This window comes from Sebastes fasciatus, chromosome 1, assembly GCF_043250625.1.
Source record: "Sebastes fasciatus isolate fSebFas1 chromosome 1, fSebFas1.pri, whole genome shotgun sequence".
NCBI classification, from domain to species: Eukaryota; Metazoa; Chordata; class Actinopteri; order Perciformes; family Sebastidae; genus Sebastes; species Sebastes fasciatus.
The window spans coordinates 33,171,524-33,427,867 of NC_133795.1; the positions used below are offsets into that span (position 1 = coordinate 33,171,524).

The following is a 256,344-nucleotide window of genomic DNA, read 5'->3' on the forward strand; positions in this document are numbered from 1 at the left end:
CCCTGAGACCTTTTTTTCCATTTTATTTCTTTATTTTAATATAATAGATGTTCCTGCCATTGCGGCTGTAATAAAGTTTTCCATATTACATTTACTGATTGCCCTCTCCACTTATAGCCTGTCAGGGACATGCAGGATTATGAAAAGGGAATTTTAGTTTCTGTTATATTTGAGTTTGATAGAAGGTAGTGCTTCACATAAATCAGATTTTAAGTTGCTGCCTTTATTCCGCAGGTCAGCGAGCTGCTACCGGAGGGCCATGGCCATCGCCGGCTCGCTAGTTGCTGCGAGATTTGAATCTATTTTGGGAGCGGTGCACTTGTCAGGGAGGTTGATATGTGAGTCCTGCGGTACCTTAAATTCTTACCTCTGCTGTGTAGCTTCTCTCTCTGTGTAAAACGAAGGAGCAAATTGAGTAGTTCTTACTCGCAGATATTTGCTGTCAGATATTTTTAAGGATATCCCATTCAAAGGGGCAGTTTGTATTGAATTATTGTCAATTATACTTTAAACAACTTAATTATGTAAAATGTTTTCTGTAAATATGAGCCTGGCGGTCTCCCATCTTGGTATTTATTGCTTAAGCACCTTATTGTAGCTTAAACCTGCAGTAGGCAGAATATTTTTGGCATCGTTGGGCAAAACTTCCATAATAACCTTTCAGTATATTGTAATTCAAGTGTTCTGAGAGAAAACTAGACTTCTGCTCCTCCTCATGGCTCTGTTTTCAGGCTTCACAAAATATAGTCCGTGACGGGAGACTTTGGCCAATCACAGGTCATTTCAGAGAGTGTTCCTATTGGCTGTTCATTCAATGAAGGCAGCTGTCAATCACTTGCAAACTCCGATCAAACAGTCAAACTAGGCAGCGCTGATCAAATATGAATCAATATTCTGTTACTGTAATGCCCATTTCTTGCCTAAAATGTTTTCAGAAACATCTTGTAGTGCACTGTTTAGCTGTAAAATGAGAAAGTTTGCTCCGGCTTGTGGGCGGTGCTTGGTATTTCCTCAACTGATCTCAACATGGCTGCCGGGTCACAAACTTTCTCATTTTACAGCTAAACAGTACACTACAAGATGTTTCTGAAAACATTTGATTTGAGAAATAGGCATTACAGTAACAGAATATTGATTCATATTTGATCAGCGCTGCCTAGTTTGACCGTTTGATCGGAGTTTGTGAGTGATTGACAGCTGCTCAAAGACGACAGACTCCAGCTCGGCTCTGATTGGTTGTTTTCATCCAGTCTGTGAAATCTAGCAGATTAGGAGCAGCGGAGGACACAGAGGAACATGATGTTTTTCAGATTACCTGTCTCATGCACTACTGTCAGGATATGGTGACCGTTTTATAAAAATAACTTTTTTCAATCATATTTGCTCCAATTCTACCCACTGCTGCTTTAAGTGTCTTATAGCTTTATCTTTAGTTTGTTATTGTCCCATAAATCACAGTAATGTGCTGTATTGTGCACACGATCATGAATTATTACTATTATATCAGTGTGCCCCTTTTTTGATGCTCTACGGCGGCAGCACATTTAATGTTTTTCATTAAGAGAAAAGGCACAATAAACCCGTAATAACCACATAAAAAACATCAAATATAATCAAATAACAATAAAATCAAAACCTATAAAGCCTAATATCAAAAAGCATATCTCATTTAAGTTTAAGAAATAAACTGGACATAAAAAAGAATACTAAACCCTAATTATCTTCTACAGACTAATGACATGATTATGTGGCGGACCGGAAAATAAACAGTCTTAGGATGAGTATTAAAAGCAAATGTATTAATAATTAAATGCACACTTCTCACCAGCTCTCAGCTACAGTAAACTTCTTCCAACTTTCAAGATGTTTATCCAAATAAAGTCACGTATGAGAAACCTTCTGAATTTATTAATATTCATGAGATGCATCCTAGCAGATTTAAAAATAACCCTTTTCCCCGTACAAAATAATAAAGTTAATAATATAACTGTTTGTTTCTGGAACATCGCCCGGTATGAAAAAGTGTTTTTACATGGATAGAAGACCAAAGCATCTCCGAATCAGTAACGGGGCATCCGTTGCCATGAATACCTTTCAAGGTCTCATCTGGCATATGTGCATCTGCTGAGATTATTTTTGTCCGGACCCCATCCATCACACTCGAGTACATTAATGAGCTATCAAGCCCAGCGGACAGACGGTGTGTAACAGGAATGTGCCTCTGGCATTGGGAACAAAACTGGGATGTCTTGTGGACTGGATCTTCACATCCAGCTGATGGATGGGGTTATGAATTAAATGCAATCTGTATGTTGGATTTGATCCACAGGCCTGATTCTTCTTTATTCAGAGGGATGGGGAGACGTGTTTATTTGCCCCAGTGCCATGATGGTATAGTTTATGGCCAGATGTAGTTTATGACTGTTGAGCTGTGTGTGTGTGTGTGTGTGTGGAGGGGTGGGCACTAGGAAGAGTGCTGCACCATACTCATGCTGTCAGGGTGAAATATCACTGCACTCTCTCTTGATTGCTGTGTACGGTGCTTCAGCTCTATTCATAAAAATGCAATTCCATGCAGCTCTGTGCCTGGCTTGATGGAATAAACTACGATCCACCAGAGAGGCAGATTTAAGACGTAGAAGAGCACCGGGGCTGCTTTAGGGGCTTGGTGCTCAATTGCCACATGCAGAAGGTTCAGGAGGACAAGCATCTATTTGTGAGAATAGACTCAAAGTATAGGGCTGGTGTGCACTAACGAAATCACAGAATAGTTCACTATACATAACTGGATACCAGTAATGTAAATGTATTTTGGGGATGCCTTTTTTTTAGTTTTGCAAGATATTGCTGTTCAGTGAAAGCCGTATGTATCTCCACATTTTCGGATAAACGGGAATATATAACTGGAAACTACAAGTTGAGAAAACTCGTCAGCTTCTCAAAGAGTGACTTAACAACAGGTAGGTTGAGGAGCGGTTGTTTCTTTGTCCTCTCTGGTTGGTTTCACCTCTGACCACACCCAGCGTTGTGTCTACAAGGTAACCCAGAATTTGGGAAACTAACCACACCCGACAGTGATGTCACCAGGGCTTGAAGTGCACCTACATGTTACTTCACTGCAGCAAGGTGAAAAGCAAAGAGTTAAGTTGCTCTTTAAAAGTGCTCAATTCAATATCCAGAGCATTAATATGGCAGCAAACAACTACTGTATTTACTATGTAAAGATATAGAGGAGTAATGTCTACCTGAGCAGAGAATGAAGTCACTCTCACTCTGTGTGTTGTAGAGCTTCTCCTTGTTGTGTTGACATAGCTGGGCCGTATCCTGCAAATCACTACATGAAGAAATTTTAAAAAAGACATTAAAGGGGAACACCACTTAAATTAAGAAAATATTTTTTCCATGGTCTAAGAAAGTTCAATTGATATTTATGAACATGAGCTGCTCTCTCTCAAAGCCAGAAACCAGAGAACTAATTCTCAAACTTGTGATGTCATAGGGTATAAAGTCTGGAGCTGCTCCATAGACAATAACTGGGAGACAGATTTTGTGGACCCACATGAGCTTTATTCTACTGTAGTGTTGTCAGTTGTGAAACAGAAAATGTTCCCATATACTCAGATTACTCCCCTGGGTGCTCTCATTGTCGCCTACAACATCTCTCCCCATTCATTGTGTGTGGAGCAGTTACACACTTTATGCCCTATATGACATCACCAGTTTGAGTTTTAGCACCCTAGTTTTTGGATTTGGGAGAGAGTTGTTCATGTTTAGAGCATAGGAATATGAATGTTGAAAATGGGCGTATTTCTCCTTTAGCACACAGTTTTTTCTGTGATGACTACTCAGAAACAGTTCTACACATATTTCGGCATTATTCTCACACCAAGAAACTCTGGCAAGACCTTTGTAAATTTATCATTGACCATATCTTAAAAGACTTTAGTTTATTATGAGAAAATGCTGTTTTTGGTTTCTTCAACAAAAAAGAGGAAAAAATATTTTTTTTATATTAAATTTGATGATAATCCTAGCAAAATATTTAATTCATAAATATAAATTTAGCAACAATAAACCTTGTGTTGGTGTTTTCATGAAGGATGTTAAACTATATTTAAAACTCATTTCTAATTCAACTAACAAAAAGGCTATTAAGACAATTAATTTCTGTTTGTGTCATAATATCTGTGTCTAGTGTTTTGTACTCCTGGCTATAGGCATGGATGTATTATGAGAACGGCTATAGGGAATGGCAGAGCATTCTGTGGCGCGCCGCCATTTTTGGAGGGTATGGATCTACAGTAGACTCAATCGTTCATCTTTAGAAATGTATAAAGTTGGTGCGAAAGACAAATACCCATATAAAGAGAATCTGACAGAGGCAAAGGGGCCATATATTACAATTTAGAAGTTAGATAATGATATTGATCCTTATGAATTAGGAGGACTTCACAGTTTGCCATCCATTACGGTCACTGATGTGTTTTGGTGTTAGTGAGCACCTGTCAGCAGTTCAAAATATGTAGGTTAAAGCTTTGGAGGCTAATGTCCAGTTTACAAACAGATAGGTATATAACATTAAGATCTACAAGCCCGGACAAAGATAAGCTAGCTAATGGTATGTGTCAAGTCAAACTGAAGTTTTCAGGAAATTAAGATTTATAAATATTAATAAATAGAAATTAAGAAAATAATATAAATAGAAAAATAGAAAATAAATAAATCAGAAAGTAATTTGTAAATGAATAAGTCCATTAGCAAAACTGAGTGCTCAGTGAGTAAACCAGAGGGAGGGAAGTAATTAATCTAATTACACCCGGAGTTTATAAAAGCAACACTCCTCAGTGTCACAGTGAAAAGGGTCCTGAAAAGATAGCAGAGCGCTAACTAGCAGGGCTTTCATTCAAACCAGCGCTGCAATCTGCAGTAAAACTATGTGCAAAAAGGACATCTACAAAGTGTGAGAGGCAGCCGGTTTTTCAACTAACGGCTAATGGCTCATGGCTAATGACTAATCACCAAATGAAATGGATAAGAATTCCAAAGTGAAATGAACCTTCAACTCGACCTACAAAATAAAGGAGAGAAAAAGGAAAAGCTGTTTGTCATTGAGTGGATTCCAGTTAAAATCTTACAGTGGATGTTTCAATTTCTTTCAAGTTTGGATACTGCACATATTTAAACAATAACTTGACAGTATGCTAACGGAATACTAACAAAACGTCAGCTAATAAAGCATATTTAATGTACCGGTATTGTTACCGATATACCGATTGTATGTTACAATCCGGCTTTTGAATTATTATTCACTGTGTAGTGTTTTGTGTTATCTTTTGACACTTGCCAGTAAACAGTCAGCGGATGGCACTCTTAAAGGTCCCATATTGTAAAAAGTAAGATTTTCATGTCTTTTATATTATAAAGCAGGTAAATACTGTGAAAGTATCGAAGTGCTCAATATACAGAGAAATACACACAGCCCGTATTCAGAAATTGTGTGTTTAAAACAAGCCGTTAGGATTTCTGTCCGTTTGTGATGTCACAAATATACAATATTTAGACCATTACACGGTTTTAAACGTAAACATTATAAATGTGTCCCAGTTTATTTTCTTGTTGCAGTGTATGTTAATGTCATCAGCTGACAGGAAGTACACATGGACCCAAGCTGTTGCCTAGCAACGTAATTCTGTTGCAATTCCGTTGCAATGCACTAAAACTGAGCATTTCAGACAGAGGGTAAATACAGGTTTATTCAAGCAGACAGTACGAGGAAAATAAAGTGTTTTTTTTAACATTACAGCATGTAAACATGTTCTAGTAGAAACACAAAATACAAGTATGAACCTGAAAATGAGCATAATATGGGACCTTTAACCCTTTATCCTCCAAAATGGCGGATTTGCTTTCGGTCACGCCACATTCCCATTCCCTTTTGTTACTGTTTAATTGTGTACTGTCCACTGTATGCATTTTTGTATTTTATAGTTAAAATGAAGACATCGCTGGGCCGGTCGCCGTGCTTTTAGTGCATGTGAGCGTGCCCCACTTTGTAGCTCACGACCACCGCTCTGCTGCTCTCATATGACGGTTACCTACAGCTGATAGGCCGGTCGTAGCGGAAGGTAGCGCCCACCCTCCGTTGGCCCCTCAGGTAAACACCGTTGAGAGGTAATAGAAATGCTCCCAATCACGTATTTTTAGCACATTTTAGCTAAACAAAGTATTACAAACCTAATTGGTTTATCTAGACAATCCAGTCTGCAGTCATGCGAGCAGCTACTGTGTTTTGAGCTAAATGCTAACATCAGTATTATAATGACAATGCTAACATGCTGATGGTAAGCAGGTGTGATGTTTACAGTATTAATTTGTCTGTAATCTGATTAAATTGAGACTGTTCTCACACATGCTATTTAGCCTTGTCACATTATTATGATTATTTAAATTATCTTTTAATCTGCATGATGTCTTCAATTTGCTTGTTTTGTCTGACCAAAACTCAAAGACTAAGTCCTCATGTTAGAGAAGCTGGATCCAGCCTTTTTGGATGGGCAATTTCGCCTGAAAAATTATCTACATGATCAACTGATTTATCAGAATTTCTGCCATTTAATTTTCTGTCTCTCAACTAATCGATTAATCGACTACTTGTTTCAGCTCAAGTGTAAACAGCGTTGTTCTAGCTTTACATTGTGAGCTAGTATTTTCCTCTTCTTCCAACAAAAGATCCAGTTGGATATTAGGATAATCTGGATCAGACCGGATCGCCGGATTTTAAACTATACGTTTATTTGTCTTCCAGAGAAAGATAACCCGCCAGAGTGAGAGGGAATGACAGCTGCTCATACATGACAATAAACAGCCTCCAAAAAGCCTCTCTCTGCCTCTACTTCCTGTTCAAAGAGAATGGCATTAAAGCTGATGAAGAGGAGATTTATTCTGCTGGGCATTAGTCTCACACTTGAAAGTGAAGTTGCAAGTCGCAAGTCTTCTGCTTGTTTGTGAAATGCTGGCATTCAGTTTGACCTCAGCGTTCTGCAGATTTTAGTCGTGATTATATGCAACCACATGCTGTTTGTTGCTGCTTCTGACTTTGGGATTGTGATTGAATCACTGCTTAACCTTGCTTTTAAGCAAACACACTAATGTCACAGTTGTTTTTATGCTTTCAATGCATGGGGGTATATGGTTTTCATGTCTTGACATTATCTTTTCACCTGCAGAACCACCTGCTTAAGTCAGCCCCACTACCCGAGCCTGTCCTCCCAAGCTCCCACTGTGGCCCATTGAGTGTCCTGCCATTTCCTTTCAAAACAGGAGGATGTGATGTGAGGATGTGAGTGCTTCGGTCAGGTCCCCGGTGTGCTCGCCTTGCAGAGCAGCGTGTGAGAGATGGCTCCGTGACAATGGGCATCCTGGAAAAGTTTTTTCTTTTTGTTGCTGTGGAGGAAATCGGCTGTTTAACGCAGGTTTACATGCTGCAGAGAGGTTAGGGATGGCTTCAGCAGTGATAATATGTTGGAACGTCAGAGTCTTGCCTGTGGTTGAGATCTCCATACCAACAGCTGCATAATGGGTCCAATATCTGAGCCTCCAAGGCCTGAGAGGGTATTTTAAGATCTTCTAACATGCTCATTTGATCTCGTGACTGTTATATTTTTTATTACAACATCTTCACATACTTTTTAGCTGCAGTGCGTGGAGGGCGATGTCACCTGGTCTTGAGGTGCACCTACATGTTACTTCACTGCAGCAAGGTGAAAAGCAAAGATTTGCAAAGTTGCTCTTTAAAGGTGCTAAATTTGATATCCAGAGCATTAATATGGCAGCAAACAACTATTTACTATGTAAAGATAAAGAGTAATGTCTACCTGAGCAGAGAATGAAGTCACTCTCACTCTGTGTGTGTTGTAGAGCTTCTCCTTGTTTTGTTGACATAGCTGGGCTGTATCCTGCCAATCACTACATGAAGAGATTTTAAGACATTAAAGGGGAACACCACTTAAATTAAGAAAATATTTTTATATCATGGCCTAAGAAAGTTCAATTGATATTTATGAACATTAGATTCTCTCTCTCAAAGCCGGAAACCAGAGAACTAATTCTCAAACTTGTGATGTCATAGGGTATAAAGTCTGGAGCTATCTCATTTTTCACTGCTACACCGTGGCTGCTGCACTACATAGTGAGTCTATATAAGAGTTATTTTTCAGTTGAGTGTGAGCTAATTTTTATTTTATACTCAGCAGTTTTCTACAATTCCTTTTCAAGATGAAGCCTCTGGAAACCACCAGCTGCACCAGCCCTACTTTTCACTTTTTTATTCAACCCCTCCGCTTTCTCATCCTCTTTTTTTTCTCTCCTCAGCACCGGGGGAAGATGAAGCACTCGAGTTTGCTAGAATCTGTTTCACAGCAGCGGCCCGAGCTTTAAGATGGATCGAGGGGGATTTGCATGTAGAGAGAGAGAGAGGGAGAGCGAGAGAGAGATGTTACTGCTGAGGCACAGCAAATGAGGGCTGTAGAGAGAGGGGAGGGAGGAGGAGGAGGAGAAAAGGGGGCATAGTCACACACAGATCAGAAAACAACAGTCCCGTCCTGTGCCCAGAGGACACGCTGCTCTCTACTCGCACACTGAGAGTGACGGGGGGAGGATTGACTTTTACCTGCCGTAGACGCCGCCACGCTCGCACCTCGCCTCCCCTCTTCTTTGCTCTCTTCCCTTCAACCCAGCCTGTCTGGAGCCGCAGAGGACTGTCAAGCCTGTACAGACGAAGCACAAGATCAGAGTGCTGGCAGAGCAACTGTGCCTACAGCTCTGCTACCTGCTCTACCACCCTGTATTACTCTCTCCCTCGCACGCGCACGCCAAAATGCTCTCACAGGCACACGTTCAGAGAACTTTCTCTCGCGTGCACACACTTACATGCTGACAAGCAGTCAGGCAGGCAGGCAGGCACACCCCCTCCCATTATCTGTGCGGCGAGCAATTCTGCTCATACTGGTGTGAACAGCGAGGAGCTGTGTTTCGCTCCTCAGCAGCAGCAGCCGTAGCAGCAGGACGGGTCCAGAGGAGAGCAGTCATCACCAGAGATCACACAGCAGCTTCTACAACTGAAGGCAAGCCCCCCTCCCTATTCTCTCCCCCTCTTCTTCTCTTTTCCTCTCTCCTCTTTTTCCGTCTTGATGTGACGCAGTGTTGCTGACCTTCCCTCATCCCCCTCCTCTCTCTCTCTCTCTCTCTCTCTCTCTCTCCTTGTCATCCTCAGCGTGTGCCAGTGGGACAGCCATGGAGGACACCCTCACCTGCAGCCATGCCACCTTCTCCCAGGTGTTTGGACGCCAGGGACAGCTCATGCAAGCCAGTGAGTAGCCGCAATTACACCCCCACCACCTCCCCACTGCCTCCTGTCCCGCATGTCAGCCTAAACGATCTCCACCCTCAGCATTTTCTTCCCCATCCCTTCCTCTGTCTTATTGCTGTTTTAATTTAGCTGATGCCAAAGAGGCACAACTAATTTCTTTTTAATGTACAAAAAGATGACAGGGTCATAGTTTAATTCCTCCTGGGCTGCTGTGATGTGACTAAGCAGGAGTTTTTTTGGGGGGGGACAAAGAAAAACTGGGTTATTTTGAGAAAGATGTCAGAGTGTGCTTTTGTAAAGGGCAAGAAGAAACAATCATTTATTTAGACTGTGATTGGGGTTGATGTTTTCTGTTTGCTCGGCAAGTTGCTGAGGAGCAGGTTGGATTAACATTAACTTGTGTACTGTTTTATTGTAAGGAGGGAGTGCTGGAGGGAGCTACAAAAGCACATCTCTTTCAGACAATTTTCAGGGTTGAACTTGGGGCTGTGGCTCAGCTTTGTTGGGGGTTGTATTTTAACAAAAGGGTGCACTTTAAGGGCATGTGAAGGGAGATAAATCAGAAATAGGCTGTTTTGTGGATTAGTTATTGTTTTGTTAACAGAGCAGGTTGTCAGCAAAGAACCTTCCTGCATGTTTTCGGTAATTTGATTGAATACTAAAGCAGCAGATGTAGATATTAATCACTGTCAGGTGTAGAACCAATAAGAGATTCATGCTGGAATATATTCATAATGCAGGTGCACAGTATTAGCGTGGTTGAGCCTGATAGGCTGAGACACTATCAGAGATGCTCTCAGAGCTCAGACTGATTGCTGAATTATTGAAAACTGAATCTATCAGGATTTTCAGGGGCACAGGAACATTGAACACAACCTTGGAGCGCTGCGAATGAAGCGCACTTCAAGTGATATCTTATTATGTAATTCACATGGTCAGAATACATATTTCCCTCGGGAGGAAAGAACGAGGGGAGATTGACTTGCTTCCAGAATGAAAGTGTCCGCTGCATCCTCCCCTCATCTGGACTGGTATCTCTCCTCGCGGAGTCGTGCTGCGAGAACTTAGTCGATGCCTTTGATGCCTCCGCTCGGCCATAAATGCAAAGTGATTCTTCCACACAGTGTTATGATGGATAATGAGGGGAGCCCAGGGCAGACATCAAAATAAAACTGCCTTTAGAGTTGCATCCCCATACATTGACTTTGCCACATCGGCTTTAAATTCCTGTGTTTCCCTTCATTACCACCTGGAGAGAGAAGTGTCTGAGTGGAGTTTCAAAGCGAGTGCCATTTACAACAACCCAGCTAAGACAGCACTTTGTGTAGCTAATAATGGAAACACGGCAGTCAATTTCCTGAGCTGGAAAATTCATGCTCCCTTACACGTGTTTCTTAATAAGCGGTGTTGCAGGATTTCATCTGTTGGGATTTATTTTTGCCTGTGTGATGCGTGGAGGTATTGCAGAAGATAAACATTAAAATCCAGCCCAGTGGATTGTTGTTGTCTTTGCTGATGTTCTGCGCCCCCTCTTCGCACAAGAGCCCCCGTTTGATAAATAATGCACTTTGTTTGAATGTATCTGTGGGCTTAATACTGTGTTGATAAGGGCACATTACTGTTAAAGGGTTTGCAAGACGGTCCTGATTAATATTCTGCTTCATACAGGCAGAATGCTGGAAAACATCTTTGCTAACTGAGGGGTTTTGGAGTGCTGCTGATCTGCTGTGTGTCTCTCTGGTTTGATGTTTTTATGGCAAGCAGAGAGGGCGACCCTCTCAGGGTTTATGTGCAAATGATATGTACACAAACACTGGAGAAGTCAAACATATAATGCACGCTGTAAGGACTTAAATGTGTGCATCATTTCTTACATACTGTATACTGGCCTTATGTTAGTCTATGTGCATGCCTTTTTCCACCATACTGTGCGGCTGTATGTGTGACTGGCTGGGTCAGTTTATCTGGAGGGCATCACCGTATAAAAGGGAGGTAAAACAAGGAGAGGGTGTGGCAGTGCTGAAGATTCGTATCACATTGCATCACGGCTGACAGCTGAGCCAGTCTAGCCTTCAGAGAGTGAACGTTTTGGAAATCTGAAAATGTGTCAAAGTACACAGGGTGATAATTAGATTATGAACCGCCTAAAGAGAAGCTACAACTGCAACATACAATATACACTATTACAGTTGCTAGTTTATTATGTATACCTAGCTAGAACTAATGCAGTACAACAGTCCTGCAATAAATCCTCCCTTCATGGAGGTTATAATGTTCAGTTTTTTGGTTAAACATTTTAGAGTGGTGGTGATTCAACGGTCTCATTTTGAAGTATGCAGTTTGTGGTGCTGTTGAACTGTATTGTATAATACTGTACAGACAGGTCTTTCTATTATTTTGTCCTAGCCTAGGCTACAAAAACACCCATCTGTATAATGCAGACAGGCTGATCTCATTCACTGTTCGAAGCTATATCTACAAAAAGTAATGCACATAATCGTGAACCAGGAAGTATAGAGAGCGGTGAGAGGGAGGAGGTCGGGGTGGATGGGTGGGTCAAAAAAATCTGACATTCCCCCAGGAGAACAGCGTTCATGTCCTGTGTGAAACCAGAATTCAACATTGATTTATTTGTCACATAACTTACGTACGGCACTCCCATGGCACTTTTTAAGCCATAACACGATCTTTTCCTAAGCCTAACTAAGTAGTGTTATTGCCTAAACCTAAGGAAGTTGTTTCCTGTGAAGGCTTAAGTTTATTTTGAAAAGACTGTATGCATGTAACGAGCGAAAATCGACACGTGTTGCTGGATATTCGTTGGAAAGTGTACGAAAAAGGAGGAATAACTTTTTCGTAAGATATCATACGAACCATTGTATGAGAATACGTTGATGCAGTACAGTTTAACAGCACCAGCACCTCCATCATCCACGATACTTACTAGTATTCAGTTTTTCACAATAAAGGCTGTGCTTATTAATCCTCTCAGATCTATCTTGCAACCCCCAGGTTGGGTACCACTTGTAGTATATACTGATGAAGTAAAACTCATAAATCAATTCCATTAAGTTTCAATGAAGTGCTGCACAGCCTCCCAGATTCTGCTATTCCTCTTAACACGTTAACACACAACTATGCTAAAAATGCCCTTTTCACTCAGCCCTCTTTGTCTGTTGGTTTTATCATGGAAGGCCACATGAAAGTGTGATGTGATGTGTATACACCATCTGCCTCATGTCAATTCTGTTTGATTGGGCCACAATGAGCGGGTTAGTTGTCAGAATGGATGCACAAGATAGAGGGGCAAAGCTAACGGATATGCAAATCACAGTTCCAGTTAGGCTGCTTGTTACGTTTTGATGTTTTGAGCTGAAAATTGGGTTTTATTTCTAAGTGACTGACATTGTTTTTGGCAGAAAAAAAGCAATCTTTGTGTGAAGACAAAAGATGTTAGTACACAAACGCAGCAGCATCTTGAAATTATAGATGTGTTCCAGATTTTGCAGAGATAAAACGTCCTCCTCTCTCAGTGCTGTATAAGTGCTTCGACTAATACTTGCATGGACAACATGTATTAAGCAAAACCATAGCGAGAGTGTCCTCTTGTCCAAACAGCTTCTTTTTTTTTTTCATTTGTGTATCTTTGCTTCAACTATAATTTTGCCCCGGGCAAATGGCAAGTGAAACCGCTGTTTCTGAGAAGGACATGCATTATTCACCACATCTTGACTTTCTTTGTGTTTCCTCCTCATCGCTGGCTGAATTCCCTCCTCTTTATCTTTGCTTTTAGTTTTACCAACATTTTGTCCTACTTCTTGCCCTTGTTCTCGCGGCAACCAAATGTTCATAATAGTTAACATCTACATGAAAAAAAAGCCTCATGTGCACGATCCCTGCCTTTGCACAAATCCCTGCGCTCACACCCCGGGCTCGGCTTCTTATCCTTTTTTTTGCCCAAATGACCGTGCCCTGACAGTGCAGCGGTTTCAGTCACCTTTCTACTCCACTGAACCAAAGTGAGGTGAGGATCGGCACAGTGTAAGTTTGCACCGCAGTGTAGTCCAGGAGGTCCACAGAGGCCTATAACTCTGGTGTCGAGCCATCCTCACGTCTCTGCTCAGGGGAGGTCAAGGTGCTGGCTTATGGCCAGCGTTCTCGTCCCTATTAGGCTCCCGGGCTGCTGGCCATGGAACCTAATAGTAATATAATTCAGAGAGAGGAAGGCTCTTTAAAGGGCTTCTTTAATTGAGTCATTTTCAGTGCAGGTGTGTACTGAATCTAATCCTATAAGAGCTAACAAGATTTTTGCCAGACATAATAAACTTTCCTTCTCTTGGGAAAAGCCCAATCAGTATATCAAATACGCAAAAATAATATCTGTGACCACTGGGGAATTGGACTAATACGTCCCTCACAATGGTTTGTATATTATATTATTGATCCTCGTCCCTGGGTATCCCCAGCAGCACTGAGAATCACTCCATCAGAGTAGATACGGGCCTAATTTAGATCTCTCTTCTAATCCCCGTATTGGATTTAAGTACCCCAGTAGAGCTGAGAGTGGCGCACCTCGCCTGTCTGTCAGTCAGCAAATCCCGACTCACTGCGACAGCCTCGGCCAGTCGGACACATCCCGTAATTCTACCTAAGATGCTGTAAATATCTGTTTTCAGTTAAAGGTAGATTATGTGCTGGTGAAGTAAATCTACAGCCGTGTACTAAATTTTATTGAGTTATAATTACATGCATTTAGTTGCATCTAGTTCATCATGGCAGCGGCTCACATGTATCTTCATTAGCACACTTTCCCTCAGGGTGATCAATAAACCGATGGGAGTTCACCGACTGCATTAGTTCTGTGTTCTCTCTCCGAATCGACGTGCTTGCTCCTTGACAGGAGATCAACGTCTTCTACTTGACTGACACTAGTCTCCTCGCTGACAGTAGATAATGATGGTGAGATGTTGAGCTTTATGGACTCCTGAGCAGTTACTCAGAGCATGACAAGACAGGTACTCGGCAAGAGTAGTAGTATGATACAGCATGTGCTGCATGATGGAGCTCCTACTGTAAACCATCACTGTGGGTTTTATAGGATGAAAAATCCAACACAGTGCGGAGGGAAGCGACTGCTTCCACATCCTTCCTTTCTGATACATGTTTGATATTCTTGCATTTTATAATTAGTTTTCCAGTTGTGCAAGCCCACGGTTCGGTTTGTATTGTGGTTTTGTTTTGCACATTAGGGAGAAGAAAAACATAACTATTTCTAATGTGGTTGAACTCCAACGTATATACTGTAAATCAATAGATTGATAGATAGTAATGAATGATATTTCTGTATTATAATAATGTAATGAATGATATTTCTATATTATATGAAGCCATAACACAGATTTTATAAATGAAATGAGGCAGATTACTTAATGGTCAAGTAGGCCTATGTTCATATAATTATCTCTTCTTTGTCTCTGGCAACTCTGGTTCGGTTTGTATCGTCATTGAACGTTTTTTTTTTTTAACGGTTCAGTTTTGCAGCCCTAAAACAGAGGGAGGGTGGTCCCTAGCTGGACTCAAACCTGGGACGTTGTGATTTCATGGTACACGTCTTAGACCACTAGGTCATGGGGACGCCCCTTTTTATTATTTTGCACTAATATACTCCTGGCATAAAAACAGATGTGAAACAGGAGTGACAAGAGAGGTCAAGAAGCCATTGTTCTACAGTCATGCTAGCAGCTCTGTGAGGCTGTACTTAGACACAGTTGAGCTTTAGTTAAATGCTAACGTCAGCATGCTAACGTCAGGATGCTAACATGCTTCCAGTGACAATCCTAACATGCTGATGTTTAGCAGGTATAATGTTCACCTATTTTCACCCTCTTAGTTTAATGTGTTAGCATGCTAACATTTGGTAATTAGCATTAAACACAAAGTAGAGCTGAGGCTAATGGGAATGTTTGGCAGGTATTTTGTATTCACCTAATTTTATGACAATCTATCTCGTAGTTGTTGAGATATTTCAGTCCGGACCAAATTGGTGGACCGACCGACAGATTGACATTGGCATCTGACAAAAATTCATTAGACATTATGAATTAAATGCAATGACAATTTATTCGCTTTCTCTAATTATAAAAAAATATAGTATAGAAATGATGAATAGCAAAACAATCTCACTAAGGCCCATGTATTAGCTGTGTTGAAGCTTTGTCGCATGATGTTTTTTGTCAACTACTGCTCCCAAGACGAAGAAGAAGAATTAACTTTCAATCTTACTGTACTTATTTTATGTTTTATATTTCTGAACGGGGCACAACATAACGCCGCACTTTCTTTTGCAAAACTAATTTCGACCTAACGGTTGCCTCATCCCTCCGTGCTCCACAAAAGGCAATTTGTTTGCTGCAGCACACCACCAAACTCTTTTATTGTATCTCCTGGATTTATTGAAGACGAAGTGCTTTGGCTGCTTCTAAGGCATTTCATACGTTGCGGCATTGTTTCAAAGGATTGTAGTAATTCCTCGCACATTGAACTGTTGTGCCTCCTCTTTCTCTTAATCCCCCTCTCCTTCTCTCTTTCTGACGCACACACACACACACTCACAGAAAAGTGAGGTTATTGCAAAATTTTAAGTGGATGCACATAAGCTGAATACTGTGCGCTCAGCGAACACATCCCGCGGATTTAATAGTCACTCATCTCCGCCACTTTAAAGCTGCTAAATTTGTCACTGCTCGATCTGCTGCTGTGTACACTACCGAGCTGCCGGGAGAGTTTTAAAGGTATGAACAACAGCAGCTTTCACAGGGGGGCTAATCCTGCTCATCTTGGCGTCTGTATGCTCACGAGTAGGTATCTGTGGGGTTTGTGTGATTGTGTGAATGTGTGGTGTAAATGAAGTGAGTGTGGTGTAAGTTTGAATGAATATTCAATTTCTGTACCAGTGTTAAAAACACACTTTATTATCTCAATCAGGGGCAGGACAGAAAAACAAAACACTCGAGCTGCACCGATGAAAGTCGTCCTTAATGACTTCATACACCTTGAGAGCAGCTTCCAGTGTGCCGTTCACGTCCCCGCCGTGTTTTCTGCGTCATTGAGCCCTCTACCTGAGTGTCTGCTGACTCTGCAGATCTGCCTCACCGTGCCCAGTACTGCTGGCATCTTTTTCCCTCTAAACCCCTTAGTTACACTGTTCAGCCCTCTGCAGACACATGCTGAGCTGTTTCCCAAAACACCAGTGTTCATCTTCTACAATACGCAAACAGAGCAGACATAGACAGAAAGAGGAGGAGGAGGAGGAGGAGAAGGAGGCTGGGACTAGATAACAGTCAACATGCAAACTGAAAACTTACAAAGAACTTTTGTACATTCATTCTACATTCATAGAAAATAAATTTCTGCAAAAATCTGCAAAACTGTCACCTTACTGCAGCTAAGGTAAGGTACCTGAGCTGAAAAAAAAGCAAAATCTTTCGTTATACAGCTCAGCATAACTGTACATACTATCCTATTCCATCAGACGACATCCCGCTTCTCATCCCTCACTGCACTACAGCGCTGTGATGCAGGAAGCAGAAAGAAAGAATCTGCCGTGCTCTGTATAAATTTGCATCAGTAGTTAGTGCGGGCGCTCCTGTGGTGATGAAATATAGCCTTTTCTCCCGGGTGCTTCTCCTTAACATGCAGGGCACGCCATGCACGGATGGGAGTGACGGTGCACACTGTGTGTACGTCAACGTTACAATAGGAGAACGAGACTTTCGGTAAGATTGACTGCCTGCGTGTGACCAGAAAATATGAACAACTATGGAGGCATTTTTTTTTATTTGCAATGGGGCCATTTGTTTCCATTAAAAAAGAAATATAGAAAAAGGTTCTTCCAGGTTATTTCTATGAATTATAGCTAAGAAAGAGCAGCACACGTTTTGCTAAAAGTGCGTTAAGTTCAGGGATGTTTTGACAGTGGAAGCTAATGAGCGGAGCTACGTTTGAACCTACGCACTATGAATCAGATATGCTCGCGAGTTGAGGAGCCCGACTGTGCGTGCTATCCATTTATACCACAAAGGGAGGCATGTGCACTTAATGACAAGAGTTTCTTAAGATGTGCATGTCAGAGAAGAGTTGAAATTAATTCAAGTCGCTAGATCACAAGGGCATTGAATCAAGCCGAGCTCGTGATTAACGACTCTTCATGAGATAAGGCTCGTTGGGAAACACACCGAAGAGACTCCATCATTCTGTAGGGATGAGTGTGTACGTCTGCAGACGAGTGTCTTTATGTCCATGTGTGTCTGTGAACCAACCAGCCAACCACCACAGTGTTAATCAGGCTCAACGCCTGCTTTGTACTCATGTCCCTTGGTAATACGTCTTAATGCGGGTATAGTCACTAGTTTGTCATGTTGCATTACATTAGCTGCTAGTTTTGTTTGAGGATTTGTTGCTGACACCAGAGCCAACACCTCACTGAGGTCCAATGTCAAACACTTAATGCTCTTATAAACAGTCTCTGGTGAATTCTACATAAGTGTGCAACGCTGTGAGGATTCCTCTTTAAGCTTGTTGAATACCTCTCAGACTGATGCACAGCCATATCTATGTGCACAGCATTCAGAGTCACTGGTGTGAGTGACAGGCCGTTCTCATTATAACCTCGTAATTCACAGCAGCACTGCTCCTCAGTCTTCACCTTTGCTCTTTTAACCACCAGAAGACACTCGCAGGATAAAAATATCCTCCACGTACCAACTTAAACACACACTTTAGTGCAAAAACAGATGCCTCCCTCATTACCGGGAATATGAAGTACAGTAATGCCTCAGGGCTGGCTAATTTGACTTTAGTTTTTAAATAATATGCTAACAAAACCAGTCTACACAGGCCACGCTGAAAAAATAATGCAAAATATTGCCAGTGGAGTAAAGCTTTACATGTTGGAGTAGAAATAAATTAGATAAACATTTCATGGAAATTGAATGGCAATCTTGATAAGTGAGTTTTAAAAGCTACAACTAACCAAGCTCATTAGTCCAAAATCATTAAGTTTAGCATAAGGTCATGCTTACTCCTACGATTCATTTATATTTTTCCTTTCCCACTTCCAACTCTGTTAGCTGACTGAGGGCGTTCACGCTTTTCACTTCAGCATCAAGCTTTAAAATCTGTCATTTCAGTCTACAATTGGCACGACCCACCTCCACCTCCAATTTTCTTTTTTATTAATGCAAACGTCAGTCAACATGAATATGAAACAAGACGATATAACAAGAAACAGAAAACAACATAGAGTACCATGAAATTGTTACTTTAGGTAAAACGACAGCTGTATGTTTGATGACACCACATACGTATCTCTTCAACTTTTCCTATTGTGCACTCTATATTAAATACATTTATTAGAGCTGCAACTAATTATTGTTTTATCCCGCTAATTATTTCCTCAATTAAGGCGACACACGTCAAACAAGTCTTCTTTCAAACTAGTGGATAGAAAACATCCACAATATTTAAGTGTATATTTTACTACAATTTGTCTGTTTACATCTGTAGATTTCTGCAAAATTGACCAAAAGTTAGCATTAGATAATGCCTCATTTGCGTATTTAAGCATAACATTTCAGAAATCTTGTAATACAAAAAATATTTGTATTAATGTCAGTAATCAACTGGGGAAGTTTCATGGTGATATCTTTTAGTTATTTATTTTTACCTTATTCACCTGTAGTGTCTTCAAAATGTATGTAATTTTACAATACATATGTTTAAAGGACGTTTTCTCAAAATTATTTTTTTCTCAGACCCTGAGCCAGAAATCTCCACTTCAGTTGCACTGACTAACACCAAACATTCCAGTTTCATTCCTCTCTATATTCTGAAGGTTTCTACTGAGGGGTTTGTTCATATATCATTCATAGCCTGATTTATAGAACATTTTATTCCTAAAAACAACATGGCGAAAATTGTAAACTGTAAAAACCTTTGACTCTAATATGTAAACAAATGAAGCAAGAATTTTGAACCTGGCTTAATCCACTGTTCAGATTTCTGTTCTGGAAATGTATGCAAATTAGCACATATAATGCCTCATTTGCATATTAAAAAAAAAATCTGAAAACTTGTAATACAAGAAATAATTGTCTTAATGAGTATTCAACTGGGAAGTTTCATTGTGATATCTATTAGTTAAAGGTAGGTTGGTAAAGATTTTATAAACCTTTTGTTATATTAGTTGAAATTCTCATTTCATCTCGACAGCAATCAATAAATCAAAGGCTCTGATAAAAAAAGGTGCTGTCGCAGGACTGTAATAAGCCCGCCAATTATTTCATTCGGACTGAATGAGAGTTTAGGCCTACCTAAATGTCTGCCTGCCTGCGTGCACTTTGACCGTGCACTCATTGCGCGTCAACGGAGTCTTCCACAAACTGCTAGCGGGACAGCTTTGAGTGCTAACAATAGCCATTTTTGTTGTTTACATTCATAATGATAATTTTGGGGGAGTGGCTTTGGAGGGAGGGTTGAAGAGACCGACTGTCAGTGTTGCCGACTTGGCGACTTTCTTGCTAGATTTAGGGACTTTTGGAGCTAGTGCTGCTAGCAAACGAGTTGGCAACACTGGGCTGGGTTTTTCAGTTGGATCATTTTTCTAATATAGTATACTCTTGCTAGTTTCTCAAGATCACCAACCCTGCCTTTAAAGTGTTTACTCTATTCACCTGTAGTATGTCTCCTTAATCGTTCTGAAAACGAATAAAATGCCAGAAAATAGTGAAAAATGGGCGTCATAGTCTTCAAATGTCTTTTTTTTTGCCAGACCAACAGTCCAAAACCCAAAAATATTCAGATACAGAAAGATGAATGGAACCTAACACAACTGACCTTTATAGCACAGCTTGCTCCGCAGATTTATAGTGCAAAGCTAAAGGCCTTTGTCATGAATTTTTCATGTTATTTTGTCTGACCTCTCGTGTGTGAGTTGTACATGTAGACAGAGCTGAGATCAGAGACCTTGAACACAGGCTATATATCGGAGGTAGAGGCTCCGTCCCGGTTCACAACCGCATCCGACCAGCAATTATGTCAAGTGGTTTTAACATCACAACTCTGATGTCATCTCGGTCTGAGCTGTCCTCCACAGTCGTGTACTTGGAGAGACACGCTGGGCATCATTAAACAGCGCTCAGCGTTCCCCTCTGTGGAGCGTTTGATGTGAGAGGGAAAGTGGAAAAAGCTCACGAAATATGGCGGCAACAGTTTTCTTTCCCCACAGTAATGTCTAACTTGCTAATATGTTGAGTTGATGTGCCTTTGAACTCGCAGAGTTGTTTACCTGCACAGAAACCTGTTAATGAATGATAGTGGTAAATACCTGCAGCCTGAACTCAGATTGGCTCACTTACTATTAGAAACCTGCTCTGAAATTGAATTTCGAGCATCAAAGTGGCTGATAATGATAATGGATTCACAACCGTCACCCCATATTAGAGCAAATTTGAAGTTCAGCTATTTAATCCCCATCTGTCTCATTTGAAGTTGTGTGAGTTGCACGCTACCTGCCGTCGTACAAAGATACGCCGCGGCTCTGACCCACTTTCATCCGCCCTGAACGACAGGTACAGACACTCGCTTACAAACAGTCCTAATTGGCTGCGGCCTTGTCACCGGTGCCGCCTGCAGACCCCGGCTCTCGAAAGGCACTCCAGCGTGCAGCCTCTGGATTTTGAAATGTCATGTTTGAGCTCACACAGGTCTGCTCTAACAAGCTGTGTTTACCCCGGCTCTGTGAGAGGATCCGTATTTCCCCTCCTTATCTCAGCTGATGCAGAGAGATTTCTTCTCTGCCGTCTGTCAGTTGCATCTTCAAAGTTTCTCCTGAAGCTCATTTTGCACGCTTTGTGGTTTGCTGCTTAAAACAGCTATTAGCGATGCACCTTTACTTTCCTGGGTCCGGTTTGTGCCGTATATTTCATATTCCTGTGGATAAATGTCGACACTGTGACATATCGTTGAGATATTTTGCAGCACGGCTACAACAGATTTGTTTTCTGCCGGCGGTTCAGACTGAGTTGTTTAAGAGGAAAAGGTTTCTCTCCAACAATAGTCTTGAAGAACACAATGCAAATGCAGGCTTTTGTCTTTCCCCGCTGCTGTCGCTGACGCTGTCACTATTGCTATACTTCTCCACCTACACGTATTACCTAGAGCTCAATGCAACATGTTCAAGCGCCCGTTCTTATCAAAGCGATTTTTGGAAAACATTAAAGTTGCTAACTGATGAAGGAGTAGATGAGGTAGTTCGCAGCAAAGTGGGTGAACCACTGAAATAAATTAGAACGCAGTGACTCCTAGAGTGCACCGAACAACAACAAAGCATTACATAAGAAGACCCGAGGGTGGATTTTATTCCTTTATCTTATTTGCGGCTGTTCAAGGATTTCGCTCCTTTCTGCGCTGCGTTTACCAGCTCCTGCTCTGAAATTTAATTAAGCTCCTATAAAGACTTATCATGGATGCTCACACTAATTAACCTTTAACCCAGAGAGTCAATTTAAATCGTTCAAACCGTCCGTCTCCTGACCCCGTGACCCCTTTTTGTAAAAGCAGACAGTTACTTTCCGTTTTTTGCCATTACACACACCATTACGCCCCGATATAGAGGAGAGCTTCTCCTTATCTGTAAATTAATTACCTGTGTGTGAGCGGAGGAATTTTAGCGAGAGCCACAATCCTCTGCGAGTGGTTTCATTAGGTGTTGAAGAGGAGGCCTCAGGCACATTATCAAAGGGCCATCGGAGGCTTTTATGTTCAGCCGATGGTTCAGCGCCCCCGCCCCTGAGATTTGTTTCTCTAAAGTCTTTGACTCAAAGGAAGAAAGAGAAACCTGGATCACTCTGCGCTGATCTCTTGTACTTCTCACTAGGTGGCACACTGATCAAAGTTATGTGAAATCAGAGGAGGGCACTTAAACCCCGGCCCTCTCTGGACTGTTAAAGACCGTATTTTAATTATACATCACAAACAGGTTTTTGGAGGGATCAGAATTGACCTTCTTCTTGTGATAAATCTTGTTATTCTGACAAGATAATCACATTTTGATGGTTAAAAGTGCCATTTGTGGTGTTGTTCTATAGATGAAAATTTTATACATAAAAGAAACATTGGCTATAATCAATTATTTAACACAGTTTGCATTATAAATGTGTGATGTTTTGGATGCACTTCTTTGAGATTGAAACTGAGTGACCTCACTTAGAGGAGGCAGTGGCAGATGTTTTGAACATGCTATGTATTTGTCACCGCTTCACTTGCAGCTGTTCAGGCCACAGTCAGTTGAGACAGCAAGAAAGGTGCATTTTCATTTCATGCGGTTGCAGCATGAATCAAAGCTACCAGGTGGTGGCAATGTTGCTGTGGGCAAAATGAAATCCCTCCTGCAGTTTCTGCCTCCTCATCGGAGCTTCATGCTCTGATGCAGAGCTGGCTGCCAGAGTGAGATGCAGCTCTCTCCATCCCAGTGTGCCTCAAAGGGCTTTACATCAGCTCACACATGAAAGGGAAACGTGTATATTTGTATGTTAGATATGTGCGCAAAGATACCTTGAAAGATAATGTGGTGGCAGGCTGTTGATAGTGAAACCTTCAGGATTTAATGTCCAGAGCTGATATTTTCAGATATGCAAATCACAAATTGCATCATCACGCTTTGAGATTCATGTGAGGAATAGTGTGTGCTGATCATGGCCAAAAGTATGTGGACATCCGTGTCTGCATGTTTACATACATACCCCCGTCAGCATTAGTACCACTCAGTCTGTGAAAACTGTTGTATTATAATGTCTTCTGTGGCTCTGGAGAAGCTTTCTAAAGCTTGAAAAAATAACCTCAGCGATGTCATTTCAGTTTTGGTTTTAACAAAAAGCCATACTAGGGACTAAAAATCCGTATATCTTTCTGCCTCTGCTGCTTTGATTATGAAACATTTCTTTAATGCCTAGTTCACACTCAAAGTCGTCAGATCAGAGTATTGTTTACACTACACAACTTGCTGTCTTGTAATTGGGAGTCTTTAAGTCGTCGTGGTTTTCACACTACATGACTGACCGGCGACGGGTGGGTCACACACTACAAGATCTCTCACCAGGAGGAATCCCCGATGACGTCTTTGTCACGAAAACACGTGAGAAATACGGTAAATGACGTGATACCCTACGCGAGACACATTGCTGATGTTGTTGTTACCTCCTTTAAGGCCAAAGGGTTGTTGGGTTGGTTTGTTTGTTTGTTTGTCTGTTTGTCTGTTAGCAGGATTACTCCAAAAGTCTGCGATGGATTTGAATAAAATGTTTTTGAGGGGTGGGGTCTGGCACAATGAACAATCCATTAGATTTTGGTGGCAATCCAAGAATTCCGATCAGCCTGAGCATTAAGACCACAGGGTATAACACATGCGCAGTGTAATTGATGACGCATGACCCCGCCTTCTTCCTTCTTTGAGCAGAGGGATACGTGTGTGGATGTGTGACGAGACTCCGAGGTGCGGCGGGAGCTGCTGGCCGTCCGCGGTGAGAAAGAAAAAAGCGGTAGATGACGGGATGAGAGACAACGTAGTGTAACATTATACAGACATAACAAGACTGCTGAATGAGAGAAGCATCCGCCGATACGTTACACGGAAACATGCCGTGTTAATAACACGCCGACCACCTCACTGTACCGCCAACTGTGAGCTGTGATCTGTTCTTAAAGTCATGCACCTTGGCGGAGGTCTGCGCTCTCCGAGGGCCATTCTAGTTGGCACATGTGTTTACAAAATAGCCTGTTTCAACCGGTTTCCACACTCTTTTTTACTATTTATTCCTCAAGGTGCAACAACAACTTTGCTCCGTGTTGCACATGAAACACATCCAGTAAGTCCCTATTGTTACAGGCGACCCCTCCTCCCCCAGGTTTCCCCTCAACCCATGTCTTGGGCTCTCATCGGCTGTATCTCTCCGACAGACTCCCAGATAGGTCCAGATATTTAGCATGCTAGATATCTGGAATGTGTCTGAGAGGCATCGGCGAGGCTCTCGGCTCACGTCTTTGAACAGTTCACACATGATGCTTAAATGCCGATGTGCGAGAGGCTAGCCAGCGCCGATTTGCCTCTGATCTGGGGCTTTTTTGTCCTGGAGCTCCAAAAACTGTTGGAGAGCAGTACATTAGGGCTAAAGTCGTGTAGTGTGAACTAGCTATAATCTGCCTCTGACAAGTCCCACAACCTTATGGAAGTGGAATTCAATGACATTTTAGACAATAATATGCATCCAACTTTGTGGGAACACTTTGGGTTGACCATTTGCTGTTTCATAACAACACTCCTGTGAGGGACATAAAGAAATGGTTTTCTTTCTTGACTGTCCTGCACACTTCGACCCCCATCCAACACCTTTGGGATGAATTAGCCGGACGTTTTCGCCTAACATCGGTGTCTGACCTCATGGCTGCTCTTGTGGCTGAATATGATTATAATCTCTACAGCGAGGTTACAAAATCTTCTTGGAGGTTTTCACAGAAGAGTGGCGGCTGTTTTAGCAGCAGATTAATGAAGTTTTGAAACAAGATTTTTAACAATCACAAACGGGTGTGATTTGACATGCCCAAATACTTTTGGCCATATAGTGCACCTTAACATTTTTAGAGAGATTTGTCATCTGTTTTTGCTAGTGCCAGCAGTCTTAAGAAGCTGCAGATTACACAGTGGTTTAAAAAAACATTTTGTACTCGTTCCCTTGAGTTGTTTTAATTCACATGTAGGACTGTGTCTTGGAGTTAATTAGTATGCTCTTGCATTGTAAGCTCGAAATAAATTACTGTGTGTTTATATGTTAACAGACTTGAGACAGGAAGGTTAATTGAATCCTTGATTTGGGCTACAAAAACGTTTTGGGATGTATGAAAAAGGAGGGTTTTTAGTGCTCTTGTTCTGTTTTGAATTTTGATTTGATTTGATGTTTCCTGGAGACACTGCGGTGCAGAGGATCTGCAGGAGACGTTTCCTGCCCTGTAGGCCTCATTGTGAAGATGTGTTCCTCTCAGCTGCCCTCAAGGTCTTTACTTTCTTACCTTTAACAGCTTTCACTTAAGTAAACTGCATAGAAGATAAGAAAATAAACAACCGGTCTGACCTGAATCAAACACGTTCAGTATATGCAAAACATTTTAATAGGATTGGGGGAACCATGATAAGATATTATGTATTTAATATTTATAGAACAGTGATTATGTTTTATGAATTGTTGACATCTTTTCTTATCTTAAAAAAACTAAATGTTTCCAGTATTTTGACTTTGCAGTTGCAGATAAGACGATGTGCTCCTTAATACTATACTGTATGTTCCCCCATACACCATGTGGATGTGGGAGCCATATGAACAGAAACATGGCTTATATGTCTCTACATGACTGAAACATGGATAGAGGTCACTTCTATACAGATAATGAGTCGTGTATCCTGTCAACTCATGCAGAGAAAGGTTGTACAATCTGAAGTATTCCATTGTGTCAACTAAACAATCAACTGAATTTCCATGTATGTTTTTTTAGCCGTGCTAATGACTGTCTTAACTTTTCCTCTAGCATCACCATGAAGTTTACATTTGTGGTTTAGAGCAGGGGTTCTCAACCTTTTGTAATTTAAGGCCCACTTCAGATTGTTAAAAAGTTTCTGAGGACGACTTTCCCAAATAGATAAGAAAAAAACACAACTTGACAAAAGAGGAGAAAAAATAAATTGGGCTGTAAATATGTGTTATGCCACTGTCAGCTGTAATGACCAAAATAATTATTCTGCTTCCCCTCTCCCATCACTGCCTGCCATTATGAATCCAAATTTAAGGTATTGGGTCATATTTCCCTTTACTGATGCAGGATTGTCAACCACATCATTTTGAGAATAGCTGGTTCAGAGTGAAATATATAACTATTGGACAGATTAACATTCAATTTGGTGCAGACATTCATGTCCTCCTCAGGATGAATTGTTGTCACTTTGTTGATCCATTAACTTTTCATCTAGCGCCATCATCAGGTCAAAATGTAGTTTGTCCGGTATTTTAGTTTGTGACTAAATAAAGAGCTACAGGAATGAGTCCTAAAACACAGGAATGAGTTAGCATTTTAGCACTTCAGGTTCCCTCGTCTGGAAGTCAACGGGTTTTTAGTTAGATGCCTGAAATAAGGTCTGTGTTTTTAACACAAGCTGGAGAGATTTTAACGTTTTGTTCTACGATATAAAATATATGAATAAATACCCTACTCGTGAATTTTGAAGCCTTTATTATGTGTCTTATAAAAGGCGGTTGCTAAGAAGTGGCTAAATGAGACTACTAAACGCCATCATGCCTTTACAGTCTTGTTGTGTATAGCCTAACGTTAGCTTTTTACTTCTGCTGATTGCATTCACACTTCAAAAATCGTAAAAGTAAATTGCATTTATATAGCGCTTTCCTAGTCTTCCGACCACTCAAAATGCTTAACACTACATGTCAGCATTCACACACACGTTCACACACTGATGGCATGATCCTGCCCATCAGGATCTAATCTAAATGCTCATTCTCACACCGATGGAACAGCAATTTGGGATTAAGTATCTTGCTCAAGGACACTTCAACATGTGACTGGAGGAGCCGCCGACCTTTGAACAGCTGACCTTCCGATTGGTGGACGACCTGCTTCACCTCTGATCCACAGCCACCCCTGAAAAGTGATGTGCATTTGTGAGGATTATCTTGCTGAACAAAACATGTCAGCATCAGAAACGTGTGTTAGCCACAGAGCTTATTCTCTGCAATAATTCAAAATCCAATGTAAAAATCCCATTAGCTTTTTGTCGAGGGAACCCGTGGCGATGCTAACTTCTGGGTTGGCCAACATAAAAAAAGTCATCCCTGCACCACCCTATACCTACCTACCACCTATAAGATGGTTAACATAATAAACACTACAACTGCTAGACTTCTGCGTCACAAAGCTGCTAGCATGGCTGTCGACTCTTAGTCCTGCTAGAAGATTAGATTCCAGTTTAACTTTTAACTCTCTAATTATTGTATCAGAGACAACTGTAAAGTGTACTAGAGTGTGACCACTTTACTTAGCAATTGAATCAACCAATTTGATGATACTCTTGGTACTAACACAAATGCTATCAAAAGCCTTTTGTACATAAATCTGTATTCTGCTTGCTTACATGCCGTAAAAGAGAATACAAAATATGCACAATGGGCGTGTGTGATATTCCTCTCTGGAGCTGGTTGAATTGAATTAAGTGTCTGGATGCAGATCTGATCCGATCGGATACAGTTTAGTATCTAAACACGCCAAAACATGCCTGTTGCGTCGTGTGGGAGCTGCGGGGATGCAAATGAAACGGGGACTCGAGGGATCCTCTCGCTCGCTGTGGACAGAGAAGAGACGCCTGGCAGTCTGCCTCAGCTCCTGCCTGCCCGATTGTTTTGGGCAGATTCTGTGATTTCTCAGAGCTTCAGTTCTGGTGGAAACACAATGACACAAAGAAACCCAGAACCCGTGTTTGGTTTTCCACAGAGGTCAATCTCTCTAAATCCACTGTCACAATTATGCACTGCATGTTCACATATTCCCAGCTTTGCCCATGAAGGCAGACAAAGCTCTGCACACACAAAAGCTTCCATCTGCTCAGCATCAGAAATTAGTGGACACTAGCCAGAGGGAAAGGATCAAATGCATTTTGAGGAAGTGTGGAAGCGTGACATTGGAGTAAAATGTGCTGTGTGTGTGTGTGTGTGTGTGCCAGACATAAAGATAAAAACGGATTTGTGGAACATGCTGTAACATGCTTGCAATGCACAGTAGAGTAGTATTCCTTTGGGGGACAGTGTCCAATTTCTCAGGGGAATTGCAGCGTGCAGAGCATCAGTGGGTGAATTGGACCCTGCTGCAGATAGTGATGCAGAACAATGAGGCAAACAGCAAAATTACAGGCTTGTGTAGATGCTGTCAGATACAGAGAGGGATTCAATTCTTTCCATGCAAGGCAAACTCTGCTAAGCTATAATTGATCTGTCGAAATCCCCGCGTATGAACAAACTTACGGTTAGCTTTACAGTGGCATGTTTTCAAAAGCCTCAAAAATGAACATTTGCTGTAGTGTTATACCCCTGGTTTAGGTTCAATACAAGCTTTTGTCCCTCAACAAGATTGTGTTGTGTATTTATCTAGCATCAGTGTAATTGAAATGTAGCCTCACTCTCTATGTGTCTTGGGATTGCCTCAGATGCTCACAGACTCCCCCGTCCTTACATCCGACTCTTTTGGGCTCGAAGTGTGAAGTTCTTGGAGCTTCCTCAAATTGCTTTGGCAGAGGCTGGTCGTCTACTGTGACTCCGTGGCTGCAGCAGCCGGTCCCCAAAGCGAGCAGAAGCAAAAGAGTCATTTTAATATTTTTCTCATCACACTTCCTGGTGGGACAGCTGACTGAGCTCATTTGAATATATTTGACTGTATATCCACCACATCTGCATCAAAACAAATAAACCGTCCCTCGTTCATATTTTGTGCGATTTCTCAAATTAACGACGATCATATACAGAAGCTGGAACGGATATTTTTCCCAGAGGAGAGATTGTGTTTTATGAGTGATTTGTTTTTTTGTCTTTCGTATGCACATTTTATTCTCCTTTCACAAGGACCGTACAGCCTGACAAAACCCCAACATGCCTCATTAGAGTTCATTGTTGATGTTGTTTTGCTCCTGTGGGTGAAGATTGTAATGAGCTGTCCACATCTCACGTCACCAGCAGCGCTGGGCCACCTGCGTGTGGGAGGGTGCTTCACATAAAAACACAATATCCCTCTGATTTAAATGATTGTACATTTTACATCAAAAGTACAGCTGTGAAGAAATATGAACCTGGTGGGGGAGAGCTTGTATACGCACATCTTTAAAGAATGCTCCAGAATAAAGGATTTAATCATGAAATGTTATGGGAAATAAATGGTCCCACTGATGGAGACATTTCATACAATTATACATTAATCTCTGTCTATTCATCTGTGAAATAACCTGAGCATTTAAAAAATAAAATATATCATATATATGCTGAGAAACAAGCTGAGAAAAGTTCACAGGATCTCATTTATGTCTGTAGACCATTAAAACGTTTTTTGAAAGACATTTTTTAGAAAAACATTTAAAGGTACAGTGTGTAGGATTTGGTGACATCTAGTGGTGTGGCTGCAGATTGCAACCAACTGTTTACACCTCCGCTCACTCCTCCCTTTCCGAGACTGCAGTAACGTGAGCCGCCGAGTGCAAAACCGTTTGCCTCGCTCAGAGGTCATCCTTACCATAATATCACTACTTTAGGAGCAACCGTAGTCAGACGGCGGCTGGGGGTACCACGGTTTTACACTCTGCAGCTCACGTTACCGCAGTTTCACAAGCGTATCAGAGAACTACGGTGGCCTTCAGGTAACGTAAAAGCGGGAAAGTCTCTCTCTAGAGCCAGTGTTTGGTTTGTCCGTTCTGGGCTACTGTAGAAACATGGCAGAGCAACATGGAGGACTCCGTGAAGAGGACCCGCTCCCTATGTAGATATGAAGGACTCATTCTAAGCTAACGAAAACACAATCTCATATTCTTAGTTTTAGGTGATTACACACTATTGAAAACATGGTTATGAATATTACATTCCGTTTCTGCTAATAGATCCCCCGAAATGCTACACACTGTTCCTATAATTATTAATATTTTCAGTGACTTACAGGGATACATAGACTATAGGTGAAAAAGTCACAAAAAATGAGTTAGGATAAAATCAATTTAAATGTAAATATACTGTATTAAAGTTTTATTTCTTACATGTGTCTACTGTATTTGTGTGTAGAAATAGAAAAACAATATTTTTTTGTCTGTTCTATAATAATATTTTTAGCAATTTTCACTTAAGATTTGTAAACTTTTGTAGGCGCCGGTGTCATTTTTCTTGTATTTAGGTTGCTGGCAGCTTTATACTTTGTTATATTGATAAAATGATCGAGTTTGTGCTGGAAAAAGGACAAAATGCATGTGGGGTAAGGAGAGGTTTAAAAGGTGCTAAACAAAGACAAAAATGTATGCATAGAACGGCAAATATAAACCAAAATGAACCTGGACTCCAGAGGGTCAAAGGGGCTCTATGCGATATCCAGAGCATTAATATAGCAGCAAACATTTATTGTCTATGTAAAGATATAGAGGAGTAATTTCTACCTGAGCAGAGAATGAAGTCGCTCTCCCTCTGTGTGTGTTGTAATCAGAGCTTCTCCGTGCTTTGTTTACATCGCCGGGTAAGCTGCTTGTACTTTTAGTGCATGTGAGCGTACCCCCACTGGCTCTGCACTGCTCTTATACAGTGGTTACAGCTGATAATGCAGTTGCAGAAGCGTAGCGCCCACCCGCCGGTTCCCCCTCAGATTAACAATGTTGGCTCTGTCTGCACTGTTAGTTGCGAGCCGTCGCCATGTTGAGAGCCATGCAGAGGCAATAGAAAGGCTCCCAATCTCACATTGAGCACCTTTAATGGAAAAAGCTCTTTCTCAATAATCTATGATTTTCTCTCATCAAGATTCCTCCCCTGCCATCTTCTCTGTATTATTAAAATGTTCCAGGTCACAAACGGTCAGCCTCACCCGGCCATTTTGAATATTTACGCTCATAGTTGTATCTGATCAGCGATGTGAAAACACAGTTTGACGTTTCCTCACTTATATATTCTCAGCAGAGGACCATCACCATGCTGCTGCCTCGTCTGCTTTGCCCCGACCATAAGAATATTAAACATGCAGGTGCGGATGTACCTTCATCGCTGAAGCGCTGTCAAACGTCGATCAGCCATGTCAGCGGCCTGGAGTTTCAGCATTTGTTGTAATTTCATGAGTGAGAAGCAATCAATTACAAATGGCTCAACAAATTGAGCGTCACGGGGCGTTTCTGTCCCGTCTCTCTGGTGCTTTATGGCTTTGGCTGGGAGCTGTGGCGTTTTGATTGTGATACGGTATGTTGACATATTCAGGATAGTAAAAGTAACGGTGCTTTTATTGAAAGCCACCTGCCTCCTCCATCATGTATCGCAGTGTGTGACAGAATGCATTCAATAAAAATTGAAAGTGGAGCAGAGAGGAGAAGAAGGTGTGTCTGTTCTCGGAGTTTGACAGCATGTCATTTTCAGCAGCAGAGTACCATTACCTGACGCGTTTGGCTGTCTTTGGGGCAGAGATACACCTTGTAAATGTTGAATGTGAAATTAGAATCCAATCGTCGACCTCTGTCGTAAACATTTTATTTCCTACCCTGCGCTGATTTGATGTACGCCGCGCTGCCTGCAGGGCCACTGTGTGCTCGTAAACATGCCTCTTTGTGCATGCTCCTTCAGTGCAAGAGAAGTGCAGGAAGGTGTGGCCATAAATCTTTGATCATTCCGCTGAAAAGCCGACCTTGACTGTCGTCAGTGAGTCACACGTTGCCTCAGTCGCTCTGTCACTCTCGCCTTAAATTGACCTCTTAGCCTCTTATGCGTGTATGTGTGAGAGAAAGTGATGTGTGTGTCTTGACCTTCAAACATACGATCCTCAGGGTGACTAATGTTGACACAGTTGGTACGATGAATCAACAATTATTCAATTATTCATTTATCATACAAACATGCCAAACATTTAGTTTCTCAAATGGGAAGATTTGCTGCTTGACTCGGTTTTATATCCTCATAAATTGAATATTTGGTTTTTGACTGTTGGTCAGAGAACAGAAAGAATTTGAAGACGTTATCTGTCTAAACAATTAAAACCCCTCAACATACAGTTCAAACCTTTTGTTTACCATTTAGTAGTTTTAAAGTTGAAAAAATCATTTTAGTCCACACTGTCTGACTGGCACTATATCAGATATATTCTGTATCTGCTTGTTCCAAATCTTCAGTGAAGCAATATGATGTTTGCACTGAGTGAAATAATCAAACCCATGTCTGCACCGTTCCATCAAATGGAAATGTTCTAGATGTGTTGTGCGTCATTTTATACACATCTCTCTGAAATTCAACCTGCCATATTTGGTATCTTTGGAAACTTGGCACACTAATAAGTGTCTCACAGTTTGCCATAATCATTGATACATTACCACATGTGATTTTTTTTTAAGCTGCAGTGGGTAGAAATGGAGCAAATATGATTAAAGAAAGTTATTTTTTATAAAGCTGTCACTATATCCTGACAGTAGTGCATGAAACAGGTAACCTGAAAAACAATCATGTGCCTCTGTGTCCTCCGGTGCTCCTGATGCCATCTGCAAGATTTCACAGACCGGAGGAAAACAACCAATCAGAGCCGAGCTGGAGTCTGTCGTCTCTGAGCAGCTGTCAATCACTCGCAAACTCCGATAAAACGGTCAAACTAGGCAGCGCTGATCAAATATGAATCAATATTCTGTTACTATAATGCCTATTTCTCTCCTCAAATGTTTTCAGAAACATAATGGAGTGTACTGTTTAGCTGTTAAATGAGAAGGTTTGTGACCCCGGCAGCCATTTAAAAAAAAAATGTCAGTCTAAAAACAGAGCCATGAGGAGGTGCAGAAGTCTAGTTTCCTCTCAGAACACTTGAATTACAATATGCTGAAAGGTTATTATGGTTTTTTTGCCCAATGATGCCAAAAACTATTCTGCATACTGCCACTTTAATTAATATCTTTGTCTTTGTTTATCATTTATTTAACTCTTATTTTTAGGGGTGTAACAATACATCAACCTGAATCAATATATCGATTAAGTGATCAACAATCCAGTATCATCAATGCAAAGTGAAAATATTGATACATAGTATCATCTTTAAGATACACCTTTATTTTTAAATTCCGACTTTATATTTATTCTTTTTTTACTAGAATATTAGTTTTTCATTTAATTAACTGGAACAGCCCAGTACCATGGCAGACTTTGTGATATCAGCAAATATCATATCGTTGTCCAAAGAATCAATATAATATTGTATCGTGATGAAACTTGTGATTTACACCTCTACTTATTTTGGTGGCTTCATGTGTTGTGTTGAGTAATTACTGTTGCAGGCCGCTGCTCGTTTTTAATTGAAAAAATTATCCAACGAATAATTGATCATGTACATGACTGTAAGCTGCAGCATGAGCTGTGATGCTCATGTTATGTATAGTTACTATGTATGTTTCCACGTCTGCTTAGCTGCTCTGACTAAATGCTCCTCTATCACCCTGCTGGCTTCTTTTGAGACTTAAGTACATTTTTTCAGTATCGATCAGACATTTTCTATATTACTACCCACAGGCTCTGACCATGAGAGACCTCTGAGCAAACTCTGGACTAGCTTTAAGAAACAAAGACACTTCTGAGCTCCACATTGTGTTGACATAGCCTCTGACTGAAGAAACCCAATGGAATAGACATTATTACTGGGACTCTCTCCATAAAAAATGGATTATATAATGGGTTGAGTGTGAGTTTCTGTGTCTTGGTAATGGATTTAGCCTAATGATGTCCAAAAGAGGGATTATTCTGAAGAGGAGAACAATGGAGGCCGCTCAACTGTGGCTGTGGATGAAGGAAGTATCTCAGATCACACAAGTCTGATCCAGATTATCCCACTATAGGAAACAAATGTGGAGCTCCTCGGCCTACATGGCAGTAGAGGAAAGATCGACTGTCGTGAATGCTTGTGTTTCTGTGTTTTCATGTCGTTTTACAACTCTCTCTCTCTTGCCTCTCTTGCAGCGGTCCAGTCCCTCAACAGTCTGAACGACCAGATTGTTCAGTTCATGGTGACCAGACCGTGTAGCCTGGCTCACGAGGACGAGGCCTTCATGCCAGGAGAGAGGGACACCTTGAGGAAGTCCATGACGCTGATGAGACGCCTGCTCGTGGATGCGCAGGTACAGTCTCTGCCCTCTCAAGGTCAAAGGTCACTCAGTGCATGCTTGTCCCTCTGATTACATGAGAAAGTTTGTGACCCGGCAGCCATGTTGAGATAAGTTGAGGAAATACCAAGCACCGCCCACCGGCTGGGTCACAAACTTCCTCATTTTACAGCTAAACAGTACACTACAAGATGTCTCTGAAAACATTTGAGGAGAGAAATAGGCATTACAGTAACAGAATATTGATTCATGTTTGATCAGCGCTGCCTAGTTTGACTGTTTGATCGGAGTTCGCGAGTGATTGACTGATAGCTCTCATAGACGGCAGCTGGACGGCAGACTCATATTTGCTCCATTTCTACCCACTGCAGCTTTAAGACGTTGATATGTGTCATTATTTAAACCAGTCCCAACAGTTCACTGATTGGTCCATTGAGCATATTGCTGCCAACATGACAAAAGAAAAGAGAAATAAATAATAAAAGAATAAAATATATTTCTTAAAAGTTTAGTTTCTCGTTTAATTATAACAAGATATTTGTCTTGTTGTAACAAATTTTTCCCATCATTTCTATACAGCAAAGTATTCTGATTTAACAAGAAATATTTCTTGTTAAATTTAACAAGAAATATTAAATCAGCCAAATAAATGTTTTAGTAGTTCTTTTCCAGACTATCATTGCTGGCAGTGTGTAGAAGGCTTTGAAACACGATTAAAGCTGTCATGTTGGGAAATAATATTTACAGAAAACACACTTGAACACTTGCCGTAATAAATAATGCATGGTAAATCCAAATAATTCAATATATAAACTTTACTTTTGTAGTCTGGTCAAAACTTTCTTGGGGGTTAAGGGGGGGGGGGCATCAGTATTCATAAAACGACTTGCAGCTTTTCACGCTTGACCCATGTTTGTTCATACTTTTGTATGCACATTCATATCTTTTATTTCAAACTTTAAAACTAAGTCAGAAAACACAGAGATGCACAGACGCGTCTCTTCTTCCCACGGCACGTCAGTGTGACTTCTGTTCAAGGTTGAATCCACAGTGTGTTCATCCCTGAACTGAAATGAAACATTTGCCCAAAGCACAGCGCAACCACTGTGAAAGCTTTGGCAACCTTTTTTTCCCTGTTAATCCTCAGGATCCACGGAAGGCGAACGCTTGTTTCTGTCCAATAATCTTGGCTGTAGTTTCTTTAGAGTTACTTCCAGAGGTTTAGAAAGCAAAAAAAAAAATTGTGTATTAGCATGTTCTGCTTTAAAAAAATATATATATTTTATTACTTTGGTAAATATATATATTTATATTTATATTTACCATAGTAATAAAATCTTCTCCTCTCTCTTCTCTGCCTCAGATGAGATGATAATTCATCCGTATAGTGTTGCTTCTATTTGTCCTTTTATTTACATTCCTTCTACGTTTTGATGAATGTCAGGTGCATCTTGACACAGTGATGCATGTGGGTCATCCATTAGCAGCATCGCGGACGTGCATGATGGATACGGACTCCCCCCGCCATTCTCCTGGAGATATTTTCTCCGACGCGCTGTCATTGATTAAAGGAAAGGTAATTCAGCAAAAGGCCATTGCTTTCGCCTCAGCTCAGTTGTATGCAAGCTGGAGTGAAAGATTGTTAGCCCGCAGTCAGTTTTTTCTGTTAGTCATGAACATAGCATCGGGAGGTGATGGATGAGTGGGAACCTCCGCCGCGGATGGAGTGGCGATTATCTCCCCAAGAAGTTGTACTTGGGAAAAAAAAAAGAAAGTTTGCTGGTAGTTCAATGTTAAGTGAAGCGCTCAGACGCGTCAGCATGACAGATTCCTCTGCCTGTTGGCCTTGTTTGTGTCAGACGGTACATCCACAACCTTTACATGTTTGCAAGTTTTTTTCTTGGAAGGAGTGCAGAATGGAGGCCTCTGTCAGCTGGGGGCTTGTTGCTCTGAACTGTCAGAGGGTGAAACAGATCAGCGGGGTTGCTGACATGTGACTGACAGTCAGACTGATACGTTTGTTTACTCTGAGGGTACAGCCAAAATCCAATAGAGAGATTCTGTGTCCCAAACTGTGTCTCTGGGTTCTGATTGTTCCATTTTGGATCCAGTCTTGAGTTGAAGTCTGTTTCCCTCTTCTAATAGTGTTTCCCATATCATATCATACCTCTGGGGTTGGGATGAAGGCTTAGGTTATGTTATGTTATGGTTAGGTGTTGCAGAGATAACTGGTTGGGGTGAGGACAGGTCATATCAGATGTAGCTAATTCACGTTAATTCCTCAACGGCTAAATGTAAACATTTGGCTGTTGAAAAGTCTTAAAGCAAGCGATCCATTACTTATGAGCTCTGAAAAAGGACCGGAAAAGAGCCGTCATCTGTAGCTGCTGTAATCCTGTAAAAACGTCTACCAATCACTGCCTCGAGGTCCGCTTGGAAAGAACCAATCAGATGCCTCCCTGCCTCTCTGCCCCCCTGCTCGTACTCTACCCTTGGCGTGCATCAGCCTGAACTCAAAGCGTGTCGCCGTCGCAAGTTTACTGGAGAATGAAAGTGAAAACTCATCCAAAAGTAGCACTGCCACGATTACTTGTCATGACGTAGCGTTGTTGAGTTGAGGTCCTCTCTCTGCTCTGTGAAGTAGTTACGATTCGGCGTTGCTCGTGCATGTGTGTGGGGGGCGTTGCCTTGGAAGGAGCCCTGAGGGGAAGGGGTAGGTTTAGACGAAGCTCCTGAGGTGATGCTACTTTTAAATTATGCTAGCTTTCCAACATCGTTGACCCGATCTTTAAACAAGGAAAAGTTAACACAGTGGTTTGTCCGTTCTGGGCTCCTGTAGAAACGCAGCAGCCGGCTCCGTGAGGAGGACCCGCTCTCTATGTAGATATAAACAGCTCATTCTAAGGTAACGGAAACACAACGATTCTTATTTTAAGGTGATTATACACTAAAGAAAACATACTTATTAATATTATATTCCATTTCTGCCATTAGATCTCCCTAAATGTTACACACTGTTCCTTTAACCATAGTGTTGTGCTGATGGGGGCATCAGATCAGAAATCACTTCCGGGGCGCCTGGGTTAGCTCAGTTGGTAGAGCGGGCGTCCATGTATTAAGGCTTGGTCCTGACCGCGGCGGCCCGGGTTCGAATCCGGCCTGTGGCCCTTTCCGCATCCACTTTCTCTCTCCCCCCTTTCAAGACTCTATCCACTGTCCTGTCATAAAAATGGAAAATGCCCCCAAAAAAATAACTTAAAAAAAAAAAAAAGAAATCACTTCCGTGTCGCTCTAGAGGGCGTGGACAAACAACGTATTTTGTTGTTTAATTTGGAGGACTTGTTGGTTGTACTTCACTCAGCACTGAAACTGAAACTGAAACTTCCTTCAGCCACTCAACTTCTTTCAGTAATTGTATTTCAACTTCAACTTTAACTTCTTTCAGTATTTCAACATTGTGTGAATTGTACATTTTCAGCAACAAGCACACATAAATGTTCTTCAGAATAAGTGGCCTTTTCTAGTTGGTATAGACACGGTTCAAATAAACAAAACAAAAGCTGATTAGATAGCTTTCAGTTTTAGTTATTTAAAACTTAAGTTTCTTGTAAACATTTGAAAGCTAAACCTAATTTGACCCAGTAAGGTTTGAAAGGACTCGTATTCAATAATCGTATTTGATACTGGATTCAGATTCAATGCTACAACACTACTAGTCTCTGTACTTAATTCACCTCATCTGAACAGCAGGATTGATCTTTCAGGCTCCCCGTCATCACTCAGGCTGCAACAGACCGACTAAATAATTGTGGCCAGATTATGCATCAGATCTCTTTGTTCTCCGAGTCTCAGAGGTCAAAGTCTAGTGCGATCTCATCCCACATGGAGGAGCTCGGCTCATCCAGAGGCTTTTGCATTCATGGAGAGTAGTGTTTCTGCTGTCAGATGGAATATGAAATTAGTCCAGCCTTCCTTCTCTTCTACTCTTCTTTAACGTCTGGTCTCCCGTTTCAAAGTGCCTGCTATTCCCTGTGCAGTTCAGGCTCTGATGTCCAGTATTTAGTGCTGTCAGTGGCTGCTGGTCTGAGAAAACTCTCCTATATTACTGCATGTGTATCTTTTGAAAACATTTTCTGACACCAAACGGTTTAGTTTGTGGAAATCAGGGTGAAAACATCATCTGATGAATTCAGCATTGAAATTTCAAGTCCGCGACCACTAAAAGGCAGAAAATTAATTTAGAGGGGATTTGAATAGTTTCTCTTTGAATGCTGTCCCAGAATTGATTGCCTCATTTGTCATTTGCACAGATGAATTATTTATGTCCCCGTTGCCGTGCTGGGGTGACTAATCAAATGCATTTCAGAGGGTGTGGAAGCTGTGAATTGATGTAGTGGAACGTTGCACTGCATTAGCTACTTTGGCTGAGGAGTCAGCGGGGCTACAATGGCGGCATGATGATGGCGTGACAGAGGACACATTGCTCACCGTAATACTTTAAAAATGCTTTTTGCTCTGATCTGATCCACTCTCCCAGGGTGAGAAGAAGACTTTAAATAGATACTCAGCTGTGCAGGTCAGAAACCGCAAACGGAACAGAAAGTCGGTCTGCGCAAATCTGGTCAAACATCTTTTGAGTTTTAGTAAAACATCTCAACAAATATTGAATAGATTGACATGAAGTTTGGTGCAGATATCCACTCCACCCAGAGTATAAACAACTAATAACTTTGATGATTCCCTGACTTTTTATCTAGTGCCACCAGCAGGTCATCTACTAGATGGATGGCTGCAACATTTGGTACAGAAATTAATGTACTGCAACTCTGGTGATCCCTCACGGATGTATTATAAGAAATGGATACTAGACTAAAAAAAATGGCACCCATTCACTTGAATAAAAATTGTTCACAGAGTGCATAAAGCAAGCCTCCAGGAAAAGCTAAATTGACATGTGCTACAGGGATGACGTATTTTTGTCGGCCAACCAGGAGTTAGCATCACCCAGGGTTCCCTCGACAAAAAGCCAATGGGATTTTTCCATTGGGTTTTGGATTATTGCAGAAAATAAGGTCTGTGTGCAAACACACGTTTATGATACTTACCCACGTGTTGTTCCATTGAATAATCTCTACAAATGAACTCCACTTTTATGATTTTTGAAGTGTGAATGCAATCACCAGAAGTAAAAAGTAAAAAGCAACTAGAGGCTATAAACTACACCACGGTCGCATTAGCGCAAGTATAACCAACGAGGCTGTAAAGGCGGACGAGTCGGCGTTTTTTTTCAAAATTTACGACTGTAATACAGTATTTACTGACATATTTTATATGGTAGAAAAAAACGTTAAAATCTCTTCTTCTCTTCTCCTTTGCATCTAACTAAAAACCCATTCAAAAAAACAATTGACTTCCAGACGAGGTAACCAGAAGTGCTAAAATGCTAACTCATTTCCGGGTTTTAGGACTCATTCCTGTAGTACTCTATAATACTATATATAATATATAAATACTCTTTCCCATAGACTTACATTGGGGAAAGAGTCGTCAGACGTTACAGACCTAAATCAGCGGATAATTTTTTTTGCGGTAAATCAATGTCCAAGGACGAACACTTGAATAGCCCTTACTTAAATCGTTAGGTCCTAAAAGTTGTAAAATGCACTAATAGCTGAATCTGGAGTTATTTTCCTCCCTCTGTTCATGTGAATGAGACCCAGACCGAGGCTCGGATGCGGAGTTAAAGGAAACTATGAAATATCCGGGTACTTTTAGACTTGGAGGTCAAACTTTTTTTTGTTTCATAGGATCTCACATAGGAATGAACGAGGCCTCACCTCCAACGCTGTATCCAGTTCTCTTTATACATCGATGGCATAAACCAAAACATTTTTCCCACTTCCAGAGTTGCTTCATGCATTGTGCGGCCCACTGCACATGCTTATTAGTGTTTCTCTCCCTGGCCCTGCTCGCTCAGCTTTTTCCCACTCTTCTAGGCTCTGGGAAAGTTTTACAAATACAAAACCTTCACGGTTTAAAAACTCATCATTTAAACTAATAATTGACGTCTCGTTATCATTGTTTACTGGAAGCTTCCGTTTCCAGAGTTTAAGTCAAGCGAAAGCCAACCTTGTTTATTTATATTAACATTTATAATTTATACAGCACACTTCATACTCAGCATTGCGACGTGCATTTCAACTGACAGTTTATCTCCTTCTTCTCCTTTGCAGCTTCACAGTCTCATAGAGGCGTACTAATCTTTACACAGAGTCATAGAGGGTTCAAAATAAAGCTCCGCGATGTACGAGGAGAAATGAAACAGAAAAGTTACATTTAAGCCAGAAATCATAGCTGATTGTGGCAGAGCAGCAAGCTGCCAGTTTAGTCATTTCAATTACAAAGTTGGCAGATCTACTTTAATTCATTATTGAACACAGAAGAATTAAAGGAGCAGTATGAGCCTGAGCCCAAAGTAAAATAGATTTGGAGGCTAGATGAGTGATCCAGAGAGATTTGGGTTGTCCTGCTGTTGTAAGTGAGAAAATGGATCAGTTCAGATCTGGTACCTAATCAGCTAATAAACTATTATTTGACTGAGAAAGAACACATAGTCAGAGAGAAAGAGGACAAAGGTGGTCCAGGGATATATCCCTGAAATTGATCCACGATTTCTGTTATTTCTGTTCAGTCATTTTGTGTCTCCGTGCCTGCAGGTTATCATTTATGAGATCCTCTTTATGTGCAGCTCTCTTTGTTCTGTAAGTATCTCTGGGTGTTTGAAGAGAAAGAAACCTCAGCTTTCATCTCATGCCTCATTTTGAGATGTTTGAGATGATTTTAGCCTATTGTATGGAAATCAGTCCACCCATAATCCCTTGCATGTATTTCAATGTTACATCCTTTTGTTTTTACAGAGTGAGCCGGACTTCAAAGAGCTGGGCTTGCTTTTCTTTTTTCCTTTAACAACTGCAGTTTCATCTGCTAGTCGTCTATCACCAGTTTCCACATTTCTGCCCACTCAGAAACACCAGGGGAACAAAAAAGATTAATGAGCACGCATTAAAATGACCGTATTGGAGCTGACTGCAGAGACGGCTTTAAAGCACGCCTGTCACAGCTGATGATTTGGCAAACCTGAGCGCGGGGATAAAATGACTGCAGATTTCCTGATATGGAATGACAGATGAGATTGTTTTCCAAATGCCATGAGGCAGACGCGTTCATTCCTGTGCTGTTTCCCGGATGCCGCCACATTATTATACACCCACGGTAATCTCGAATCAAAACAAACGCAAACTTTGTCAATAAAGTCGGTGTTGAACTTTCACTGCGGATATATTTAAGATGACAATATGGCCTCCTTCAGATGAAGTGATGCATGCCAGATTGTGAGACTTCATCATCCTTCAGCCTCTCCAGAAACCATCTGTTGATGTGGTTCAGGATGTTTGAGTCTGGCGTGTTCGGGGGCACGCATGTTTCCATGGAAACCCCGAGCACTGTCACAAAGCTGATCCGCATCACTACACGCATCTCTCTGCTGATCAAAGGTGTTCACCTCAATTTCAGAGGGAGTTTTGGGTGATATAAAAAAGGCCTCTCTCTCCCTGTCAATCTCCTCTTGAGTGACAGACTGTTTGTGCTCTTTGCAGCCCTTTTGTTGTGGGGTTGTTTGTGTCTGGCTGATGTGGGTAAGTGTCTAGGATTGGCTTGCTCACGCAGGATGTGAGGGTCGGCTCAGAGTTGGCTTCTGGGACTTTCTCTGCCAACCACACAAAGCTTAAAGTTCCTGGAGAGATTTTCACAGCAGATATGTGAACCCACCTTCCACTTTATTCTGTTTTGAGTCATTCAGAGGAAAAGGAAACGGATCTATTAGTCTGTTATTTAGCATTCAGCCTTAGGTGAACTTCCTTGTGCCGCTGCTGCTGCTGGAGTCGCCTCCACAGGCCTGAAACCTGAATAATTAATGAGAAAACATCCGCTGCTGTGTACACAGCAGACACGAGTAGGGACGTTAATGTGACGTGGAGCAACATTGGTGTGCCTTTTTGTTTTCCTTATCTCAAACTTGTCAGCTCAGTTATTCTCCGTCGTCCAGCTCGTCTTGTTTACTCTAAAACCCTCTTGATCAACCGCTCGTCAAAGGCTAAATTTCTGCAGAGACGGGAAGAGTGTGGAATCAAAGATGGGATACTTGTTATCAAAGCCATTGAGTTCCCTGTTGACCTCAGACGAGATTTAAATGCTCCCTGCCTCCACAGCTTGTGGGGTGGTACAGGAAATATAAATGACTCACCCTTCTATCTGATTCTCTGCCAGAAGCAATCGCTCTGAGGAGAAGGGCCAGGCGGTCATCTGGCGCAGAGCTGCTTAACACACACAAAAATCGGCACACACTTCCAGGTTTTTTTATTTGACCGCTTGCACTTTCAGTGCATTTCACTGTTTTGCTCTATTAGTTTTCATGTTTCTTTGAAAACGGGCTCTTACACTGCTGTGAAATGCTTTCATTCATAATATGATGCACCTTTGTGCAGGTAGCGTAGTTTGTAGTTCTGATTCAGTGTTTAAGTGTTTATTCTATGAGGTGATCACATTCTTTATCTTTATAAAAAAATGAAAACAGGAATTTGAAAAACATCTTCATTAATCTAGGAAGAATGTAAAAATATCACTCTTTTGTATTCAAATTAAAGCTAGAGTTGGTAATGTTCTATTTGTTGAAATTCTCATTACATCCCGACAGCAATCAATAAATCAAATGCTCTGACAAAAAAAAAAGAGATCTGTAATCTGTGGCTGTTGCAGGACTGTAATAAACCCGTCCAATCATTTCATTTGGCGTGAATGTAATATTTGGATAGGCTACCTACCTGCCCGTGCCCTCATAGTGCATCACCAGAGTCTTCCACAAGCTGCTAGTTTGACAGCTGTGCGTACTAACCATAGCCATGTTTGTTGTTTACATTCATAATAATATGTTTATGTTCATAATGATGATTTTGGGGGAGTGACTATGGACTGAGGCCTGAAGGGCCTGTCTGTCTGTGTTGCCGACTTGGCGACTTTGCGACTTTTATCGCTAGATTTAGTGACTTTTGGAGCTAGAGCTGCTAGCTACTTTCATTGGAAAAGAGTAACACTGGGCTGGGCTTTGTGGTTGGATCATTTTTAAAATCTAGTCTACTCTTGCTACTTTCTCAAGATTACCGACCCTAGCTTTAAGGTCATGTGATTGATCAGTTTTTATGTCATAATTCTGTATTCAGCCCTCATCTTACCGACTGGGGTCCCCACTGACCAGCTAGGTCTGTTTCCCATTTATTTTTAAGAGAGTCCAAACTGGTCAGTTTATGTGTGTTGTGCAATGTATACATTTTGCTTATAATTTGTTTTGTGTCAGCTTTACATTCAAAAATTTAGTCCAGCGGAGATACAGGAGGACGAAGCAGTCTGAATTACTACAAAACCTCTGAGCTGTAAATACCTGTAGAAATGTGACTTATGAATATTAAATTTCTGTGATAGCTGTTCAAAAGAGGCAAACATCTCAGTTTCAGTGTAGAGGTCGGACAGTGCGCCTATTCCATTTCTTGACCAAGTCTCAAAAGCTTTGTCCATTACTGATGGGGCAAACGTAGGATTTCTTGTCACTGGTGCAGCATGTTAAAGTTCAGTAAGATTAAAGGACCCTCTAAACTGGATCCAAATTTTACCTGAATGGATAACAGAGTCAGTTTTATTACATACCTTTAGTGCTAAAATCTTTTTCTCATTTTGTAGTTTGAGCGTAAACAAATTCAGTCAAGATAAAATATGTAATATAACGTATAAGGAAAAATACATTTGGGGAAAAAGGGCTCTTAAAGCAGTAGTATCAAGCAGTAATGTACAAGGATAACAAATAATAGGAAGAATTTGAGGCTCTTTTTTAAACAGTATTGTTTGTACATGATTCACAATTTGAACCTGACATGTTTGACTTGAGATAAGAGTAAAATAACTATAGTTGCTATTGTTTAACAACACTGAAAGAATTGTTCATTCAAACTTAAACATTATAGGATTTTAAGACAGAATTTGACGTGTTAAGATCTTTTTTGTCTTCACTGTTTAAGAGTTTACTAAATCTTTATTTTCTCTGGGAGTTTTTCTGTATGTTTTAATAATAATTACAAAAATATATAAATAATAATAATGAATTTAATTTATATAGCACACTTTAAAATACAGCGAAATCCCAAGGTGCTTCACACAAAGGGCAAAACAATCCCAATACAACGTTAAGACAATTTATACAAGCAACATGCGATTAAAAGCGTCAAAATAGGACGGTTAAAATTATAGACAAATAACCTCCTAACATAAGTTAAAAGCAACTAAAAATATACTATAAAATCATAGTAATAATAAAACCCTAGGGGAAAGCTTGGTGAGTTTTTAAGATTAGATTTAAAAACAGCAAGTGAGTCTGAGGCCCTAATTGTTTCTGGGAGCTGGTTCCACAGACGTGGCCCCAGCAACCAGAAACAACACAAGTAATTCACCACATAATACCCAGAAACAATACATGAAATCACATCATACTGATCATGAAGCTTGCTCCGTCTGATAGTAATCGTCTGAACCGTACAGTGTTCGTGGTCTCCTGCCACACAATCTTGTAATCTGGTCATGTAATCTGGAGTAATGCAATTAAACAGAGAGGCTATCTGGTTGTAATCCCACCATGTAAATCAGGATCAGGAGGTGCAGGATGTTGTAGACCACCAGACCTGGTGCTCAGGATTAGCCCCTTTACCCATCGTTACTCTTGTCTGCTGGGTCCAGACACAGTGATTCAGCGTTGCCCTGTGAAGAGTACGCCACCAGGTGGTCATTATAAAAACACACTCAGTTCTCCCTCAGTTTAGATCAAACTGCTAAAATCCAAAAATACATGAAGATTTATTTTGGTTTGTTAGAATTATTCAATGTATTTACTCATTGTTTTTCTTGATTGTACACTTTGAGGTTTTCAGAGTAGTCTGTACAGCAGACATTTTCACTTGTCATAGTATGAAAGCACAGGTGTTACTAACAACACAACAACAACAACGACGGCTCCGCTCTATTCAAGTGTCACAGTGAGAGAGACAGTGAGCCAACATGCACGATACCTGGAACCTGAAATCATCCATTTCATTATTTACACCTGTAGCTTCACTTCCAGCTTTTAGCAATTGAACTGATAATTCTAGGCAGTTAAAGGTGCTATTTTCGAAATTCAGAGCATTAAAGCTGAAGTAGGCGAGATTGGAGCAAATATGTTATATGGTATATAAGTTATTTTTATAAAACGTTTGCTATATCGTGACGTAGCACATGAAACAGGTAACCTGAAAAAAATCATGTGCCTCTGTGTCCTCTGGTGCTCCTAACGGCATCTGCAAGATTTCATAGGCCGGAGGAAAACAAGCAGTAAGAGCTGATTTGAGGTCTGCTGTCCATCTGCTGTCTATAAGAGCCGGCTGTCAATCACTCGCGAACTCTGACCAAACGGTCAAACTAGGCAGCGCTGATCAAATATGAATCAATATTATGTTACGTTAATGCCTATTTCTCTCCTCAAATGTTCTCAGAATCGTCTTGTAGTGTACTGTTCAGCTGTAAAATTAGAAAGTTTGTGAGGCGGCAGCCATTGTGAAATCTGTTGAAGGAACGCCAAGTTCTGGTCACATGAACGGAGCAGAGCCAATAGGAACGCTCTCTCAATGAAATGTGACGGGGAAAAGTCTCCTGTCACAGCCTAGATTTCTTTAAGGCCTGAAAACAGAGCCATGAGGAGGTGCAGAAGTCTAGTTTTCTCCCAGAACACTTGAATTACAATATGCTGAAAGGTTATTATGGAAATTGTTGCCAAAAATATACTGCCACTTTAATATAGCAGCAAACAACTATTTGCTGTGTAAAGATAAAGAGGAGTAATGACGTCCTGAGTGGAGAATAAAGTCCATCTCCAACCGTGTGTTGTAATCCGAGCTTCTCTGTGCTTTGTTTACGTAGCTGGGCCGGCTGCGTATGCATGGTAGTGCATGTGAGTCCCTGTGTGTGTGCCCCACTGGCTAGCTAATGCCGCCGCTCTGCACTGCGCTCACACGGCGGTTACCGCTGATAACGCTGTCCCGACCAACAGCGTCATCATGGAAACGTAGCACCCAGCCTCCGTTTCCCCCCCAGCTAAACACTTTCAGCTCTGTCAACAGTGTTGCCGTTGTTTGCACTGTTAGCACCCCTAGCTGCTAGCCGCCAGCTCAACTGTCACCATGTTGAGAGCCTGGTGGAGACGATTCCTCAATCATAGATATGTTCTGAATTTGGAATTTAGCACCTTTAAATCGTTGTATAAAATAATTTCTAAGCAGCATGATATATTTCTTGTTAAATGGGTTTACTGGAAAGTCGTATTAGTTATGGAGAGAAAGCCAGTTTGGATGGAAGAGGCTGAAGGGCAAGATTTTTCAGAAATGTGTTTAATAAATGTACTGTAGAATTGATGTATTGAATTGCTTTATTTACACCGATTACATAGCTAGTCAAGGTAAACCATTTCACTGGGTTTAAATGACATTTTTAATATAAAAATACAAGAAAACAAGTTTTGTGATTTTGTTATGACCTAGAAAATTAATTAACTTGGTGAAAAAAATCCTCTCACTGTGACAAGTTTACCGATCTCATGTATATCATTGATCAGAACACTCACCAGCATGTGTACTAAATGTTAAGGCCGAATTATTTTATATTTGCGTCAAAATGTCACGCTCCAAACTTCTTCAGGTGTCTGCGGTGTCTAAAGACGACTACAGCATGGCTTTTGTGCACCTTTACAAAATATATATTTTTTTAAATAGTCTAGTAATTTTTTGGTAATGAGTGAGGCAGATCGCTAACAACCAAAAACAGCAAATTCTCCCAAAAAATTGATTTGATTTGTGTTAGAAACTATTTTCTCCTTGATGACAGAATTTTAATTTATTTCAAGACAATAAGACTGTGTGATGTAATATCAGACTAAATGACTGATGAGGTGCAGATGTTTTGCATTGTTGAGTTGAAGTGGGTAATACTCTTCTCTCCAGTATTTGACAAATAAGCTGCAGTATTATCTTATCTTATATTCTTGTTGTAGCCTAGCTAGTGTTATTACTCAATCATAGTAAATGTAAGAGGGAGTGTACATAATTAAGTTTCTAGAGGTACACTATGAAATCAGTGCTACACCAGTCAGCAGGCAAAGCCTACACATCATAGTATCTGATTCGCTGTGCTTCGACAGTAACAGCTTAAAGTATAAATGCAGACTTTAATGCTTAAATCTGAGGGGATTCTCCTGTGGCCTCTCACATGTAGTTCATTTGAATTTGTTTATTTTGTGCGCCGGATGCATGATACTGTATATATATCATGCTTCACTTACCGGAATCCACAAGGTCCCCACTCAATTTACCATATTGCTCATATATTAACACTCCTCTGCTTCATCTCATCACTTATGGGACATGCTAAATGCATAAAGAGGCCACAAATATTAAAACGGAAAGCTTTACCGAGGAAACATGGCGAAGTGTAAACGCAGGAAAATAGGATCAGAAATGTCAAACACAAATGCTCATAATGGAAAAACCTCATTTCAGTATGTTTCTATAAGCCTATTATTAAAAATGGAGGCAGCTGGTGTGATTGTGCTGTGTTCGTCTTCTTGTGTAATGAATCATGTTCTTAATGTGCTATTCTGTTCCTCCCCAGCCTTGTTAGTATTCATGATTACGGTTGCTCTCCTCAACTCCTACTCTGAATCCTCTTACGCTCTCCTATGGTTTGTCATGTATGAATGTGTTAGTGTGTGACGCCGGCTGGCTGCAGCGCTTTGCTCTGCCTGGATGCTCCACTTATTGCAGTTAGACTGCTTCAGTGGGAACACGTTTCTATCAGCATGCATAATCATGCATCACTGTTGCCAGATTACTTTATCTTAACATATTTTTTTTTACATTTCCCTGGAGAGCAATTCTGCTCTGTCATGAATCCTTGTGATTTTTTTGGTGAGCAGATGGTCTTTTAATGAACTCCACAGAAGATATTTTAATGCGATACTTGTCCTTTTGCTACCCTGACATAAACTGCCAGGCAGGTGCTTTTGAAAAGAGCTATAATTGTTATTCTTTGGAGAAAAGGTGAAACTCAACATTTCTATTATGCATTGTAAATCACCAAGGAGTCTAGTTTGAGGTCTCACTTAATTCTATCATTTAAAGATGAATGTAAATGAGACAAACGACATGAGGATCTACGCATGTTGAACTCCCAGGATGCTTCTCGATGCACTGTGTGAGTCACCAGAAGTTTAACATTTTCTATTCGTGGATTCAGTCATTTTTCAGTCCGGACATTTACATTTTTATTACAATATCTCTTTTCATGTTTCCAAACCCTTCCCAGGGTCCTGCAAAATGAGGCTCAGCAGGTTTCCAGTTTGTTAGGCAGAGACTAGTTCTACTCGTTTACCATGCGAGATGGCACCTGGTTTGATTTGGAGCAGATCTGTTTCGAACATGCACCTCCAGTGGAATAATTTGAGAACTGCTGCTCTAAATGGCTGAAAATCCTCCAACCCACTGCCTCTTCTAGTTCTCTAGTCTTTTAGTGGTTTCTTTTAGTTTTAGATCAAACTGTGTCAAATATTCAAATCCTGCAATGACAATAGGGAAGTCAGTGATGTGAATAGACACAAGTGAATACCCAGTTTATAGCATGGAGGCTTTATATAAGAGAGTTTAATGTATTTATTATTTTAGCTTGTGTCTTTGGAAGTTGAGGGGTTATAGTAGGGCTGCAAGTAGCGATTATTTTCATTATCTATTAATTTCTGGATTATTTAATCAATTAATCATTACCTTTGGTCTTGAAGGAGGTTATGTTTTCACCGGCGTTAGTTTGTTGGTTTGTTTGTTTGTTTGTTTGTTTGTCTGTTAGCAGGATTACTCCAAAAGCTTGTGATAGATTTGAATGAAATTTTTCGGAGGGGTGGGGTGTGGCACAATACACAATCCATTACATTTTGGTGGCGATCCGGATCATGATCCGGACTGTGCAGGAATATGTTTGAGAATTTCGATCAGCCTGAGCATTAAAAGACCACAGGGTATAACACTTGCACAGTGTGACTGATGACGCGTTGATGACGCATGACCACGCCTTCTTCTTCGAGCAGAGGGATACGTGTGTGGATGTGTGTGTGGGAGCTGCTGGCCGTCCGTGATGAGAAAGAAAAAAGCGGTAGATGGCAGAATGACAGACAACGTAGTGTAACGGTATACAGACATAACAAGGCTGCTGAATGAGAGAGGCATCCGCCAATACGTTACATGGAAACACACCGTGTTAATAATAAGCCGACCACCTCACGTAACCAGAGCTGTGAGCTGTGATCTGTTTTTAAAGTCAGGCACCTTGGCGGAGGTCTGCGCTCTCCGAATGCCATTCTAGTTTTGTCTATGAAATGGCAGAACATAGTGAAAAATGTGACGTCTTTAAATGTTTTGTTTTGTCCAACCAGCAGTCCAAAACCCAGAAATATTCAGTTCACTATCATGTGCGACAAAGAAAAGCATCAAATCCTCACATCTGAGAACCAGCATGCTCGGCATTATTGTTTAAAATCGGACTCAAATGATTATCAGCTATTAAAATAGTTGCAGATTAATTTTTTGACGATTGATTCATTGTGACAGCTCTAGGTCATAGCATAGTTTCAACCCTGTCGCCTATAAATAACCTGCTAAACATCAGCATGTTAACATTGTCATTGTGAGCATGTTAGTATGCTGACGTTAGCGTTTAGCTCAAAGCACCTCAGTACAGCCTCACAGAGCTGCCAGCGTGGCTGCAGTCTTGCTATCAACATAATGAGGAGACACTTTCTGTGCGTTCCAATACCCATACTACCACACTATTTAGTGTGCCAAAAAAGTATGTGGTATGTCAAATGCAGTATGCCAAAAATACCAGCATGCTTCTCTGGCTGTTCTGACCCACAATCCTCTGTGCAACAGTATTATGAGCAAGAGGGTCAAAGGTCAAGGCGCAATGTTATGACAAAGTAGTATGTCCCAATTGTGTGCATACTGCATGCAACAGTACATACTTTGTAATGGTAGTTGCAGTATGTACTAAAAGTAAAAAGAAAAAGTATGCAATTTGGAACGTAGCCTCTGTAACCTCCCTGCAGTTTTTGCGGTTTCTAGAAAATAACACTAAAACATAATCCAGGCAGCAATTACATTACATTTCTTTCAAAACGTTTATTGCAAAACAATGTGGTAGTACAGTATAGTTAGGGAAGTGTAGGAGAAATGTAAGGTAGACATTGTAGTGGAGCAGAAAATGGATCTTTATGGAAATAATGAGGAACAAAAACCTCAACAACAACAACTCAGCAACTCTATGAATATTATGCAGATTTTGTGAATTTTAACAGTATAATATACTTTAATATATGTTCCATCACATTGTTTGGATTATAAGTGACATTAGAATGAGAGTTTATACTTTTTAGCAGGGTACGGGGTGGAGAGCATTTTGTATATTTATCCAAAGTTATGCAATGGAAAACAGAGAATGTACCAGCTATGCGGCTGTGTATTTAAGCGTAAGAGCACTTCACTGTACTCTGCAGCCTCTCTGCCTCATCTGTGGTTTATGTTTAGGCATGGCATTTCTCTTTAGGGAGTAGCAGGCAGGATGGCCATTACATTTTCAAAGGCTTGTGTAATGAAAGGTGGTTTTTGGGTCTTGAAGAATTGCAGTCCAACGCGATTGTTATTCTCGGTAAACAAACTGCCTTTTATTGTGGATCAACAAATGCTCTCTTTTTCTGTCCTCATTCCTTCCTGCTTTACTCCATCTGACTCCATTTTCTTCTCCTCTCCCTGGCAGAATCACACATACAAACAGCAAGACGGCATACATATTTACCCAAATGGGTGCACAGACAAAGCACTCAAAGTCTTATTAGATGCACAAACACCAAGTACAATAAACACACGGAGAGATGTCTGCAAGGAAACTGCTCTGGAGCATACTCATCTATTCAGCATGACTGTAAAATGACACTATGGTAATTAGTTTGCCCACATGCAAATTATTTGGAAACCGAAAGAAACATTTCATTGTTTTGCTTTCCATGGATCTTAGTATTAATGCCCTGTTATAATCCCCTACAAGAGCTCAACTCCCTGAGCCAGACAAGTTTCGGATTCAGACAAACTTAATTTAGCATGCAGATTAATGCAATTCCCATCTCCTGCAGGAGCCCGCTTATTAAACACATTTAAACCACATACATTTACAATTAGAATAAGTTGGAGCCATTAAATAAAAGACATAATACAAAAGTATCTCATCAGCACAGTTTGTCTTATCCAAACATATTTGCATAAGTACTTTGCCCTTTTGCACTAAAGCATATGTAAAGTAGTCGCACCCTCTAAGTGTAGTCGCAGTCTAAAACAGGTTTTCAGGCAGGAAAACGAGCCTCCTTTTCCTTCAATTATATTCATGGATGAGTCAGCCATATTGCTCTAATTAAAATAATCAAAGTCCTGCTGTCAGGTTGGCACTTCTTCTGCACTGTTGTGGCTTGCGTTTAATTGCTTTTGCATTTTAATGTTTGAGCTATCTCTGCTTGTGCATATGTATGCGAGTACAGGTGTGTGTGTGTGTGTGTGTGTGTGTGTGTGGGGTGCATATATGTGCATGAAGGGCCCTCCATTCAGAACAGTATGCTAAGCCTGGAATACTGAGAGAGTTTGCACTGGTCTGGTCTTCAGTGTTCCTCGTACTGACTCCTACTGCACGCTTGAATGTCTTTCAATTTAGTCCTTCTGATAACTCGGCTCTCTCTCTCGCAGAGATAAATGTTGAAATATAATAAATGACTTCGCAACTTCACATGTTTTGGCTCCAGCCTCGTCTCTCTCTCTCTCTCTCTCTCTCTCTCTCTCTCTCTCACTCTCTCACACTGTGCCCTTCCATTTCTCTGCCTTATTTATCTTTCTCTCCGCTTCCCTTGTTGCTCATTTCTCAACATGTTCCAACAAGTTTCATATCTTGTAGTATTAGCTTTAACAAATAAAAGGAAGTAATTCCCAGTTTAAGGACTTGTAGTTCTGAGGAACAATTTTGAATTCTCTCGGCGCAACAGGACTGTTATTGTATCTTTAACAATGAAACGCGAATTTTGCTCAATTATGTCATTACTTTTTTAAACATTTTGATTCTTTTGTGTCATCTTGTGCAAAAAATGTAGCACTTAAAGACATTACTGAGGCAGTAATTGGACGGGCGTACTATTTTCCTGCTTGCAATATGCATTTTTGATAAGAAGGATGTCACTTGGACGAGAAGAAATTGGAAAAAGTGTGCCGTGTTTTGGCGTGCATACAAAGTAGCTGCATGAAGACAGCGATAAAGCGGTGATGGAGTGATTATTGTCTCTAGTGTTACTATTCATTGGAACTGTCCTCCAGAGTGGGAACACATGATAGTAAGATGAGTCTCTCAATCAATAGGCTCTGCAGACGTGCCTTTACACACACCGACAAGGGGATAAGCTCCTTATCAATATACACTGTACCGAAACAGCTCTCCGTCAGATATGGATTAATCTGTCCTCAGTACTGCACAGCTTTTTCCCCCCCTAAACCTGTCTGTCAGTTTTTTGCCTGCAGTGCTACATTAAACCTGGGAGTGGTCTTCTTTGGTGCAGAAAATCCCCGTTTGGTCTCTGCTAAAATGTTTTCACTGCAGACTGCAGTGGAGATGGACTGTGTGGCATCTGTTACCGTAAGCTGCTTTGGTCACTTAAAGCCATAGTTTGACATTTGGTAAATACGCTTTTGATCGATACCGCTCTCGTGTCTTTGCAGTTCATGAACAAACAAGATATATTGTGTTTATTTGTGAGCTTTAGAGTTGCTGTATTTTTATTACTTTTGTACAGAGCCAGGCTAGCTGTTTCCCCCATGTGTCCAGTCTTTGTGCTAAGCTAAGCCAAGTTTTGAAGCCTTAAATTCGGCATTTTGGCCGTCGCCATCTTACTTTTTGTTTGTCGCTATCTTGGTTTTTGCAACCAGAATTGACACGAAAGGGTGGAGCTAAGTACAACTGAACGCTGAATAAGACATTTCTAGGGGACCAAAAATGTTATAATTAACTTTCATGAGCTGAAAACACACTGTGAAAGGGTTAAAGTTGTAAGATGAAAACACGGACAACTCCCAGACCGGGCAATGCCGTGGTAGTGACCTGTCAATCACAAGGTAGCCACGCCTTAAAGCATCCCCAGCTTTATGGTCTATTTGACTCTGAATGGGACCATAATTTACTAAATGAACATCATGCTGTATTGAAGAAGACTTGAAACTAGAGATTGAGACCACAAACTCATGCTACAATGTTTACTTAGGTAATATATCAAGTGAGAAGTAGGTGTCATTTTCTCATAGACTTCTATACAATCAGACTTCTTTTTGCAACCAGAGGAGTCGCCCCCTGCTGGCTAGTAGAAAGAATACAAGTTTAAGTCACTTCCACATTGGCTTCACTTTTCAGGTCCAGAAGTTGCCGCCTGTATTTACCAGGTAGACATCAGAGTGTTATCGGTCTTCTCATTTAATTCCCAGCAAGAAAGAAAATACGCTTATCTCCCAAAATTTTCTTCCATTAGTTGGAGATTAATTCTCCAACCTTGAAAACAAGCGTCTCCCGAACTCTCTGTTATTCACAGAATAAGTCCGACAGTAGTCCTGCCCCTTCATCTCTTTATCCGAGGCTTGCCCAGTTGTCTCGGGAGGTGTACTCTAACCTGCTCTCAGCAGCCTGCCATGATTAGCCAATAAATAACTAAACGTATATCATAAATCAACAGGGAGAGCTCTGTCAGGGTGATTTCCACTGCAGTTGCCCTCTGAAAATCACTCCGCTGCTCTGAGAAAAGACAGAGAGAGAGATGGATGGAGGAGGCTTTGGCAGTGAATGAGGTTCTCTGTGTGTTGTAGAAAATGTTTTACCTTGAGAGATCTCCTCTCGTAGCATCACCCAGAGACAGCTCCTTTTGCTCTATTGAACAGTTGGTCAATAGTTATAACCTGTAGTTTTTTTCTTTCTTTCTCGGATCAGGACTTTGATAAAGCTGCCACTAGCTACTCCAACGATTCCGTGTTACTTGGATTCATTCAAATGACACTTTAATTATGTAGATGATTATAACACTCTCAGCTATCTCTCCCATCTCCCCCTGCGAGCTATAGGCGCATCTCTCCTTCTCTCAACATCGCCGTGTAATTGTGCCTCCTGCAAGAAGAAAGCGGAGAGCGATGACAGGGGTGAGGAACTCAATTAGACAGCAGCAAAGTAGCTGAGTGTTTAACGCAACGTGCAAAACATGCACCTTTTGTATCGACGCCGGCTCCGTTTGTGATCTCACCGCGATCTGAACGTCATCGGAGACGACTGCAACACTCAGCTCTGCATGTCTGCATGTTGAAGACAAAAGTGTGACTGAGGCAGAATTGAGCAGACATAATGGGCTGAGGCTTGGCAATGCATTATGAGGGACCACTGGGAGAAGAGGCAATGACAGAAAGCAGCCAGCAGGGAGCAGAAGTGAGATCGAGGGGAAAATGCGGCAAGAAGCAAAATGGATCTCAGTGGAGAGAAGGCATGTGAAACAGTGGAGGAATGCTATTTTCTGCAGTTTTATTCTCCATCATCAGACGTATATTTCCCATCCCTCGGGTCTTGAAGTCCATCACAGCCGAACCCTCCTCCCTTCCTCCTCTCTCTCTTCAATTCCCTCAGAGTCCTGCAGACAAGCCTTAATCTTGATCCTCATCAAGGCCTCTGGCACCGCGTTTCATCCCGAACCCTGTCGACCGTTATCTCTAAGTGGAGGGGCTGTCAAGCTGTTTATTATTACCAGACTATCAGAGATGGGAGAAGGACATGGCTGCAAGGCGTTGGAGTGGAACTTGGGGAGGACTTTGGATGACAGACATGCTGAGTTTGACAACAGATAATAGGTGCTTCTCTCCAGGTCTTATCTCGGCTTCCATAGGCCAGCGTAAAGGGAAGAAAGTTTAGCCCTCTGCCTGCAGAGTTCAAGCCAGAGAGGAGGAGTGGAGCCGCTGCTTTCTACTATTCAACAACCAGTTGACAGCTGACCTGCTGCTGACGGTTTGAATGAGCATTCAGTGAGTGAAGACCACAGTGCAAACATGTATAGCGAGGTCGGAAGCTGACTGAACTGTAGACGGGTACGTTTGACAGCTCGGATTAAAGGGATGAAGGATGAAAAGTACTCCTTATGATCAAGTGTCTTCTTTCAGATGCTATGACTTAATGAAAGTCAGTTTCTTTGACTGTCAAATTTTAGGGAAGCCTTCAAATGCAACTGAGCAAGAATAAATTAAATATGAAGACCAAAGATATTCGGATTATAAGTGATACTTTGCACCCTGAGCTTTTACCTTCAGGGAGGCGTTATAGACGAGAGATACCAAAAATGTGTACAGCAAATCGTTCCAGCCAAATGCATATAGAAACCTGAATACTGCAGTGTCAATAAAGTTGTTATCGTGAACTCAGTTTCGCATTAACACAACTAGCTTCTTGCCACCTGGCATATATAAGACCATTATTCACTCTCCTTTTAGCTCTGTTTTGGTCTTTTCAAACTCCTGAGGGAAATATCTGGCTTTTTAGCTGCTGAGTGAACCAAAACAGCAAAATAGTGAGTTAACAGACGTTCAGTAGAGCTGAGGGGACACATCACACACAATCATGTAATCCATTCTGAATACTAATTATAGCTGCTATGTGGTGAAACTGTAGACTGTATAAGAATAGTCACCGTGACGTCACCCATTGGTTTGTGGACTGCAGTTTTGAAGCCCTGAGTTTGGCATTTTGGCCGTTGCCATCTTGTTTTTTTGCAACCAGAAGTGGCACGAGAGGGTGGAGCTACAGTAAGTACAACCGAACTCTGAATAAGACATTTTTAGGCCACCAAAATGTTAAAATTAACTTTAATCAACTGAAAACGCACTGTGAAACGGTTAAAGATGTAAGATGAAAACATGGCAACTCCCAGACCGGACAACGCCGTGGTAGTGACCTGTCAATCACAAGTTAGCCCCGCCCTGAAGCATCCCCTGCTTTATGGTCTATTTGACTCTAAATGGGACCATAATTTACTAAATGAACATCATGCTGTATTAAAGAAGACTTGAAACTAGCGATTGAGACCATAAACTCATGTTTACAATGTTTACTGAGGTAATAAATCAAGTGAGAAGTAGGCTCATTTTCTCATAGACTTCTATACAATCAGAGTCGCCCCCTGCTGGCTGTTAGAAAGAATGCAAGTTTAAGGCACTTCAGCATTGGCTTCACTTCTCAGACCCGGAGGTTGTCCACTGGATGAAACCCAAGAACGTCCACATCGTCAAATTTTCTGCATTATGGCCATAATAAAACTCATAACTAGCTAACTAACTAGAAAACTAGAGGAGCGAGAGAGTTAGAAAGAGATATAAAGTGACAGAGAGAGAGAGAGAGAAAGCCAACACACAGACAAAGAGTCAGAGTTGAATTTCCGCTCCCTGCCATTCACTGTTTACTTCATCAATGCCCCTCTGTCCCTGTGTGTCACCACTCGGGGCAAAAGGCTTTCTCCCCCCGTCACTTAAACAGACATAAATACCCATTTTTTTTCGCTCCAGCTGTGACATTTGCATTTGATAAATCTGCATTCTGTGTGAACGCTCAAAGCAGGGGACTGTAAACGACAGAAACTCAGCTTTCTATAGTTTACTTTGTGTCAAGTAATGCATGCTTGATGAGCTTTTTATGTTACATCAGCATGCATATTTTCTTTAGTAAACAAAAGAATCAACCACTATGTTTTCACAAACATGTCAGGGCTGCCTTTTTGCTGTAGGAAAGCGGTGCCACGTTCGATCCGACTAACCGAGGCCAATTGTGTCTCAAGTGTCTTGTTTGTCAAGAATGTTGGCAAAAGAAAGCAAGAGGTAGTGGCACAGAAAACACTTGTTTTAATTCGTAACTTTCATAAGGACATTCTCACTCAAACTCTTCCTCTCATCTTTTTGATGCGGCACGTTCTTACTCTGTTTTACTCACACAAACACACACTTCACTGCTGGTGAACGGACAAAAGTAAGATCGAAACGCGGTGCCAATTAAACCTGCCTACAAGTAAAGAATCAAAACTCGTGTAGTCTTTGATGTTGGCAGGCAGTGTGCTGTGTACACAGACTGCTTTTACTTCCAGAATAAAATGTCCTAAAACCTGCTGTTTTGTTTCAGTCCCCAGCAGACTGAACGTTTTGACATGTAGAGATTTAGAAATTCAGAACTGCTGCCTGTGAAGGGTTGGATTCAGAGCAGCTCTACTGTACATGGAGGCTTTCTAAAGTCTCTATCTGGAATATATAAACAGACATAATGTTAGCTGTGTGCTGCAATAAAAAGCCCTCCAGAGATGCTCCTCGTCTGCTGAAGAAGCCTCATTTTCTAAAGGAGGATTTTTTTCAGTGCCAGTCAAGCAAAGAGGTCTGTTATTACTCGACCATGGAATGAACCCCAAATATTTCAATTTCAGATCTGCCCTAATCCTAAACGAGGAAATCAAATTAAAAGTATTTATTGTGCAAGAGCAATTACTGACCTTATTGCCACTGTTTTGCGAACACATCAGCCATATTTTATAATAGTACATTTATATATTTAGTAATAGTCGATGTTGTGTTTACAACTTGTTGGGCTGCCCAAGAGTGGCACAAAAATATTTGATGGTTTGAAATACGTAGTGGTATTATCTCACCTTATCTTGTAATTTCTACAGTAATGAACCTTACTGTTCATGGTAATGATTCACTTTAAGCCCCCCCATTTAGCATGTAATAAATGGTTTATAACACACTATGATGAAATTGTAAGCAAATATAATGGCATTTGAAGTGTTTATTAATGTACAGTATTTGTCAACAATTATTATTTCTCCTATGAAGATGTTTTATCTTATTACAACTGTGTTTTACTATATTGTCAATCATTATCTGTTAATACACCAGCCTCCACTGATAGGTGACCACAGAAGGGGTCATAGTTAGGTATAGGTACATAAATGAACACTTGTATTTACTTACAATGACATTATAGTGTGTTATAAACCATTTATTAAAGGTCCAATGTGTAACATTTCAGGGAATCTATTAGCAGAAATGGAATATAATATTCATAACTATGTTATCATTATTTCATAATCACCTGGAACTAAGAATTGTTGTGTTTTCATTAGCTTAGAATGAGTCCTTCATATCTACATAGGGAGCGGGTCCTCTTCATGGTCCTCCGCCATGTTGCTCCGCCACGTTTCTACCATAGTAAACCAAACTCGGGTTCTAACGAGAGCCTTTCTTCTTTTTCCATTCTTGGAAACGAAGGAGTGAGTGGAGGGGTACTCGGTTGCAATCTGCAACCGCACCACTAGATGCCGCCACATACTACACACCGTACCTTCACATTTTTATATACTGCCTGGGTCTGATGTGATACAGTGGAATCAGTATGAAGTGGACATGCAGATGGCAAATGCAAGGGCACAATTTCCTGGATTCCTTTTTTTTTTATCTTGGAGTAACTCTTAGAGCACGGTCGTGACATTGTGGCATCAGTAGCATCGTTGTGGCTAAGCTAGTTGTTCTGTCCTGTAACTCATGCGTCTCAGCTTCAGTCCCGAGGGACAGCCACACAACTTGAGATGTAACTGTGCATTTCAACCCTGCAGTATGTACTCTCCCATGGGAGTTTCCCTTCAGTCCACCTGCTAACACCAGCCACGTGTCTTGTTTTCAGCAATTCACACTCTTTTAAAAAAAAAAAAAAAGTCACTGTGCGCCACCTGCCAGCAATATTGTATGTGGGACGAGTTGTTGACCAACACATTGCTGAGGTCTGAGAGTCAAGTGTTCCCTGTGATGGAACTTCCTGCTCTCACAACATCTCTTCATCACCCAGATGAAAGTTATTCTCTGAAACATGGTTTCTGATTTTTCTAGTTTTCAATTTTACGCCAGCTCCTCCTATTCACACATAAATCTATCTCATATCCACACACCCTGCAGCCACTTTAACTTTCTTTTTCTCATAGCATTTGCTGGACATTATTAAGTCTAGTAGAGTGAGGTGGATATTTTCCCCAGGCCCCTGATAAGACCCGTATAAATAGTTGAGCAGGGCATTATATCACTTTGCTATTGGGAAAAAATGGAAAGCAGTCCAGTGCGCGGAGGATTAGTCGATATTCAATTAACCCAGGCAGACAGTCATCGTGACTGTTTATCAATACCTCTTTTTAACGGCACACCCTCGGCACACTTAATTAAACTTCCCATTAATAGCATCAAATAAGTGAGCAAACTAACAACACAAACACTCTGCCAAGTTTGGAAAAGTGAATCAAATCCATAGAAGCATTGGTGGGAGAACTGGTTGTTTAAGGGAGTCAACCGAGTTCCTGCACTGGTCTGAGGCGTCTGCCATGGCCATGCATGCTTTCAGTCCAGTTGTGGAGACAGAGGAGGACTTTGTGTGTTTTGGACGCGCCACAATTATTCATCCTCAAAGTATTCATCTGGTTATTGATGTATATCTGGGACATGTCCCGACCCTTGACCCCAAAATCATTAATTTCCTCGCATTCCACAGTTGAGAGTATAAAAGCCCTCACATAGCTCAAAGCAGACTGTGGTTGATGTTTCATAATGAAGGAAGATTTAGCTGTCACGTTGTTTAACAAAACCAGTTGCGTTGGAATAAGGGGGACCTTTCTGTGTAAAGACAGACGTGGAGACGACCCTCCTTCCTGCCCTCTGCTACAGATCGTGCCACATTTGTCCTTTTGCTAATCAGCTATGAATCGGGGCCATTGCACTAATCGGGGACAGCGATGTGACTGTCTAGACGCTGATAATGATCTGCTAACATGTGATGTGATCAAACATGCCAGCTCTGGTGTAAGTCTTCTAGTAGTTGTAATAATTTTCCTGTTCGTGCATCATTGGTTTATGAGCTGAACAGCAGATATGTTGATAGACGTTACAAAGAGATTATCTGATAGAGAGGCTGGAGACAGAATGAGGACAGATGGAGAAACAAACTGACTGAAATATCTGGACTACTATTGGATGGATTGACATGCAATTTTGTCATTCATGGACTCCAGAGGATGAATCCTACACACTTTGGTGATCCCCTGACCTTAAAATGTAGCGCCACCAACGGGTCAAAATTTGTATTTGTCCAATACTTTGGTTCATGAACCGCAAAACTAATGACATTCCCATCAACTTCAGCTGTACTTTGAGTGTTGTGCCAATTAGCAAATGTTAGCATGCTAATACATTGAAATATGATGATCACAATGAAATCATAGACTGCATATAAGAAGTGGACATAGTCACCGTGACGTCACTCATTGGATTGTGGACTACCGTTTTGAAGCCTTGAGTTTGTCATTTTGGCCATTGCCATCTTGTTTTTCTTGCAACCAGAAGTGACGCGAGAGGGTGGAGCTAAGTACCACTGAACGCTGAATAAGACATTTTTAGGTGACCAAAATGTTACCATTAACTTTCATGAAGTGAAAACACACTGTGAAAGGGTTAAAGTTGTAAGCCAAAAAAACAGACAACTCCCAGACCGGACAACGCCGTGGTAGCGACGTGTCAATCACAAGGTAGCCACGCCCTAAAGCATCCCCTGCTTTATGGTCTATTTAACTCTGAATGGGACCATAATTTACTAAATGAACATCATGCTGTGTTGAAGAAGACTTGAAACTAGCGATTGAGACCATAAACTCATGTTTACAATGTTTACTGAGGTAATAAATCAAGTGAGAAGTAGGGTCATTTTCTCATAGACTTCTATACAATCAGGCTTCTTTTTGCAACCAGAGGAGTCGCCCCCTGCTGGCTGTTAGAAAAAATGCACTTTCATTGGCTTCCCCCGGAGGAAGCCCAGTGTGATAAACATGGTAAACCTTATACCTGCTAAACATTAAGATGCATTAGCATTGTAATTGTTAGCATGCTGTCAACTTTTTTTTAATAATCATTTTGTTTAAAAATGGTAAAAAAAAAAATGCTTTCACAATTACCCAGACAACAAGGTGACGTTTTCACATTGTTGATGAACTGTCCAAAACCCAAAGATATTTTATTTACAATGATATAAACCTGTTGGATTAGTCTGTTGACAGACTATTTAATTGACTGACAAATTATTTCAGCACTACTTTTTTTTCCAGTGTACTGTTTGTAATTTTAGGAAATACAATGACGTAGTGCATACCTGGGCATACTGTTATGTAGAACTGCAACGATTAATCGATTAGTTGTCAACTATTGAATTATTCGCCAACTATTTAGATAATTGATAAATCGGTTTGAGTAATTTTTTTAAGAAAAAAAAATGTCAAAAGTCATTCCAGCTTGTTTAATGTGAATATTTTCTGGTTTCTTTACTGCTCTATGACAGTAAACTGAATATCTTTGTGGACAAAACAAGATATTTGAGGACGTCATGTTGGGCTTTGGGAAACACTGATTGTCATTTTAACCATTTTCTGACATTTTATAGACAAAACAAGTAATCGATTAATCGAGAAAATAAATGACAGATTAATCAACATTGAAAATAATCTTTAGTTGCAGCCCTACTGTTATTATTATCTCTGATAGTTGAGACTAAAAGTTCAGTTCCGGTGTAATCTTAAACTCTTCACTTGTCTGATTGATTCATATCGGTCTTGTTTTAACCATGCAGCCACGATAATACTTTTATCTGAGCATTTTTTGGGGGAGAATCAATTCCCTTTCTCGTGGACAGACTATGTTATTGTATATCCCTCTAGCAAAGACGTCGCGATATAGTAAATATACTGGAAATTCAATAGGGAAATCATTCATAGATAGTGTCTCACCGCAAACACTTCTATATCGCACAACAATACGTACTGTAGAGAGTACAGGAGCTGATAAGTCGAGGCAGGCCAGTTGTAATGTTCTCCAAGAGGCCACACTAACGGGCCCCTGTCTGATCGTCATAGACATGATCTGATCTGTGCGGACTTCATCATAAAGCAGTGAACAAACCAAGCAGTGAACAAACCAAGCAGTGAACAACCAACAAGTTGTGTGTCTCATTCTGTCGTTAGTCTCGCACGCTTGCGGTCCCATCTCTGTTTGTCTCTCTCTCTCTCTGCCATTGTGTGAATACCAAAGAGCATTGAGCCGTTATCGCCTGAGCCTCGGATGACAGCATCTGAGTGATGTATCACTCATCTGCCTCAGTCTCTTGCCAGCGACAGGATGTGTTTTTCTTACTTGGGAAATGAAATGTCAAATGCAGATTCAAAGTTGTGATGGCTCAGCAATATCCGGGATTGTTTTAAGTTAAGATGAACAGCCTGCCCCGCCGTCTCTAACCTTTTGTGTGTGATGGAATTTTACAGCTGTACAGATAAGAATTGATGGCGGTGGTGTTTGTTTGCCGGGCCCACGGATAAGCTGAAATATAATCCTTCCGACTGTTTTTGATCAAAGAAGTAAAGCTCCACTATGTTCTCGCCGCGGCTCGATTATAATTCTCCGGGCCTCTCCTCTTTGTGTTCGGCCCATTAGAGGCCTGTGCCTCTGCCCTCTGCTAAGTTTGCTCTCAGAGTTGAAATGTTTTCCCCTTGGGCGCCTTGAGCCAGCCCCCTTCCCCGTCCACCGATGTGGGGGTGAGCTTTCCCAGGACAAAGGGATGAATATATAATGGAATGAAAAAAGAGGGGGTGGGAGAGACAAAAAGACAGCGGGTGTGTTAGTGAGAGGGAGGAAGGGGAGAGTGGGAGCAGCACTGAAAAGATATAGGGGGCTTGACAAGTGCTTGTCAAAGGGTTCAATACTGTTGCCAAAAGCTCTGAGTGCAGGGACACGGAGCGAGGAAGAAGTAAAGAGAAACAATCTGTACTTTTCTCCCTATTACAGACCCGATTGCTTACTCATTACAGACTCCATAGGGTGTGTGATACACAACACGCTCTGTAGTTAGAGGAGTTGGAGAGCAGCTCAGTCCAACTGCGTCGCCCCCCTCTCCCCTGGTCCTCTAGCACATGGTACAATCCATTTAAAAGGCTGCATGTCATCTCAGTGTGTGCTGGGTCCTCTCTGAGAGCAGCTGCTCACAGCACATTCTCCTCCGCGGGAGCACTCACTTTCCCCTCCGCCCGCTGAGCTAAATCTCTTTTTCTCTTCTGTCTTTTTTCTCTCTCTCTGTGCTCTCTTTACGTCCTCGCTTTCTCCCGCGCTCACTCTCCTTCTCCTTTTGCCCTGCGCACACACACACACACACACACCACACATGCTCTCTCGGACTGCGTGGCCACACAGACGTTATTCTTCGTGCAGTAACAGGTAGACATCACATCTGTGCTGCTCTGCGGAGGGAGGACAGAAGAGGGACCGGCGTTTTGGCTTTTTTTTCCTTTATATGTGCGAAGTAAACTGTAGGAGAGGAAGAACAGGTGGAGGAGGAGGAGGAGGAGAAGAAGAAGAGGGGGATAAGAGGAGGAGGAGGAGGAAGCTTCACCCCCTCTAATGCTCCACTTGACATCATGCTGCTCTGTGTGGATTTGGTCCTCAGGGGAAAATCCTTAAAATGATGGAGGACAACAAACAGCTGGCACAGAGGATTGATGGGGCCATCCAGTCCGCCAGCCAGGAAGTGACCAACCTCCGCTCCGAGCTCTCCTCCACCAGCCGCAGACTGGCTGAGCTGGGAGCCAGCAGCCCCCCTGCTTTGGAGAACCACCACCAGTACAACCACCACGATGACAGCCTCCACTACCGGGGTGAGTGTCACAGCATGTGCTTGTATGTGAATGTGTGCAGTCACACTTAATCCCCTGTGTGTGTGTCTTTGTATGTGTGTGAGTGTGAGAGAGTGAGAACATGAACATGTGTGAGTGTTGTGAAATCAACAGTGGGAAGTATTCGAGGAATGTGCAGCAGGGAGACTAATATCACTCCACTGACTTATTTTTCCCCCCAAAGTCCACACCACAGTGACAGTGGAAAATGCAGCAGATTGAAAGGAAAGAGAACAAGAGGCAGACAGAGTTTTGTTATTAGACGGGAGGGGCTGGGGTTAGAGAGCGTGGGCCAGAGCCGGTCCGGGTTTGGTTTCCCAGGCAGCAGCTGGGCTCCTCTGGGGCTGCGCTCCCTCCAGCTCTGGCTCCTTCTCCGCTCTCTCTCCCCGAGTCTGGCAAGGAGTCTGGAGCTGAGCTTTAGGCCCAGGAACCGTATGCCAACATGTCTGACGGGGGCTGCCGACAGACACCATGGCACCGTCACTTAGCTGGGAAAGAGATGTGATGAATGAGGAATGAGCTTTAAACTGAAGTTTTCATGGGAATGTTGAAGTTTTGGCTTCGAAGCATTAAATGACATGCTATAAGTAATAACCTGAAGGCTATGAATAATAAACACTGTTTTATATTTAGTTGTTGAATGCCTAATGACGCTTGCTCTTGACTCTATAGCTATTTTATGTCTGCTCCAGCTTGTGTAAGACGATGGCCTGTGTCTAATTAAACCTTCTTATGCCAGATTCAGTTAAGCTACTTTTATATAGCCGACATCTTGGATTCATTAATGATGAGTTTTATTTTGTAATGAGTGGAACAACCGTGTATGGGGAAGTCCCCGTTACCCTGATGTATGAACCGAACAGCAAATACTACTGATCACATTTATTGAGCAACTAATCAGCCATGACTAACTTACCACAGAATGTAGGTCGACATAGATTCAGCGTTTCATCGCCTGCATGTGCAGAAAGTTTGGCTTGCTGAAATAGTGAAAAAGTTGCTGAAAAAAAGCATTGCAGGTCTGCTTTGGCCTCGGGACGTCTGTGTTCTGCATTTGCCTCGGATCCGTCTAAAAGCCTGGGGGTTATTGAGATCATACCGTACCAGGCAGCTTGCTGTCAGTGTCCATTATGGCTCCCTGTGTGTTGGGCATATGTAGTTCAGCAGCAGGTGATTGCTCACATCTGCTGCTGGCCCTAAAGGCTAGGGGCTGATTCGTGTGAAATGTGGTTTTAGAGCGCAGTTGTACTTGTTTTTAGCTACGCGTAGGCATGTGAATCACGCGTGTCTTGCGTTCCCTCACAGTCTCCTTTGTGCACGTTCTCGGGAATTACTGCATTAAAGTGTCCTCGATTAAAGGGGAACTGATTTCACACATGATGATCTGCTGTAAAAATAACACTGATTTCATAATGTTGTCATCTTGGAGATACATTTTGCTATCAAGTTGCATTATGGGAAATGTAAGACACACTCGTTTTGGAGTTTAATCCACACGTGCCTTTACTGCTTTAGATTTGGACATTCTTTTTTTTAATTGCGTCTTGCAAGTCCCCCAACTTTATGGATGTGAAATACTAAATTGATTTAAGCACATGAGCAGTGATGGCAGTTAATCAGGATGTGATGTGAGGTCAGCAGCACAGAGAGAACAAATCACAACAACAACGATGGCTGAAAGTTATTAGAGGGAAATAGAGATTGTCGCTGCTACTGCTTTTACTCTCATGCCCTCATCAACAATAAAGTAACCTCCCTGAGTGTTTAGCTATATTTATATTGTGCCAACTGGCAGTTCTCAAGGAAGATATTCAAGTATCAAGTATCAGGGCTGATTCATCTGCTGGCAGGTGGATATACTTTTTAATCCACCTGGTACACACAAAGAATGCAGGCAAGCCAGCTTGCATCACAGTCACTTGTCTACGCTTGTTGTTAAAAGCAAGAACATCACAATACTTTAACTAGCTTTTCTTGGCCTGTGAGACTGGTGAAGGAACCGCAGCATCCGTTCCCAGGGTGTCAAATACCGACACTTTGTCTTAACTGTTGGCATGTGAGACCGACGCACAAGGCACCTCTTAGCGCCGTTATGAGACGCACTGGGCTTACCATTAAATACAATGTAAACCCATCCGCGGAAACAGTAAACGCTCAGCGGAAGTGCGCCGGGAGTGACTGTGGTGACATAGTTTACAGAGCAAAAAGAGACACACCGGGCGGGCGAGAGAGGAGGTGGATGGGTCCAACAAACACAAGGCTTTTACTCAGGAGACCGCTGTTTGTATTCCATGCGTTAGGTTTCACTTTCACTTTACAATCAACTGTTCAGTCGTGTCCTGTGTTCACAACGTTCAGTTTCATTTTCACTTCACAAGCGTTGAAGTTTAAGCCCAATCATGTAGTTTTTTTTCTAAACCTAACTATAGCGGTTTTGTCGCCTGAACCTAAAGTGACGCTGAGGGGCGTGACAAAACGGCAGCATGTGACGAGTTGGGATGAGAATGTGCTTTCTGAACAGGTACGGTAAGGCAGATGAGATGTGTCAGGTTCTCCACTCTCAGTGGGCGTTCAGAGTGAAAACAAAAATGCAATGGTTGTTTGGGGGTCTGTTGTTTTAGGTATTAATGAGACATTAAAATATGATTCATGAAGTCCAGTTTGAGTGACAGATAAATGTGTTTGAAGGCTTATCAGACGCCCAATGTTATCATGTCCGCAATCATTGAATCTTTTGTTGTGAGGGTCGCAAGGTAAAGAGCAGAAATATAACGTTCACATTACAAAGTAATCTTCCAGGAAGCTCGCATGTAGTTGATTGGCCAATACATCGCCCTGCATTGTGCTGCAGCTGAAGTTGAGCCAGGTTCAACGTATTTGCTGGACGACCCTGTGTAAACAGAGCGGCCTCATTCAAATGAGGGGGAGCGTTTTTTCCGTCCACAGGGCTGAAGTTGGTGTGTTTAGTCTTTAGGGTTGGAACAACTCAGCTGCAGTGAATTATCTGTTGTGTCCGTCCGGCTTGCTCTCTGCTTCGTTGCAGCAGTGTTAACAGGCGGCCTGACATTCCCACATTCCTGAATGTCAGTGATGTCATACTTCCTGTTCCCAGAGGCCGGGCCAGCAGTCAGGTGACTGATCAAACCAAACACACATCCACACAGTCCTCCACCAGCCTCTTTTCCTTCACAGCAGAGCCCTCCTCACCTCGCCTGCTTAAAGAGGGATGAGCCCGAGAACCGCTTAGCTTAAGGATGTTTTTTTAAGATTTTAAATTTAAGATGATTCGTCTGAGAGATCTCTCGGGTTAGGCAGTTTGGTGTGTGATGAGCCAGCGTCAGCGTCCAGTGGCTTAGGGAGATTAAATGTTCTTTAGGTGTGCATCCCTCTCAAGGCCAGGCTGTTTTTTAGTCCGTTTGTTGCCTCTGCCCGGTGAAGGATCAAAGCAGCCGCACAGACACAGTTTTTTAATATGCATGCACTGACTTGCTGTAAATATATTATATTGTGCCAAAATGTCAGGATTTTTGCAGTTTCCCTGTGGAGCTTCAATAACATCTGTGACAGATGTCCAATAAGGCTATAAACACAGCACTTCAGCCTGCTGTTCCCGTTGGCCTTGGAGTCTGTCCTTCTTATACCGAACTAATCGTGAGCAATAAGAGATTAAATCACCCGGAACTTTCCGTCTCTATAGCATCAGGATATACTTCATTTTGCTTTTGTACATTTTGTGTAATATTTCAAAGCATATCTCTGTTTGCAAGAGATAGCTTGCGTATGTCTTATCTTTGTTTTAGAGTACAGTAGAGTCAATGGGAAGGTCTTTGGCTGGACGACCTGCCTCCTTTTATTCGAGCCATTGACAGTAATGCATTCGGTGTCGGCATGATGAAACCCCTTTATTATTGGCCCTTCCTTTTAATCCATCACATTGATGTCAAAGGCCCGTTCCTAAACGACGACGATGTTTCAGCACCAATCGACTGCATTGCTGCCATATCTAATGTTCATCTGACTTGGGAGGGAAAATATTTAGCTGGCACTCAATTTGTCTCGGGGAACAGAGGCTGTGTGAAAATATTTTGCCCTCTAAAATCAATGTGAGCTCACCTTATGGGATATTACATTATTTATACTTTTATACTCTTGGTAGATCGGTGCCCTGCAGTCGGTCGGTGAGGAAGTGCTCATCACAGACTCATGGGAATCTGCCAATATTAATCTATAAACCTTTCTAAAACACAACCATGAGGCAGCTGTTAGTGACTCATGCAGCATGGGGAGTATGGAGGACATATTTTCACTTGTCACGGTCATGGTCAAGGTAAAATAAGGGTTAGGACCAAAGCTTTACAAATTGAGCGGAGTTATTTCAGATGTTCGGGATTATGGAAGTGAAAGTAATTTTCGGCGTAGACGGTGTGCAGTTGGAGCACTTGCAGGACTTGGATGGGGATAAAATTCTCCAGGCTGAACTAAAAAATGAGCACCTGCATGTGTTTTTAAAATATGTGGTTCATTGATAGAAAGCTACAGGAGGTAAGAGGTCAACTCCCAAGGAGAATTTTGGTGAGAAAATCCAGAGTTTAAAGCTCAAAAGTCTGTTATGTGTGCTGCCAGAACAGGAAGTGGAGGCTAAAGATTATGCTTTTTAGAAACCTGATGAAACATTCAGCAGTTTAAATCATTCATTTTAGGATTTGGGGGTACATTTTGGATTTATTTGCCAACTACAGCTGTGTGTTCGGTTTCCAATTGCACTGATTCTTGCCTGTAGCTGGCTCCTTCTCCATGGTGACAGTGGCAGAGGCTCATTGTTATTCTAGTATTAACAGCCATCCACAATAATACAGAGCCATCCAGTCTTTCTATACTATCAAGTGTTGGTGCCATTAAATATGAAAGGTTTTTCTTAGGGGTAGGAATCACCAGAGGCCCCACAATACGATATTATCAAGATACTTAAATCAGGATACGATCTTATTGCGGTTTTAAACAGTTTGCGATATGCTGTGTTTTGTGATAAGATATATTGTGATTAATTACCTATTTTCACATGCAATTAATGCAATGTTTGTCAACATCTTTTTATCTAATAAGATACAGTTTTCTCTCTGTTCATCTCAGAGTTTTCATTCACATATCTTGAGGTCAGAGGTCAATAGACCCCTTTTGAAAATGGCCATTTCAGTTTTTCCTCGCCAAAATTTGGCGTAAATTTTAAGCATTATTTAGCATTCTTCCCGACAAACTAACATGACATGTTGGTACCAATTGATTCCTTAGGTTTTGTAGTTTCATATGATGCCAGTATCTTCACTCTAGCTTTAACACTGAGCCCGCTACAACCTCTGAAAGACAGAATAGCGTGGCTGCGGGCCATCGGATTCTTTAGAGGTTAATAGTTTATATAATAAAAGATTGATACTTGACTTCCAGAACAAGCCAATCTTCCAACTCTGCAACCCTATTATAGGTGCTATTGAGAATACTGGGATACTGTATTCAGTAGAGGAAGATAACACAGCTTTAAAGACCTCTTCCAATCTGTACAGAGCACTGAAAAACAGTGTTGATGAAGTATTCTCCTGAAAGAGCCAGTGATTATCTTTTCTCCGTAGAAGAGAATGCTGCATGCCTCTAATGCTCTCTGCTGCAGAGTAATTGTGGGGAAGAATCCTCTCCCCATCTGGCCTGAGTTTGTCAGAGGCCCCGGGTCTCTCATTACTTCATCGAGCACATGAGCAGGGCTGGGAACAGAGCGCCAAACTACAGGGGCAAAATCCCACCCACCCCAGCTCTTTCTCTTTCTCTCACTGTAACGCTCGCCAGGGACCACCCGCCTTCCGGTCCGCTGTCCACATGCAGAGAAAGTATGCAATGCGCTCTAACCTTCCCCCTGTATCCATCACCACCCGAATACCTCACCCCCGTCCCCTCCTCATATTCCCTGCCTGGCCTCCCTCAGCCACGCCCTGTCTGTGGTCAATGCAGCGTGAGAGGAACTGTGTCCAAACAATAGCAAGAGAGAGAGGCAGCCCCTCACTCCCCGTACATTTCTCCCTCTCTCTTCCTCTTCCTCACTAGACTTCCTCCAGTAAAAGAACTAATCATGGCACGGCGAGGACTCCTGGGGCTCCAACACCAGATGAAAATACCGGCGCCGGGGGGGTGGGAGGGTTTTTTAGCTCTTACATTTGGAGAAGATTCAGACGACAGTGATGTTTGCAAAAAGGCAGCGATCTAACAGTTCCTCATTATCCTCTTAAACGATGGTGAACTAACGGCCCTACAGTGCTCTCTTTCAAATTAGGAATTAATGACATTTTTATTGCATTACTTTCTTGGAACCCAGCTGAGATTAAATGTAGATTAATGCAGAACATTTAATCGTTGTATTGAGTGTATAACTAGATTAATAAGTCGAGGAAAGCTGACAAAAATATGACGACAATTCACAAGAAAAAGAAAAAGCAAGTTGAAACCAACCAAACAAGATATGACAGATGCGTACAGTATAAGGAGTAAACAAATGCCGCTAATTGGCTTGCAACTTTAAGTAATATGACCTATCTTTATTGCAGTGTTTGCAATTTTCTAACTTCCTAGCTAAGGTCCTTTTTTTCAGTGTTAATTTATTTTCTCCATATTTTTTTTTTTCAATCGTCGTTGAGTGTTTCTGCACTTACTAGCTGAACAGGGCTTAGAAGTACTTACTGGCACATTGGCGGCCTTTGTTCTACAGTGGCTTGTAATGGCTTTAAATAAATAATGACTCTGGTTATTTGTTTTGCTTTGTAATGGAATGCAATCCCAGGTAATGAACTGACAGAGCCGCGCGGGTTGTCAGTGGGAGCAGAAGCCCCTTGGACTTTGACTCGTGAAAGAGTTTCCACTCCTCAATTTGGCTGCCTGGAGAGCGGGGAGGACAGCTGGGCGGCACGCATCCACTTTCATGTCCATACAGGGGCAGAGGAAGCTGGCCTGCATTGTTCCAATCGCTCTGAAATCTTTCCAAGTTTGTGGTTCACCAGGAGGGCATTGTGGCGTGCTACTGATTTTCATGTTGCAGCATTGGTGAAGGGTCAGATTTGACAGGTGACCCCTGTGTGTCTTAGGTCTATTAGCAGAGGTGACAGAAGTGTTGCCCTGGACGCCAGCTGGTGGTGGCGTTCCTTTCGGTTTGGGTGGCAGATGGCCGCAGGTGACATCACCATGTGGCCCCTGATGTAAACTGCCACCTGAGGGAGGATGAGCCTGCAAAAAAGGGTAGGCAGGCAGTGGAGCAGAACCAGCTGTAAGAAAGATGCCAACTCTAAGACAGGGTACATCTCCAACACACATTCCTCCGCACTGAAATTTTCCTGGTGAGCTTTATCTGAATGAAACTTCACAGAGCAAGTCAGTGAAAGCCAATTCAAGGAGAACTGAGGAGTACTTTAACCGTGACACTAAGCATTGAATTGCTTTCCGGTGTGACACTCAGCCTCTGAGATGATATTATTCCTATCTGTGAGACTGATATGTCTACGTAAGCTAATTAGATTCATGAAAGCCAAAGTGCTCGATTAACTGTTTCCATCCCATCGGCTCTGAGCACACTTTGTTTCCCAGATGATTTTTGATGAAGACGCCGTTTCATATGGATTTCCTGTGTCTAGGTCATGGCTCAGGTTAAGAGCACATGATGAGACTGGCTTTTTACTGACTGGGGAGAAGAGAGAGGAATTGACTAATGAGTATATTCCTCACCGTTATCTCTCCCTCTTATAGTCCTTTTCTCCCCCATTTCCTTCCTATGGGCCCCTCATCATAACTGCATGCAGCAAAGCACTCTGAGAAAAGAAATGGACTGTAGGAAATAAGAACTGTGCATATCTTTGGTGGGTATCCTGTATTTATCACCACCATATGTCAGAGTGGAGAATTCATGTTGTGGATAGGGTGAAGTATTGCTTCCTGGTTGTGTTTTATGGACCTACTGAATGTTTCATATGCATCTGGAGAGGATCAGACGGTACGTCTAGGTTTGGGAAAATTGCAACACACACCTCACTTAAGAGGATTTCCTTGACTCTGGCTAAGGTAGTACAAGACCATAGACTGTATATAAGAAGTGGAAGCAGTCGCCGTGACGTCACCCATTGGTTTGTGGACTGTCGTTTTGCATTTTGGCTGTCCCCATCTGGGTTTTTGGCTGTCGCCATTGTGGTATTTTGCAACCAGAAGTGACACGAGAGGGTGGACCTAATTACAACGGAACGCTGTAAAAAAGCGTTTTTAGTCGACCCAAATGTTTTTCTTTCTTGGATAGAGTTGTGTTGAGGTCTGACACAGCAGGCTCTCATGTGATGGAGGATATGTCTCCATTAACGACACACGCTGGACTCGTGCAGTGAATCTTTCCCACTGATGTCTGCGCCGAGACAAAGAATGAGCTCTGTCAGAGTATTTAGTGTAATTCTCCCAAGTGGGGTGTTTCAAGGCCACTGCCTGGGTGTTGTGGTGCCCGCTTCGCTACAGGAGGCCGCCGATAATTATCAGACTTTAAAAACCCAACTCCCCCGTCTCCCCCACGCCTCCACTGTACACATCTAACCCCTTCGTTTTCACCTTAAATCATCCAAATCCCTGTTGAGTCCAAACATCAAACGGTTGCAACTCTAAGAAAGAGAGGAAGACAGACAGCGAGGGAGAGGAAGCCTTCACACCAGTCTCGGCGCATCCTATTAAAATGCCTCATTGCTTTAGCAGCGGTGACTTTTTATTGCTGCTGGTACATATTGTTGCCTTGGCTGCAGTTTAAATCCATTCCCAGAAGAGAATGGACTAGACGCGGAGGAAAATGAGTTTTGAGGAAGTGCAGAACACCCCCCTGTATCCAGAGGACGCAAAGCGTGACATTCCAGCAGAGCGGAGGATAAGCAGAGCACTTTGCCACTTCTCCGAATCATCTGGTTCACGCAGGCCTCTCCCAAGATAGATGGGTTGAAGACATCCTGAACAACAGGACAATACTGCACACTTTTAAACACCCACACAATCCGTAGACGGCAAATCATTCGTATTGCACTCTGATGTCATCTCCTCTTCTTAACTACTGTATCTATCATTTAACTCAATGTAATGATTAAATCATTTTTCAGAATACACTGGAGGACTAGAGGTCAAAATTTCCTCCATAGTGGTGCGCCGCAATGGGGTCTGGTTGGAAAGGCCTGGGGTGAAGGTCGAAGTTTACAGCACCCCTCGCTCAGACAGACCTTGCCGCTAAGTGCTCGCTGTGCCCTCTCTCCCTGCGGAGAGGGGCGGGGCTTCCTACTCCACTGTCAACCGGGGTGGACTGTCCTCAGTGCAGCGATGTCAGAAAACTCATCCAACCTGTCTTGAAACACGGACCCCGTCTCGTTTGCCATGCTTTCTTTTCAGGTTACCTGTTTCATGTACTACTGTCACGATATAGTGACCGTTTTATAGAACTAACTTTTTCTAATCATATTTGCTCCAATCTCGCCTACTTCAGCTTTAACTGTATAGGCGTAGTAGGCCCCTAATGACCCACATGTATGGTGCATATACATAGCGACCGATAACGCCTATTTAATCGCCTGAATCAGATGGTCTTTTGCTGTTTTGTATCCTTGTAAATTGAAATGGTCAAACAAAACAAGCAATTTGAAGATGTCATTATGGGCTTTTGGAAATTGCGATTTTGTTGTGAGTAAACAATTACAGGTTGCAACGAAAACCAAACTAAAAACAATGATTAGTTGTTACCCCAGTCAGAATATGTGTCTGTATGTTGTGGTTGACTTTTCTCCATACATCTTCGGTATATCTCCACACTGCTTTTCCCAGACGACGACAACAGATGGCTCTCACTGCTACACACCTCACTGTTTTACTTTCTGGTGGCACCGCGGCGCCGGTTGTTTCCAATTACTCTAAAATGAATCAATTCAGTATTTGAATTCATCATTAGGGAGAACATGGATTTCACAAACGAGATTACACACTCCTGACAAAGCATGCCATTAATGTTTGAAAGGACGTGACTAAACTTTATCTGATTCTGTCAGGATTAAAGCTACTTGTTGGGAACCCATTATACCGAAGAGAACCAGAAACGGTATAACATTTTATTTTAATTCTTCTTTATTGTTTTCATTTCTTTTTTGTACAAAGGTTATTTACTTTATCATTTTCCCTTTTAGGTAAAAACCCATAACCAGTTATTACAAAACAGCACATTACATTTTAACGTTTGTGTTGATGCATCATCATCATCATCATCTCCCCAGGCCCCCTGAAATGTTGACATGAAGCATGTAAGTGGGCTCCATCCCCGAATTATTTTTGGTCTGCAGCCTGAAGGCATTAGTGTTGAAAGCATGCCTCTCTGTTTTCTCCTGCTGAGGAGGTTCTACACAAATATTTATCAGGTCGCCAATTACTGTACCCTGTGTGCTCAGGCATATATACACACACAAACACACACAAACACACACAGGCTGTGGCTCTGTTGAGAAGGTTTTGTATATGCATTCCAGTAAATTTGTTTACTGTTTTGCAATAAGTGTCTAGCTAAATTTTACCTCGAACCAAATGTGCTCCACCAAGCAGGAGACAGGGCGGCGTTTGTCAAAGCTTAGGCGTATTGTTAGAAGCACGTTTGTGCATTCCTGTTTTAGAGAAGACAATTCAAAAAGGCATCTTTATCACCAGGCCTCTTAAAAGTTGCTCACAGCTAGCGGGCAGTCGGATCAATCGCCAGAGAGATTGCTTTCTTTCTCTTAAAAGCGTCTATTTTCAACCTCAATTTTCCACCTAAAAGGATCTGATTACCTAACGCACGTTAATCTCCAATATGCCACGGATTCATTACACTCATTGTTCCCTTCATAAAATTAGGATACATCTGCATCCTCAATAAAAACAAACACACCAAAAATAAACCTGCTAATCTATTTCAGTTGATGGAACTACGTATAATTCCAAATTGACTCCCCATCTATGCATAGCATACTCAATGAAATTGCCATGGACCATTTGATCCTGAATTATGCAAATTGCAATGAAAATAAGAATGAAACGATCAGCACTTTCTATTCTATTCAGCATTTCTTTCTAGTTTTACAGTATCTGCTTCCCATTATGACTAATAGGGTAAACCAAGAATATAGAAAGCTGCGTTAATATTCCCAGCAGGCTACTGCTGAGTTAGACTCATCATTTGTATCAACATTATTTTAGTTTTCATGCATACCAATAAGACAAATTAATCTGTATGGCTCCACGCTGCAGCGGTTCACTTTATTGATTGAATGGTATGTCATTTTCTGATCCAGTGGGTCACTCTACAATTGGATGTTTTCATTAAAAAGTTCTATTCTATTTAATTTATAATTTAAAAATACTTGTATACTTGTTGTTTGAAAGTTCTAAATTCGATATCCAGAGCATAAATATAACGGCAAACAACTATTTGCTATGTAAAGATATAGAGGAGTAATGTCTACCTGAGCAGAGAATGAAGTCAACACTGTTAGCACTTTTGCCCGTTGTTTGTACTGTTAGCAGCGTTAGCTGTTGAGAGCCGTTCAGAGGCAATAGAAATGCTCCCAATCCCGTATTTAGCACCTTGAACATTTGTCATTGGCACATCATCGTTATACTGTATGTTTTGGACAACAAAGTTAAGTCATCAATGCCGGTCGGCCTTGCACATTGATTATCTTTTCTTCCCTCTTTCATCATTTTATGTCTCAGGTTGAGTTTTCACCACTCACAACATAATTTCTTTAGAATTTACATAATGTGTGACAGTCAACACTTCAATACATCCCTGATAAAACTTTTGTTAACTCTCCTATATTCACTGTTTTTGTCTTCCTCATGTTGTTTTGTCTTGCATAAACAGATTTTTGGATGCTATTACTCATGTTTGGACACACCCAACATTTGAACTTTCAAAAGATGGTTTAGTAGCTCTGAAATGCTGGATCTTACACTACCCATAATGCAACTTGATTGCTTGACTGGTGAATAAGCGGGCAACTGCCCTGGGGCCACAGACCTTCAGAGGCGTAAATACGATTAACTCAGTATTATTGTAATTATTTTGTTTGGTCTTATGAACCACTAGAACGCAGTAAATAAATAAAAAATTAGGGCCTTTAGGCGATTTTGCTTTTATACCTAATGTCAAGGTCCTGCCTTGTTGAGGGGCGCTGTATCAAATCTAGTTTTAATGTAGTTTAATAAAACAGCCCTGTAATAAAATCATCCTTCAAGTAGGTTATATAGTGAGGTATTGTTTCAGCATAATGGACATTTTGGAGGTGTTCCTAATATTTTGTCTAGCCTTTTTACCTCCGCCAAGGAGAAGGAGGTTATGTTTTCACCGGCGTTGGTTTGTTTGTTTGTTTGTTGGTTTGTTGGTTTGTTGTTTTGTTGGTTTGTTGGTTTGTCCATTTGGACGATAACTCCAAAAGTCCGCAATGGATTTGAATGACATTTTTTGGAGGGTTGGGGTGTGTCACAATGAACAATCCATTAGATTTTGGTGGCGAATATTTTTTTAATAACTCCGCTCAGCCTGTGCATTAACACCACAGGCCACCACAGGGGGGCAGCGATGTACATGAAACCTGCCTTGGCGGAGGTCTGTGCTCTCCGAGTGCACTTCTAGTTTACGTATATATATAAATGGGGTGGACACAATATTTGAAACAACCACCCACCAATTTTTTGCCTTTAAGGCCCTTTAGCAGGTCAACGTATCCTCATAAAACGGTTCGTATTATACATTCGTATGATATGCTGGTTTCACATGGGACACAAACAGCCGTCTCCTGGGTGAAAGTCTGGTGTTTTTTGACCCACCCATCCACCCCGATCTCCTCCGTACACGGCATTTGACATTTATACTTCTTGGTTCCCTATAACGTAGATTACATACAAATTGATTATGTGAACAAATTAGCTATGCACGGTGTATGACTACAGCCTGAGCAGGTGGATCTGGTCTCCCAGTTTTTAACGCAGGCCTTCCATAAAAAAATTGTAAGCTGAGATAACCCTAGTGATGTCACCAAAGTTGTTTTCTCAGACGTGACAAAGCCTCCAGAGCCAAAGGGAACATTGTACAACTGTTTTTACAGCTCGTGTAGTACTCCTTGTGACTACTTTGACATGTAAAATTGGGGGATTGCCCCTTTAATCGCCCCATTTTTCTACTTTTCCCTCCTCTGTCGTCTGGTATTACTAGCGCAGCCACTCTCTGGTATTGGCCCTCTCATAGTTATAGACGACAACTCAGACGACTGGACGCGAGTGATGGAATCTTCCGTTCTGGCCGCCGAACAATGAGTTCCATTCAACATGGCCGCCATTGCTTGAAGTGGTGTGGTTTTTTTGGAGGGGGGTTTCAGATTCAGGGGTTTCCCACAGACTCCCCTAATTAACCACGGCAAGAGACTCAGCCTCTCTCTCTGTCCAGGAATGTGCTCCCAAACCTCCAAGTATGCCTCTGTTCCATCCCTGCAGCAAAACCTCCTCGTTTCAGCATTATGTGCACCAGAGACACTAATGAGAACAAAACTAAAGCACTTTATTTCATGGTAGTATTGCACAGTTGGGCCATCACATTTATCAGCTGTGGAGGGATAGTATCCGCCCTGCCATACCTGTGTGTTTTACTGAGTCCAGTTTACCTGTGGGTCTAGTCTCAGGGAGGCACCGGTGCTATGATGCATTTTTTCATGGCTATTGTGTGTCAGCTGAGACAGGCTCTATTACTTTCCCTTTATGAGGTTAATGTGTGCCACAGGGCTGCAGAACGTCCGCTGCTTTGTCAAAGAACTGGCCTGAACGAGAAGAGCTGGGTGTGTGTAATTTACTGTCCACGGAGAGGTCCTGAAGCAAACTGGAGAAGAAGAGGCGAGGAGAGCAGAGGGGATAAATATTGGAGGTTATGAGAAAGGAGGTTATGAGCAAAGAGAGGAGAGGAGGAGTTTCAGACCTAGCTCCATTAATAGACCCTGTGTGCTGCTGAATTGATTTTGAGGTCAGTCCATAAAGCACACTGTACTAACAGTGGCATCATTATGGTGTTATTAGTGAAGAGGGGGAGGACTGGCAGAAAGGGGAGGCTGGCCGGGCCGTGGGAGTAATTTACAGGTGTGTTAAACACGACTGCTGTTCTAGAAAGAGAGAAAAGAGCCGAGGTGATGGTCAGGCCACGGCTGTCGCGCTGCTGTCGGCTAATTACCTTCAGAGGGTACCTGAACAGTGTGAGTCTGTTTTATTGTCTTACTTATGTGTTCCTTTTTTTTGCGTCCGTATGCTCTCTTTGCTGCTTCATGAGCCCCGATCAGAGAATCACACATGTAAAACTATTCATGTAACATGAAAAAAAAAAAATTCGCTAAGTATTCAGATACTTTACTTAAAAGGATGAATGTGTAACATTTCAGGGATCTATTAGCAGAATGCAATATAATATTCATAACTATGTTTTCATTAGTGTATAATCACCTGATACTAAGAATTATTGTGTTTTCGTTAGCTTAGAATGAGCCCCTAATATCTACAAAGGGAGCAGGTCCTCTTCACGCAGTCCGCCATCTCGCCCTGGACCAGCTGCAACAATAAAATTCATCAGTAATAATAATCCAACAATATCATATATTAGTAGTATATCAGTCATATGGGCAATTTGCATGCATTTTAATATGCACTTCTTTTTGACACTGCAAGTACATTTTGTTGATAATACTCAAACACTTTTAAGAAATATTTTAATTCAGGACGTAAACTTGTAGTGGATTATTTTCACAGTGTGGTATTGGTACTTTTACTGCCCTTTGGCACAGTGTGTAACATTTTGGTTGATCTATTATCAGAAATGGAATATAATATATATATATTCATAACTATGTTTTCATTAGTGTATAATCACCTGAAACTAAGAATCAATGTGTTTTTGTTAGATTAGAATGAGTCCTTCATTTCCTCCATGTTTTTTACAGTAGCCCAGAACGGACAAACTAAACACTGGCTCTAGAGAGAGACTTTCGCATTTTACATTACCTGAAGGCAACCGTAGTTGTCCGACACGTAACATGAGCTGCAGAGTGCAAAACCGTGGTACCGCCAGCCGCCGTCTGACTTCCATTGCTGATAAAGTAGTGCTATTATGGCAAGGATGTTACCACGGTTTTGCACTCAACAGCTCAGGTTACCGCAGTCTTGGAAAGGGAGGAGTGAGCGGAGGGCCCAACTCAGTTGGTTGCAATCTGCGACCACACCACTAGATTTCGCCAAATCCTACACACTGTTGCTTGAAATAAAAATATACAATATCACACTATAAAAATACTTCATTACAAGTGTAAGTCATAATTCAAAAATGTATTAAGTAAAAGTAAGAAAGAAATATTGGCAACAAAATGTACTCATTATGCATATGCATGGAGCCTGTCAGTGTCATATTGTTATATTGTTGGATATTTTTTAAGCATTAACATGAAAGCAGGATTTTAATTAGTTGGCTGAGGTAAAGCAACAGCTTTGTACACTTTGGGGTATTTTAATCTGTAACAGGATCATATGTTTAGTACGTGATATCTCAAACTGAAGAGTAACAATAGCTGTGAAATAATTGCCATGCAGTAAAAAAGTACATTTCACTCTAAAATTTTGTCGAGTAGAGAAGAATAAAGTAGCAAATAATGGAAATACTTAATATACTTTCCTACTTTCCTACACTGTTCACGAGGTGTGAAAGATTCACACAGTTGTCAAAAGCACAGTTTACCAGACCATGATGTGTCACCAGCTCACACCTCGTGGTAACACTTTCACCGTGCTCAGCACGGTTAGTTGAGCACGATAAAAGAATAAATTCAATTCAATAAAAAATAATCCACATAAACACAAAAAGTAAACCTCTAAAACATCTCTGGCAGCAGGACCAGTAGGGCCCTCTGCAGGCTCTCTGTTCTGCTGAATGGACTCACTGGCTGCTCCATCTGGACACAATTAGAGGTCCTGGTATTCGCTGTTGAGCTCAAGTGACCGTTAATATCTGTTAATAGATGCAACTTTTCCTTATTAGCCGTGTTTTGACCTTTCAACAAGTTAACACGGGCCCGGTAGGGTTTAAATGCTTTCTCCTCACACTGTGCTGCTGTCTTTATGAATAAATGAAAAGGTGTGTGAGTACCTGGAGCAGGAGGGCTGTGCAGTAATTATTAAGGCTGGTTTCTGTTCATAGACCTATATCAGTAATGCTGATTATGGAACAGAAATGATCATAAGGGTGCTCTTATGAAAGTGAAACAGTTTTTTTGTTGCGCTCTCTCCTATTCCCTTAAGCTGTTGTAGTGGAATAATCTCTCTTTTTTTGTGCTTTTCCCAGCACTGCTACAGTCATGGGGGGAAATTCCACCCATCTCACTGCTGAGTCAAAATGTGCTCCGAAATTACAGCTCATTTCAGAGAAGTTTATGGTTACATGGTCTGTAGCGTGTTTTGCAAGAGGCAATGTGGGAATTTGAATCGTTCCAGATATGTCATCCATCTCACACGGATAAACTGTTTGGACAGCTTAAGCAACACCATACACACACACACACACCCCGCCCTGTGACAAGAGTTCAGCCCTTTGTACCCCGACATCTGAGCGTTTTTGTTTTATTGTTCTGTGTGCCGACAGAGAGCGGAAATGTTGAGAGGCGGTTGTCAGTGTCTGTGCATTTATGCATGTCTACTGCTGCATTGTTTTCATTACAGACGCTGTAGGGTATTTCCATAGTTTGAGAGTTCACGAGCACGCTCCTCTTTAATTTCTCGTCTATAACTTAAACTGTAACATATGTCCAATCTGATTCGTAATCATTCACAGGCACAGATGCCATTCTCTGTAGGTGTGTTTATTGGAGAATAGTCTGCTGCTTCCTGTGTTTCCTAACAGAGAGAGAGACAGAGAGATAGTGAGAGAGGAAGGGACACAGAGGACAACTAGGAAAACTAGAAAAAGAGATGATATGGAACGGACAGGGTGAAATGAAAGGGTAAAACTCTGAGACTTTCAACAGACCAATGAGCTGCGATGTGAAGAGCAGCAGAGCTCCTGTGAGAGGCAGGTAATGAGTGTGTGGTAATACACCTCCAGACCTTAATTGGTCTGAATGAGCAGGCTGGAGAGGCTCCTCCATCAGGCCGTGGTGGATGAGCAGACTGTCAGGTGACAAGCCGTGGAGGAGAGAAACTAATTGGTTCTCTCCATCAGACACGGCTCCTGTCTTTCCTCATGTAGCTGACAGAAACCTTGGCTACTTGGTTGACTGAGTGGGTTGCTGCAAACCTATAAAGCCTCATTGTTGAGATCTCTTATCTGCTTTACATGCATAAACCGGGCTTAACCGAGCTCTGTGTGTGCTCAAATGTCAAACCTGTGTCTATATTAACTGGAAAAGGCTACTTTTACTACTTTACTGAAGAACATTTATGTGTGCTCGCTGCTGAAAATGACATTTCACACATTGTTGAGATACTGAAAGAAGTCAAAGTTGAAGTGGTAGATGAAATACAATTACTGAAAGAATTTGACATGGCAGTTAAGGTGGAAGGAGTGAAAGAAGTTTCAGTTTCAGGGTGAGTGCTGAGTGAAGTAGAAAGTACAAGTCCACCAAATTAAACCACACGGTATGTTCTGTTTCTGTTTTAGAATGTGGCAACACACATGGTTAAGGTTTGGTTAGGGTTAGGGAAAAATCATGATTTGGGTTAGGTCTGCAACTAACGGTTATTTTCATTGTCGATTAATCTGACGATTATTTTCTCGATTAATCGATTAGTTGTTTGGTCTATAAAATGGTGAAAAATGTCGTTCAGTGTTTCCCAAAGCCCAAGATGACGTCCTCAAATGTCTTGTTTTGTCCACAACTCAAAGATATTCAGTTTACTGTCACAGAGGAGTAAAGAAACCAGATAATTAGCTGAAATCAGAGAATTTTTACTTTTTTTTTTCTTTAAAAGATACTCAGACTGATTAATCAATTATCAAAACAGTTGGCGATTAATTTAATAGTTGACAACTAATCGATTAATTAACCTGGTTTGATTTAAAATTACTTCTTTAAGGTCAGGAGACCCTTCATTTTCAAGGTTACCATAATTAACAACTTTGTTAACTTTGTTAGGTCAGTTGGAAACGGGGAAACTGACAATAAAAAGTTTGACCTCGACCTCCTCCCTTCGTGGACTTTATTGCTCTATAACAACAACGTCACCTGACTTCCTCCTTTGTTCCCATCATTAATACCGTGGCCACTAACAGGCTTTGATGCTTAAACGTAAAGAGATGCAGTTTTGGGGCTCTTGCTGAAGCAACTTATGCTGTTGTTCTTTGGATCACTGGATGTGGATGTCCTGAAATCAGTTGAAATGTCAGTCGAAGAGTGGATGATAAACTGAGTTGGGAGTTTGAGGTGAAGTGGAAGTCATGACAGAAAGAAATGTGTGCCAGTCCGAGTGTACAAACTAAAAGAAGGTGTCAGTCAAAGTGTCAGCTGAAGTGTGAGCTTTGAAAGCAGTAAGAGTAAATTGTGCATGAAGGAGTTGAAATATTCAATCAAAAGAAAGAGATGAATGCAGCTGAAATGCCAGTAAATAATTTTTTTTTTTAATTTGAAGAGCGTTTCCAGAAGAAAAAAAAAGGATAATAAAGATATAAATACGAGAACATGATTATTGTTATGATAACTGCAAAGTGTGCCTGTACTGTAAACACACAGTCATACAGTATCTCTCCCAGTGTTTACAGTACCCAGCACACACTGTTGATGTATCTGATCTCTGCACTGGTACAGTGCTGGTTAAGGACTCTCAAGGGAAACGGCACATTGACGTCATTTGATTTCTCCGACAGGGGTGTGATCATACTGAAGTGGCTGTTAAGATGCAGACTGTGGCTGCAAGAGCGTCTCATTTTCATGTTCGAATGTGCTCTTGGTATTAGAGGAAGTGGAGACATGCTGCTGTACAGTACGGTATGCTCCAAGTGGATCCTATAATACTGCTGATATCACAGGATTACACCAAGATTGTTTCGGGCCTTACATATGTCTCCGTGTCACGATCACGTATTAGCTTTAATACAGTCTACTTCAGCTGTCTGATTACACAGCTGGAGGGTGAAGGTCCCGGTTTAGGGAATGACTGTAAGCCAGCAGTGAATCAGTGTCTTTGGTCTGTACAGGAACGCCCCATCTGCCATACTGGGATTGATGGTAGAGCGGGATCTTTGGGGTTGGTTAAACCAGCAGGGGGTGGGCAAGTCCATCGCAGGGTGGTACGGGGTAAGGTTAGTTGATAAAGTGGGGGATGGAGATGATGGGAGGGCGTGGACTGATCCCCTCATGGTAATCTGTGTCCCAATCCCTCATCTGGGATCCTCAGAGGAGCAAACTGATGCTGCAGCAACAACAGGAAGACTGAAGGAGGAAATGCAAACGGATAGATGTGGATTTTTCCTTCGTGTTGAGGGGCTGAGAAGATGTTGCGGCCCAGCTGTATACCATGGGAACTGCATGGACCTGAGAGGAACGGAGGTACAGCGGCATTACTCTTCATACCAGGGTCAGAAACGCAGCGATGCTCTACATGCACCAGCTGCTATCCAGCGTGGTGCAGCTGCAGTGCAGTAACTTCTGATTTATGAGGTTGTGTTCCTACAGCCTTGTAATGAGATATGCATGGATATCAACACGCCATGCTATCGTTTAACCTTGTGATCAGCAATACGTGGACATAGGATACCAAAGCCAAGGGACAATGCCTGTGTGTGTTTGTGCACGGGCGAATGCACACGATTGGGTGACACGTTTCAAATTAATTAAGATTGTGTCACCGGGGGGCAAAGCCTCATCATGAAACAGGAAGTGGATGAGTGTGAGTCATTATGCGGCGCTGTTCAGTGTACTGAAACAACAGTCTAACACAATAAACGAGGAGTCTTCTGAGGGCTTCCCTTTTTTTGTTCCTTTTGTTTCTGTGGATCCGACAGCTTCTCGATATCACAATCTGGCAATTAGCTAAACATACACTATCAATTATTTTGATTGTGTCAGCTCTATTGCTCTGTTATAATGAGCTTGCTAAATCTGTTTAAATATTATTTCTTATTGTGTTTGGTGGCTTTGCCGTTTTCCTGATATTCTTAAGCACTAAATGAGTCGGGTTTAGCTCGAGTCCTGCTGATCCAACAGCAGCCAGCTGCTCGGACATTTCTAGGCCAGCATCAGGTATGAAGATGAAGAATGGTTAATTTAAGAAAGGCCAGCAGCCACCCACCGCCTTCGTTATTTCAGAGCACTTAGGTGTTAGAGTGACTCGCTTGGGGAGCTTCAGCAGAGTTAGTTTTTATCTTTTTTAAATGACTTCTTCAAATGATCTGTAGATGTGGTTATATATGTATGTTCAGTATGATGTGTTTGGCCCGTTTATCTTGTTATTCTATTGGACAACAAAAGCAGCTGGACTATACAGTTTAAAGGACTGATCTCAGAGGCTGATGAAGTTACAAAACACCTTTTTTACTTTACATTTTTATGCCTCTGGGCCGGAGAAACACAATATCTCAGGAACACCTGGAGGGAATTTCTTCAAATTTGGCACAAACGCCCATTTGGACTCAAGGATGAACTGATGAGATTTTAGTGGACAAAGTTCAAGGTCACTCTGACTTCACAAAACATGTTTTTGGCCATAACTGATGCTAATTATGACAGTTTCACAGAAATGTCTAACAGGATTAAAACGATGAAGTGATGACAGCTCGGACAGACATGGATGTAAACTGCAAATTGACTCGTTGGCGGAGGCATACAACCGCGATAATTCGGTAATTCTAGTTGTGCCTGCTACCTGTCTGTCAAACCGTCTCTCAGACAGCTCACAGAATATGTTATTTTGTTGTTTCATTCTATCTTCAACTTAGAGTATGGTTGATATCTGCATCAGTAGCTGTAGCTGGACATTTCTTAACTGCTCGGGGTTTCCCAGAGAAAATTGTTTAGCCGAGATGATAAGCCACTCGGATCCTGATCTTGTCTAGTGATCAATGAAGTCAGTAACGCCTAAACAATAGTCCCTGGGGGTGTCAGAAAATATCAAAAGGCTACACAGGAGTATCGCCATATCATGTTTTGTGATACTGTATCGATTCTACAAAACACTGTATTGATTTTTAATAAACCTTTTAAAAATCCAGCAGCTTTTTGCCAGAGTGAAGGTACTAAAACATAAAACCTAAGGAATCCATCGGTACCAACTATGTCATACTGGCTTGTCGCAAATGAGGCTAAATAACGCTCCAAAGTTACGCTATATTTTGGAGATGAAAAACTGGCATGGCCATTTTCAAAGGGGTCCCTTGACCTCTGACCTCAAGATATGTGAATGAAAATGGGTTCTATGGGTACCGACGAGTCTCCTCTTTACAGACATGCCCACTTTATGATAATTACATGCAGTTTGGGGTTATTTGCTTGCTTGTGTTATTTTTGCATATTCTGAAATGGTGTATATCTGGTGAGTCCTTTACACTATGACAGTTTTCCTAAATTTAGATTTAGAAAAATCGCAATATATCGCCTTGCTTACAGTAACGCAATATATTGAACCCCTGTATCATGATACGTCTCACCAGTTTCTTGCCAATACACAGCCCTAGAATAGTCCCACACATTAAATATATGGCATGTACTGTGTGAAATAGCACCACATGTATTTGTTTGGTCTTGATTTGAGGCAATATGGCCTAGCTCCGCTATAAAAGCACTGCAGGAATCCCTGCTGCTATCCATTACATATAGCCTATGTATTGTATGTATAAAATATTCTGTACAGTAACATAAACCTGTTATCTCTTGGACGACTTGTTGTGAAACCATTCCTTGTGAAAAGGAGAGGAGAGGAAAGCAAATTAATATTTCAAAACAACTGATGCAGAGGATGTTGGGAAACAGTATTTCAGCGAACATTAAACAGGAAGTGTCACTGCATACCATCAGATCATCTGTTAAAGATAGAAGAGTTAATGTGGGATCTCGGTGGCTCAGACTGCATGTGTAGTTTAATGAGAGTTGTGACCGTGAGTTTTCTGAACATGACTTATGCATGAAGACTTTTGACTTTTAATACCCCACATCAATCGTACGCTGTATTATTCAGAGGCTCTACTTTCTCTGACGCGCTCTAACATTTTCTTTAGAGAGAGGATTAAAGTTTAAGCCAAAGGTTGCCGGCTGTTACTGTTACTTAGCAACCCTGGCAGGACGGCATGCCAAGGAGCAACAATGGACGTTGAGGTTTCTCCCAGTTGCTTGTTGCTTTCAGTCGATCGAAGAGAAGCAACTCCAATGTCGTTTGGTTGTAGGATACTGTTTCACCAACGTGTGATCTGTTAGATGAGCATCAGTAAAACAGCATCTGATGAAATTAACTGTGACTTAAAAGCTTCAATCATCCATAGTTTGGGGTTATTCATGCTAGAGCTGACACGATTAATCGATTGGCAGAAAATGGACAGCAATTTTTATAATCGATTACTCGCCTAAGTTGTTTAATCAAGTAAAAGTGCCAAACACTTTCAAGTTTCTCAAATGTTAGGATTTACTGCTTTGCTCACTTGTTCTGTCCGTTGAATTGAACTGTTGGTTCGAACAAAACAAGACATTTAAACATCGACTTGTTTGACGATACCACTGCACTCTTTCAAAATGTGCGCTGACCTTCTATCAGTGAAAGAAAACAATTACTGTCTTGTTCATCGATAAAGGTCTTCCAAACAAACACCATTTTATTTATCTTTATCTCTCAAAAGGCAATTCTGGGCTTATTTAAGTTGTTCTGCAGATCGGCTTCAGCTACAACAGTAAACACGATGGAATTTACTTTCAGATCTGCTGCTCCATCCACCTGGAATAATTTGCAGTGTGGGCCGTAGCTATCGTCGAGGACACCGAGGGCATGTCCTCGGTATTGTCTCTGGCGGTGCAGGAGCTTTGATGACCTGAGGACAAGGTTATGCAATTACACAGAAATTGGTGATTTTGTTTAGGCAGATTCTATTATTTCTTGAGCCAATGTTCTCTCTCTTCAATTTTACCATCTTTAATCCAAACAATATGTTAAAGGATTTTTGTATTTTTTCCACAAACTGAATTAAATCACATGGTTACAGGGATCGTTGTGCGGAGAGATGAAATTTAGAGAAAATTGAATTTAACATTAAAAAAAATTAGAAGACAGCTTTGGTGGCTAGTCAAACATTTCTTCAGTATTTATTAAATCCTGGCTATTCAACAGATTTTGAAGCTCAATATTTTGTCTTCAGGTAGTTTCAGTGAACTCGTGTTCACCTTAAACGTTTTAGTGCTGACGGTTTTGATCCACTCTTTCCTCGCATCCTTGTGCTTTGATGCACTTGTTTATTTTTCATCTTTTTCTTTGAGGTTTCTCGTCGTGTGCGCTCGTGCATGAATGTGAGTTTTTGTGGTGGTTTTGTTTTTATAAATTCTAAACTTGGCAAACTTGTAAAAGAGGGCTCTTGTTTCTCAATGCGTCTTTCTGAGCGTAAATAAAGGCTGATTTAAATCTGGGAATAGTTATGAAACTGTGAATTAGAACCAACAGGATTATTGGCAGAAATATACAACCCACATTGTAACAAAATCTGAATTATCCTTAAACAGAGATACATCTGACTTGCGTTGAGACGGGGGCAGCGCTGACCCATAAAATCACATTTCATGTTTTTCAGTGTGATATAAGTTACGCTATTTCCTTTAGGCAGTTCAGACCCATTTTCCTGTCTGTGAATTCTAAAGTAATCTTCCGCTCCACACAAGAGTAAGCATATACGCTCCCCCAGACAAATCTCACACAGTAACTTTCATGGTAAATTGATCTCCGGTGTTGAAATAGAAGCTTTCTTTGGCTCTTCAAAGTGAAAAAGTGGTTATTGTATGAGGTTGGCCAGATGCTCAGGAGTGTCTTGGGAGGTCTGCCTACAGAAATATAGTGCAAATAGGAAACAAAATAGTGCCTCAAGACTCTGAGCTGACTGTTCGTTAATTAACACTGTTGAGGAAGAGGGAACCGATGAAGGTCTCCAGTCACTCCTGCTCCGTCCCTGGAGAGTGCACTGCCTCAGGGACTCGCAGGAACTGAAAAACTTGTTGTTTCAATATTTCTGATTCGATAACGACGCCACGCTGGTGCTCTGCAGTGGTCTCATTGAGGAAGTGGCTGGAGTCATAATGATTTGTGGAAAAAACTAAAATGTTTATTGAAAATGTCTCATTTTCTTTCTGCTCTTCTTACTGTTTGACTGTGTTTAAAGGACGCCATGTCTCTATGAGGCTGGTGCTCTGCAGGGCGCTGGCAGTATGCGTCTCAGAGCCTCTCTGCTCTTATTACTGCAGTTACTCTCCTGGGAAGCGGCCCCAGCAGATCGAACGAATGGTGTTGGGGGTGGCGGAGGAGCATTAAAGACGCAGGAACAGAAACAGTGACGGACAGAGAGAGAGAGAATATCTATCACTGCAGGAGTTACAGTGCAGGAGCAGGAGAGGAATCTTAATAATCATGAGGAAAGAAATCCTAAGAGAGAAAGAAGTAGATGAGGTGAGGGATTTGGGGGTTTTAAAACTTCGAGAAGAGGTTGATTGATGAAGGAGGATGCGGGAAGAGAGGGCAGTGGGAGAGAGGACTCTCTGCACAATCGCAGTGTTGGCGGCAACGTAGGAAAAGTCAGGGCGGATAAAGAGCGTACTACACACTGACATGCGGGGAAGAAGTGGCTGCGTCCCTCTCAGCAGTTTCAACTCCTATAGCTAATGAGATGACATTAATCACTCAGTGGAGCACTAAGCCAGTGGGCTATTGTCTGCACTTGTGATATACCGTATCACACAAAAGGTCAGCTTCCTGGACAGGTGGAGGAGCTTTTTTGGAGTGTTGCCTACCTGCTTCCTATCAGTAATTATCATCACGGCCTGCAGCAGGAGTGCAGGGAAACAAACAGAGTGAGGATGGGAAGTCTATAAAGTAGCATACTACTGTGAAAGATAGGGTAGTGATAAAACATCACAATGACTCGTACAGACCATATTCTCTATATCTTATAAATGTTTAAAGATTAAATTTTAAAAAATGGATTTGGCTGGTTTTTCAACAGAAATTTTCCACACCAGCTTGCGTCAGACACTGCGTCCTGACAGCTGGAAGTTACACCGTCTTCCACTGAGCCATAGTTTCATCAGACAAGAGCACTTTCAAGTTGGACATAAAAGTTTCACATTAGATTATTTCAGTTTTCTCCACGTTTTCATCTCTCATGAATGACCTATACTGGGTCTGTAAATTGCTTTCCTCCTCGCGTTGCACTGCTATCGGTTGAAAGTTAGCTTCATTTTCCAGGCTGGCCTTTTGTCCCTAATGAGATTTCTGTTTTCACAGTGTTATTGGCTGAATTATATTAGCTAACATGAAGCTGGTGTTTCTCTCCTTGTAGATGCAATTTAATGCCATTGATGATGTGGTAAATACTCTACAACAAGACACAACAAGACACACAAGATTTACTGAGAAATGTGTGAGGAAGTAATCAGGAGCTAACTACTATATAATGAATAGTTTACATCTATTTCTTAAATAACTCTGATTCAAGGACTTTAAAGTTGAATGATAAGATACTTGAGAATCAAACATCTTATGATTTTCCTGGATATTAATAAATCTGTGTACTGTACTGAACAGTTGAGAAAAATTAAAGGCCAACAGAGGCAGGATTTCTAAAAGTTTTTTATCAATATCGGTATTGTTTTAGCAAAGTTAAACCTATTCGGATCTCAAACACACGGTTACATGGTGCCGGAATACAACAAACGTTGTACCATTCAGTTACAGTAAATAATAGGATGACATTTGAAGGCCTTGTGCACCCCCACAGGTCCTTTGACTTATTCTGGCTGATTAGACTTTTGTTCAGGTTGAAGGTAGCAGAGCTGCTGGGAGTCACATGAAGTCACCAGACTCCATGTACTAAAGAATGATAAAGGTGTAAGTTATCCACCATAATAGAGAAAAGAAAGATGTCAATCCAACACAGTTTGTACAGACCCTCACAGTCTGTAGGTTTACCATAGCAGGGCCTTTAAAGGATAAACTTTGGTATTTTTCAACCTGGACCCTATTTTTCCTTGTTTTTGTGTCTAAGTGACTAATGGGGACAATTTTTTGGGAAATTGGTCCAATATTGAGGGATAACGCTGTAACTAGCAGCAATGAAACGAGCTGCGTGGGCAAGTGAGCAGCGTCGATGTAATGTAACGTCCACTAAAAGTGCTTGTTATTGCCACTGAGAGGCTCAGATTGTTATTATAAGTGTCTGACAACGATTATGGAAGGGAAATAAAACATCTTTCTTGCCATTTGCTTGAGCCGATCTGTTTGGTATTGTGTTATTGTGTTGCTCAAGGAGAAGTCTCATTGTGAAATCTGAATATACACAAACACAAATAAGACTTCATCCACATTGTCGAAATCATATAAATATTTAGTCACGACATTGAAAATCTTTTAGATAACACTAAGCTACACTTCCTGTACTCCAACACAACAAACTCTGCCCAGCTGGCATTCACGTTTCCACCGTGGATGTATTCCACTATACAGATTTCAGACGAGACTTCTCCTTGAGGAATACTCTTTCCATAATATCAGACACTTATAACAACAATCAGAGCTTTTCGTGGCAAAAATAGGCACTTTTAGTGGACGTTAATGACGGTGCCAGCTTGCCCCAATAGCGCCACATTGCAGCCTGTGATCAGCTGCCATCTGCAGCGCTCTCCCTCAGTACTTGACCAATTTCAGAGATTGTTGTACCTATTAGTCAGTTAGACACAAAAACATGGGAAAGGTTGAAAAATACAGAAGTAACCCTTTAAGATCAGATTGAAAATAAACAATGCAAATATCTTATAGACACAGTACATGACCATCTCTTATCTATCTTCTTAAAATAAACAATTGTATAGCGACACTGTTGCAATTATTGCTTAAAGGTGCTATGGATAACATTGACAACATTCAGCCACTAAATGTCTCTTTCTCCCTCCCTCGTTCCATTGCATTTACTTCACAACAAGTCGTTGCCAAGCACTTGCCATCAATCTCAGCCATTTCTCCCTTTTTTCCACACTAAGTGACGACCCAGAGATACTACATAATACCAACGTTGTTTTACTGTTGGCTCACAAGCCTTGTTAGAAGTGGGAACCAAACGTTAGACATCTTCCACAAAGATAAACAAAACATTCATTTTGGACCCGCCAACATTTTTAAAATGATTCATTCCCAATCATAATCATGGAAAAGTTTTACTTTTATTTGGCACCTTTCTCACGGTTATTTAAAAAAAAAAGAAATATTTGTCTACATTAAAATGTTATCAATAAGACCTTTAATACTTATATCAACAGTGGAATAACAAACCCTGCAACATTCATTCACAGAGTACACTACAAATAGTGTATTGCATGTATCAAGCATACACACTAAATGCAAAACAGCCAACATTCAGTACATGTACTGTACGATATTCCAAACATATTGATGCCTATTACAGCTGCTAATTATAGCAACAAACACTTCTAACAAGCCAACCACGCCAAGACCTTCTGCACAGGCTACAATCATGTTTCACAGGAACAGATGACTTGACTTCACAGGTGTTGCAGGTGTTTTTCTGTGACCTGCCTCTATCTGCCATATGGCAGCATCTTAACACTCAGCGCAGAAGAGTAGATCAGAACAAGCCACAACAGTCTGTGTCATTCGAAAGTTAGGATAATTGCATAACAGCATGACATCTGCCATATTTAATAGATCTGAAATGAAGGGGGGGATGTTGGGAAAGAAAATGAGGACGTTGTTTCATTCAACAAACTCTACGACCCTGAATAGAGGTCACTGTTATATAAAAAAACTAATGTTAATACTGAAGCTGCAGGTATTGAGATCTTCAGTAATTGGTAGATGTGTGAAGTGCACTTATTGCCAAGAAGTGTGCGGTGTGTGTATGACACACTGTGGTTAAGTTAGTAAAACTTAGTTGAGATGCTAATTAGCACTTCCACTGCCATCCCACTAATTACAGTCTCCTGTAGGCTGACAGAGAGCAGAGGATGATTACATTTTAGATGTGGATGCTGTGCTTCATCTCTGTGCGGCTCTCTGATGCGGTAGGAGAGGAGTAAGTGGTCAACTCCCTTCTCCAGATTGTGCAGACCACGCGGAGACATTAGTCATTGTGAACGGTGCATTCTGCTGCTGAGCGAAAAGCTGATTCAGGTTCTTATAGAACTGTAAGGTATTGCAAGATGAAGACGATGACCTCAAAGGCTTTAGCATCTATTGTAGCGCTAGCCGTGAGTAGGGAGACATGGTGTGGATAGCTTACTGGGTCATTTTTCATTTGCTGGATTTTTCACCATTACTGTAAAACTCGCCACCACAATGGGTAATTCATCACCTCACCAGAGGGATGTAATTCTGTGTGATGTATTTCTCCCTCCAAGGATAACAGAGTGACTTTACTATTTGTATTTTGCACACTCATACATCCCTCCTCTATCAAAGCTTCGACATACTATACTATGACTTTTTTTCAATGTACAATATGACTTTTTTATGACTATTTTTTCAACATACTATACTATGAATTCTTTTATGTAATTCACGTGTAGTAATATGAGTAGTGACCGATGGGATGGATTGCACTGAAGGATTTCGGCATCAGTGTTTCTAAAACCTCGTCCTTCTCTGATCAGGTCCAAATCACTGCGGTGCTAAAACGGCTGCTAACAACAGAGTGTTTTTAAAAAGCTGCCACAGTCACAATGACACAGTGACACAGTTTGTAGACACAAGTAATGTATTTTTTTCATGCATTGATTATCGTGGATATAAAGTGTGTTCTCGTCATTTACCTTTATGTTTATTAGCCAATGAAGCCTGTAGTCTGGAGTTAGTCTTCACACTCTGGACACTGTTGTCAGACAACCCTGTCTCCTAGAAAATTGCGTTCCCGTACAACCTAACTGCGTTCTCAATTACGTTTACGGAAACATATTTTCTCCTGGATTACAGTCGCAGTTTTAAACTGTTTTAAACATGTGGTTAACATTGTAAATTGATACAAAACAAAAAATAAAACACTACTGAGTTAGGTTTAGTAAAAAAACATCATGGTTTGGCTTCAAATTACATTTCACACGGGATATGAACAGTGTTCTCCTCGTCTCCTGGGGGAAAGCCAAGTGTTTGTTGGACCCATCCAGCTCCCCTCCCACCCACCAGTAGTGGACTATCTTGCTTGTTATACTCGTTATTACACCACATAACTTTCAATAACATTATTATTCCATGTAACTTTCATTAATAAAATGGTGAGACTGTGCTCCCAATTTTACGTTTTTACTTAAATTATTATTTATCCATTTATTTATATTGACCCCTGGCATTTTTTATGTTACTTTATTTATTTATTTATTATTTATTTTATTTTATGTTTTTTGTTTTTGTTTGTTTTTTAGTTTTATCCCTTTATTTCCTTTATATGTTTTTACCTTTACGTAACTTTCATTAACGGTTAGACTTCATTAGACTTACAAACATACAGTATATAGTACGTCAAAGACAAACTTTACACTTCCTTCCAAACGTAATTGAGAATGCAGTTTATTTTTATGGGTATGTAATTTTTAGGAGACAGGACACTGCTGTCAGGCCACCTTCCCCCTTCTTGCGCCAAAGTATGTCACTCAGATATGTGATCAGTCAGATGTTTAACCTTTCAGTTCAAACACACAAGAGTGAATAGTGTTGCGCAGAATGAAGCAGCATTAAGCAGCACAAAGCGACTAACTAGGATACTACATACTAATGTTCATCTGAATGTAAGTAATAACAATAATATACATTTCCTAACCTGGTATTCTCGTCCTCTCTGATGCTTTCTGTCATGCTTGAGAGGTTTAACATACCAAAGGATCAGAGAGCTACATTACTGCAGAATCCATTAATACACAAATTCACTTTTCCTCTGTTCTTCCCTACGGTTCAATTTTAGCCGCCATAGATTTGGTCAGAATCTCATTGGACGCACTTTGTGGAGGTCAGGGTATTTAGGGTCAGCGTTCAGTTTAGCTGAACTTTGGCAACTATGTGGAGAGGACAGCTATGGGTCGCGCAGCTGCCTGAAAAAGCACAGAGGAAATAGTTGACATAGCTCTGCACAATGCCGAATTTGCACTTCTGGTGTGAAAGCCCCGTTAAGCTCAGTTCCAGCCTTTACCTACTGGTTGAACATGTAGGGTTCCTCAGCTAAACCCCTATAAACATTCATTTATTCCCATGGCAGTCACTTAACATGATGTTAACATGTTGGTGACCGCAGGTGTTGTGCAAGATTTCTTCACTGCCGCTTGAGAAACCACTTGGGTGTTGGGCTTTTTTGTAATTGGGGATAATCTACAGTGAAATAAAGCCAGAGACAAGTTTCCCCCCTCAGGGAAAATCAAGTATAATGATCTGAATCAGACATTCATGTATTCATTACCCCTGCTGGTATAATAATAATAATAATAATATAAGCTGGGGAGTTTTAATACCAAAATAGGATCATTTAATTCATTTTGTTTACTAAATTTAAAAAGGGTTTACTTGATAAATGTATTATTCAACAGGGAAATTGTGTCAGTTAAGTAAATTATAAATGTATTTTTCCCCAGATTCATTGTGTGTCTGCCAGTTTCAGCATCCTTACAGCAAGAGAACAAATCTTGACTAATAGCTCGGCACTTTGTTGTCGGGTCCAAGATAGCAGAGGAGCACTTATGGCCCTTTTTTTCATATTATGCTTGATGCCAGGAGCACAGCGTGGCTTTTGTGTACTCTCTTGCTTTTCTTCTGCAATTAGCAAATATAACAGACAATAGTAGCAACTCTAGCTGGCAAGCGTTGTTTATAACGAGACATGTCACACCACAATAGCATCTTTTAAAATCAATAAAGCATGTGTTTTTATTTTTGCTCCAGCAGAGTATGTATAGTTGCTGGGTTTGCTGTATTGAGTTGTTGTACATCGATACAGATGTTGATGATGATATGCTGTTTGAAGACGGCGTTGTTAGCTGGTGGAGCTGACAGTGCGGGTTCCTGCGTGGGTGATCCCCGTCCTTCCATCAGTAGCTGGCTTGTCTAGTGAACAGTGAACATGGTAGCCTTTAGTTCTATTATTCACACCTTCACCCAGCTTCTCACTTGGTCAGCACTTCAAACTAGGCCTCACATACTGCAATGGCTAGCTATTATACTAAAGCAGCCCCAACATAAAGTCAGTGTGCTCTGTGTGTTACGCCCACCACTGACTCAGAGCGCCGCGTTGCTGTGTTGTTATTATTCGGCTTGATGAGAAGTGAAGGTTTCCCCTGGAGAAAGGGCTCTGCTCTCCCACTGGAGCCCTTTAAGCTTTCATTATGGTGATGTTTTTTGAGCTGCTATTCCTCTTTCCTCGCAAACTCTCCTTTACCTCACAAACAAACTATTAATGCAGTTTTTGGTTGTGAAGGCTGGAGCGGAAAAAGATGGGGGTTCTTCTCTAGAGCTGACTCGAATGCTTCAAAGCTTCGAAGCATTGACCATTGCCATGGTAATCGACCTCCAAATCACTATTCAAATGCTTCGGGTTTATTTTTTTTATTTTTTTATTCAAGTATTTAATAATAGAATATAAATCCTAAAATAGCCCATAAAATTATGAATAACCCCACAACATTATTCATATTCAACTTGAATTATTATTAGTTATTCTCAGATGGATATCGCCGTGTGTTGTGTGTAGAAGTGCGTGTGTGTACAGCAAAGGTTAGAATACCTTTGAATATTTTTCACCGAAGCTTTGAAGCCAAAAAATGGTATTCGGGACAGCCCTAGTCTTCTCAACCATTTGCAACCAAGACTCACCCTCTAACTGTCGTTGAGAGCAAGGCAGATGAAGCCCAGTCCGTCCTCTCTGTCCCAGTCCTGCTGTCCAGAGAGAACAGGGTCCCTCTTGGATTCTGCAGAGGCAGCTGGGATGGGCGTGGCGGGACAGGCATGTGTGAAAGGAGCGTTAATCAATTCCCAGGCCCATAAGGGGATAGAGGTCAGCAGAACGTCTCACATTTTCCAAATGTCCCCACACACTCGGACAGGGACATCCTCGCAGCTTTTACCAAAGGCAGGAAAGGCCTCGGCACAAGGGGCTGTAGGAATTTTTGTAGTTTGTGTCAGCGCTGGATTTCTTCCCGGCAGATTTTGCTGCTTAATCTTCACTTTAAATCAGCCCTCATCTACTGTAGCTTTCCTGGTCCGGCAAAGCCTGTGGGTTATTATGGCGGGGCAGATGATGCCCTGCAATGACCAGCTGTGACCCACAGTATCAACCAGATGAGCCATACAGTCTGTCCGTGTGAGTATGTGAGGGATTCTGTGTGTATACTTGTATGTTGTGTTCTTGTGTACATGCATATATTAGCAAATTTGGGCATAACTTGTAATTGTGAGGATATTGCATTTATGATATTTTAGAGATGGCATAGAAATAACTTGATCTTCCCCTTTAGATTACTTACTTTCATTTATTTAAAGGACCAGTGTGTAACATTTCAGGGGATCTATTAGCAGAAATGGAATATAATATTCATAACTATGTTTTCTATTAGTGTATAATCACCTGAAGCTAAGAATCCTTGTGTTTTCATTAGCTTAGAATGAGCCTCTCATAGTATGGCTGCCAAAGTTAACACGATAATAATGCAATAATAACGCGTTAACGCAAATTCGTTTTAAGGACGCTAATTTCTTAAACGCATTGAAGCAATGAGAGGTTGTAGCAGACTCAGTTTTAAAACTGGAGTGAAGATTCTGGCATCATATGAAACTAGAAAACCTATCATGTCATGGTCATTTTCAAAGGAGTCCCTTGACCTCTGACCTCAAGATATGTGAATGTAAATGGGTTCTATGGGTACCCACGAGTCTCCCCTTTACAGACATGCCCACTTTATGACAATAACATGCAGTTTGGGGCAAGTCATAGTCAAGTCAGCATACTGACACACTGACAGCTGTTGTTGCCTGTTGGGCTGCAGTTTGCCATGTTATGATTTGAGTATATTTTTTATGCTAAATGCAGTACCTGTGAGGGTTTCTGGACAATATCTGTCATTGTTTTGTGTTGTTAATCAATTTCCAATAATAAATATATACATACATTTGCATAAAGCAGCGTATTTGCCCACTCCCATGTTGATAAGAGTATTAAATACTTGACAAATCTCCCTTTAAGGTACATTTTGAACAGATAAAAAATTTGCGATTAATTTGCGATTAATCATGATTGATCATGGACCATCATGCAATAAATCGCGATTAAATATTTTAATCGATTGACAGCCCTACTTCATATCCAGACAGGAAGCGGGACCTCTTCACGTAGTCCGCCATGTTTCTACAGTAGCCCAGAACGGACAAACCAAACACTGCCTCTAGAGAGAGACATTCACGTTTTTACGTTACCTGAAGGCCACCGTAGTTACTAGCACAGTAGTATTATAAAAATGTCTTGTATTCACTTTAACAGCTTTTCTGTCTGTTGGACTGTCTGAGGACTAAAGAAAACATTACTGCCTACAGTATGTAAAGGAAAAAAAATCCAACCTTAAGTTATGAATTAGTTCTCCACCACTGTGTCAGAGGACAGGCCCATGTCAGTCTAACTGAACCTTGAGCTCACTATACAGTATACAGTATACAGTATACAGTATACTGTATACTACAGTATGGTGCTCTTTGAGGAGGCTGTGTTGGATTAACCAGTGTCCGACTGACGGTATAGCTAATCCCCCGGGGTTACAGAAACATCTATTATCTAGGCCATAAGGGATTCCACATTTTTCCCTGGTTGAGCGCCACAGTGATGATGATTACAAATGCTTGATGTGCTGTCCTACATCTGTCCTATGTCTACATCTATAAGGTAGCCAGCATGAAGGATGTTGTACACAGATTGCTTCTGGTTGAGCTCTAGTCCCTTACTATCCCAGTTTGGCAGGTCAGCCCCGCTGTGGTTATTCATCAGCCAGCGTAGATCATCATACCAGTCATATGGGATGATGCATAACTACATCATCCCACAGTGACTCCAAGGTTAGGCATCATCATATAACCTTGTTTTCCTGATGGTATTGTTATGAATAATCAGCTGAGGTACTCTCTGCTCTGTTGAGCCCTTCAGCTGTTTTGGTTTCAGCATAACAACATAGCTCAGATTAATCACAGGGTTGAGCTCTGCGATGCTGATATTGTTTGGAGCAGATGTGGCATGTGATACTGAATTAGTGATTCATAGGACAGTCATTCAAAAGTTCCCCTGTGTACTTCTGTAGAATACAAAAATGATTCATAGGAGCGCTCATAAATTTCTCTGTTCAGTTGACATGTCAGATGGTAGTTTTGTACTATTATAATCATTATTATATTTAATTAGCAATTTAATTGCATTGACCCGTTAGGACTATGTGATATCCGGATAAAAGCCTCTATCACTGTGATTTTATATCAATGTATATCATGATATTTTCTATAAAATCAATCAAGAAACAACAGGACTGTGTGAAAATGATTTGGCGGGAGAGGGGGGCATTCAAGCGGCAACATCTAATGCTGAGAAATGAAGCCAACGCGGAAGTGCCAAAAACTGCAGCTCTTCAAATGATCACTTGACGCTGGCTCCAAAAGTGAGTCAATCCCCATAAACCCCCATGTTAAAATGCCCAACTCTACAGCAGAAATAAACATGTTTACAGCCTGGTACATAAAACGGTTTTGGTCTCTATAGCTAATTTCCTTGTTCATAACAACTGTGCGAGGGTGAATTGTTATATAACTCCATCAATCCATCCATTATCTGTATCTGCTTATCCTGTTCAGGGTCGGGGGGGGGGGGCTGGAGCCGATCCCAGCTTACATTGGGCGAAGGCGGGGTACACCCTGGACAGGTTGCCAGACTATAACAAGGCTGACACATAGAGACAGACAATCATTCACACTCACATTCACACCTACGGGACATTTAGAGTCAACAATTAACCACGGGGCCGCCTGTTATATAACTCACCCGTTTAAATTATATTTAGGCTTAAAATGTGTCATAATTGAGGCCGTGGGTGCTTTGAGTGACAGGTGGGTCACTAGCTGTTAGCTGTCTGCTCCTGCTTCGTCACCCGGCCCGCCTCAGCTCCACTGACGATCCACCTCTTTGCCCATTTTGGGATTAGACGCTGTGTCGTCACTGCCAAGATGGCGACGGCCGGAGTCACCCACTTTGAGCTTCACGGCTCTTCAGAAACCTACGGGTGACGTCACGAAGACTATGTCCATATTTTATGCAGTCTATAGGGGCATTGTAATTTGTCTTTTGGCTGACGGTAGGGTAGTCTGGGAGATCAGATGAGGGTCTGTTATATCTGTTTTTTCTCAACTTATGTTTGTTTTGTTTCACATCAGCCATCTTTTATAATATAGTTAATAGTTATATAAATACATAAAAGTTACATAAAATACACAACACCAAAAGGGCAACTTTCGCTTGTACCATGATTTCATAAAGGTGCACTTCTGCAGTTCTGTCTCTATATCAGGGTTTTATTAATGTGTACATGGGAAGTTCCATTAAGATATTAAGAGGAGGGTGTTCCAGTTTTTTAAAGTCAAGAAGGAAAGGAAGGTTAAAAGAAATCATTAATAACCCTGCCTTTGCCTCATTCGTACGACGCCTTGAACAAATGTATCTGCCAAATGGATAAATGTAAATAAGGTTCACCACTCCAATAATTGTCTTACAGTCCCGTATGGATAAAATAAGCAGATGGGAATGTGTGTGTTTTATTCTAATCCAGTGAATTGAATAAGTCACAAATCACTAAACTTTATCACATTGATTCAAAAATCCGACAATTGCCATAAAACTGTTCTACTCAGTGATTTGCAACATTAGCCACAATGGCCTGAGATATTAAAGAGATAACAACCCCTCATAAAAGGTATGGAAACATTTTATCATCACCGAATATATCCTCTTATCACCCATCTCTCAGCCCTGTAATGAAAATTCTGCAGTTACAGTTGTTTAACAACACTGAACAGGACTTCCCGAGGTTTTGCGAGGGCCCCTCAGCACTCCTCCTCTCTACATGTTGCTTTTTAAAATCCTCCCTTAACTCTGTCCTTTGACACTGAAATCATTAGAGCGAGAGAAATGCAACACAACCGCAGAGCTGAGCAACACTAGCCATAACACTGGTAACCCTGGACACTCATCTTCCTCAAGAAAGTTCTCCTCATTGATGTAATGGATGTGTCCCTGAACAGGCTTTTTTTTTTTTTTTCTCCACGTTTCCTCGGGGCAGCAGGCTGCTCTTGTGCTCTTAACGGCAGCAGCACACAGACAGCATCCAGAGGCTATGGATCACAGCAGCCTTGGAGCAGCCTTTCAGGCCTAATGTTCTGTGAGCACTGGGAGTATTGATGCACTGTGTCACGTATGATTATAAACACAGATTAATAGACAGTAAGTTTTCAGCTCCGGGCGAAGTAAAATATTAGAGGGATGACATTTTGCTGCAGTGTTCTGGCTGCATGTTCGGGTTGTATAATAGAGACGTGACAGCACGACCTTCGATATACAGCGTATAGTCTCACTTTCGATCGGTCCCAGAGGAGAAATCTATCTGTTGCTTTTTCTTATGGTGTAAACAGCGTGTTGAATACTAAGTTTTCCCCCCCGAAGTGTTTCACTGCTGTTGTTAAAATCACTATTTGACACATTTACAGCCTGTGTTCATGGAGGCTTTACACAATATTTCTGATTTCATATCTAGCTCCATCACAAAGGAGCTTCATTTTTCCGATGCATCGTTACCATCTGTGTCAAAGGCTGCTAATGGTACCTACCAGTGGAGATGCATTGTGCTGTGGGAGTGCCCTGTCAGCATTATACGCTGCGATTTGGACAAGCTCCATGTGTCTGTGCCTGATAATACCAGAAGCGACCTGTGAGCGTCAGGGTCAGGGATGAGCAGCCTTCCCTTGTGAAATATTCAACACTAAATATCTCAAGCGAACTCAATCCCGTTGTCTTATGTAACCAGGCGAGGTTCCTTGGCTCCGTCTTGTGCCAAAGGTTAGAAACCCAAAAGGCGTCACGTCATTTAATGTATTCACTGTCGGCAATGCTGTGAAATTCCATTCTCACATTGTGTCGTGCCAATTTAAACACAAGAGAGGAAATAATAGACATTTTAACACTGTGGTTATTGTCATGCCAATGGGGAATAATTACTGAGTACCACAGAAATTGGTTAAATTCTTCAGAGCTTTTGCATTTTTAGGATTATGAGTATGTAATTTTCCCCGTAAAACATCTCTTTTTTTGTCCCAGTGTACTTAAGCTTTTCACCACTGCTTTTGTTCTAATACTTCCTCTTTTCATATCTCTCTTCTAAGTACATAAAATAAGCAATTAACAAAAACACACCCCTCATTATCCGTTGCGGAGGCTTTGAATTGCTGCATTTTAATGTGCACCACAACCCCCCAATCAACACTATAGCTTCTCTCCGCTAACAAAAACCTTTTAGTAGTCGAGAATATGTGGAAACAATAAACATCACAGTGACCTTTTGTTCTGCAATCACCTCTCAAAGCAAGCCTTGCACACACAGACATGGCCTGGTAATTACAGCACGTTTCCAGCCATTGTAAATGACTGTAAGTGATCCGTGTTTGTCTCTCAGAATGATACAACACATGCAACTGTGTTATTGCACTCAGCAGCACTGAGTTGTGCCTCCACAGTAACGTGGTGATGTTCCCTTCCTTTCCGGTGCGATGACTGATACAGGAATGAATGTGTCTGCTGCCTGCATGACGGACTGAATGCTAGTGTAATTAAAGGTTGGCTGAGGGTGGGCAGTGATGAGCTGTCTGCACACCAATGATAGTCGGCCTCCTATTTCTGCTTGAATACCCACTCAGACTCCCACCGAGTGTTTGTCTCCTCTTTCCATCATGTGTGTTAGCTAGGAGGGGATGTTGTGTCAGATGTTTGGATAGCCTCTCTGACTTCCTACCACACCCGGGGGTGTTTCTGCAGTCGCACACTCTTGGCGTATTCTCATTAATAACCAGTGGGTGTTTTCCCTTGTGACTCTGTCAGGGCTGTGTTTTTCCCTTGTCGTCTGTGAAGAAGTCGCTTTAATATTTAAAAAGATGGAAAGAACACTTTTAAGTCCAACATAAATGGAAATGCATGTTTTTTTTTGTTGCAGTAATATAGTTCTGCTTTGTAAATGAGATATCTTGTTTTCTCCTTGGAAGAAAATAACACAATAACCAAACAGGAGAAATTCACATTTAATGTTTTTTTGTATTTGTTCTGAGTTCTACTGTCTGTGAATCCACCAGTAGGTGTGTCATTGGGAATCCATCTACTTCTTTGCATACATCCATTATCTGTAACCGCTTATCCTGTTCAGGGTTGCAGGTGGGAGGGGGGCTGGAGCCGATTCCAGCTGACATTGGGCGAAGGCGGGGTACACCCTGGACAGGTCGCCAGACTATAACAGAGCTGACACATACCATTCACATTCAGGCAACCATTCACGCTCACATTCACACTATTTGCATACAGCCAATCAAAAGTTGTTGTTTATTTTAAATCATATTTGCATCACGTAGTGCTGTCGCTGTCTTTTCAGCAGCATGACTGTGACACTGACTGATTGCAGTCGCTCGCAAGCTACAGTTACAAAGAACAAGGTGGTTAACAGTGCATCTGTGCTCCAGTGAGACGGGGTAATAACATTAATTATGTCTTAATTATGGCTCCATTATATTTGAACTCAACTCCTAAACAAATACCCCCCCTTCAGATTTACTGTCCCTCTATCTCCTACTGCCTTTCTCTTTATACACACTTGGCCTTTCCCCTGTCCTGTGCACGAGCACGAACGCCCCCTACTGAACGCCACTTTGTTTGTTTCCCGTTTACAGAGCCAGGGCTGTGTATGAACACCGGAACAAAAGAACAAAAAGTGTATTGGATCAGAATCGCTGACGGCACCTTTAAGTGTCCCGTGAGCTTTTCCAGTGAGCCAAGCATGCACAACACAAGGACCTCCACTAAGTAGAATGCATCATTACTTTTATAATGCCTCCGTGCGTGTAACAGCTGTGGCCGGAGGCATTATGTTTTCGGGTTGTCCGTCCGTCCGTCCGTCCCATTCTCGTGAACGCATTATCTCAGGAACACTTGGGTTGGAATTTCTTCAAATTTTGGCACAAACGTCCACTTGGACTCAATAATGAACTGATTAGATTTTGGTGGTCAAAGGTCACTGTGACCTCAAAAAAACATGTTTTGGGCCATTACCTCAATGCTAAGTAGGACAATTTCACACACATGTCTAACAGGTGATGATATTTTGGACAGACATGGTTGTAAACTGCAACTTGACTGGTTGGTGGAGACACAAAATTCTAGTTTTTAAATACACCTGTGCTTTTCCTGCCATCACATGTCAAAATGTCTGCTGTGGAAAAGGTTTGTTACAGTAGGTCCTTATTTTTGGTTTGGAGTTTATCTTCAGATAACACTATATACATATAGAAATACAAAGTGACCAACCTTACCTTATTTTTAAGGAAGTCCATTTTGATGGATATTCCCATCTGACAGAATGGGACACATCAATTTAAAACACATTTATTTTACTGGTAGCTCACAATATCAGACCACCGGCTCAACTGTCAAACACACCTAACAGCTCGCCCCTCCAGGGGCTTCTCTAAAGGGACATTTCAGGATAGATCAGCAAAAACATTTTTTTATTTCCTTCAAAAATTGATACAATAAACACACAATAAAAGTATCACTTTGACATTACTTTTTTTAGTGCAAAAATAATTTGTTTCTCATTTCAGCTGATGTTATTAGCAATTATCATTTAATGTGAACATTACAGACAACAGGCCTAATGGAAATTTGCTATCATCCCAACAGATTCCATCAAGAGATGAAGATGAGATATGAAATAACTGTAAAAGATGTTTGCAATTGGCCTCATTAGCCTGTAGTTTATGCTCCTGTTCTGCCTGGTTTGGTCAGTTTGGCCTCCTCATTACCATAACCTTTAACCTCTCACAGCAGAGGTTCAACCAGGCAGAAAAGAGGTGGCAGATATACGGCCCACTACGCAGGACATACCTCTCTAGAGCACATTCATGTACTTTACTGCACTGACACAGGCACAATGACACAGTGTTTTCCCCTTGAAATACAATGGATGCTGACTAATCAAACCCCCTTTGGGAACGGGAGGTCATTTAAACCAGTGAAAAGTTCAGATCACTGAAGTGTGTTGAAGTGCCAGGGTGAAGCGCGTTCATTACATGAAGCACACATATCCAAATACATTGTGATAATTATGATATTTTTCTCATTTGACAGGCTGCTCATTTAAGAGTCGTGGCATTTATAAACAATGGCTCCCCAACCCAGGCTGTATGTTACGTCTGTAAATTTATATATTGACGTCTTTATTTTTAAGTGCACAAAGCGTCAACACCTTTGACTGAGTGCTGGAATAGATTGTCTGTGAATTTGTCTGACTGCCAGCAGCTCTCTCTCTCTCTCTCTCTCATTATTGTTGGTGCTAAGTACAGCAGCCTTAGAGCGGCCGAGCATGAGCCTGCCCGCTGTCCAATCTCCATATTAAAGAACGAGGGAAAGGTCAGCTTAACAACACCTAAACAGCTATTGACAGGTCAGAAGGACGGAGGAGGGGAGAAGGGAGGGGAAGGTCAGTGATCTAGATAAATACCATACGGTCATGAAATTGAAACTGTCAAAATATGCAGATCAGGAGGGAAGCTGAGATCATTGTTGAGGAAGAGCGGCTGTGCAGATGGTTCTGCCCAGAAGGCACCCGAGGGTAGACGCCAGTTGTTTCAAAATGTTCCCGGTTAAACTAGAAAAACACATTTAAACACTGCATTAGCACGTATACAGGAGGTGCTGTCACGCCTTCATCTGGCATGAAATCCAACATTTATAGCCTCAGTTTCAGTGTGAAGATTTCAGATCAATAGCGGCATCAGAAGCCCCTCTTCAAGAGGAAATCATTTCCGTTGTAATGCTGTGGTATCTGCTCAACAAAACCATTCCCCATAGCACAGCAGGGATATTGCTGCTTCCAATAATCATTGTCATTTTTTATAGCATTTCATGCTTTACACATGGAGGTGAAACATTAAGAAGAGGAGATGGAGGGAACGCAGTTGACAGGGGGACCTTGATGAGTTTAAATCAGATATATGTCCCTCTCACTCCATTTTCCTCTTGAACTCTGCAGAGAAATCACAAAGTGAGAGGAGAGATAATGTTGAACAGATGAGCCTCGGTTACTGGAGCTTTCTGAAGTCCTTGGTCAGTGTCGTTAGCTGGAGGTATAGAGTATTAAAAGGGTCTGTGGATTATTGTGGGATCACGTAGATGGATGGATAGAAGAGATAAAAATAAGGGAAAAGGTATGAAAGATTAATCTAAAATAAGGCGCAAAAGGAGTGAAAAGTTAGTCAAGCATTGTAACATATTGAGACAAGCCCGGATCATCACCTAATACAGTGTTATTGCTTTGAAATGCCGATCACAGCTGCAGTGATTTGTAGGACAGATTCATATTTGCAACGTGTCTGAAAGCTCCGGAGTGCGTGCCGAAATTGACATCATGTCAGAATGAATCATCTGATTTAACAGGCCTGCTGTTGCTACACACACGTACACACACATACACACACACACACACACACATACACACACACACACACAGTGTTAGTAGGAGCCCAACATACTACAACAACCTGGCTGTTGGAATATGAATACAAAGTTTTGATATGAGAACAACATTTGAATCATCTGATGTTGTAAATTGACTAGGGCTGTCAAAGTTAAAGCGATGATGACGCGTTAACGCAAATTCGTTTTAACGCCACTACTAATTTATTTAACGCATTAATGCAACTTGCAATTTTTAGGTTGTAGTGGGCTGAAGATACTGGTATCATCTGAAACTAGAAAACCTAAGGAATCCATTGGTACCAACCATGTCATACTAGCTTGTCCCAAAGGAGGCTAAATAACGCTCCAAACTTCAGCTACACTTTGGTGAGGAAAAACTAGCATGGCCATTCTCAAAGGGGTCCCTTGACCTCTGACCTCAAGATATGTGAATGAAAATGGGTTCTATGGGTACCCACGAGTCTCTCCTTTACAGACATGCCCACTTTATGATAATCACATGCAGTTTGGGGCAAGCCATAGTCAAGTCAGCACACTGACACACTGACAGCTGTTGTTGCCTGTTGGGCTGCAGTTTGCCATGTTATGATTTGAGCATATTGTTTTATGCTAAATGCAGTACCTGTGAGGGTTTCTGGACAATATTTGTCATTGTTTTGTGTTGTTAATTGATTTCCAATAATAAATATATACATACATTTGCATAAAGCAGCATATTTGTCCACTCCCATGATGATAAGAATATTAAATACTTGACAAATCTTCCTTTAAGGTACATTTTGAAGAGATAAAAAATGTGTGATTAATATATTGTATTTATATAATATTTTAAGTGATTGACAGCCCTAGAATTAACATGTATTCTTCATTTCTTTCCCCTGCAGATCCATCAATGCATCACAGACAGAAGACGATGGTGACAGACATGTGCTACCCGACAGAGATATCCAGCCTGATGGACTTTGGCACCCCAGACTGCTCGCTAGGCAAAGGTACGGCGTTGCTGGAAAATACAAGGTGTTGCCTTGGTGACAGCAGGAAGTGTGCACGGAGATTTATCCTGGCAGTTAAAAGACACAGAGCTGTCAGCTTGACTGGGAGGTTAACGCTGGAGCAAAGGCCTGCGCAGGCTAAGAGTGTGAGAACAATCAGATAACAGCTCTCGGTACCTGGCCACGAGGGCCTTACAGTTCTCCTACAGGCTTTGATTTATCGCGGCTAAATAACATGTTTTGTCACCCAATGTGAAGCACAGAGGCATAAGACTGTGAGGCTGGATTGACTTCTTGCCAGAGAAAAGCCTCTTACGTTGCAAATTGCTCTAATTTGAATGGAGCTTTATTGAAGTTAATTGCACCAGAGTTGTATTGTAATGTGCAATTATTGCATCGCAGCAAGGCCACTTATTTTCACTGTCATCAGCTTGACAAATAAAATGTTTTATAGAGAGGCCTGTGAGGCTCAGGATAATAGGCTCTCTCAATCTGTCGTGTGCGGTAATCAAACTGACCAGGCCGGAATAATACGCACCACAAAAGGTATTGATCATAAAGTCTATTGATCGCATCTGTATTGTTGTCCATTTCTTTTTCTCATCATAATGACTGCTATTATTCCGTATTGCTCTCACACTGATGCCTGAGTCTGCGGTGTAATTCCCGTAATAATTATGATTCCAATCCTTCATCCCATCAATCCCCTTAAAGCTGGCAGATCCTGCTCAGCGGCTATTAGACAAGCTTCATGTCATTTCTACCAACAATGGGCAGCAACAGCGGTGACCTCACTCGCTCATTCTCCCCCACTGCCCATCACTGCGTTCAGTCTCCCTCCTCCTCCTCTATATTTTCACCTCTTCTTCCCCCTCAAGGCTAGCTAATATCTTAATGCCGCTCCGTCCTGGGCTCTCTATCAACACTCCCCAGCACTGATAACGCAGACTGACAGGTCAACCGTGTGCAGCTGAGAGAAGCGAGAGCAATGCTGTGGAGGGTATACAGAAAAAGAAGGCCTTTAAGGATTTCTTCTGGCTTTAATGTGAGCAAAGCAAATGAATGACATAGTGATACAGGGAGTTAAGCCGAAGAATAAGGACACTAAGGAGTGGAAAATTTCACACTGAGGAACTGTCAGGATAAAAGCAACGGCGTGAATAAGATTCAGTGTAGCTGAGAGGCGAAGCTACAGCGTGACCTTGGAATTATGAAGTGCTACATTTGGTCAAAATTTTCTTATTCATAATAAAAATGCTGTAACTCCTCAGACAAGTTAAAAGCAGCTCGAGTCAGACGGTTTCAAATTGTAATCTATATAAGAGTCCGCGGAAGTACCGGAAGTAAACAAGTCGCCATTCCTGCGGTGGTGTCCCCCTACATGTCCGAAGAAGTTTACAATTTTATACTTTTACCTTTACTTTCTATTAGGGCTTAAAATGTTTAATCACGTTTAATCAGATAATTCTCCATAGTTAAATGCAAATTAATTGCAAATTTTTTATCTTTTCAAAATGTACCTTAAAGGGAGATTTGTCAAGTATTTAATATTCTTATCATCATGGGAGTGGGCAAATATGCTGCTTTATGCAAATGTATGTATATATTTATTATTATAAATCAATTCACAACACAAAACAATGACAGATATTGATCCAGAAACCCTCACAGGTACTGCATTTAGCATAAAAAATATGCTCAAATCATAACATGGCAAACTGCAGCTCAACAGGCAACAACAGCTGTCAGTGTGTCAGTGTGCCGAGTGGACTTGCCGCAAACTACATGTGATTATCATAAAGTGGGAATGTCTGTAAAGGGGAGACTTGTGGGTACCCATACAACCCATTTTCATTCACATATCTTGAGGTCAGAGGTCAAGGGACCCCAGACAGTTTTTCGTCCAAAATTTAGCGCTCATTTGAAGCGTTATTTATCCTCCTTTGTGACAAGCTAGTGTTACATGATACCAATGGATTCCTTAGGTTTTTCTAGTTTCATATGATACCAGTATCTTCACTCTAGCTTTAAAACTGAGCCCTCTATAACATCCGAAAGAACGATCGCAATAATGCGTTAAAGAAATCAGTGGCGTTAAAACAAATTTGCGTTAAAGCGTTATTATCGCGTTAACATTGACAGCCCCACTTTCTATTTAACGTTACTTTTCACAACGATGACGAGAAGTTCGGGAAGAGCCTGAGCTGCCCTTAGCTGCCTAACGTTAGCTTAACATGTTGAAACAAGTAACATCCGCGACATTAAAACTGCTCAGCTAACATTAGCTAACGACGGTAGCGGGCTGAGACACTGTCTCGGGGCTGCGGTGGTCCCACAGGATAAATTAACTCAATCAACTAACTGTGGCGTTAATGTGAAATATAGCATTAGTTGCTCTACATATGGCAACAAAGTAAACATCATTCGGTCGGCATCACAAACAACACTACTCCAACCATTTAACAAGCAACCATGGATGCATTTGGCTGAAAGTCACCAGTTAATACTTTTAGTAGAGAATAGAGTCACTTGACTTGCCACCGCAGTAATGGTGGTGCCGCTAGATTGGAGAACACACTAAGCGGTCAATGGATTCATCTATATACAGCAAAGTGGGTATAACTAGCGTATGCAAAAGTTCTAATAATTTGTTTCTGTGAGATATTATAGCTGTACAGTGATGACCAGTGCAGAAAAACATGTACTGTACTTGCAATACATGCGTTGCCTTCTAATGAGGCGTTAATTGTTTCCACTATATCTTTTCAATCTTTTGTCTCAGCTCGGATCAGTCAAAGAGAAACGAGCCTGGCAGTAATCCTTGAGGTGTCAGCGTGTGATTGACAGATCTATTGCCTCATGTGACAAGTGTCTGGTTAGAGCACATCTGATCTCTGGACGGAGCTGAGACACTGAGCGGCGCCCTCTGACAGGCAGGACAAATGGCACGCTCGCTCTGAACCGCTGTCAAGTGCAGGAGGTTTAACTCGTCTTTCTCTCGCACACAGATCCACACACTTTGTGCCTTACACTCGTGCTTTAGTGTGCTAGTTATGGCACTCAAGTGCTCATAAACCGAAAAAATCCCATTATGAGTTTATATCCAGCCGGGCTCTGCGGGCTGAATTAATTCAGTTGCAGCCGTATCTGTTTTCCTTCATACCACCTGTACCTGCCTCGGGGTTTCAGGGCCTAAATAGTCTTGTCAGGCAAACTGGACCAGCCTTTACCTTATTTACTCCGTCCGCACACATCTGCCATCTAATATGACACAGACTGTCCTTACTCAGATAGACAGAGGAGAAGTCCCTGGAGGGTTAAAGATAACATGGGGGAGCTCTTATTAATAATCCAATCTAAGTGTGTAGAGCTAAGGCAGTTTGGTTCGAAGCATGAACTTCATATCTCTTCACCGCTGTCATGATCCATTTTCTGAGGCGTTTATATTGAAGTTTACACTCGCAGCATTTTTATGCAGAGTTTACATTCCTAACTCCTCTGGCCAAAACACACATCCACGAAGAGAGTAATGTAAACGTATGTAGACTACAAAGGCACTGTGGGTCTCATAGGGAGTGCACAGCTCCCAAACAGAGGGGCGTATTGTTCTCTGTTCAGTCACCGAGTGTAATTGCACGTGTTGTCCTCTGCTAGCTCGCGGCCATCAGGTGGAGTGAGAGCTCCACTGACTCACCTGGTTCATTACCTGAGGCCTGAGGTGCAGTTTGCGTATTCCCCTCCCCCCCAATCCTCATCTCGTTTGTACACTTAAAGGGGGGAAAAGATGAAAAGCAGGAGTGGGCGCGGGGTGAAAGTCGTCCACAGGGCGTGTCACTAAATAGGTAGAAAGAGAAGCACATACAGAGGAAAGGTAGGAACAGGAAATGTAGCTGAGTGGCTGTCAGGGGACAACTTACTTCCTAGTAACCTGTCTGGGTGGAGCCTCACACAGGCAGGGTTGGGAGCGGCCGGCTGTGGTGCTGCATTGTGAGCTGTTGGTTTGAATGGTGTGCGCACTGGTCTGTACGTATACGTGTGTGTGTGTGTGTGTGTGTGTTTTCTTTTTTTTTTCCACCTGCTATGAGAGCTCACACCACAGTTGACAGTGGAGCCGAGTGGAGCCTGTGCCGAGGAGGACATGAGGTCCGAGAAGGAGGAGGGGAAGGCCGGTGAGTGGTAGATAGAAAAGGAGATAGAGGGGTTGAGGAAAGACGTTGTTTGTGTGAGTAGGCCATAAAAGTGCCTTCAGTGTGTGAGCGGACTCAAGTTCACATGTGTGTGTGTGTGTGTATGCGTGCAACAGCCTGCATTGATTGTATGAGAGGAATTTGAGTGTCACGATACATATGCAGTAGTGGAAAGTACATTCAAGTTCTATACTCATGTATGATTTTAAGGTACATATACCTCTGCTGTACTACATTTCAGAGGGATATATTTTTTTATTATAGAACATATGATCAGTTTATGAATTGTCATAGATTAAACTATCCAACAGTATGTGAAGGGCTGCAACTAACGATTACATTTATTATCATTTAATCTACCTGTCGTTTTCTCGATTATTCTCTGAATTGTTCGGTCTATATAAAGTCAGCAAATACTGTCGGAAAAATGTTCCCAGTTCCCAGAGCCCATACTGATGTCTTAAACTGAAATTATTCATATTTCAGATGCTAGAATCAGATAACGTTTGCCATTTTGCATAAAAAGTCACAAAAACATACTAATTTCCGGCATCAAAATAGCTTTCTTACGATCAACTAATCGATTAATTGATAAATGGTTTCAGCTCTAATGTGAACTAGTCAAAATGATCCCACCCTCAACCAGCTGCAGCATTAAAATGCTGCTTACAGTACATGTTACTCAGGGTACTCAACCTGCTTTGCCTCGGGGCCACTTTTGCAAAGTGACAGGAGGCCAGGGGCCAGTCAATGAACAAACATAAATTATTAATATTAAATATTTATCAGATAGAATCAATAAACATTAAAAGACCCCTGTCAGGGGGTCCAGAGGATCCTCCACTGGCACTTTTTGTTTTATTATGGCACCTTATTTACAGTAAAAGTACCCAAAATATTCCCATTATGAATCCGTGGGTTTACACAATAATATGCATATAATAATATAACGTCCTGAAGACGGTCCATTCTACATAAGAAGTATTTGTACTTTTGTTACTCTATGTTTATAAAAATATTATTACTGCATTTTGATAAAAATTTAAGTACCGGATTTTTACATCCAATGTATTATTTTTGCACAATGTTATTTTTGCTTAAGTAAATAATCTGAGTACTTCTTCCACCATGGTACGTATGTTTACAATAATACCCTGAAGGTTATTTTACATGATTTAATTTGGTACTCTTTGGCTCAGCCCTTTACAGTAAGTGCTGGTTTATTTAAATCTATTCCATAGGCAAGACTTATTTATGGTTTTACTTAAGATAAGAACTAAATGCTGACCTAGATTTGACATGTTCATATGAATAACATTGTAATCTGTTAATCTTCTATAATGATTGTACATGAATGGAGTGGTATTTGGTGAGATACTGTGCAGTATTACAGACTTTAGTAGCTCAGCAGACATAGTAAAGCTTGCATAATCTGAGAGAAAATGACACTGAAGGACAATAATATCTACACTGGCTCGTGTTTGGATTCATGTTGGAACCAGACATGTTATCCAGCATGTGAAGATGCATTATGGGTAATTGAGGATGTTAAGGGAAGCTATAGCTATTTGAGGTATTGAATCTCATGGGAAGGGCCTCTGTTAGAGTTTGTTATCTCTAGCTTGGGTGTCATGAACAGGTTTTTTGACATTTGAGTGTGTGTGTGTGTGTGTGTGTGTGTGTGTGTCTATCATGTGTGTCGTGGTGGTGTATGAATGAATAGAGATGAGTTTGATTCAACTTTGCGTGACTCCTGCTGCGGCCGATTACTACTCGGCACCCTGAGGTCACCACTCAAAACTGCAGAAGATAATGAGTTTGAACGATTGCGCTGCAACAGACAGATGGTAGCGTCACTATGAGCTTCACGCTTACAGCTTTGGTGTAAAGTCCTTCATCTAGATTCATATAGAGCGTCATTTTGTTGTTTTGTTTTTGAGAATCATCACTCTTCAGTCTCTGTGTGAGCTGTAGCTACCCCGAGCTAATCAAGAACCATTATTACTTTCATCATCCGCAGTGTTAGACTGAATATTAATGAGCGCAGAACAGGTATTTATCGCCATATTTTACATGAGTCAAACTCCTCAATCAGGATTTTAAAGTTTCATACACAAGCTTTGGCAGCAGCTCCAGCGCCTCATGCGACTTGAGGAATTATTCTTGCCCCGGGACATGAGGGAGGTCGTGTATCAAATCATGTATATTTCCAGTTCTCCACACACCAGATCCAGCTGTTTCTGACAGATGTTGAGTCCCCAACAGGGACAATAGGGCCTGTGGCATTTTGGTCCTCGGTGGCTTATACAAGTTGGTTGACATCATGGACCCCGCCCCTTTGATGAATACTCTGGTCAGACAGTGTTTTGTAGATACTAAGACCCAATTCCAGTGTCCGCCCTTATGGACGTACATACTTTGACAGTTGCTAAGTCCTCAAGGGCTGACGTCTGCCCCACTGTGAAATCAGCAAGACTTTGAGAGCTAGAGACATTTATTCACACTTCACATGAAGGCATGATGGTGACTTACAAATATGTTGATTTGGTCAAACAGTAGTTTAAAGGAGTAGTTCCACATTCTGGGAAATACGCTTACTGGTATGCACTTTCTTGCCAAGATTTAGATGAGAAGATCGATACGACTCTCATGTCTGTACAGTAAATATGAAGCTACAGCCGGTTAGCTTAGCTTAACATAAAGACTGTAAATGGAAAAATAGCTAGCTTGGCTGTACTAAAAGGTTAAAAAGTGCCTATTCCAGCACCTCTAAGGGCACTTTCACAAGCCATAGTCCGTTTGCCTCGTCCAAATCAGAGAGACATTGATACTTTTGGTTAGTTTTTTATTTAGTCTGGTTCGGTTTCATAGTTCACAGTTTAAAGCAGACCAAATAGAAAAAATCATTTTCTGAAGGCTGGGTACGAAGGAGGACATTTATCTTTTTCGTCTCGAGAGCTTCTATAGAGGGAATTTGAAATACTGCTGTTGAACTTTTTTCCACTTTGACACGGCACTGATCTACTGTGTGCACACGAATCCCTCCTCCAGTTTACCACGAATGACTTTATAAACGTCATTATTTTTGTGGACTTTATTTAGCGTATTCTGTGAGTTCTCTTCAGCCCAGATGTCAAGCAAACATTGGACTCCTGCAGAAGGTCAATCCTCTCCTGCTCATGTCGTTTACCTGTGTCCATCTCAACAAATGCCAGACATGCAGTCTGCATTTTTGTTCGCTTGGAAAAGGTACGAGATCACCTCTCACAAGCGGTCTCAGATCGGATGTTTTGGTCCGCACCAGAGTATGATTACAGCTTTCACCACTGCTAAAACGAACCGCATCAGAGTTCGATAAAACAGACTAAATGTTGGCTTGTGAAAGCGCCCTAAAGCTCACTAATTAACATGTAATATCTAATTTGTTTAATCAAAGTGTTAAGCAAAGACTTCAGGAAGTTATTGTACTTGACCGAGAAATTGTCCGGCACATAATCCCCTCTAAAACTACAACTTCACATTTACACACTTTGTTGAGAGTCGTATCGATCTACTCATCTCACTCTCTGCAAGAAAGCGAAAAATCTAAATACTGTATGAAATATCAGCCTCACACCTTACTGCCCACAATGTCTCTGTCCAGGTAGTGACTTCATAAAGTACCTCATACATATATTCGTTAGTCCTTCCTGCACTCAGACACTCGGCACAGGTCACAGTAAAACGGTTAAAACGTGTGAGGGTTCATTGCTTAGTGCTTGGGGGGGGACACTTTGAGTCAAAACAGACATGCTCAGACATGTCACCTGCTGTATGAAAAGTGGAGGGAATGAGAGGGTGGAGCTTAAGAGGGACAGAAATACTACAATTACTGTACAAAGTCACCTCATTATCACGGCTTTGCAGACAGAAATCAAAGGACTCCCTGTTTCCTGCTGTGTCAGCCAGGTTTACCACTGGCTAATTCACATTATGTACTGTAAACCAAAACCTACGCACGGTGAGTGATACCGGTGTCAAGTGACAGTGAGGGTATGTTTTTACAAAACGCAGCTCTTGACAGCAGTATTAGACATCTAAATAGCCCTGTCCAAGTTCTCAGTGCTCATCCAGTGGCACATCCTCGGCAGCGTGCCTAATCTGCACATAATAAACGTGTGAATCAATTACAGCTATCTGCTCTTGGCATCCTTGCACTGACCCCAGTTGTAGTGTAAACCCACAGGCAATTAATTAATGGAAGCTGTTCCCGATGGATACTGTACACCCGCACAGATAGGATACTGTACGCGAGTACACACGCAAACATGCACAGAAGACAGACACGTCAACATACACACAAACAATATGCAGGGCACATACGCTTCAACCATATTATCATTTTATCTGCTTTCAAGTACAATATGTGAAGTATCTTTTAGAGGAAAAACGATAAAAAGATCAACATATATATTAGAGTTTTATAGAGCGGCGAGCGATGTTTCGTCTGCAGACTGCGATGAATTACCATTAAGTGGTGAATACTCTGGTCAGGTAGGTTTGAGAGCCAGCAATATGCATTATTTATGCTCATATGTATTATAGAGAGGCAGTGTAATACCATGAGTAGGAAAAGGACCTTACAGTACATGTTAGGCAGTACATGCAGGGCCTTTTCAGGATGCAGGATGCAGGATGCTTGGAGTCTCAGCATGTCGAGGCATCGGGAATTAGGTGTTTGCTTCAGGTTCTTTTTGATCTCCTGGTATACGTGAGATGGAGGCTTGTTACTGCTTTTGCCGCTGTTTGTAGCTTAAGCATGTCAAATCTGAAACTATACAACCCACGCAGGTCTATACAACCTCTGTTCCATTACCGCACAAGTTCCTCCTGTGACTATAGCACAAATTAACAATGAAGATGCTAAAAAAAGCCCCCGATCGCTGCAGCCTACCTCTGCCACCCACCTACCCGGCCTCCCTGGGATTTGAGGCTCAGCAGGTAGCCGCTGACACAATGAATGGGTTTATTTGTGAAGCCTCTCAGTCTCAGTCTTCTTTTCTCTCGCTTTCCCTCCCTCTCTGTCTTTCTGTCAGATTCGGGTATCGTGCTGATTTGATTCTTTTCTTTCATAAATCCTTAACAAATATTTTGGCTGTCCTTTTCTCTGGAGATGTAAACAGAGTGCTCAAGGATCATAGGATGTTTTTATTACATCTTGTAAGAAAGAAAATGATCAGTTTCACAAAATTTGGACTACTTATACAAGAGTTGTTTATCATGCTAGCTAGCAGCTCTGTGAGGCTGTACCATAGACTGTATGTAAAGATGGACGACATGACGGCTCCCCAAAAGTGAAGCCAAAACATCTGGATCGCCCCCTGGTGGCTGGCTGCAGTGTGGGTCATAAAACCCGCCTCCTCCATGTTAGCGTATGGGACATGAGCCAAACTAAAAAGTCAAAGTACAAGTCAAATACATTTTTGGATGGTTTCTGTTATTTTAGGTAGTTTTTATCAGACTGGTGTGTGTTCAAGTGTTAATTTTTCTGATAAGTTTGGTATTAATTACTTATTTGATGCTATAAAAAGGGGGTGAAACGGCATGATTGACAGCTGTGAGTCTCTCTAGCAAGCTGCGGCCATGCTCAGCTCGTGATTAGCTCGGACGGGTGTGTGGGTGGGACCTCAATACCGCGGGTCCAGCCCCCCGATCACTACTGCGCACATTCTGGCTCCAAATGATGTCAAAATCTCAAGATGGCAGCTCTGGTATCCGGAATATTTTGGTTTCACTTTTGTACAGTGGGAGGAATTGGAGACGCATCGTCCATCTTTATATACCGTCCATGGGCTCTGCTTGGCACAGCGCTGTTTTGAGCTAAATTCTAATGCTTGTATGGCAAAATGCTCACTATGACGATGCTAACATGCTGGTGTTTAGCAGGTATAATGTTTACCAAGTTCATTGTCTAAGTTTAGCGTGTTAGCATGCTAATATTTGCTAATTGGCACTAACCCAAAGTACAGCTGAAGCTGATGGAAATGTCATTTTTTGTGCAGATATTTTGTCTAAAGTATTCGACAAGCTGAAATTTTGAATTGCTGGTGGAGCAAGATTAAAAGATCAGGGGATCATCAAAGTTATTAGAATTCATCCTGAGAGGAACACCGAATGTCCGTACCAAATTTCATGACAATCCATCTAATAGTTGTTGAGATATTAAAACCACACGTGAACCTCATGGGGGTGCAAGAGGAAAAAATCTTCCAATGAGGATTCCCTCTCTGGGCACCATGACTGTCTACAAAACTGTATGCCAATCCTATTTTAGTCTGGACCAAAGTAGTGGACTGACAGATTGACATTGCCATCCCTAGAGCCATGCCGCTAGCATGGCTAAAAACAAAAAGATGAGGTTTGAGACATCTACCTGGAAATAGATGGTTGGTGTTGACAAGTGCTATCCGCACTATATTAAACATATTCTCTCCTGTGCAGCTTTATTCTCTTGAGACAGACAGAGTGTCATATGAGGGAGAACTCTAAAGCAACTCAGATTATTAATAAGATGAGGCTTATCGCACGCTCGTCTTCGATGCACAACCTGCAGAGTTTATTTCAGTCCATCCACGCTCTATTTTTCCTGCCTGTCAAGGCTATAGTGCTACCTGCATGATGAGTTTAATCAAGAGCTGAAGCAGGCTGCTGTCTTCTCCCAGAGCAATCTCAACTGATCTTTATACTGTAATTAGTGGAGGCCAGAGCTCAGCAGACATATGCTCCACTCATAATATAGTGCAGAAATAGCCAGCTGTCAACACTCACAAACACGCCGTACACACATGCACGTCGCCCACACAAACACAAATCAAGTAATCCAGCAGCAACAGGGGAAAACACCTCACTGCACGGACTAATATAATGATGAGTATATGCTCATATCTAATTACATAATATTACATATATGATGCCAAAGCGTCTTGGTTTTTCCCTTCTGGTGTTCACTCTCCACACTGCACAGTAGTGTGTGTGTGACATGTGACTTTGTGACTTTGGAGTGAAATGAGTGTGATTTTGGCTTTTCATCTCATTGCCTCATCCACTCAGTTTCATAAGTGCGTCTCCGTCATGAATTAGAAAATGTTTACTGCTAATCTCGATTAGTTTCATCACTTAATTAGCTGATAGACATTGAACCCATCAGGTAAACGTGTGATAGACCTGCAGATGTTAATTGCAGAGTAACCTAATATTCAATATACAATGTAGATTAACCATGCAGATAGAAGATGTGCATGTCCTCTCGGTCTGTGGATCCTCTGTTGCCTGTGTACATTCAACCAAGATGCTGTTAAAGTAAGAGATAATGCCCGACGAGGTGTCCATTATCAGGAATTAATGGACGACGTGGAGGCCAGAGTGCCTCTGCGAAGGCCATTAATTCATGATAATGGACATCTCGAAGGGCATTATCCCGCTTACTCCGTGGGCACTTGCCAAAGAAAAAAGACTCAGACCATTCATTTATATTTTCATGCGTTTGGCAACTAAAATCTAAAGTTCTCCACAATGCATTCACTCTGTTTCCCTGATAAAACCTGAGGGTTTGCTAATACCTGGATAAATCCATCCCATAAGGTTTGTATGCAATGGAAACGTTGTTCAATGCTCCAGTAAATAGGACGGACCTTAGCTAGGACTTGGCAACGGGAGATATTTCTAGTCCGCTCAACTCATAGAACCCATTGGCTCAGCAACGAGCCAGAAAGCTAACGTCGTGCTAGCGAGATTCAAAGTCAGTAACATTGTGTACGGTTGAAACACAGTACATATAATTTGACGGTATGTTTTAACAACAAGACTAGCTAGCTATCCAGCCCTGTCATTGTCCCCGAATCAGTATCAAGAGTCTCACGTACAGAGGTCATGTATACCGTCGACAGCAGTCTGAAGTGGCGAGATGAATAGCGAATGGGATGTGAAACGATCGCTTAGAGGGTCACTGTAACTTACTTTTTGCAGCTTGCATGTTACAGTCGTTGCCCTGTGGTGCTCAGAGGATGAGGCACTGAAGGACTAACGTTACAGTGTTGTAAATAAGATATTCATATTTTTTTAATAGCCAGCGCATTAATTTAGAAAGGTGAACAGACAGTTTCACTGGAACTACTTAGTAGGTGTCCATTATCATGAATTAATGGACTCCCTGCAGCCAATCAGAATCAAGTATTCACCCAGACCATGGTATAATTACCATTAGGCCTAAGTGAATTTTATTTGTAAAGCTTATAATGGAATTGGGAGAGTATGCTTTAGCTTGTTTTTCTTGTAGCTGGTGGTATATTTTTGCTAGAATTGTTCCGTCCAGCCATCATCTTTAATTCAGATGTTTACACAAAAAGCTTACATTAATGTAGTCTCCCAGTACGTATGGTTTTGATTAAAATACTAATGGTTACGACTTGATAATGTATGTTATTGTAGAGCAGGAGTTTCATGAACATTGAGGTAAACACGAGCAGGAGCTAATCTGTTCAAGACGTTCCAGAGAGACGGCCGTGGCTCTCTTCCCCTCAGGGAGGCTGACAGTTTGAGTCAACACAATCACCTGCATTGCAGGTACTCACTTACGTAATGTTTCCCATTTCACAGGACGTCTCTGAGCTGTCCTGGGAAACAAGTTTTTGATGTTTTCATTGGTTCGTTCTCTGTAAAGTTTATCAATAGGAAGAGCTTATGAGAGAATAGCTCATTGGGAGGCTTTGATGAAGCATTTTAAAGACTTTCCTAGTTGTTTGAAACAGCTCTGCTCATATCAGCGAGTTACAGAGAAGCTTTTGTTGTATTGCTGCTTTTTACATCCCCAGTGAACGTTTTGTCATGTTGCTTCTAATTTTGTTTAAAGAAAACCTTGATATTGGTGTCCCTATGTTTGCTGATTTAATTATGTGCTGCATAGTAATTTGTGTGAGAAATTGCGCCATTAAATGACGTCGCTTTGATGTCCCGCTGTATTAGCTGCTGCACCCCCTGCAACGCTACAAGCAGAAAATCTCTCAGCACTTTCTGTAGAAAGCCATTACTGTTTTCATCCTTTAGCTCCCCCTCACATACACACAACCCCTCTCCACCTTACAGATAGCATATTATAGCTGTGCACCAATACCACAGGAGCCAATAGGGAAGAGGAAAACAGTGAAAAGTCTGCAGCAGGAAACAAAACTCCTTCAGGCTCTATTTCCATAGTAGTGTGGAAAAAGACAGTTAAAGACAGATCTCAATACTGTACTATACTTAAACAGCAGTTTTCACAGACCTATCATGAACAGTGACGCGCTTACGTCTTTGTTCCATGGTAACTAAAGCTGTTAAACCAGCTCCTGTCTGTCAGACAGCAGCAGTGTATGCAAATGATATGTTATCAACACGTTTTCATCCCAACTCGTCACATACCGACGCATTGTCAGATTCCTCGGTGTCACTTTTCGGTCGCAGTAAACACGTGCTTAATGTTGATAACTAAACAAAAACACTTGCTTAGCTTTAGGTAACAAAACCACATAGTTAAGTTTAGGAAAATACAACATGGTTGGGCTTAAAATTCTTACTGTTTGTACAGTGAAAATGTGACTTGATGTTGTGAACACGGGACACGGGACACGAACCGACAGCTGATTGTAACGTAAAAGTGAAACATAACACACAGGAACACTAACAGCGATCTCCTGGATGAAAGCTTTGTGTTAGTTGACCCATCCACCTCCTCTCCCGTCTGCCCCGGGTGGTGTCTCTTTCACTCTTTGAACTACGTCACCACAGCACTTTCTCTTGAGTGTTTAATATTGCCGCGAATGTATTTACATTGTAGTTACTTGACAGCCTGGAGCGTCTCACACCGCCGCTAAAAGGTGACTTGTGCGTTGGTATCACAAGCTGATGGCTTTGACAAAGCGTCAGTAATTTACACTCTGGGAATGAGAACGGCTGGTTATATCGTTGTTTACAAGGACAGTATACTGCTGCAAGAAAAATGAGACCTTGTAGGAAACTACAGTGTGTAAGGAAAGAGTTAATGCACCTGCTTTCAAAAAGACAGTTTGATCATTTGTTAAAGCAATGAATGTTCAGGAGGTATTTCAAGGTGAATGAAACAAGTTGAAGATGTGTTTAATGCTCTTGAAACTCCTCCAGTGTCCAACTAGACAGTATTAATATGCTTTTGGTTGTTCACAGGAGTCTTCTATTAAAAATATCGCTTTAAGAGGACAGTTGTGACAGCGCTGTATGTCTACACATACCGTAGTAAAGTTGTGACATAGTGTATGACCTTGTTATCAAACTATCAGTTACAGTACCTGAGAGATTAGAGGAGCAGCATCGCCTCTGGCTTTGTGTCGGACAGAAATAGCTGAGCGGAACCACTGTACTAACTAAAATTACACAGATTTGAATTGTCAGGCAGACCGAGGTGGAAAGTGACAGCCGTGCACATCGTTACTCCTCAGGGCAGAACAGTTGGCTGCTGTCACTTCGGAGAGTTTTGACACTCCTCTCAATCGTCCAATTTTATTTTCATGGTTTTGCTTTCAAATAGTCTGCGGTCCATTGAAACTGTGTTTTTCATCATGTTTTATAGGAACCTGTAGTTAAATGGTCAATTCACCCAAATTACTAAATATTGCTTTTTAAAGGTATCTAGCCATGCAGTTTTAGTTTGGTTTGTCCAGGTTTTAAGAGATGCTTGTCTGAGATTTTGGGTGTTTGTTAGAAATATTCTGTATATTTAAACAATTCAACAGCCCCTTTTCATCACAATGTCCCAGTTATTCTGGATAATCCACAGACCACCGTGTCAACAGTTTTCCACTGGAACTACTCCCTATACAAACCGTTGACAGTGAGCTCTGTGGACTATCCAGAGTAACGGGGATATTGTTTATGGATAAAGATTGTGCTGTGGAAGTTTTTTAATGAAACTTTTCAGAGCTTGGATAATTAATCAAATAATCAGTCTATTGTCAGAGAAATAGCCGACAAGTATTTTAATAATCAATTAATTGTTAAAGTAAGCACATTTTTTAAGCAAATATATTTTTTAAAAAAACCCTAGTAATTGTGAATATTTCACTGCTTTTCTCTCTTCTTTAGTTCTGTTCAATTCTTTATTTGTGTATATAGAAAAATAAAGAGGCGCTGTACAATTATACACAGGTGGGTTGAAAAAAAAAACCTGAGGGTTTGTAAAAGGAACCCACCCAACACAGAAATTAAAGACAGCTGTATATGCTTGCCACCAATTTACAAACGGACATAAATATATATATTTTATAATATCTAAAAGAAATAAAAAAATACTAGTTCTAAAGACATGCTAGAGATAAAGAGACCAAGGAAGAAAAAAACAAACAAACAAACAGGATTACAATATTTGCACTGCTTTAATACTGTACAATCATACCTCATTTACATACTAATGTACTCCATCAAGAGATGTTGTTTAAGATGCCTTAAATATCAAAAATGAGGAATGACTCCGAAGGGAAGCAGGAGAGTTGTTCAACTGTTCTACCTAATTGAAACTGGCCGAGTCTACTGTAGTTCTGTAGAGCCGACTATGTAGAAGATCAGCAGATCTGATGTTCTCTGGCATTGTAGACTGAAACCACTATTACATATTTTCACTATTTTCCGACATTTTTTAGAATAATCAATTAATCCATTAATCCATTAATCAAGATGATAATTGGCACATCAATCAATAAAGAAAATAATCATTAGCTGCAGCCCTAAAACTATTCTGAGCTTTGAGCGGCACAAACTAAATTCCATTCACCCTGATGTTATTGGGGCGGTGGAAGACATCTCGGACACAGATATCTCAAAAGTATATAACAAATATGTTTGTTATTTGGGTGAACTGACCCTTTAAAGGACGAGTGTGTAACATTTCGGGTTATCTATTAGCACAAATGTAATATAATATTCACAACTATGTTTTCATTAGTGTATAATCACCCGAAACTAAGAATCGTTGTGTTTCCGTTAGCTTAGAATGAGTCCTTCATATCTACATAGGGAGCGGGTCCTCTTCACGGAGTCCGCCATGTTGCTCCACCATGTTTCTACAGTAGCCCAGAATGGACAAACCAAACACTGACTCTATAGAGCCTTTCATGTTTTTACGTTACCTGAGGGCCACCGTAGTTCTCAGACACGCTTGTGAAACTGCGGTAACTTGAACCACAGATTGCAAAACCGTGGTACCGCCAGTCGCTGTCTGACTTTCCTTGCTCCTAAAGTAGTGTTATTTTGGTAAGGATGACCTCTGATAGAGGCAAACGGCGTTACCACGGTTTTGCACTCTGCGGCTCACGTTACCACAGTCTTTGAAAGGGAGGAGTGAGCGGAGAGGTATTCAGTTGGTTGCGATCTGCAACCACACCACTAGATTCTGCCAAATCCTACACACTGCACCTTTAAGTCCTTTTAAATGCTGAATTAGAATAAGAGTGAATGCCTCAATGTCAAAAGAAGCTCACCATACTCTAAATGTAGGAAGACATAACCTTGGTTCAGATAAGGCAAACACTAATGAATGAAGCTTTCCAACAGTGCGTCACTACACTCGCTGTAAAGTTGCCTGATTGGAAAGTGATTGTTTATATGATGAGAGCCAATCAATTCGGATGCACTGAGATTAGTTAGTCTGATGCAGCTTTTAAAATAGAGTGGGTTTTCTGCAACAAGAGCAATAACTTTAAATGTAACTTCTCATCCAAACTCAATATTCCAGCAGAGCTCACATTAAGCATCTTTGATCATTCATGTATATAAATAGCTCCACTTTAATCCTGCGTACGCTTCATAGGAGACTAGTTCAGGTCTCTGACCGCCAATCCACACATTTCCAGCCCTCACTTCCCCTTTCCAAGCAGAGAGTGATGCCTCTGCTTTCTTTCAAGCCTATAATCAGGAGCCAACAGCCACTACACACCCCTTCCCAGCTCTGTGTGTGTGTGTGTGTGTGTGTGTGTGTGTGTGTGTGTGTGTGTGTGTGTGTGTGTGTGTGTGTGTGTGTGTGTGTGTGTGTGTGTGTGTGTGTGTGTGTGTGTGTGTGTGTGTGTGTGTGTGTGTGTGTGTGCTGGCTTGTGACAGCTCTGCTGCTGTGCGGGGGTAAAAGGGACTGGGAGTGATGGCCTTGTCCTAACTGGCTTTGATGGACACTCTAATCAGGCTTGGATGAGAAATTAATAGAATGGGTCTCTGCTGAATACGAAGACGAAGAAGAAGAGTGGGCTGCTCTTCTTCTGTGGGAGGGCTCTAATAGCTTGACCAAGCTTACTGCACAACCACTCAGGGTCAGAGCTGAGAGAGCCCAGACTATAATGGCGTACAGACTGCAGTGTGCACGGCTTATATGACTCCTGTCATTTTAAATAGAGCTTTTTTGGATTGCATGAAACAGTGTATGTGGAGGTACGTTATCTATAGGTAGATGGGTGGTGTCCGTCAGTCTCGTTGGTGCAGATTTAACTCAAGTTAGTGTGCAGTGAAGCAGCTTTTTCTGTGTCCCTTCATACATTTCTTACATGTGAAATGGCCACAAATTCAGGGTAGAGTAGAAGTTTTCTTTGCCTTCATTTCACACCCAATTTGAGGCAAGAAAGCTGAGTTGCCTCATGACACATGTGTGTGTGTATATTTGTGGGTCTGTTTACATTATTGGGTGAAGAGATGATGCTGGGAATGAATGCAAAATTGGGATTTGGGGAAATTATGGAACTAATTTATCTCTAAATTAAATACTCCTCAAGACACAATTCTTTCTCTTTTTTAATCGACCTAAAGTAGATATGGCCACCAGCCAATGTTGTACGCGTGATGATACATAATACTAAGGTAATGAAATACTCATAGATTCTGAGTAAAAGGGGGAAAATGCTCATAATCAATTTAGAATCACTGTAATTAACAAATTCTCTGCTAAACACGACTGCTGTGCCCACTAACGACGGGAGCGGACCACCCTTCACATCGCAGCAAGAGCAGCTGATCATTTAAACAGCCTGTTTAGAGTTGCAGATTTAAGCTGAACACAATAAAGCTGCTACAAAATGCAACACTTCTGTCCAGTGGCATGAAAAGCAGCAGCTGGGCTCCCCGCGACAAATATAGGAAAGCCTGTAGGTAAACAGATGAATAAGCGGATTTAGGCTGCAAGAAGGCCGTGAACGATTGCTCTCTCAGGGAAACAAACTCTTTTTGTCACATGCAGCACAGAGCTGCCCGGTGTGTTTCCATAGTCCTGAGTCGACAGAGACCGATGGGCTGTCCCTTCCTCTCTTATCGGAGCTGCTGCAGCCCCACGAGGTCTGGCTGCAGGCCTGCAGAGACCTTCTCTCTTTCTCTCTCTGAGTCACACAAACACACAGTCATACTTTGCTGCATGCACACTTGCTCTTGAATTTTACATCATTTTACATGGAGTCTTGTCGGGATCTGCATAAATTTAAGGGCACACTTGCATACTTTTTTTTTTTACTCGTTATATTTTTCAGCCAGGCAAGTAGCCTGCCTCTAGGGATGGAAATGTTTGTCCACCGCTTTGGTCCAGACTCAAATAACTCAATAACTGTTGGATGGATTGTCATGAAATCTTTTGCAGACATTTGTAGTCCCCAGAGGATGGAGCCTCCTGATTTTGGTGATCTGTTAAATTTTCCTCTAGCTCCACCAGCAGGTTGACATTTGTGTAAAAATTCATTGTCTTGGTGACTTTGGTGATCCCCAGATATTTTATCTAGCACCATCATTAGGTCAAATTTCAAATTAATTTCTAATTAAATGTTTCTCATGTAATAACTTGGAGTATATAAGTGTTCTCTATTAAAGCCATAGACTGTATAGGCTATAAGAAGTGGACAGTGAGTATCGTCACCCATTGGTTTTTGGTCTAACATTTTGAAGCCTCGAGTTTGGCATTTTGGCCGTCGCTATGTCGTTTTTTTGCAACCAGAAGTGACATGAGAGGGTGGAGCTAAGTACAAGTATCCTGGAGAGGATCAGACTGTACGTCCAGGTCTGGGAAACTTGCAACAAGCAGCTTACTTAAGGGGATTTCCTTGACTCTGGCTAAGGTAGTACAAGACCATAGACTGTATATAAGAAGTGGACTTAGTCACCGTGACGTCACCCATTGGTTTGTGGTCTGCCGTTTTGAAGCCTCGAGTTCGTCATTTTGGCCGTTACCATCTTGGTTTTTGGCCTTTGCTATGTTGTTTTTTTTGCAACCAGAAGTGAGACGAGAGGGTGGAGCTAAGAACAACGGAACGCTGAATGAGACGACTTTTTGCAACCAGATAAATTATTTAAATTATTGTTAATCAAAATAGTCGAAATATAAGATTTTCTACAGATCCACTACTTGATTAATTAACTAGTCTTTCCTGCATTATTCCACCTTGTATGGTATTGAGGTATTTTGGTTTTTGCTGCTGAATTACAAGTGTATCATCAGGATTTTACAGCATATAGTTGAATGTTTTTGCTGCTTGTGTGTCATTTGTCTCTGTTCTTATGAAAAGTGTCCACTCTTCTGTAACAAACCTGCAACATGAATCATTATGTCATATTATTCCTCTGTTGCTGGTATGGACTCCCCTCACTGGACTCAGATTCAACCCATGGACGACCTCTTCTTATCCATTTCATCTTTTCTGTCCTGTTGCTCGGCAAACGTGTCCACCAGCTCCTGTCCATTAGTTTCTGCTCAGTTCGCTGTGTCCTCTCCATACTGTAGTTTCCTGCTCCTGCTTGTTTCCCCCGAGGGTTGGGAGGCGTTTCACAGCGGATGGAAAACATGCCACTGAGGTGCACGGCTCAGTCGTGTGTCGCTGGTATTTTTTTTTGTCTGATCAGACTGCTGTCTCTCACTTAGCTTCTACCCGCGCAGGTTTCAGTCCTGAATCTGTCACTCAGCAGCATTAATCTGAATTTCTTAAACCCCGACGGCCACAGCTGAGGGGGAGCTGTGAGTCTTGAGGGGGTTTGCTGTGTTGATTTGAGCTCATATTTTATGATTTGCTGCATAATCACATCCTCTCTCTTTAATTCCAGGAGTTTAATACAACTTCCTTCATTTCCTGCTGCTCGTACATTTAGCTCTTTCTCGTGTTTTGGTCTTTCTTGTGTCTTTTTTGCTCCATTTTACTCCTTTTTTTGTTTTCTACTCTCAGTCTTGGTTATTCTTAGTTTCTCCTCTACTCATCCATCTCTCTTCTGATTTCATATTCTCAATCCTGCTTTCTCAGGTTCCTCAATCCTCTTCTGCATACTCTAAATTCCCAAACTCTGTCTCTCTCTCTCCCTCAGTGTTGTTGCGTGAGGAGGTGGCCCAGCTTCAAGAGGAGGTCCACCTGCTGAGGCAAATGAAGGACATGTTGAGTAAGGACCTGGAGGAGACCCAGGGAGGTTGCTCTGCCAATCTGCTCTCAGCCACCGAGCTCCGTGTGCAGCTGGGTGACAAGGAGCAGGAGCTGGACCGTGCCAAGGAGGCCTTACAAGGTCAGAAGCCGACACAGGCGTCTTGTCGTAGCACCTAATCCACCAGAGTCCCTTCTTTCCAACAGCTACCTCAAATACAAATACAGCTGTCACAGCTTTTAGTTGGAAGTTTCACCCTTTCAAGTTCCAACAAGTCAGAACATGTTGCAATGAAACCCACTTAATCTTACCAAAGAAAATAATGTATCAGCCAATATCAGTTAATTAGTTTTTTACTAAACAAACATCAAGATAAGACCTCTTGTGTAACACATATGCAGCACAAACCAAGATGAAACATATTCTAACAATAATAATTAAACAAATCATCATCACGATCAGCAAATCACATACTGTATGTATGTCAAAGAAATTATTTTTAATAGTAAAATAAAGGAAAAAATGCTTCAATCCTAACGTTTATCCTGATAAAATACTTTTTTCCTCATCTCCCATATTTCTCTGAGTAACTAACTTAAATGTTTCATATAGAATTATATACCTGTACATTCTCCCAGTTGATATCAAGGATGGCAAACAATTAGATGCATATATGTCCATTAAAGGTGTAATATGCTACATTTGTCAGCTGCTGTTTGTAAACACACGGCATTCAATGTTGCCCACTCAATGAGCGAGCGAGGGAGAGAGCAGCGATGGTCAAGCGAGCTATAGAGTGAATGAAGAGAGGGAGCAGCGTTAGTGAGAAGAAAGCAGTGAATCAGAGAAATAAAACGTTATCTTCTGATTGTTTCGCAGCGGTTACGTTCTACAGCACAAATAAACACGACCACAACACTGCACAACCAGAGCTAAAGGGGGCCTTGTGCTCATTCATGTATAATGCTGATTGCAGACGCCCAGAAACATCCCGAACACAGTAAAACAAGAAGAAAAGAGAAAACCCAGGCAGAGGGCTGGGTCTCTGTAGATACAGACATCACCACACACTTTAAGTGGGTCAGACGTGATGATTGAGAAATATAATTTTTATATCAGTCTATACATTGTTTTTTTATTAAAATTCCTGCATATTATACCTTTAAAATCGGCTTCCTTCAAATGAGTTGGCCCAAAAGCTCATTGTTTTCAATTATTTTGTTCTAACTAGACCAACACATGTTCTTTGATTTACACAAACAAACCACAAACCACAATGAATCATTTAATGAACAACAGAACATATTTCTATTTTGCAAATCAAATACATGCCCCAGTTGATTTTCTGACTCCATCTTTGTGCATCATCCATCATTATCTTACTCAAGATGGTATTTTCAAATCGGTTACAATCCATTACAAACCTGCTTTTCTTCTTCCAGACGGACATAGCTTCAACTTTGAGTTGTAAAATACCAGTAATAATCATTTTATTCAATGGCGCCTTACATGGCACTCAAGGTCACCTTACGTCACATTAGATCAGTAATAGAATATACAATAAGCAACAAAGCAGCAGTTATAAAACATCAATGAAATCAACAATAAAACATACAATAAGCAACAGAGCATAACTCAGCTATGAGTTATCGATATCGTAGTATAAAATAAGATGCAGTGGCTTTTGTAGGCTCATAAAGATCTCTGCTTCTAAGATAAAATTAAATAGCACATCATTCTCTATAACACATTCATATTTCATCATCCTAGTTGTGGTTCAGTCGTGTTCTTCACTCTCAGCAAACAAAAGGAAAAGTTGTGCCAATACAGAGATGAGGAAATGTCTTTAAAATCAATTTTAAAGGTATAAAACGTGTGTCCTCAAATGGCAACAGTGAACAACTTTTTCAGAAGAGAAACCTGATCTTTTATGTTTAGACAAGAGATGCCGTATATTTGCATGTGTTTCGACATTGTTTGGCCTCAGAAATGGGTGTCGCCCCTGATGAGCAGCCAAGTATACTCCAGGTTCACCTCATTTTAATTAACATCCATCAATCATGTGATAGAAGCTTTACTCTGAAATATTAATGCGATATTGATGTAGACTGGAATGTGTTGCTGATTGTGTTGCTGATTGTGTTGTTTTCATTTCTTGTATGAAAACAAATTCAACCATAATGTAACCCAATAGTTTCCATCTTTGGGAAGGGAAGTAAAGAAAGTCAGTCCTACATTAAGGATAATTGCTAACTTGCAACAAAAATAGGAGGGAAAACCAAAAAGGCAACTGTGGATTTAGTTTAATTTAACACTGTTGCTTTGCAAGGATCTCTCCACCGCTCAGGTGATAAACTACAAGCTCATAAACTGTGTTGTGTAATGGCTGCGAAACAGGTTTGAAATGTTGAGTGAAATATATGAACGCTGACAGGAGGAATGCCTCCTGAGTGACACATGTGTGCAGTTATGAAAAGTACAGGTTCCAGTTTCTCTGTTGAGCACAAACTGTCAGGAGAGCATGGTTATTATGAGCATTGTTATTATTTTTGCTTGCCAAGAGCCCCACCGGTTGCATCACGGCTGTTGAGTTTTTCTCTGCAAGAGAATGAAGTTGAAAGAAATCAGATCCAATTGGTCTTCTCCGGGATGAGCCAACAGAGTCTCCACATGCCAGCCCAAACAGTTAAATGTATGAATGAATAAGTGCTACTGTGCCACTTATCTTTTAGGATGATTACATCACTTTCTCTAAAAAACACACATCATCTGCAGCCTCTCATTAACAGTAGGCACAGTGTCACCTAGTGGCTCCCTGCTGCAACTGCAAAGCTTTGTTTCTGATTTAGAGGCAGCCAAATCTCACTGACATTATATTTGTTTTGTTCAATTTGACAGTAAAAAATTGGCTGTTAAAATGTTGTTTGATTTACACATGTGTGCCCTGCTCGATGTGTGAATGTGTTTGTCTGTGTGTTGCAGCTATGAGAGCTGACCGTAAGCGTCTAAAAGTGGAGAAGGCAGACTTGGTGAGTCAGATGCAGCAGCTGTACACAACACTGGAGAGCAGAGAAGAACAGCTGCGAGAATTCATACGCAACTACGACCAACACAGAAAGGTAACAGCGGCCAAGTCAATTTATCAGTAGTATCTTATTGTAGAGATACTGTATACACCTTATTGGTGTACATGTCGGGTGATTAGAAATGTCACTGTAGAAAAGCCCATAGACAGTGTCTCCATAAGAGTTTTGCATCTGACAGATTTATTTTTCAACTGTAAAGTGTCACCCAGTGTGGTAACACTTTACTTAAAGTCCCTCTTTACAGTATAAGCAGTATATAAATGTTTAATAAATGGTTTATATAACAGGTTGAGTAATTTAAAAAAAGAAGAAGTCATAATTCTCTGATTCCAGCTTCTTAAATGTGAATATTTTCTGGTTTCTTTACTCCTTTATGACAGTAAAATAAATATCTTTGAGTTGTGGACAAAACAAGACATTTGAGGACGTCAAAATAAAAACATAGTCGACAAATTAATCAACAATTAATGTAATTGTTAGTTGCAGCCCTATTTGAAAGCAGATATAAGTGTTTATTAATGTATCTGTCAACAACTATAACTCCTCCTGTGGTCACCCATGAGGTGAGGCTGCTGTTTAAACAGATAATATGGTAAAACACAGTTTTATGCCTGTGTTTTATGCCTGTGTTTTACCAAAAAACATTTTATGCCATGTTTTTATGCCAATAATATGTCTTCATAGGAGAAGTTATAATTGTTGACAAATTCTGTTTATTATTAAGCACTCTTCATATTTGTGCACAATCACATTATAGTGTGTTGTAAACCCTTTATTTAATGTTTATATACTGCTCATAAATACTAAACGAGGGATTTTTATGACTTAAAGTTGATTGAATTTTGAATTTCAAGTTTTCAACAACACAAAACAACATCATAGAAAACCCAACAACACAAGACAGGGAAAAAATAACAATAAGTAAATAAAACAAAATAGGTATAGGATTGGCCAATACTAGTAAATAAAAGCAAATAGACAATAACGAAATAATTAATAAACTAAGGTAAATCAAGATAACAGCATCAACATGACATGTGGAGTCATTTTTTCCAGCGTTATATTTCTTCACAATGATAAATGTTTATTTATGTGATGTGGAAAAAAGGACCGTCGACCGATATATCATTATCAGGTTTGTTACTGCCATTACTAAAATCATTCGTCTCATAGTGTCATCATGTTTCCACCCTTTAAAAAATGGTGAGTTGTGAAATAGGTGACAACACAGAGTGCAGCTCTGATGCGCTTCTTGACTCAAACGTTGCGCTCCATTGATCGTTCAAAGTGAGCATGGCGAGGATTAGCCACGTCTCTGTGTGTGTGTGTGTGTGTTCCTCAGGAGAGCGAGGATGCAGTGAAAGCCCTGGCAAAGGAGAAAGACATGTTGGAAAGGGAGAAGTGGGACCTGAGGAGGCAGACCAAAGAGGCCACAGAGCAGGCCAACATCCTGCGCACTCAGATGGACATGAAGGAGAACAGGGTCAAAGAACTGGAGGCCGAGCTCACCATGGTGAGTCACCCTGCTTACCAACACAGTCACAACTTTGTTGAATTAGTAACTCGAGCACAAACGTGTCACCTTAGCATCATTATCTGTTGTTTATGGCATAAATGCAAACAAGGTGTGGGTTTGCAATCCCGTCGCCGTATTCATATCAGTTCAAACACACGCAGTAAGCTGCTCTGCCGTGTATCCTCATCCCTTCCCTCTCTCAAAGCATTAATTCTTTCTCCAGGCTAAGGAAGAAAATCATGCCTTTTTTTTTGTGTTGCTGTGTCGGTGCCTCGGAGGTACAGTTGTCAGTCTGTGTGTCATTAATCTCTCTCCTCCCTCGGCGAGTCACAACCACCCACAGATCCTCACATCAAGCTGCATCACAGATCAGATTTGTTGGTACATCAGTGCCAGAGCTGCATCGCCGTCGAGCAACCAAGCTACAAAATAGCTTTCTACCTTCTCTTTCTTCTCTTCTCTGTTTAAAATCGTGTTGTTCCCAACTGTTTACAAGAAGTGGATGCCCACTAAATGCCTTTTCAGAGGCTTCCACTAATAAAATCCTGTAGAAAACATCAAATGTGTGTAGTTTTGGCACATAAATGGGCAGTTTTTAATGTGCTGTATTAGAATATTGCCTGTTGCCAAACTTCAAAGGGTAGCGCTGCTGTTATTCAGTATTTTTTGTTGTTGTCAACAATCCCATGAAAAGACCAAAACCAATAATGTACTCCTCCATTTCTCAAGATTTTCCAAATTTCCTCCTCTGCTGAGGTACTCAGCCTCAAGCCAGTTTGTTCCTGCTGAAGACGTAAATCTTTATAAACATTTGAAATGTATAGTTTTTATTTTATTTTATTTTATTTATATACTGTAGCACATATTAAGTGTTTTACATAATGCATAGCAGACATGAAGACAAACAGAAGCATAAAATTCATTTTAAATCAATTACAAAGATAAACTAGAAAAGTGCACTCAGTAGAGTGCAGATTTCCACCAGGTGTGTCTACAACAGCCACTGCTGTAATGTTTGATTGAATTAATACAAACCACAATTGCCCCCCATCTAGACCGCAAGTAGCAGACGTGCTTTTTTCACTGGCCCGTCTCACACAACAGATTCGCTCTCATTTCTATCCATGCAGCTGTTTGCACCGGCTTAGCCAAATACAACTAACTAACAGCTAACTAGCTGTCCTCCTGCCAACATGAGAAGACGCGCTCCTTTGTAGTCAGCGCTCGGTTCAGTTTGTCATTTGCTAAGCGATAGTTATATATATAATACATACATGCAATTGTCCTACCTAGGCAAATCAAGAGAGGAACAATTCTCCAAACTGAAGCAGTTTGTTGATCACTACCGGCCGGTTAAGAGTAGTGAGGAGTCAGCAATGACAATGACGGTGTAAAACAGTCAATAGAACAGGTTTTCAGAAAGTGTGAATCACCGCAACCATGAGATCATACAGTCATTAATGAGCACAACTAATATCAGGCTGATGGGTCCAGAAGTATCTGAGATTAGCCGTGGACAGACAGACACAGAAATGCACACGCATGCATACTCACACGGTCGTACATAATCTCCCGGCGGAGATCCAAACTGTATGTGTATCGATGTGAGTGTGTTTGTTTTACTTCCAACTTTGTGCTCAGTTTCTGTTTCTCTTGTGTTTCCCAGGCGAAGCAGTCTCTGGCCACCTTGACAAAAGACGTACCGAAACGCCACTCGTTGGCCATGCCTACAGAGCCCGTGATGAACGGCAGTCAGGAGTGGGTGATGCAGGCCGACCTGCCGCTCACTGCCGCCATTCGTCAGAGCCAACAGACCCTCTACCATGGACACACCACGGACAGACAGGGTAAGCTCTCTGATCTGCTCTGCCTCTCGGTGTCCGTGCTGCTTAATGTTGCTTTTTACGGACTAAACATACTAACTGAGGGTTTTCTTCCTGGAGGTTTCTCATACTAACTGGGTATTTTTCAACATGTGTGAACATCTGGTGTGTACGTATGGGTGTGTGTGCACATCCAGCTGTGGTCAGGATCAGCCCCTGCCACTCTCGCCAGCCCTCCGTCATTTCCGACGCCTCGGCAGCCGATGGAGACCGCTCGTCCACGCCAAGCGACATCAACTCACCTCGTCACCGGACCCACTCTCTCTGCAATGTAAGAGCTGCCTGGCCCACTCGACCAAGTAATCACACCTCCACACTTTTCTATAAGTACCTCCCTCCTCTTTGTCCTCTCCTGTTTGTGTCTGTCTCTCTGTTCTGTCGGCCTGCCTGCTTGGTGGTGGTGGTGGTGATATTAATTTGCAGTTAAGTCACTTCAGAAGCAATAATTTGACATTTTGGGAAATAAGCTTATTCGCTGTCTTGCTAAGAAGGAAGCTGCAGCCAGTTAGCTTAGCACAAAGACTGGAAACAGGGGGAAACTGCTCTGTCAAAAGGTAACAAAACCGCTGAAGCCCACTAACTAACATGTTGTATCTTATTTGTTTAATGAGTACACAAAGTACAAAAGTGTAAAAGCAAGTTTTGGTGTCCTGGAGTCTAGCTACCACCGTGAGGTTGCCAGGCAACCAGCCGAGACTACAAGAAGTTACTCTGCCAGACCAAGAAGTAGTCTGGCATATAAACCCCCATGAAACCACATGTTGTTTCTTTTACACTGTTTTTTATACATATTAAATAAACAATATATAACGAGTAAATCATTGAGCTTAAGATCAGGGGCGAGGCCAGGCGGGTGGCGAGGGGTGGCACTGGCCCCCCTTGGTGCTCCCCTACCCAACTCAGAAGGTTAGTATCATGGACATAGACTATAAGAAGTGGACGTAGTCACCGTGACGTCACCCATTGGCTTGTGGACTATGGTTTTTAAGCCCTGAGTTTGGCGTTTTGGCCAGACGTGAGATTAGAGGGTAGAGCTAAATACAACCAAACGCTGAATAAGACATTTTTTGGTTACCAAAATGTTAACTTTCATGAACTGAAAACATACTGTGAAAGGGTTAAAGTTGTAAGATGAAAACATGGACAACATTGTGGTAGTGACCTGTCAATCACAAGGTAGCCACGCCCTAAAGCATCCCCTGCTTTATGGTCTATCTGACTCTAAGTGGGACCATCATTTACTAAATGAACATCATGCTGTATTGAAGAAGACTTGAAACTAGAGATTGAGACCATAAACTCATGTTTACAATGTTTACTGAGGTAATAAATCAAGTTTCTTATAGACTTCTATACAATCAGACTTCTTTTTGCAACCAGAGAAGTTGCCTCCTGCTGGCTATTAGAAAGAATTTAAGTTAAAGGCACTTCTGCATTGGCTTCACTTCTCAGAACTGGAGTCGCCCACTGATCATGGATGGATTACTATGCGGGCCTACCAGGTATAGGACCCATCGGACCAGAACCTCTGTAAGAAGTGACTGTTAACATTTCTCGTTGGAAAGTCAATGAAATGCATAGCAGCATAGTATTTATTAATATTATTTCACATTATAATAGTTGTTTATTTGGCATTCAGTTTTTACACTTATCAAACAATGTAATTAATGTATTAATGCCAGGCTTTAAATTTGAGTCTTAAAACATTTTTGCTCATTTTACAAATGTGTCCCCCTTGTTTAAAACTGTGCCCCAGTCTTGGCCCCCTCATTCATTCAAAAATGTCTAAACCCAACGTGCTTTGAGGTGCTGGTAGCGGGATTTTGTCACTTAGGACAGATCCAGGCTACCTGATTCCCCTGATCCCAGTCTTTATACTGCACAGACATGAGAATATCAATTGATCTTACTCTCAGTAAGAAAGTGAATAAGCATATTTCCCGAAATGTCTTTTAACTCAACTGCATGAGAGGACAAACCCAAGCTTCCTGTCTCCTCTGCCCCGTTCAGTCTATGGAGGATCTGGAGGACCAGAAGCGTAAGAAGAAGAAGGAGAAGATGACTCTGGGATCCCTGTCGAGGGTGTTCGCTCGAGGCAAGCAGCGCAAGTCACTGGACCCCGGCCTGTTTGATGGTACAGCCACCCCTGATTATTACATAGAGGAGGATGCCGACTGGTGATGCTGAGTGTGTGAGCCTGTGTGTGTGCGTGCGTGAGTGTGTTAAATTTGTGTGGATATCCACCTGGCTTTAACTGTGTGTAAAGAGTGTTGTGTGTGGGTTCGTCTGGATGGGGGTGGGGGGGGGGGAATTTTAAAAGAAAAGCCTAAAAGAGACTGCTATCCCCATAAATGTACAGTATATCACCCTTAAATTGTATGTTTGTAAATTAGATATATATTTATAGATGTACATGTATGCATATGTATATATGTTTACATGCATATAAATATATACATGGGGTTATTATTACAGTATGTGTAGACATGTTTATGCTGTATTATTATCTTCCAAATGTCTTAATGTTTTATGTTTTTTTTATAACTGGAGACTTGAAGGACTGCTGTTCATATGTAAATAGGAGTTATTGTGAATCTAGTGTTTTTACTGTAAATGTCATTTGGCTTTTGTTACTTTACAGTTGCTTTTATCATGCTTTGCAACATTGATTTCTAAGTTTCTTCTTATTCCCAATCTTACTTGGCCCCACTTCTTATTATGAGAGAGGAGATGTTACCTGATTGGCTTAAAAAGGGAGTTTAATTGGCCAAATTCAGTTGTTTCAAAATGCTTGTTGGACTGGAAAATAGTGCTTTGTTTGGGAGGTATTGCTGGTACAGGATTTCCATCATTTTATAAATGCTGGCTCACAGTATTTAAACATATCACAATGTGGGCAGCAGGGAGTTTTTTTCGTGGAGGCTTCCTCATCCATTCTATGCTAAACATCATATTATCAGTTAACGACCGGCCAACGAGGGTTTGAGAGTCAATCTTCCTTTAAAAAAAATGTTAATTGCACGGACCTGAATACACAAACAAAAGATTAAGAGTGACGCACAGTCCGTCACACCTCTCGTCTGCTGTCGAAACCATGTGCAAGTGCCAAAGGTTAAACACTCATCGCCAGGAAATCTGCATATCATTCTGTCACTGTTAGCACTAGCCTCGTAACATTGTTTATGTCTGACTCATTCCTTACTGAGGGCTGTCTAACGTGCCAATATTAGACGAAGGAATGTGCATTAAACACCTGCATGATCCCTCTGTGTTGCTTTGATTAGATGTCCATTCATCGCCAATCAAATTAATAATCTCCACAATCCTGTGTTGCTCCTGTGTTACCTTTCCCCTTTTACCGAGTTATCTCTCCTTGCATTATGAATGCACGGTCCCTTTTATTTTATTTTGCTGTTTTTGTTCTGCTTTGTGTAGAATCCCTCCTCATTTCTTGCAAAATGTGGCTCTAATAATTCTGTTAAAATGCTTTGTAATTTAGGAGATGTTGCATAAAAGATTAAATCTATTGAAGTATTTTATTTAAAAAGACAAAGAAGAGGGAAACTTCAAATATTTATCTGCTGCAGCTGTTGCAGCAAGATGTTGAGGAGGTTTTAGCATTTTCAAAAATGAATTATAATTGAAATGAAAACTTATTTTAAAAATAAAACTAGTAACTGAATACATCCTATGTGGCAGTTTTCTGTTCCATGAGTAATCTTGTTCTTGTGTCCCAGTCTAACGTGTCTCTCCCTCTCCTCCTGCCATTTCTAATGGCAACTCTCTCCTGCCAGTGAGTAACTCCTCATCTGTGATTACCAGCTGTCTGTTTCTGCACTCTGGGGATTATTCATATCACTCAGGTCCATTGGAAAAAATCAAGTTTGTGTGTTTTTTTTGTGTGGAAACTCTTTAAGAAAAAGAGATGGTGGACTTTGCATGCAGCGTTTTTTTGTCAGCATGTGGAGACGAATCAGGTAAACATGCGGAGTTCATGCTGGATTTGTTGGTTCAGTATGAATCAGTGTTTTCCTGCATGATGTTTTATGAATAATCCCTGTGTCTCTAATACATTATCCTAATGGTCTGAAGTCCAGTCATAATCATCAGATAGTTACTGAAGTGTTTTAACAACCTTACTAAACTCTGTACTGTAGTTTTAGAACTCACCGAACTACTACACTCTCATGGAAGAAATAAACGGGTTGCATTTCTTCTGAATTTCAGGTTTAGATGGTAACCATGTAGAACAAACCTGGTGAGCTATTTCCATCTACAGTACAGTTCATTCAAAGACACAGGAAGTGTAGCTCCAATGAATCATTTTGGCTCCTTGTAGTGGTCATGTGGTGCAATTTCAAATGGCAACATTTCAGTAGTTGACATACAAAAGAGATTCAGATATTTTAGTGGAGCATCAATTGCGTTTTTCTGGATCATTACACACTGTGGAGGTGTATCTTTAATGCAAATACGCTCTGATTTTGATGTTAACCTTTCTCCAGATGAGTCACTTTTGTTGATTTCCATATCCCCTCTGACCCTGAACCCCTCCCGTATGCCACACCATAACTTCTCCTGACCAATCCAGACTCTGACAGCCTCACACAGCAGAGCCTGTCTGACGGAGAGGAGCAGCTGGACCGCCTCCAGCAAGCCGAGCTCACTCGAAACACATGCATGTCGCTGTGGAGGGCAGGTGCAGTCCAGGCCTGGCTGGAGGTTGTCATGGGGATGCCCATGTACATCCGGGCCTGCTCTGAAAACGTCAAAAGTGGCAAGGTACACCTTTGATAGACAAGTTTGCTTTGTGCTTGAGAGTGACGTATGATCCTGTTCTTGTTTGATAAAGAGCTGGATTTTATGTTCTTTAGGTGCTGCTGGGCCTGACAGATGAGGATTTGGAGCTGGGTCTGGGTATCAGTAACCCCATTCATCGCAGGAAACTGAGACTGGCCATTGAGGATTACAGGCGAGCTGAAGGGGAACAAGGGTGAGCAGCAGCGAACTCAACACTGAAGAAATTGTTAGTTGTTTGCTGAAATTAGTTATCAGACTAAGTACATTTACTCTACTGTAGTACAAATTTGAGGTACTTATACTTGAGTATTTCCCTTTCATGCTACTTTATACTTATACTCCACTACAATCAAGAGGGTACTTTTTGTTCCACTACATTTATTTAAGAGCTTTATTTACTGGTTACTTTGCAGATTAAGATTTAAATAGAATTAAACTACCCAACAGTATATAAACGAGATAGAATCATCTCCACTTGGACCAGCTGCAACAATAAAACTCATCAGTAATAATAATCCAACAATATAATATAATAGTAGTATAACAGTCATAGGGGCAATTTGCATGCATTATAATATGCACTTCTTTTTGACACTGTAAGAACATTATGTTGTCAATACTTAAACACTTCTAAGTAATGTTTTTTATTCAGGACTTAAACTTGTAATGGGGTATTTTCACAGTGTGGTATTACTACTTTTACTTAAAGGAACAGTGTGTAACATTTTGGTTGATCTATTAGCAGAAATGGAATATAATATTCATAACTATGTTTCCATTAGTTTATAATCACCTGAAACTAAGAATCGATGTGTTTTAGTTAGATTAGAATGAGCCATTCATTTCCTCCATGTTTCTACAGTAGCCCAGAACGGACAAACTAAACACTGGCTCTAGAGAGAGCCTTTCACGTTTTTACGTTACCTGAAGGCCACCGTAGTTCTCCTACACGCTTGTCAAACTGCGGTAACGTGAGCCGCTGAGTGCAAACCCGTGGTACCGCCAGCCGCCGCCTGACTTCCGTTGCTCCTAAAGTAGTGTTATTATGAGCGAGCGCATGTTTTTGCGCTCGGTGGCTCACGTTACCACAGTCTTGGAAAAGGAGGAATGAGCAGAGGGGTACTCAGTTGGTTGCAATTTGCTGCCAAATCCTACACGCTGTATCTTTAAGTAAGGGGTCTGAAAACTTCTCCCACTGCTGATCGGCGATGTCTAATCATCTTTTAGACTATCGAAAGCATCCGAGATGGACCATCACTGGGTTGCAACATCGTGGCTGAGTGACGTGGGGTTGCCTCAATACTCGCAGACCTTCCAGACTCATCTAGTGGACGGGCGAGTGCTGAACTCTCTGAGCCGCAGAGACCTGGAGAGATTCCTCAACATCGGCGACCAGTTCCACCAGACCAGTCTTCTCCTGGCAATCCAGCTCTTGCAGATACACAGTTTTGATAAAGAGGTCAGATTATAGATAAAAAAGATACTGATAGTTGTTCCTCACTCACTGCATCAAGTTTTACTCGACTACACTCACAAAACTTCTTGTGATTTCCATTATTACCCAGCATTGCTTGAGGCACGCAGGAGCCGTGGGTGGTGCATTATCCCAGCAGGCCTTCATCCTTCCCCGACCTCTGTGTTTTCATCGCCTCCCCGCCACATAAGTGCTTGCGCAGTTAGCTGTGTGTTGTGTTTTCGCAGGCCCTGCAGGCACAGCGGGCCAAATGTGAGCACCAAGACCGGGACCCCATTGTTTGGACATGTCACAGAGTAATGAAGTGGATCAGAGACATAGACCTCAAGGTGGGTGGGAGGTCAGTGATGGTATTCCCCTTTGCTCGGGAGAGTTCTAGTGCAGATTGCAACTAGATACCACCTAGTAGTTTCTAGGAATCCCGCAAAAATAATGATAGCTTTGTTGTTGTGGTGCCTCGCTGAAAGAATACAGAAGAAAAGCTCTCAAGAAAATACCATACAAGTCTTATTTTGGATCCACAAACAACTTCTTATTTTGAAATGTTTATTTTTGGTCAACATGTAGCTCTAGAAACTAAAACACTATTTCTGCCCTCCAGTTATTTGTTTTAATTCTTTTAAAGGCTTGGCCATGACTGTGGTTTGCCTTTAATTGCTTTTAAATATGACTTTTGTACCACATTGACTTTTGGCAAGACTGTATATAAAGTCTGAAATCTGCATCCTCAGGAGTTTGCTGACAATCTTCAGGGTAAAGGGATTCATGGAGCTGTGATGGCTCTGGACCCGTCCTTTGACACAGACGCCATGGCCAAAGCCCTGGGGATCCCCAGCAACAAACACATGCTGCATCGACATCTGTACGAAGAGATGAAGTCACTCGCCTTCCCTCACAGGTGGATTAAAAAATAAATACTCATAAAGCAACAAGTGATTTTGTTCTATGATATATAAAAAGAATACCCTTTCCAGTAATTTTTTGTGTTTAAAATATGACCCTGTCTGTTAGGGCTGTTGTTTAGGACCCAGAAGCAGACACAGCTGGGTGTTGGTTGAAAGTCAGGTGGATGTATTGTAATAAAAAGGTGATGAGGGGCGCTGGAGAAGGCAGGGGACAGGCAGGCTGCTGAGCAGGGTGGAATGGCTGGAGGAATGAGCTGAGGCGGCGTGTGAGGATGGCTCGATGGGAGGCTGGCACTGGAATCAAAGAGCACAGGAGAACATAATGTTAACACAGGAAGCACGAGGAGAAAGCACAAGAATTACTCTAGTATCTAATGGTACAGAACGGCCGACAGTATACCACATAGTAGGCAGAACAATCTGGCGAGGACTGGCAGGAAAACTGGTGTTCTGGAACTGTGGGTTGATAAAGTTGATTGTAGACAGGAGAAGAGTGAGACCAGGTGCCGGATGAGGAAGCTGCGCCCACGCCCACGCCACACACACACACACACACACACACACACACACACACACACACACACTAACTGACAGGGAAGGTGGTGACATAGGGGAAAACAGAACACAGGAAAACCACTGGAGTCACAGCCAGAGCCATGACCCTGTCCTTGTAAATCCTGTGAAAATAATTTTGATTATCTAAGGATTAAACTTGATGCACATAAATGAATGTGTCTTGTGATGCCTCGTATTCACAGCAGTGCAGAGCAGAGCTGTGAAGTTATGGGTTCCTCTTCGCCTTTGGCCGTTAACCGCTTTGCTGAGGAGAGGGTGTCGATGAGAAGATCAGCCAAGGTATCATTTCACACTCAAATCATATTATTGGAACATATATTTAGATTTAGCTGCACATATTGCACAATGTATTTACACAGGATTTTATCCAGCATCACCAGACTTACAGCAGTTCATTTGTAAAACGTTTTTGTTTACATATATTTATGCATATATCTTTCTGGGGGTTTCCTCGTGGTCTAGAGGTCTAAGACATGTACCGTGTTCATGCAACGTCCCTGATTTTAGGTACACTGTTAAGAATTTCCCAGTAAAATAACAGTAAAGAGCTGGCAGCAGGGTTGCCTTTATGTTACTGTAAAATTGACATTATTATACTGTCGCTGAAATTTACAGCTTTGTACTGTTAATGAAAAATACAGTTTTGTTTAATTTCACAGTATCTTACAGTTAATTTACTGTTTACAGATACTTTATAAAGCTGTTTTTCACCTTTCTTTTACATTATCTTACTGATTTGTTTTAATGCACTATTTAGGTTGTATTTTTTACATACATTTTAATAAACATTATTTGTTGCCTAGATGAATAGACTTAGCAGGTTACAGACATAGGAATAGTTACACTAAATACAATTAAAGGCACTTGTTAGGAAAAAGGCTATAATAGACTTGTTGACACTTTTCCCTAAATGTCTGTCTCTAGCTTCAAACGGGACGTCGACTAGTAGAGAAAGTTTAATTTGGTGGAAGGTTTAGAAAGGTGACATTGTTCAGAAATCTGTTTATTGGTTGTTTTTGCAGCATGATGTTACAATTTGGATATAAAAATAAGTTGTTTTGTGAAAAAGGTATACATTGTACATCAGTCCTATTCAATTGGCAGCCCATGGGCCGAATCCAGTTCTCATTTATAAATATGAAAAAAGTATTTTAAAAAATAATAATTTCTTCCAATAAGAGAGTTTATTCCCATTCGTCAACATTACCACTCATGCTATTGACACTGTTACAGACTTTTAAAAGCAATATCACTGTGTTTTTATTAACATAACAAGCTAATATTCAAAATTGTATGGGCGTTTACATTATTTGATTATTAGAAGATCATCATTTTATTAGTAGGCTAGTTAGCCCACTCATTAGTTATGAAATACTTCTTTTGTAAAACGTTTTAACCCAGGCTGTTTAAGCAGAGGGAGTTTAGGAGAGTCAAACTGAATAAATAAAAAATATGTTGAATGCAACATTGAGTTTATTAAAACAATAATCTACTAAGATTAAAAAGGTGTATTATTTTCACATTTAAATTCTCAGCTTTCTAGATCAGACATTAGAAATGTAAGTATCCGGCCCCTCGGCACTTCACTATTTTTTCAAATCTGGCCCTTCTAAAAAAGTAACTGAATCGGCCTGTTGTACATTAAATGGTGTCACTAAAAAATATTTTTAATTTATGTAGAGGAAAATGCAACTGAAGTTGTATTAGTTCATCTATAGTAGTGAGTAGTCCTGCAATTGGTATAGTTTTTATTGGACGGTGTCACTTAAATATCAACCGATAATATTTGACGAAGTAGTAATTTAAGAAACTCTACATTTCTTTTTTCTCTTCTCCAGAGTCCGCTGAGGTTGCGTGCAAACAACCACTCTGTGGAGCGAAGTCTGGGCTTCCACGGCAGCTGTGGCTCTCTGCCCAGAGAGGCCCGAGTTCAAGCCGTTCCTCGGGCCAGAGGCAGCCCGATGCACACCTACAAGAGTGTTGAAATCACTAACGTGTGAACCAGCCTCAGCCATCCAGATCGCTCACGTTGTAGCTATTGTTTACATTGTTATTGTATTATAGTTCTTTACTACTGAGAGTGACCTACGCTCAGCATCGCTGGACTTTTAGGAGGAAGTTGTCTTAAATGGGTGTACCACTTGATTCAATAATTCAAATGTGTCATTATTTGTGGCCGATATAAGAATAACACATCCTCTGAACAGAAACAAAGTTCACCTTTGACCTGATGGGGTTGCTGTAAATAAAATAGAAGAGGGAGATGATTTTATGTACAAAGTCAATTTTGTGTTTTTCCAACTAAATGTCCAAATGAGTTTTATATTATGAGTTTATAGAAGGCTAAAGAATAACCTACAAAACGAACTGAACACAGTGTTGTTCTCCTTTGATGCCTTATTTGAAATAGATCCCACAGCACTGTCGTTTACTGCTCTTATTCTCTTTCAACTGCTTCTAACATGTCAGAAAATTACTAATTATGCTTGAGATGTAGGAAAAAAGTCATTATAACATATCACTGTTAATCTTCTGAGGAGACCTGAACTGTGTCAGGTCAGCAGCTCTACACATACAGTATGAGTGAGATGACAATTATTATTATTACTGTAATAGACCTTAGTTTAAAACAACGTTAAAATATATGACATTTGGACATTTGGGGGAGCTAGAAATAGCAAAAAGTACAACTTTTATGATTCTAGCACACAAGACAATCTCATTTTTTGAAAACTGGTAAAAATCTTCTCATTAGTGTTACGTAATATATTAATTTAAGTAAAGAACTGAAGTTTTGGTTTTCATTTGAATGTTAATGTTGAGAGAAGTTCTTTAACAAAGCTCATTGAATGTTGGGTTTGATGTGTAAAAATTCAAGCAGATGATCTCCACATGTTTATACTGTAAACGCACTGAAGAAAAGGCAATTCTGTTACTTGTATTTTGAACTCAATGGAGAGAATGTAATAGTATATTTTGTACAGTTTAATCATGTTTTATAACACGCGGTTGTGTAAAGTTTGTTCCTGAGCATGAAAACACACTTATGAAATGTCACAGGGCCATACTGTGTGCAGCCGAACGCCTGAGGTAAACCCAAGTAGCAGAAAACAGGTTTGTCTGCCGCTATCTGGGCGTCTCCTTCAGCCACCAACAGTTAAGTTATTAAAGCGGGAAGATTAGACCAGTTCAAACCTGTATGGAAACACAAGGGAAGGACTGTTTGCTTTTAACACCAGTGTTAATATGACCTTTACTGTCTCTCTTCACACTGCAGCTGTTCTCTGAGCTTTTCATGTACGCCAACATTAAAGATGAAATTATTGTCAACTCATACACAGCACACGCCTGTTATTGTTATTTTTAACAATGTGTTAAAATCTCTGTTAAAATATTAACATATTGATATCAGAAACAAGATTAAGGGCCAACATTTTATCATGTCAAAGAATCCATCCTTCCATTATTTGTAACCGCTTATCCTGTTCAGGGTCGCGGGGGTCTAGAGCCGATCCCGGCTGACAATGGGCGAAGGCCGGGTACACCCTGGACAGGTCACCAGACTATCACAGGGCTGACACATAGAGACAGACAACCATTCACACTCACATTCACACCTACGGGACATTTAGAGTGAACAATTAACCTGCATGTCATTTGGCCGGAGAACCCGGAGAAAACCCAGGCTAACACAGGGAGAACATGAAAACTCCACACAGAAGGGCCCCAAACCGGATTTGATCCCTAAGCTCTCTTGCTGTGAGGCGACAGTATGTCAAAATGATGATCAAAGTTAATTATTGGAATGGAAACAGCAGTTGACAAAATCAATATCACCACAAAGTCCACCAGAGCAGAGTCTGTTCTGGAGCTTGACAACTGGGCAACTTCAGAAAAAGAAGAAGAAGAAGAAGAAAACATACTGTTATTGATCCCCGAGGGGAAATTTTTCATTCATTCATTCAAAGCCTTTCGCTCCTTTGTGGAGCATAGGCCGTTGACCACAGTCCGCCAGAGTCTTTTGTCCTGGGCTTTCCTCTCCAGTTGTTTCCATGTCAGCCCGCTCTGTGTGATGTCCGTGTCAAGGTCCCTGCGCCAGGTGTTCTTGGGCCGGCCTCTCCTTCTTTTGCCTTGTGGGTTCCATCTAAGGGCCTGCCTGGTGATGCTGGTACCGGGTTTCCGGAGTGTATGGCCAATCCATCCCCATCTCCTTCTCCTGATCTCTTCTTCAACAGGTTTTTGACCTGTTCTTTGCCAAAGATCATTGTTACTGATGGTATCCGGCCAGTGGATGTTTAAGATGCGCCTCAGGCAGTTGTTTATGAATGTTTGTACTTTTGTTGTTGTGGTCTTTGTTGTCCTCCACGTCTCTGAACCATAGAGGAGTATTGGTTTAATGTTGGAGTTGAAGAGTCTGAGCTTTGTCCGCCGGCTGATTTCTTTGGAGCTCCAGATGTTCTTTAGTTGTATGAATGAAGCCCTTGCCTTGCCGATTCTGGCTCTGACATCTGCATCCGTTCCGCCCTGTTTATTGATGACACTACCGAGGTATGTAAAGGCTTCTACTTCTTCCAGTGCTGTTCCCTCCAAGGTCACTGAGTCTTCACTGGTTGTGTTGACCTTGAGGACTTTACTTTTTCCTTTATGGATGTTGAGGCCTATTTGTGATGATGTGTCTGCCAGTATTGTTGTCTTTTCTTGCATCTGTTGTCGGCTGTGAGACAGCAAAGCCAGGTCATCAGCAAAGTCTAAGTCGTCTAGCTGTGTTGTGAGTGTCCACTGGATCCCGTTTCTCCTCTGTGCTGTTGTGGTCTTCATTATCCAATCGATAACCGTGAGGAAGAGGAAAGGGGACAGTAGACAGCCTTGCCTGACGCCGGTCTTCACTTGGAAGCTTCTGGTGAGCTGTCCTCCATGGATAACTCTGCAGGTCATCCCTGCGTAAGAGTTCCTGATTATGTTGACCATTTTTTCTGGAATGCCATGGTATCGAAGTAGTTTCCAGAGGATGCTTCTGTCAATGCTGTCAAATGCCTTCTCATAGTCTATGAAGTTGATGTATAGCGGAGAATTCCATTCCAATGACTGTTCAACTATGATGCGGAGAGTTGCGATCTGGTCCACGCATGATCTATTCTGCCGAAAGCCTGCTTGCTGGTCTCTTAGCAGTGGGTCCACAGCTTTCTTTATTCGTTCCAGGAGAATTCTGTTGAATATCTTTCCTGGCACTGAGAGAAGCATGATTCCTCTGTAGTTAGAGCATTTGCTCAGGTCTCCTTTCTTGGGGAGCTTGACCAGATAGCCCTCTTGCCAGTCTGTTGGTACTTCCTCCTTCTCCCAGATCTTCTGAAACAGTGGGTGCAGCATCTCTACGGAGGTGTCCATGTCTGCCTTCAGCGCCTCTGCTGGAATGTTGTCTGGTCCTGCTGCCTTGTTGTTCCTCAATTGTGTGATGGCCTTTTTAATTTCCAGCTTGGTGGGTTTTCCGCAGTTGATGGGCAAATCCGTCTCCGCAGGTTGAATGTCTGGAGGGGAAATACACATGCATTAATGGAGAGATGTCAGAGCGAGGGGGCTGCCCATGGACAGGTGCCCTGCGCAGTTGGGGGTTTGGTGCCTTGCTCACGGACACCGCGGCAGTGCCCAGGAGGCAAACTAGCAGCTCTCCAGCGACCAGTCCACACTCCGTACTTGGTCCATTCGGGGACTTGAACCAGCGATCCTCCAGTTCCCAAGCCATGTCCCTAATTTCAAGATTTTTTAACAATAATTATTAGAGCTGAAGTGATTAATAGTTTAAGTCATTATTTCAAGGAAAAATGCTAAATATGACCTGGTTCCAGTTTCGCAATTGTGATGATTTTCTGCATTTCTTTGTTTTATATGATAGAATATCTTTTTTAAAAGTTTCTTCTATTTTGGCTGTTGGTCAAACAAAACAAGCAATTTGAGGAGTTCCCCCCTGGGCTGTGGAATATTTTTGATATTTCATTAACCAAACTGATTAATCGAGAAAATAATCGGCAGATTTTTTTTTCTTTTAGAGAGATTCTGAATAAATTCATTTAATTTCAAAATTTATTTCTAACATGTAAAATACAAAAAAAAAAAATTAAAAAGAAAGAAAAAGAATGATCATACCAACAAGTGGACAGTCAGAAACAAGTAGTATTTACATAAAATGAAAAGCATAAGAAAAATAAATTGTCAAACACTTCATGCCTTGATTTACATATTCGAAAAGGAGTGAGAAGAAGTATAAACGTATTTAATCCCACCCACTTCTCCAGAAGTCAATTATTAATTATAAACCAGCTTCCTTATTGAGCCATACATACTGTATACTCTAATTAAATTTTCCTAAATTTGTCCAACTATAATTATTATTATTTATAATTATTCTAACTACAATTATTACCTTTAATCTGTGTCATACAGAAATATAAATTAATTACTGATATTATTATCCTTATCAAAAGTATATGAGTATGAATACCAATTCATTACTTACATATTTAACTTAATCATATTGACCATGTGTTATCTTTTCTTATATGCGCAAATTATTATTTATAATATACAATTTATAATATACAATATGCACATGATATACACCCTGCAATATATACATACACACATACACACACATACATATATATATATATATACACACACATATATACACATACATACACCGCACATTGCACTACATGCGCACACTGCATACCACATATACATATATATAGACATATATACAGATATACAATACACAACATCCGACCATGCATACATTATTCTTATACCCAAAATCAGATATCCACAAATTTGCATTATTCTTTACAGAAAAAGTAGGAAGATAGACTAAATAAGATACAAATAAAAACTAAATAAATAAATAAAATACATAAATATATAAATACATAAATACATAAATGAAAAACTAAATAAATAAATAAAATACATAAATATATAAATACATAAATGAATAAATAAATAAAATAAAGTTAAATTGATTTAGGACTCGTCCCCCTTCATGGCAACTTAAAACTACGTTAACCATATTTTACTGTAATATATTATTCAAATTCAATCAATTTCATTAATCTGTTTCCGGGTGCCACTTAATTTCTTGTCCCACTAACTAGTTCCGGCAGTTACCTGAGCGGCGCTAGGACCCAGCGGAACAGGTCACCTTTACAACCAGGAGAGGGCGGCTCCACCTCGGCTGGATGAGTTTGACCAAAGTTCCTCTTTAAAATATTGTTACCTGTTTACGGTAAAACATACCTAAACAACAGCTTTGAGACTTTAAAACACGAGTTGAACCGGGGCGTCAGTGTTGTTGCGTCTAATGTCGTCTTCCTCTTCTTCCCTGTGGTCTTCCTGAAAACACACCTGCGTGGTTCAGGTGAACTCACCTGTGGAGAGGGAAGTTCCTGGTCACTGACTGAGCGGAGAAAAGGTAAGGCCTCCTTCAGATAACCTTCACCTCGTTAGATCACCATCACCACATTAATAACCAGTCCATGGATTGTGTACTTATGTTAATGAAAGAGAGTTGGTGGTGTAGCTCAGGTACTCCTACTGGACAAACAATACAAGAGCTGGCTGCTGCACACCTGCTGAAACACGTTCACACCCTTAGTAACATGTCACTGGTTCAGCTGTTAATGTCATAGCCTGATAGAAGAAGAGATCAGGCATATGAATATTACTGTAGGGGGTTTATAGGGATATCTTTTTAATGCTGGGAATGTCCTGATGTTGAAGAGGACACACCCATGTCCAGTCTGCCACATGCACAGCAGCTCCATATGTTTGTGTGTTAAAGCTCAAGAAGAAAAGAAGCCATTAGAAATTATAGAGAAGGTCAGCATGCAAACAGACAGTCACAGACCAGGACACTGTGATAACATACTGTCACCATACTGTCACCATACTACCACATCAGGTCTGGAGTTCATCATATTAGGAGCGAGGCTACTTGGCCTTTTGCTGTTGTCAATTTTTTGAGGGCACAAAGGTCTATTATTATAATATTTAATCGCGATTAATCGCATGATTGTTCACGATTAACAGCATCCTTTTTATTTGTTCAAAATGTATCTTAAATGGAGATTTGTCAAGTATTTAATACTTTTATCAACATGGGATAGTCAAATATGCTGCTTTATGCAAATGTATGTTTATATTTCTTATTGGAAATAAATTAACATCACAAAACAATGACAAATATTGTCCAGAAACCCTCACAGGTACTGCATTTAGCATAAACAAATATGCTCATATCATAACATGGCAAACTGCAGCCCAACAGGCAACAACAGCTGTCAGTGTGTCAGTGTGCTGACTTGACTATGACTTGCCCCAAAACTGCATGTGATTATCATAAAGTGGGCATGTCTGTAAAGGGGAGACTCGTGGGTACCCATAGAACCCATTTACATTCACATGACTTGAGGTCAGAGGTCAAGGGACCCCTTTGAAAATGGCCATGACAGTTTTTCCTCATCAAAATGTAGCGCAAGTTTGGAGCGTTATTTAACCTCCTTAGTGACAAGCTAGTATGACATGATTGGTACCAATGTATTCTTTAGGTTTCGTAGTTTCATATGATGCCAGTATCTTCACTCTAGCTTTAAAACTACAACATAAAACTTGCAAGTTGCGTTAATGCGTTTAAGAAATTAGTGGTTACGCGTTACAGTATGTGTGTATGTTGATATCTATGCAGCTGAGGAGGAAAACGGGTCCCAGAGTAATTTTGCAAAACATAGAAATAAAAAAATATGATAGTTTATTCAGTGACTTGAACAGAGGTCATGTGTACAAAAGGATGCACTGATCCATCTGTTTTCTGTCCTCATACCAAACCCACTACTCATCTACTGTAGGGGGATGATACTGATACTGATCCAATAGCAGCGCTCCCTTTTCACACATTTACAATCTGTATCATTGAAATCATGTTTACATACTTTAAGGTCACCTGTAAGGATAAATGTGGCACTAAAACTGAGTCTGTGGCCCTCCATGACGTAATGGAAGTGACTGATAGCAGAAATGTATAATGATATTGACAAAGAAACTGTGTTTAATGTGGATGAGTCATGTCAGAGCTCATCCATGTAATAAAGGTCCCACTACTAATGTAGTGTATGGGATCGGTGCATCCCTGTATCAAAGTGCACATGGTCTCATACAATCACCAAATGGGCTGAAATCATCATCACAATATTAAGACGAATGTTTTCCTAATATTAATAAATTATGATATGACACACGTACAAAATAACCCATAAAATCAACTTCAATTTGATGTTCAATACAGTGAACTGTATTTCACTTTTACACATTATGTAACCTTATTTTCTTGATGGGTCAGCATCCTCCAGTCACTCTTGGCTGTGGCTAATAAACAGGCTGCTTTCTGTTGGAATAAACTACTTTTAATCAACACCAACACGAAACAAGACAGTAAAACACCCGACATCACTCTCTCAGGGTTCACATTAGACTTCATTGTTACACTCACAACTGTCCCCCTTAAAACAACAGCATGGAGGAACTAAAATGACTCTGAGACAAAGTGGACATAGCTATATAAATAAACTATAAATGTTACTCCTGAACAATTATATTAGTTGAAGTGCTGTAAATGATAATGAAATAATTAGGATTGGAGTTATAATAATAAATCTAATTTCTGAAATAGTCCAAAATAGAATTATTTCTACTGAAACTAAATCATTTATCACAGTGTATTGTAGCTTAATTTCACATGAAAAAAAAAACCCTCAATAACCATCCGTGACAACGACGCTGGTATTGTTGTCATCTTGTGAGTCTCTGTGTGTGTCATCATGGTGAAATGTGGTCCTGGAGACGCACGCCTACTGTAGCAGGAACTACCACAGAGGCATTTTTTGATAGCCAGGTGTTTATACAGTATGTCTGTTGACAGACTTTGCCACAACAATAGTGTCGCAAACGTGCAAGATGTAGACACAAAACTTTACAGGTGTGTAGTTGAGATCAAATTGAAGGCCCAGTTCGAAGATGGGTGTGGATAAGGGAACACTTGCCAACCACATTTTACGCCCCTGGTCCAATTATGCGTCGCGGCTGGTGTGATCCCATTGCAAGATGGTTTCTACCAGCCATGACAGCATGTGGTTATTGTTTTCACCTTGTGAGTCTGTGTGTGTGTCATCACGGCAAAATGTGTTCCTGGAGACACCTACTGTAGCGAGGAACTACCACAGAGGCGGTTTTGAGTACTTTGCCAGGTGTGTCAGTCAAGAAACTTTACAGGTGTGTAGTTCAGATCAAAATAAAAGCAGAGTTCGAAGATGGGTGTGGTCCGAGCAAGGGCGCGGGAAGTAGAGGGAAGTGGGAAAGGGGCCCCCCTCTTTACGCACCTGGCTCGATTTGGCTTCACGGCTGGTGTGAGCCCATCGCAAGATCTAGTTTTTGTAGTTTTTACATACAGTTTGCTTGAAAAATTAATTAATTTAAACCACATAATATGAGCAATACACAATCAAATATAATAAAATTGTATTATCGCTGAGCACTTCTGTATTTATTCAGTGAATTTAAGTACTTTCAAGGAGCTTTCCACACAGCTGAGATTCAACAGTGTACACCAAATTGCTAAGTCTCATCCTTTTTAACACGCAGTGTGTGGGCCATGATTTCAATGTCAAATTGACATTTCATTAAATAGATGTCTGCAGGAAAGGAAGGAAACACTGGCTTTAGTATCACAAGGAAATGCACTGTGTAAGTTATTCCACAGACCACGTCACGATAAACAGGAGAATCATCGTACCGGTCATCAGCTCTCGCAGTCTCTCTGAACCATGCGTACAGAGCATTCAGGACCACTATCTTAGCATTGTTTGTTCCTCCCCGCCCATCCCATCACTTCTTTGTCAGAACAAGAGTACAGGAGCTTAATTGCAGGGTGTGCTTTGAGCGAAAGGTTGGAGTAATTCATTTGGCACACTGATGACATGAAATACTTCTTTTAAATCATAAATGAAAATGACGTCAGTTCATGTGTCAACGCTGTGTGTCCTGAGAATAGAGCAGCAGGTTGTGGCTTAATGATGATGGATGCAGGAAGTCTTAACTGATTTTACTCACTTGAATTTATGATCTTCATACAGTAGATTTAATTTATTATTTATCTTGGACTTTGTTGGACTTTATTTTGGCATTCCCACCGACCAATCGCCAGATTACAGAATCCGGTACAGTATCACATACATTATAACCCTCCAGCACAGTTCATGTCCTTATAGGCACACTCCAATGAATCTGGGAATAATAACACACTATAAGAAAGCCCTGTAATGTAATTGTTTGTGCTAACCCTTAGGCAGTTAAAAGCTAGAATGGTATGATAGACTTTTAAATGCTACGAGAGGTACAGAAAGACTCCTACATTGTTTGAACGAGATATTTCTTGTATTTCCAGCTAACTCTCTGTGTCACATGCAAAAGGTCAAGACATTTGACATCCATGTCAAATATTTGCCCTTAAGAGTACATTCATGTTATTCTGTCCTGCCATCTTGTCAGACTCGTCTCAGATAAACCTGCAATAATGGGTTTGCTGTTTGGAAGCTTTTATCTCTTTCTATGTATAGAACTTTACTTCATTCTTACTTTGTCTGCAATGTGAAACCAAATCAAAATAAATGTAACCATTGAACCATTAATTAGATATGGACATACTGTATATTATTACAATAGATACTTAGGTTGGAGAGTCTAGTTGATGTCCAACACTTTGGATAGTAATGAGGTGTCATTTATTGTCAGCCGGCATCGTTAAGTTGTTTAAATTCAGTGTTTTCTAATTCACACCTCGTAGACAAATGAAGTCATGCAAAAGGAAGTGTTGACTTCCCGCACACTATGAACACCAAGTTTATTCAAAATGCAGCGTTTGGTCAGACACATTTTGGGCATAATGCTACATTTTTGATAAACCTGGTGGATTCAACACTTCCAATTGTTGTATTAATATTAGGGCCGTCAAAGTTAACGCGATAATTACGTGTTGACGCAAACTTGTTTTAACGCCACAAATTCCTTTAGCGCAGTAACGTAACTTGCGTTTTGTTGGTTGTAGCAGGCTCAGTATTGAAGCTAGAGTGAAGATACTGGTATCATATGAAACTAGGAAACCTAAGGAATCCATTGGTATGAATGCTAGCTTGTCGCAAAGGAGGTTAAATAACTAAATTTATTTTTAGCTAAATTTTGGCGAGGAAAAACTGTCATGGCCATTTTCAAAGGGGTCCCTTGACCTCTGACCTCAAGATATGTGAATGTAAATGGGTTCTCTGGGTACCCACGAGTCTCCCCTTTACAGATATGCCCACTTTATGATAATCACATGCAGTTTGGGGCAAGTCATAGTCAAGTCAGCACACTGACACACTGACAGCTGTTGTTGTCTGTTGGGCTGCAGTTTGCCATGTTATGATTTGAGTATATTTTGTATGCTAAATGCAGTACCTGTGAGGGTTTCTGGACAATATTTGTCATTGTTTTGTGTTGTTAATTGTTCCAATAATAAATATATACATACATTTGCATAAAGCAGCATATTTGTCCACTCCCATGTTTTACAAGAGTATTAAATACTTGACAAATCTCCATTTAAGATACATTTTGAACAAGTAAAAAAGGTGCAATTAATTGCGGTTAATCATGGACAATCATGCGATTCAATGTTGATTAAATATCATAATCGATTGACAGGCGTAATTATTATTCAAGACATTCAAATCCCAAATATAATAACAGTGATAGACAATGTGTGATGAATATTTTTTCTTCTGCTTCCAGTTGTTTGTTTTCTAGCCCTTTGGGCTGCATTTTGTGTACAAAAAAAGGTGCTATATGAATAACATTTATTATAGTTTCATGTTGCCTAGTTCAAATGTAAACTATATAGGAATTTGGGATTGCAAATGTAATAGAATTTGTAGTCCAAACTGCTTTCCCTGCCTTTCACTATTGTAGAAAAACATGATATTTGCTTTAACAAGGTTTATGTTCATGTTTGATATCTCAGTCTTGTCTTTTGCTGCTTTGCAGTGCTAAAGGATTTTTAGGTTCACTACTGATCATCACAGAAAGGATCAGACTTCTTTTGTCGTTGCTACATGGATTTTGACTCCAAATTATATATTCGTTGACATTTTACATTCAAATTATCATATTGATATTATTGTGATTTGTACGGAATTCAATAGATAATATTGTTAAGAAAATAAAGTTTCACTTCACCTTTTGACTAAATATCATAATGAGCAATACACATTTATTAACATATTAATTTAAGCAACTTTGAACAAGCAGTGATCTGAACCAGATCCACCAGCCGCAGCATCTTAAACTGCAGCCCACAGTATAATAGTCTACAACAGCTCAGTAATGCAGTGATACTGATGCAGCGTCTCGGGGCACACAACTGTGAAGAAGTTAACTTCGACCTGTATCGAGGGGTTCCAAGTAGATAATGCTTTGTTTTAAAGGGTGACAGGAGAAAAATATTTAAGTCCATTGTTTTATTTCAAGATTTTCTGAAAAGGAAAAAGGGTCTCACCCTAGCTGGATGTACAGGAAGACTGTGTATACATTGCAGACAGAGAGACACAATAACATGAACACTTATAGTTTAACTAAAGTACAGTTAAAAAAAAAAAGTATGCACCTCCTCCACAGACGTAGTTTGCTTTGGTTCAGAGGGCTCACTAAACCTCCGAGAAATGCATCTACAACAAAGAACTAATAATTTATTATAATGATGAATAATATCGCCCTCGTCTTATTGACAGAACCAACCAACAAGATAAGAAGATAGATTTGTGGTCTTTTTATTTACTTATAACCTAATAACATCAGACTGTCCACCGTTAAATATGCCCTTTCACGTCATGTAGGCCTAAACAAACCACGTACCTATCAGCTGTGCCGTCAAGATTAAACTGGAGTGGATAAAAGATGGGTGAGCAGTACTTGCTATCTTCTGACGTTTGTACTTTTTAAACAGAAAACACATGTTTAATATTGTGGTATTTACTGGAAATGACTCACCGTATATCCAACAGCGAGGAAACTTTCAGGCGCTCTCCTAGAGATCACCCTCCAGCCAGCTGTCACTTTATTTATTTATATTGTTGTAGTGAAATGAGGAGGCATCGTATAGATAACTCCTCATTTCAACTTCATAAATCAGCCGTTCCTTGTCCTTGTTGTGCTTTCAAAGCGAACTACAGGCATAAATAGAAACAGGGCATCCGACAAAGTTCAGCTCATAACGGCGCTCTGTGCTGCATTGCTCGCAGCCAGTTAGAACATCCCAATAGAAAACAATGCATTTTGTTGCTGACACTCGCTCGCGTCACATCCAGTTAGGACATGCTGTGTTGTACACATTACATCCCCTCTAGATTTTCTTCTTGTGAACCCCCAACCTTAAAGTTCAAACTGCGCCTATGACCACCTCTCTGACACAGTCTCAAACAATAAAAACATAATATGCTTCACAAAGTCCATTTTTGCAGGGTTGTTTTATTGAATTGCATTACATGCTATTGTGTCTACCCCCTGTATGTCTGGGTCTGATTTATTTAAGTTCATTGTGTTGTGCAGTATATTTCATAATAAATGTTGAGTAGTATATTATTAGGCCATCATCCTATCCACGGGCATTTTTGGTGTCGCTCCATTCTTTGAGTGTGAGTCATTCCCCCTCAATGATACCGTCTCTCACGTTTGTCATGTTAAGACATGTGTGAAGCTACCACTGCACTTGTTGTTATATTTTTTAACCTGTTTTCTTGTTAACCTGCTCTCTTGCTCTCTTGCTCTCTCATTCCTGTTGCTCAAACATGTAGCAGTGATTTTATACAAACTGTAAAAACATGTAATTTATTCACAACTGCAGCCAGATTTATTGCAGTGACAATCAAAACGCATTAGATGCAGAATTCAGTTAGGACAGGTTTTAATGGTTTGGCAGCAATAAAAGGTCAACCAAATGTATACCGAATGTGAGCAGGCTTTATACCCACTGTCCCAGAGGTGTTTCAAAACATTTGAATGAACGTGAACACACACTGAAATTCACATGCTATAGATTAAATGCTGTAACACAGAAGGCAGGAAGGGCGTCGCAGGGTGCACAGATTGAAAAGAACTTGGAGAGTGTTTGGGCTTTATTTGACATGTATACAGATATAATGATGAGCAAATGTTTATATGGGATGTGTAGTGTTGGAGAGATTGATTGATGGTGTATGAACCATGTGACTAGAATGATGAAATAATGAATTGAATAGAATAATGAAAATGATGGTTAGTTGCAGCCCTACATGTGACTGTGAATTTACTTCTGTGCCTGCCTGAACTTCCAGAAGCCTTCATACAAGCATTAGCTGGTGACTGGTTATGACAGTAAATTATTTCCAAAACAGTGTTTTGCTGTCACAGTTGTAAACAAGTGTACTAAACGAAAACCTTTCATCAAAGAGGCACAAATCCGGAGAAAAAATATCCCTTTTCACCACATGACTTTGCATAACAACCAGTAAAGTGAGGCGGGTGTGCTTCATGGGAGTACAGCATGGCTACAATACGTCTTTGTCCACACTCACATTACTTGAATCATTTTAGATTATTACAGTATGACAGCTTTATGGTTTATGCCTCCAGTCTCTTCTCACTGTGTTGGTGGTCCTCTGTGTTGCAGTTTGTCCTGCAGTTATGTGTTCCAGTCGGGGTTTATGTGGCGACAACAACCGTCCCAACAGATCCTCCAACTCAGAGGGCTCCGGTTCAGGCGCTCACTATGCCCTGTGCGCCCTGGGAGTGGGCCTCGCAGCCCTGGGTATCATCATGATAGTGTGGACTGTGATACCGGGAAAAGAGGACCCGGGACCAGGACCCACCACCACCTCGTCAAGTAACACCACTGGAGGGCAAAAAGAAGATGAGGACGACAAAGACAACTCGAACTCTAAAAAAGTGGCTTACGTGCTGGTTGGAGTTGGGGCAGCATTGTTGCTTTTATCCATCTGCCTCGGTGTGAGGAGCAAGAGGAGACAACGCAACGCAAGAGACCAGCCAGCGGCAACAGCAGTCCCCCTCGTGAACCAGACGGCATGGGGGCAGGAGCAAGCGTGAGTACTGGCTTTTTGTCTTTGTTTTATACTCATTCTTAGATGTTGTCAACTTCCAGTATTATTCCAATTTTAAAATATTTGGGAACATATGGTACACAAAGCGTTGAAGCATTTCCACCTGAAATAATTAAAGCCACTTTGTTTAGGATTTGATTTGGGCATTCCACCCGTAACGGACCCAGGAACAAATGAATGTGCTAAAAGCATTATGAAAGGCTTTATGAGGAGCAAAATAGTTAAAGTGGCTATAATTGATATTTGTATAATAACAATGGATCAAAGGAGCATGTGTAATCACAAGCACAGTTTGTGTTGGTTCAGGGGGCTCACTGAACCCCCCCTGGTGGCCGTAGCCAAAAAATGCATGTAGGGATTAATATATTGTTTTTTATAATAACACAGAACTAATAATTAATGTAATAAGAAACCAACTAGATAACTTTTTGTGGCCTTTTTATTTACTTTGGCTATAATAACATTGGCGCTCTCTCTCTACACTGAATCCGTTAAATATGAACTTCTGTTACGTCATGTAAACAACGTACCTATCAGCTGTGCGCTCAAGATCAGACCGGAGCTGGAGACGAATCCATTTAAACGATGGGTGATACTTGCTACCTTCCTACGTTTGCTGACCACTTTTTAAACAGAAAACACAGGTTTATCGTGATATTTACTGGAAATGACTGGCTACAATATAGCCAACAGAAAGTAGGAAACTTCCAGGTGATCTGCTGGTGATCTCCCTCCAGCCAGCTGCCACCTTATTTAAGAGGAGGGATCGTATAGATAACTCCTCATTTCAACTTCACAAATCAACCATTCCTCGTCCATTGTGGCGCTTTCAACGTGAGCAGCAGGAATAGATAGAAACAGCGTCCAACAAAAGTTCAGCTGAAAACACTCACGTCACTCACGGCCAGTTAGGATACACAGCATCCCAATACACCAGACCTCTCTGTGTTTAACATACATGCTGTTAGACACCGCCGGGTAGCCTGTTGTAGGTCTAGCAACGAGCCTGCAAGGCTCCCCTCTGGTTTACTGGCGGGTTTTGCGGTTTGTGTCAGTTCAGTTTCTACGGCAATATTCCGTCACTCATTGGGTATATTAGTCGGGATATAAAACTCAGCTCTACTGAGAATTTTAGCTTTTTTCAGCACATTGTTTTTGTTTCATGGGTCTCAAATTGTTTTAGTTCAGTCTCACTGCTCTCATAGCCCCGTTTTTGTCAACAGCAGGCAGCTGGACACAAACTACTCAGCACCAGATAGCAGACAGACAGAGTTAGCTAGCAGGTGAACATACAGTAGTTGAGCATTTAGCAGCTAAAGAATCAGATATTTCCCTCAAGAGTTGGTGGAGACCAAAAACAGAGCTAAAAGATGGATGGATGGCTGTCTCTCAACTTCAACCCAGTGATTTCCTTTATTCCAGTCCACACATCCCTCATTGTTGTTCTGCTGGAGTTTGGCCTCCAGCTTCCTCCTGTAAAAGTCCTTCTCTCCCTGAGCTTCTCCCTCAGGTCATGTTGTATACTCCTCAGTTCTTCTATGTCCCCAGACCTGAAGGCTTTCTTCTTATTATTTTTAAGAAGTACTTTCAGGCCACTGGTGATCCAGGGCTTATTGTTCGGGAAGCAGCGTACAGTCCTGGCCGGCAAGGTGGTGTGTTCACAGAATTTGACGTACTCTGTGATGCAGGCTGTCATGTCGATGATGTCCTCCCCTGTGGCACACAAAGCATATCCCGGTCTGTGGACTCAAATCAGTCCTGCAGTGCCTCATTAGCCTCCCGAGTCCACCTCCTCACAGTCCTTGTGGTTACAGGCTGCCGTTGGACAAGAGGGACATACTTTGGTGTCAGTAGAACAAGGTTGTGATCAGATCTGTTGAGGGAGTGAAGGCTAGTGGCTCTGTATGCATCCTTAATATTTGCATACAGTATTTTATTGTCTCTAGTGGGGGAGTTAACATACTGATAAAATGCGGCTAACTTTTTGTCCAGAGTGATATGATTAAAGTCCCCAGTAATGGCTACAAAAGTATTGGATGTCTTGCAACTGTGGTAAATGGACTGGCATTTATAGCATCTTTCTAGTCTTCCGACCGCTCAAAGCGCTTTACACTATATGTCAGCATTCATCCATTCATACATGCAAAGTGCCAACGTGCCCATCAGGATCTTATCTAAATGCTCATTCTCACAACGATTGCACAGCCTTCGGGAGTCATTTGGGGTTCAGTATCTTAGACACTTCGATATGTGGACTGGAGGAGCCGGGATCGAACCGCCAACCTTCTGATTGGTGGACGACCCGCTCTACCTCCGAGCCACAGCCGCCCCACTGTAGAGTGAATGATGTCACCAACTACCTCTGCATCAGCTGATGGAGGAATGTCTACAGCACGTAGACGTTCCCCACGGTGATCGCTGGAATGAACGGTTTATACTTCCTCCTCTTCCTTCTCCGCTTAGCTCCAGCTCTGCATCCTCGACATCGCCTCTGCATCGCTCTGTTGAAAAAAGACACACAAAAAACGAGAGAATAAAGTGACAAAAAGACGAAAAAATCAAAACACCAAACAGGAGCTGCTGCAACAGGCTGCCACCTAGCACGGTGTCACAAACACGACTCCAAATGAATGATAATGTTGCTCCATATCTACTGGATGTGAAAATGAATATGAAACTGTTTGCTTTGTCATATCAACATAAAAAGTGATAATATGTCAGTGTTGGATTCACAGCTTGTTTCTGCTGCCGCTGAGTGGCAAAAGAATAGTTATTGCAGGTTTAAAGTTTGATTATATTCTCACATTTTGTTTTATCCTGCACTCTCTCACTGGGGCTTACCTCTTGGATCTGCAGAGACAGAGCTGCAGAACAACCTACATACAACGTGCCAACCTATGACGAGGTCGTCGGCAGTGACACCTACCCCGTCCGCCAGAGCAACCTTCTAGATGCCACTTCCCAGCTGCCGTCCTACGAGGACATCCTACTTGCTGTGGAAAACGAGGAAACAGAGCCTACTGAAAACCCCACCGAGGACACCCCTCTTAACGACTCCACACCAGCTCCAGGTGAACCTGCTGCTGAGCTCCCTGCTGACCCTCCTGGCATTTCATCACAGCCCAGCCTGCCCAGCCTGCCCACCCGAAGCGTCAGCCGGGCCGAACGTTTACTGCGGCCCCTCCTGGTGAGGAGGATTAAGTCAGACAAACTGCACCTAAAGGCCTTCCGGCTCCAAATCCGCAGCCCCACGCAGAATCCAGTGACCATTGAACCCATCACTCCGCCACCGCTGTATGACACTGACAATGAGATGCCTGAATTAGAGTAGTGTCTCTCACTGCCTGCTCCCGATGAATATAAATATGCCGTTATATGGACTAATGATAACATTTCTGAGAACCCATTTTTTTCAAGATTGGTATTACGTAGGTGAAAAGTGTCTGTGAGCAGCGTGATGGAGGCCGTGCAGACACACTCCTGAAACGAGAACATTGTCTTCATCACTGAAGCTTGTGATCAGCATATTTATTCTATAAATATAGCATAATTACGTCTGTGTGAATGGATCAGCTGTCAAAGTTGAGAACTCTTATGCAGTTTATGTTTTTTCACCTCATGAGGAACTCTTAAGGATGCTGTATATTGATGCTGATTAATTGTGGAAAAATGTAAACCATGTTGTTGTTATTCAAAAAGGGGAAGAGGGAACTAATTACCTGGGAGATTTTAAAGTGGTATTAAGGATCATAAGCATGAGATGTGCAACCTTTTTGTTATTTGTAACTCTGAAGAAATTGCACCGAGGCCAAAGATGTATGATATATTGTAGATGTTTGTTTGTGAGTGTTTTTTGTATGTTGTTTTTAAATCTATTGTTTTAACCAAACTGGTTCTTGAAAATGAAAATGACATCTGTACTGTATGACATCCAGTGTTAATTGTAAAATACTGGAAACGCCAGGAACAATTATAATCTACTGTAAAAGTAAAACCAGAGGAAAATTATTGGATATTCTGGGACGTGTCATTATCATTTAAACATACGTCGCTTCATATGACTTTTATAAGTGTTTAGACGTTTAAACTATGCTGTAGGATGTTTGTAAAAAGTGGTGAATAAATGTTTTTCTATTTCATTTACCTAAGGATCATGTCAAGATTTTATATTTTTGTTGCAAAATGTCACTGAAAATGAATTGTGTTGTGTATGTTTAAATACTCAAACACTATCTCACTTATATGTCAAGATCAGTAAAAGTAAGTAGATCTACTAGATATGCTAGTGCCACAAGTCATAGTATAGTATGTCAAACTTTATTTGTATAGTACGGTCTGAGCAGTATTAATATGAAAAGGTAAACTGTTCCAGAGATTAGGGGCGGCCGCCGCAAAGGCTCGGTCGCCTCTGTTTTTGAGTCTAGTTCTGGGGACATCCAGGAGCATCTGATTGGTTGACCTCAGTGCTCTAAATGGAGTAAGAAGGTGCAATACTACTGATGGATAAGGTGGTACCAGCCCATTTAAAACCTTAAAAACAAGCAACAATATCTTAAAATCAATTTGGAAATGGACAGGAAGCCAGTGGAGGGAGGCCAGAGCTGGTGATATGTAATCATGTTTTCTTTTTCCAGTTAGAAGGCGGGGAGCTGCATTTTGTACTGTAGACGGCGAAGAGACGACTGTTCGAAACCCACAAACAAAGAATTACAGTAGTCTAAAAGCTGTTTTTACAACTGAGCTAATTTGTTTGTCAAATTTGAAGGTGCTGTCAAAAATTACGCCAAGATTTTTAACACAAGGTTGTTTTTGAGAGGCCAAACGGCCAAGAATACCAACCGAGTCACCTTAAGGGTCAGGTTGTCCAAACATAATGATCTCCATCTTATTTTTCGTTAAGATTGAGGAAGTTTGGATCCATCCAAGTTCTGACATCATGTAGACAGTTAAACTAAGGCTGCTATGAATCTTTACTAGTTTTAAAGTCTTATTTGTTATTGATCTAGCATTAATTAGAGCCATGCGAAGGGTGCGCTTCACTGTTGTCGATGGTGTAGCACAACAAAACCGGGCGAAGGTTCCTGGACCTGTAGTCCACAGCACTTCTGCGGACCCGCATCAGGGCTGCTTTGGAGCGGAGCTGTGTGCCATGAGCAGAGTTCCCGTGCCGGCTTCCGGATCATCTGGCGGCATCGGAGTTTTAACATCCCGGCCCAGTGTAGCAGCGGTGGTGCCCGGTGCTTTCAGCACTCTTTCGGGGGAATGGCCGCTCACCCCGGTTGCTGCGCCTTCCGAGTGAACCGGTACTGAGCCGGTGTCCATCGACGCCAGCCATGGAAGGGTGGTCGCAGTATCGGAGACCATCTGCGATTGGGACACCGTGACGGCAAGACCGGGGGACCGCATACAAGAAATGTGCTTTACTTGAGTAGCAGCTACAGATTCAAAGCTCTCAATCAGCTGATCCTTTTTCCGAAGCTCTGACTTCAGGTTGTGGACATCCGTTCACCAGTTCAAAAGATGTGGTTAAAACGACCAATATCTAAAAGTGTAAAATAAAGATATGGTCTAAAACTGGATAACGACAGGATAAAAAGTCGAATTATGACACAAAAATCGGACACATGCGGACGAGGTGTCAGAGCCTCTGAGCAGCAGCCACTGACACTTTTTAAAACACAGTATGTCGAAAAAAGTTTCTTTTTAAAAAGTCATAGTATAGAATGTAAAAAAGGCATAATATATGTAGATTTTTTTTTCTACATACTATATTATGACTTTTCCGATTTACTGTGACTTTTTTTTGCAACATACTATACTATGACTTTTTTTTATCAAAATGCTATACTATAACTTTTTTTTGACATACAATACTATGACTTTTGTTTAACTTTTTTAAAATAGTACTAGCATGTGGAAAAAAAGTCATAGTAGGTCATAAGAGTCATAGCATAGTATGTAGAAAAAAAGTCAAAGTATAGTATGTAGAAAAAAAGTCATAAAAAAGTCGGCTACACAGCATGGCGACGCTCATCAGGAACAATTAGCTAACGTACAATATGAAGCTTGCTAACACACATCTCAAAATCATGTTGAAACATTACAAAACAATTGATATTGCATTCAGATTAGATCCTAATCCAAGCTAAACATCTTAACACCAGTTATGTAGTACGTGTGGATCGACAGATAGAGGACCAAGGTGAGGTCCTTTTTATGGTTCACACGCCTGCTCAGGTGCTCAGGCCAGTTTGTTTATTTCTGAGACTTTGTATCTATGGTGTCCCTGATGGATCCACAGCAGCACCAGAGCGCCCGCTACTGATGTCAAAGTGTATTACCTTACTATAAAGATAGTAAAGAGTGTTAGAATAGTTCAGTTATTAACGAAAAATAAGGGGGTGCCTGTTTAATAAACTTACACATATAGCATTTCCCACCTCCTACACGTCATAAAAAGTCATAGTATAATGTCATTAAAAAGGTCATAAAAAGGTCAAGTATAGTACATCATAAAAAACATATAGTCATAGTATAGTTTGCCATAGAATAATAACAAAAAGTCATCCTATAGTATGTCATAAAATGTCATAGAATGTCATAAAAAACAAGAAAGTAATAGTATAGTATGTCATGAAAATAATAAAAGTCATAGTATAGTATGTCATAAAAATAATAAAAGTCATAGTATAGTATGTCACAAAAACATAAGAAAGTAATAGTATAGTATGTCAGAAAAAAACTAAAAGTTATAGTATAGTATGTCACAAAAATAATAAAAGCCATAGTATAGTATGTCACAAAAAACATAAGAAAGTAATAGTATAGTATGTCACAAAAATAATAAAAGTCATTGTCATAAAAAACATAAGAAAGTAATAGTATAGTATGTCATAAAAAACATAAAAGTCATAGTATGTCACAAAAACATAAGAAAGTAATAGTATGGTATGTCATAAAAAAACATAAGAAAGTCATAGTACGGTATATCATAAAAATTCATAGTATAATATAATATGTCAAAAAAATGTCATAGTATAGTACGTCATTAAAAAGTCCTAGTATAATATCTCATAAAAAATGTCATAAAAAGTCATGTATAGTATAACATATAAAAGTCATAGTATATTAGCCTATGCCATAAAAATGTCATATAAAATGCATCGAGATATAAAGCATTATGCAAGCTGAACTTATTATACACTATGTCTACCACTTATAATACTTTATAAACTTTGTTATAAGTTATCATGCATGATTATAAACATTCAAAAAGAGTTTTATAAAGTCTCATAAATGCATTATAATGTTTTATGAATATGCTCATAATGCATTATAGACATGACGTTCATATAAAGTGTTACCGATTTTTCTTGCTGTGAGTTTGATAAAGCTGTATTTATTTTTTTATAGAAATTAATATTGTCTTTGTACTTTCAGTTAATCAGATCTAACTATAGATGTTTGCTTTGTTCTTGTATACATTGTGCCACCTTCTCAAACTCTCTATTTTACTTTCTGCTTTTGCATCAATTTCCATCTGTCTTAACCTTCATTGGTTGATATTTAGCGTCCTCCAGTGGTTAAAAAAGGTAAAACACCAATCTAGGTTGATTCAAAGTTGTTCAGTTACTTATTAGTTATCATATATTTATTTGCTAAGAAACAATAAGGACAAGGAAATAGTGCAAAGTATGAAAATAATTGCTAATGTACAAATGAGGGGAGGTGTTATCAATGTAACAATCAATGTGAAGTAAACTGATCGGCCTTTTGATGAATTTCAAATGATTTATCACTGTCTCAGTTGTATTAGGATTTATATAGGTATAATATTGGTATGGAATATTTAAGTTTTCGAGGTTGACATTTAACCCTTAGATGCACAAGTTTGTTAAATCTACACTCCTCCATAAGTAGCTCAAAAATGATTCACATCTGAATTAACAGTTTTGTTAATAATAATTGCATGCTATCTATATAATTTTGCCCCAAATTAGCCTAAATTATGGTTAAGTTAATGCTTGTTTGAGATTTTAAACATATTTGAAAAAAATGACAGAATGAATAACACACAAGAACAACATCAACAACAATAACTGCATGCATTTGTGTTTCTCTGATCATACCATGCTGGTATATAGCATTTTACATGCCAAGTTTTTACTGTACTGCTATTTCTATTCAGAGGTAAAAAAAAAAATAGAAAAAAAAAAAAAATTAAAGAAATTAAAAAAAAAAAAAAAAATAGTTGTTGTAACCACAGTTGAGGTGTGGGGGAAAAATTTGGGTTCTAATAAATTTCCATGGGAAATGTGTATGGGTCGATTTTGGCCCATGTATAATAATAATAATAATAATAATAATAATAATAATAATAATAATAATAATAATAATAATAATAATATAATAATAATACATTTATTTATATAGCACCTTTCAAAATAAGGTTACAAAGTGCTTTACAATAAAAGTATGATAAAAGTAACTAACACCCAGAACTTAAAATCTAAACAAAATAAAATCATATAAATCGACACATATGGAAAGTTGCTGCAATAGTACAAAAACTTGGGCTAATTTTATCAGAAAGTAAATTAAATGAATAATAAATGAATAAATAACTTGAATCTGGGAATATCAGAAACAAGATTTCAGATGAAATGCTTTATAATAAACTTGAATATTATCAGCAAAATGTATTAAAAATATCAAAAGTCAAAGTATTCAATGCAGAAAAAAATCCCTGTTACTATTAGACATTATATGATTAGATTATTATTAAAGCTTATGCATTCATGGCCAAGAAGCATTTCACTGTTGTAGTTGGTCGAGCTAATTTTAATAGATGTATATACTGTTAGGTAGTTTAATACCATTGCATCATATTTCATAAAGTGATCATTTGTTTTGTATGTTAAGTCTTAATCTGTAAAGTAAAGCAGTCAAATGTATAAATGTAGTGGAGTAAAACGAACAACATTTTCCTCCTAAATGTAATAGAATAGAAGTATAAAGTAAATGGAAATACTCAAGTAAAGTATAGCCCTATAAGTACCTCAACTATGAACTTAAATACAGTAGAGTACTTGACTGTTTATGCACTAGTTACTTGTTTGAGGTTGACCTTCTTAAGCAAATACACAAATATAACCTACAGTATAGGTTCCAGCTAATCTCATTATAAAAAAAAAAGTTTCTAAAGAAAGCCCCAAAAAATGCTGATCTTCAAGGCTCAAACATCTGAAAAGTTTATTTTTATATTTCCAAACATCAACTATGTTTTCCTAAAGCTCCACCCTCCTCCCCATCGGTTCAGAGGGATTTTTTTCTTTTTTCTTTTCTTTTTTTTTTTTTTTTTTTTTTTTAATGTGCAGCTGCCATGTAGCAGAGGGAGGAACAGCTGGCTGAGGGAAGAGCCAGCCCGGGGAGTCAGTCACATTCCTGGCTGGGATTCAATGACTGAACCAGACACAAACAAACAGAGAGGGCGAGAGAGAGAGAGAGAGAGAGAGAGAGAGAGAGAGAGAGAGAGAGAGAGAGAGAGAGAGACTCACACATTGAGTTAGAGAGGAGACAGACTGAGAGCAGCCAGACTGAGCAGACGAGGCTTATTTCTAGCGAGTTTCTTTTATTTCTAGGAGTGCGTAAAACCGCAAGGAGCGCATAGTAACACGGTGGATAAAACGACTTTTGAGTCTCGGAGTTGTCGACTTCTTTTATTGCTTTTTCTTTCGTGGACAGCCCCTCTGTGAATACCAGCAGCAGTGAGCCCTCAGTAGTTTTCTGAATGGACGCGCTGGGAAGCTTCTCCGGTGACATGGAAATGCGCGTTATTGAGCGCGTGTAGCCGGATGCTATAGAGGACGCACCGAGATCCAGAGAAGTCAATTTGATCATTTTGAGTTGTTTTTTTTAAACTCTCTTTTTTCCACTGACAACATGGAGGGCACCAGCTTCCAGCCTCATCCCGGACTCCAACAAACTCTGAAGCAGTTCCACCTGAGCTCCATGCGCTCTCTGGGCGGACCGGCTGCTTTCTCTGCCCGGTGGCACCACCAGCAGGACTCCTACTTCGGTAAGGATGGCAGCAACAAATCCGTGGAGATGCTGCTCACAATGCCAACTCAGACGTCGACACCTCCCGTGATGTCCGGTCCCCTCTTCATCCCGTCGGACCGCTCCACGGAGAGGTGCGAGACGGTGCTGGAGCGGGAGCCCATCTCGTGCTTCGTGGTCGGCGGTGAGAAGCGCCTCTGTCTGCCGCAGATCCTCAACAGCGTGCTCAGAGACTTCTCCCTGCAGCAGATCAACTCGGTGTGCGACGACCTGCACATCTACTGCTCCAGGTGCACGGCGGACCAGCTGGAGATCCTCAAAGTGGTGGGTATCCTGCCCTTCTCGGCTCCGTCCTGCGGGCTCATCACTCAGACGGATGCGGAGCGCCTCTGCAACGCGCTCATCTACGGTGGCTCCTATCCGCCTCACTGCAACAACAAGGAGCTGGGCTCTCTGGAGCTGGAGAGAACCGAGAGGAGCTTCAAAGTGTACCATGAGTGTTTCGGGAGGTGTAAAGGCTTGTTCGTGCCGGAGCTGTACAGCAGCCCCAACGCAGCGTGCATCCAGTGCATGGACTGCAGACTCATGTTCCCACCTCACAAGTTTGTGGTGCACAGTCACAAGAGACTGGAGAACCGGACGGTCCACTGGGGGTTCGACTCGGCCAACTGGCGGGCTTATGTGCTCTTAGACCCGGACTACACCGACAAGGAGGAGAAGAGTCACCTGGAGCAGCTGCTTAAAGAGTTAAAAGGAAAATCTGACCTGATGGGCAAGAGGTCCAGTAAATCCTGCAGAGTAAGTCTTAACATTATTATTGTTTGTATGTATGTGTGGATATTTCAACAGCCTACTACAGCATCTGCATTCATTAACATTCATTCTGAGGAAGGCTCATCCTTCTCATCATCAGGCCTGTCACTTGTCTTCTCTGATTGATTGTTTGTATCAACCTATACTGTAGGTTACATTTGTGTATTTGCTTAAGAAGGTCAACTTCAAACACATGGTGGTGGTTTAAGTAAGTAGTGCATAAACAGTCAAGTACTCTACTGTATTTAAGTTCACATTTGAGGTACTTATAGGGCTATACTTTACTTGAGTATTTCCATTTACTTTATACTTCAATTACATTTAGGAGGAAAATGTTGTTCGTTTTACTCCACTACATTTATACATTTGACAGCTTTACTTTACAGATTAAGACTTAACATACAAAACAAATGATCACTTTATGAAATATGATGCAATGGTATTAATCTACCTAACAGTATATACATCTATTAAAATTAGCTCGACCAACTACAACAGTGAAATGCTTCTTGGACCATGAATGCATAAGCATTAATAATAATCTAATGATATGATGTCTAATAGTATCAGGGATTTTTTTCTGCATTGAATACTTTGATTTTTGATATTTTTAATACATTTTGTTGATAATACTCAAGTTTATTATCAATTATGTATAACATTTTCAATGCAGGACTTTTACTTGCCAACTACTTTTACTTAAGTAAATTTTTGTTGCCAGTGTCTTATTATAGGCACCCCCCATCAGAGTTACAATGCAAATCACATACTATCACATCACATTATTTATTTATTTATTATTTTATTTAAAAAAGGGACCATGTACAGTTTAAAACATAAATGTCACCATTTGATGCCAGATTACAGCTTTAAGCTAATTCACATCTGTACGTCCCTTGGCAGGTCAAAACAAAGAAACATACTACAGTCATATACAAGAAAGGGCATACAAAGTGCACAATACACAGCTACACACAATAATAGCACATCACAAAGTATGCTTGTCAAGTAAAAGCAAGTCATGAAGACCATGGAGTAAAGATCAGTGAGTACAGAGCTGTGTCTCCTCTATACTCCTGAAACACCTCATATGAATGCCTCATATATTATTTCTGAAAGAGGTGACAGTGTGAAGCCTCTAACCATCAGCTGACGCCCCTCAGCATCCCCCATCCCATCCCATCCTCCAAAACTCACCGGTCCACCCCCATCACCCTCAGGGTTACCCAAGGGCATCTGCATTATGATAAATGGAGTCCCGATGATATATTTTATTAGTGTGAGAGGGGAGAGGTGGAGGGGGCAGGGAAGCCCATTATGGTGCCACGAGGTGGGGAAGGGGATAAGAGTTTAATGAGGTTTGGGATATGGAAATGTGTGTGTGTGAGAGAGAGAAGGTGTTGTGGCTGGTCAGGATAGGATAAGATATGAGTGTGTTTATGTGTGTATGTGTGTCACTGTCCAGGCTCCTTGCGTGGGTCCGAGATGTTTAGTGTGGACAAAGGAGGGCCAGGAGACGAGGTGGCTGTTCCTTCGTCACAGAGCAGCTGCTGTGTGGGACTCTGCTAATGAGTGGACATCTCTGTATGCATCACCATGGTGCTGCTCCATGTCTGAGCAGGAGCCAGGAGATGTCTCACAGGGAAACCTCAGTACACTCTCTTTGAAAAGATGCTCAGGAAAATGTCTTATAGAAACATTTCTAAAATAACGACAGGGGGGAAGGTTATCAGTCCTGGATGCAGCTACACAGGCGTCCACAGCTGATTTATATCATGTTTTCCCCATAAATTGGACCCAGACGTCTTTGTACAGTCCAGAAATATATCTGTCTGTAGAAGAAAAAAAGTTATCGCGGGTCTTGGGTCAGCACCTGTGGCTAATTTCTTCCTAACTGCAGTCAGCAGGAGTTGATGTATCACCTGTGAGTTATATATTTTCTCAAAATGGTGACAGTCTTTTCAGTGTGTGTGAAATACTCGGGGGCTGAGCATCATGGAGGGAGCGTGGCGGAGGGGGCAGTGCTGCGTTTGCTGTGGTTCACTGTCAGTCGCGTCCCAGTTAGCAGACAGGCCTGGTCCTCAGGGAGCTGCACACCAGCGCTCCCCCATACATCAGCCTGACAGGCCGAGCTGCTGAAAGGCCGGACGGGGGCTTCGCAGACCGCGCTTTGGCTCGGCTTACCTATGAAACAAAAACTCAATGTTATCAACCTGCCTCAGCCTCCCTCTGATGTCAGAGTGTTTTATTAATAAGAGATTGCCTCGAAGGTTACCTCCTCTCTGCCTGTATCATCTGTCTAGACTCCCACCTCATCTTCTGTACATGGTGGTGGTGGCTGCTGATACTGCGGGGAGGAAACTCATTTATTGCTGATGTAGCATGTGTTTTCTTGTGGAATAGTTTTGAAGTGTGATTTGCTAGAGAGATTTTTAAGTGTGATTTACAATTATGTCTTATTGATAGGCAGTGAATGTAGAAAGTGAAACATAACCAGACTCCTCAGGCAAAGCAGAAGCCGGATCAGAGGAGGGAATGAGACCCATTGTGTCTGTTTTGCATCAAATCCAGCATTTGGTCATTTGGCTCTTTGCTTAATGTGCAGATGAGGGCAGATTGCTGAGAGGGGAGGCTGCAGACTCTCATTCAGGAGATGCAGGGTGTGTGTGAGCCAGGCCTTGACATGTGTTGTCAAAGGGCCGTAACCCCTGACCTTTCCCCAAAGACACTGACACAGCCATCCCCCATTCTTTTCACACCATCCAATCACGTACCCTTGCGTCCAGTCCGCTGGCCAGATGGCTGTCTGATAAAGGACGGAGGGATATACAGTGGACAGATAACAAACTCTAACCTGCAGATTGACTCCAATAAAAACGACCATTTTTGTGACGCTTAAGTCACAGCGCTCTTTACTTCCGATTCCTGGGTGATTATTTTGCTGACACACTGACAAAAAGTATATGTAAATTTCATGGAAACTGTGTCCAATTCAAATTACTTCTTCCATTGTGTTGAACCTTGCGTGTAATCATTTGAATGTCAACTTTTCTGATTAGCATGAAAATATTCAAGAAAGAGGATTGGAATTGCAAAAACTTGTTTTTTTCCCCTTCAAAGTCAAATACTTCTGAGCATTAACTGTAAAAAAAATCCCTAAGAAGTGAGGGCAATGTGATCAATCATCTGACTGAGTGGAGAGTAAAAGGGGACTCTGGAGAACTGTGTAGACCCTCCTTAATGGAATGGATATTAAAGCCATTCAACTGAGGCCAATTTATGCCATTTCTCATCCCATTGTTCTCCTCACTTCGATGAAATTAGCCTCGAACCTGGAGCAAGCCAATCAAAAGTGTGTCGAAGGGTAAAGGGTTTGTGTGTTTGCAGTTGTTAGCAGTTATTAAAAGTGAATGAAAAATACCGCTTACATCAGGTAACTGTGGGTTTATCTGCACTTGTGTGTCTTTAGGTATATGGCGAGTATACGAGGCGTGTTTGCATGTAAACAGCCGAGTGTAATGACTGGATCAGCTGTGCGAGCCAGATTAAAATGAGCTCTCTGTCGGCTCATTTCCATTCCCATCTGTCTGCTGACCTCTGGGAAGCCCTGAAAGCTGACAGCGTGCATCTCTTTGGTCCTTGATGGGCTTGTCTGCCCAGCGTTGACCCAGCCAGCTTAGACCAGTCCCGCCCACATCACCTAGATACGCATATAGTCATTTGCATTTAGTTCAGATTTAGCACGTCTCTAAATATCACTCCTGGTGCAGCAGATTCACGATCTTGGTAGTTCGTTGCTTGTGTTTTAATTTGCCTTCTCCTACTTATACTTCTTTCGGAAACTCATTCTTTTGAGAGCAGTCGCCTGACTCCCAAACCCCTCCTCAACCCTCCCATCACCTTGTCAATGCAGTGACTGCTGGACAGAGCATTGTGGCCACAGCACGGACAGCGTGTCAAGGCAAAGGGGGTGTCGGGAGCTCCCAGGGGTTGTGGCCTCTATTCTGGCAGAGGTGACCCCATGTTAAAAGGGTGTCAGCTGGGGTTCTGTCATGGGTGATGTGCGCTAAAGACCCGCCGCCTCCTTTGTTTGAGGGCCGAGCTTTCAGAGGCTGTGAAGTGCAGCCTCTTCTCTTTGTTAGTGCCTTGTTTCTTTGGGTGCTGCGTGGATTGGTCTGTAACCTCCAGCCTCTCTCCCAGGGTGGGAAATCCATGCTTGTGTGAGTTTGCCCCGTCACTGGTTTCCTGGTTATGCGCTCAAAGACAGATTGGAGCCTGTAGTGGTGTCTGCATGTCTGATAGAGATAGGGCTGGGCCACAGTTCAATATTATTGTTTATCCACTTTCAGCAGAATCATCAATGATCTTTTCATGATATTCCCACACAAATGTTGTTCAAATCGACGATTCTCGGCAAGTTTTAATTAAAATGTAACTAAATTAGTTATTTAATTAATTTATTATTTTTATATAAAAAAATATATTATTTTAGTATTTTTTATTTTTTATATTATTATTATTTGTATTTATTTATTTTACACAAATGACAAGTTTGGCCTCATGTAATGCTTTGAACACATCAAATTGATTATTTTATGTGATTTTGAATACATTTGCCTTCATGCTCTATATGCTATATATCAATATTGGAAAATATCCTAATTAATATTGTGATGTTATATTGATTTTAACCCTATTACCTTTTTTGTTTGGATATGTTAAAGCAAATTCAAATATATCGCAATACTTTTGCCCAGATTCCTCCATAAATTATGATGTGTTTGCAGTGTTGGAAGAGTAAAAGTAGCAATACCACCATGTGAAAATACTCTGTTACAAGTAAAAGTCTTAGCTCAGTAAAAGAATTGACATCAAAATGTACTTAAAGTATCATAAGTAAAGAGCGAAGATGATACTCATAATGGCGGAAAATGTGGATATTATATTATTGCACTGTATATTGTGTATGTGTTGTTAATGTTTAACAATGCATCATATTATTTAACTGATCCAGGGACAAGATCTGCAAATTAGCTACAGCTAGAAGTCTTATATACATTGCATCGGTTGCACTTTAATTAAGTGTAACAGTGCCTACATGTATTGTCCCTGTCAAATAAATAAATAAATAAAATCACATTATTGTTTTGTATGTAAAAGTACAAAATTTCCCTTTGAAATGTAGAGGAGTGTGTAATGGAAATACCAAAGTAAAGTACAGGCATCTCAAAATTCTACTCAAGTGCAGTACTTAGTATTAAATGTACTTAGTTACATCCGACTGATGTGTTGTGGGTGAATATTTACACATATTATTTATGAGAAAAAGTCATTAGGGATGTTTACATAGTTGCGAGTTAGAGGCATTCATAGTTAATTTAGCTCAGCTCCGCCGCTCCAATATGTTCAGGAGATAATGATAAAGCTAAAAACAAAGTTTATTTGTAAAACACTTATGAAAATCATTGGTTAAAGTCAAACATGCTTGTTAACAAGTTAAAATTAGATTATAAGAAAGCCTCTCCAAGTGTTTCGTAGAGAAAAGATGTTATGACTTTATTGTACACAACTATTTAAAACTGAAAAAGAAAGCATTTCTGCAATATCAGATAGTCTCATTCAATGCAATATCAGTATCATGCCAGTATACTGTATTGCCCATCTCTATTTCTGATCGTTTCATGTGGACAGTATTTAGCTTCGTTCCTCTCTAAACCTCGATGACACAGCAGCAACACAGTGCTAATGTGTGAAAGACTTCTTGTATAACTCGCAGAGTGAGGGAGGAGGATGATTAGTGTTGATCAGCGATGATGAGATGAGGGAGGAGATGAGCGCTGGCTGTGACTGCAGTCAACAAGCCAGTCGGTCCGCCGGTCCGTTAGTGGCAGAACAGATGCCTGTATTGGGTTAGTGTTATTCCACAATCATCATCAATTCCTCCTCGATCACCTCCTGATTTCCAGCTCTGTGATTAAGAGTCAGGCCCATCTGGTGCAGAGACAGGAAATCCTGGAGTCTGCATCTGCTGCTGGCTGAGCGACTAAGCTGCTGCAGTCAGGGGGGGGGGGGGGGGGGGGTTAAACTCTGATAATCCTACATAACCCCTGGAATGCAGAGACCACAGTGCACATCAAAACTGTCATCTTCTCTGGACAGCGTCTTCAGGAACACGGAGAGACTGAATGTCATCCACGGACTCTCTCCTCCTTCGTTTGGCCCACTCTAAGCATCCTCACAATTTATAACCCAGTCCCTCTGGAATTTTGTAATTAGAGCATGAATTAGATATACGGCATGTTACAACAGCGTAATTGTACATACCAATTTGAGTCTTCTGATGAGACTTTAGAGGCCAGAGACATGAGCAGGATATTTATCCCCTCAAATTTTCCCTCTGTCTCTCCTTAATGACCCTCAGCTCTGAGCTACAGAACTGTTAGACCACATTGGAGATGTGCTAATGGAGCTCCAGCCCGAGCAGAAGTAGGCCCTGCTGGTGCCATATGACAAATCGGCATGCTGCTCTCGCCTACAATCCGCCCACCGCCCACCTCCAAAGCTATCATAAGGATTAGCTCACGCAGCTAAACCAAACAGACTGCTCAGTGTTCAGACAGCATTTGGCCCAAATCTTGTTCATGCCTCCTGTTTCGATGGCTAGCAGATCACAATCGGGGCCGCTATCTTTTCACTTGCGACTGGTGCGGTGCCGAGTTTGCAGCACAGTGCTGTGTGCGGCTGTGGGGTGTGGGGTGGAGGGGTGGGAAGGAGAATGAATGTTTTAAGGATTTACACAGCTCCCTTTGCTTTTCGGGATATGCATAATTAAAAATTTTGGGATTAGGATGGTTTAGATTAACTTTGAATTCTCCGCTGAGTTCAGGAGACGGCGGAAGCGGAGGACACGCGGAGGACAAGACTTTTTTGTCTTGCTAGTGACATAAAAGCTCAGATTCTGGAGAAATAGTTTACCTGTTTCATGTACAGTATGTGTGTGAGCGTGTGGGCAGGTGTGGACCTCAACGTTCAAAGGTCTCTGTCAGACTCCACACACTCTCAGAAAGGACTCGTCCTCAGTTGGAGTCTGCTCCGTACGCCTGTGATTGGAGGGCGGCTGTGGTTGCTAAGCAGAGCTGCTCTTCCTGTGCTAAATAAGAACTTCGTGCTCTCTGGCTGGTGGGCTCAAAGAAGCGCGCCAGAACACACACAAAACACACACACACACACACACACACATACTGTACGAACGCACAGACCTCACAGTGCATAGACCTCTTACAGTACAGAGACCTCACCCTCCTCCATTCACTGCCCATCCTCTTTCATTGTGACCTCCAATGAAAGTCTCTCCTCCTCCTGCTGCTGCTGCTGCTGCTGCTGCTGCTGCTTTCTCCTCCTCCTCCTCCTCCTCCACTCTGCATCACACACACTTCTCCCACAGGTCAGCACTGTATAAAAGCTCCCCTCTCCATCACCGAGACCTCCATGTCTGACACCTCCTCTGCCCCGCCGCCATCACTCACCTCCTCCATTTGACACCTCCTCGACCCTGTAGGACACACACACACACACACACACACACACACACACACACACACACACACACACACACATACAGACACAGGCTCTCCTCCTCCACTGAGATCTCCTACTGCACTCCCCCTCACACTGCATTATACTTAGATCTCCACCTCCACTGTAGTGAGCACATGCTGTATCAGTCTGTATTCAGACTGGCCTACATACGCCGCACATGTATCACTGTGCTGTTCCAGGGGTGTGAGGGCTGATCGTCTCGTTTTGAAGAGATGAAAACTCATCGCCATCTGTCTGTGTTTCGTTCATCATAGATGGATAGATAGATAGATAGATGGATAGATGGATAGATAGATAGATAGATAGATAGATAGATAGATAGATAGATAGATAGATAGATAGATAGATAGATAGATAGATAGATATGGAGAGGTAGTGCTACTTTGTCAGGATGACCTCATAACCATCCTCTATCTCCTTTTCCAGGCTCGTTTCAAGAGCCCGCTAAATGAACAAATGAGTGGGATCCACATTATTTTCGGCTCTCTCCTGTTTTTGCCGTGTGCCATTACGGGCGCCTATCATCTCACGTATCTGCTCTGCCGCCAGGACATTGCATCTCAAAATCTGATCTACTGTAAGAGCACTATGTCTTCTCCTCTTCTCCGGACCGACCCTCTCTAATAAACGGTTTATTTCTCTTAGCTTAGTGTCGCAGGGGTCAGAGCTTTAGGGTTGTATAGCAGAACAATCAGTCAGTGTTGGTGAAAAGCTGCGAGCCCCTGTGTGCTCTTCAGACCAGCTCGACATGCTTTCTTGCAGAGACGGAGCAATGCAGCATTGTCAGCAGGCACCCGTATCAAATGAATTCAGCACAGCTGTCCTAGCGGACTCTATTGCAGCGAGGGGGGAGAAAGTTATTTATTCAGTATTACAGTCACCCCGGGATCCGTCATGGTCACTCTGTGCCACAGCATCATCTGGTCAGGTGGATCTTTTCTCCCTCTTTGACCTTGTTAGTCTTGTTTATTACCTCATTGAAAAGCAGAATGTACTGAATCTCAGCATCCCGATTCGGTTTCTGCCCCACCTTGCTCTCACTTTCTGCTCTTTCTCCCTGCATCAGTGCAGCAGGCTCTACATTTATAAAGACAGGCGTACAGATGGGCCACAGTTGCTCACATGCTGAGGACACCTCTTCCCTCACTACCCCTCCCACTCCCCCCTTTTTGCAGGTGTCTAATAGTTGCAGGGTTGCCCCCCGCGCCGTGCTCGCTGTGCCGGCTGCCCAGCCTCCCCTTGTGCTTGTGGCGTTGACAAGCGTCTGGCTTTATTTCCAGCTAGTCGACGAGCGCAGACACAGACAGCCATGGCCTGAAATAGAGCAGGCCAGCCCTTTATCCTATAATGAGGGGACTATTATAAGCCGCGTGTCTTAAGCAGAGTATCGGGCTGGTGTCAAGAGAAGAGGTAGTACATGCATCATCTTGAAAAACGTCAAGCTGCTTTTCAGATCATCATCAAAAACTAAGTAATAATCACCTCTCCTTCTGGCACCAACAGTCCTAATCTGCTGCAGAGGAGTATGTGTTTGAGTGCAAGGTCAAGTGACCTTTTATGATATACTGTAAACACTCAAGAGAGAAAAAAACATGAAGACTGCATGACAGTTTTGAACTACAAAATATGGCTATGACAACAAAACAAGCACATATTTCGGAGATAATCAATTCACTTCTGACCTCAATTGTGTGAAATCAAATGCACAGATGATAGTGTGGTCGGGGCATCTGTCAAATATGGAATGTATGAATTATTCCAGAGGTAATAGCAGCGCATTGTTGGTGCACTCATCTTCACAAAGACGCCCATCTCTGCATGTCCATATTTAATTCACCCCTTTCAGCTGCCGAACTGTACAGGCTGCTGATATAATGAGTCCCTCCAAAGAGATTAGTCGCCCTATCATCAACGCAGCTCCCTAATTTCTCTGCCTTTTGTTGCGGTGCAGGCTGCACTAAATGGGATAAAGGGGCTTGGCCGGACACAGTGGGAGGAAGTGGCTTTTGTGTTGCTAGCAGGTGCAGTGGAATGACAGTGTGTTTTTTTTTTTGGGGATGTATGCGTACATGCATGTACGTGTGTGCGCGTGCGGTTCGGCGTCTGGCCGGGCCAGAAGGGTATTTGGTCCCCGAGCGCCGCTGAGATACACCAGGAACCTCTGGAGCTCGACTTGAACCCTCAATCACAGGGCTCCTCAGGGGTTTGCAGTAAATTCTTCAGGCGAATGGTTTTCTCTCCCTTTCCTCCTCCTCCTCCTCCTCCTCTTTCTCTCTCTCTCTCTTTTTCTGCTCACATCTGGTGAACAGCGCTAGCACCCCTGTCATCTTTTACTGCGTTGAGGTCATTTCCACCCTATCGGTAAAGTGGAAACACATGATGTGCAGGGTTCGGCCTTAATGGGGTGGGGCTGGCATGGACCAGCACTGACACAGCTTTACAGCCAAGAGCTGCCAAAACAGCCTCTCTGTGGAATGCCTCCGACTTTAAAATTAAAGACATTTGGGGTAAATAATGTTAGAATGCTTATATTTACCCGTTACATACGTTACTGCTGTAATTAGTTGCTTTTTTTTAAAACATGTATAGGATGTTTACATGTTTTTCCTGTAATGAAATGGAGCAGCAAAGCAGAGCTGAACATGTCATTCATGGACGCTTTGAAACTGAAAACAAAAAGAAAGAAAGCCACCACTATTGTTCGGCTACAGAAGGATAATAAGTGTATAATGAATACCAACTCCGGAAAGACATGTTTCTCCTTTTGGAGTTTCTCTAGCGCCGTTCCAAGTTTTATTTTTGCTGTAAAATTCCTCCCCTCACTCGCTTTTTCCCTCTTAATCACATTATTGATTCCAACTGGTGAGCTGGGGAGACTTTGGCAGACACTCTGGATAAAGGGTGTGTCCTCAAGTTTAATTGGGATTCTCCTTTAGCAATAATGTGGATTTCCTCAGCTCTGTGCCCCGCTGCGCCATTCTTCTTCTTCAAATGCTTCACACCACAGCTCGCAGTGTTTGTCATTCTCGGGAATCTGAGCTTGTGTCATTTGTGAAGACTCAGCTCCGCCATCTGACACATTTTAGTTGATTTCTTGACAGTGCATTATTAGTATCAGCTCTGTATGAATTAATTGTTCTGTCACGTTGACTACTTTTTATGGTAACAGTTTCTTTTCTGTTTTTTTTGTTGCTGTAATGTAATGAAAGCACTGTTCTGTTTGCAACTTGCAACAGTTAAAAACATTTTGCCACTTTCTTTGCTAAAGTATCTCAATGGAATAAACAGTTTTACTGTCTCCCTTCAAGGATCCCAATGTGTCTCCAAGCAAATTCCAGTCACACTGTGGTTTCCATTTTGTGGTAGACAGAGATGCAGTGTAAAAAGGGGTGGGCTGCAGTCAGTCAGTTACTGCTGTCTGTGGGTAGACTACAGGCAGCAGAGTGGCTGCTAGCAGCAGCTGCATGGATTTTTATTCCTGCTGTCCAACAGGACTCCATCATAGACTGCAGCAGCACTCGTTATTGAGGGCACACACTCCTGTGCTGCATGCCTCTGTCCTCATTACCTCTGCAGCAGCTTAGCTCTCTGCCTTTGTTCTCTCTCTTGGCTTGAAACTGGAGAATATGGAGAGAAGTGCTGAGGCTGCAGTTAGCTCGGCTGCCCACAACTTCTGCCGCACAGGAAAAAACACAGCACAGACAACCACCACCCCCCTAAGCCCTCTTGTCTACATATTTCCACAAAGCCAACGCACAGGGGATGCTCTACTTTGATTCATCCTCCTGACTTGGATGTGGGCTGTTTTTTTTGCTCCGTGCTTCTTACATTTTCTGGTCGTCGCCTTGGCTGCTTGTGTCGCTCGTCTGATTCAAAGATTTCATTCTTAAGTGCGTTTGTGTGCCGGCCTACTGACCAAATGCCCTCATGGCCAATCTGCTGTGTGAAAGGTCCCATATAGACTCGTCCCTCAGAGGCGTCAAACAGCAGCCGTGCGGAGTGGCTGGAGGGACAGTAAACTTTTATCACACTAATAACCCACAGTCACAGCTACCTTAATGGCTTAGGCAGCCACGCCAGGGGTTGCCTGGAGGTCAGGTTGAATTGCAGGACATAAATGGCGGATTCCAACCGGTAGAACAAATAAAGGAAGAAGAACAAAAAGGGGGGACATCCGAGGTGAGCAGAGGGGGAAGAAAGTTGTTATTGGAAGAGCAGATAATCACTTAAATTGATTTGCAGTAAAAGGAAGCCATTGATTGGACTGCTCTTTTATAACAAGGCGATCTGTGGCCTTTTAACCCTCTTTCCCACCCAACTCTGCACGCTCGCAAACCTTGGACTCAGTCCGAGCATGCCGTCAAAGGGCACAACTCCTACACAAGTGACAAGTGAGTGAAAACATTTGCCCAGCACTTGGTGAAAACATGGCCATCGGTCAGAGAAGCAGCAGCAGCAGAAGTTTGAGTGTGAGAAAGGGGATTTGTTAATGGAGTTCAAATCTAAACTTTTTCTCAGATTGCTCTCTCTCTCTCTCTCTCTCTGGCTGAGGTGGACGGGTCTTGAGAGTGTTTGTTTTAGGTGAAGTCAGTGCTGGAACAGAATGTTGTGAACCGCAGGCCAGACTGTGGTTCTGCGGTTCAGCTTCGACCTGAATGCAGACGGCTCTGTTTGTTTTGCTTCTCCGTTTCTCAGGGAGAAATTTAGACGCTGCCAAAGTCCTGCGCTCACACCCAAGACACGCAAATAAAAACCCTTTCACACAGAAGAAGAAGAAAAAAAAATGTACCTGGGTGTAGTCGCTACATCTGGACCTCAGCACCACCCCGGAGCATGCAGGGGTACATTGGTGTCTCTGCTCTCATCTTGTAAAAGGGCTCTTTGGGAGATGAGATGGCGTTTGATTGTTTCAGTGGCAGGATGTTTGTGTGTTTTGTTCCAAAGCCTTTTCATAAATAGCAGTTTTTATGTTGCTGAGGTCAACTGGTTTTACTAGACTAGAGAGGCAAGTCCAGAGGCACGGAGGCCTCCCCACCATCTGGCAGCCATAAAAGGGGGAGCAGGAGGTTTTTAGAGGGGGTTTATGGGATGGTCGGGTGAGACATTGAGGGGAGGAGAGACAGAGTGGATGGTGGACTCTGGTTGCCCCCGAGCTGCAAAGCTTCCTCCGCAGTCTGAATGACAGGTCAGAAGTTCATTGCCTTTTTTTTCATCCTGCATCTGCCTTGTAAGGTGAAAGAGGTGACGGTTGGTTCAGAGTTCGAGGGCAAAGGAGAGGACGTCACCGTGAAGCTGTTATCACGGCTGCAAATAAAGATGTATTCCGGGCGAGAGATCTTTGTTGTGATTTAATGAGCTGGCTGTATTTTAAAAGTGTTTCAGGAGACGGTGGCTCAGCGAGTGTGTGTCCCCTTGTTGTTGCATCGCCGTCAGCTTGTTATGCTGTGCAGAAGATCACATCTGAGCCCTACAGATGGTGCAGAATTATGTGGCTGCGTAAACACCGGTGATTCAATGGCTTGGTGTTGTTTGGGTATGCGTCACCCTCTCAAAGCGCCCTGCACACCACAGAGTAGCGAACAGTAAGTTGTTTTGTACGACTACAGAATCCAGGCTCTCTCTTTTCTGGTCCAGAAACAGCCTTTATACAGTCAGGTGGTGGCTTTATTTTGTTTGCACATCTGACTAAAGTGGGAATAACAGCATTGTTAAGCGATGAAAATACTGGAGTGCGAGGCCAGCGCGATTCTCGTGGCGATTCCTGCGATGAAGACACTCCTGAGAGTCTCAGTTATGTTCTGCTGGAAGATTTCTTTCCCAGTTTTTAAGAGCTGGAGCTGTCTGGTCCATCTGAAGCTGGATGCTCAGCCTTATAGGTTTTCCAGAATGGGGTTATCATTGCAGAGGACTATGCTGCTTTGCTGACTCTGGCACTGATACCTCCCAGAGAGATTTCATCTTTTGTTATGCTGCAGCTGAGATGTGTTAACCCTTTAGCCCCTTCAAGATATTTAGGTGATACATTATGGAGCTGTGCTTTACCCACTGCAACCCTCCCGTGTCACCGTACGTATGCATTTAAAATAATAGTATAGTAGAAGCCAGTGTGTTTGTCATATAAATGAGTTATATTGACCTTTTTCTCTCGCCGGTCTGTGGTCGGGTTTTTAGACCCTCTGCCGCTTTGTACAGTTTGTATATGAAGAGACGAAAAGTGCTGACAGCAAAAGAATGAGAGCGTGTTTGGCAGGCACGCCCTTGTAGGTTTCTGTGTCACTCAACTCTAATAAATTTTTAATCGTTTCCTTGCTGTGGTATAGAGCTCAACATGGCTCTGCTCAGTCACACGCTATTTAGGCGGCTCATGCTCGGTTCAACTCATAAAATGGGGGGAACAGAAAGTGTAAGGTAGGTATTTTCACTCATTAAGACCAAAAAAGTTTCTGTTTCATGTTGCGGGCCGTTTTCTCACTTTACTATGTGGGAAATGCATCAGCAACGTTTTAGATTTCTTATTGTAGGTTGATTTACATACAAATAAACCCAGAAGGATTTGCTTGTGTCTCTAGTAGAGCGGCAAAGATGAATCAATCAGTCGTTTGATAGAATGATTGACAACTGTTTTGAGAATCGGTTCATCGTTTTTCAAGCAGAAGTGTTTGATGGTTTTGAGGTTATAAAATGTGAGAATTGGCTGCTTTGTCCTTGTCTATAGTAAGCTGAATAACTTGGGGTTTTGGACAAAACAAATTAATTAATCAAACAATAAATCTATCAACCGAAAATATAATCAACGATAAAAGATAATTGTCACTTGGAGTATTTCTCCCTGAGGCAGACGTGTCAATTTCAGCGGTTCATTTCAGAATCCATATTATGAGGTTTATTTTGGAGTGTCTCCAAAAATTATCATGACAATGGTATTAAATATACTTCCATTGCCAAGAACTTTGATTGCACTTGACAAACTTTAAAGAAAGCATCAAAGACACCTTCAAAAGCCGCCACAGTGAAAGAGTCCACTGAGAGCCTCTCAACATACTCGGGGCCGGTTTTATTCCCTCACATTTTGCGTCATGTCCGAGTCTCGAGCTTTAAGAAAAGCAGTGAAATAAAGAAAGCCCAGCAGGCCCTTGATTGAGAGGCTGGAAATGAAGGACTCTGCTCTTGCTTTAGTGGTTCCGTCCACTGCAGTGATTCAGGGGATAAAAATGTGGCCTGTGTCTCTTTAAGAGCGCTGGCCTGTCTGCAGAATGCATCAGTCCTGTGGAGCAGACACAGGCCAGCAGGAGGAGGGGGGGTGAAGGGAGGAGCTTGGGGCTGTGCGGAGGGAGGAACGAGGACAGGAGGGAACAGCCGCAGTCTGGGCTTCCAGCCTCCTGGCTAGACTGCTGAAAGTTATTATTGAGTTCCTGTGTAGGGCCTCCCCTCCCTGCGGCATACTCCTCTGTGCTCACTACGAGGTAGACGGGGAGTACGGGGAGAGGCAAAGAGAAAAGTTGGCAGCGTCCCATGCCCCTTTGCAATGACCGTATATGCAACAAATAAAGGATAATTTTGTTTGATTGTGCGTTTTTGCAAGGGTGAAGCCTTTTGAAAGACGGAGAGCAACCACACGCGCTAACAGCCTTACAGCTGCTCGACAGCAGCTGAAACTGCGGCCTAGCTCGCTGTTGTCTTAAGTTACAGTTTAGCAGACATGTCCTGTTTTCTTAGGAATGGCCTTAACTAGTCAAGACAAGAAGGTTGGCGGTTCACCAATGAGAAAGCAGCGAACTAAATCCTCTCCTGGCGTGCTAAGTGATGAGTATGATTCAAGGACAGGTGGTGGGAGGACGACGACTCCTTCGGTCTCCTTCAAACTCGTCCTTACAGTAAAGGACGGCCATGAAATAAAAAAGAATATGACTTCTTAAAGCATAAAGAGTATCAATAGCTTCTCCGGCACAGAAGCTGCTTTGCATTTCTTGCAGTATAATTAGTAGGTTATCTTGTCCAACCTGCAGATTTGCTGTAGAAAGACCACTGAGATTACATAGTTACACACATCATCATCATCATCATCATGTCCTCCTCTCAGGCCTGTGCCTGCCTGCAACACTAATCCACAGCCTGTCTTCACTGTTAGCAGCTACATTAGCGCCACAAAGCGCCTGCGTCCTTCCAGCTCAGCCCACCAAGAGAGAGACAGACTTTTATGTAACGCTCTGTCCGGTGTATTTGTTCTGAACCTGCTGTTGCTTAAAGCGAGGATCCCGCAGGTTAACAGTACCCAGCTGCTGCCCGTCCTACTGTACTGAGCGTGTCACGGGCTCCGGCTCGCCAAAACGCCTGAGCCCCATGCAGCACCTGAGGCTCGTCAGGTTTTCCCGCACATATCTTCTGCAGCATGTCACACATGTGCCCTGATTAATCCCAGCATGTGTCTTCATTCATGGTCAGTGCGATCATTCGGCCTCCGTTTTTAAAGCCGTCTCGGCCAGGGTTTTTGCAGGAAAGCTGGGTGAAAAGGGGGGAAAACCCTGGCGCTGAAATGGATATTTTGTGGAGTTCTGTTTGTTGAGTCAGAGCTTAGTTGGGCTCTACTGTTATGTGGTTGCCATGGAGAAAAACACAGGCTCTTGTGCAATAAAATCATCCAGGAAAAGACATTTCCAAGAATTTTTCAGAGTCAAGAAACAGACGGCAAATTGCAGAATTCATGAGGTGCTGCGGTCCACCACCCGCCCCTCTCAGCCCTCCATTTTAGAGCGCTCGTATTCATTTTATGAAGGCTGCGAGGCCCGAGCCCTCTCACCTATTTACTTCTGTAAGTAGATATGTTTTCCTATGAACGGAGGAGGGAAACAAAACCAGTGTTTAAGGATGGAATGTGTGATCTTAGGAACGGATGTTGTGGGTGTTTTATCCCCTATTTCCCTTACAGACAATTCCTTGAACAAGTGGAAACAAGTGAAATGCTATTTGATCTCTGTCAAATATTACTGTACACACTCACACTGTGAGGCCCTCCTACATTTGACTCAGTGAGGAGAACATTTTCAGAGGCAATGTTTTAACAATTAATTGCTCGAACACTTATAAAACCAACTGGCTTTCTTGTTTTTTTCCTCAAGCTGTAATTCTCTTCAGTTACGTCAAGGCTCCTTATTGCTCTTTAATATGAGGTCTTTCATTCTTACTGTTTCCTGTCTATCTGAATGGAACCATTAGCCCTTTTTCAAACAGCCGGTTGTGCTTTCTAGCATTAGAAATATACCTCTTATGTAGCGGTGCAGTGTAAAAGCTATGATCCTTTCAAACCGTATAAGCTAAATTTGAAGTTCAAAGCTAATGAAACAAAAAGAGCGCCTTTAAAAGTCACATTACGGGTCTCCGTCTGTAGCATTAACTTCAATAGTATTCCATTGTTTGAATGGTCTTAGAAACAGCAGTGGTGGAGAAGAGATTAGGGTTTCTAACCTGGTGACCAGGAAGGCAGCATTTCAACAGAACGACTAGAATGGTATCTATAAATTTCAGCAGGATTTATTACCTCGGTTCAACCAATTAGCTCCCGAGCAGTTCTCAGGACGTGTACTGTGTTGGTGAAATGACATCACATGGGACCCTGAGTGAGCAGTGACCCTAACTTCACCTCGCCCTCTCACAGCTTTTATGACCTCCTCTCCTAAATCCCCCTGTTCCCCCGTCCTGTCCTCTCACACCTCTTAACCTCTGGTATTCATCCCATTTTCATCTTTCCAAATAAACCTGCCACCTGCCCTCCTCTCCGCTGGCTGCTCGGGGGGCGTGTGGTCATGTGACTCGGCTAAATTAGCTGCGTGTTATACTGCGTGCGTGGTTATTATTGCTCAAATTAAATTATTTAAAGGTCTGCTGAAAGTATGTTTTATATTTAGTCTGCAATGTATGCTCATGACCTAGAAACGGAAAGAGGGACTTGTTATAGGAGCTGAAACAATTAGAAAAATATCTGCAACTATTTTGATAATCGATTTAAAAATTCAAGTAATTTAAAAAAAAAAGTTTTTCCAGTTCCAGCTTCTAAATTGCTGCTTTTCTCTGTCTTATCTGACAGTAAACTGATTTTATTTTTGGACTGTTAGCAGGAAAAACCAAGAATGGTTTCCTCTCTGCATTTTAATGGAGAAAATGATCATCAGATAAATCAATAGTGAAAAGAACAGTTGCTGTTGTATCTAGTTAAGAAAAAGAAGACAGCTAAATGATGGCCAGATAAATCCCCTGTGTTTAAATCCCACATGTGTTTATGATGTGAAAATACATTTTCTCATTACCTAGCAGGGATTTTGTTTCATGTAAACTTACATATTTAAAGGAGCAGTATGTAGGATTTAGTGGCATCTAGTGGTGAGGTTGCAGATCGCAACCAACTGAGTACCCCTCCGCTCACCCCTCCCTTTCCAAGCGTGTCAGAGAACTACAGTGGTCTTCAGGTAATAACAATTTCTAAAGGCTCTCTAGAGTCAGTGTTTGGTTTGTCCGTTCTGAGCTACTGTAGTAAACATGGTGGAGCAACATGGTGGACTCCGTGAAGAGGACCCGCTCCCTATGTAGTCATGAAGGACTCATTCTAAGCTAACGCAAACACAACGATTCTTAGTTTATACAGTAATGAAAACATAGTTATGAATATTATATTACATTTCTGCTAATAGATCCCCCGTAATGTTACACACTGTTCTTTAAAAAAATAAAAAAAATAAAAATCATGAGTCAACCAGGGCTGCAACTACCGATTATTTTCATTGTCGATTAAGCTGTTGATTATTTTCTTGATGTCAGAAAATGGTGAAAATAGTGTTTCTTAATGCCCAAGATGACGTCCTCAAATGTTTTGTTTTGTCCACACAATATTCAGTTTACTAAATATAAAGAAACGAGAAAATATTCACATTTAAGAAGCTGGAATCAGAGAATATTTTTTTTTCTTTTCTTAAAAAATGACACCGATTAATCGATTATCAAAATAGTTGGCGATTAATTCAATAGTTCACAACTAATCGATTAATCATTGCAGCTCAAGAGTCAAGTTGCACAAGATTACTGACTGACATAAAGTGCTATCTGAGTTCTTGGTGGGTGTCGTTGGGGTCAAAGGTGGTCCGTTTCATCCCCTGTACTCAGTTGTTAATGTGGAGATCTGACCGTCCATCTGGCCCGTCAATCTCTCGGACGCTGGAGTTCTAGACCCTGGCTGAGTTTGGACTGTCATAACTAGCCGTCCCCCATGCAGTTGCTCTCCCTCCCCTCATGTCAGTCTCCTCCTGTCCTGACTCCTTCACCCTCTCGGCCCTGTGAGGGAGGTGCAGAGGAGGCGTGCGGTACCAGGTACTGCGAGTGATATAATGGTCTGTGTATTTGGAGCTGTTACTGTTTGGGTTGTGGAGAGGTTATCCAGTGACATTTTAATCGTCTGTCTGCCTTCTTTGCCGTGGCATTAGTATTAATCTGCAGGATTAAAACCCAGCCAGTCAGACACTGGACTTGCTGTCTTGCTGTAGAGCAGAGGGAGTACGCTAACCGCGAGAACGGCGGCGCACATTTCCCTGCGTACACAGGCAGGGATGTGCTTATCAGTGACAAACCAAGGTTCCCAGTCTGGAGACATCAGAGCTCAGATGAGAGGATGGTTTGTTACTGTAACACTCCCAGCTGTCTCTGACGGGACACAGTTGGTTTTTATCAGCGAGGAAAAAACAGATCGTCTCTTTCATTACTCTGCCATCGCTATCTTGTATTCAGACATAAAATCTATGTTCATCTTTTGTTCCTGAAATAATTTTTCTGAAAGTGCTTGTACACATAAAGGTCAGTTTACTCATCATCATGAAGAGTACTTTTTCAGCCTGCGAAACAGTCATACAGTGTCTTCTGTGGCTCTGGAGGAGCTTTCTGTCTAACAAAGTAACCCTGATGATGACGCTTCAATATTTTAAACCGGGGGAATCATCTCAAGCTTCAATTGAGATGATTCTATTTTCATCTTTCTTGTGTCGTCCCCAACTTTATGAACGTGCAATACTACTGCCCCCTTTTAAAGAAATCTTTTAATAGACCAAGATAATTTGTCTTTGCTGTATTTTGAAACTCCGTTTGTCCCACTTCTTGCAAAAGCAAAAAAAAATATCCCCCTTGCTGAAATGTAATTACGGCCGTACAAGTGGAACTGTACTTGCAGAGAAAATAATGATTGTAGGACAACATGTAGTTTCAAAACACCCAAAATAGACATTTCTATATTATTATGAAATAGATCTATTAATTTGAAATACCTCCTTTACATTCCAAGAATTATTATACAAATTAAGCTAAAATTAAATATCTCCTTTGTCAGATATCCTTCTTGATCTCATCAAAGCAAACTGAGCATTTCATTTTTAGAAATTAATTCCTTGTTCCTCATAAACCGGCACTGATGTCCAAGAAATGACTTATTGAGCCTAAGCTGTGTTGTTTACATTGTAGATAAGAGGTGTAAATGTTGACATTACTCATCTTTTCCTGTTTGTTTTTTTACAACCTCAAATGATAGAATATCTCAAAGCATTTTAAACTACGTTTTAATTATAATTCTATCAGTAAAGGTAGGTCATATATCATTTAAACACAGAGAGAAGCAGCAGCAACACAGAGTCAGATGAGTGTCAGTGTAATGCCAAGGGATTAAGCTTGCATGGCAAAGATGGCGTTGGCACTGCTGCATCACAGAGATCAAGTTCTGTGCAGGCATGCACACATGTATGGAAGGCAGGATGGAGCCACAGAAATGCTGCAACACTCCTGCATGATACTTTATGTGAAATTATGAGAAATATTGTTTACTTTGTAATTTTGGATCTATAGGGCTGAGCAATATGGCCAAAATCTTCTATCACGATATAGGTCATTTTATATCTCAATAACGATATATATCACAATAGAGCATGTTTTATGGTAATTCAATAAATAAATAGTCGATATGAAATAACCACATGGTAAAGCCTATTTTTTAAATACTTGACAAATGAAAAGTATTTTCTCATTTTAAGAACTTGAGTGCAGAATGAACATAACAGTTTAAAGTGAAATTATAGAGAATAAATAAATAAATAAATTAATATATCACGATAGAAACAATATAGAAAAATATATACTTTTTTATATTGTTTTAACGATATATATCCTCATATTGCCCAGCCGTGTTTGGAACAGTGAAAACAGCTGGAAGGCATTGAGTATTTCTCTATTTTAGATGTGGGAAGTATTCTTGCACGCACCTACCTGGAAACCATTTTAGTCGCCCCGACAAAGACTTCCTCACAGCTTTCCCTTAATTCAATTCAAGAGCACAGAGACTGAATCACCGCTGTGTACTCCAGTAGTGTTGCAGCTAAAACTACCTGGTCAGAGCTCTTTTTCTTTTTCTTCAATCAGCGGATACTGTTGAAAAGAGGATGCAAAGAAGAGAAGAAAAAGGAATAAGTAATATTTACATGACTAAATATTTCATTTGTTTGGCTTTAAGCCTGAAAAATCTCTCTTTACAATTACAGTGAGATGTTTTGAACCCAGAATCAACCCAAACCAAAGTGGTAATTGGCTTTTGAATCTAATTTCCTTATGAATTCGCAGAATCCCTTTGTTCTATTATTCATGATGTTCCTGAAAGTTGCGTGAATACTTTTTCGAGTATAAGAATACATTTCACCCTTCAGGAGCACTAAATTAAATTCCATAAACGTAGGTCAGCACAAGTCTGTCTTTGCTCTTTCTCTCTCTCTCTCTCTCTCTCTCTCTCTCTCTCTCTCTCTCTCTCTCTGTCTTTCTCGTTAACCTTCATCCCCTCCGGCCTCCTGGTTAGCACTGCAGCTGCTCCTACATTATAAGTGTGCTAAATGGGAATAGAAGCATAAAGGCATTGTGTGTGTGTGTGAGGGGGGGGGTGTGTGGTATGTCCCAGTGGGTATGCAGGAGTGTGTGTTCCTTTATTGGTTTGCAGACACAGCCTGCGTCTTCCCTCAGATCATGAGGTCTGATGTTTAATTCTCTTATTCCAATAGTAGGCCTACAGTGGCAAGGGGGGGGGGTGGGGGGGGCTCAGACAACTATCTGCTGAATTTGGCGCTATGTGCATCTATAAATACACCAGTCAGAGAGCACGTTTCATTTCCGAAGATAACTTTGCCTCACAACCATACCAAACATGCTCATGCTAATAATGTATAATCTGCGGCGGTATCTGTTTCGTGTCTTTTAGTCTAGGGTTTCCATGTCTGTTGAAATGACTTATGAGCCCTTTGTACTGTGAGGTCATCCTCTGAGAGAGAGAGAGAGAGAGTGATTTGGACACCACTGTCAACATACTGTGAGAAAGGCAGGCGGGCGGGCATGTCCATGTTGTTATGGTTGCCATGTTTGGACCTGAATTGGAATTCATTTCTCGCCGTGCAGTAGTACAGTAATCTTTCTTTTTGTTTTGCTCTCACCAGCGAGCTGATCTTTTCAGCGAATTCAATTCAATCAGAAACAGGTTTTTTCATTGTGCAGAAAGAAGAAATGTCATCAAAGGATTATGCAGAGTTTAGTGTGTTTGAATTCACATTGTGACATGTATGATTGCATTGAGTGAAATGACTTAAAGCAAACATAATACATACAGAACAGTACGTCTTCACTGCAGACATTCTGACTATATTTAAGCCCAGTCTTAACTCTTCAAACAAGTGGCAAAAAAAAACAACCAGCCAGTACAAAATGCAGTGGAAATAAGTAAAATACTTTTACTTTAACGGCAATTTTGTCTCTCATTTCAAGAATCAAGACTTAAAGCTAGCAGTTGAATGTAACTAAACACATTTATTCAAGTACCGCACTTAAGTAGCAACGCAAGGTATTGGCACTTTACTTGAGTATATAAAATTAGTGTAGATAAAATAGTTAATATTAGCTCCACCTTGACCAAATATAACAACAGTTTGCTAATTATATATTAATACAATATAGTATAACACTCATACAGACCATTTTTCTGAATGGTGTACTTCTACTTTGGAAACTTTACGCTAATTAGTTAAGTAAAGGACAGGAATACTTCTTCCGGGTCTGCTTAAAGGACTTAATTAAAGACGACAATGACTTGAGTGCGGTGTTAAATTCAAGTCAAGCCAGTTCTATTTATAGAGCTGCAGTAGTACAATTAGAAACGTATACAAGTGCTCTGTCTGAATTAGCCTTACTGGTTCCACTGGGGTCACAACAGTAGCTCTACACAGCTCACTTTATGAATGCTTGACAAACACTCCTTTAACACTCTGTTCTTCTGCCTTTAAGCTATATGTGTCAAGCTGTGCGGACCTGATGAGATATTTTCCACCTTTAGGAGCAGCAGCAAAGTCCTGCATCCGCCCCAGACCTCATCAAGTCTCAATCCCAAAGACAATTAGGGCAATCCAATAAGCTTTACTGTAATGCCGACCTTATGCCAAGCCCTGCAGCTCCCTGTGTGTGTCCATACTGTCATGGCTCAGTTCAGCTACATAAACAATGTTTCCTCTCCAACTGGACACAGCGGAGACAGAATAAATTGATAAATTAAGCTAAGATTTAGCGAGGGGAAATGGGAGCTTGAGCTGTATCTGTGTTGGAGTAGGGATAAAGTTTCAGGGATATTCTGGGCAGACACCAATAATTTTCCCCCAGCTGTTACAAAGCGACCACAGGGCTTTATATAAATCAGGAGACTGTCGTACAATTTATGCAGTGAGAGTTGAATAGAGAGCTCAAGGCATCCCTGTGAACATCCACACCAAACTACAGGGATCAGATTACTAAAACTAGTATTCTCTCACTTCCAACTAAGGCCGCTGCCCGAGCGAGCCGTGCCAGTTGGTGTGCCCTTGAGTGAGACAGCGCCCCACTAAGCACATGTCGATCTGGGGATTACATTCAGGGGTTTAGGAGGGGAAAAGAGGCCGTAATCTGAAACTGTTGTGTCTTGTTGCTGTGCACTTTTCTTAATGCCATGCTATCATGCAGCATGCGTCGGTATTGTATGACTGTTGCCCCGAGGAAGTTCAGCTGGGGAAACTATTTTGAGTCCCTCCAGATGAGTGCCGCCCAATGTTTTATTCCTCGATAATTTAATTTGAGTTTTTTTAGCACCACAACAGATGCAAGAGGTTTTTATTTAGCCTGCTGTTATAATACATGTAGGTAGGTGAAGGTGTTAGAGGAACAGCTCAACATTTTGGGAAATACACGTATCTGCTTTCTTGCTTAGATGAGAGGATTAATACACTCATGTCTGTATGCAGCCAGCAGCAGGTTAGCTTAGTTTAGCATAAAGACTGGAAACAGGGTGAAACAGCTAGCCTGGCTCTGTCCAGAGGTAACACAGTACATCAACCAGCACCTAACAAATCTATTGTTATGGTTAGGCATTGACCTTGAATAGTTAAGGTTAGTATAGGTCGTCGGGCAATTTTTGCAAGTTTTTGTAGATCTCTGATCAGATTTTGCAGTTTGCGGGCTCCCTTCTAGACACGACCTAAAAAACATCATGATTTGGCTTAAAATGACTACGACATTGAACTTTCACTTTTAGTTTCACACGGGACACAAACAGGGGTCTCCTGAATAAAAGTCTGGTGTTTGTTTGACCCATACACCTTTCGCCTGCCCGTACTGGACTTTCTCGCTTGTTATACTCGTTATTATGCCACATAACTTTCATTAACGGTCACTCAATCTACTACGTCACCTGCTCTGTGCGTCGCTCGTACTACATCACTCGCTGCGGCCGTCTGCAGATTTACATACATATTTGTGATCCGTTAAAAACAAACGTAATCGGAGCAGTCAGAAGATTGATTGAAGATCCCCCGCATTGAGACGTCTTCTTCCTCGGCTTCTACTCCTCTGTTCCTGAAGTGTTCTCAGTGTAATCTGTGGACACTTTTTCTGGAAAGACATGTTGTTGCTGAAGTTTTTAAATGTTGTTTTTTTAATGCTGTGATCAAGATATATCTCTGGTTAAACTAAACCATGCCAGCCCTGGTTTGGTGCCAGATTTACTGCATCAGGGTTCAATAAACAAATATCGTTGATTAGCTCCATGTTCAAGTGAAAAAACAGCTCAATCCCCATCACGCTCCAGTTAGCGCAATATTGACAAATGATTCTTCAAGCGGGTCAAACGCTCTCCTCTTAGAATAGACATTGATATGTTTGTGATTGTGATGTGTTGTGTAACGTGTTTCTCAGTGATTATCTGCCATGCCAGCATGAAAATAGCTGGGGCTTATCCCGGTATTACCATGCTATTATATGGCACTAATTAAAAAATAAAGCATGTCTACTCTTGCCCAGCCGCTATTAGAACCTGTTTAGCCTACAGGTTTGCTTTGAAACACTCCCTCATTACAGCGCCTCAAAGAAATATCATACAATAGCGAGTTGAAAAGGGCAACGCTTGAATGGAGTCTTAAAGGAGAGGCTGTACTTGGCCTTCAAGTATACATTCCTTCAGCTCAGTGCTTCCTCTGTGGTCCCGCTCCCCTGGCCCACCCCCCTCCCACTCAAGACTCAGTTCCCACAGGGGACTCGGCCAAAGCAAACTCCTCAGAGGAAGTCTCCCTCTCCTACCGGCGAGAGAGAGAGAGAGGGATGTCCTATCATCTGGCTCAGTGGGACCTGCGAGGCAGTAGGATGTGCGAGAGGAGGGTGTTATGACTCCGTGGCCATGCTATGTCTATGATGTGGTGGTGAGTTAGGCCCGTGCGGCTGCTCTCCTGTGAGGTCAGTGTCAGATTTAGCCAGCAGGTCCCTTGTGGTGTCTGGGAGTGTCTGTTTTCTGACTCTATTATGTCTAGCGCTCTCAGCCTTCCTGGGGCTGTAAACCTCAGGGTAGAAATAGTACCAGACGGGCAGACATCCTTTTGTCGGGAAAACAACAGTCACGCCAGTAATTACAGAGTCTGATTACACCAGGGCAGCAGTTTTTAGAAAACCACCGGCCTTGAGTCAGACAGGTGAGCCGTCGAGTCACCGCGGCTGAGCGGGGAGGCAGTCAGCAGCAGGACATCTGGGTTAACAGAATTAACCCAGTAGCAAAACCAAACAGAACACTGCTCTCGATGTGTGTGGATGGATGTGTGTCTAATGTGGTGACTGGTTAGACAGGTAGAGACATCTGTGAGTCAGGGAGACGTGAGGGGAGTGTCCAGACAAACATGTCATCTGTGTGCATCTCATAAAGCAATAACCCAGTGTGAAGTAACAGTATGGAGAGGTGTGGTATAATTAGTGGCTGCAACTAACAATTGTTTCCATTGTTGATTCATCTGTCCATTATTTTCTTGATTAATCAATTAGTCGTTTGGTCTATAAAATGCACGAAGCCCAAGGTGACGTCCTCATATGTCTTGTTTTGTCCACAACTAAAAAATATTCAGTTTACTGTCATAGAGGAGTAAAGAAATCAGAAAATATTCACATTTAAGAAGCTGGAATCAGAGAAGTTTTACTTTTTTGTTATTAGAAAATTAGGACAACTAGGCAAAAATAAATGTAAGGAATAGACAGAACTGTTATGTACGCAAGTGGTCATAAAATAGGTGTACATATTATATACATATATATATTTAACAATAAAATAAGAGTAAAATAATAAAATAAAATAAAACGTCTATATACAAGTCAAGTGTTTTTTTAGTAATCATTAAGTAAAGTTAAATTAACTTAGAACACATTTGAAAGCAACAAATGTAGACCAAAGTGCTGTACAGAGAGAGAGAGATAATCAGATAAATACATGTAAATAACGATGAAAATCAATATATAAAAGTACAAATACTCAACAGGCATATTTCATAGAGAACTAATTAATAATAAAAATAGATTATGATAAGTCATCATAATGACTGATCAAAAAGTAAAGAGGGTCTTCAGGTTTTTAAGATATCAATAAAGGGGGAAGATGATGATGATGATGAGGGTCAAAGGTTTTTTATCTGGGAGTATGAAACGAAGAGCACGGATTGGTCAGCAGATCTGACGGGTCTGAAAGAAGCCATTTTATAGTTTATTCTATAAAATGACAGAAAATAATGAGAAACACAGATCACAATTACCCAGAGCTCAAGGCGATGTATTAAAACCGTTTAACCGTCTAACCGTCCAAAGATATTAAATTTACAACATAAATTATGATATTATTCTATTATAAATCAGAGAACAACTACAAATCCTCACATTATCAAAGCTTGGACCAAAGAATATTATTAAAATTAATCAAAATCAAATTATTTATTGGATTAAATTATTGTAGATTTGTAGCCAATTTATCAACTCATCTTGTTGCAGCGCTATCTGTAGTTCAGGTAGGCTATACAGCGCCAGACCTGACTCACACCACCACCCTTGAGCACACTGTACCAGACACACACACACACACATACCCTCCCACACACACATATGCAAGTCCACACCCGCACCCACCCACCCACCAACCTCCCCACGCGTCCCGACACCCACTCATAGCTGCGTGCGCACACACTCACACACACACACACACACACAGAGAGAGCGGCTGTGTAGAAAAGCTGTGAGACGTGATTCATCACCAGCCGGGCTTCTCGCTTAATGCTAAATGAGGTTTGTCATTAATTTCCATCTTGAGGTGATTACAGCGGAGCAGCGATTAAGGTTTCACAACTACACGCAACCCCGCAGGAGTGGTTTCCATTGAGGATTGTGAATGAAGACAGAGAGTAATCATTTGTCTTGAATCAAGACGAGGAGATGGGAGTGTTTGCCATTCCCCGAGGCAGAATGTCATAGTAGTGAGTAAGAGAGTAGCAGGCAGGTCTCTGCTGGCCTCTGCGCCCGCCTAGGTAAACATATCCTCTGTCTGACAAGTGCAGACCTGAGGGCTGCGGAGGTTAGCCATATCTCAACACATGGTCCTGCAGCTCGCCACACACACACACACACACACACACACACACACATACAGACATACAATATATACAATCAGGGCCTCTGGAGATTCTGTATTTTGTGGCTCTTAACAAGGCAGATGCTCCCCCGGTTTTCAAAAAGCGCAAACATTTCATGCCTCCGTAGCCCTCCATGAACCCTCTCTGAACACTTCAACTCAATCGTCTGTCGGATCTGAGTGCAATTACTTTAATTCGTCTCCCTCTCTGTCTCCCTCTGTTTCTATATTGCAATATTTCTGTGGTTCGGGCAGTCGATCTGCTCCACCTGATGGCGCCTCTTCTGCCTGGCAGGGAGCAATGTAGCCCTGCTGGCTGCCAGCCAGACCAGCTTGAGTGTCTGCTCAGCTCAAAGCCCTGCGCACGCACACACACACACACACACACAGGCACACACACACACAAACATGCAGACATGCCAAGCTCAGACTGAACGCTTACACAGACACATCTTCTATCCCCCTTGTCTCCCTGTGACTTCCTTTCTCTGCTCTTTTACTGTAAAAAGTGACTTCCTGTTCTGACAACTCTGCGCGTTGTGTATAAATAATACCATTTACAGTCATACAGTAGCATTTTTAGAAGTTGTGGGCTCCTGAAATATCCACCCTACTCCATGATGTAATAGCTGCCCTTTATCTCTGTTAAGGATCGCGATGATTAACCGGTCTATTCTCTCTCTCCTCTCCTCAGTCTCCCAGCCCGGTCCCGGCAGCCAAGAGGTCCAAATTTGACAAATTACAATCTCCATCAGCTGACAAAGACAGGAAACCCGACTGGCTACAATCGCTGTCAAAGTCTGCACACAAGGTTCGTTTTGTGTGTGCATGTTGTTAGTGTGAAACCGGATTTGCCGTTAAGCTCAAGAGGTCAAAAGGGCGATGTAAAAGCCGTCCTTTTGAGTCATCATAACATTATCACCTATGTATGACCTCTCATCATTCAGCCTTGTGAAATGAGGAGGGGCCTTTGTGTGTGTTCGTCACGGCTGATTTCATGTTCTAATGGTATTTTACTGAGATTTTCTCCAAATTTATTGTTTTGTTTGTTGTTCCAGGATCTGAAACAAGTCCAGCTGAAACAGAGGCCCTCAGCTTTCCGCCCATGGTCTCCCAAAGCAGCAGAAAAAGAGAAACCAGTTACTCAGAATGAGGTGGAGAGGTGAGTCATCCGAGGAAAGCTGTGATCGCTTCAGTTTTAAAGAGACGATATTTGTTAAATCGAGCTCAATGCAATGCTTTAACTGGAGCTGTATTGCCTCCACAGGTCCTACTCAAAGAGTCACGAGACTTTGGCGGCTTCCAATCTGACCCCAGCTCCCCTGGCCCCTCCAGTCCATCCCAGGGACAGCCACGCTCCCGGCAGGGGACCTGCAGCCATTTCCAGGCCGCAGCAGGAGCTGCATAATGGTGACACACAACTTGCAGCAAAACCGCCCACCTCCGGTACCGACAACCAACCCGAAGACATGGACACAGACGGAGAGATTGATGTGGACGACTGTGATGATCGTGAGTACCACCCACCACCCGGAGTCTGGAGTAATCCAGAGAAACAGAAAACTTGAAACACTACAAGAGTCAGTCGATATAAGACACAGATTTGACAGTTACAACTTGTATTACACAGTAAGCCCATCTGGACATGAGCCACAGCAGAGCTGGGTCAGGGTGACTCCTGTACAACTGCGCCACCTGGTGTTTACTGGAAGAAATACAAGAAGAATAAAAGTTGTCTGCAGATTTTGCTGTTTTGTAGCCTCAAAAACAAACAGAAACATAATATTCCTTCATTTAACTGTTGTATGAATTATTTATTTGTAATGTTTAGCAACAGGAGCTGTAGAAAGGATGGTTTAGTTTTGGTTTCATGCTTGTTGATACATGCAGCTGTGAAAAGAAAATTCTGTATGGATGCTTTATCACAGTGATTAGTGATTAGCTCAACCGATTTGAAAAAATAGAAATTACTATTATAAATAAATAAATAACTATACATCCACATACTGAGTCAGCTATAACACCTGAACACCACGTACTGCAGTTAAGAGAGTGTGAAAACTAGTTAGCAAGTGAGCAGAGCTAAAAGTAATGGTAAATACCACAATCGTTTAGTTTAGTTTAGTTTTCTCTTGCAGTGCTAACAGCTTTGTCTTAGAGGGATAGATTGGGTGTTTTGACGTGGGGTTGTATGAGGTACTTATCCATAGTAGGTGTATTACTTACAGTAGATGACGGTCGGTATGCTCCCAGCAATGAGAAACAGACAGGAGCACCGACACCGGAGCAAAGCAATACACTGCTGTTGACGGGGATGGCAGAAAAAATTATTTTAGCCACCTAAAAGATAGGCTCACCTCAAATAAAATCGATATCTGTTTAAGTGTACGCTATATTTAGAATATTTTCCGACGCCGAACTGAACTGAAAGTGAAACGTATCTATACTGTTTTTGTCATCTGAGCCTGCTGGCTTTGGAGAGCGCATAGATAAGTTTCACTTTCAGTTCAGTTCCCTGTCGGAAAGGAGAAAGAAAGGGCTGTCTGACGGCAAGATAAAGTGGGGAAAATATTCTAAATAAAATGTACACTTCAAACGGATATCGATTTTTTTAGGTGGACCTTTATTCTATGTGGCTAACATACGTTTTCCTGCCGTCCCCATCCACAGCAGTGTATTGCTTTGCTCTGGTGTCGGTGCTCCTCTCTCTCGATGCTGGGGGCGTGCCGACGGTCATCTACGTATCTAAGTACTAATCTAAGTAATACATCTACTATGGATAAGTACCACATACAACCTCACAGCCAACCTCTACATACTAACTCTTTGAGAAGGAACACAGCGGTATTCTTGTAAGTGCTCTCTTAATAACATTAAAACTCTCTCTCTCTCTCTCTCCCTCAGGTCCAGTGCCAGCTTCCTCCCTGACTTCCCCTCCATCGTCCTGCACCAGCGCGTCTCAGACTCTGACCCCTCAGAGCGTCACTCGACCTCAGGAGGGACCCGGCTGGCTGTCGGGGAACGTTTGCCCAGAGTTGGACACCATGAGACAAATGCTGTACGGAGGCACGGACACCAAAGAGGCCCGGGAAAAACTCCTGCAGGAGATTGTCAAGATGAGAGTGAAGCAGGAGGAGAAGCTGGCAGCTGCTGTGCAAGCTAAACGCAGCCTTCAGCAGGTATTACATCCCGTTCCTGTGAAATACTATGTGATAGGAATGACAGTAATCTCTGAATATTTAAACATGAAATGTTCCTAATGGGTTTTTTTCTTTGCAGGAATTGGAGTTTGTGAGGGTGGCAAAGAAAGGCCGTCTTCGTGAGGCCATCGAAGCCAAACGCAACCTGCGAAAGGAGATCGAACGCCTTCGCGTGGATTGGGAAAGGAAGATGAGGGACGCGGAGGAGTCTTGTGGGCGGCTGAAGAGAGAGTTGGAGAGGGAGAGACAGCTACGAGTCTGTGACAAAGGCTGTGAGGCTGAACGTCTCCGGGTCAAGTACTCCACTCAGGTAAGATGTCCGCAACAATCGCCAGTATACACTTTGTTTATTACCCTGTCCTTCATTTGCGTTTACTGACTGCTGTCTGTGTTCTGCAGATCGAAGAGTTGCATGTGCAGCTACAGCAGGCAGAAGCTGATCGTGAGCAGCTGAGACAGGAGCTCCAGCAGGAGAGAGAAGCTCGGCAGAGCCTGGAGAGCGTTGTTAAAGACCTGCAAACCCAGCTGGCCCTGCAGGCCGACAGCTGCCCCCCTGGAGACGCCAAGGACGCGAACACAGACGCACACAGACAGACCACACAACAAGACACCAACGGATCCTAAAGTTGCACATTCAGGACTGGAGAAAGAGACTCGATAACAAGGAGCATGGTTAAGGACTTTGTTGCACCTCCTGCTATGGGGAAAAGAGAACTCGGCAAAATGCAAAGTCAGTTTTGTAGAGGAAAAATCTGTCATATATAATATGATACGATATAAATCAATATTATTATGACACTATATGAATTTTATGAAATGAACTGGAAAGTAGCATGAGCATGTTGTAGAGCGTGAAATTAAGAAAGACTTCTTCAGTGATGACCACATCTCTCCAGTGACGTCAGAGACACCTGACGCTGTCCAAGGATTTTATTTTGGTATAAGCTATTCTAAGATGTGCAAATATAGCCACATAACACTACTTGAATATGAAGGGAAGAAACATGGATGACGAAACTCTTGGTGCCACAAAATATTGGTACACTCAAAGGTGTCGTTGCAGACCACTGGAAACAAGAGACACCAGTTTACCACTATTTACTTTTATTATCGGCTTGCTTTTTATAACTGTGTAGAGGATGTACTTTTTAAGAAATATTGCTTGCGCAGCACTGTTATTCCACAGGCAAGAAAAACTACATCCATATACAAACATGTACGCATGTATACCAGCTTGTCTACCTTTTGTATTTTATAAACCTGAAGTATTGGAGGTTACGTGGGCCGCCTTCAGGTCCACCACTGTTTTATGCTTAGACATTTTACGGAAGTGTTACTTTTTAATATTATGATGCAACTTTATTTGTTGTTTTCCAGTAATGTTTTTTGCAACCAAACCATGTGATAAATAGCAACTATTCTTGCCCACAGTAGTGCAAATAAGTCTACAGATGCCCTCCTAAAAGAGAAAAAAACTTCAATAGCTGTCTGTTTTTGTTGAAATGCGGTACTTCTGATTTTCTATTGAGTATTGTAAAATAATTTATATTCTATAATAATTTGCTGCCTATCAACAGAAAGCATTCATTTTTAGTCACTGGTTTTAGGGCTCTTAAATCAACAAATGCTGTTTATATGAACAACATTTCTACATATATACAAAATATGGATATATATTTTTTTACTTTAAGAAAAGGAATTGCACTTTTTAAAGAAAAGAACCTTGCATTGTGCATTGTACTCCCTGTTACATTTTTAGAAACACGAGTTGACGTGAACTCTGAATTTAAACACACTTTCCCTCAGTATCCTCTGATGTAAATACAATGATATTGTAAATAAGATATTTGTTGGTATGTTTGCTTGCTCCAGACTTAAATTGATTATGAATATTATTTTTTGCTCTTACTTGAAACCAAAAAGAGACTATATTTGGATTTGCAAAACTGCAATTTTGTTGTTGTGTCCCTGAGTATCATTGCAATCACAGGGCATTTAGCAGAATGGATGGACCTGTTGGTTTAAACGAGGAGAATGAAACCATCGACGGTCGTGAACCTATCAGTAGTTTTTCTAGGTTGGACACACCAACAGAATATTATAATTTGTCCCTTGATTTTGTTTATTTGAGAAGATCTTTATTATTTGATGAACTATAGAGTATATATTAAACCACAGACCAAAAACTGAACAATGGATTTGAAATCTCTGCACCTCCAGCTCCCTCGTCAGATAGAGTAGAAGCGACACCTTCTATTGGTTTCATCCTTAGGTGCTCTCGTATATTTTAGACAAGAAACACTTTTATGTCTTATCATTACTTATGATACCCTCGCTCAGTATTTGTTGGGTACAGTGTAATAGCAATATCCATTTTGTTAGCTGATGCTGTTGTAGTTTTGGTTTGGAAGTGGGGTTTCAATTGCCTCTTGTTTAAATGTTTTCTTTTCCTTCGGAAAACTTGTATAATACCCATTAAAATCTAAATCAATCCTACAGCATTCTGAGAAGTGTTTTTTTTATTGTTACCACAATGGAAACAGTATTTGTGCATGTTTGTGTGTTAATCTTTTTAATTGTATTTGTAGTGGCGATGATAATGGGTCCACCACTTTAGTCTCGACGAAAATATCCCAACAACTAGATGGATTGCAATGACATTTGTTACAGACTTTCATGGTTCCAAAACCAATGCATCCCAATAACTTTGGTAATCCCCTGACTTTTCATCTAACGCCACCATCTGGTCAAAATGTAAATGTCATCATCAGCTATACTTTGTGTTTAGAGCTTATGAGCAAATGCTAGCATGCTAAACTAAGATGGTGAACATAGCAAACAGCATGTTAGCATGCTGTTAGCAGTTAGCTCAAAGCACCCTGGTGCCCAAGTATAGCCTCACACAGCCGGTGCCATGCTTGTAGACTCGTTACCCTAACAGATGAGAAGAAAAAACACTTCTTACGTTTTGCATACAAGGCTACTATTGTGATTGGAAAATACAAGTTTATATATTGGTATGAGAAACAGTGTATTCAATTAGCATATACATATTTTTTCGGGGGAAAAAAGCATATAGTCCAAGTGAATAAATTCATAAAGGATAAAATATAAGAGTAGAGTTACTCCGAAAAAATAACAACACTTGTATTTGCTCTGTGGTCTAAAGCAGTGATTCTCAAAGTGGGGTACGTGGCACTCTGGGGGTCCGTGAAAAGCTTTCAGATTCATTTGTTTAAATGATTATGATATTATTATTTTTTTATTATTATTCTTTTACATAACTAAGAAGAAGAGAAGAGTAAACAATGGGCTACTTCAAATTATTCCAAGGGACATTAGGGGGTATCTTCTCTATCTATCTCTATTCTATATTGTAAGGGGTCCTTGACTGAAAAAAGATTGAGAACCTCTGGTCTAAATGTTTCTAAGGAAGTAAAGTTTTTTATATGATGTTAAAGTGGCAGTAGTCAGTATATTTTTGGCATCATTGGGCAAAAATTCCATAATAACCTTTCAGCATATTGTAATTCAAATGTTCTGAGAGAAAACTAGACTTCTGCACCTCATGGCTCTGTTTTCAGGCTTTAAAAAATCTAGCCCGTGACGGAAGACTTTGGCCAATCACAGGTCATTTCATTGAGAGAGCGTTCCTATTGGCTGTGCTCCGGTCATGTGACCGGAACTTGGCGTTCCTTCACCAGATTTCATAATCTGCGGTGGCTTCACAAACGTTCTCATTTTACAGCTAAACCGTGCACTACAAGATGTTTCTGAAAACATTTGAGGAGAGAAATAGGCATTAACGTAACATAATATTGATTCATATTTGATCAGCGCTGCCTAGTTTGACCGTTTGGTCGGAGTTTGCGAGTGATTGACAGCCGGCTCTCATAGACAGCAGATGGATAGCAGATCCCAGATCAGCTCTTACTGCTTGTTTTTCTCCGGTCTGCGACATCATGCAGATGCCGTTAGGAGCACCGGAGGACACAGAGAAACATGATTTTTTTCAGGTTACCTGTTTCATGTACTACTGTCACAATATAGCGACTGTTTTTTAGAAATAACTTTTTTTAATCATATTTGCTCCAATCTCACCTACTACAGCTTTAACTGTATAGGCGTAGTAGGCCCCTAATGACCCACATGTATGGTGCCTATAGCAACCGATAACGCCTATTTAATCGCCTGAATCAGATGGTCTTTTGCTGTTTTGTATTCTTGTAAATTTAAATGGTCAAACAAAACAAGCAATTTGAAGATGTCATAATGGGCTTTTGGAAATTGTGATGTTGTTGTGAGTAGACGATTACAGATTGCAACAAAAACCAAACTAAAAACAATGATTAGTTGTTACCCCGGTCAGAATACGTGACAGAGGCACATTATGTTTTTCAGGTTACCTGTTTCATGTATTACTGTCACGATATAGCGACCGTTTTATAAAAATAACTTTTTTTAATCATATTTGCTCCAATCCCGCCTACTTCAGCTTTAAGGGCATCGGGTCTCAGTCCTTCCTCATAGAGTTTGAGTTGGTGACTATGGTGCCTTCAAATGAAACTCGTGAGCTGGTGTTTACAACATGGGAAGTCGTGTACACGATATGCTTGACGTTCAAGTGGTTAAGTCGAAAAACAATATACGACTAAAATTACAATATTCACTTATTTTGTAGGCCTACCGAAAAATTAACTTCCAAGGCCTCCGCCATTTCTGACAATGTCAACAAACATGTCACAAGTCGTGAACTCTTTCCAGTTACGAGGTGTCGTGAATACCACAAGAGGGGGGCGTTCATATGGACTCTTCTCGTGAACACGGTAAACACGACTCCGTTTGAAGGTACCAATAATAGCAATAACACAGGTGTTACTATTAACACTAACGATGGCTCAGTGTCTCAGTAAGCCATGACAACGAGCCAACATGCACAACACTACCAGGATCCTGATAACTGAAGCAGCTAAATGGATTCAACCATCATTAACTTGATTATTTACACCTGTGCTTTTCCCACTGTAAAATGTCATAATGTCTTCTGTGAAAAACAAGTTAGGTCTGTGACATCATCTGCCAAATCGATGCAACTGAGCGATCACATCGCCCTGATGATTTTTTATTGGCCCCATGCAGGTGTTTTCACTTCTACCGGCTGATTGGATGTCTGTGCTCACGCAGGTTGGAAATAGATGGAGCTACTGGGAATAATGTCATATCACCAGCGTGATATACATTATTGACGAAGGTGTTGTCCCACCTTAACAGGTGCAACAAAACTTACAGAAGAATGAGAAAGTCTTCTCCTTAAATAAATGAAATCGTCTGTGTGCGTTAACCATGAGTATGTGGGGCCTTTAAAGTAAAATCACAAAGAAGTACTCCCATACATGCGTACTCATACATGTATTGTATGTCACACAGTTGCCTCTAGGGGGAAATCATTGCACACAATTGAAGGGTGGATACTTCAAGCTTGTTTAGCCAAATGCTCCAATAACCTTAAATCATGACACTGTCTATACTAAAAGCAGTCTATTGTCTGTATTCTTTAATGATTAGGACTGCCATGAGTGTAGTTAAATGAATATTAGCAACCTTCCTGTCCCACTCTCTTTCTTCAGAGGCTTACTGGTTGCGTGAAAATCCCTCCATGAAAGCAAGGCTGAAGCCTCGCTCCAGGATTACAGCTTGAGGAAGATTTAGAGACTGACACATGTTGCACACTCTTCCTCCGCGAGCCTTCTCTGACTGCAAATTAACAAATACAGGAGAACCTATGGCTGCTACGCTGGATCACTGGACACAGGATGACGAGGAATGAACCTTCAGGATGGGAATATTGTTCCCTGATGCCATATGGGAAGACTTTTGAGGCTGCATGAGAGAGGCTGTGCTGTGAACAAGCTTTGCTGAGGGAGGGCAAGGTGGGTTGATGTGGTGTGAATGGGACAGGAGAGTTGGACTCAAATGTACAGCTCAGGGATGAACAGCACCCCAGCGATGGCACCTCTGTCTCCAGGGCTGACCCCACCACGCTCTTCGCCACTGTCACCCAAGAAGACCACCTTTCAGTCTTTAGGATCTCTGTCAACAGGGATGTTGTCCCCCTCGCTGGGTAAGGGCTCCTCTCCTCAGGCGCAGCAGGCCTCGAGCCCCTTGAATACATCCACCACGTCCATTATGAGCTCTCCAAAACTCTGGCAGAAAGCATCCATCTCTAGACTCGCTGAGGAGTTTTTCTGGATTGGTGGCAGCATGGTCGCACAGCCAAAATGGAGACTGGGTCAGATAGGTAAGATTCACTAATGACTCGTTAAATAATGTCACATTCAGATAATTTTTTTTCCACACATTAATGTTATTTTTTTAAACCAGGACATGTGAATTTGAACAATTATATTTTCATGCAATTGGCCTGTAAAATGTTCCAACATAACAAGAGTAGAGTACCAGGGAAGCCTGTGAGTAGATAATGGGCATATGGACGGTACACAATCCTTTAGGATTAGCCTGAATGATCTGCGTCACATGCATCTGAGCTTCAGATTACAAACAAAGGTTACCTGCTTTCAGCAGACACACAAAGCAAACACATTAATTCACCACAACCTGCATGTTACAAGATAATTGTTGGATCTGATGTGTTATTTCAGTATAAGCACTGAGCACGCGCCATTCAAAAGTCTCAAGAAATATCAGTAAAGAAAAGTCAGGAGAGATAATTTGAATCACTGTGAGGCGACTGATGATTGGTTTGTTTTTAGGGCAAAGATCATTCCAGGGTTGCACATTTTTTCTTTGTCTTCCCTCTTATCACGAACACATACTGTATACAGCTACTTAAATCCCTGTGTGACGCAGCCTTTAATCTCATAACAACAAGTGCTTGATGGTAAACCTCTACTTGTCTCGACTGCTTCAGGGATTCATTTTAGGGTTGTCATAAGGTCTTCCTGAGCAAATACACAAATATGTACTACATTATTTCATATATTACAAATTGTCCCAGGCAAAATTTGCCATAATGATAATAATAAGGCACTTTTGAACTGGACAAGCTTTGCCACCAACAGACTACATTTCACTCTATCGCATTACAGATTATTGAATATACAATGAATATTTGATTTGCATTTACAAGCTCCCTCTGATGACAATGTGATGATCCCTGTGGATTTCTGACAAGCTTGACTGATAGATGATGAATAATGTGTCTCCTTGTGCTCCCCTATAGTGGAGCGGTGTATGTGCAACATGCAGGCCGGCACTCAGATGACCAAAATGAAGGGGAAGAAGAAAGGACTGGTCCGGTTCTTTTACCTGGACGAACACAAGTCCTGCATCCGGTGGCGGCCCTCCAGGAAACATGACAAGGCCAAAAGTGAGCCATCCCCACTGTGGAGTTTCAATATTTATTTTTGCAGCTCGAGCTGAATATCTATGAGCTGACTGTTCTAGTGGATTTGGTTTTGATATAGTCGCCATTATGCTTAATGGGAGAGTTATCTGATGGTCATTAGGGCTGTGTATTGGCAAGAATCTGGTGATACGATACATATCATCATACAGGGGTAACGATTGCGATATATTGCGATACTGTAAGCAAGGTGATATATTGTAATTTTTTTTAAATTAAAATTTAGGAAAACTGTCATAGTATAAAGAACACACCAGAAATACACCATTTTAGAATAGGAAAAAATAATACATTTATAATGCATGCAAAAAACTGCAAACTGCATGTGATTATCATAAAGTGGGCATGTCTGTAAAGGGGAGAGGCGTGGGTACCCATAGAACCCATTTTCATTCACAAATCTTGAGGTCAGATACCAAGGGACACCTTTGAATATCACCATGCCAGTTTATCCTCACCAAAATTTAGCGTAACTTTGTTATTTAGCGTCCTTCTCTACATCACTCTAGCTTTAAAACTAGCTCGCTACAACCTCCAAAAGATTGAATAGGCCCAACAGCAGGCCGTCGGATTAATTAAAAATCAATAAGTGTTTTGGAGAATCGATACAGTATGCGACACTCGTGTATTGATATTTTCTTACACCTCTAATGGTTATGATGTTTATGTAAACTAAACACATTATAGGTGTTCACCTTTGACCCTATAGAGTCAGAAAGGTTGGTGACATGTTTTGAGCAGAAATTAAGTAAAAGTGTTTTAATCGGTTATGATGCTGTTCTGAGCCCATATAGTTTCTTTCAGTTCCACCAAGTAGATTAAAGATGTTACTGATTAGCTGAATGACCGCCAGCACATTTCTTGATCATCTGTTTCAGTCACTATCGACTCCATCCATGAAGTCTGCGAGGGGAAAAAGTCAGAGATCTTCAGGCGGTACGCAGACAACCGCTTCGACCCAAACTACTGCTTCAGTATTTACTACGGAGAGCGAGTGAAGTCCCTGGACCTGGTCTCCACCAACGCAGAGGAGGCCCGCACCTGGATCACTGGGCTGAAATACCTCATGGCTGGCATCAGTGATGAGGACAGTTTGGCCCGGAGGCAGCGCACACGTGATCAATATCCTTTATCATACATTTGTTTAATCTCTAAATGACTAATTATTACAAATACATCACTGCTGTTCATATAAAGAGGTTAACAACACATCCAATAGTAGAAGACACATGAACTGATCATGATCCTTGTAGTTTCCTCCTTAACTGCAGCCTCACGTGGTTACAGCAGACTTTCTCCGAGGCCGACAAAAACGGAGATGGCACCTTGAGCATCGGAGAGGTTCACCAGCTGCTCCACAAACTCAATGTGAATTTACCCAAGCAGAAAGTCAGGCAGATGTTTCAAGTAAGACTTGTATTCACAAAAGGTTGATTATACAAACTGACATATATTTACTGAGCAGGATCCACCGTCAAAACCTGCCTCTGCATGTGCTTTTGTATATTCAGTAATCTAGAGGGCCTAATATTTCCTAACTGGAGATTCATTCATGGTTTCATAGCAACAAAACCGAATTCACATTGTGTTGAACTGGTGACTTGACAGCTGGCTGTACTTTAGTAATATACAGCAGCTGAAAAATAAACTAACTCAGACTGACAGCCATGCTTACAGCTCTGTGACGCTCAACTTAGTAACAGCAGTGCCACACGCTAAATGCCAACATGTTGGTGTTTAGCAGGTGTCTTTTCGGACGCACTAAGCCGTAATTTACGTCGTCACTTCCTGAGAGCCTCCTTGATGGATAGAAAAGTGTAACCATGGTAACCCATGCCAATCTCATGTGACAAAAACGTTGTTTTGTGAGAATCAAAGTCTGGATTAATTTAAAAGATATATTACGCCTCGCTTAGTGTAATCTTATACCCACAGTTAAATTGAAGTGTTATTTTGCTGGGGTTTTTTTTTTTTTTTTTTTTTTTTTTCAATAGATTAAATCAATACATAGGTAAATAATACATATAACTGAAATAAGGGGATAAATAAAAATAAACATAAAAATAAAATAAATGATAAAAAAAAGTAACACAAAACATGCCAGGGGTTAATATAAATAAATAAATAATAGTAATTTAAGTAAAAACATTAAAATGGGAGCACAAACTCACCGTTTTACTAGCCCTCTGCAGTAAAACTGCAACATTTTGCAGGTTTTTGGTCACACAACAATACTTAGTTTAGACCTGATGGTGGCACTAGTGGAAAAAGTCAGAGATCATCACAACATTATTACAATTCATCCTGAGGGTAACATGGACGTATGTAGGACTACCAGATGTCATGGCAATCCATCCAGAAGTTGTTGAGACATTTAATTCACTCCAAACCACAACTTCATGGTGGCATAGAGGAAATGTCAGAGGATCAGCAAAGTCAATAGGATTCATCATCTGAGCACCATGAATGTCTGTACAGATTTTTTAATGGCTACTTGTTTAGATATTTCAGTCTGGACCAAAGTAGTGCATTTTCTCAGAACAGAAAGAAAAAAGGCTGATTTAAAAAAAAATAAAAAATTTCAGTGGTTTAAGGTGGAAGATTATTGATGTTTCCTAAGAGGCCTATTCTTTGTGTGATCGTCACATAATTTCAGTCAGAGAGGCAGTAAAATAAAAGGATGGAGATGGAGCCAGCAGACAAATACGTATATACAGTATTTTGGCAGGACAGTGCAGGAGAGTGCCACAGGAAGGCCATATGGCCACCGCTGAACAGATGGCTTTAGTTGCACTGCAGTATTGCTTTAGTTCAGTAGCTCACTGTCCTCCCCTCCTCATGGTGATAGTCTCAGTGAACAGCCTTCATCATGTTTGATGGTGATAGAGATATGTCCTTCAGATGGGTCTGTGGTGGTACATATTTTCTTTGGAAGGGGGAGTTATCTCAAATCACACATACTTACTGAGAGAGTTATTTCTTGCTCATAAAATACGTTTCGTCGTTATCTGTAGGAAGCAGACACAGACGACAACCAGGGCTCTCTGGGCTTTGAAGAATTTTGTTCGTTCTACAAGATGATTTCCACTCGCAGAGACCTCTACCTGATAATGATCTCCTACAGCAATCAGAAAGAAGTCATGGATTTTCACGACCTCGCACGCTTCCTGGAAAACGAACAGAAGGTATACAAACAAAATGTAAAAAGATTCAGGCCAGTTCTTTGTGTTTGTGGGTATTTATTTTAAAGTTGTTATATTTAAGATTTTCATTAAATCAAACCCCATTTTTTTTACACTATTCATGGTCAGCATAACCTTAAAAGTCTAGTGTGTAGGATTTGGCGGTATCTAGCGGTAAGGTGAGAAGATTTGAACAAACTGAAGCCTCTCCCGTGTGCTTACATGTTGGAGTGCTACGATGGCCGATGCGAAAACGTGTACGGCCCTCCCTGGATCCATTTGTTGTTAGAGTACCATAAGTCAATTGGAGCAGAGCCAGTGCGTAGAGTGTGTGTGTACGTGGGCGGCGGCTGTGGCAGGAAAAGTTCACAGTTTGGTTTGGCCATTCTGGGCTACTGTAGAAACATGGCGGTGCAACATGGCGGACTCCGTGGAAAGACCCGCTCCCTATGTAGATATAAACAAAAACACAACAATTCTTATTATCAGGTGATTATACACCATAATATATTATATTCCATTTCTGCCAATAGATCCACACACTGGTCCTTTAACTATTCAAGGTCAATGCCTAACCTTGCAAGAGTTTCACAATTTGCGTGTTACCTTCTAGACACGACCCAGTTAAACCAAAAAATGACATTCCTGATATTGTTTTATTTGCAGATGCGAGGTTTGGCCAAAGAGTACCTAGTCGACATAGTGGCCAAGTTTGAGCCGTGTCCTGAGAACCTGCAGCGTACGGTACTCGGCATTGATGGTACGGTACAACTTGCTAATAACATCACATATGTCGCTCGGACCAGATGCAACATCAACACACAAATAATACACCTGCTCTGAAACTTTCTTCCTTCAGGTTTTACCAACTACATGAGGAGCCCTGCAGGTGACATCTTCAACCCCGAGCACAATCAGGTGAACCAGGACATGACGCAGCCTCTGAATAACTACTTCATCGCCACCTCACACAACACCTACCTGACAGGAGACCAGCTGCTCTCTCAGTCTCGAGTGGAGATGTACGCCTATGTTCTCCAGGCAGGCTGTCGCTGTGTGGAGGGTAAGAGCCTGAAAAACAAGAACTCCAGCTCTCTTCACTGTGATTTTAGGACATTGCAGACAACATGAGTCACTAATCCTTTTACTCTTTTGTCTCCTCTCTCAGTGGACTGCTGGGACGGGCCCGACGGGGAGCCTATTATTCATCACGGCTACACCTTGACATCCAAAATCCTCTTCAGAGACGTCATTGAAACAATTAACAAATATGCCTTCACAAAATCACCGTAAGTGCGTCTGGGTCCTGATGTGTTTTGTTAAGCTTTCACAATAAAGTTTTTCTCATTCGCTTTGGCTCAATTATCGAATGACAATTAATTTTTTTTCAAAACAATAAGCTCAACTCTCTGAACAATTAGTTTGTTGTTCACAATATATTAAAATGTCTCATTCATTCAAGCAAATTGCACTAGTTTTGGCACATGTGCAAAAGAGTAAGTACAATAGTCTACAATGTGCACAATAACCACTTGCACACGTCTTGCTGATCAAAACTGATGAGTTGATTCTCAGTGAGAGAAACATTTTCAGGGTTCACTGTTATGGTGAAAAAACATCTAAACATTTTGACCAGTACGACTCATGCAATGACAAAACAACTTTTCATTTTGGTGGCGTTGGCCAATTTACTGACACAATAACTGGGGTTTGAAGCATGAATACAGTGTTTGCTGTGAGTTACTACCTTTTGCAAAAATGCAATAGAGTTGTAATATCCCATCAAACAGTTTGGAGAAAGTTAAGATTGTTTAAAAAAATGAGCCAAAGCGATAGAGAAAACCTGTAAAAGCATCATACCTGTAGCTCAGGTGTCATCACTTCACCCCTCAGGTATCCAGTGATCTTGTCCATAGAGAACCACTGCACTGTGCCTCAGCAGAAAAAGATGGCTCAGTATCTGAGAGAGGTGCTGCAAGACAAACTGGATCTGTCCAGTGTCAACGTGCACGAATGCAAGAAGCTGCCTTCCCCTGAGATCCTGAAAGGGAAAGTTTTAGTCAAGGTAAAGTTGTTTTTAACTACATGCGTTGCCATAAAGCCACAAAAACACATCACAATCACACATTAATTCTTGTTTTCCAGGGAAAGAAGCTGCCAGCAAACCTTGATTCAGATGCAGATGAAGGTGATGTATCTGATGAAGATACTGGTGATGAGGAAGAAGAAGAAGGCGATGATGATGAGGATAACTCACAGGCAAATGATAGATAGATAGATAGATAGATAGATAGATAGATAGATAGATAGATAGATAGATAGATAGACATAATGATGTATTATGTTTGACTGTTTTAGGAGGGGGATATCTTTACCTCTACCAATCAAACCAAAAAGAAGAGGCGATTTGGCAGATCGATCATGAGGAGCTTCAAACGAAAGGTCAGCCCTTTCCTTATATTTTCTCAACCTATCTCTATATGCCCCTTTTTCTTGCTGTACACTTCCCAGTCATCACAAAGAATGCAAATAAAGCATTTTTCTTTTCAGAGGAAAAAGAGAATCCGAGTGAGAAATAAGTCTGAAGGTGATTCAGACCACAGCGGCAGCAGGGAGAGGACACAAATTGTTTACCATCCCAAGTAAGACTAGTCATTGAATTGCGTAGTTTTAGCCATTTAATACAATTACTATCAGCGGTTACACTTGTATGTCTATAACTCTCCTTTCAGGAAGAGGAAAACAATGAGGTTATCCCGAGCTCTGTCTGACCTGGTCAAGTACACAAAATCTGTCCGTGTGCATGACATAGAAACACAAGGTAAACTTCAAAGTGAACATCAAACGCCACACAAATAATCTACAGTTCATGGAATACTTTTGGAAATGAATGTTAGAGGCTGTTTTTCTTTCTGTCTGGTAGCACTTGTGAACGGTTGGCAGGTATCATCCCTCAACGAAACTGTTATGAACCAGATCTTGCAGCTGAAGCCGGGGGAGTTGGTCCGTTTCAACCAACGCCAACTTCTAAGAGTCTATCCGTCCAACTACAGAGTGGATTCAAGCAATTTCAGCCCACAACCATACTGGAACACAGGATGCCATATGGGTAAGACAGTCACATAGACTACAATACTGCCTACGTTAAAATTACAATGAGAGATGTGTTCAGCATTGCAGCAGGTTCTCATTTATGTGTTTCATTTTAGTTGCAATGAATTATCAAACAGAGGGCCGAATGCTTGAACTGAACCGAGCCAAGTTCTCAAGCAATGGAAACTGTGGATATATTCTGAGGCCTAAGTGCATGTGTAAAGGTATGTACATATGCAGATTGTGGAGAGTTAATAGCTACTGTCTGTGCAGGGGTAGTCAATTTGTTTTGCTTTTTCTCAGCTGCCTTTAACCCCATGTTGGAGGATCCTCTGCCAGGACATAGAAAGACTCAGTTAGTGCTGAAGATCATCAGCGGACAGCAGCTTCCCAAACCCAAAGACTCCATGTTTGGGGACAGAGGAGAGGTGAACATGCAGCAAATATAATCTATTATTAAGACAAGAAGATATTTTTCATCACTAAAATGCTATTTTTCTCGTGTTTTTCTACTTCCAGATTATCGACCCCTTTGTTGAGGTTGAGATAATCGGCCTAAATATTGATTGTTCCAAGCAGCAGACCAGGGTGGTGGATGATAATGGTATGTCTCATCTCATAATCTCACAACAGAGAGTCAAACTTTACCGTTTTTCTATCTGTGTAACTTCCTTTAAACGGTCATTCAGGTTTCAACCCGATGTGGGAGGAGACCCTCGTCTTCAACATTCAAATGCCGCAGATCGCTCTGGTGCGTTTTGAAGTGTGGGATCATGATCCTATTGGACGAGATTTCATTGGACAGAGGACTATTGCTTTCAGGAGTATGATGCCAGGTAGATTACACAATGAGAGTCAGACATTTTGGGAAATATGCTTATTGCAGAGATTTAGATGAGAAGATTTATAACACGCTCATGTGTGTCAGATCAATACGTTTATAGCCAATTAGCTTAACTTAGACTAAACACTGGAAACAGGGAGAAACCATAGACTGTATACAAAGATGGACGACATGACAGCTCCCCAAAAGTGAAGCCAAAACATCTCGATCGCCTCCTGGTGGCTGGCTGCAGTATAGGTCATAAAGCCTGCCCCCTCCATGTTATCGGATGGGACATGAGCCAAACTAAACAGTCAAAGTACACGTCAAATAAATTTTTCCCAAAGATGGTTTCTGTCATTTAAGGTAGTTCTTATCAGGCTGATGTATGTTCACGTGTTAATTATTCTGGTCAGTTTGGTTTAAATTAGTTATTTGATGCTATAAAAAGGGGACGAGACGTCATGATTGACAGCTGCTCTGAGTGAAGTAGCCGCAGCCGGAGGCTCGGGAATTGTACGAGAGAGGAGACTTTAACTTTTTCCATAACCGTCCCAAGTCTGTGTAATTGAACATATAATGGTTAATTGTTGTGTCTTTCTAGCCATACAACTACCGTGGTACTAAGGCAGCAGCTAGGTGGCTCCAACGTGCTTGGCTCGTGATTGGCTCGCATGAGTGTGTGGGTGGGACTTTGATACCGCGGCACCAGTCCCCCGATTGCTGCTGCGCCTCTGGCTCCAAATTACGTCAAAATCTTAAGATGCCAGTTTCCGTATCAGGAATACTTTGGCATCACTTCCATCTATATAAACAGTCTATGGAAGAAACAGCTAGCCCAGCTCTTCCCATAAGTAACAAAATCTGCCCACCAGCACCTCTAAAACTCACGACTTAACAAGTTATATCTTGTAGTAACTTCCTGGACTCTCGCCGTAATACACGACTTGTCGTTTCTACACTTCGGTTTTTGTACAGATCAAACAAACAAGACATTAAGATGTTAATTAGCAGCAAACTCCGAGCAAGAAAGCAAATAAGCACATCGCTGTTTCCCAAAATGTTGAACTGTTCCTTTAATATGAATGAAATTTAGGTCAACATGATTTTTTATGCAACATTCGTAGGTTATCGGCATGTGTACCTGGAAGGGATGGCGGCGTCATCCATCTTTATTCATGTCGCTATCAATGATATAACAGGAAAGGTAAGCATCTCTAATAAACTCAGAAATATTCATTTCAGCTTCATCTGACAACTTAAAACATTTGGTGTCCTTTATGAAACAGCTCAAACCCACAAATGCGGTGCAAGCGGCCAGAAAACACATCAAAAAAGCAGCCCAGAAGCATATGAAGGGTCCTCAAAAGCAGCCTTCTCTTGACTGCTCTGTCCAGTCCTCAGAAGACGGATGCGCTCTGTTCTTCCGCAAGGATCTGGATACCATTTCTCAAGACAGCAGGAATGGAGAAATGTTTCCTTTTGTACTAGGGCCAGCAGCCAAGGCTGCCATCCACAAAGGGGCCATGAGTGAGCCAATGAGGCGAGCTCACAGAGTTAAGATTCATGAACCGAGGAGAGGGATCTTCAGCCGGATGTCCGCCATCGACTCCCACCACACTGGGACTGCTCCCTGTGCGAAAGAGGATAGCTTTGACCTTGAGACCTCACCCCAGGCTTCTTCTCCTGATGGTCTTGCTCCTGACAGCCAAAATCCAATTCAAGAAGAGTTGGAGAATGAACCTGATGAGTCAAACTGTGCTGAGCAGGAGACAGTTCAGATGCTGGAACCAAAGCAGCAATCTGAGGAATTACCAACAGAAACAGAACCAGAGCCAGACAAGGTCACCGCCATTGCACCTGAGCAACCAACAGAAACTCAAAGTCAGCCTGATTCACTCCCTCGGCCTCGGCCCGTGCCACAGCATATGTTCCAGCCTGAAGCCAAGTCCTCTCCACTCATCCCTCCACCGACCCCTGCCATGGTGAGACGCACCTTAGAGGCTCCAGCCACACCCGCAATACGAACAAAGGCCCGCTCACGCAGTTGCCCTCGAAGACCGACTACCTCTGCTCAGACACCGATGGTGAACCGCAAGCCTGCTCTCCTCTGGCAGACGCAGCGAGCACAGAGCTACAACAGCTACAGCAGCAGCCAGGTGAGGCCCATCCCCAACGGCCTCTGCCTGTCTGACAGCTCATCCAGCAGCACCGACAGCCTGGAGTTTGTTCCCTCCTGTGTGCCAGCTGGGGCCGAGCAGCGTGAGGGCACCCTGCAGAGGGAGATGAAGGCCCTGTTTGACCAGAGGATGAGAGAGATCCACTGTAAATCACCACTTTTTCCAGATGGTGAGTCATAGATGCATTTGTGATTCACATTTGCAAAAGTTAAGTGGCTGTATTAAATCATGGCTTTTGTTTTTATTGTGTTTTTTTTTTCTTTTAGATTAAAGCACAGTTTAGATTTGACTGATGACTCCAAAGACAACAATTCAACCTTCAGAAGACAAAGAAAGAGAGTAACAACACAACCACAAAAAGGAGGAAGAAGTTCCCTTTTTTCTTTCTCACTAGGAAGACATCACGCAGAGTTACACAATTAGACCGTTTTATTGTTTTAGGCATGCTGTAATGTTTACAATCAACAACGTTTTTATGCATGAAATAGTTTTTAAAAAGAAATCATTATAATCCTGTGATGCCATTGCCAACTGTACAAAACAGCATGATGACAAACAGTAAACTTACATGAGCACTATTTGTTAGTCAAACTGTGAACACTGATCATTTTAATAACTGTTTTTATAATATTTAAACTATCATGTTTGCTTTTTCAATGAAATTATAGCATTAACACTTGAAAATCAATAAATTGATTATTTTAATAAAATGTGAGTTTTTTTATTTTTACATGTAATATTATTTTCATTATTTTTATCTGATGTATTTCTACAACTAAAAAACTTCAAAACCTACAATTAATGTTTCATTCAAATATTAGATCAAATTCTCAAATAGCTATCAAACAAAAGAAAACTGAAGTTTTCAGACTTGTTAATACGACATGTTTCTAGGATGTTTCTATGCTTTTTCTTTATCTTTGTCCACATTTTCTTGGGGTTTGTTTGCATTGCTGGTCCTCAAGCGCAGACTCAGTTCTTCAGTCAGCACAGTGCAGCAGGATTTCTGCAATGAAACAAAACTAATCATGAATATGTTGATGAATTTAATGTAAACATGGTTGAGTGGGTGAGAGAGCGTGACTGTCTAAGTCTGCGTGTGTCCTCTGCATTTTGTTCTACAGCTGATGTGAAAACTGTTGGTAAGTGACAGTCTTTAAATGGTTGAGCAAACGTTGCAGCCCTTCAGGCTTATATGATACATTTAAAAACGTATTGGATAAACACAACTACACACAAAAGACAAGGTTAGTTCAGTTGCTGTAAAGTTAACACATTTGTGATGGATGTTGTTGTTTTTTCGCCTGACAGAAGTGATTTGTGAATGTGCTTGCACGCACCCTCTGCTCAGCTGCACTTGTGCGGCTCTTGAAGGTGAGCTCCAGGACGGCCAGCAGTGCTCCCAGCCCCAGGCCCAGGGACAGAACCAGAAACATCCCCTTGAGGCTGTGCGGCTGCACAGCTGAAGACTTGGCCTTGCCTGCTATGCAGCTGCTGGCCCACCACTTGCTTCGCAGGTAAGCCAGCTCCCCCGCCTCGCTCAGCTGCAGGATCGCCACGCTGAGGTTCTTTATGATGGGTGAGCCTTGAGGAAATTCATAGATTTATTGTTAATTATACTATTTAAATCATATATTCATTTTAAATGTCATCATATTTTCAAAATGAATAACCTCACCAAGGGTGGCAGCAATGCTGTATCCCCTCATTCCAACGACTTCATGTGCTCTGACCAGCTCACAGTGGCGTGCTACTGCCAAGTCCAAAGAAACAGACTCTCCAATAAAGGCAAAGTCTCCCTCTTTTGCACGCCGGACCCCTTCGTCCATAGACGACACAAAACTCTTAGTTCTCTCCATGTGTTCGTAGATTCTGCGGTAGACTGGATTGTTTGAATTCTGCATGAAGGAAAAACAGAATTAGAGAAACAGCAGTGAGACGGGGGGGAATCCATAAGTGATCTGATGTCTGTATACCTTGAAGAAGGCGAGGGTGGAAGAGCCCGCCAAGCAGCCGTACTCAATCGTGTCCTGGTTGGCCAAGTCCTCAAACCCTTTCACTCTCAGGTGAGTGGACTCGGAGGTCTTAGAGGAGCTGAGGTTGGAGAAATAACAAGCCAGGAGGACGATGGTAAATATCCACCAGCTGCAGCAGATGACACGTCCTGAAAGAGCTTTTGGGTGGGGGCCGGCACCTGACAACACAAGAAGAAGTATAAAGAAAAATGTCTCAAGCAAAGAGGGAGAGGATTTCCAGAAAAGAAACAAATCAATGCATTCATTATTGCCTGTGTCTGGTTTTGCTGTTTACCTTGTAGAGTCAGAGCTCCAGCTGTGTACCACAGGCTGTGGAGGAGGCTGAATCTGTTCGGCTCACTCTGAGGCTGACTCCACTCACATGGGCTGAGTCTGCATTTGCATAAAAATATAACTTATTAATGTGACCGCACTCAAAGGGAATCCACTGCCAGCAGAAATGTGAAAATATCCACGGACAAGAAGTATATAAATTCATATTCAAATCCACAGCACATCAATAAACAACAACAACTAAATCATAATTATCACTTTTTGAATATATTAAAGATGCTAAACACCATATTGGGAGCATTTCTATTGCCTCCGCATGGCTCTCAACATGGCGACGGCTGAGCCAGCGGCTCGTAGCCATGGATGTATGAAGAGAACTGGATACAGCGTTGAAGGCGGGGCCCCGTTCATTCCTATGAAAGTTGCTCAGTGGCGTATGAAGCCAAAATGGCGCGACTTCTGACTGGAGAAGTACCTGGATCTTCCGGCGATCTGCTGCATCTATTGGGCCCATGGAGCAGGCGCAGTAGCGTCCACTTGGTCACATGACTCGGTGACGGGGTCACAGCCGTCACGCCGTTGTCACGGCTTGCTTACTCCGCCTCATTCACATGAACGGAGGAAGGGAAATAACTCTGGATTCGGCTATTAGTGCATTTTACAACATTTAGGACCTAATGATTTAAATAAGGGCTATTCAAGTGTTCGTACTGGGAAGTTGATTCACCTAAACAAATAAATGATCCGCTGAGTTACAGACGTCTCTTTTCCAATGTAAGTCTATGGGAAGAAGTCTTTTTGGGCCGAAGGGCATCATGTGACGGACACGGAAGATGTAGTACCGCCGTTAGGCCACTACGAAAATTGGTATCAACGACTGGCGCTCCTCCTGGGGGCTTGCTCGTAGCTAACAGCGCTAACAGCGCTAACAGTGAAAACAACAGCAACAGTGCAGACAGAACTAACAGTGTTAACCTGAGGGAGAACCGGAGGGTGGGTGCTATGCTTCCGCAACGGCTCTGTCGGTCAGGACGGCGTTATCAGCTGTAACTGCCATGTGAGCGCAGTGCAGAGCAGCGGTCGTGAGCTAGCCAGTGGGGAAACGCTAACATGCACTAAGAGCACGCACGGCCGGCTTGGCAATGTCAACAAAGCACAGAGAAACTCGGATTATAACACACACAGAGGGAAAGCGACTTCATTCTCTGCTCAGGTAGACATTACTCCTCTATATCTTTACATAGCAAATACTTGTTTGATGCTATATTAATGCTCTGGGTATCATGTAGAGAACCTTTAAACTACTTGCATTACCAACCTGGCTACTATAAAGATGCAAGCAGCGGTCCCCAGGTAGGCAATGAGTATGCCGACCCAGGTCTCGGCAGTGAAGGGGGACAGGAAATCAAAGAAGCCCGTTCCATCTGAGATGTCCTTCCTCAGCAGGATGCTGATTCCTGTCTGCATGAACGGTTTGGTCATCCCCACCGCTTTCTCCCGAGCTGCAGTGAGAGTCAGCGGAGCAATTGCAAGGTCGGCCTCCTATAGGGAACACATAAATACTTACTGTACATTTATAGAAACTCCTTTATAGATTCTAATTGCACCAACAACCTGCTGATATTGTTCACACATTCACTGATTTTGAATGTATCCGTTGTGCTCCTGGAGAGTGGTCGGCTGCCCTTTGACCCCTCCAAATGTCAGTTTTGCGTGCACTCACCCCTCTCACCACCTCTCCAATCATCCCGTTCCAGTTCCCGTTCTCATCCTGTCTGCCGTATGAAGCATCTTTCACCAGACGCACATTGTACCCGAAGCCCAGTTTCTTGGCAACTTCAGACAGCAGGTCAATGCAAAAGCCTTCCAGGTGTGAGCCTTTGTACATTGCATACGGCTCTTGCTGAAAGAAAATACGTCAAAACATAATCAGTGAAATGTGTTTTATCTTAAATTCATTTACCTTTACCAGAGGCTTAAAAGAAACAAATTAACTACCTTTATTGTTGTGATTCTCATCTCCGATTGCACTGATGTCGAGGGGGAAAAGTAAGGAACACGTTAGTACGAACAACCTTTTAGACAAAAGCACCATTCATGAGGTTACAAAGATATGAGGGGGAATAAATCAGGGGTCTCAACCTTGGAGTCAGGACCTCAGGGGGTCTTAAGATAAATCTGAGGGGTCACTAGATGTTTAAAAGGATATGAAAGAAAAATGTTTTTTCTTTGGAAATACAATGTTACCTCTTATAGTGTATTTACCGTCTTCTAATTAGCCTCATATAACCCTGTTCACTGCTGAGCTATTGCAGAACATGTTTTTCTGTGAATATCCTTGGAGGTATTTAGAAGAGATAATACTGTCTTGTTCAAGGTCGATGAGTACGAGCTGTTCTCCACTAGCTAAGAAGAAGACGAAGAATGTAACCACTACCGTAACATAGCAAACAGGTGTAGGTCAGCAACAGCTCTCATCCTATGATAAGTTAGAAGTAGAATGTGTCATAAGCAGGAGAAATGAACCCATTGGACGAAAGGACCAAACAGGGTATTGGCGTACTGTATAAAAGATCATGTATTCTACCATTTGTCAGGATTTCGCACTGTGTGCCTCATCTCTCGAATAAAGAAACAAGGATCTCAAGAATCTGTCTCTTCATTTGTTTAATGAAAAGTATACTACACTCTTCAGGCCTCTAAAAATCCTTTAAATAAAACAAAATTAAGACGAAAACAATCCCCCCTTTGGTTGATCTGCTCACAACTCAGAGCTGGTTCTAGTGATGGCAATGTCTGTTGGTCGGCCCATCGCTTTGGTCCAGACTGAAATATCTCAACAATTATTGGATGGATTAAAGGGGAACTATGCCAATTTTCAACATTCATACATGTTATTCTAAGACAGTCCAAAAAATATTAGTAAACATGAACAACTCTCTCCCAAATCCAAAAACTAGAATGCTTAAAGTCAAACTTGTGATGTCATAGTGTATAAAATGTGTAACTGCTCTATAGACAATTATTGGGGAGAGACGTTAAAGATGACACTGAGAGCACCCAGGGGAATGATCTGAGTTTATGGGAACATTTTCTGTTTCACATCTGACAACACTACAATAGAATAAAACTCATTTGGTTATAAAAAAGAAAACAAACAAAACCAGTCTGCCATTCATTGTCCATGTAGCAGCTCCAGACTTTACACCCTATGACATCACAAGTTTGAGACTTACTCCTCTGGTTTCTGGCTTTGAGAGAGAGTAGCTCATGTTCATACATATTGATTGGTCTTTATAGGCCTTGAAAATACATATTCTTAATGTAGGTGGTGTTCCCTTTAAGATGAAAATGTGTCCTTCATGGTTCAAGACTTTGGTGAACTTTTCATCTAGCGCCAGCAGGTCTTAGTTTTCCCTTATCCGATGAAATATCTCAACATCTACTAGATGGATTGGTACATCACTTTGTAGAGACATTCATGGTTCCCAGAGGATGAATCCTACTGACTTGGGTGATTCCTTGACTTATCTGACATTTAGCTCAAAGCACTGCTGTGCCCAAGTACAGCCTCAAAAAGCAGCTATCTGATTTGTGAGGCTCTTAGTCTTGTCAATATGATTTTTATTTGTATTGCTTAGTTGTTCTGTTTTGGTATGTTTGATAAAGTAATGTCAGATGTTGTAGATGATGTAAATGTTGCCCCATTTTTTATTATGTGGTGAAACATTATTAAAAATGTAAAACAATAAAGGAAAATAAACAGATCATATGGCACCGGTGGCCAATCCTGGTCTCCCACTTTGGGAACCGATGTCTTGGATATATAAGCGTCATTTGTCTTGATTATGAAAAGTGAGAAAGATATGAGGGGCAACAAATAATGGGGATACATTAGAGTAAGAGAACAACTGATTTATTTTGACTGACAAGTTTTTCACAGCTAAATTTAGCAGAATCAAAGCCCCCTTTGTGCCATTGACCATCTTCAGACTTTACTCTGACATGCAGAGATGTCTGAGGTGAACTTTGGGGCGCATGACCTTCTAGTCACTACTGGTTTCCGGTATCCTAGAGATCTGGCCGCTCTTCTCTCCTACTTGAAAACGGCTTGCACACCACAATCTATTTAGAGCAGTGTTTTAATTCAAAGAGTCTCAATGCCGTGGCACTGTGAGATGGGAGGGAAGTCAAAGAGTATCAAAAGCTTCGATTCAGGCCAAGGCCTTGGGGATCCGTCACCACGGGGTGATCCTGACAACCATCAGATCCTCCTTTTCAGAAGATGACACGTATACAAGCTCTTCAAGGATTTTTGGCCACTCTGAGACACAAGGCCTTTGTTTGCTCCATAGAGTTGATTTATTACCGTTTTTTTTGTCAACTGGCTTGCTTCCCTTTCTGTTTTTCTACAAGAGTTGGACAGGATGTGGCGCTACGCTTTGATATTGATCCGAGCTGACTGTGACTGAGAAATTTCTACCAAATCCAGCAGTGAAAACATGAGGAATTTGGCAGAGAAAAAAAGCAATCTGCCACCACACTGAATTACAAATGCAGTGACCGGGTCAAACTTTTAAATATTGGTGTTAAGTGACTAAACTAAATTCTCTAGACCAACTTCTACATCAATGCTCACTCAGTCACTTTCAACATGGTTTGAAATTGATCAGTGTTATCTAACAAGCCTTGTTAAAGGGACTGTTTGTAACTTCTTACACGTATAAATCAATCCGGGTCGGTGTCCCATGCGTGCTCGCGTGTGGCTACGCTGTTCAGACAAGAATCCAACACAAACTACAAGGAAGCACCAAAACCGCAAAGTTATATCTAGTGAAGCCTGTCTTGCAAAACAGTGTTGGCCGCGGTCGGAGGACGCAGAGGAGACCGTAGGGCCGGAGTCTCTGCTGTACTCTGCTCCTCTGCCTGCTTGCCTTGACTCAGCTCGCTCCACCTCTACATGTGCATGCGCGCACACTACACACTGCAGAAGAGTTAGTTTAGCTCTGAGAATATCTAGTGAATGTACAGTGGACGTTTGTGCAGAAATAAATGCTGCAGCAGCTGAAATATAGAGTGATATTGTGGTTTTAGCTGACGTGTGTTGCCTCACTGTGTTGATCAATGCTCGTTCATGTCTATGTAGCGTGAGCCCGACGCTGACTTTCGTTGACTTAATGGCCACGCTGTTAAAAAGCATTTCTGATTCTTACAAACAGTCCCTTTAAATATGTTCTATTGATTTACTGTGTCAGTATTATTTCTGCAAAAGTACAAATAGTTCCTTACCTTCAGTGCACACTCCCATGTCCAGGAAAAACCCAACAGATAATACAAAGAAGCCAAACAGCATCCTGATTCTCCTGATTTGCATCCTACAAGTTACAAAAAGACAATTAGTGGTTGGTTGTGCATCAGATGAATCACACAGGTAAACTTAAATACATGAATATTAAGACTTTTCTTGGTACAAATGCAAAGATGTGAATCAAATTAACAAATTCATTGAGGAGAGTACATATGATGGATTTCCGTACCACCCTCGACAAGAGTCCAAGATGTGGCTGCTGGATTGGCACGACGTCAGACTTCAGACGGACCCCAGTGAGCTCTACTGTGATGCAGCGTGGTCTGAAGTTTTTCAGATTCAAATGTGTTTAAGATAGCCAGCAAAGTTTTTGTGGGTGGAGAAATTGGAAGAAATTTGAAGGGGTGGGAAGAAGCAGCATGAGGTATGAACATGTAGCTTTCACTGTGGAACAAAATGTGGTCATTTTTACTAAAAACTACTTTGAAGAATATCTTAACCCTCATCCTACCTCTGGGGTCACCACAGACCCCAGAGGTATACTCAGTGTCATATCTCCCAGGTGCTTTATTCTATTATTGTTTGTTCCTAATGACTTCATAAAATAGAATAGATAAATAAATTGTTTGCCATGGGTCCTAATCTAAAGTAGGCTATCACACATTATCAGGGAGGTTTCTCTGTCAGTCATTTTTAAGGAGACACACACAGTTGCAGCAGACACAGTTTTACTCATGCACATGTCTATTTTCGTTTTACACAATATGCAAATGAACTGCAACTTTCCTAAAATAATAATCTTCAGATAACATTAGTTACATGTCTAATAATGGTTAGAGAAGAAAAAAGTTAACATTTTGCTGTGATGGTTGTTTCTTACAGTAGTTTATTCTTGAGACCCCTGTCGGTGCGAGGGTTAATAATAAGAATGAATAACATTATCTTGTTATGGAACAGTAGCAAACTTATATTGTAGTGAAGCTGAGTTTCACAGGTTTTATGATATTACACAAAGCACAGGGATATCACCCAGGAGTTTGCAATGTGTAGTTGTCTTTGTGTTAGTAGTTATTTTAACCCAACACAATGTTTTTCCCTAAATTTAACTGTTTTTTTTGCCTAAACCTTAAGAAGTTGTAGTTTTGTTACCTAAATCTAAAGAAGCCTTTTTATTTGTGTACAAATTTAACATTTCATTCAGTTTTACAATGTGTTAGAAGGTATTGCTTTTAATTTTTACTTTCACTTTTACAACATAGTAGGCGTAGTAGGCCCCTATTGACCCACATTTATGGTGCTTATAGTGACTGATAACACCTATTTAATGGCCTGATAACAGTTGAATCGGGTGCAGCGTTGATGCGGCTATGAACCCACAGATGGTTAACACACTGTAACATCAGTGTTTGCAGCATGACGGCCCTCTCTGCTCTTTATTAACACTTTAAATGGAAAACAGGAGACCACAGAATTGACTGACTGGATAAAGATTTTGTTGGCCCCTGAGGGTTTATCAAACATGTTGCAAAACAGGTGGAAAAAAAACATTCTGAGTGAACATATTCGTGCAGAGAACCAAACATAAGACATATTTGCGATGTGGCTCAAAGATGGCCTTGGAAAGATGTTGGCAGCTCAGAAAAATTGTTGAATAAGAATCTTTTATGGGCACAGATAAAAACTACCAATCTGTTTAAAGCGAGCAGGGAGCCAGGACTTGGTTCTTCTGTGCAGCTCCAAAATCAATATTTGAAACAGTCCTTTTTGTCAGACTGGCACTCTGGATCGGTCTCGTCCACACGACAGTGTATGTTTAATGAATTATTTAATTTTCTAATGCAAGCAAAATACTGACAGGCACGCTAACAAGCTTGTTCAGTCCAATGGATACATTTTCATTTGTATTTTACCATTAACATCTGAACTAATAGGCTGTATGGTTGCAAAATAAAAAGAATAATTTTAGAGTGAGAGCAAATGCATAACATTATAATGTATAATAATTTGTTATTTCCAAAATTATTTTGTTATAGATTATAAATTATGTTATAAATTCAAGTTACAATAGTAGCCTGTGCTCAGTTAATGGCTGAAAAATTTGATATAGCTCAATATAAATAATTTCAGTGTCTAGGCAACAGGAAATGTTTCTATAGCAAGATAGCGGACTGAATTAGTCCCTATGTGTGTTCAGCAGACATGTTATAGCGCCTGTGGTGAAACTGTGACCTATACAACCAGTGATCAGCTCCTCAGTTTGAGCTAGATTATGGACTACAAAGTGAGTGATAATATATAAATAAATTCAACAAAAGCCTGCTGGCATGGTGAAATTATTTCAGTATTGGCAAGATGAAGTGCATCTATTCCTGCCAGTGAATCAACTTAATTAAGTTAAAATCATTGTTGGCTTTGATGGAGCTTCACACTTATAACATTACAGTCAAATCCAGTGCTGGTCTGCACCAATGGAGCAAGTAAGGTCAGAAAAGTCTACACTTATTCTAATGGAGTCATTTTTGTCAACTCAGCTGATGGAAGTACAAAGAATTGATGTGAATAAAATATGTAATGCAGGGTCACAGACATGATTTTAGAAATACTGAGTTGATGATTCTACATTATATTGATTAATTTAAGTGATCAGTTGTATTTCATTTCCTCACATTATGGCCTAAATGCTGTTTCAAAGAAGTCTTCACGCGTACAGGAATATACATTAAATCATATACATAAAAATAATTTGGATTAATTATTGTTTTATTGTGTTATTATTAAATCTGATTTAAGATTTTTTTCATAATTTCTCTGTAATTGTATAATGTAAACTTTCTCCTCTTTAGGTCACTGAAGACTCAAAATCCCCAGAAACCAGGGATGCACCGATACCGGATCGGATATCGGGCCGATAATGACTCAAACAGCTGGATCGGATATCGGTGACAATGGGGCCCATCTTTTAAATTCAATTCTATGTTTATATACTGTATATATTATATACTGGGATTTTAATTCCTGTTTAAGTTTTGACCAATTTGTTGCTACATTAAAAAGGTTTACACCTGAATTGTAATTCCTGTTAATTTTGAAAATGCTTTTGTCAAACTGTTGGTGTACGATTTATTATTTTAATAATAAATAACAATTCAGTACATTTATATCTATGTATTTATTTGTTACATTTTATTTTACAAACTTATGAAAGCAATGTTTATGTCAAGCCTGATGTTGCCTTACACATAAAAGAATGATCCCAGTCACTTCCACACAGTGAAGCATACAGCTTATTAATTAAACACTGGTATTGGATCGGTACTCGGTATCGACCGAACAGAAGCCCAGTTATCGCTATCATTATCGAGACAGAAAAAGTGGTATCAGTGCATACCTACCAGAAACAATACTGAGGACATGAACTCACTGTCCCTGATGTAATGTAGAAAAGGAGAAACATGCTAAATATTTTTTATATCTCATAATGGTGACTTTTGTTTTCAAAGGCTCTCATTGCACCCACATGCAGTGAAAAACCAACAGAGACATAGCGCTATAATAATAGACACAGGTCGAGCAGGAGATAAACAAAGAGAAGCTAAGAAAAAGAAACAACACAATGTTCGCCTAGAGCAGGGGTCGGCAACCTTTACTATCAAAAGAGCCAGTTTAGGCAAGAAAATTAAAAAAAATTCTGGAGCCGCAAAACATTTGATCATTGTGATGAAGGTAACACAGTTTATAGTCTAAGTAAATTATATAGTATATAAGTCTAATACAGTGAGGGCCAAAGTGTACATGTACTACAGAGTATCAGGGCCACATTGAGGGGAAAACAATTGGAGATTTCCAGAATAAAGTCCTAATATTACGAGAATAAAGTTATAATTTTCGAGAAAAAAAGTTGTAACATTACGAGAAAAAAAGTAATAATTTTACGTGAAAGAAAGTTGTAATTTTACGAGAAAAAAAGTTGCAATATTACAAGAAAAAAAGTAATAATTTTACGAGAAAAAAAGTTGTAATATTACGAGAGAAAAATTTATAATTTTACGAGAAAAAAGGCGTAATTTTACGAGAATATAGTCCTAATTTAACGAGGAAAAAAGTCGTAATATTACAAGAATGAAGTCATAACTTTACGAGAAAAAGGGCGTAATTTTACGAGAATAAAGTCATAACTTAACGTGGAAAAAAGTTGTAATATTACGAGAATAAAGTCATAACTTTACGAGAAAAAAAGAAAATAACACGTAAAATTAGTACTTTATATTATGACTTTATTCTCATAATATTACGACTTTTTTTCTCGTAAACCTATGACTTCATTCTTGTAATATTATGACTTTATTCTCTAAATCTCAGATATATTTTTTTCCTCAATGTGGCCCTAATACTCCGTCTTACATTAGACCTACAACAAAAATAAATAAAAATGAAAATGTAAACAAAAAACAGTTATTCATTTCCATGTTTATAAATCCACAGAGAGCCACTGGAGAGGAGCTAAAGAGACACAGGTTGCTTAGAGACCCCTGACCTAGAGACAGCAGGTGTAGGCACATAACAGGTAGAATATGGCTCTATATGGGAAATAAAGACGAGGCTGTAAGGCGCGCAATACATCTCGTTGTTTTTCTCATCGCTTTCTTTCTGCTATCCTCTCCACATTGAGCTCGATGACTTCGCTTTATCGCGTTGACCAATCAGAACACTCTGCGCGTTGCCCGCGAGGTGAAACGGCGCCCTCCTATTGGCTGAGGCGTTTTTTTCCCTTCCTAAAGGGGCGTATTTTTGTTCAAGCCATCTTGACTTGAATATTTAGCCCCATCCTAAGGAACATTTAATGTGATATCTTCGGGCTTTTCGCTAACCCCTTAAGTTTGGGAACCAGAATCGTGTGAAAGGTTGAAACCATAACTATGAAACCGGGTCGAGTTAGTGTGTTTGGAGGAAGTCACGGAGGAGAAGTGAAGTGCTGAAGATGACGCTGTCGACATTATCACCGGCTAGCTAAGCTAAGGGCTGGCATAGCATGTCCGCCTCGGCTGTAGTCTGTCACTAGCTGACACCTATAGCGAGCTGCAGGTATCTGTCTGTCTCACAGCGCAGAGGACGACTTTACAAGGTAAACCACTCTCATATGTTCAGCTTTAAATGCGTTGCTAAGGAGCCCTGTTGCTATGTTTCACAGCTCCGTGTCCTCACACCAGAGAGACTAGAGACAGTCTTTCTGCAGGGGTCTGGAGCACAAAGCAGAAACCTGGTGTCGTGTCGTGATATCTAATGTATACATGCAAGTCATTTATGCATTTAAGGCACGGTGCATACAGTGCGTCTGCTGTCTGGGTTGCTGGTTGTTGGCATGTATATAATTGGGCTGCTAATCAACTTGCAAATCCAAATGTTGTCTCTGCTGTTGTGCGCTTAAAATGGCTGACAGATGTTAGATACTCGGGTTGGTATTTAGCACTCTGCAACCTAACTACGCACAGCAACAAGGAACAAAACAGCATGTGATTGGTGCTGAGGGAAATGTGGGGATGTTACAGGCTTCTGGTTGGACCAATGGAGAGACAGCTGAGCTGCAGACATGCAAGAGACTGTGGTTGTGTTTGTGCAGCAGGAGTACTTGAGGTGACATGCTGGGTTTTTCATTACACCAGCATCCAGAGTTGACCCCCTTTTACCTAGTAAACTGCTGGGTTCACGATTGAGAAAGAAACACAACAAATCTTACAATAAATGCATAAGAAGGAGGCACACTTGGCAGCAGTAAATGAGTATGATTAATCAGGGTAACACAACATTCATTATAGGCAGACTGATGGGCAAAAACAAACTCTGAGAGCAGAATATACCTGAATTTTGTTACCAGATTATTGATTAACACAACAAATGCTTTTTTTTTTCATTTAACCTTTATTTAACCAGGTTAGTCCAATTAAGATTAAGAACCTCTTTTCCAAGGGAGACCTGGCCAAGACAGTCAGCAGCAAGAACACAAAGTTGCAGACACGGACACAAATATAGATAAAATACAATTCACAAACACTAAAGCACTAAAGCACTAAAATTTGCATTAAAATAAAGACAAATGAGGGGGACAAAAAGGAACTTTTCTGGGAGTCAGCTGTACAACAACGGGGCTAAAAACATTGGCATTCAGTAAATGAGTATGATTACTCCTGATATGACCGATGGAAAGACAGCTGAGCTGCAGACATGCAAGCGCTATACAGCAGACTGTGGTTGTGTTTGTGCAGCAGGAGTACTTGAGGTGACATGCTGTGTTTTATTACACCAGAGCACCAGAGTTGACCCCTTTTACCTAGTAAACTGCTGTGGCCACGATTGAGAAAGAAACACAACCAATCTTACAATAAATGCACAAAAAGAAGGCACACTTGGCAGCAGTAAATTATTTATCAGGGTAACACGAAATTCATTATAGGCAGACTGATGGGGGAAAAAAACAAGCTCCGAGAGCAGAATATACCAGATTATTGATTAACGCAACAAATCTTACAATAAATGCATAAGAAGAAGGCACACTTGGCAGCAGTAAATGAGTATGATTACTCCTGATATGACCAATGGAAAGACAGCTGAGGTGCAGACATGCAAGCACTACAGCAGACTGTGGTTGTGTTTGTGCAGCAGGAGTACTTGAGGTGACATGCTGTGTTTTTATTATAGCAGCACCCAGAGTTGACCCCCTTTTACCTAGTAAACTGCTGTGGCCACGATTGAGAAAGAAACACAACCAATCTTACAATAAATGCATAAGAAGAAGGCACACTTGGCAGCAGTAAATGAGTAACACAAAATTCATTATAGGCAGACTGATGGAATAAAAAACAAGCTCTGAGAGCAGAATATACCTGAATTTTGTTACCAGATTATTAATTATTCATGTTTAAAGGTAGTATTATATAATTAATTGTTTATAACATTTTAACCACTGGTATTTATGCTAAAGCAATGAACAGCCATGGTGTGAAAATAGGGAGGGTTGCCTGAATTAGGTCAGAAAATGATCAGAAAATGACGATCAGTGTTTCCCAAAGCCCAAGATGACGTCCTCAAATGTCTTGTTTTGTTCACAACTCAAAGATATTCAGTTGAGGTAACATGCTGGGTTTTTATTACAACAGCACCATAATTGACCCCTTTTACCTAGTAAACTGCTGCGTCCACGATTGAGAAAGAAACACAACAAATCTTACAATAAATGCATTAGAAGGAGGCACACTTGGCAGCATTAAATGAGTATGATTAAGCAGGGTAACACAAAATTCATTATAGGCAGACTGATGGAAAAAAAACAAGCTCTGAGAGCAGAATATACCAGAATTGTGATTAACACAACAAATTTTACAATAAATGCATAAGAAGAAGGCACACTTGGCAGCAGTAAATGAGTATGATTACTCCTGATATGACCAATGGAAAGACAGCTGAGGTGCAGACATGCAAGCACTATACAGCAGACTGTGGTTGTGTTTGTGCAGCAGGAGTACTTGAGGTGACATGCTGTGTTTTTATTAAACAGCACCCAGAGTTGACCCCCTTTTACCTAGTAAACTGCTGTGGCCACGATTGAGAGAGAAACACAACAAATCTTAAAATAAATGCATAAGAAGAAGGCACACTTGGCAGCAGTAAATGAGTATGATTAATCAGGCTAGCACAACATTCATTATAGGCAGACTGATGGAATAAAAAACAAGCTCTGAGAGCAGAATATACCAAAATTGTGTTACCAGATTATTAATTATTCATGGTTAAAGGTAGTATTATATAATTAATTGTTTATAACATTTTAACCACTGGTATTTATGCTAAAGCAATGAACAGCCGTGGTATCATAATAGGGAGGGTTGCCTGAATTAGGGCTGCAACTAACGATTATTTTCATTGTCGATTAATCTGTTGATTATTTTCTCGACTAATCAATTAGTTGTTCGGTCTATAAAATGTCAGAAAATGACGATCAGTGTTTCCCGAAGCCCAAGCTGACGTCCTCAAACGCCAAATGTCTTGGCACAATAATACTACCAGCATTGACGTTTTAATGTTCATTTATAATTCAACATTTACTGCAAGTTGTACTGGTGGTGTGATGATGATATCACTACAGTTATTTCCCAGTAATTCAGATCTCAGATTTTATCTGACAGTACAAACAACATATACGACACAATAATAAATAAAACAGCAGCTGCTGTAAGTCTTACTAGATAATGACACAAAGTAGAAAGTGTTGACACACATTGCATTAAATAATTGTTCTTTCCTTTGTATCTGTTAGGGAGCTGGTGTAAACTCCCATGCGGAAGGTGAGGAGTTGGGAATGTGAGACAGTTGTTAGCGGACTCAACATGGGTAGGGGCCGAGGCAGAGGGAGAGGAAGGGGCAGGGGATCGTCTGGCCAGCTGCGGCCCCCCTCGCCCTACAGACTGCAGCTCTCTCCATCCAGGGAGACTCTGACGTACGCTCAGGCACAGAAAATAGTGGAAGTGGACCTAGAAGGAAGGCTCCATCGGATTAACATCACGGATCCTCTGCCAGTTATTACAGAGGACGAGATGATGGCCCAGGACATTGCCGAGTGCAACAGCAACAAAGAGAACAGCGAACAAACGCAGAGTAAAACCAGATCGTGGAGGAAACCGTCAAACAGTAAAAGCAGGAGGAGTAATAAAAATAGTCACCAGAACCAACGGTCCAGCTCTCAGCAGCACACAGGACCTACTAATTCCCTCCAGCAACCGTCCCAGCAAATCCCTCTGCCCGAGCCCATCTTTCGTGTGCTGAGTTCCGTTTGCCCCTCAGAGGCGCCTCCTCTCCCAGCAGCCTACTATCGTTTCATAGAAAAGTCAATTGAGGAACAGGACAGCGTGGCTGAGTACGACATGGATGAGGAGGACCTGGCCTGGCTGGAGATGGTTAACCAAAAGAGGGTGTGTGACGGCCACGCCTCTGTGTCTGCAGACACTTTTGAGCTGCTGATCGACCGCCTGGAGAGGGAATCCATCTTGGAGTCCCGCAGCCAAGCTCTGTCCCAGAGTGCCGTCGACGAGGACGCTTTCTGCTGCGTCTGCCTGGATGACGAATGTCTCAACAGTAATGTCATCCTGTTCTGTGACATCTGCAATCTGGCCGTCCACCAGGAGTGTTACGGTGTGCCCTACGTACCTGAGGGTCAGTGGCTGTGCCGCTGCTGCCTGCAGTCCCCCTCCCGTCCCGTAGACTGTGTGCTCTGTCCCAACCGAGGAGGTGCCTTCAAACAGACAAGCGATGGACGTTGGGCCCACGTTGTCTGTGCCATATGGATCCCGGAGGTGTGCTTTGCCAATACGGTGTTTTTGGAGCCCGTCGAGGGGGTCAAGAACATCCCTACTGCTCGCTGGAAGCTCACCTGCTACCTGTGTAAGCAGAAAGGCAGAGGAGCATCCATTCAGTGCCACAAAGCCAACTGTTACAGGGCCTTTCACGTCACCTGCGCCCAGAAGGCCGGCCTGTTTATGAAGATCGACCCAGTCCGGGAGACGGGTGTCAACGGTACCACCTTCTCCGTGAAGAAGACGGCTTTCTGTGAGCATCATTCTCCAGTGGGGTCTCGGCGGGACGGGTCTGGAGACGAGTCAGTTGAAGGGAGGCTGGTGGGGGGCAGGGGTACCAGGGGTCAAAGGTCCTACACTCAAAGCCCCCCATCACCACCACCAAACAAGAAGGGTACCAAGGGCCAGAAGAAGAACGCAAAGGGGTCTGGTCGGACATCACGTCGCTCAACTGTGCCTGTGCTGCTCGTGCCTCAGATCCCTTCTCACAGGTGTGACATTTGCATACTGTTGAAATTTACATACCCAGCATGCCTTGTTAATTTCCTGTGTCTGCTGCCTTACAAGAGATTATTAGTATTCTTGCAGGGTTCCAAAGGAAACACTCTCTAATGTAATTAGGTTTTGATCCAGTGCATTAAGAGCAAGTATTTCATACACGTATTGATACTTTAAATGACCTTACCATAAGGTCATAAGTTAGTGGTGTTATTATGACCACCAGTACTGCCACACAGTTTTTAAATGTATAACTGTTACATCTCCACAGGCTGAACAAGATCTGCACAGGAGTTGAAGTCCAAAGGAAGAATCAGTTCATGCAGCGGCTTCATAACTACTGGTTACTAAAACGACAGTCACGAAATGGGATGCCTTTAATACGCCGACTTCATTCCCATCTACAGACACACAGGACCGCCGAGCAGGTGAGGACACAGATAATGTAGTGTGTCAGTTGGGTGTCTTTAAAATGAAAATCAAACAAATCCTCTGATAAAAAATAATAACTACTATTAAAGCTGGCGTCCACATTGACTTAGTTAATATATCTGTGTGGTGGAGCATCATACATTATTAAAACATTTACAGTCATTAGAGTATCAGGCCTTCACAGAACCAATAAAGTCTATTCAGGAGGACCGAGTCAGCCAAGTCAAACCGCTTCACACCATGTTTGTATTCTCACACACTGAAATCCAAACATAAGCCCAGACATCACACTTGCAGTGGCTGATTCAAATAGATGGCGTTGCTTCCACACAACCCTTCACAGCTCTGTCATCTTTGCTGTAGACCTCTCACAGCTGCAGAGGGCGACGGTATAAAAAGGTTAGGGATATCGGTTTTAATCTATTGCCCACTTATTAATGATGGCAGGGTAGGGCTGGGCGATATGGCCAAAATCTTCTATCCTGATCTAGGTAATTTCATATCTCAGTAACGATATATATCATGATATAGCTAGTCTATATGAAATAACCACATGGTAAAGCCTATTTATGTATACTCCTTTGTAAATTAAATACTCGACTAATGAAAAGTATTTTTTCTTTTTCTTTTTCATTTTAAGAACTTGAGTCCAAAATTAACAAAACAGTTTCAAGTAAAATTATAAAGAAAAAAGGAATAAATATAGGCCAAGTCTATATCGCGATAGAAACGATATTGAAAAAAATATATACACTTTAATATTGTTCTGACTGTATATATCGTTATATACTGTATATATTGGCACATTGTGAAATGATAGCATACATTTTTACAGTAATGTCCCTATGGTAGCTTTTTGTACTTGAATACTTGAATTTGGTTACATAAAAAGATTATTTCATTTTCTTAAAAAAATGTGGGGGCTAGTAAATAAACCTTCCAACAAGAGTCGAGAACCTGCAGCACAATTGGGTTTCTGAGCCAGAATATCTCCTCACTGCTCTCCAACACAAAGCTAGAGGGAAGACTGACTGTGATGGGTTTTAAAGCTAAAGCTCTTTGTGTTTGTTCCTTTTGTGTTCAGAGGGAGCCTGATGAGAAGCTGTGTGCTGCAAGAGAGGAGCTACGATACTGGCAAAAGTTGAGGCAGGACCTGGAAAGAGCCAGGCTTTTGGTGGAACTCATCCGCAAGAGAGAGAGGCTAAAGAGAGAACAGGTGCATTACAGGAAGGAAGTGTGAGACGAGCTACTTAAATACTTGCGGTATTTTTTACAAAACTCCCGTCAGTCAGTATTGTCATTCATAAGCATATATATTAGAGCTACTCAAGATTACTCAAGTAATCAGTCGAAAATTGCCCAAAAGTCCAGCCTCTCACATGTGAATATTTGATCATTTTTTGGTCATCTATGATAGATATCTCAATATGTTTGGAACTGTTGATCGGACAAAACATGCAATTTAAATACCTTGGAATCTGAGAAATTGTGATTGCCGTGTTTTACTGTTTTCTGACATTTTATAAACAATCATTTAAGAGAAAATAAGGTAACACTTCAATTTACAGGTCTGCAAATTTCATGGTAATTAGGGGATATTTAGCAAGTTACCTATTTGAAATTTCTTTGGAATTACTGCCAAATTACCCCAATATTGACATCAAAAATTATCAAAAATGATTTTATTATAAACATTATTTAATAATTATATGCTGAAATAGTATATAATGGTTAAAATAGGGCCCTTAAGCTTGAGAAGCGGCTGTGCGCTGCTCTTCATCGGAAATGGAAAACCAAAACTAATAGAAGACACTTTTGATCAGTCACAAATCTCACCATTGTGTGACTTATTGTCTACACAAATGTAACCTGGTAGCTGATGTCATGATTCAGGGAGTTTTTGAAGAAATTTCAAATAAGTTATTTGCAAATTATTATCTATTTACCAGCAGACATGGAAATAAAGCATATCAATTAACTTTGTATTCTTTTCCTTGAAATGTATAAAATTATTATATTATTAATTTAATTTAATATTATTATTATTAATTGAAATAGCGCAATATAATTATTAAATAATGTTTATAATAAATCACCTAATTAACATGAAATGTGCAGACATGTAAAATGAAGTGTTACTGAAAATAATAAGCAGATAAATCTATAATGAAAATAATCATTAGATGCAGTCTTAATCTCTGTTCTATTCAACATTTGTTATTCATTTGAACCCTGTAGAGTGACCTTGTTATTGCGCTCCTCTCCCCTGTGTGTTTACGTCACCACTCCTCAGCTGAAAATTCAGCAGGCTGCTCTGGAGTTGAAGTTGACCCCTGCGTTGGTGCTTCTGCGATCCACCTTGGACCAACTGCAGGAGAAGGACTCGGCAAAAATCTTCTCTCAGCCCGTCAATCTATCAGAGGTTGGTGCAGTTAGAAAACAATCTGCTTTTAAATACACACTTTATATCATGCAGCATATTTGCTTTGGGTTTGACTCGGCTAACACTCTTATTTCTATGACTCACTGAGGTCCCAGATTATCTGGAGTTTATTTCCCAACCCATGGACTTCTCCACCATGTGCACCAAACTGGAGGGACACGCCTATTGCTCCATCGCCGACCTAGAGAAGGACTTTAACCTCATGATCTCCAACTGCCTCAAGTACAACTCCAAGGACACCATGTTTCACAAGACAGCCTTACAACTCAAGGAGGTGGGTGGAGCCGTTCTCCGTCATGCCCACAGGCAGTCTCAGAGCATCGGCCTGGATCCCAGCACCGGGATGCACCTCCCAGAGTCTCCCAACAAACACGGCTTCTACAACTGTACGTGGGATGACGGTGAGTTGAGAGTTGGAACTAGCTATTTCTTCGTGATCATAACCCTCGTGCCTCATCTGTTCATCTGCCTTTTTCTTCCTCCTTTTTTTCCCTCTTCTTACAGTCGACTCTCTCTTGGACCCGGAGAACAGACTGCACTTAACCACGGACGAACAGCTCAAGGCCTTACTGGACAAACTGGACGTGGTTGCATCCATGCGCACCAGCGGCGGTCGAACCAAACGCATCAGGCTGCTGCGCCGAGAGATCAACTCTCTCAGACAGAAGATGAGCCAGCAGAAGCAAAATTCCCAGTCTGTGAATGGTAATGACAAGGAGGATGAAGGGGAGGAGGAAGAGAAGGAGGAGGAGGAGGAAGAGAAGGAGAAGAAAAAGAAAAAGAAGAAGACAAAAGTTAATGGACCTTTGACAGCAGTGTCAAACTCTGGGTCAGGTAAAAAATCTTTTTCCTTTTAATATATTTTATACCATTTGGCCATTACTAATAGAATTTAGGTAGCAATGGCGCTGTTGAAACATTATTTGATGTATTTATAGAGCTGCAACTAACGAATATTTTCATTGTCGATTAATCTGCTGTTTGTTTCTTGTTGTTTGTTGTTGTTTTTTTTATGATAATTGTGTCTAGTGCATGTCCAATTGTGAGAAATGGCCATTATAATTTCCTTAAATCCAATCTGACATCTTCAAATGTTTTCAACAGTCCAAAACCCACAGATATTCATTTTACAATGATATGGATGATGACCGGAGAAGCTGCAACCAGTGAATGTTTTGAGATTTTAGTTAATAAATGACTTCTAAGATACACTGACTAATCGTTTCAGCAGTATTTATGATCCTTAAATACATTTCTCATTGATCCAGATGAGTCTCCACCTGTGCTAGAACTCACCTGCCCGGTATCATCGCCGCTGCCAGGAGATGCTCCTCTGGAACCCCCCGTCCTGGGCATCGTGCCCGGAGGACGAAGGTCTCCCGGACGCTCCTTCAAGCGTCAGAGGTCGTCCCGAAGCGGAAGCAAAAGCCAAGGTGACCAAGGCGAAGATGAGGCTGAGGTTGGTGAAACGCCATCTTCACAACCGGAGGCTGTTCACGAGGTCACTCCGTTGGGAACGCCCCCGACTCTGACTCTGGTCGGAGTCGGTCGTCGTACGTCGGTTCTGTTTAAGAAAGCTAAAAACGGGGCTCGGATGGTAAAAAACAAGTCCACGCCACAACAGAACGGGAAAACATCAGAGGGTAAAACCAACGGGTTGGACAGCACCCCCACCAGCCCAAATTCACCCTGCGTGACCAACATCACCACCTTACCCCCCACCCCAAACGCTTCCCCTACTCCTCCCTCTCCTTCCTCACACCACCTGAGGTCCAGAGGCCCGAGCTCAGAAAGTGAAGCAGACAAACTCCCTCCACCACTCAGAGAAGGAGGTAAGGACAAAAACAAATCTCTATATTACGGCGAGAGATTCTAAAAAAAGTCCACGTTTGTCACTATTTAATTTGTGTTATCGCTAGGCCTGACTAATGGAAAGCACACCTCTGCAGACCACGACGATGACGACCAAAAACTAAAGTGAGTGTGGAGTTACAGAGGTAATGAGCCTCATGCAAGAACCACTCGTACTAACAGCTTTGTTCTTAAGTGGCACATACGAGCGTTTTAAGTGTCCTCTATTACACTACTGACGCTGCTAAACTTATCTTTATGTCTGTCATGAACAGGTGGCATTCATCCGGCTGAAAACAAGCTACTCGCACAAGTTAATGCAGCCCAGAGAGTTTAGTGAATCCAACTTGAATAAGTTTAGGATAAGAATACGAAAATGTTCTTACATGAGGCCTATTGTCTTTGAAATTCTTAGCCATTGAATTATAGCTATAGTCTCACCATAACTTGTGCTTTAACTCTTGCTTTTCTCTCCTCTTGTTCACAGCTGTAGCGTCTCCCCACCCAAACGAAGTCGTGGTAAACCTGCGTTGGCAAAAGTTCCTAGCAGTGAGAATGGAGACATCTGTGGGTCTGGTGTGTATGATGCTGAGAAGGCAATGAAAATACAATGAACTACCTCAGTTGTTGTGTGTTTATTGGATGCATATTAGAAGATTCTGCACACAAAACTTTTTATGAGCAATAATATTTTGTTAAATTTTCAGTTTAAGTCTCAAGCTGAGTGTCTCAAGCTGTGTCCTGAATACAAATTAACTGTATTTATTGGAATATCCTGTTCACAGGACAGTCTACACTCCTGTCTTTAGATAGTGAGGCCGAGCTGGGACCTCTGGACCTAGTTTGGGCCAAATGCAGAGGATACCCATCATACCCAGCAATGGTGAGGATGTATTTGCTCTGGCAGTTTTTATAATAATAAATTCAACTTTATATAGCGCTTTTCAGGAACTCAAAGACACTTGTTTATGGTGTATGTACATAACATAAAGCAAAAAGGCCTCATTGCATCCCATAGAATTCAGTCAGCTTGAACTGACATGATGTATTGTTACAGATTGTTGACCCGGACATGCCCCAGGAGGGGCTTCTTCACAACGGCATCCCCATCCCAGTGCCTCCCGTGGAGGTGCTCAAACTGGGCGAATGGAGAGAAACGGAAGAAGGCGAAAAGCTCTTCTTAGTGCTTTTCTTTGACACCAAAAGAACTTGGTAAGATTCAGACAGGCGGGCAAAAAACCTCACGCTGAATTTTAAAAACAATCGGGAGCAGTCTTGAAAATTGTGTCTCTTGGTTTTCAGGCAGTGGCTTCCTCGTAACAAACTGCTGCAGATGGGGAGAGACGACACGGTCGACAAGCTGCGCTTAATGGAAGGCAAGAAACCCAGCGTTCGCAAGTCGGTACACACTGCATACGACCGGGCCATGGTGCATTTAAACCACGTGAGAGGAAATCTAAACTTCACTCCCTCCAATTTTATATAAAACTTTTAGTTTAAAGATTTTATCCTCTTAAACAGGCTGTCTGGTTATATGTATAGAAGCTTCATCAATGCTCTTAAAAGGTGGGGAAAGTAAATCAAAGGGGTTATATTCAAAGGTTTTCTGCATAAAACTTGTTGCTCTGATTTATAAAATGGAGAGAAAAAGTGCTTGAAGACATTTTCTTAGATGAATTTGTTCATTTATTCGTGTCATTTTTGTAAAAGATTTTACACAACCACTGTTGCTATGTGTCCATATAAAGTTTTTATTTTAGGCCAAAGTGAGTCAAGACTAAAGGTGAGAAAAAGTGTAAATATTAAATCGTCAAAGGGATCGTCTTGATTCAAAACATATTTAGATTGTATTTGCCATTGAAATGTCACTGTGTTTAATGAAGTGTGAAAGCCCCGTTTAATGTTCACGTCATATCTGGACTCCACAGAAGTTTGGCTTTGGAAAAAGCCATCAAAAAATAATTAATTTATATATATATATAAAGCATTTTTTTAAAATGAAAACACAAAATACAACAAATTTAAAACCATCCTCGCTCCATTAAATCACACAGGCTTCATCCCAAATCGCATACTACGCACTGCATACTCAATATGTGTACTATCGTTCAACATACTTTTGTGTGAAATACAGTATGTCTTTTTGGACGCACCGAACTGTAATTACCACGCCACTTCCTGAGAGCCTCGTTGCCGGTTGGAGACGTGTAACCGTGGTAACCCACATCAACCTCATGTGACCAAAACAAAGTTTTGTGAGAATCAAAGTCTGAATTAATTTAAAATATATATTACGCCTATAGCAAAGTGACTTATCGTTAAATCTAAGCATAATTGATGTTACAGAGCTGTCCGTCAACGTCTGTTATGAACGTTGTCGTCACTACCGTATTGCATTGTGGGATATTTATACCACCGTAGTGTCCAGCGTTGCATACTGTAATATTTAATTGGAAATAGTATGCAATCGCGTACTATTGGTTTCGGACACACTCAAAAAATCGTACTCTTTTAGCGTACTTAATAGCTAGTATGGAATTTCGGATGCAACCGTAGCCTTTTAGTTACCACTGATATTAAACAGAGCATTATTCAAAAACAAACACATGAAACCTGCTCAAGCTTGACATTACATTTTAAAGATAAGCCAGCAGGTTTGACTCCTAGGATATGTTTCGAGTGTGCACACATTTTATTCAGCAATTCTGAGAATTGCTCCGTAGACACAAGACACAGTATGTGTGAAAGAACAATTTGAAATGAATACCGATAGTGGCAACCAAAGCAAACATTCTTGTAGTCCAGCTATGACGTGTTTGTTTATGGGACTTTGGGTTCTTTACTTATTTTTCCATATTGTGAAACTGTGTTATGATACTAGAATGTGGGAGTATGCGGTGCAGCTACTTGGTTAGTGAGATGTGAAGCCACTACGGAGGTTATATTGTGGTTATGACGAAGTCTACTGCGATCTCTCACTGAAGGACTTTGCAATTTGTTTGCAAATCTGGCTGAAATGACTTGAAAAGCACAACCGGTCTGTTTTAAAAAAAGAAAACTTTAAGGATTGGTGACTCCTGGAGCCACATATGTGGCAAAGACGTGTGTGTGTGTGTGTGTGCGTGTGTGTGTACAGTATATATACATATATGAATACAACCTCAGTGTAGTAAAGGTGCATGTGTATAGTTTTGTAAATATGTAAATGTATGTTTATATTGGCTTACATGAAGTAATTTAAGGAATGCAAAAAATCAAATTTAGATTTTAATTTATAACTTGTGGCAGTCGAGTGTTATTTAAAAAAGTAAAATATTGAAAAGATTTATGTATGATGCTAAGTAGCTCTTTGTAATAGTGATGGTATTCACCAACATGTCAGAATATATTCTCTAGAAGTGAGGTGGCACAAAGACCTGAGCTCTGTAGGCAGCAACGAACGCACTAGTCTACAAGAGTAGAGGGTTTTCTTTTCTTGGGTGGCACAGGAGATTTTTTGATCTTGTCATTTGAATTGTACTGCAAGATCTATAATCTGCCTGAGACAATATTTTCTCACACAAGAATAAATGCTGTTTGAAACAACTGCGTGTGTAGGTCGTCTATTAACCACGTTTCACCCGCTCACCTCGGTACTAGAGGTGCAGCGGTTCAGTTTGCGTTGCAGTTTTTGGGTCACGGTTTTGATTCGGTTTGTTTTGCACATTAGGGAGAAGAAAAACAACCATTTCCAATGTGTTTGAACTAATATATATTGTAAATAGATAGTATTGAATGATATTTCTATATGATATGCAGCCATAACACTGATTTTATACATGAAGTAAGGCAGGTTACTTAATGGTCAAGTAGGCCTATGTTCAGATAATCTCTCTTCTATGTCTCCGACACCTCATCAAATAACTAGCAGGCCTATTTATTAGTGTGTTCAACAGTTCAACAAGCCCACAGTTTGGTTTGTACGTTATTGAACGTTTTTTTTTTTTTCTTACGGTTCGGTTTTGCATCCCTACTCGGTACTTTGTATTATCGAAGTTCCCCTCCTTTAGGTCAAGCTCTCATTTCAAGACAGAATAGCATAAGAAGAAAAGATAACATGAAGGGTTGAAGTGAAAGTGGCCTTCTCAGTGTCCCACATCTCGGACCGGCTCCTCCACATTTCTAGGAAAACGAAAGGTAATCTGCAAACTAAATATTGCAAGCGCCGAAGAATTTAATGATGCAACATTTTGTGCAATGTCTTCACCTGACAAAGACCTTTTAAGTTTGGGTTTTTGTATGCTGCTTTAGTCGTGCACCTGTACCCATCTGGGGTTGGACGTGCACCCTCTGCTTCATCCAGACTTCTAGACCGTATAGATCAGAACCGGTCGACTGCCGTGAAAAACTTCACTGCAAGTCCTTGTTAGATCCTGAATATGTTGTGAGAGAGTTACTGGAAAATTAAAACAATATTTACCAAGTGTCCACAGTGTATTAGTCACAAGTCACAGCTTGTACTCTCAAGAGTTCATCCTGAAACTTGTCTCTGTATTTACACTTGTTGACCATTTAAAAGGGAAATACTAGGTCACGCAATTTTGAGTAACACTGCCCAAACTAGAGCTGCAATGATTAATCGATTAGTTGTCAACTATTAAATTAATCGCCAACTATTTTGATAATTGATTTGAGTCTTCTTTTTTCTTTTAATCTAGAAAACAATAAGCAGATTAATGGACATTAATGAAAATAACCGTTAGTTGCAGCCCTGGCACAAACACAACATTAGTTTTGGCTAATGTCTTTAAAAGGGTCAGGTGAGGGCTGAAGTTGTACGCAGCAGAAACACCAATCAAAGACACTGACAGTAAGAATATCAATCAAATGTTGCTAATGCTTGGGTCCTTTAATTCCTAATAATGTTCTTGGATGTTTCCTGTAAAGAACTATGTAATATGGTACTAATTACAATATAATTCACTGAAAGAAACCCAAGTAAATATTCATTTATCATTCATTTGCTATTGGAAACTTGATTCTTCATATTTATTGAACTGAATGCTTGCCTCTAGACTAATTTCCCATAATTGCATGTTCAGCTCACCTGCTCTGCTCTGACTAAAAGACTCAAGGTTACGCAAGTAATTAACTGGACGTCCAACTGTCCGTTATTCCTATAATATTAATTACTACCAAATTAAATAGTCCAAGAAACTCATAGAACATGATTACAGAAATGCCAGACCCGCAAAATCAAGTGTTACTTGCTGTGATGGTAATTTGTCATTTCCTAGTAGATAATAAATGAAGTGTAGATTTGTGCAACCTGGGATTTATTTCATAATACTATAGACATACTCTTTAAGACTTGAATTGACAGGGAAATTTCCTCAAAAGACGAGGATGAGGCTACTGTTTATAGACCATCTTTACAAAACTATTATCCAAAACGACAAGTCGCCTGAAGTCACTACTACAACTAGTGTCGACTGATAACCGGACCAGAAGTATCTGCAGGAAAAACACTGCGTGAGCTCGGTGGCGTCTTCTTAGCTTAACTAGATGACGATGAAAACACTAACAATGACAATGATGACGATCATGTAAAGTGGTCAGGTGTAACAGGCTGGGATTTCCTACTTTGTTTTTCTGCACAAAATGTAACCTGATCGTCTTAATTTGAATAAAAACATCAGTGGGATGTGAAACAACGTCATGATTTCACGTTCTGCCAGAGGGACGTGCAACCAAATCCACAGAGTGGCCTGTTCATGACCCTGTATGACGCATCTGGTGGCCCATCCTTGTTCTGGCAGTTCCAGTTGTTGTTATTCCAGTTCATGTTAAGCATCAAAACACAACATACATTCATTTCTTGCATATCCTGTTTTGTAACATGTTTTTGTTTCATGAAAGAAATCTACATCTAAGAACTAGTCTGAAAAAAAGGTAGTTTAAGTTCACTCCTCACCTCAACCTACTGCGCTGAATAGTTATAGCATATGAGCGAACTGTCATCTGTGTGATACATTCACTGTCCGTGAGGAACTTGTCTCTCTTGTTGCAGTAATAAAACAATATAAAAAAAAACATTTAAATATCATTGCAATTCTTTTTTCTACCACAGTTCAATTTAAAACGTACTAACTGCTGTCGTTACTGATCGAAAGCAGCGATGCAATGGCATGCTTTCTTTGTTAAGGTAAAGAAACAATGCTAGCTTGAAAGAGTTCATTCCTTCTTAAATAGTGTAAAACTTCTGTAGTGTTTTGATTCCAGTAGTCAATGTCTGTCAAGTCCAACAAAGTGTCAAAAAAGGGTTTCAAAAAATATCTTGGAACCAGTGTACAAACTATTGTTGAATGAGGCCGAGCGCTGAGAGAGGGTCCTATAGAAGAGATAAGAAGCCGTTATCTGTGGAGTCTTGCTGGTCAGATTTCCCACCTCGAGAGCTCTTGCTGGGGTTTGGGGTGGTTGAATACTTTGGTGGGTATCTGATGAAGAGACGGTCTTCCTCCTTCTTAATCCACCGTAGAAGCTTAGTGATAGCAGTAATAGCGCAGGCCTTCGTCACCAGAGGACTGAAGCAGGTGTACAGCTCAAATTTACTGGTGACCTACAGCAGACAGGAAAGACAGGACATTTTATTTGTTTTTGTTTTTTTAAGGAAACTGAAACGATGAGTCACTGTCCGCATGATTATAAGAATAGTTTGACATTTTGGAAAATGCTATTATTCACTTTCTTGCCGAGAGTTAGATGAATTTCAGCTTCGTCCTGCTGGACAGAGGTTCAGTGTCCCATGGTGGAGAACAAAGCGGTATAAAAATAGCTTTGTTCCAGCAGCCATCGCTCAGATGATGATGAAGTTGTAGCAACATTGCACAGAAGCTATAGAAGCAACGCTTGCTTATTTATTTATTCATATTTATTTTAGGGCTGTCAATCGATTAAAATATTGAATCGTGATTAATTGCATGATTGTCCATAGTTAATCGTGATTAATCGCAAATTAATCGCACATTTTTATCTGTTCAAAATGTACCTTAAAGGGAGATTTGTCAAGTGTTTAATACTCTTATCAACATGGGAGTGGACAAATATGCTGCTTTATGCAAATGTATGTATATATTTATTATTGGAAATCAATTAACAACACAAAACAATGACAGATATTGTCCAGAAACCCTCACAGGTACTGCATTTAGCATAACAAATATGCTCAAATCATAACATGGCAAACTGCAGCCCAACAGGCAACAACAGCTGTCAGTGTGCTGACTTGACTATGACTTGCCCCAAACTGCATGTGATTAGCATAAAGTGGGCACGTCTGTAAAGGGGAGACTCGTGGGTACCCATAGAACCCATTTACATTCACATATCTTGAGGTCAAAGGTCAAGGGACCCCTTTGAAAATGGCCATGACAGTTTTTCCTCGCCAAAATTTAGCCAAGTTTGAAGAATTATTTATCCTCCTTCGCGACAAGCTAGTATGACATGGTCGGTACCGATGGATTCTTTAGGTTTTATAGTTTCATATGATGCCAGTATTAGTGCCGTTATTAAAGCGTTAACATTATTAATGCGTTAACAATGACAACCGTAATTTATTCATTATATTTTAGTGGTTCTAGTGATCAGTGGAGCCTTGAGCATTTCTTTATCATGTTTGTCTATCGTCTTTGTTTGTTACGATGGATACCGTGTCTTTTTACTGAAAACCAAATTTACCTATGGGTACAAATAAAGTAACCTGAACCTGAAGATTGATACTCTCCTATCGGTTCATTACATTTTTAAGCTACAGCCGGCTAACTGAGCTTAGCATAAAGACCGGAAACGGGGAACAGATGGCTTGGCTCTATCCAAAGGTAAAACAAATCTACATACCAGCACTTCTAAGCTCACTTATTAGGTGATGTATATATAGTCACTGTGCCCAGCCAAGAAATAGTCTAGCAGCACATAACCCCCACTCAAACCACAACAGCCAGCTGTTTCCTGTTGTTTCCAGCCATTATGCTAAGCTACCTGTCTCCTGGCAACAGCTTCTAACTGAACAGACAGATAAGCGTAGAACATCGATTTTCTATTCCAACAAAAATGTCTCCTTTAAAGAAATACAAGTATGCACCTGAAAATAATTATTTATTATAATATTTTCTGGTGCATACTTGTATTTTGGGTTTCTACTAGAACATGTTTACAGGGAAAGGAAAGGGGGAAAAAGCTAAAAATCACAACGGGGCTCCTTTAAAAATACTAAAAATATATTCAGACACCCTCATGTCAAAGATAATTGAATACACGCAGAGACAGTATTCAGAAGTTGTGTATAGTGACAGTGATAAACACAGCTACATACCCAGGCTAGTAGAGTTTCCCTCTCAGCGACGTGGTAGATGAGCTTGAGGGGTCGTGAGGTGCTGTGGATGCGGCTGTGCATATAACGATAAAGATCAAGCAGTCTCATCTTCTCCTCTTCACTGGCGTACGGGGCCTCCATCTCTGGGCTACGTGCAGCAAACACATCGTAAAGGTTACAGACAGAAAGGGCATACAATACAACATAAACACAGTGATAAACAGAAACATAAGGGCTATGGTGCTGAACTTATATCCATCATTAAAACTATTGATTTCTGATGAGACAATGTTGCATAGCCTAACAAAACAGCCTTTTTTGCTCTCCGTAACATTATTCTGAGCCATTTAAATACAATTATTATCATTTTAAAGTGCAGAGCTGTGATTATTTGTATAGTTTCACTTTCATTGTCAAGGTTTCGATTGGCTGCTGGCGCATGTAATAAAAGACCTAATGCTTTCGGTTCAGTTCATTAGGAGCTAAGTGGGGTGTGAATTGGAAGGATTAGCGAAGGAGGACAATTTGAATGTCTTACAATTTTTATGTCTCTGTGTCCTTGTTACTGGGAGCTCATTTAAAAAAAAAAAAAATTGTATTCTGAACAGGACACTTTCATTTGTAAACACCAACCACACTAATCTATATTTATTTCTTGGAGGAACTGGGCTTTCAGACTTTCCCCTATTGAAGGTATTACAGATTAAGGAAGTGTTATATTACAGGCACACTTATGAAACCAAAAAGAGGTATTATACAAGACAAATATCTAATTTGTCTACATGTAGTGACATTTGTGTTCTAATGTTTTACAAAAGAACAAATAAATGACTTTTCTTTAATTTTTTTAAACACCAGTTTAAGCTCATATGTCCCCGCTGTAGTTGCATAGATAATGACAGATACACAAACACACACACACACCTGGTGAACTGAGTTAGCTGGCGGTAGGTGTCTGGCACATCAAAGGGCTTGTACATGAAGTGTCTGAGGTCTGAGACGCCCACCTGACTCACGCTGTACGACTGGACTTTGGCAATGAGGCTCAGGGAGTTCAGAGCCGTCATGGCCTCCTCTATCTTCCTCTTGCACTCGGCCACGGCGTAGAAAGCCTCCTTGTCCGTCGAGAGCAGCAGCAGGCAAACAGTGCATTCTGGAGGGTCCAGGTAAGAAATGTATGCATAAAAGTAACAGTCGGGATTAAAGAGGGGGAGGCAGATGGGAGTCCAGATCTCCCCGGCCTGAAAGGCGGAGGAGGCTCCGATGAGGTTGAGCAGGAGGTGGACGTCGGCGGGCTCCAGCCTGGAGTCCTCGATGACAGTCTTTTCTTGGACGATGGTGAGCAGCTGGTTGTTGGCGATGAGGATGGAGAAAACCAGATTGGGGGTGATTGCTTTCTGCAGGATCTGGCTGAGAGAGTCCCTGAGAGAGGAAGCTAAGGGCAAGCAGTGCACTGCTGCTAGCAGGAAGCTGGGGTCGGAATCCACCAGGTTGAGAAGACCGTCCAGGATCTTCTCGGAGCCCGCCAGGAGTCTCCTCAGGTCGTAGTTTTTCTTGTGTTCAAAGATGCGGGTAATGCTGGCCTGGGTGAGCATGCTGATGATCTGGTAGTACACGTAAAGGAGCTCTCCACGCAGCTGTTGCTCCGTCTGGCGACTGCAGGAGACGCACACCAGCACTAGGGGCCCCTTCTGTAAGAACACCACGGTGTGCTCCGCTGATGGGAGGAAGAAAAGACATCAGCAAAGATTAAAGATAATACTGGAAGTAATGGTGAACAATGCCCCCCAATGATCGACAGCTTTGCACTCAAAAATATTGGACAGGAATGTTGTGGACTCGTATTTCTCAATGGCACAGCACTTTTTTTGTCTGACTGGTAATAATTAACTTGCCCTCTATGACAAGCCATAGCGGCCACATTTACTGGCTGCTCCCACCTACAGTCCTCTGTGAATGTCTACACTTGCTGTCATCTATGTAAATAGCAAATTATATTTACAATAATGTTACAAAAAAAAAAAATCACACCAATGCTCTCACCTGAATAGACAGAGCGGATGATATTATCTCCACTTTGAACAAAGGAAACCAGCGCCATCATGACTCCCATTGTGGATGAAAGAGCCTCTTCACTGCCGTATCTGGAATAGATGGGTTTGCCTGCCTCACTCAACACAAAAACATGCTTCCTGTGCTGCCGCCAACTGTCAGATGTCACATCCTCATCACGATGAGAAATAAACGCAGGACATTCCTGGGTGCCCGCCTCCAACAAGGGAGATGACCTTCCCTTCACACCTATCCCTTGCTCCTCCAGCTTGGCCTTGGCCAGCATTGTAACGACAAACTCCCCAGAGTCGCTACGGTCATTGTCAGTGGCAGCATCCTCTGCAGCATCCTCAGCAGCATCCTCGGTAGACAAGTTGTTCTGACTCTCAGAGTTATCTGTCTCCTCAGTCTCTAGCTTTGTTTCCTGGTTAGAAAGGGGCTCTGCATCCAGACTCTGCTCCTCTTCCGTAACATCTGACAGGAGAGAATCTGCAAGCTCCTCTTTGTCAACAGTGGTACTGTCCTTTCTCTCCACCGGATCAGGAAACATGTGATTCCCCAAGAGGGAGAGAGAAGTCGCCAAAGTGTCAGCTGAAATGAAAAACCACACTTAAATTATGAAACGAATGATAAAAAAATGAAGACGTGTGAGCTTCAGATGTTAAGTGTAAGATTCAATAGTTTACCAGGTGGATGGCTCTCACAGGGTGGATCACAAATCTTCACTCCGTGTACCTCTCCTTCTTGATGATTGTCTCTCTCCATGATACCATCCCAGTCACTTTAGGAGATTTAAAAAGAGAAACACCAAAACAATTCTGCATAAACAGCTTTATACATACTAATGCATGTCAGTGGATGTGGATGTAGCTGAACCGTGCATGCAATGACAATCTCTTATGAATAGGAGCACTCATACTGTGGGCAGGTCACATGATAACACAGGGAAAACCAGTTACAGAGAATTACAACTCCCAAGATACCAAACAGACTCAGGAATTTAACAGTGATTGCAGCAGCAGCAGCCTGGCTAATGTTACACTGCAGATACACAGGACAACCTATAGCGCTGGTTTAATAACAGCTTAACTCACTAAAAGCTACTGTTGGCTTGTCTGCTAACTTTCTCACCGTCAAGAAAGCTTACTGCTTCATCCTGATCCATATGTGACTGTGAATACCGATGCAACTCTGTAAATACCGGCTGTAGTTGCATTGCTAATGTTAGCAAGCGACACACACACACAGATCAATTTCATGGCCTCGGCTTCACAGAGAGCAGGCTAGCAAATCCTGGTCAGCTACAATGAGACAGATACAGACAAAGAATACAACTTACGCTGTTGTACCGTCGAAGCGTTGTGTTGAATATCTACTGCGCTACATTAACTTTCATCAGCAGCAGCAGACAAGCTGTCAGCAATGAGAAGCAGAAAACAAGTTCTGCTCTGACGACAGCACACATCCGGAATCTCTGATGACAAGCTGAACCGACCAATCAGGATGCTCGCTGGCAGAGGTTAGCCCCGCCCCCCTCAGGGTACAGTAACCTACATGTTAGTTAGTGATGGGAATTCAGGCTCTTTTTAGTGAGCCAGATCATTTGGCTCAGCTCATCAAGAAGAGCCGGCTCTTTCGGCTCCCAAACGGCTCTGCCTTTTATAATTCAGCCAAATTTAGCGCTGTTTTGACATATGATTAGTATGTTTGCACATATATCACTTTAATTATTCAATATAATTACACTAAACCTTATAATTTCCATAATACCATAATTGTACCTGCTGCTTCGTTTCCGACTGTCACTCATCTTGTCTGCTATTCATGCACCGCACCGCACCGCAACGCAATGCACCGCAACGCAACGCACCTCAGGGCACCGCACCTCAACGCAACGCACCTCAGAGCACCCCACCTCACCTCAGCGCACCGCAACGCACCGCACCGCATCGCATCGTACCGCATCGCATCGCACTCTTCTCTCTCTTTCTCTCCTCCTCTCCCTCCTGCTCTGTACCTGTAGACCGTCTGCGTGTCGCACACCCCCGCCCCTCCCTGCTTGATGGTATGATCTTTGTCTGTCATCACCTGATTGGTCGCACAGACATCATTAAGGCAACATTCAGTCACATTCAGTGCATGGAGTGCCCTTGGCACAGAGAAGATCATCCTATCATTCTGCCTTGAATTAATTAAAAAAGAAGAAAAAAACGGCTCTCAGACGGGAGCCGGCTCTTTGAACCGACTCGTTCGCGACCGACACATCGCTAGTTGTTATGTTCCCCCTGTTATCTAGCAGCGTGTTGGATGTCAGCGATATCTTCGTGGTCTGATGAATGTCCAATGTATGTCCGAACAGATAACATGTTTGTCCGGGGGCGACACTAACGTTTAAATCAACAACATGTCCAGGTTGCACTGTGGCTAATGTCCCAGCCTGCTATAAGAAGCATGATAAATACAGGGATTTAACTTCAGTCCGGCCCAAGCATCTTATCACCCTGACAGACAGTAGCTAGATGTATGTGGGCTCATGAAAACACGGCCGCAGATCCAACCCACTGCTGGTAACCATTAAAGCAGCACCGTTTAGCTGGTTCCCCTATGGTTTGTGTAGGGAACACTATGGTTTGTGCTGAGCTCACACATAGTTATCTACGAGCTCAGTTATCTACCATCTTGTGCTGGTACTAGTATACATTTCAGTTGCAAATCGTACTAAATAATAATGGGGTGTCTTGTATACACATAAATACTGTAATATAGCAGTAACTAAATGTGCAGCTTAGCTAAACAACAAATATTCTTCTTCTTCTTCTTTAAGCAAACAGCGATTTGGTGCATTACCGCCACCAGCTGGTCTGGAGTGTGGATCATTCTGGATAATAATTACTATATCCAAAAAACAAAAACAAAAGTTAAAAGAAAAGAAAAAGAAAACAAACAACCTCATATTTTTCCAATCATATTAATTTGTCTAAGATACTGAAATAATGTTTTATAACTCTCATTTAGTGAGTTCTTTAGTAGAATATCTATTAAATCAAAGTGTACTTTTATCTCTTTGAGAGCTTGACTCAAATCTTTCTTTCTTCCTCATATCTCTCACAATGCAACATTACATGCTCCACCGTTTCCTCTTGTCCACAATAATTACATCTACCTGTGTCATGTTAACCTATTTTAAATAGAGTGCTGTTTAGTTCAGTGTGTCTAATCTAAGTCTTGATATTATTGTCTCATCTCTCCTGTTCCTTCCTTCACACCTCATTTCTCCCACTTTCCTCTGAACTCTGTAAAACCATGCTTCTGCCACCTTTCCCTCCGTCTCTGTTTAACTCTTCATTTGTTTTGCTGAAGCTATAACTGTCAAATTAATGTCGTTCTTCTTTGTAGCCTTCTTTGCAATCGTATCTACCATTTAATTTCCTTTGACCCCTATATGTGTGTGCTGGTATAAATACTGTAAGCCCCATCATTTGAATTCTGTTTAATGTTTGTTGTATTTCTATCAAGCTGTGTGGTCTGCTGTCTGAATGACTGAACTGTAAACTAGCTAGTGATGAACTTGAGTTTGATCTCAATGGTCTGTAGAACAAATGTAAACTAACACTATTTTTCTTTGAAGGATGTTTATCGTTGCGTCCGCTACGTAACCTACGTCATGTACGTAACCCACGTCATATCCGGTTCTTCAACTGATACACAAACATGGTAACGGTAGAGATGGCTGGTCTCTTCTCTTTTCTGTCTGTCAGACGCTAACGTTACCGAGCCTAAGCGATGTGTTTAATCCATCGGAAGGAGAGTTCACCGTATTGAAGCTGACTAACCGGACACTATGGAGGAGCCGTGGGACTTTGAGTTCTTGTCCCGCATCGCTGACAGCTGCCTGTCCTTCCTCTCTGAGTTTGTTGACGACTGGCTCGCCAACGACATGAGAGTCTCCATATTCAAGATCCTGCTCAGCTGGCTGATCTTTAGTCTGATCGCGATTCACTTTGCATGGAAAGTCTACGGGAACACAGTCAACGACATGTACTATCGACAAGGTGAGTGGTCTTCCACCATATATCTCTATTATCACCTGCTAAACTAGTGCTAGCCATGTTGGTTTCACCTCTGTCTGTCTGTCTGTCTGTCTGTTCAGGGACTGGACAGAACGGAGGCACACCTGATACAGCTCCTCACCTGAGTGGATGGTAGGTTACCGAGCATCCGTGTCGCTTCACACAGGTAGATTATCCTCCTCAACACTGTCTGCTGCTCCAGCTTCAACTGGGACAGATAGATGGATGGATAGATACAGTAGATAGTGAGACAGAGATAGATGGATAGATAGATAGATAGATGGATAGATAGATAGATAGATGGATAGATAGATAGATAGATAGATGGATAGATGGATAGATAGATAGATAGATAGATAGATGGATAGATGGATAGATAGATGGATAGATAGATACAGTAGATAGTGAGACATAGATAGATAGATAGATAGATACAGTAGATAGTGAGACAGAGATAGATAGATAGATAGATAGATGGATAGATACAGTAGATAGTGAGACAGATAGATAGATAGATAGATAGATAGATAGATAGATAGATAGATGGATAGATACAGTAGATAGTGAGACAGAGATAGATGGATAGATAGATAGATAGATAGTAACTTTATTGATCCCGAGGGAAATTCAAGTTTCCAGCATCACAGTTCCGTAGTGCAAAACATGTTAGTAAAAAGGCAGTAAAAAAGTTAGTAGTACAAAGTACAAAAAAATATACCAGATATAAAAATACAAGGGGATGAAGAAAACTGTTAAAACTGAATATAGTGCAGGGTGACAGCTTTGATACACGACTATTAAAAAAAGTGAATATAGTGCAGAAGAGACTGATCAAAATGAGTATAGTATAAATATATATGGGCCACCATTAGTGCAAAAACTAGTTTTAGGATCTTTGCCTATGTTTTTTTTCTGATGTTTTATCATATCTAAATTGCATTACTGTTACTGCTTTTTTTTTTTTTAAATTGTATTCAGTAATGACATTCTGTTATTGTTGCAGGGAAAGCAAAGCGGGAGAAACCCCAAAGACTCATCGAGATTAACAGGACAATGGTGTTGGACTTTATCCTCCTGTGATGAGACATTGAATGCACCCTCAAGTTTTGCTGATAATAATAAAGCATCTTCAGTGCATTCAAGATCGATGCAACTTCTGACAAACTGCCCAGAGAAACATCAGTTATGCATACAAACAGTGTCACACTGATATCCACTACATCAACTACATAGTGCTGCTGTGACATTTTTATTTTGGCTTATTGTCAACATTAATCTGTTTGGCTGGTCAATGGTCAACTTTTTTCAAGAGGCTTCAGTACATATGTGACAAATGTTGATGAGTAAATTAAGGGTGCTTTTACTGTATAATACTGTGATGATAGCAGACTAAGCGCAGATATACAATTTTCCATTCTGACCATGAGCAAAATAACTGGACTTGATATGAATGATGTATGGAAGGAACAATAGACAGTATTTTTTTTGAAGTGTGTTGGAATACAGATCCGCGAAAAACAGTTCATATCGTTTGTCTTCTGTGATTTTTGCGTGAAATTTGTGTCAATCCTTAAGATTTCGGATTCCTGGTTGCTTTAGGATTTATATTGGAGTGAAAACAATGGAAATATGCTCAGAGTTTAGAAGTCTGGAGTCTTTTCGTTGATACATGAACATAGAAATAGAATAGAAAAAAATATATTTATATGTACATGAGCTTCAAGTTTTCAACATTGTGTGCACATTTCCAATTTGTGTGTGTACACAACAGCATTTTTCAGGGAATGTCGCCACAGACACCCAGTTCATAATTCTGCAAATATATAAATATTGCAATAATTTATACAGTGGGGGCCATAGGCTCAATCACCATTGTGTTACCTCATTCAGCGATAGATAGTGACTTCATAGACATTTATTTAAATAAAAATCTTTGAGATTGCCACTGTAACCACTGTGTTTATCGTAACATGTAAGGAGCATTGTGTGCGCTCAATGGGAGATACAGAGTGACTGATTAGAGTATTCACCCCCCTTTGACTTTTTGTTTCATTATTTATTTTTTCAACATTGAACAATGTAAGATGGTCATCCAAAACCGTAGTAGGCCGGTGCTGAACCAGTGGAAGACAGCAATGAAAAACATAGAAGAAGGTCCGCACACAGTAGAGCTCCCTTAAAGGGCAATTTATTGGCACATCTTCATAAGTGACGTTTCGAGCCCAAGCTCTTCTTCAGACCTTTTTTCAACATTGACTCACAGCAAACTCCTGAGTCAAATGGAAAACAAATCTCTACAAATTTATCAAAATTGGGTTCAAATATAAAATACAAAATAATTGATTACACAAGCACATTCACCCCATTTATGACACACCTGAAGCGCACAGTGGGAATGAAAATCACCGGTGTGTAATCAAGGTGTGACAGATGATTTTATGAGATGTTATCTGAGAGGACCACCAGCTGGTTCATCAATTTCTTGGCAAAATACTACGTCATGAAGACAAAAGAATAGTTTTAATAAATCTGTAACAAAGTAAAAATAAGGGAAAGGATACACAAAAAATCTAAGGCACTGAATATTAATGAGAGAGTTGTCATTACGGTTGTTGAGAAGGGAGACGCTGTACATATCTTTTGCCGTGATGCTTCACCGGTTGTAGCTCTACATCTACAGGGCGCAAAACACTTTCACGAGATCTGAGCTATACCACAAATCACCAGTCACCCACCATGAAGCACTGTGGCATGTTGTGGTGAGGATGCTTCTGTCCAGCAGGCCTGAGTGGCTTGATGACTTCTGAGTGTAGAGGGTAAAATGAATGCCGCAAAATACAGGGAAATCCTGGA

The 256,344-nt window shown here is 41.3% G+C and overlaps 8 protein-coding genes across 14 annotated transcripts; 6 read left to right on the forward strand and 2 right to left on the reverse strand.

Annotated features, from left to right (window-relative positions):
• Positions 1-9,241: 9,241 nt before the first annotated feature.
• Positions 9,242-145,571, forward strand: kaznb (kazrin, periplakin interacting protein b). Of its 5 annotated transcripts, XM_074644199.1 has the most exons (17): positions 9,242-9,367; positions 34,177-34,334; positions 64,143-64,350; positions 107,299-107,406; positions 127,947-128,138; positions 130,980-131,116; positions 132,426-132,596; positions 134,266-134,446; positions 134,620-134,753; positions 136,493-136,616; positions 139,074-139,264; positions 139,357-139,475; positions 140,510-140,741; positions 140,984-141,085; positions 141,488-141,654; positions 142,420-142,516; positions 144,076-145,571. In XM_074644199.1, exons 1-17 carry the CDS (start codon positions 9,292-9,294, stop codon positions 144,235-144,237), a joined length of 2,559 nt encoding a protein of 852 aa, XP_074500300.1. In that variant the 5' UTR covers positions 9,242-9,291; the 3' UTR covers positions 144,238-145,571. The 5 variants fall into 5 exon arrangements, 4 of the variants coding, with proteins under 4 accessions (XP_074500300.1, XP_074500317.1, XP_074500328.1 ...); XM_074644208.1 differs by lacking the exons at positions 9,242-9,367; positions 34,177-34,334; positions 64,143-64,350; positions 107,299-107,406 and adding an exon at positions 111,215-111,575; XR_012594957.1 differs by lacking the exons at positions 139,357-139,475; positions 140,510-140,741; positions 140,984-141,085; ... (1 more) ...; positions 142,420-142,516; positions 144,076-145,571 and having other exon boundaries at positions 134,620-134,781; positions 139,074-139,213.
• Positions 145,572-149,381: 3,810 nt separating this feature from the next.
• On the forward strand, positions 149,382-162,604 carry tmem51b (transmembrane protein 51b). The gene is made up of 4 exons (XM_074644262.1): positions 149,382-149,513; positions 149,646-149,699; positions 158,016-158,445; positions 161,320-162,604. The coding sequence occupies exons 3-4, from the start codon at positions 158,030-158,032 to the stop codon at positions 161,792-161,794; spliced, it is 891 nt and encodes a 296-aa protein (XP_074500363.1). The 5' UTR covers positions 149,382-149,513; positions 149,646-149,699; positions 158,016-158,029; the 3' UTR covers positions 161,795-162,604.
• A 5,281-nt stretch (positions 162,605-167,885) lies between these two features.
• Positions 167,886-202,632, forward strand: skib (v-ski avian sarcoma viral oncogene homolog b). Its single transcript, XM_074644275.1, has 7 exons — positions 167,886-169,320; positions 197,631-197,747; positions 197,995-198,098; positions 198,204-198,448; positions 199,841-200,115; positions 200,216-200,446; positions 200,536-202,632. The coding sequence occupies exons 1-7, from the start codon at positions 168,406-168,408 to the stop codon at positions 200,758-200,760; spliced, it is 2,112 nt and encodes a 703-aa protein (XP_074500376.1). The 5' UTR covers positions 167,886-168,405; the 3' UTR covers positions 200,761-202,632.
• Positions 202,633-205,935: 3,303 nt separating this feature from the next.
• On the forward strand, positions 205,936-217,243 carry plch2b (phospholipase C, eta 2b). The gene is made up of 21 exons (XM_074644300.1): positions 205,936-206,434; positions 207,377-207,523; positions 208,438-208,681; positions 208,837-208,966; positions 210,574-210,744; positions 211,408-211,501; positions 211,601-211,804; positions 211,910-212,030; positions 212,635-212,806; positions 212,887-213,000; positions 213,100-213,183; positions 213,292-213,383; positions 213,474-213,562; positions 213,665-213,850; positions 213,951-214,058; positions 214,138-214,262; positions 214,354-214,438; positions 214,524-214,670; positions 215,785-215,864; positions 215,947-217,006; positions 217,104-217,243. Exons 1-21 carry the CDS (start codon positions 206,086-206,088, stop codon positions 217,106-217,108), a joined length of 3,807 nt encoding a protein of 1,268 aa, XP_074500401.1. The 5' UTR covers positions 205,936-206,085; the 3' UTR covers positions 217,109-217,243.
• Positions 217,244-217,248: 5 nt separating this feature from the next.
• Positions 217,249-224,779, reverse strand: grik6 (glutamate receptor, ionotropic, kainate 6). The gene is made up of 10 exons (XM_074644287.1): positions 224,684-224,779; positions 224,436-224,521; positions 221,145-221,176; positions 220,870-221,049; positions 220,465-220,688; positions 219,148-219,245; positions 218,814-219,031; positions 218,516-218,735; positions 218,178-218,422; positions 217,249-217,843 (listed from the first exon to the last, which is right to left on the reverse strand). Exons 2-10 carry the CDS (start codon positions 224,518-224,520, stop codon positions 217,739-217,741), a joined length of 1,407 nt encoding a protein of 468 aa, XP_074500388.1. The 5' UTR covers position 224,521; positions 224,684-224,779; the 3' UTR covers positions 217,249-217,738.
• A 4,451-nt stretch (positions 224,780-229,230) lies between these two features.
• Positions 229,231-242,604, forward strand: brpf3a (bromodomain and PHD finger containing, 3a). Of its 2 annotated transcripts, none has more exons than XM_074644312.1 (13): positions 229,231-229,576; positions 232,763-234,286; positions 234,565-234,721; positions 235,810-235,941; positions 237,019-237,147; positions 237,257-237,569; positions 237,673-238,002; positions 238,437-239,000; positions 239,088-239,145; positions 239,507-239,595; positions 239,805-239,902; positions 240,077-240,231; positions 240,322-242,604. In XM_074644312.1, exons 2-13 carry the CDS (start codon positions 232,782-232,784, stop codon positions 240,503-240,505), a joined length of 3,714 nt encoding a protein of 1,237 aa, XP_074500413.1. In that variant the 5' UTR covers positions 229,231-229,576; positions 232,763-232,781; the 3' UTR covers positions 240,506-242,604. The 2 variants fall into 2 exon arrangements, with proteins under 2 accessions (XP_074500413.1, XP_074500423.1); XM_074644322.1 differs by having other exon boundaries at positions 237,257-237,554.
• Positions 242,605-244,317: 1,713 nt separating this feature from the next.
• Positions 244,318-250,917, reverse strand: mon1bb (MON1 secretory trafficking family member Bb). The gene is made up of 6 exons (XM_074644384.1): positions 250,761-250,917; positions 250,108-250,202; positions 249,413-250,012; positions 248,294-249,086; positions 247,370-247,517; positions 244,318-245,617 (listed from the first exon to the last, which is right to left on the reverse strand). The coding sequence occupies exons 2-6, from the start codon at positions 250,184-250,186 to the stop codon at positions 245,390-245,392; spliced, it is 1,848 nt and encodes a 615-aa protein (XP_074500485.1). The 5' UTR covers positions 250,187-250,202; positions 250,761-250,917; the 3' UTR covers positions 244,318-245,389.
• A 2,202-nt stretch (positions 250,918-253,119) lies between these two features.
• tcta (T cell leukemia translocation altered) lies at positions 253,120-255,016 on the forward strand. 2 transcript variants are annotated; one of them, XM_074644580.1, is made up of 3 exons: positions 253,120-253,473; positions 253,572-253,657; positions 254,495-255,016. In XM_074644580.1, the coding sequence occupies exons 1-2, from the start codon at positions 253,263-253,265 to the stop codon at positions 253,625-253,627; spliced, it is 267 nt and encodes an 88-aa protein (XP_074500681.1). In that variant the 5' UTR covers positions 253,120-253,262; the 3' UTR covers positions 253,628-253,657; positions 254,495-255,016. The 2 variants fall into 2 exon arrangements, with proteins under 2 accessions (XP_074500681.1, XP_074500673.1); XM_074644572.1 differs by having other exon boundaries at positions 253,572-253,623.
• Positions 255,017-256,344: the final 1,328 nt, after the last annotated feature.

Coding starts and splice junctions, on each gene's coding strand:
- kaznb (XM_074644199.1), top strand. CDS start 9,292: ATGGAGGACACCCTCACCTGCAGCCATGCCACCTTCTCCCAGGTGTTT. Junction 107,407..127,946: donor AGACTGCTCGCTAGGCAAAG/GTACGGCGTTGC, acceptor TCTCTCCCTCAG/TGTTGTTGCGTGAGGAGGTG. Junction 140,742..140,983: donor TACACAGTTTTGATAAAGAG/GTCAGATTATAG, acceptor GTGTTTTCGCAG/GCCCTGCAGGCACAGCGGGC.
- tmem51b (XM_074644262.1), top strand. CDS start 158,030: ATGTGTTCCAGTCGGGGTTTATGTGGCGACAACAACCGTCCCAACAGA. Junction 158,446..161,319: donor GCATGGGGGCAGGAGCAAGC/GTGAGTACTGGC, acceptor TTGGATCTGCAG/AGACAGAGCTGCAGAACAAC.
- skib (XM_074644275.1), top strand. CDS start 168,406: ATGGAGGGCACCAGCTTCCAGCCTCATCCCGGACTCCAACAAACTCTG. Junction 169,321..197,630: donor GGTCCAGTAAATCCTGCAGA/GTAAGTCTTAAC, acceptor TCCTCTCCTCAG/TCTCCCAGCCCGGTCCCGGC. Junction 198,449..199,840: donor TGTGGACGACTGTGATGATC/GTGAGTACCACC, acceptor TCTCTCCCTCAG/GTCCAGTGCCAGCTTCCTCC.
- plch2b (XM_074644300.1), top strand. CDS start 206,086: ATGGGACAGGAGAGTTGGACTCAAATGTACAGCTCAGGGATGAACAGC. Junction 212,031..212,634: donor TATGCCTTCACAAAATCACC/GTAAGTGCGTCT, acceptor TTCACCCCTCAG/GTATCCAGTGATCTTGTCCA. Junction 214,263..214,353: donor TGTTTGGGGACAGAGGAGAG/GTGAACATGCAG, acceptor TTCTACTTCCAG/ATTATCGACCCCTTTGTTGA.
- grik6 (XM_074644287.1), bottom strand. CDS start 224,520: ATGCAAATCAGGAGAATCAGGATGCTGTTTGGCTTCTTTGTATTATCT. Junction 221,177..224,435: donor CATGGGAGTGTGCACTGAAG/GTAAGGAACTAT, acceptor CCTCGACATCAG/TGCAATCGGAGATGAGAATC. Junction 217,844..218,177: donor CAAGTGCAGCTGAGCAGAGG/GTGCGTGCAAGC, acceptor GTTTCATTGCAG/AAATCCTGCTGCACTGTGCT.
- brpf3a (XM_074644312.1), top strand. CDS start 232,782: ATGCGGAAGGTGAGGAGTTGGGAATGTGAGACAGTTGTTAGCGGACTC. Junction 239,001..239,087: donor TCCACCACTCAGAGAAGGAG/GTAAGGACAAAA, acceptor TGTTATCGCTAG/GCCTGACTAATGGAAAGCAC. Junction 239,903..240,076: donor ACCCATCATACCCAGCAATG/GTGAGGATGTAT, acceptor GTATTGTTACAG/ATTGTTGACCCGGACATGCC.
- mon1bb (XM_074644384.1), bottom strand. CDS start 250,186: ATGGAGAGAGACAATCATCAAGAAGGAGAGGTACACGGAGTGAAGATT. Junction 247,518..248,293: donor CAGCTAACTCAGTTCACCAG/GTGTGTGTGTGT, acceptor TGCTGCACGTAG/CCCAGAGATGGAGGCCCCGT. Junction 245,618..247,369: donor GGGAAACTCTACTAGCCTGG/GTATGTAGCTGT, acceptor TGTCTGCTGTAG/GTCACCAGTAAATTTGAGCT.
- tcta (XM_074644572.1), top strand. CDS start 253,263: ATGGAGGAGCCGTGGGACTTTGAGTTCTTGTCCCGCATCGCTGACAGC. Junction 253,474..253,571: donor CGACATGTACTATCGACAAG/GTGAGTGGTCTT, acceptor CTGTCTGTTCAG/GGACTGGACAGAACGGAGGC. Junction 253,624..254,494: donor GCTCCTCACCTGAGTGGATG/GTAGGTTACCGA, acceptor TTATTGTTGCAG/GGAAAGCAAAGCGGGAGAAA.